The 223,270-nt window shown below is 39.0% G+C and overlaps 5 protein-coding genes across 6 annotated transcripts; 2 read left to right on the top strand and 3 right to left on the bottom strand.

Moving 5' to 3' along the window:
• Nucleotides 1-3,621: 3,621 nt before the first annotated feature.
• On the bottom strand, nucleotides 3,622-16,723 carry ppp2r1bb (protein phosphatase 2, regulatory subunit A, beta b). The gene is made up of 15 exons (XM_041994550.1): nucleotides 16,592-16,723; nucleotides 15,812-15,902; nucleotides 15,608-15,708; nucleotides 15,146-15,378; nucleotides 14,821-14,968; nucleotides 14,536-14,691; nucleotides 12,889-13,003; nucleotides 12,723-12,793; nucleotides 11,336-11,470; nucleotides 8,689-8,862; nucleotides 8,480-8,540; nucleotides 5,833-5,987; nucleotides 5,571-5,713; nucleotides 5,374-5,465; nucleotides 3,622-5,260 (listed from the first exon to the last, which is right to left on the bottom strand). The coding sequence occupies exons 1-15, from the start codon at nucleotides 16,667-16,669 to the stop codon at nucleotides 5,244-5,246; spliced, it is 1,770 nt and encodes a 589-aa protein (XP_041850484.1). The 5' UTR covers nucleotides 16,670-16,723; the 3' UTR covers nucleotides 3,622-5,243.
• Nucleotides 16,724-17,392: 669 nt separating this feature from the next.
• Nucleotides 17,393-20,065, top strand: med29 (mediator complex subunit 29). The gene is made up of 4 exons (XM_041994552.1): nucleotides 17,393-17,575; nucleotides 17,698-17,756; nucleotides 17,866-17,950; nucleotides 19,619-20,065. The coding sequence occupies exons 1-4, from the start codon at nucleotides 17,408-17,410 to the stop codon at nucleotides 19,844-19,846; spliced, it is 540 nt and encodes a 179-aa protein (XP_041850486.1). The 5' UTR covers nucleotides 17,393-17,407; the 3' UTR covers nucleotides 19,847-20,065.
• Nucleotides 20,066-21,098: 1,033 nt separating this feature from the next.
• On the bottom strand, nucleotides 21,099-31,228 carry mlf1 (myeloid leukemia factor 1). Its single transcript, XM_041994675.1, has 8 exons — nucleotides 31,026-31,228; nucleotides 30,065-30,227; nucleotides 26,802-26,846; nucleotides 26,009-26,089; nucleotides 25,780-25,908; nucleotides 22,413-22,572; nucleotides 22,184-22,322; nucleotides 21,099-21,984 (listed from the first exon to the last, which is right to left on the bottom strand). The coding sequence occupies exons 1-8, from the start codon at nucleotides 31,070-31,072 to the stop codon at nucleotides 21,945-21,947; spliced, it is 804 nt and encodes a 267-aa protein (XP_041850609.1). The 5' UTR covers nucleotides 31,073-31,228; the 3' UTR covers nucleotides 21,099-21,944.
• Nucleotides 31,229-32,056: 828 nt separating this feature from the next.
• On the bottom strand, nucleotides 32,057-145,677 carry rsrc1 (arginine/serine-rich coiled-coil 1). Its single transcript, XM_041994671.1, has 10 exons — nucleotides 145,578-145,677; nucleotides 144,881-145,069; nucleotides 141,684-141,806; nucleotides 123,585-123,800; nucleotides 102,658-102,694; nucleotides 89,988-90,039; nucleotides 52,888-52,959; nucleotides 37,663-37,769; nucleotides 35,281-35,388; nucleotides 32,057-32,361 (listed from the first exon to the last, which is right to left on the bottom strand). The coding sequence occupies exons 2-10, from the start codon at nucleotides 145,051-145,053 to the stop codon at nucleotides 32,269-32,271; spliced, it is 981 nt and encodes a 326-aa protein (XP_041850605.1). The 5' UTR covers nucleotides 145,054-145,069; nucleotides 145,578-145,677; the 3' UTR covers nucleotides 32,057-32,268.
• Nucleotides 145,678-147,330: 1,653 nt separating this feature from the next.
• Nucleotides 147,331-155,144, top strand: shox2 (short stature homeobox 2). Of its 2 annotated transcripts, none has more exons than XM_041994674.1 (5): nucleotides 147,331-148,370; nucleotides 150,033-150,241; nucleotides 152,616-152,673; nucleotides 152,938-153,026; nucleotides 153,763-155,144. In XM_041994674.1, the coding sequence occupies exons 1-5, from the start codon at nucleotides 148,115-148,117 to the stop codon at nucleotides 154,018-154,020; spliced, it is 870 nt and encodes a 289-aa protein (XP_041850608.1). In that variant the 5' UTR covers nucleotides 147,331-148,114; the 3' UTR covers nucleotides 154,021-155,144. The 2 variants fall into 2 exon arrangements, with proteins under 2 accessions (XP_041850608.1, XP_041850606.1); XM_041994672.1 differs by having other exon boundaries at nucleotides 153,727-155,144.
• The last annotated feature ends 68,126 nt before the right edge of the window (nucleotides 155,145-223,270 follow it).

Here is a 223,270-nt window from a genome sequence, read left to right as displayed (position 1 = left end):
GTCATACCGCAGAATATCCAGCAATTGTGATTAAAAAGCAAAACTAAGCACCACCTCTGCATGAACCAAAAAACATGCAACCTGCATTTCTTTTGTACAAGCAGCTGTGAACCACAGCAGCAATTTGTAGAGCTCTTTTATAGTCTGTGTCAACACAGCACAAACTGAATAATTCATCAGCAATCATAAGAACTGTAGCCCTGACCAGTGGCAGGGATCCCTGCACTGGTGTCACATTTAATCCATCTCTATGGCAATCATCCATCAGTATTTATCAAAGTGCATGATCTCAAATTTTCTGATAGTAAAGGAGGCATGTCAATATCTGAGCTCTGTTTATTACTGAAAGCAAACTACGCTGCCAGACAGTTGGAGGACGTCTCGTGGCTTCATGAGAACAGAGGCTTGCCCCAAATGTGTGGAAAAGGATCATGTTGAGAACATGTCAATCCAATCAGTCCACTCAGACAGAGAACAGCTAATCCCACTAATACACCACCAGAGGTAGGTGGAGAGGTGGGTGGAAGCAGGGTCAATCTGTTCATGGAAACCGGGGTCTAACTTGTTTTCCTGGGATAAAACCATCTGTAGAACACACAGTGGATGCTGCTGAACAAGACTGTCTCAAACGCTGAGACATGGGACAGATCACACTGATCCATGACCAGACAAACCTCCCCCTTGATTAGATTTCAGTCGACCCCCCCCCCCCCCCCTCCCTCCCATTTTACTATTTTACTCTCCTTCTACCGAAAGTATAACCTTGCAGTAAATTTCCGTGCAACACACCAGCATTTTCCAGTAAAGTTTAGCTATTTATAGTGCAAATTTGCTGAATGCTAAGACCTCCGGTGGGCTGTCGCAGACACTCAAGTGAGGCAGAAAAAAAAAAAAGACAATGGGTGGGCAGACAATGGTAATCTTCATCTCCAGTAAAATATCACAATATCCAAAGCCTATTCACTCATCAGGCCAAAGTATACTGTAATGACATCAATGGTTGTCATGGCAACTGAAGGAGGGTGGATGACAACATCCTACTGCGTCTTTTTAGAGCAGGAGATCACAGCTCAGAATTAGAACTGCACAACAAAATTAACATTTTATAAAATGCTCAAGCTAAAGTAAACCTTTCATTTTTTCCTTCATTTTTTTTAGGAAATGCACAAGAGAATAATTTGAATTCTGCAAATCCCAGTAGAGCTTTTGAGCATTGTAGTGTTGAGTAACATGCTATATGCTCTATGTGAGGATTACAGCAGTTTTTCTTATATTAGCTCTTCGCTGAAGGTCGTGCTGCCCTCGTAGGCATACTGACTGACCCTTTATTTCCTTGTCTCTGAGTTCTTACTGAACACATGCTGGCCAGCAGATGGACAGAGTCAGAAAATCCCAGCACACACGACCCAGTAGTGTCTGGAAAAATCAGGTTCTGTAGACTCTCGGTTAGATGTTACAACCAGGACAAGAGTCAAATACACACTGCTGGAGTGATACGGCGATAATATTGAGACGAAAAAAGCAAAAAAAAAAAAGTTTCTAAAGCTCACACTGCTTTACTGATAGATGACACAATGGGAAGAGGAGGGGGAGGGAACTGCAGCAACAAGGTGACTTGAAGAAAAGGAGCAGGCCGAGATGCTTTCTCTACACAACTGGTGTTTGTCATTTGTCATGCTGAGAGGATCTGACCTTACTGTGTGTATGTGTTATGCTGTGTGGGTGCTTTGCTCAACTCCTTTCATTATAAATGACACAGTCCTGGGAGGCAGCTGCATTGACGTCAACACTCTCATCTCTGTCAAGGGCTCTGGCTGCTGAAAATCCCCCCAAATAACTGGATCTAAATAGAAAGAAATGGGTTGCTGCTGCTTCTTGAACTCACATGGATTTAGGGAGGGGATTAACCCTCATTCTCAAGTAATCATGTTTTAATGAAGATTTTTGGCTGGAAGTAAAATGTTGTTTTCCTGCCGTCAGATCAGCAGCTTGACCGAATCAGTGAGAGGAAAAGTCTAAAGCTTGATATGTTCCATCTATCCTTATTTCCTAAAAAAAGACACAGCCTTTCTTGGAGCTGCTGCATCTTCTATGGCTCTAATGTATTAGAATATGCTGACACACATATGCTGCACCACCCTGTGCATTACTGTATCCTATATGTGCATAATGTGCTCTGGCAATGAGGCATACAGAAAGTCCTGGGTGGAGGACTGAGAGAACACATCATTCCAAGGAGGGCTGATGTAAGATTTAAAGATTAAAAAAGGAAGTTAAGAGTCTCATACAGATCTCTGCCATGTGACCACCCACCAATCCTTTAAGGATTGCTCATTTTAATAAAAAAAAGGATAGAACATCCCGACTGCTGCTGTTAAATAGATAAGTGTTTAAAGATGCTGTCAGCTTGGTAAAAAGAAGATCCAAACATGTTTTCCTCATGCCGGAGAAGACAAACATCCATACACAACCCAGCCCTTATTTCTTCTTGCTGGCTCATTTGCTGTGTTCTTCATCCCAGCCGTAGTTGGGGTGAGGGCAGGTGTCAACATCGGATCCTGTCCTACTCTGCATGCTTCCCTGTAGCCAAAACAGCTCAGAGGACCCTCACTTTCATCTTTTCAGTGGCTACCCACCAGGCCAGAGCTGAGCAAACATGACACCAGGAGCACATAAAATCAGTAACACATTTTCTTGGAATGTTTCCACATTAAGAAACAACCCTTAGAGCCAAAGAAAAGGGTTCTAAAGAGTTTAATTCACTATCCTTAACCTCTCAAATGTAACTCTTTTTGCACCACTAATACATTTCCATTTGCTGAAACCATGTCTGTGGACACATACTTCCACGCTGAAGCCTGGGGGTATAAGTTTCTGCTGTAGTGATGCCAAACAAATAGATGATGGGAAGAAATCACAGTGGAAAACCTGCTCTGGCCATAGAGAACTGTGATTGGATGGTTTAATTTCCCAAAAGGACAGTGAACTCTATAATAAAGGAACATGACACAGGGACTTTCACACCTCAAGATTGTTTCATCGGAGCAGGAAAGTCCCAACCTCGTCAGTTTAGTATCAGTTACGCTGCTTTAGAGCTCCTTTTTTTCAAGCTTTAATTCAAAATCCTTCAGCTACATTCACTCCAGCTGTCCTCTGTTTGGCCTAAAACTTAATGTTGAAACTTTGTCAAATTCATGTTGCATTCATAGAAACTATCTAAAACAAAATGTTTAAAATATCTTAGCAACATCTGCACCTTTGACAGATAATTTGGCCATTTTTACGTTTGTGGGATACAACTTTGTAGGAAAAGTAACCTGCAGGAATGACATTGAGAAAATGTCAGAGCAAACCTTTGTAACTGTTGCCTTTTGACTTTATTATGCTGGTTTGTTAGTGAAAACATGAATTACACTAATTATTTTACAAGCTTAAATACCAAGTCAGACTTGTGAGTGGATGCCTTTTCCACCGTCAATCAAACTTAACTACCCTATGGCAGAAGATTAGTCTTTTTTTAGTCTTAGACTATTAAAATGTGACAAATTTAAGAGATTAAAATCAAATGAATTTCAACAGGATACATCCTGTTAATGATATCACCCTCCGGCAAACAAATGCTAACAGTTTGTTACTTTATTCAGATCAAGGTACAGTAGTACAGCATCCAAACCGTGAAGAAAATTCTAAATAAAAATAAAGCAGTCTTTGTCATTCAGGACAATCGACAATCGCGGTTTATTCAAGAGGACAGAATGAGAGGAGGGATTAGGGAACAGAAGTAGTTCAGAGAGAGACAAAATTTTATCTTATTACAGAAACGATACATTTATTCAGCCACCCATAACCACCCCAGCTCCCACCCAATAAAACATTATGCAACTTTACATACACTAGCTCCAGGTTCCCCCAATCCAATATTTTTAAAGCATGCCTGTTTTCTGTCATGTAAAGATGTTTGAGCTCAGATTTAAATAGAAAAACCCCTTGACCTTCACTAATTGTATGCTTTCAGACCTTATGCACAGAGAACTTGGCATGGATTTACAGAAAGAAAAACAAAAAAGAAAAATTAGGTGGCACAAAAGTGCTGTGGCTTTGTCTCCCCAGATTGCTGTTATCAATTTTATTTTACTGTTCCATTAACGTCAGAAAAAGAATCCTTTACAGAAAAGAAGGGCTCTTTAAGGAACATGGGATGCAAAAACTGTTTACCCAGGCAAACTAAACAGAAAACACCACTGTTTGTTGTTGGCAAAACTAAAAAGAAATGCTGAAAACACATTGCAGAAAATCACCACTACTGCCTTCCACCCCACAAGAAAATCAGAGGATTTGGAGGAGAAATAATTATGAGCAACATGCTAAAACCGAGCTGGTCCCCATTACACTGGGCCAAGGCAATTAATTTGTTTGACCAATCCAATCTGTGTTGCTGCACAGAACAAACAGTGCAGGAGGGCACGGTAGTCAGGACAATGGAGTTGGAAAAATACACCATGTTAGATTGATAAGTACATGCAATCACAGAGAAGGCTCATTAGATTAAATGCAGTGATAGACACTCCATTATTTCTTTGTCAGGGCTTTGTATATTACTAATCTGTAAAGCATTTAGGAGACAGCAGGTTTAGTATAGCAGAGGAGAGAGGGAAAGGAAGAGTAAAAAGTAAGACGCCTACTTGACCTGCACAGACTTTCAATCATTTCTATGAAGAGCCACATTAGTGTCTCTGGGAAAAAGAGTGGTCAAAGTGTTGATTCAGGAGGAAGCTCAGCAAATGCAGGTAAAAGTTTCCATCTAGCACTGGGAGAAAAAGTGCAGCAGCACAGAGTCTGTGCTACCATTCCAGGTAGCAAACACAGACGTGGGATGCTGCAACGAATGGCTCAAGTACAATGGTGGAAGTACCAGGGAGGAATGTAAGAGGGGTTCTGGTTAGCAATGCCTAGCAAGTACAATACAGTACAGTTAGTCAGCATGCACCACTTAATTCAGCTGAATCACACTTTCTAAAAGCAGCCATTTACAGCATAGAGGACAGTTGACAGAAGCATGTGCTATACCCGGACATGGACAACCAGTGGACAGCAGTTTAAAAAAAAAAAAAAGGGGGGGGGGGGACAGTTCTTAACAGCTTCTCTATACATTAACCAGTTGTTCCTGATACATCAATAAATATCTTGCAAAAGTGTTTTGATTTTGTTTCTGGGGGGTATGTGGTTTAGCCATGTTAAGTCGGTTATGCTAGGGCAAGAACTGTGGAGAGAAAGAAAGAAACAGGAGCTTTCACAATGTAGTTTACAAAAAGAGCAAATACAATTTATGGCATTCAGAGTTTACACATATTGAGAGAGGAAAGAAATGCTCACCACTGATAGCCTCCTGGGCAAAGTACTTGACATCCATGTCAGAGTCAGAGGCCAGCTTCTCCAGCACTGGCTTCACTTCTGTTTGGAGGGCACTGATGGGAAAAAAAAAACAAAAAACAAAAAATGGTCACAGCTGCTGCTTGATTTTGCAATAATAAAGTGCATTTCTGATCTAAAGAGAAACTAAGATGACATACTTGCTGTCAAGCACTGGGCCAATCTTCTGAAGTGACTTGGCCACATTGAAGCGCACATTGGCCACCTGGTCATTGGACATCTTCAGGACCACCGGTAGCATCTGCTTAGTGGTGATCTCCTGGCCACAAGCTTCTGACAAAGCCTGGGACAGCATGAAGACCAATTTTACAACATTTACAGGTAATGTACAAACAAGTTGTTTATTCCAGAAATCATGAATCATGCAGAAAAATTTGTATTGCAGAAAATGCTGTGACTCACGTTGATGCAGAATAAAGTGGTCATCCTGTGGAGGTAATTGGGATCATTGGCCATGCCCAGCACCTTGGGCACAATGGTGTTTTGAGCCCACTCTGCTCCAAACTTTTCCACAAGCTTCATTAGGTTACAGGTGGCTGCCTCACGAATGGCATACACTAGAAGACCGCAGTAAAGACATTTTAAGAGCATGCACAGGTTCTATTCTCAGATTTACATGGCATACCTAGTTTAGTTAATGACCTCCCTTTACCACGTGAAATGATAATCTATACATCAAACACCTGGTATGCATTACGATTCTGTATATATGACACTGCATATTAATCTGCTCTGGAAGAGGCATCATCTCTTTTATGCTTCCTCCTTGCTACAACTGGAGACATAACATCAAGATCAGGTGTCCTCAACAGAGGATTCATTATAGAAAAAATGCTCAGTGTTTTTCAAAAAAGATTCAGATTCTGTCAACCTGCATCTGAGCAAGAAAGATGAACTGACTCCCTGAAGAGCAAAAATGCTGCACAAAGCGTAGCTGACAAAAACAGTGATGTTCATAGGTTTTCAGTGCAGTGAATCCTCGGGACACAGGTGGCAATTTGAGTGGGTGTCTGGGAAAATCAATGGATCCACAATTAAAAATAAAAAATATATTTCGTATTTGCCTCTATTTCAAACCAAACCAAACAATAGGCACCATTACCAAAAATTATGATTCACCAATATGTACATCTATTAAGTTCAACGTATCAGGGGCCCCATTTCACATTCTGGTTGTTAGCATTTTATTTTATTTCATGGTCACATATGTATACACAGTGGCTTGATGGGCTCTCATGAGGGTGATTCTCTGCTTGCAAATACCGTTATTCCCTCGCAGTGCAGAACAGCCTCTTTATGATGTGCGTTTTCACTCACGGGTATTAATTTACTCGCTTGTATCGCGTACACATGCCTGGTGTTTACTGTGCGCACAGTCTGTTTGTCATGTGTGGTCAGTTTTCAAACGCACCTCTTTTGGAACTAAACAGAGTGCTCCAATGATCTATTTAACTCCAATAATCTTATTAAATGGCACTGGAGCTAATGCCGTGTTCACATGCATGCACATATGTCTGCCAGCAGAGTAGCCTATAGCTGCTGCGCTTCTGGAGGCGGCAATGCAGGTTCTATTAAGAAATTTTGAAGTTCATGTCAAATTAATTATTTATCAGCATTTATAAAGACGTGGCATTAAGTATGTAGTCTTGACAGCTGAATCAATGTAGGGGAAACGCTGAAGCTTCTTTTGTTAGTTACTGTGATTTTAAACAAGTTATTTTGTTCACAATGTATCCTTTTACATGGAAAAAAATAGCTGCGTCCCTGAGACGCATCTACTGAGTTTACTGTGTCCTTTCAAATTCTAATGTGTGAGTAATGCAGGACGCTTGTCTGGCAACATCACTGCCAAAAACTGACTGAGCATTAAATGCAGTAAATGAATTATATGAAAATTAAAAATCCATGAGGGGAAAAAGCTACTGTTTACCAGCAGTAACTCATTTCCTTCTCAATTTTTTTAAGATACTGAACATGAGTATTTTCTTATTTTTATTCTACTAAATTTGGTCATAAGTAAATAAGTATGTCCTTAAAAAGTCTAAACAATGATGATTAATCTTAGTCAATGCTAAGTCATTGACTCTCTGCCAACTACAGGAACAGCTATGTGGCTGACACACAGAGGCAAACACCAACGGAAGTGAAGAAAAAAAAAAACAAACGTAAAAATGTCACCAAAAAACTGGGTAAAATTGAGTATAGGAAAGATTAGGGATTGATTTCTGGAGTCCTGCCTTTCTTTGAAGGGCTTATGTAAGAGAGGCACAGCCCTAACCCAAGCCATTCACACACAAACTCACACCAACAGCATTCCAGTGATGTAATCCAGTTGCTCCTTTGTCCTCATCACTGAGTATGTGCTTCTCTAATTGGAAAACTCAATGTCAAGAGAACACCATATGCACAGTGACGTTGCAGGCTACTATAAAATGCAGCAGGGTGTGTTGTATACTTGTTCATGTTCACTGCTCTTCCTGCACTTGAATATGGCTGACAATGGCAGTAAGAGTAATCTAAGGAACAAAAAGTATTAAGAGCCTTAACTATTGTTTTACTGACAAACTAATGAAAATGTTGACAACCACTGTACTACAGTTGTCATTTCCTATCCATATGTGGTCCTAAATAAGTGCAGAGAGACAATATTCAAGAACCATACATCTACATTTACAATACAGCCGAGAGCTGCAGAAAGCCACGTCATCCATATTTGGACCAGCAATTCTCTCAGTCCTCTCCTTCTCATCCCTCTCCATCAATCTAATAATATACTATCATCAGGATGGTACGAGAGGACTTGTCTGCTTACTTTGCAGATGAGAATGAAAACTGACAAAAAACAAAAGCTAGAAGATTGTTGGAGACTTTGCCAGACAATAGTTTTGACAAATGATGAAGCTGTGCTGATGTGTGACATGAGAATGATCAGTTATAGCTACAGTTGCATAAAAGCTGTTTCAGTAAATGGCTTGTGCATCATCAGTGTGACACATTTGTTACTGTCTGACATAACTCTGGAAAAATTCTAACACCATAAGTGTCTTACCATGATCAATAAGCCAAGCCATACAAAGAGTGTTAAGCTTTTCATCAAAGAATTCCACTCCCTGAGGAAACAAGAACACAGTAGTCAAATCAGGTCTTGCAGTATTTTTGTCTGCACATTACTAATATTTCTCTTCTCAAAAGGACAATTAATTTGGCATTTAAAACACATATGGACTTCAGCTGTCTTTTTCATATCCTGTGACTCACCAGCTGTCCTGCCAACAAGGGCATGTACTCTATGATGGCAAGGCGGACCCTCCACTTAGCATCCTCAGCCAGCTCCACAATGGCTGGCAGCAGTGACTGGGAGAGCTGACGTATGCCAATCACCTCATTCACACAGTCTAGGTTGGAGATTATGTTAAGTCGCACCTCAGGGCACTGAAAGAAAAATTAGCGACACTTGAGTTAAGGTTACAGTAGGGCACTTTAAGTGAAGCAAGTGTTTATGTTGGACAAATCAACTCAAATCTGATGATCTACAGTGAGAATCTTTGTTGCTTGATATCAACTACAGTATTTTTTTTAAACCCTCAAGTGTTATATTCAGCTATATACACATACATACCATGGCCAGGACAAACCATCTCAACTGTTCTAAATAAACTAAATACCCAAATAGTTTTGCTGAATATAAGGATCCAGATTTATAGACGGGAGCCCTACGTGGAGATAGACTTTAGTTGCAATTTAAATACACAATAATCAAGTCTAGAATAAAAAAAAAAGATCCAAAACCTAGATGACAAAGTAGCACTTCCAGTCTGACTGGTTAACTAACGGAGAACAGCACAGTAACCAAATAAGACACCATAATGCTGTTTTGAATGAATGGCATGTCTGCAGAATATTTCCCAGAATTCTCCCTTTAAAAATATTTTCAGATAAACGCACCTTGAAATGAAATTTGCAAGTCAGAGCTGTCAGTCTGGACTGTAATCTAATTAGACACTCTTGGTGTTCTGTTTGTGCTGTGAGAAAATGGGCCATCTTTAAATAGGACTAAAGAAAAGTAGTGGAAGATCTTACAGCCTTAGCTTTCCAAAACACTTCCATGCCTTTGTGTATAACTTACCAAACTCATGTCTAATCTCAATGAGCAAATTGATGTCTTAGCAATGTATTTGTTAGATGTATACAGACTATTGTAGTCTTTGGTTCATCCATTACATGGAAGAAATAATGTAAATGAGCATTAGTCAAACTCATCCTACCAAATGTACTAGATGCTTTGATAGTTTTACACTGGAAAAACAAAACAAACAAAAAAAAAAAACTTTCAAAAGGTCTGTCTTACATATGCTAAGAAATTATTGAAATCATGTATTACCAAACTGATGCATGACATACCGAACCATAATATCTGCGTTCAGTTCTTTACACTCCCAGACCAAATTAAAATGCATAATGCCAGAATATCAGATTAAACTTTGTTCAACTTTTCATAATGCTTCCCTCCAGACACAGCCAGTCCTCCAATTAGAAGATCTCAGTTTGGCTGCCAACTGCATGAATCATCCTCCTACCCATCCAGGTGGCAGCCAGGTACATCTGGTGCAGGGTTCCTACACATTTTCCATTTTAGATTTTCTATACTTTTCTGAACTTCTAGATTTTTTTTCTTCCTCCAGGCTGTATTTGACATCTGATGGCAAAAAAATGTTAAGTTCTGATTATGTATACAGTTATATCGGCAGGTATTTGCCAAAAGATGGTCGTTCCAGGTACTGAAATTCATACACATCAATTACCATCAAAGCCACTCAGTTTAAATAAGAAGCAATACTGAGAAGCATCTCTGCTCACTAATAAACTGGTGCTAATTTCCTCCAATCACCAAAAAGAATAAGTAGTTTTCATCATTTTTAAGCCTCTTTTATAAATAAGTTATAAAAAGTTACTCTTTACATTTTCAGCATGACCGTTCAGTCTTTTTTTATTCACAATATCCATTCAAGCTCATACTGACCCACCCAGTAGTGGAGCTACCTGCCTGCTTCCATCACAACAACAAAAAAAGACAATGTAAAAGACAGACATTACTTTCAGGTTTGAATAAGTAAGCCCATTAAAAAGTGTCTTCAACATGCATTTTCTGGTTGCAGAAAGGTGGCAGATTATAATCTATAGCAAAAATTAATATTTCTCATTTCTCTGTTGAACATTTTTACAGATTTTATTATCTGAATGACCAATTTCTTTCAAGTCTAATTAAACATATGTTCATTTTGCCAACTATGTCCCTATAAAGGGTAAATCTGAAAACGAGCAGGTATGATTTATTGGCAAGGCTGAGCCAACTTGTGACTGAAAGGCTGCTAAATGTCCATGCACATTACATCTTCATGATAAGCACTGTACAATGTTTCTTATTCACCTTTTTACAGACAGCAGCCACATGAGATAATAGTGGCATAAATGACAGCCACTGGGAATAACTTTGGTTCACTATCCTGTCCAGAAACCCTTCAACATATAAAGTCTAGTATTTGACCTACCATTATATTAGGGGGGCCGCCCCCTAAGAAGGTCAAGTTAATTTTATCTTCTTTTCTCTATACCACGTACAGCGACATCAAAGCTTCAAAATGTTAGATAACACAAAAAGTGACATCTTGGCAGCATCATGGTGGTTACTCTGCTTAGAATTGACATTTTGATATTTACCTTATAGGATTTAAAGAATAGAAATTTCTTCATATTCATCAATAAAAACTCATTCTATACTTTTCAAGACTGCGTAAGACCCCTGCTGGTGGCTGTGGCTAATTGACTCGTTTCAGACATGTTGAAAGCTAAAACGGTTGATCAAACTCAGCATATTTTCATTTTTTTAATGCTACAAAATTATTACCTCGTCCTTAAGCTGAGCCAGGAAGAGTGGCAATAAGTGTTCTATTGTGTTGTCCTTGCCCAGGATGGTCGAAAGGCCCATAATAACTGAAGCCAGGGCTGACTTCACATGCTGGTTGGTGTCTGAAACGAGCTCCTGGTCAGGAAAGGGACACGGGGGCGACAGAGAGAGCAGCATAAACAAATAATTAAGATGAACAGTTGATAAATAAATACCCAAGACTACTGCTATGGGTCATACTAAACACACTACAGTGACGAAGGCTACAACTGAATTGTGTTTAAATGAAATCACAAGAGAACATGAATACATAGAACACAGAGGAGAACAAAACAATAGTGTAGATAAACAGCCATGTGGGTTATAAAGTAACCAGAAATCAGGGTATCATAAAAGTGCAACAAAATTTCTTTATAAGCTTTCATGTGTTGTTGACAAACAAACCAACAGTGCATTAAAGCTTTGACAAAAAATTAAGAATTTGTGTCACTGAGAAAACATCTATGACAAACTTGCCATTTAAGTTCACTACAGAACGCCTGTATTAAGACATCCATGTGTGGGTCATATGCCTCAGGGTTAGCACAATGTTTTTAGTTTCCCAAGAATGTGCTAGTCTGTTGTTACCGTTATAACTTTGTGCCACTGTAGAGATGTTGCGTGAGAAACAGTGGTTCATTTTGACATGGTTCAGTAACTTTTACAAACATTGGTCTAAAGATCCAAGATTTCCATGGCAGGTCACCTGTACTACAACTATTTAACAATAAAATTAACTGCAGAGGACAAAAGAATTTTTAATATGAGGCACTAGATCTGTACGTATTCATCTCATAATGCAACAGTGCCACCTGCTGGTAAAGCTCTGCCTAACAATAGAATGCAGACCTTTCCTCACTGCCTTTCAAAACATTACCGGGCCTTTTTGGTATCTTTAGATCTACTACACCTAGAGTTTCAAGTCATATAACCCATATTTTCAATTTTAATCTTATAGACTGCATCTACTTGAATATGGTTGTGACTACATCTAATCAAGAGAATCAACAGTAAAAAAGGAAAAAAGAAAAAAATTCTATACTCTGGCAAGGCTAAATAAAATGTTATAAATATTTGTAATCCTGCTTACATACAGATATCGTTCTAATCATATAACCTCCTATGCAGAGTTACAGAGACCAGGGGAGCAAAAGCATTAAGATGATGTTGCAAACTTTCTCATTTGCATAAATGCTTTAAGGAAGGCTCTAAAATGATAACTCATCCCTTCTCAAGCTTAACTACTGTTAACAAGAAAAGTGCATTTTGTTTTTATGGGAAGTTAAGCACCAGAGAAATGCCATAATGTGCCAGACAGAAGTTTTTTTTTTTAATTTTCTTAATTTACCTTGACACAGGGCAGGATGTGAGTCATGATGATTTGCTCACGATTATCTTCCGGGAGGTTCTCACAGAATTCTATCCAAAAGAAAATGTCAATCAGAATATGGAACAGACTAGAAAAGAGATCTAAAAGAAGTTCAACCACTGTAATTTTCTCTTTTCATCCTTACCTTTGACTTTGTTGGCTGCAGCAGCTCGAACTTCAGCCTCGCAGTCCTTCAGAAGATTCTGGAAGGCTGGGACCAAGTCGTTCTTTGTGATCTCTGGCCCCACAGCTTTCTGGAGCTAAGTTCAAAGATAAAAATCAATGCTTTTAATTAAAAAAAAAAAGATAAACACAAATAGAAAATAGCTAAACAGATAGGCAGCTATTTGTTGCATACGGGCCCAAACTAATGTCCACTGTCAATACTGTACTCTCATGAGAGCTTTAAAATCTCCAGGTTACAGTTAAAGAAAATAATAAAATTGTGTATATATATATATATATATATATATATATATATATATATATATATATATATATATATACACACACATACATATATACACACACACACAATAAAAAGGAGCTATAAAAGTTTGTTACTGGGCTGGTGAATGAAAATAAATGTTACTTGAGTGTCTTTAATTTAATTAAATGAAAAAAATGTGTCATTTCACTGAGTCATAAAAGCACCACTTTCAAAGAGCACTTATAAGAAAAAAAGATTATAAAATGTATCAATTATTAGCCGAACCTTTGTTGGATGTATAAGTCAGGTGATCAACACGGCCAGGTGATCAGAGTAAAACCATTTGGACAGTGCATTATTCAAGCACCTCAACTACTTGCCACACTTCATAAACTGACCCAATAAAAATCTTAGTTTTCAAATCTGCATTTGGCAGATAGTTGTGGTGCTACAGTGCAAAAATTAAAGTACTACAAATGTAAGCAACAGCATACAATAAATTAATTTTTGACCTGATGCATCCTCTTACTTCACATATCCTACCAACAAAATTCAAGATTAGAATTTCATTTTTGAAAAAGCAAAAAGATTCTTTTCAAACCTTCTCACACATACTTAGCAACAGGTCTTATGATTTATGAATTGTCTCTGTGAGTAGAGTGGTCGTCCTGCAGGCCAAGGGTTGCCGGTTCGATCCCTGAGCAAGACACCGAAGCCCTAATTGCTCCTGATGGGTCGTAGTTAAGCAGCTTGCATGGCAGCTTCTGCCATCAGTGTGTGAATGTGTGTGTAAATAAACAATGGATACATAATATAAAGTACTTTGGGTGCCTTGATAAAGCGCTATATAAAACGAATCCACTATTATTATCTTAGAAAGACAATTCGGATGTTAACTGTGCCTATTTTTAAACTAATCATAAAAAAATAGGCCTGCCTTAATGCTAACACCTTTTTGGTCAGGTGCTAGTTTTTTGGGGTTGTGCTAGAACTGACTCAGGAATGGCCAGAATTAAGTATGTTCTTAAAAAAAAACAAAAAACAAAACAAAAACACACATCCTGAGAGCCAGAGAACATTGTGAAAAGACTTTAAAAGGTCTGTTCCATTTGGCCTGTTGAACATTGCTGTGTATTCTTAATTTCTGTATAGGCCACAGTGCAGACAGTTTTATCTGCAAAGATCAAAGAGCTTATCTAATTTTATTTGTATTGTGACTCTGCATTAACCAACTCTATTGTGATCATCCATCAGTCTGGTTTCTAGGTACTGGATTATGAAGACAGCTTGAATTATGACAATTTTATACTCCATTTTACATTTACAACAACATGATAGCAGGGAAGGGGGTGTTCTGCTTACCTCAGAGAACTTGTCAGCCACCATGTATCGGACCCTCCAGGATTTATCTTCTGCTGCCTGGCGCAGGGTTGGCATAACCAGTGTCTCCAGATCCTCTTGAGGCAGCAGAGTGGCTATGCTGACACCAGCCTCCACTGCAAGCAGCCGCACTGAGTCCTGATGGAGATAAGTAATAGGATCAGCTTGGCCATTTCAGGGAATAAAAGCCAACTACACCCAGAATGGATTGCAAAAAATAAGAACATGACACAAATTTAGGATGAGAAGAAGGACAAGCGCCGATACCTGCTCATCTGAGGCCAAAGCAGTGAAGAGAGAAATTATGTCACTTTTTACATAATCCAACTCCAGGACTTTGGCAAACTCCCCAAGCTTAGATGCTGCAGCTCGGCGCACCATAGGAGTGTCATCAGAGCACAAGGTGCGAAAATGCCTGGAAATAACCACAAACTTTACTGCAAAACCAAGCCTAATTAAGATAGCTGAAATAATAATCTAAAATATATATATATATATATATATATATATATATATATATATATATATATAAAAACATGCTTTTTTCTTCTCATATATGCAAATAAAAATATGGAACTCTTAAAACACTTACTGTCTGATTTCAGCCTTGACAGTGCTGGACACACGTGGATAACACACACTAAAGAGGCCACAGGCTGATGTACGTGAGGTGAACCAGTCACCACTGGCCAGCCGTTTCACCAAGGGTTCAAAATGAACCTCCAGGTCAACTGGAGAATGCTCCTGAGAGATCTTTCGCAGAGATTCCACAGCTTTGTCTCTGACTACTGTCTCTTCCACTGTAGCAAGACTCTCCAGGGGAGGCTGAAAGAGGAAAAACATTCAATGGTGTTATGCCTCTGTGCCAAATTTAATTATCAGTCAAAAGCACACAAAAGCCATGCTCTGTAATTAAAGAGTGAATTAATTAATTACAATAAATATGGTAGTATTGCACTGACAACAAAGACCTATTGCATGCAGAAAGACACACTTATGAATCCCAAACATATATACATAAACAGTTATGTAACTTTAACACCACTGAACTTACCAGGAGACAGTGGACATACTCTGGTCCTCCCACCAACATAGTGAAATTGCCAAGCTGCTCAGCCAATGCCAAAAGTACCTCGTCCTCATCATAGATGGTGTCTAAAAGATTACAGGAACATTTTCAAAACGCAGTAACAACTCGTGAATGACTGCAACACACTAAATCCTACATTTTCACAGGTAAAATGACTGAGATCACTACCTGTAAGGAAAGGAAGGAGCTCAGTCCGAGTCCTCTCTACACCAAGAGCCAGAGCAATGGTGGACAGCTTCTTGATGCTGTTAAGACGTAACTGTACACAAGAAGGACAGAGTTTAGTAATGCTTCATATGGGAGATTTTGAACATTCAACTGCCCAAACGAATTCGTCTAATGTCTGGTGAATTAGCCAGAATAGATTAGAACCGGATTTAGACACTGTTGAAGTAGTAGCTACTACCTCAGTCATTTGAAATGGCAATGAGGTTAAAATGGCTGCATCGAAATAACTTCACACTGACAGAAACAGGATGTTCAAGTAAAAAGTTATAATCTCGACCCACTACGGCCTATTACTGTTAAACATATTGATGTAAAATGCTGTTTGTTGTAAGAGCTACATTACTATCAATCATCAGGCTAGCATCATAATATATACTGACGATGCTGTAAAGCTAGCAGCTGGACGGCTGACCTGGTTGCATTGACCCAGTGCTTAAATCATCTTATATATTTCTATCCCTGACTATGTTAGCACAAAACAGTGAAATTTGGCTCTAGATTAATAATTAAGGTCGCATCTCACGACAAAAACTATATTATCCAAGCAGGGTGCGCCCGGCAGAAAATTCCCGATAGGCCTTAGCCGGGAACATTAGCTAGCATATTTGCTAATGGGCTAACAGACAATCGTACGCCTCGCTAAGAAAATGGATAAAAAAAAGGCAAATAATTTCGCTGTACAGTCTGAAGAAATTTCATTTTAGAAACAGTTTATACAACCTGGACGTCTTCATTTCGCAGCTCGTCAATTAGAACAGCGATAGGGTAAAGAGAATCGTCTCCATCAGCTCCTGCCATTTTGGATACTGTTGCAATTACCGAATGGCGCTGCTGTTCGGCACTACGGGGTTTCTACCCAAGAGTAGCGGCTGCAAGGCCCTCCCTCCTCTGCTCCTGCGCTGTAGAGAGGCACTCTACTGCGCTGTTGCTTTCAGGAGACCACAGAAAAAAGAAAGAAAGAAAGAAAAAAAAAAACAAGAATGAAAAAACTTTGGCTTAACATTTAAGATGATGTACAATAAATATTAAATAATTGGTAATATATAAGCTTTAATTTTCTATTCAAAATGAAAACAGGAAAAAAGTATATTTTTATTGTCGTAAAATTGTAACAACTTGAATAAACTTTACGCTTTATGTTATCCATAGGCTTTCACGTTTTGTTGAGCTTATCCATCCATTCATCCGTCCATCCATCTATCAATGACAAAGAGTCGCGGGTTAGCTGTTTAGCCTAGTTAACATAAATATTATACTTTTTATAATACAACAGAATAATTCATTAAAAAGATTAAATAAAATCTCAATTAAAATAAAATGTATCGTATTTAGAAAGGAAAGACACTCATAGGGTGAAACTGTTTTAGCTCTTTAATTAAAATTTAATAAAATAAAAAATTGAATAAAATTCAATTAAATGAGAAGAAGAAGAAGAAGAAGACCCCTCCCCCAGCCCCCCCCCCCCCCCCCCCCCCCCCCCCCAAAAAAAAAAAAGAAAACACGGAAGCGGAAATACAATACTAACTGTTGGTGAAGATGGCGTCTCAGCCGCAGCAGCTACAATCCGTTGGGTCAATGTCTCAGCCAGGATTACAACAAGCCGCTGCGATACAGCAGCAGCAGCAGCAAATCAGTCAACAGCAAGACTTTGATCCAGTTCACAGATTCAAGATGCTAATTCCACAGCTGAAGAAGAGTTTGCAGGTAATGTGACGCATCGAGGTAGCTACACAATTATATTGAATACAACAGGCGACAATGGCTAAAGTCAGTTTGCTAACAATGTGTACTATAAACGTAATTGTTTTATTTTTCATTTAATTTAGAATTTAATGAAGATTGCATCCCTGAATTTAGCTCACAACACATCAATTGATAACGGCATGTAAGTACCACGTTAGGTAAGAGGGTGGCTTTGCCTTACCTAAAGCTAATGATCCCTAGTGATGCTGTAAGGGAGTTTACCGATTTATCTGTGTTTTTCTTTCTTCAAGCAAAAGCAGCGACACTTCGGTTCAGCGCTTTGACAAAAGTCTGGAGGAGTTTTACGCCCTTTGTGATCAACTGGAGCTTTGTTTGGTAAGACTTACACAAACTATAATCAGCAGTTATGGTTTTTCTCTGTATGGTGGCACTTATTAACACTTAGAAACAGTTTAGTAACCATTTAACTAGAAAACACTTAATGGGGCACTATTTCCCATCAAAAAAAAAAAACAAAAAAAAAAAAACATTTTGCAGGATTATAAGAAAGAAGCACTAAAGATCACATTTCTTTTCCTACCCAGTTCTACCCAAGGAAAAAGAAGTGAACGTTAACATTTTAAATGGAATATACCAATCTAACCACTTCCTACATCAAAAATTCAACTGGGAAAACAATTAATATGCTTTTGGCTCAAATGACAAACAACACAACATATCTTCCTTCTGTGTGAACGGGTTCAGGTTTTCTGGCTCGCATTCCAGAGTTGGCTTCAGCAAAAAACAAAATTAAAATACAACCAGTGAGCTGGTATTTAGTGAGAATGTTTGCAGAATGTTTATGAATGATAACTTGGATTTTCTGATTAATAACTTTGCTAGGCATTACATACACAGATGCGGATACACCAAAGTCAATCCCCAGATTCATGGATGGATAAATTACATGAAACTTTACCATAAGTCCCTATGGTGTATGACAGGATGCAAAGCCCTAAAACTTTATGATTTATTTGATCAGAATAAGCTACCATAACTCTTCCTCACACATTCTGTTTTATTTTATTTTGTTGGGTCTGTTTGTTTTTATTTTTTTATGGACTACTGCTACCCAAAGCCTTTCTTCTCATATACTACAGACAGTGCCAACAGAAAAAAACCTACTGTAATATTGAGGTAGGTAGGTAGGTATTTCATTAATCCTGTGAGGGAAATATTTCTGTTACAGCAGCTGCCATCAGATTAAAATATATTAAGAACAGATATGTCACAAAATATTCCAGAAAACATAGAAAATGTAAACTCAGTATACACAATATATACAAGAGAACCCCAAGAAACACACAAATAAAATGAAATAGCTGTAAACAGAGACTATATACGATTATAATTATGGATTGTTGGGTATGCATGTGTAAAATGCCTTTATTTGTGAATGATGACTTTTTGATTTGAAAAAAAATATGAACACTCAACCTATTTAATCCTCTCATCTTGTGGTAAATGATTTAAACTGCTCCCTCTAATAGTATAACATAATAACATACAAAAAAAAAAAGCACTCATTATAGTCTCTTTCACACACAGTCGCATGGACACACATGCATACACACACAAAGCAGTTGCCCCCCCTTGAACATTTTGCACAAACGTGACTCCCTAATTTCTGTCTCTAAACTGAATGTAGGTATAATATATTAAATGTAATAAAAATTTGGCTTGATGCTGCTGTGAGGAAACTATATCATGGGGATTCGTCCACACCAGGAGCCAGTTCACCCATGTCCACAGAAGTCGCCGCCATAGCAACCACCCAGATCAGGGAAGGCTGGGGTCCACACCACAGCTGAAGGCTGAAGTGAAGAAATAAATTTAATAAATTTGTTCCACAGAGGACTGTAATAATGGAAAGAGGCCTCGCCGTATGTTTTGGTCCTTACTCTTGGAACAACTTATCAGTCATGTAAACATGTCGACCCAATAACATGAATAGTGTATATAAAATGGTCCACATAAACCAACACTTCTCTCTTCTTTGTGCAGCGTCTGGCATACGAGTGCCTCTCACAAAGCATTGACAGTGCCAAACATTCACCCAACCTGGTCCCAACAGCCACCAAGCCAGACACCGTGCAGACAGAGTCCATGTCTTATGCTCAGTACCTTGGAATGATCAAGTCTCAGATCTCCTGTGCCAAAGATATCCACAATGCTTTGCTGGAGTGTTCCAAGAAGATCGCAGGAAAAGGACAGCCTCAGGGAATCATGTAGATCTGGACAGACTACTTGGACATTTTTGGGGGGGATTTGGACTTGTGTTCCACATTTCTTTTCACATGATCGCATATCATTGAGTTTCTTAGAACTTTCTCTTGTAAATGCTGTGTAAATATTTATCTCAAAAAGTCATGTTTGATGATTGCCAGCAGGTGGTGACAAAGTTGCAGGCACTTTTGTAGCATATTTCTGATCATTAAACATTTGTACTGATATTGCTGATTTGTAATTATTTTTGATGCACAGTGAAAAATTCCAATATTTTTACATGATTTATGTGAGAGTGCAACTTATATAACAGCATATGAATAAAAAAAGTGTTTTGTAAGTGAATTTTGGGTTACAACTAACTGGGCTGACATTTTTTATTTAACATGGCATCATTAGATTAAAAAAAAGTCATTTTCTTCTGTTCAGATACCGAAGTGTAGAAATAAGAAAGACATCACATGTATCAAGTTACAGATGAGCTCTTTGTCCTTGCCATTTCCTGTAAAAGAAGTGGCCTTTTTAACTTTACAAATGGTGACGTTATGCTGTTGTGCTGCAGATTGTGTGCTCCAGTAACATCTGCTATGTTATGTATTAGGGGGGAATCACATTTTAACTCTTAAGCTGCGTGTTCCTGTGTTGCCTGAAGATTTGATTTTGATGTCAGACATGCTGCAGTTTCAGGAATGAATTAGGTTTGATCTACAAGCATGTGAGAGGGGAGCTCGATGGACCTGCAGCTGTGTAACATCTCAGGCCAATCTGAGTTACTGACAAGTGCTTGGATCCAAAAATACAACCCTGGGTCACCACCAGGCAGAGGAGGTTTGTCACTGGACAGGATCAGTCTCTTATAAACTTTTTGTAAGGCTACATTATGATGCAGCATCTTTATGTATTTTGAGACAACATCTACCTCATAACAAGAAACTGGTTTGGGACTCATTTTTTTCTAGTCACATGTTGACCACTCAAAGCGCTTTTACATTACGTGACATTCACACCAACACTCATGCAACTCTTCTACCGTTATAAACTAAGTGCTTCCAACTAAACATAGTGCTTTCTACTGTCACACACATTAATCTGATAGACAAATTGGGAGGCAACGTGGGGTTCGTTGTCTTGCCCAAGGAGACTGGTGTGGGCATGGAGTTGGGAAATCTGGAATCGATCCAACTACTTTCCGGTTAGTAGTTGACTGCTCCTCTTCCTGCGATACAGCCGCCCCAGTTAAAAAAAAAAAAGACCCAGATTGATTTTTAATATTTTATTTTCAGACAACAGCTTATGCTGTCACACCTTACTTTTAATAATGTAAAACTATATAAGAAAACTTAATTTGTTTCAGCAAAATCTGTATGTTGTCTAGAGTCCGTGCTGTGTAGCACAGACTTAAAGAGCTGGAAAAGGAAACCAAAGTAACAATATAAAAAGGGAAGGGTAAGAGTGTCTTTTTACAAAGATTACATGAGATAAAACACAACAAGAACATCTGGTCCTAAACATAATGCAACAGAAAAGATATATGTTACATAATTCTGTTTTATATAATAATAAAAGCAGAGTATGATATGATTATATTATTAATTTGGGTGTTGAATGTGTAACATCCAAAGAAATATTTATGACCCCTTTTTGGTATGTGTGAAAGAATAAGAACCCTGAATGATGACAGGTTATACTGTCCTATCAAGTTTCATATTAATGTTTTTGCATGTTCTGTAACTTTCATGGAAGATATGACAGATTTTACATTGTCAGCTAGTCTGTAAAATTAATACCACTGAGGTTTAAAGATAATCATTTGCACTGGCTTGTTATTCTTACAAACACTGATTCAACGTTTTATGTGTTCAGCAGACACTCAGTGAGTGTTCGATGCTGCTATTCAAACTGCATCATGCTTTAGAAAATATATGCAGTTGGCCAAAATATACAGTATAACACCGCATTAACAGTCTAATTTAGAAAATCTGGGCAAGTTTCACTGTGCTGTGTCTTTGTATGTGGGAAGCACTGCGTTGAGCTGTAAAATGCTTGAAAAGGCTTTAATGAGTACACTGACTGATTTTTCTACTGCTTTGTCTTGTCTGGACCTTCAGTTTTGTCTTGACCTCCAGCCTTTTTTTTGTTGGTTTCTGCGAGAAACAGAAAAAATAAAGAAATAAAAAAAGGAAGAAATGAAACAATCGTACAAAAATCCACAAGCTGCTCAGTTTGAAATTTTACCATAATAACTACTTGATAGATTATGTGTGCCTCCTGTCTGACCGCTTTCACTTGTTTGTCATTCAATCCTGGCCTGTCTTCAGCACTGGATCAGGTCTGAATACTGACCTGTGGGTATGCTCAGGACCGGTGATGGCTGCTCTGTGAGCAGCACGGGGCTGAGGTTCCCTGAGGCGAGAGATGGGGTATGATGGCTTAAACTGGGATACCTTCTCCTGCCACTCATCATCAAAAGATTGTGCTTCAGCTGCGAGTGGTGGATCAAGATAATGTTAGAAAATGACAACAATGTTAAACTGTCTTAAACTGTGGCTAGAAATGGGATGTTTAAACATACCTTCATCCATATTCTGAAAGTCCTGGTTGAACTCCTTCTCCCCAGTTTTGTTGTTGTATTTCTTCTCAACAACATGTCCTCTGTCCTGGATGTGATGTCCAATTTTCATCTCATGAAGACCACTCTCAGAGTCTTTCACTGCTTGACGGGTCTCCTTAATCTGGAAAAGACAACATGATAAAAACATATAAGTCACACAGCTGGTCAATAAACTAAAAAAAATTTGAATAATGAATTAATTTATTTAAGTAATTCAACTTAAAAAAGTAAACTAATATATTTTATAGGCTCATATGCAAAGTGAAATATTTCAAGCGTTTGTTATAATTTAGATGATTATGGCTTACTTATGAAAACCCAAAATTCCAAATCTCATAAAATTAGAATAGTGTGAAAAGTTCATTGTTGTAGCCTCTAAGTGCCACACCCTAATCAGCTAATTAATCCAAAACACCTGCAAAGGACTCACGAGGATTTAAATGGTCTCAGTCTATTTCAGTAGAATTCACAGTCATGGTGAAGGTTGCTGATCTGACTTTTGTAGAAAACCATCACTGAGACCCTTCACAAGGAGAGAAAGCCTCAAAAGGTGATTGCAAAAGAAGCTGGATGCTCTCAAAGTGCTGCATCAAAGGACATCAATAAAAAGTTGAGTGTAAAGGAAAAGTGTGGAAGACAAAAGGTGCACAACCAGCAGGGATGACGGCAGCCTGGAGAGGATCGTCAGGAAAAGGCCGTTCTAAAAAGTGGGAGAGCTTCACAAGGAGTGGACCGAGGCTGGAGTTAGAGCTTTGAGAGCCACCACACACAGACGGATCCTGGACCTGGACTTCAAATGTCGTATTCCTCTTGTTAAGCCGCTCCTGAACAAAACACAATGTCAGAAGCGTCTTACCTGAACTAAAGAAAAAGTGAACTGGTTTGTTAAGCAGTGGTCCAAAGTGCTCTTTTCTGATGGGAGCAAATTTTGTATCTCATTTGGAAATCAAAGTCCCAGAGTCTGGGGGAAGAATGGAGAGATACAATCCAAGACACTTAAAGTGCAGCGTGAAGTTTCCGCTGTCTGTGTTGATGTGGGGAGCCATGCCATCTGCCGGTGTTGGTCCACTGGGCTTTATTAAGTCCAGAGTCAATGCAGCCGTCTACCAGGAGATTTTAGAGCACTTCATGCTACCTTTAGCAGAAAAGCTTTTTGGAGAAGTAGACTTCATTTTCTAACAGGACTTGGCACCTGCCCACACTGCCAAAAGAACCAAAGCCTGGTTCAATGACCAAGGATTACTGTGCTTGATTGGCCAGTAAACTCTCCTGACCTGAACCCCGCAGAAAATCTATGGGTCATTGCCAAGAGAACGATGAGACCAAGCAATGCAGAAGAGTTGAAGGCCAGTATTGAAGCATCCCGGTCTTCTATTACACCCCAGCAGGGCCACAGGCTGATAACATCCAAGCCACACCTCATTGAGGCGGTAATTCATGCAAAAAGAGCTCAAACCAAGTACTGAGTTCTTATTCATGACATCTGGATCTTCTGCAGTTTGGGGCTGTACAAACCATAAAACCCTTAACACGATCACTAGGAATCACTTTCCATAGTAAGAATAAACAACTGTTTTGCTTTTGTTGTTTATTTTAAGCATTTGATAGTTAAATCATTCATTTGATTATCTTAGCCTATATTGTTTATTATATGCAAGAGACTTTAGTCCCACTTCAAACATAATCTGACATCATCTGAATGATCCTGGAACCTTTTTAGTGCTATAAGGTTTACTATAATAAGTATTACTGCCGCAATGAATTTCTTAAAAACCTTCAATACATGGTTACTGTATGTTAGTTTTGTACCATTATGTTTCAAAATACTGTGTAAAATCCACATTCTGTGGCATATAACTATATCATGATAAAATAGATCTACTTGTGGGTGCATTAATAAGACAACAAATTGGGATTTACTACTTTATAAAGGGACACCTTTCAATTATAGGATTAAAAAATAAATAATATATATTGGGTTAAACAGAAAAAAATCAACCACATCTACTCCTGACCTGGTTTTACCTTTACCTTTCCCTGGCAATAATTATTCCCACCCATTATGTATTTAACTTACTTTAACACCAATAAATACTTGATTGACCACCTGTCAGTAATTATTAACAATTATGTTAAAGCATTAAGGTTTCAAACTTTTTTCATCCTTAATCGAATATAAAAACCCAATCAGATGGAATCTTTACAAACATTTAATATTTAATCCAGTTTAAATAAAACTACTGTTCACTTATGTACATCTAATGAGTTCTCTTGCCAGGACCAATATGGCGGACACACTGACATAACGCAACGGGCTGAGGAGGTCAATGTACTACATGGTCGCACATTCACGACGTGCAAAGACACGCGCATGCGCACATGCAAGTGAGCACAGTCCCATCAGCATACAGACAAGAGAGCGTGTGTCGGACAATATGTCGCATAACTAACAAATAATAACCAGTCTTCACAAACTACCTCAATCCCACCAATAAAACTGGGGTACCTTTACAGTTATTCACCATCATCTCTGCTCTATCATATCAATCTGTGGTCTAGTGAAGTGGTTCTCAACCTGGGGTCCCCCAAAGAGCACATGGGGGTTGCCGAGGCTTTGACTTTTCAGAGCCAGTGTGATTTAAATAAGGGCCATGTCCACACAGAGATGAGCTGAGGTGTATTATCATCTGGGTGCCAAAGGAGTATAATCATTAATGAGACATGTCTGAGAAATGCCACAGTGTAGGTGATTCATCCTTATTTTGAGAAAAAAAAACAGACCAACATACAGGCTTATTTACCTTAATTATGGTTTTAACTAAGGAAAGGAGACAGCCAGAATGCATAAAGTATGTTGAGAAGCAGCTAATGAAAGCATAAAACCAAGCATGGTTTCACTACAGGGCGGTTGGGGGATCCACAACTTTTTGGTACTTGCATGAAGAGGTTCCTCAGGGAAAATAAGATTAGGAACCACTGGTCTCGTGTACATCTAAACTGCAGCTAAAACCCTCAAACACACATTATTCAGGGCTAACATGTTTAATTGAGAGCAAAGCTGAGTTACAAAAGTGCCTGCAACATTGGTAGGTGAACTCAACGTGACGATAGTCTGCATTAGCGCACACATCAAGTTATTAAAAGGACGTTTTTATTTTTACCACAAAAAACTACTCATGCCAAAGATCTGGCATGGTGTCGGAATACTTTAAGCCCTGCATAAAATGTCAGATGGGCTCAAGAGATTGATTTACTCTTGAACTCACAGCACTGCACTGTGTCCTGAAATACTGCAGCATAATATGGTAACACGCATTTCTGCACTCACCCCTCCAGGAGCACGAATAGTCGACGAAGTTGCCTGATAGACCTTCGGCGGCTCATTTCCAGCCTTTGAATATGTCATTACTGACGAGGAGCTGAACGAGTGGGTGTTTGCATCTTTGGGCATGTTCCCCTGAAATCACACACATGTATACAACACACTGTTAAGCTAACACATTTTAAGTAGAACAAAAGTCAAAGACCAACAGTGGAGTTTACCAATGTGAACTCACAAAGTTTCTGTGCATGTCCTCCATCCTGTTTCTCATGTTGACCATCATGTTGTCAAACATACTAAAAGGGTTCTCCATCATCTGCACAGAAATAAAAGGAAAATAATAAGTCAAGACAAGAGCTAAAAGGCTGGGCTTATGTACCACCTGGTTACTTGACATTTTGAGCTCATAAATATTTCCACCATCTGTTTACATATACTCAAAGAGAACAGTGCACTATATATATTTAAGCATCTTACCATTTAGGACATTTGTATTTTAGCACTTGCCAAGTGATGTAGTGATATTCATAAGAAAACTAGAGATCAGCTCCAGATTTAAATTTGCTTCACTTTAAAAACTCTTATTAGAGTTTGGATTTTAGTAATTATTCATTTCCATTTTCTGTAGAACACAAAAACCTTTGCCTCTTTTTTTGCTAAAAATAGCCTGAACACAAGCAAATCCAGTCATGCATGATACAGTTAAGTCCAGTCAGTCTATATTATCAGTACATACTATTTCATACATTTTCCATGCATCCACCCATTTTTAATACATGTTTCATTCAAGTCAGGGTTATGGGGAGGCTAGCTTCAGCCTCCCAGCTAACTTGGGTAACTTCACTTACCAGCCTCGCCTTTACTTGACAAAAGATTAGCCTACTCCTTCATAACTGCTTTACAGACTAAATTTGTGGCTACTTGAATCACTGTCTTGTCAAAACTGTTTCAGTTAAAGTTAAAACATGCACTTGATCAATATGAGTCTAAATGAGTGTGTATCTGTAACAGCAGAAGACACCACTGACCGTATTGTTAGTACCGCCGAAGGGCAACAATGACCGGCTCATGTCCTGAGGATTCAAACAAAATCAGTTTAGCAACAAAGCAAAATACTACATCTGAATATCTGTATAAGTTATACACAATGTTAAGAGTATATCTGAAGAGACCTCAAATATTCTTAGATCCTCCAAGACTGTAAAATACTTGCAGTGTCACACAGCCAGGTGGCCTGTTTCAGGACAGGGTTTAACTAATTTAACAAATATAACAATTACGTAGTAAATGTTGACTCCACTAATCCATATTCATATCCACATTTCTACACAGAAATCATGTCTATTTTCTACATACTTCTAAAGGTTGTTTGCCAGTAAGCTGCTAGGTTGTCATTGTTTGCTGGTCACTAAGCCCTTGACACAGCTACATACTAGCTCTACACATGGCCTTCAGCATAGCCATTCAAGGCCATGAACCTTCTGGAGTTGCTAGCACCAAGAAGTGAGGAGTGTGTGTGGAGGGGGGAGCCCACATTCAGTCTCTGTGCTCTGTGGGCCAAGACCACAGGTGTTTGTGACCCTGCAGCCTCGAATAAGCATCTCAACTGCCATCACTATGCATGCACATTTTTTTAAGGATGTGGTGAGCAGGGTTATTGTGCATAATCATTGGGGTGTTGAATGACTTGTGTTCCAAGTGTAATTGGGCCGCATTGCCAGAGATTAGTGTGGATTTAACACTGAAACCGAGCTTCATTCTAGGAAGGCAGGGAGGACCAGTCAGGATTGCGATCCAGCAGGGGGTTGAAGAGTCCAAAGCTGCTCTCTCAGCTCTTTCCAAAGGTCAAGCTGATGTGAAACGCTGGTGACCTGTCAACTTTATACCACAGTGGCTTCTATGAACTAATAAATGCCAGTTACATATCTGCAAGCATTATATTTAGACTAGGCTTGAGCTAAGGAGAGATTGGGCATGCAAAATAAGGAGCACAGACCTGCTGGTCCACACATTGCACATTATTTCAGGCTGTGTGGACTACTAAAAACGGCCTCGCTCATTTCAATCCCTCTCTCAGTCCCATATAGAGGCTAGTGTACCTCATGAGGCTGGCATTAAGCCTTCCTGGGACGATCTTTATAGCCAGTCATGCTACTGACCTGTTACTAATGGATGTATTAACTTGCTAAATGTTCCACCATGTGTGTGAGTGTCTTTTAGTCTTGCACAAGAAAACAGTTGTCATATTCATTGGTTCTGTTTCTAATTAAAATTGAACTTAACATGATTTACTGTATTCTACTTTGATTTACACTTTAGTTTTTCATCTTGTTTGGAAGCAGGATTGTGCCGTCATTTAGCAGTACGTATCTAAACAAGTGCCCTGTTGATAGAAAGCTCAGAAAGGTAACATGACCCAGGTGGTGGATATTGGCAAGACATGGAGAAATGTGAGTACTCACCAGCCGGGGCTTATTTTCCCATTGGGAATCTCATACTTACTAAACTAATACAAGCATAACAACCTTCCAGCATTATGTGATCAATGAATGTGTGTGTATCCTAGAGAACTGTTGCTGTAAGATGCCACTGTGTATCACATGCCTTTGAGCATGTTTTAATGCTGAATGTGTGTGTATGTTTTTCAAATGTATTTTTGTGTGCACATTTGTGGCTATGATATCGGAGAACAGCTTGAGAGCGAGCTGTCTGTCATCAAGCTGCTAATGCACCAGCGATGCCAAGTTCTGCGAAACAGATGGACGAAAAGAGCAACAATATGAAAACAGAGTGCCCATGACATCTGAACATACAGTACATGCTGTTACAAAGCCAACAACACGGCACCATGGCTTCAGCCTCTCAACCACTGTTGGACTTTCTCTTTATCTTCTGATAAGTGAGCGTGTAAAATCAGATAGCAGTGTTTTGGGATTAAAATCGATGGATGGGTAGCTTTAAGCTTTGATTCTATCATATCTTACTATATGGTTCAAAGCTATGGGACTGTTAGCACTTTTCTTTTTGTGAAATTGCAAAGCTGTCACATTTCTTCTACCCAGTCGAAGGTACATAAATAGATAAGTAAATTAATAAACAAACAAGACAATGTATTTTCTATATTCTTAAATAAAACATTAAATAATTTGCTTGGTGGATTGTTTTTTAGTGTAGTTCAACTTCATCCATTATTATTGAAGTCATTAGTCAAGTACTCTGAGCCCCTCCTCAGTTAACAGCATGATGCCACTAAAGAGAAAGTGAGGGAGGCCATACTTCTGATGTAAGTCATTATCAAGGATAAATATACAGCCTCTCATGAGGGACCTGGATTAAAGCAGGTGACTGTTTCTAAGTTTGACTTAGCAGTGGAGGGAGTAATAAGAAGAGATTTGAAAAAGATTTATTGGTGCTATATAGTAGCAGATCAAAGCTACACACCTGCCTACACACCTGTCTTTGTATTACAAGCCAGTAACATCAAAATGATCCCAAGACAACTGTTTCATAGGTTCTTTCAAACCATCATACCTTGATCACATAGTGTAATGTTACAACCTTTTCTTAGCCATTGATATTTGAAGCAGTCATATTCTAAGTTAAAAAGGCATCAAAGGCAGATTAATATAAAAATATTCTGTTATTCTCTAGAGAGAAGAGCTGAATTCTCGTGAGACCTATTGCTGTGAATGTCAAAGAAGTCTGTGAGTGTATTTGCAAGAAAGTAGTGTGTCAGTGGAACAATGCACTATAAATAGGTCTCCTCAGGGCTCGATATAACTGTCCAGAGAGGCCAAGGGGGTTGCCCCTCCACAAAACCAAAGATTCACACGGCCCCATACCGCAGCAAGTGGTGTTCCAGTTACACTGCTGTTGGCCAGCTTCCTGTATAACCTCAGTACTTTCTCCAAAAAGGAATCCTCTAATGTTATGGAGACATGAGAGTCATTTATGAATTAAGCAGTGAGTTTCATCCTATCCGGACCAAAATGACTGATAAATATGTCAATAAGATAAGATAAGACAATCCTTTATTTGTCCCACAGAGGGAAAACTTCGGTGTTACAGCAGCAAAGGTGATAGTGCAAAACCAGTGTAAAATAAACAGCATTAGAGATGAGAACAAAAACTATATGTCTATATAAAAAAAATCTATATAGAAGTCTGTGTAAAAAAAAAGCATACAGAAGATAGATACATGTTAGGATAATTCACAAAGAAGGGGTCTATTGTCTATTAGGTGAACTTGCAAGTTGCCACACAGGCAGCTTTTGAAAATTAATGTTCTCACCCTGTGCTCGTTTCTCAGTGCCAAGGATGACCTAGGATGCCCTGCCATGTTGGGTCCACGGTTTCTCTCATCTGTTATGCTGGGTATTAAAGGAGCACCAAACGGTTCAGAAAAGCTGCGCATCATGTGCCGCATGTGCTCCCTGTGAGCACGAAATGGATCCCTGTTGGACAAGAATTGGAAGGAAATATTAAGTTAATCTCAACATTCACATAGATGTAAAAATTAAGAAAGGAAAATCTCATTCTATTTTTGAAAAAAGGTTACCATCTCCCCCATCAGCTTTGAGCTTATTAGAGATGAATTCTTAAATGAACACACTTCACTGAAACAAGAAGCACCCCCAAAATAATTTCAACAACACTTAACACTTGACATAGAAGTCGGGTCAAGTGTGGCCACTCTTAACTCTGCAGGCATCCACTCATGGAACATGTCAGTGATGGCAGCACAGTGCAAGTTCAACCGTCAAGATTTAGTTTAGTTTTTTTAAAAAAGCTTTATACAATGATGCACAATGCTGTACACAATCTAAAAATGCAAATTAATGTCCTACTTTATAACTAAACAACTGCTTTGAAGCATATTTTAAATTGTACAGTTGCCTAAAGACATGAGTAGGACTTTGCGGCCGTTTTTTTGCCTTCCTATTATTATTCCTATTATATATTCTGTATATGCCTCTTTTGATAACGGTAACAATTAAAATTGAACTAAATATCTTCATGGTCAACAAGCCTGTTGAGTGAACCAGCTTATTTGTTATTATTTGTTCAGTGTCCCACTACGTTTACAGTGGGAATAGTTTGTCTTCTTTCTTTGCGCAGTCCTAGATTCTATCTCGACTTGAGCATTCCTATTCCAGATTAAAACGTCTGAGCGTAGTTAATTGGTGCATTATCAGTTTATCCACTTATACAAACTAGAACATTCTTACAGGAGCACAATTTTGGCTACTCACGAGAAAAAGGGATCTTCTTCAAACTCCCTGATTTGACTGTTGAACATATCAAATTATTTTTCAGTTGTAAGAAGAAAAAAAAAGACAAAAACGTTAAGATTTCCAAATAAAGTCCTCCTTAGCCACCACTCAACTCTGCTTCTCCGTTCAGCGGAGGTAGCACTGAGTGATTTAGAACCAAAGTCACTCTGACACCGGTCACGTGATGCGAATCGAGCATTAGCATTGGCTGCTAATACGGCGCTTTTGAACAGGCTCCGTCCACGCGCTGTATGTTATGAGTCGGTGCTATGGCAACGAGGGTCGAGAAATTTCTTGTAAAGCTCTTATTGTCTCATCTTGCAAGTGCATGTCACCGCAAAAATGTCCTTCTGCTCATCTGAATCATCCACGCAGGATCAGTGTAGCATCTATGCAGCAATTTATTTTTAAAAAATCCAAACGGGAAAAATATAAATGTCTTTTAGATAGGAAACTGGGAAATCGAGTTGCCCATTCACCCAGCCAAATTTAATGTATTTATTTTACATTACAAGACTGACTATTTGGAGTCTATGACAGACAGCCAGTGTCCCAGACGCGGTGTAGATTTACCATCTGCCAGCTCCACAAATAGGCATGTGTGTTGACTCACTGCAATACATATATACTTGAAACAAGAACACAACACTGAGAAAACAAAAACATAGATCGCTTACCAGTATGTAAACTTAATAACATGCAGGTGAGAAGTCTATATTTAATGTCAGTTCTGATGCAGATTAGAGGTAAGAAGATCTTTTATCCAAGCAGTAGGAAGACATATCTCAAATTTATAAATACAAAAGTGATGAGTTTTTGTTGATGAGAGAGATTCTGTTTCTCATTTTTGGAGTCCTCAACGTTTATCACCACATAATACATTCTTTTCAGTCTATTCACCAAATTTGCTACAGTAGACAAAAATATTAAATTTTCCATTTATATGAAACCTGACATGAAATTTAGATTTTCACCATATTATAAATTAAAGAGGCCAAAAAAGAACAGCAAATGATTAATTCATTTTAATAAAAATAATGAACACATCAGGATCAAAAACTGTGTTTGCATTCTACTAAAACAGGACTTAGTTTGTGGAAATTAAAAAAAAACACTCTAATGTCCAAAAACATGAAAGATAATCAGATGGATGGAGACAACAAAAGTTTGAAGAGAAGATCTAGACTGAGGCTCAGGTTGGACCAGCAGGATTCTTGGGTCTTTAAGTCACTGGACTTCCCATCAGCCTCTCCTGTCGCAGTGAGATCAGTCTGTTTAGCCACAGCTCTTCAGCCTTTTCCTTGTCCATGAACAGCTGCAAGACAGTTGAAAGAGAACTTATTAACATATAGGCAAAGGCACATTTTTAGGGCAGACATTTCAGAACTAAATTACCCTGTTGTTAAATTGTTTTTAAGGAGTTTTAATTCTGGAATAAATCTTTGTTACTGTGCACTGACAAAAACAAACACAATTAGAAATACACACACACACACACACACACAAAAAAAACCCCACAATAAACAATATTATTTCACAAAACTCAGATTACAAAAACAGCTTGTTATTCTTTTTGTGTATTTTTTAACTTATTGTTTTGGAACTGCCTTTTTCAAAATGCCATGCTCTAAAATGTTTTGTGTTTTAGGTTTTGTTGTTTTTACTTCTAGTTTGTTGTTTTGTGAAATGGTGCATTTTAATATATAATACATGTTAATCATCAGCGCCTCCAGGACAATCTAGATTACTGTACAGAAAAAGATTAAAATTCAGTGACAACCAAAAACATTAAACATGTGCAGCAATACAAGACAAGTTTAACAGTAGGGTCATTCCAGTCCTGGTGGTCGACATCATGGTGGGCAAGTGAGCAGTTGGGAGGGTGAGTTTTAATGGAAGACGAAGATCTGAGAGTACAACTAAGTATGCTAATGTGAAGGAGCTCTGTGAGATACAGAGGGGTGATCCTTGTTGATGGCCTTGAAGGTGAGAATTAAGATTTCATACAGTAGATGATACAGAATTTAATTGGAAGCCAGTGGTGTTTGTGCAGGACAGGTGCAATATGACACAAGAAATGGATTCTGGAAATAAAACAGTTGGCAGAGTTTTGAACCAGTTGCAGTTTATGGAGGGATTTGTCAGGTAAACCAAAAGGAAGCCAGTTGCAGTAATCAAGATGGGATGTAACCAGTACTGCTGGGTGTGAGAGCTGGAGATAGATGGGAGATGTGACATAGGACGAAGTAAGCTGAACGAGTGATGTTATTTATATAGGACTGGAATGATAGAGTGCTGTTGAGGATCTTGGAGAGGGTGGCTTTGGTGCCAGTGAGAAGGACCTTAGTTTAATCACTGTTAGCTTTGATAAAGTTATAAAAAAAAAAAGAAAGATCTAATTTTCTGTAAGCAGTCTGAGAGGGAAGTGGGTGAGCTTTGTGGACAGGCAGAGCTGGGTTTAATCTGCTTAGCAAAGAAAATAAATACTGTACCTAAGGAAAATATTGCTAAGAGACATGGTGATATTTTGAGTAAGCAGTCCAAGCGCTGAACTTTGAAGTACACCAGAGGAGATGGAGGATGGTTTGGATGCAAATGATTTGGCATTATTTTTGTGTTTTCTGAGATGCTATTGAGTTATCTGAAATATTGTTGAGATTCCAGGCTATGCTCTGTAAAAATGTATTTTTTCCTGTAATATTGTATTTCATTGTACAATATTCTTGAAATATTGTACTCTGATGCCAGTTTTTTTATTTGATAAGTCTATTTTTCTTTTAACATCAGTCAGAAATCCAGAAATATTCTCTTCAGTCTATTCTAAGGAAAAGATGCTAGTTAAAGTCCTTATAGGCTTTATTGTCCATTTGTCTTTAAGTCTGTTGTAAACACAAGCCCAGTCTCACCTCTCAAACCTCACACATCCTGATAAAAATATATGCGCTATGATTAATTGTAAATATATGACACAGTTGTTAGTACTACCAACTTACATCAATTGTGACCTCAGTTTAGTTACTAACAATGATAATATAATACAATAGCGAAGGGTGTTCACTCATATCTCATCGGTTTAGTCTAACTACTTCCAAAAGCACATGAGAAATTTCAATATATATCTCATCTTAACCTGTGAGCCCTGCAGCTAGAAAAGGCCTGCACATGTGACTTCTATTCAATGAAGTACATCACCAGCAGTCATGATATTGGTTGTACAAGGGCTATGAAACTGCTGCTGCAAGTGTCTGATGAATGAAGGCATCTGTTTATTAGGAAGTAACAATGACTGAGAACTATGGTACTGAGGCATAGGGGGAAAAAATGGCAAATTATTTCTATATTCACTATGCGTGTTTATGTGGGAATGAGCGATAATGTTGACATGCTGGCCATGTGTAAATACTGTACATCGAGGTGATGATATGTGTTTGTTATTATGCAGATGGTAGAGCAACCCTTGAGTATGTCAATCCTTCATTCTCAACTTGGTGCTTACAGCTGCACTCCATGTTATCTATGTGTTAGATTCAACACCAGTGAGTTCTTGTCTGTCGGCCATGCACTGGTGTCATGGTTCTAATGAGGCTGTGTGTGTGGGATGACAGTATCTGAGCTGGGCTAATGGGACTCATCTGTTCTAATTGGAAGTGGAGCTAGAGCTGAAGCTGGGGCCGGGGTCCGCCTGGGGCATATTGCTACCATATATCAGCCTGTCTGAAGGTGTATATGCGTGTGTGTATTGGGCTGGGGGGCATAGTGCTTGCATGTGAGGGGGTTATCTGCATACATCAGGGCATAACTTAGTTTCCCCAGTGGAGATAGATGACTGGGAAGCCCCAGGGAGCGTTATTGGAGTTTAAAGTTTTCCTTCTCGTTTTTCATTGTTGGTTTGCAGTCAGAGGAGGGGGTGATGTCGGGAGGCTATAAACTGCCATCCTGCAGTTTTGCATGATATGATGCACCGTATCCGTATATACAGAAATGGTGTAAAAAGTGGTGGTGTTTGGAGCAGCAGTAGCATTTTTAAAAGTAAAAGTTTACCACGTTTATCCATCAACCCATAAACTTGAGCACTGCCCTATAAATACAAAGCAAGATAAACTTTTGCTGTATTGGAGGATTTCAAATTCTGTGCCCAAAAACTGTTGCAAGAGTCTGTTATATGGAACTGTGTAACAGCTTGGACTGATATTGGATCCAATGGTGAAAACAGGTTTGTCTGGTGACAACTTACACTAGGATGAGCAAGTGTGTCGATGTCATTGTAGACTATGGACGTAGGAAGAGTGATGTCTTGGGAAGATACCCAGTCCGATTCCTTCTTCACCTCTTCTGGTTCGGCCTGAGATCATAAAAAGTTGAAAACATAAAAACTGACATTAAAATGAGTATATTCAAAGATAGAAACATGCTGGATTACACAAATAAAGAAATGGAAACATTACATATAAATAAGTACAATATAATCAACACAAATCTTATTGTATAGTTTCAAGTTATCAACAAAATATTTTTAAATAAGTAGTTTTGCCACACTCAAAAGTTTATGTCAACAGGCTACCAACATTCAAAACTGACCTGTTTTTACACACACACACACACACACACACACACACACACACACACACACACACACACACACACACACACACATATATATATATATATATATATATATATAATTTATCCCAAAATGGTTAGTATAAAACATTCCCTATTAGAGCAATGCATGAACTGCGTTAACAAACAAAACAAAAAAAGTTGGTTTCTTTTATTTTTATATATGATGCAGAAATAAAGCAGTATGCAATCAGAGGGTACAGAATTGCCACCCAGAAAAAATAAAAATGCTAATTTTAATGCAGCATTTGTCCAGCAGATGGCAGTGACAGACTAGCACTAAGCTGATGAGAAGAACTGGTTTCCTGCATGGATTTGTTATATTTCACTTCATTGATCTACTTGTGTGTATAATAAAGTAGCAAATAAAAATAAGTTTTCCTCTTATTTCACTTACATTTATTTACTTATTTACATGAGAACATAGGTATATTTGTTGCTTTTCATGCTACTCATTAGCAGTCAAAAGTAAATGTTCAAAAACAGCTTTGTGACAGGTTGGCTGTTTAGGTTAAACAGCAACATTTTGTTTCAAATACATGCAAAGATTATTTTAATAGACTAAATACAAGGGGAAAGACTCCATCATGCTGCTATCCACAGTCCAAGCTAATGGAAAATATGTGATTTAAAACTGTTTTCTACATTTCTGGAAGCAACTCTTTAAGCTTTAATAAGCCCCACATTTTAATCGACTGCCTCTTTTCATTGTTGTACTTTATAAAGAAGAAATATCAAAATGAACAGTTTGCCAAGTCCATTCATGTTTCAAACGCTGCTCATACAAGCCCCAGAGCAAATGTTTACCCAGTTGGAAAAAATCTCTAAAATGCATTTGGCAGGAAACAAAAAGTGAGCGAGATGTGAAACACAGTAACTAATAAGGATGGTAATGTGCCAACTATCATGCAGTGAAACTAGTCATTACATTCCTGGTGAACAACATGCTGAATGTACAGTTTTAGTGAGCATAACTTGCTTGGAAGGGAAAAATAGTTTTTAGTTTTTGTTCTTAAGCTACAGTAGTACTTTTTTAAGTATATTTCTACAATTCAGAAATAAACGTATCCAAAGTAAGCAGAATATATATATATATATATATATATATATATAGATATATATATATATATAAATATATATATATATATATATATATATATATATATATATATATATATATATATATATATATATATATATAGATATATATATTTATAATGATGAGAATGGCGCCTAAATGACTCATCTAAAAACAAATGGAGGATTGTTATTAAGTTTTGTAGACTTGAATTTGTATCTTATCACTTTGTATTAAAAAATGAAATAAATCAACTGTAAAACACAAAGACACAACAACACTGCACCTGCTTTCTGAAGAATTTTAAGACAATATTACTCTATCAGATATACAGGAGGTAAGTGATTGTATGACATAACTCTTACCTACTACAATTTGGCAGGGGGGGGGGCTTGAATATGCAAAAGACACATGCCACCCTGCAGTCTGTGCAGTCTGTCCTTGCCAGTGCAGACCAGCTCAGTCCAGTTCAAACTGCAGCCACTTGGGTTGTGACCTTTGTCAGCTTCACCATGATATATCCCAAAGGTCTGTGTAGGTCTGCTGTCACATGTTGTCACCCGCCTTTTCAAAACAACCATGAGCCTCAACAAATCTAATTCCTGCTCCTTCAGAGACAAGAACATTTCAATAATGACCTCTGTGTCTGCATCTGTACAACCAGAGGGGGGAGAAAGAGGATGGCTGCTGCCTGCTGTGGCTTTTGTGTGGGTGCTGCAGCTTTGGAGGCGGTGGAACAGTGAAACGTCTGATGAAACCGTCTCAGGTTGGAACAAACGACGCTGAATGGGAATGTCTGATTTGGTCTGGGCTGTCTCTGGACAGACGGCACAGCATTGCAGAGAGGGAAATTCAATAAGAGACAGAGTGAAAAGCTAGAGAGTGAGGGGCTGGGAGAGAACGAGAGACAGAACGCACCTTTATGTCATCCCGGGATGATTTGAAAGCCTGAGGAACAAAGGAATCACTTTCGATGGCCTCAATGTCCTTTATCCTTCGCACTTGCTCCTCCAGAGAAGTTCCCTCTGAAACATATGTTGCACAGAAGGAAGCCATGAACAAAAGTACACACACACATATCTAGAAACCGACACACATGTCCACAGCTACAAAGAGTGGCAGCCATCCCTTGTCATGTTATGAAAGGCACCTGATTTCATCTGGAGTGGGTTCTATCTTTTATATAATGCCATTTGACACATATAGTATGAGATTTCTGATATTCCCCTATTTTAATCTTGGTCTCCACATAAAGTACTCATGCTTAGCCAAGGACAAGGAGTTACTACAAAAGGTACAGGAAAAAAAAAACATACTAACAAGGTAATAGCCAGACAGTGAATTACACTCAGGTAATGGCATTTTAAAATAATCAAAATATGAACACAAACTCACTGCAGTGGAATTTCATTATGGACACTAAATGTGATTAAGTTTCATACAGTTTTCAAGTATCAGAGAGTATTCCTCTCCGGCTTGTCCAATCTAACAAAAAGACACAAAGGGTTTCCAATAAATTACTCTTGGATATAAACACATCAAGATTCTGCATATCAGATAACAAATCATTTCAAGAATTCAAGAGCAGACTTTGAAGCGTGGGAGGGCAAAAAAAGGTGTGCCGGGAAAGTTAGAGACAGGAAAAAATAAGAGAGTCTGAATGCTCCCATTATTCTCTGCCTGTCAATCTTTCTACTGATCAGTCAATATTCATCCCTCTCTTTTCCATCCATCCGTCCTCTCCTGCACTCTCCCATCTCTCTATCTGTCAATCCAGCAGACATACATGCTTCTCTGCTGCACCGATGTAGGCTGTGTCACAAAAACAAGTACACAAATGGGAACATGCTCAGAGTGGGACACAAGAATTGGGATACAAGTGCTCCCAACATGTACACAAAACCTTACAAACTTACACAATTGGCTTTCATAAATCCATAAATGGTTTAGGTATGCTCAGGCTTTATAACAACACACACACACACTGTATGCAGTTGGAGCTAATAACAGAAATTAATTCAATCCATTAGCAGCTACAGAAAGGGTGTCACAACAGATCGTCATGGCCCTGGCGTTTAATGAATAAATGAATATTTGTTCCAGCTTTCACAGCAAAATGTCACACATTATCACACACACAGTCTATTATAGTTCATAATAGCACTTCAACAAACTCAGTTTTGATTTTAATGCAGTGCAGAATTGGACAACTGAGTGACGAGTGGAATTAAGCCTTCCTATATGACAGACTATCAGCTTGTCATCCGGCAGGGGAAGATGTGAGCAGAGACGCATTACACAGCGGCTCCAAAAATAGTCATTACCTTGACTGGGCTGCTAGATGAAGTCTGAACACTGGACCAATATCCTCCTAGAGACTGTGGCCTGTCCTTCACACCACTATCACTACTGGATGAGTGTGTGTTTGCGTGTGTGTGTTTGAATGAAAACTAACGCCTGTGATGCACCACAATTAATTCAGCAAACTTAATTCGCTTCTCAATTACCCCTTCTCTGTTGTCCTTTGAGCATGAATGCTTGACATAAACAATAACCACACAAACTGCCACACTGTATGTATCCCCACCCACACACACACACACACACACACCCGTATCTGCAAGCATCTCCTTGGCAGGCCCGTCTGTTGCTGGGCTGTCCGTGTGCTCTGCAGGAATCCATTAAGACCTCAGACTTTTTGACAAACACATTATTGGTAGATAAAATGACTTCCATATGCTGTTTGTCAGATGTCAGCGGGAAAAGATATGTATTTCATGAGAAAATCAAAAATAATGGACTTTGAGTGCAGGCTTAGCAAGCTTAGAGGCAGACAAAAATCAATACTTTAGCTGGGCGAGCGCACTCTGCTGCTCGGAGAGGTCAAAGTTGATATTTAATATTGACACATTATCTGGCAAATTAATTTAACAGGTCGACTCAATTGTCACCGCATTAGGAACGCTCCTCTGTCAGTGATGAGAGGAGGATACAGTGAAAGCTGAGAGAGAGAGAGGATCAGGCAGGGGATCAGACACAAAGGAGAAGGAGCTAAATTAGACACAATTAAATATACAGTACACACAGACCTTACAGTAACCCAGAGAACAAAATTAATGTCAGACAAAAACGTTTCCTTTTACATATTTAAATAATAGATAGTGACTAAACACAGCGTGCCAGTGGGTGTTTGTATGGTTACATGTTCTCCTGTATTAAAGGGGGAGTCAGAAAACTCAATTGCCATCTCATTACTAAAATTAGTTAGATAGACAGTGGTGGTGGTGAGTGGCTTAGAATCAATAGGCTATTGTTCTCTCTAAATAGCTGTTTGTCCACCTTATTGATTAAGACCCAAAGATGAGGAGAGAAAATCAAACCAGCCAATGGAAACGGATTAGGAGCATAATGCAGCAGTTACACTCTGCTGACAGAAGAGGGGGCTGTTCCACAACACAAGACCACTTGAGCGCCGAGGCTGTGGGCAACGGCAGTGTTGTCTTTGTACAGTTGACTTTGCTCTACAGTTTCTCAATCAAGAGCAGCCGAGCCGAATATATTGCTGCTGCTGATTAATTCCAGTAATTGACTGCGCTGTGGTGCCAGCTGAATTACCGCAGCACTTGTTGTTTTATGGAAAAAAAGAAATAAAAGGGAAGCTAAGTACTTGTTTTATTGAGGACTCAAATTGCAGCAAAACCTTTGACAGTGTTTTCAAATAGTTTAACATACACAGAATTTAAAGACATTTAATGAATGCATTAAAATGAACAGGCTGCAGCAGGAAAAGGGCAAACTGTGCCCCTAAATTTATGTTGTGACATGTAATGTGAGCAGTACAGTGAAAAATAAATTTGGGATCTGCTGAATTATAAAATAAGTTAGTCCTATTTAAACTGGTCAGTTTAATCAAAGCATGTCTCATCTTTTAAATATATTCAAATCTGCAAAGACTTGTTTTACATTTAATTTTCATGCTGATACTTTTTTTAATGGTCCTCTCTTGTGCTTTTTTTGAAGCACCCAGTCATGATAGAAACCCCACTTCTTAGAAAACATGAGGAAAAATGCTCATTTAAGTTTTGTATCCAGTGCTTTGCTTTCACAAGCACACGCTCACACACACACACACACACACACACACACACACACACACACACACACACACACACACACACACACACACACACACACACACACGGCAGCATCTTTTGGTTTCCCAGGTTTCAGTAATGTGCCTTTCCCTCCTTTGCCCCCCACCTCTCTCCCTGCACTGTGGTAAAGATCTGTAATTCAATGCTCAATTTAGGCCTGTCTCAGTGGAGATTTTTTTTGCCTGCTAATTGATAGAAATTAAGCCATTAATCAAGCCACTAGCCATCATTCAACCCAGGGAAGATGAATACAAACTTTCATAATAACCACCTTCCCCATTTTAGCCCTCATTAGCATTAATTTTTAATGTAATTATGCTATTCTTTTACACTGAGCTCATAAATTACTGCTCTTTTGTTGCTGGCTGGCCTTGTAAAATCCAAAGTAATGCTTTGTAGTCTGATCTTTAAGGCAATTACTGGCTTCTTCACTCTTTTATCTCCCTGCATTTCCAATAACCTGCTCTCTAATGATTTATCTCCGCTGCACCCCCCCCATCCCCACCACCACCACCATCCCCTCCCCAATCCCCTTCACTGCTCCTTCTCTCTCCGCACCAGCGGCCAACTGCCCTGCTGCCTGCCTCCGCCTCCAATCCCCCGTCCGCCCACATTCTCCCCATCTCTTCACAACAGCCCCAGATTCATCAGGGAAACACACAAACACATTCATGGACGCCTGCCCCCACCAGCTTAACAACATTATCAGAAACACACGTGCGTGAGTGCATTCAGTGTATGTGAGTGCACTAACTTTGTTTACAATCTCCTTTAGTCATTTTCCAGCTTCATTAGCAAATATCCAGCTCCAGCAATGGCGACACCAACAGGAGAACGCCAGGGTAAGAGACTGGCGTTGCATCTTCTCTGTCTTGGCTGGTCTCTTGTGGGTCTTACCTGTAGGCTAGCTGCTCTTGTTTATGTAACCCCTGAGCTGAGTAAACTCACACATGCATGCAGGCACGCACACAGGCACACACTTGCAGAACTTGGCATCAAACAGCTGAGTTAAGCTTAGCAGGGCTGTGTGCTAGGGGCGATAGAGGGGCTTCGGTCTGAACCCGATTTCTGCAGCAGCATCCTGGATGCATCAAAGTCTTTACTGTATGATTCTCCAGGCCCAAACAACAGCAATACATGACTGGCAACTGGACTAAACAACAACAAAAAAAATTAAGCAATAGGTTTTCTAATTGAAACTCCTCTGATGAGATTTCAACTGTATGCAAATGTTGCAGCTAATCACACACTTTGCTGACATATCAGAGAAGTTCACGTCTGTTTTACTTCACACCAAAACTACAATGTCAGATCTTTAATTCTACACAGAAACTCAGAAAACCAACTTATGTTATCAAAAAGGTGTGGGTCTTGATTGGAAAATACTTTTAGACTGTATTGATTAGGAGCTGCTGACAGGTTCTGATGTTAGGCCTGGAAATGTATCAAGTAGCTAATGAGCAGCTATTAGGCCTATTGATTTGCTGATTTCAATTGATAGCTAGCAGGCCAAAGCTGCACGTCAATATTTGCATAACTAATACCCTGAAGCTCTAGACACTGAAAAATTAGACTTCAATGAGTAAAGGAGACAAAAAAAGGAAAGGAAAAATAAAGACATAAAATCAGAGCACAAAGATTGGAGATGAGAATAATGAGAGCAGACAAATACTAAAAGTCTTCAGAGTAAATCTGTTAATTGTCCTCACTGTTAGCTCAATTGTAAGAGATGTGAAGATTCAGAGTTTTATTAATGCCATGCACATTTCAGACTCCAAACCATGTACACTTAAATGATTGTGGATTTAATCATTTCAGGTGATAAATATCGGTAAAAGCAAAAGGTGTGGTCAAAGCTGATAAATGGTTCATTTTAAGGTGTGCATGCAATAGATAAAATAGACTACTAAATGAGATTCAACGCAGAGGAGAAAAAAAAGTCTATTATATAGCCATTTCTCCCCATGCTTTAAAAACATAGATAAAAAAAGGATAGACATATATTCCAAAAAGCTAAAAATAAATAAATAAATAAAAATAAACTGGCTAACAAAAAAATCAATCACCCCTAGTGTCAACATTTTTCTAAACTGCAGCCTATCTGGAGTGTCAAGTACTTCAAGATATGGCAAGTAGAGACATTAAAAATATAAATACCACTGGATTTACCACAGGCTGATGTGGTAAATTTGGGCCAAGAATTACCTGAAGATGGATTTTCCTGTTTTATGGGCAGATGAATTGAGTCCAGCTCTTGATGGAGAATATGGATGGAGCTATCTGGATTACTGATGGACACAGGACAGCTTTGAGTCAGGACCTCTTTTAATCAAGGTCTGGGAGGCTGAGGTCAGTAAAAGCTGGTCTTGTTTTAGATAAACTTCAATTTCACTTTCTTAAAGCACTTAGTTTAGTTTAATTTTGGATCAACAGTGAAATTAATCCACAATTTACGTCCTAACTGTGTGTGCTCTGTATAAGGCATCACTTGTGACGGTGTTGCAATGATGACAAGGTGTGATGCTGTGATGCTGCCGCCTGTCTGCCGCCTGTGGTGGCCAGGGTCAACAGTTCAGACAAAACGAAGGAAAATTCTAACAGGCCAAGCCAGATGTCCATAGTCTGTCCCTAAGGAGTGTGTGCGTATGTTTGCATGTGTTTGTAAGTAAGAATGTGAGCAGGGATATGTCCAATGGCAGAGCAGGTGGCTAAGCCAGTTTAATGTGAGTTCCCCTGAGACCACACACATATTACACACTGTGGCTTGTATATTATGCCTACCCCCATCTTAAAAAAAAAAAAAAAAAAAAAAAATGTGCCTCTATAGCCTGTGTTATAGCAGCAATGAACCACACAACACAATACACACAAATAAGCCAAGTGATCCCATGTGGTGCTCACCTTCTTATCAGTGTCAACTGGTCTCTGTGGAGTTCTGTCAACTCCTGTCATCAAGGGGCTGCCACACATCACCTTTACCCCCTCACTCCAATACTACCACTCAGGTAAAACTTAGAACCCTGCATATGATCATATTCTGGGGATTGACTGCTTTAAATGTCACCTAAACGTTTTTTGACCTCAACAGAAATGCTGATATGATCCGTTTGGCATCAGGAAATGAGGAGCATCTGGTGACTGAGTGTCTCTCTCACACACACTTCTGTAGTGTCTCGTGCTGATAGTGATCTCCCTCTCTGCAGTCAATAAAGGCCTGAAAGATGAATTAAAGACCCAAACAACCTGCTAATGACAGGATGACATGGCAGCCACGCGCCATGTTCAGCTATCTCCATTCACATCTTTGCTGTCATTCAACCCTGTTCTTCTCATCTGTCTTCAACTTTGTCTCCTCAATTGACCCTGTGTAAATTATCCTGCCACCACATTTAAATGCATGTTTTTAATATAATTTTGTCTAAAATTAATTGAGGGGCAAAAGACTGGTTCATCCATCCTTCCAAATACTGATCCCTTTATCAAGCATGATATTTGAAGCAAAAACAGGACTTTAAACATACAGATGATTCAGAAACCTAAGATATAAACTACCATTTATCAGAGATTATAAGGAATTTTAGACAATATACCCACCTCAAACACGGACATAAATAATGTTTTAAGTGCTAAAAACATTCCTGCCTTTAGGGAAACTACTGTTGCCAAAAGCTATACAAGCTTTAAAACCAAGCGTGTCTGCATTTTTGAATAAAATTAAGCTATTTATTTATAATTCTTACAAAGTCCTGACTGTCCCTGCTGACCTGACTGCAAAGTGATAACTACAAACATATAGTGCTAACTAAAACCAGCTGGGTGCACTTTTCTGGCTGTGTGTGTGTGTGTGTGTGTGTGTGGGAGGGGGGTAGTATGAGTGTTAGCCGATGTCCTGAGTCTGGGCAGCATCACAGAATCTCATTAAATGGTGACGCTTTCACAGGCTGAGTGGTGAGATAGTCAAGATCACAGCCACTTTCTGCATTGGCCGTCTTCAAATGGGTAATGGAAGCATTCCTGTTATTATTGTATTTTGTTTCCCCGTTTGTACAATTTTATTATTATTTATTACATATTTTGCTGCCTTTATGATCCTGTTCCAAGAGCAGGAATCACCTAAAAACTTTAAGGAAGTGAGAATAAGCTCACATTTAAAAATATATTCGCTGCTAAGGATTTGATATGTCTGCAACACCCACAGTGCTTTTTATTAACCACAGTCCTGTTTTAGTGTGATTAGACACACAGTGCCCCGCCCTGCCCTTTACCAGAAATAACAAGCATTTGACTGCATTAACTTGATTTTAAACCGAGCTGTGTTGAATGTGTGCGTGCAGGAAAAAGTGCAGTAGTCTCCATTTTTTGATGGCTGGCTGGTCAGCAGCTCTTTTATGAACAACTCTATAATTAGAGAAACACCAAGCAACTAATTACTTAATTGGAGCAAGGTCTTTAAAATAAAAATGATGTAATCAGAATCCTGGAAATGCATTCGATTTTAACAAACACTAATACGTGAACATCAACTCACACTCATGCACACATGGCTCGTGACCTACAGTCCTCCTGACATGTAGCCATCAAGCAGCCAACTCTTTCCCCTTAGTTGAGCAGTAATTGATTCTCCCTTTAAGTCTGCTGGTTCCTGACAGCGTCTGTGTGTGTTGGTGATATAGGGAAAAGGGACAGAGGGGAAGAGAAAGCCCTGTTTGTGTGGTCTGCTTCAGACTATATAACTAAAGGTCATGGCTGTAAGTGTGTGTGTCTGAGTAGTAATTAATTAGGCAAATGTCCCCCACCTCCTCTTCTTCTGACCTCAGTCGTACACTAATAACCTTGGCTGTGTGTGAAACATTGCTGTTTTTTTATCCTACTTTATTGGAGGAAATTATACAAAAAAACAACAAAAGTGACAGTAAATTTAAAACTCTTCACTATAAATGATTTTCCTTCATGATTTAAATTACAGGAAGGAAAAGTCTGGGATCACTGGAGATGTTCTGATGCTGCAGGAGGAGCTTGTGACTACCTGAGCTAAAGCAGCAAAAATCCTGCACTAAAATATGAAATTGTATAATATAACTTATAGAAGCCTGCTAAAGTAGAGGTTTACTAAATTATTTTCTCAGCTAAAACTACTATCACAATTGTGACATTGTATTCCTGTATAATTACCTGTGTAAATCGAGAAACAAGATAAAGTTATGTGTTTCAAATGAGGGGTGTGTGTGTAATTTACATGTCAATTCAAGATTTAATTTCAGAGTCTTTAACAATGTGTACCCTGACATATTGAAATAAATCATTAAATACATATCAAGTAAATATAACATTTTACTTGAACCAAGCATTAAAACACTATGGTTAACTAACCCTCAAATGTTTGCACAGGCTGGATGCAGAGTTTCTGTATGATGCCATCTTCAGATATGCTGATGAACACAACAAAATCCAAAACATGTTATTACCTTTCTTGTACTTTCTATTAGAATAACCGTCTATGTGGTAAAGGAGATTATTTTTCCTTACAGTCAGCTTCAGTTGAATCCACAGAGGGCTTGTGTGTTTCTTTTCTTTTTTTCTTGTATTTTTTATCTATTTTTTTACTTTATAAAGGTAAAATAAATGTGGCTGAGTAAATTACCTGAAAATAAAATTATGTAAAACAAAATGACACTTTTTTTAAGTGTCATTTTTACAGAAGAGTAAACCAAATGTTTCTCAAAATCAAAAATAAATTTAATCAACCCCAAAAAACTGAAAAGATCTGTAGGTCAATGAATCGTACCTGAATATGATGCTGTTGCTCTGCTTATGTCAGGATCAATACTTCCTGCTTCGTTTCCTGATGATATAACGACTTTACAAATGCTCTAATACACAATCACACAAGATTTTTTTAAAAGTAGACAGGAACAGACACATATTGCTACCTCTGTAAAACACACACTCTTAAGTGACCTCTGATGTCTAATGACAAACCTTGGAGGGGCGATCACATGGCCAGAGCCACCCAGGATGCCAGGACTTTGACCTGCAGAAGTCTGCGGGTGTGTCTAATCACTGCAGTCTGACCACCCTGTTAGACTGAACCAAGCACATGACTGCTGTGCATGATTATGTCCAGATATACGACTGAACATGTATATATATGTGTGTGTGTGTGTGTGGCAGCCACCTTCCCCTGCTTGCAATGTTTCTAGTAGAAGCTGCTAAATACATCTCTACTCCATCTACTTAGTATGCACACATTCTTGTAATTTTGCCAAATTTTTGATTTTCTGAAAATTAAATTGTTTGACTGATTAACATTTAATTCTATTAATGTCAATAAATTAGAAATATTTTAAATGTGACATTTAACTCAATGATTTATATACTGATCAAAGATGTCCACATTCATTATCTGATACCTACAACACTAAATCTAAATAGAATGTTTGGGGAGAAAAAAAAACAAAAAAAACAAGAAAATATATCAGGCCGGTGACTCAATATGAAGTTGCTGAGCGTACATTGGTTTACTGGCAGTAGGTTAATTGATAAGGGTGACCCAAGAAACGATTACCAATCATGGAGGGTAAAAGGGTGCTGTCAATCATTTGTCTACTTGACCTGAATGAACATGGAATGAAAGTCTGCACGGTCAATTTCTGTATAATCTAGGCTTTTGCAGAGATAGCCCAGCTGCTATCAAGTCAAACATGTCATTCCTAGATATCCTTATAGAAATTATTAAGCTATAGGCTCCATAGCCGCAGAAGTGACAGCCACACCAGGCAGCATCAGCATCCCATTACCCCGGGACAACAGGGGGTCAAACAGGGTTAGCTGAATTCGGCATTCACAACTACTCGTTCTCAGGACCAGCAGCGCTTAGGACAGGAGGTCACCTAATCACCTTCCTGCGCTATCTCCGAGGGGGAAAGAGGAAGCAGTAGGCGGGGGGCAAAAAAAAAAAAAAAAATCTGCTTTAAATTTGCAGTGATGAAAAATCAATAAAGCAGTAATTGCTTGGCTTATCACCATGCAATGAAACAAATTGGGAGGCGAAGGAAGGCAAAGAGGGGGATGGCGTGCAGCATGGACGCCAGGGCTTTTTTGGCTGTAGAGTGTGAAGCTAAGCATAGAATGGAAGAGAGAAAGAGAGAAGAGTTTGGGCTTCAGTGGGCCACGGCAAGGAAAAAAAAAAAAGGTCTCCTCGTGATAATTAAATCTTCTCACACTGATTTTCTGCCAAATTTATTTCCCTAGGGACCATAACTCTGATTCAGTGCTTACAAGCTTTGCATAACTAATCATTTCAACATGGGGGGAACCTCAAACCTGAATGAATAGAGAGGAGAGAGGAGAAAATGAAAAGAAAGATGGCTAGAGTGAACCTATGAAATTCCTTATCCCTAAATCAGACATAATTTAGGTATTAAAAGAAATCAAACATAAATGTAAATTTTTTTTTCTTTAAGATTGGGTTTGAAAAAGACCTTTAAGGCATTAAAATTGAGTCACTGATCTCTCTTTTTCACTTTCCATGCACAGCCATACTGGCAGAAACCATCCTTTAATTCCTGGAACAAATAGAACCCATGAAGCCAATGAAGTGTCGGTTCAATACTCTTCTGACTGTTCCTGGCATGATTGTGTTGAACATAATAACACAACAAATAAGGCCATTTATCTGAAGTAACGACAGGAGATGAGGCCAACTCCACTAATCAATACCCAATCAATACAAACCGGATTTTCTTACATCAAAATCACTGAGACAAATCTACCTTCAGCACAGAGTGCACAAGAGCAAGACAGTGCCTCCCTGGAGCCCTAAGCTGGATCACATAACCAAGGGAAGAAACAGTTTTAAAAAAGTATATTGTCTACACTGAGTGAGGATGCTGGGAACTATAATGACATCGTGGCAAAATTCCGACCTTCTCCTTGCTGAATCTTCCTGTTTTCGTTAATGTGATGAGATTACGAACACCAGATTGCTCGTGTTTACCAGCGGTTGAATTTTGCTGCTTGTCCTTCAAGCGATGCTGCTCGGTGAGGTAGTGTGGCACACCACACCGCAGCCCCGGTAATTAAAACATTTAAAGCAGAGCCAGCCCCCCGTGCTCCCTGGGTGTGATATGGGGGTCACGCGCCTGTAGATTCTAATTTGCGCTCCATTTGTATTCATGACAGGCACGTGCTAAATATTTAACAGCAGCCTGGCAGGAGTTTTGTATTGTTAGGCTTTCCAGGTCAAATAATTTGATTTCAAGGCAGATTACATTAAGCATCAATGTCCAAGCCACCACTTTCACTTGCCTCTCATTTCCTGTCTTTTATTACAGCCGAGATAGGCCAGAACTGAAGGGATATGGCTTTGGATTATACAAGAGCTTGTTATCCATGGATTAGTTATTATTTTCAATTAGAAAAGGAATCGCATAATTTATTATGGGCGCACACACACACACAAACACACACAGGTATTGCATGAATGCAGAGCTGAAATTTTAGCTGACTGACATATTGTTTAGCAGAGCATGTAATTATACCAAACAGAGAAATATTATTTCAAACAAATGATGGTGCAGGCACACTCACCCTTAATAATATTTCAGTTATATTTAATTGTCCCTGACTAAGACATCCTTCGGTTGGTGGTGGTGGTGGTGGTGGGGGGGATTCTCACTCTTACTTTTCCTTTATATTGAACGTCAGGAAACCAGATCCAGATATTTTCTGTTTCAGCCTGGGCCCTCAGGTGATTGACAACAGAGCTAGTTAAACGGTGATGAGGCGTTAATGGGTGCTAGGTCGAGGGAGGGGACTTGGGGTTGAATATTTAATGGCCATATAATTCTTGAACACACACACACACAGGTACACACCCAACCAGTGACCTGTCCTACACACCACGTAATTAGGGGAACAGTCCTTTCGTTTAACAGGCAAAAGAGCAAACGGTAGGTATACTATATTTCCCTAATGATATGGGTTAAAGAGCTATTATACGGCTCATTAAAATATATGATCTCCCAATCTGGTGGTGGTTTGAGGTAATGGGGACAGAGCAGGTTTGGGGCTAAGATATCATCTGTGGACTGCAGGCTTGTTTCCAATCCATATATATATATATATATATATATATATATATATATATACATATTTTTCCCCCCTTGAGAAAAGGCTACACAAGTTAAAACACATTTCTGCCCCAGAAATAACATAGGTACTACATTTTACAAGACAACAGAACAGTGTGTTTTTTTAAGTAGAATGTGGTAATGAACTGGGCTTATTAAGGAAGTCATATAATGTCCAAATTAAAGCTGGCAAGTAGCCGGCATAGTGTACAGAAATATCTGTGCAGAATATGGACTAGAGATCCTGAGATCACAGTGGGAAACACCTCCCAAAGTGGTGGAGAATGAGAGGGCTAAGATCCTGTGGGACTTCCAGATACAGACCGACAAAAAGGGTCGTGGCCAACCAAATGGACATTGTGATCATGGTTAAACAGAAAAGGAAAGCCGTAGTGATCAATGTAGCCATCCCCAGTGATGGATTTATCAGGAAAAAGGAACACAAGAAACTCGAGAAATAACAAGGACTCAAGGAAGAACTGGATATATATATATATATATATATATATATATATATATATATATACATACATACATACATATATTCCAGCTATACATACAGTACAATTCACTGTGACTTTTGAGCTTTCAGTAAAGTACTAGCTGACAGTACAGTCCACACAAACCAACAATCAGTCCATCTTATTATAGCTGGGCTCGCCATGTTAGCTAAAAGCCCCCTGGGCAAACAAACAGCATCTCTAAGCTTTATTGGCCTAAACAAGCCATGTAACTAACAAAGGATTCATCCACCCCTCTCATTCTCACACTCTTTCATATCTAAGGTTTCCTTTTTCAACCACTAGCATCATCTGGCTGCCCTTAACCAGAGAGCCAAACACTTCTTTTAAGCGAAGACTACTTTGTTAACTGATGACCACAGGGCCAGTTATTGATCCTCTCCTTCCTCTCTCACAGTAAACCTTGCTGATAAAAAAAAACCCTCTCTTCTCTCAGGGCTCCACCGTATGCAGCTGCAGTTTGCTACAATAATAGCTTGCATATCATAGCATCCACATGAATCAGATCTCAGTGGTTTCGATTAGGGCTAAGCTAACTCAAACAACATTGCCAGTCTAGGATATGGATCTATTTATGAACGAGGAGTGTAGGTGGTTGTGTTCTTCAACTTCTCCCCTCCATCCTCTTTAAAAGCTTTTCTCATTTTAGTTGACTTAGCGGTTCAAGTGCAAACTTTGCAGTTGTGTTGACCTCTGAGAGGCCCTGCAGGGAGTAAGGAGACCCCTAGTGATCTACTGTTTAGCAGCAGCGATGGTCCACCTCCTCCATTTTAGCTGAGCTGGGAGGAAGGGCAGAAGAGGATGGAGCTAGCTGATTCTGCTTATGAATGTGTTCTTAGTTTTAAGTGATGACATGACTGGTTTCTGTTGCTATTTAGACAAGGACAAGCCTTCAGGGCCAACTTGTTGTGCCTCCCTTAGCTCACTTCATATGTTTCAGCTCAAGGTAAGGGATAAAATGTTCATCCACCAAGGAAGTGTCTATACTCTACAGTGTTCACAACACCTTTTCTCAAGAAACACCGTAGAAGCACCTGCAAAAGGGGAAGACAGGGCTTTAAACAAAGGACACGAAGAGTCAACTGATCCAAAAAAAAGGCACTGTTGAAGTGAACTTTGCTTAAGAAAACTATCTGACAGGAAACCTTGATCTGTTGCCCCGAGCTAGACACAGTCACCACTTTGGCAGAGGTTCCACAATGAGATGAGGGAAGAATAAGTAAGAAAGTTACAGAGAGCTAGAGAGAGGTGCAAGTGGTTGATGAGGACAAATGGAGGTGAGAAGAAAGAGAATATTAAGAGACCAAAAGAAGCAGAAAACAAAATGTGGGGGTAGAAAGAAAAAGTACACTGAGACAAAAAAATGAATAATAACATGTTATTGGAGAAGAGGCTGGTAAAGAGACAAAAACAAAACAGAATAAAATGAGTAGAAAGAAGGAATCAATTCTTCCCATAGCTGGGGGACAAAAGAAAGAGAGGAGGGCTAATTAGTTTCTCATGGCTGGACTTTCATTTGACTAAAAGGTCAGCTAACTTTAAAGGTCACACAGCCACACATCGTCCATGAAAACACAAATAGTTACACAAAGAAAGAAGCCCAGCAACATAAAAACACACACTTGAACAAATTAAGATGTGTGCCTGTGTGTGCATGCACATAGACACACACAGTGTGGGGATAACAGCACATTTGATATTCTCATTTATATCATGCTCTGGTCAGTAAGGGAGCTGGGTCATTATTCTATCTAAGGACTTTTATTACTGTTAGCATATCCACTGCAAATTAATCTTGACTTTATTTGAATGTGCATCAAGATAATCTTTGAGTGTATGTGTGTGTGTGTGTGTCTATGCATGTGTGTGAATTTCCATTTCTGGTGGTAGTGAGGAGGTTCTGCTGAATTTATTGCCTGCAATGCTAAGCACATTTCCGTTTGCATTTTTATGCAGATTACAGCTGTCTTAATAAAAACTACAGAGAGCAATCAGCATCTCGGAGTTCATGGTTTGCAAAGTATAAATGAAATGTTAAAGTACAACTGTCGTGCACAAGACATGGTTTGTTATTCTATACAGACTAGAAGAGAATGCAGTGATTATCCTGATAAAAGAAACTGGAACATATTTTGTGTTTTTCCACTTCATTATATCTGTTGACTCAATACATAATATGAGCTTTATAAGATCTGCCTGCAATAAATTCACTCTTTTGTTTTAATCATATGAACCTGATTCAACTGATTTTTTTTCGTGTCTCCCGGATTGGTCATGATGGCCAACATTTACATACTGGACACACATCAGATCCACAAGCACACAGTTGACACTCACCCTCCTCCAGTTTCTTCCGGGCCTCTTCCTCTCTCTTGGCTACTTTGGCCTTCAGAACCTCATCCGTCTTAGCTGAAAAGTGAAACGGCAGAAAGTTAGGAGTAAAGCAAATCTTGAACATTGAACATTCCTTGGTTCAGGAATTATGTAATTAATGTAAATTTTTATTGTTTTTCATGCAATATAAAAAGCTGAGCTTAAAATTAATTAACCAATTTCTTTATTTAAATATAATAAACTCTTTATCATATAACAGGAAATTCAGGAAATGACTAGAGGACCCAGTAGTGCATAAACAACAAACGTACAAATCAACAAAAGAATAAATGATGCCTATTTCTCCTCTCCCTAACATGCAGCCCCCTTCACGGCTTCTCCTTCATATTCCTGTAAAGTCAGTGTTTTTTTTTACTGAGAGGTGTTTATCCTCTTGGCATAATGAAAAGCTTAAGAGAAAGTGAGGCAGCGGGAGTAAACACTCGTCAGGGCATTTTAAGCATGTCTCATCATGAACCGTGATGTCTTGGCTTCCTTTTCCTCCACCTTTCCCCCTGAATAATCAAGATGTTAAGCCACATTAAAAAATATAATGCCATGTATGGCAGGACTATCAATACTGCCTCTAAATTAATTACATTTCCGTTGTGGTGCATCATTTATTTTGCAGCGTTAGGGCCTCGGTGGAGTCATTCCCTTTTATTGCTATCTCACTTGGTTGATGAGTGAGCTATGTAAAATTGAGTCTCCAATATCATTACACTTAATGAGTTTAAACTTTGAGAAAAAAGAGGGAGAGAAACTGAAGAGAGTGAGCAGAAAAGAGAAGGGGGAGGAAGAAAATGAGAGCTCTGCACTGTTTTGCTTAATACAATATAAGAGTGGGTGTAAGTGTTTGTGAGTGCTTGCAGCCTGTTTGTGTTAGGGCACAGCTGTGGGTGTCCAAATGGGGTTTATTGCACCAGTCATGCCTGCGTATACATGTGTGCTCTGTGCATGCTCCCCATTTAGTGTCTGACTTTGTGTGTTTGTGCTGAAAGTAAACATGTTATATCAAAACACATGCATTCATGTTTGTGCATTTTTGGATGCAGGAGGCCACGGGTTGTACGAGTCTCTCTGACGGCACGGCCGTTTTTGTTCAGTAATTGGTGTAGACAAAAAACCCGTCACACTGCTGTTACGGCTGGTTAAGCCTGAAGGTTCCGCATCTTTACTAACAATGATTCTACATGGATGACTGAACTCTCCTCTACATCCCTCAGCAAGGGTGTGTACGTGTGTGTGTGTGTTTGGGAGTAAGCCTAACCAAATCAACATTTCCTGCTAACACTATCATAATCCAGTAAGTCTGAACACATATAAAAGTGCTAGAACCAAATTTTTGTCTGCAATATCTTCTTTACAGCTAATAGTTCTCTTGTTTGTATGCACAGATGTGGTTTGTGTGCAGATAGCTGCGTGTGTACCTGTGTGTTTTTATGTGTATGAATGAACTCCTCTGTGTTCTTTAGTTCACTCTTTGCTCGGGGCTACTGAGAGGCAGGTAGGAGACAGAGAGTGGTGTTGGAGGTGTGATGGAGCGGAAGGGAGACGGGTAGAAAAAGGAGGGGAAAAAAAGGAAAAAAGAGATAGGCAGATAGATGGGGGCCATGTAGGATGAAGGAAAAGACAGAAAACAAGCAAAAATAAGAGAAAAAACATTGCCTGTGTGCACACAAATGTGTAGACAAACAACTGGAGTGATTTGTCGTCTCTTTTTCTTCGCATGTTTATTCTCCACCTCATCCCTTCATCCATCCCCCAACAGGTTCTCTTATCCTCTCGCTTGCTTCTCTCCTTCTGTTTTGCCCTATCCTACCCCTCCCCTTTTTTAATGCTTTCTCTTCCTTCTCTTGCTCATCTCTCCAGTACACCGTGCCTGGGGGCGATAGCAGCAAATCAAACTGTTTATCCATCTCTCATCAGTGCACTGCCTCACGGGGATCCTGCCCCCTCAAAACAATGAAAGTAGGCCTGAGCGCTGAGCCATGGATATGATTTAATTACATCAATAAGGAGCTCTGCTTGTTTTTTTGTTGTTGTTTGTTTTTTTTGTTTTTTTTAAGATTAACTCTAAAAAAATACACATTAGGACAACATAGTTAGTGGTACTATCAAGACAAGCCTGATAACATACACATGATAACATGATAAAAAGCTGTACCCATCTAGGCATGTCTGTGAGTGGAGGAAGCTTATTGGAAGTATATTTCTTGGCAACTTAGTGGTTCCAGTTCATTGTAGGATAATTCTGTGAAGGACTTTTATTAACGCGGGTAATAAACGGCCGGGTGTTGGGAAGAGGAGCGGCCTTTCACTTCATTTAGACTTCGTTCAGTCTTGGCTGCAGGGGCGGAGGGAAAGAGGAGGGATGGCAGCAAGAAGGGGCGGAGAGCGTCAGTGAAATCGCATTGTGATTATGAGTGTAATTGCAGCTCAGGGGCCCAGAGGCCATGTAGCTCTGATGGCACTGGAAGATGTTTTATGCACTGCAACAAAGAGAAGGAAAGTGAGAATGAGAGAAAGAGGGAGAGTGGGAGGTAGAGGCAGGCTGCCAGGGTGCATCTTTTTTTGTCTGACAGAATCTTTTCTATCACTTTTCTCCTCTTTTCTTCTCCTCTTCCACCAACATTTTCTGTCACTCCTTTCTTCTTCTCTCCTGTTCTCTTCTGTCCTCCTCCCTTGGCAGGATTAGCCGGGTCTCGTTAGAGGGGAAATGTAATAATGCTCCCACCAGGTGGAATCGGGCCCGCTCCATTATCAGCTGGGAGATGGATGGGCCGTGTAGGGCCGGCGGGGGCCAAGCGCGCACGCAATTTAGATTCAATAAACTGGCAAAGCAAGACCCCCAATCTGATTTATCTCTTACACGCTGCCAATGCTTGCTGCTACGATGCTGATTCCCTATTACCGCTCAGAGAAGGACTATTCATTGGATGTAAGGCACGGCAGTCAGAGAGGCTTGTCGGGCCCCCGGGACGGCAGCAAAACAGATACAGCAGAGGGTTAATACGTTTACACAGAGATAAGCAATTAAATCTAAGGCTGAGGTGAGTTATAGAGTTATTAAGGAGAAATGGGGGTTGGGGGGTAGTAGTGGTGGTTATTCACCGCAAAAGTGTGGCAGCTGAGGCCTTAAGGCCCTGTACAGTAAGTGAGCATTAAAAGTGAAAAAGGCTACGATATTATGGCGTTTGTGAGGTGAGAGAACAATAAAAGAGCAGCAGTCTGCCCACGTTGCTCAATAAACTTAATGTAGAGTTCTGCACTACACTTATTTTGAGAATTTGTAGAAGTTTCTCAGAAAGTATGCAAGTGCATATCTTCGTGTCTAAATGCAAAAGTATTCAATTGTAAATATGAAAAACAACACATTTCACTGTGTGTTTAAGCACATGTGCAGCTGTGGTGATGTTAGCTGTGTTGTAGAGGTATGTGTCATTCCTTCCAGCCGCCAATCAAACTGAATCTGAATGTCAGCAGGAGAGGAGGCGTGATAAATCAGCCTCACACCCAACGACAAACAGAATATTAGAGGCAGCGCAGTGCCATTGGAAAACTGTCCCCTCCAATCAGCTGAGCACTTTACAGTGAAGCTCGGCAGCCGGGCCTCCAACCAACACTGAATACTAGAGAGGTGGTTCAGACAATAAATAAATAAATAAGAGGCAGACAGACAAACATGCTGATACACTGACGAATAAAGGCTCTGACAGCAAGAAAAAAAAAAGAAAAGAAACATAAGAAAACAATGGGGCCGTTAGACAGACAGGTGGGCAAGCTTACTGACATGTAACAGGTCTAAAAGGCAGGAGGACAAGTGGTAAGACAGATTTCACACAAGTGTTAATACCTACAACTAATAATCATATTTAAACTGAGTTTCTTATGGTTCAAAGAAATCTTAAAACTGCCACAAAAATGGACTTCTTTTTACAAATCTGTTCCAATTTAAGACCAAAAGGTATTTGAAGAGAAAAATCTAGTTGGTGTAAACTCACAGAAGTATATCAGTGTGATTTTATTCTAGTATCACATTGTTCACAAAATTGCTGTTATTTAATGATCAGCACATTTAATGATCAGCCTTACTAACTTGTTTAAGGTTGAACCCCAATTTCTGTGGTTTATGTTGCTTCTAAGGTGGGGAAAATACAATTTAACATCTTTATGTCAGCTAGGAAAGAAACTCATACAGAAGAAACTACAGGTGCAGAAGTTAAATGAGAAGGATAAAATGCCATATCCTGAGGAACCACTGGGTGGCAGAGTGCACAGATCACAGCAGCTGCAGCAAGCCTTACCTCTGTTCATGTGTGCTTAGAAGCAGGGGTCTGTGAGTCTGTGCAGGACTCTATCAAAACTAGCTCACCTATTTCTTGTAACGAGAGTCTAACTTGACTCGGAACATCCTGATTAAATAGGCAGACATGAAGAATTACATAAAGTAATTTAAATGTAAAGCACATGATTCTATAAAGGAGAAGCATAAAACACAGCAGCAGATAATTAATGACACAGTGCATCTTGTTCTGGGCCTGATAATTCTCCTGACAAAAGAAAGAAAGAAAAGACATGAAATTGTAATCACTTCACAAAAGTATGATCATTCTAAGAAGGAAAATCACTCAGGGAGAATTCCTTCAAACAGGAGACTTGAACTTGAATGTCCTCATCTTCCCTCATCTTCTGTCATCAAGCTGAATTTATGACATCCATGAAATATTCACAAAATAAACAATTAGTGAGAGATATCTTACAAAATCAATTAATTATTCATTTCCAATCACCTGAAAAGCTGTTTTTTTTTTGTTGTTTTTTTTTTTTGTGACTATATTGTGATGCTGTGGTGCATCAATTAGGTCCTGTAAAGCTGTGGTGTAATGGATGCTCCAGAGTGGAATTAATGTCTAAAGGAGGGAGTCGGATGTGAGCATTGAACATTGAGTTGTAGCAGACTGGCATGCAAATCTCTGCACTATGTTGTAGATAGAGGAACATATTCAGATCATTCTTTATATATGAAGAAATTACACAATCCTTCCTTACAGTCTGTAACAACATCTAAATCTATGGAGCTTTGCAGCCCCCCCTTTTCTTTGGACACCTGGGCTCCATGTTTGTGGTTTGCTTTCAGTGACCATGCTGAGATTGCATCAGACTCAAAGAGAAGAGGGCTTGAGTGGACATAAGAGTTAACAGTAGAGTTTATTCTGCAACATCTAAAAAAAAAAAAAACAAAGTTTATATATTTCAAACAGCCAAGTAAATTTTACTTACCAATACCCACCATATGTGGATGGTACCTTAACACACTCCGTTCTTTTGTGTATTTATGCAGCTAAACAGCCCAGTTCAACCTGTGACGCCTTAATCTTTTGCTATTACTTCCCCAAATAAAATCTACAAAACTGACTACTGTTGCCAGTAAGGACTAAGGACTATGTGTTGCCATGAGAAGTGTGCACAAATAAACAACCCTGAGGAACTCCCATGGCTACAAGGATTAAAAGGCATCTATAATGTAGTTACTGGGTCAAACAAAGTTCAATCTTGAACCTTCAATATGGAAATATCTTGTAAATTTGTATAAATACTCTGCCTTTTAGGGCATTTAGTACTTATTAAAACATTTCATTGTTATGTGTGCATGTTGGGCCTAGAATTACAGTTATTATATTGGTTCGGTAGGATGGTGGACATAAATATAAATGTTCTATAGTAAAAACTTTTAACATGCATCACAAAGGTCTTGAGAGGGCAATCAGACCAAATCCATAATGCAGGGATCACACAGTGAAATATTAAGCATCCTGGGGCCTCTGTATGACATCTCACCCTCAACTTCAACCCTTCCATATCTCTACAAGCCACAGTTTCGTTCTCATGCCTCTCTAGCTTTTCTTTAATCTCCTTTATGTCCTCAAATCTACCCCTTCCACTTTAAACCCCATCCTGCTTCTTTCGAACTTTGCTCTCTTTTAACCTTTAAACAGCTTTATGCAGTTGTTATTAATATACTATCATGAAAGACAGTACTATTAGGAGGGTTCTAAAAAAGTTATTTACACTGGGGGTGTGAAAAAGCATCTGCTTTACGTGAAAGTCAGTAACTTTGTGGTTTCACTGAGGTCTCACTTGTAGGAATGAGGAAGCACACAAACAAATCAATTGTCAAAATTCCTGAAGACAACTAGAAAGTTTTGTTTTCACTATGTTCTTGGTAAAACCTATCAATCTTTTTATCTAAGAGAAGACTGATAAACACTCAATATATCAGGTCATATATGAGCCTTTCAAAGGAGTAACAAAACACTTCCACTGAATCTGAAATCTATCTAATGCTTCACCCTTTGTTGACTCAGAATTTGTTATAAAGAATCAGAGTTGCTTTGTTGCTGATAGTCTAGGTGGATGTTCTATCAAGTTCCACTTTATACACGTCCTGTACAGGAACAGTATTATAGTTCACTGTCAGACCACTGTCATCACTGAAGAAATGTTCATAGAAAAGTCCTTCACTGACTAGTTGATTTACATGGGACATTAGTAATAACTGACTTCAATGAAAATCTTAACTGTTGTTTCTTTTTTATATGAAGATCGTAATTATAGGAAAAGTGTTTTATCAGGATGGATCGTTTGCATTAGAGCTGAACAATTAATGTTTTTTTTTTTTAAAATCAAATCAAATTTATAGCCTTGCTACTAGCAAATTGCAAAGGAGCGTGATTAATTTTCATGTTATACGAAGTCTGATCCAGGTTTTAAACCTGAGGCATCCATAGTTTTACAAATTCACCCTCTTCAGTCATAATTCCTGTCACCTTTCTTTTCATTTAAACGTCATGTGATGACTACACTCATTATTTAAGTCGCGTTGCATTTTCAAACCTCATTACAGATTAATTTAGAATCTGTGATTCATTTATTCATTTACCATAAATGACTTGAAACAAAAAAACAGAGGATAGATAACAGTCCAACTCCTGAAATGTCCTGATGATGATTAAGGTTAATAAAACCAAAGAAAGAAAAGAAAGTGGAAGAATAGTGGATCCATTTTAAGCTGTAATACAGCTCAGAAGTTACTACGATAGTAAATTGTTTAGCTGCATGTCCTATGATGGACATAAAATTCTGAGCACAACACGACTGATTCTATCTTCGCTCCCTGATAGTTAAAAAAAAGAAAAGCTGATTTTTGTCTGACTTTTAGGTGGCTGCAGCAAAATATTTTTTAACAGCTAAATAACATCAGACTGTTTAGTTTTTACCACAAGGACAAAGTATAAACCTGTTTTAAAAGGGAAATGTAACCCCCAGGCTTCAGTCTTTCAGCCACAGGTTTAAGTGAAGCTGTTCATATCTCAACTTTGGGTCCTTGCGTTATAATACATAGCTGTGTATATTTTGATTTAATCTCATGTACTAATCCTCCATCTCACGTAAAAAAAAACAAACAAACAAAATTTCTGCATGTACACTGAACAGAAGTTGGGATTTAAAACTAAATCTCAATATATGTAAAATAAATTATAATTAATCATGTTTTTCTAATTTGTTCAGAACTTGTTTGTGGTGAAATTTTGATGCAGAAATATGCTTGACTTGTGTGTGTGTGTGTGTGTTTTGTAACTGTTCATTTATTCCAGTATGAATGCACTTGAGCATGCTGTTGAATGGTGGAGAATAGACTCTGGTTCCCCTGCTGAAAGCCTGTTGGATGCCATTGTAATTGCACACCAGTGAGTGTGTGTCTCATGTGTGTGGTTGAGACATTGGTGGTTGCAAAGGGGTAAATAGGACTAAATCTAACAGGACCCCCGCACATGAAAGGTAAACTAGAGCCGCTAATCGCAGTGCTGACACAAGGAGGTTCAAAAGGGCGGCCACTTAGAAAAGAAAGGCAGAAGAGCTGGGACCCTGGCAGCGTCAGCGGGACCGATCACCACTGACCACATTACAGGAACAAACACACTACAGAACAGACACAAACTTGGTGGTCCTGGTTAAACCCGGTCCACTCTTATGTTCGGAAATAATGGGCTAAATTTCTGAGTATGAGCACTTAGTGTTCATTTAACACTCAGAAAAGCAATTACTAGCACAGACAGCACAGCAGCTGAATACAGTGTCACATATTTTCTTTCTTAATAAAAAATAAAATGACTATAATTTTAAACCAAGCCTTCTAAGGGACAAATACTGTCCTGATAAGATTCAGCATATCATTAAGGACAAAACTGAAGAAAAGAAAACAAGTTCAGGTACATGTGTTTATTACAGCTAAGGCATCCTCTCATAATTTATAATGAATAAAATTTCAAAGAAGAAACGTGGGGGAGATGGATCTGTTTGCTAGAGAAGAAGACACGAGAGAGAAAAAAGGAAGGAGATTGGACAAATGACAGCCCTTGTTGAAGGCAGTGTTGTGCACTCCCTTCTCTCTTCCCTCTTTCTCATCTCTTAATGCTTATTTTCATCACTTTGCTTAAAATATTGATAATCAATTAGCACTACGTCTGTTTTGCTACAGAATCTGTGTCATGGTCTATCACTCTGTCAGAGCCAATTCGCCACTCATTCAAAGTTCATTTTTCCTTGGCGGCTCTGTGCCTTTGGAGGAGTCATTACGCGGGGAACATAGCCCGGGGTGCAATCACCTATTCTCTTTCATTACTGGGGAGATGGAGAAGGTGAGAGAGATTATTAGAACTTTGGAATGATCACAAAGCTTCACGCCGCCTGTCAGATCCCCCCTACGTGTAATTCATCTGGCCTCGCTGCATCCCCCCCCTCCCTTCCCTTCCTCTCTTACTCATCCCTCTATCCCTCCTCCCCCAGCCTCAGCCAGGGGTTTGGCCACAGACATTATTCATGAACATCTGCAGCGCACTGAATATTCCACAGCCTCCACCGTGATGAAAAGGGAGCTGCCCCTTTGACTTGAAAATTAACATGCCGGCACAGAGATTATGGACGCGCCGATTTATTCCAAGCCGAGCTGGGCCACGCTGAGACTGGCCGAGTTGATGGTTCAGGCTAGACGGCAGAATTCACAGGTTCAGGTGAGGCATTTGTTCTTTGTAGCGATGAGGTGTCTGTTTTAAGTGGGTAACATAGAAACAATCAAATTATTTTCATTTAAATGATCATTTCACTTCACAGTGACCACAGTGTCGTGGCACAAACAGACTTAAAACTCTCTGCAGTCACTTCAGATTAAAGCCTTCATTTTCCGCAGCAATCTCCTCAGTAAAGTAGAAAAAAACTAAAACAGCTCTTTGTACCTAAAAGTCAATTAATGACATTCACGGTTTCAAAGCATGGCTGCAAAACATCATAAATTAGCCAAAAATCTTCTCTGCAAGCAACAGTCCCAAAGATAGACACTTGTATGTTTGTTTTGACTACAAAAAACCCAAACCCTCACACCTGTGAAGTTGGAAACATTGGTTGAACTTGGTCATTTTTTTTTCTTTTTGCATAAAAAAGTAAAACAATTAGAGTATAATTAAAATAAGTCATAGCCAATTAACAGAATAACAGCTGCAGCTCCATTTCAGAGGCTGGGTCAAAGCTCAAAAGCTCCCTGATAAACACCTCATGGCACCATCTCACCTCTGTGTATCTGTTTCTTTCACACTCCCCTGGGTGTCTCTACATGAAAGCTCGGCCAGAGAATGGAGACTCTTCCTCTCTCACACCAGGAGCACCGCTGCAGGAGAGAAACCAAGCATGCCCCCCCACCACCACACTTTGTCTCTCTCATGTTTGTGCTCTGTCCTTCGTCTTCCCGCTGTCCTCTTAGACACCCAGTGGAGCAGCTCCCGCTTTTGTGACAAGGACATTTCTTTTTGAAAACTATTGATAGATATATATTAAAGGAGAACTCATCAGTACAATGTTCATGTGATATTATTTGCAATAAAAATCAGTTGCCATGTGTTAACCAGATGTGCTTAAATGACTTTCTGATTAAGCAGTTGGATCCTAACATGGAGGCTGGTCACATGTAGTAACCTTTACTGTTTCATTTTCATTAGCAATCTCGCTTTTAATAAACATAACGAGTTAACTAACAAGAGACAAATACTGAGCTGCGTTCTGTTCAATAACAACATCTTGTGTTGTAATTCTACCACATAATTTTACATTTTAACAAACTTTCTACCTCCTTAAAGGTTCCATTAATTTTCAAGCGTCTGTGACAGAAAAAGTAAATCAGCAGCAACAGATTATTTTACATACTGATGAACCAAAAATGCATGCCAGGAATAGAACAGAACTGAGCAAGTCAATGTAACGTTTATAATCTCGGCCCTCCGTTCCTCCCCACATACATTCCTTGCAGGTCTTCCGAGGTCATGAACACAACCACCTTCTGTGCTTTTCATTGTCCCACTGGTGGTAATAATAATAATAATAATAAGAAGAAGAAGAAGAAGAATAAGAAGAAGAAGAAGAAGAAGAAGAAGAAGCGTTATTTATATAGCGCTTTTCAGAAAACCTAAAGATGCTTTACGAGATAAAATAAAAAACAAATGAAAACGAACAAATGAAAAACAAAGCAATAGTACAAGCAAAATACAAGGGATAAACAACACAGTTAAGTTAAAAGAAAACACTAAAAAAGTTTATGTGCTAAAAGCAGAGTAAAACAGGTGTTTAGTTCCGATTTGAAAGTGGCAGAGTCCGCGGTGTCTCGGATGTACTGTGGAAGAATTGTGCCTTTATATTTTTCTGGTGTAGAATTCATCTGACTAAAACTGGAAGATCCTTGTGTGAGGCTACATAGACAGTAAGACCCCATACACTGGGCCTTACTCCAAACTGGACGCCCATGTCTGCCACTACCTTTGCTTTGCTTTTGTGATTGCTGCTATTTACAGGTAAGTTTAAACTCAAGATGCAATGAAGCTACGAAAGTGAAAATAATGAAATTTGATGTAGCGTTGGAGCATGAACAGAAAAAAATAAATAATTTTAGTTACAGACTTTCATTAAAGTGTTTGTGGATTACGAGCTCTCTGACCGCTCGGTGTTTTACATTTATTTCTTTAGCTTTCGATTTTGTTAAAAATATTGTTTTAATTATTATTTTATTATTATATTACCTACAAAATTTCCACACCCTTACTGTTTTACAATTTTGGCATGATCCCTTGACATGATGCCAAATATTAGGCGACATATGTAAAGTAACTTCATGACAATCTTCCAATAAGCAGCCAATAAAAAAGAGGCTTCGAACAGTTGCAAAAACACAATAAATCAAACAAAAATATAGAAAACTTGCACTTAATTTGCAGTGCAAAGAACTTTAACTCACTATAAATATCTCTAACTAAAATCAGGTCTCTGCATGAATAAAATTAGCAAGACACACAACAAAGACAGAAAAAGAGGAGAAAAGAGCGAGAATAAACCCAGACAGACACAAAGTAAAGACTGAAAGTAGAAAAAATAGACTTAAATGCCTCTGAAAAGAGGAGCAGTTGGAGGGTTCTGACACAGGCTGGAGCGGGACTTTGCGCTGCCTCTTGTTGATTGTAAATGGCAGAGCAAGTTTACTCTGGCAGCTGGAGCCAAAATAGAGTCTGACAGCTTTGTCAGGGAGTTTGAGCGGCTCAGTGGCAGGGCAGGAATCGGGATGATTCCATCCCTTTCATCTCCAAATCGCCGGCGTACGCTCACAAAACCTCCATGGTAACACACACACACGCACACACAAAACAATGTAGGGAGGAAGAAAAACCAGCCTGGTATAGTTTGGGGATGACAAGCGATTTTTTTTTTTTTTCTTTTCAATACACTTGTCAAAATACTACAGAGAAGCAAAGGATAAGCAAAATGGCAGACCAAAGTCTGAAAGAGCTGGATGCAGAACAAACATGTCAGGAAATGTTAACACTCTCTACAAAAACACCAATATTAATAATCCTAGCACTCATTCCAACCTTTTTTTTCTCTCCGCCTCCATTTTTCTTTGTAAATTATTCTGCAAGATATCACTTGCAGTGCAACCCACTCAAGTTCACGGCCCTTTGCATTTCCTAACTGCAGCCTCTATATTACTCTGATCAACTTTGCAACCGTTGAGGCTCCTGTTTCTTTCATAACTGACCTAAAAATATAAATACTGTCAGCAACTCTAAGTGTACTCGAGGCTTATTCATTTTCCTCTTTTGGTTTCATAAACACCCTTCTCCCTAAACTCCTCAGCTGAGAAACGTAAAGAGCAGTCTATAGCGTGTGTTTGAGAGCTGGGATTGACAGAATAAAGAAAGTCTTACAAGCACTGCTTTATAACGTTACACTCCCATAGCTTTATCCCTCTGATCCTGTCTACTTCTATCTGCTTGCTTGGTTTTTTTCTTCGTTTTCAATTTACAGGATTTGTTTCTGTGTATGACAGTGAGGAGGATGAGGTATAAAATTAATCTTTATCCCGGTTTTGTTGTGTTTCCTCCTCCTTGACAAAGCATGTCAGTAATTAGCTGGCCAGTTTAGATCCAGGCTTTTCGATGGTTGCCTCCGTTTGCCAACTTCTGCCTTTTGTTCTTGCCACACAATACCGCCCACTCGCCCTTGGTGTCTCTCTGCTCCCTGCCTCACACCCACACAGGGCGTTACACAATCCATCCAAATGTGCTTCGCTTTAAAACCCCATTACTTAGCCCCTGTTGTTTTGTTCAACACAATTAAAAGAACAGACCATTCATGAGGACTGAGAGAGCCTTGCACTGCCCCTGTCTCCCTTCTCTGCTTCACTCTTGCGTCTTCTGTGGTTTAGCATTGGTCGGGGAGTTACTGTGAACAGGCCAGCTTAGTTCCCCTAATTCCCTGGGTTTTGTTTGCATATAGGCTTAGTTTGGTTCCATTTGAAACAACTCAATGCCATGCCTCACCCCCTAGTTGAAAACAGACCAGTGAGCAACTTTAAAGACTGGCCAGCTAAATTGAAACAGTAAAGTCCACACACACCAAAACACACACACATAGCTGCAGAGCTGAACAAGGTTAAAGGGCAGTGGCATCTAAGCACTGACACACTTCAAAAGGGTTTTTAAAAAAAAACTGAGGCTTTTTCAGTAATGACAACTTAGTGTGGCTTGGCAAAGGGTCTGGTGGTAATTTCAGGTTGTAGCCCTCCAAACAAGTGTGTTAGTCCTGCAGGATAGGCCTAGTTCAAAGGAAAGCCAGGTAAATGAGAGGGGAGGTGACTGGTCAATCGTGGCCATGGGGTCACTATGAAAAGGGGACAGAAATGTCTAATCCAATCTCTTGTACAAGTTCAAGAAGTATCCCTAATGTAAAAAGTAAGAACAGACTGACATCTTTTGAACTCTTGCAAGTAAATCAATTCCTCGACAATCAAATAATTAATAGGCGACCATCTTCAAAATGCTGTTTCAGACATTTTCTAGAGAAGAAATTACTAAATATATGACAACCTGAACTGGGTTGTTGGCCGCAAGAAATGTGTTTTAAAGATGTCAGTGTGGGCTTTAGAAAACACAACAAACAGTTTTTACTGTTGACTGACATTTTGCAGGTTAAAATTTCAACAGAATAATGGAGAATGTATTGATTAGACTAATAATTACAATAATCGTTAGTTGAGTCCTAAAAATTTGAGTATAGCGCTTGTGTTAAATATAAAGCTTATATTAAAAATCAAGCCTAAGAGCTTGATCTGTTTCTAACACATAACAGTTATTGGGCTTTTTGGCGTCTTAAAGGATTTAACATTTATTCAGCACAAATTAAAGCAATCATCTTAATGTCAGCTCATTAGGTTTAAAATTCAATACTTTATATGAATTACGTCATATAAGTATGCCAGAACTGCCTGAGTATGCATATGCACAGCAGACACATGCAAGCCTGCACTGAGCCAGCGACTTCAGTCTTTGTTGCAAATTGGAGAGGAAGTCGACCTTGCCCACTAAATGACAGGTTTGAAGCTTTGATAGACATCTCAAACTTAATGCAACTCTGTAATTCCCACAGGACAAGACTTTTAAGAAGAAACATAAACAGTGGCTTTAGAGTGCACCAAGAAACTGTTAATATGTGCCTGGCAAAGAGACCAGCAAACATCCAGGCTGTTTCTTTTGGCTAGCGGCAGCATAAAGGAAACACAATAGTTTATATAAACTAAATGTATTGCTAAGAATAATTCAGACTTCTCATTAATACTCATAATGAGACATTTGACCATGTTTTCTCTTGCTGCTTTACATATCCCAAACCAAGTTAATTAAATGGACCTCTGACATCCACAGATATCAGTATTCTTACTGTCTGTCTAACCACTAGAATAAGATATAGTGATGCTTGAAGCAACGCAGCTTCACTGTAAAAGTCAACTGGATAGAAAGTCTGTGTTCTGGTCACGAAATTAAGGTTTAACTCATTTGTTCTGAGGACCAAACAGCACTTGAAGATCAGTGACGACACTAACGATAGCTCGTATTAATCATTTGACCATTTGCAATCAGGCCACCCTGTTCAAGCTTAAACCACTTAATCATGTTAATTAATAAAACAACCCTTCCTTAATAGGGTAATACCATATTTATAATTTATTGGATGAATTATGCATAAGAAACTGAATTGTTTAGGCAAGATTTTAATCGTTCTGGCTGTTAATTTTTGTAGTTTTACAAACAGCACCGACTGCTGCAGGTTAAGAGAGAAGGCACAGTAAAATGTTAATGGATAAAATTTGTTTATCTGTGTACACACACACACACACACTTCCCTGCTTGTGCTCATATGTTCATGTAACCCTCTATGTGAGCTGATATTGATCTTTTTTTAAAGCTCCTATGATAATAAATTCCAGCCCCCCTTCCAAAAAACACTGTCAGATAGGAGCGCAAAATTGGCTTAAAACTGCTAATTACATCAGTGCTGAAAGGAAATCATTGATCAACGGCATTATGGGAAATTAAACTGCCCCCCAAAACAGGATCAAAGTAAATGAAGTGGCTTAGTGGGGTTTTACTGGGGCTCTGCAGACGGGGGACGGGATTATCACCACTATACACACACAAATGAACACACACCTCATTATAGTGATATGCAGTATATTAGAAGACCGATATGACACACATGTCACACACATTATTTTTTTTTAAGACTTTTGTTGTTCACCATCATTAGAAGATGACTGATTGGCAAACTAGCAGTAAACTTCAGAGTGCATGTTGCACTGTATCACATCAATCATTATAAACAAAATGCTCCACAAGTAAATACCTGTTTTAAAATCCAGGGCTGGTGTGAGAGGGGCCTCATGTCCCAGACCTGTGGGAGAGTCCACTGGGAGAATGAATAAAAGAAAGGGGCCCCTGCTAGTTCATCTGGCCTTCTATTGGTGCCCCGAGACCAAAGTAATCTGTTTCCTCCGTCCCACCAGCCTCACCAGTGGCCCCCTCAGGGCTCCCCGCCTGCTGCTAGGGGATCCCTTCAACTGTAATAAACGGTTTCCAAGCTGTATCACACATACAAAAGAAAATTGCTGGTGTTTTAGAGCACTGAATATGTTTACACAACCAGGAGTTTTTCAGATATTAGCTTGATTAAGGTAATTAGGTAATTTAACTTTGTATTGAGGTAGTTGTAATGAGTATATTTGGAAGACTTTTAACTACATTATTAGATCATGTGTGATTCATGGTCTCATGACTACTAGAGCTACTGAAGAGTTTGTCTGAATACTAGGAAAAACATAGGGATGTTGTGATGTGATAATATAGGCCACAATGAGTAAAAAAAATATTTAAACTTTTATATTTCCAACATGTATAACTGACCTGTACAGCAACTGTCTCACACTAATGGTTTCTGAGAAATGTAGGGTTCAAACACACTTTGGTGATGTGTCAGTATGACAAAATGTGCCATAATAAACACAAATATGTACAGACAATATCATTAGAAGATGGGTGAAAACCCTGCAGTGAGCTTCAAAGTGCTTTAATTGCTTTTATGGAAACGAGGGCATTCCCTCTCTCAGAATTTCTCAAAATGCTGTTTCAGCTCATGAAAAAATTTTAAGTATTTGGGTGAAAAATAAAAGAAGAGATCTCAAGAGTGAAACTCAAATCCAGTAAGTGAAAATGAAACAGAACGTAAAAATGCATTCCAGGTAGATTGATCAAATATATCAACTCGACTTAAATAATTTGAGTTTGAGAGAAATACTGGAATATTTGCATTAATTCAGCCATTTGATCTAAACCAAATCCCCACTATACTTCACAACCTATAGTAACTGATTAAAAAAAGCTAAAAACAAAATAAAACAAAAACAATCCCCATCTTTAGGTTCAGTAGACAGCTCTAATATATGTTACTGAAAGCTTTAAAACTCCACAAGGACAGAGAGCAGCCCTCACTAAGACACAGCAAGCAGCCACTTAGTACAAAGTTAGCTACATCAACTCCACTTGTACTTACATTGTGCCCCAATCTACTTACACCAGCAAATCCAGGGTTTACATTACACAAAAACAAGTAGTGGATATAGGCAGAATGGGCTTACTAAGACATTGTTTTAACTGGGCTTTTCTGAGGGAATTTTCTGGCCTACTCTTTAAGAAAGAAGATATTGAGGACAAAAATAAAGTAGTTGCTGGCTAGTGTCTTCTGGAGACGGAGTTCTGGGGATTTAGGAGGTGTTAAGATGATTTGTAGGCCTTTTCTCCTATCAGATCATCTAAAATGTGAGTGATTACACTGGTAATCATCTGCAAGCCCACACTGGCACAGTCTGTGCTTAAAGCGATAAAGGGCGAGAGACAGAGTTAAGAATGGAGAGAGAGAGAGAGAGAGAGAGGGAGAGACCTGTAAGGGAGACAACAAAAATAAGGAGAGGAGGAAGAAGGTGGCAGATTAGGACGGCCATTCTCCTCTCCTTCAACTCCTCTGTCTCTCCATCTATCTCGCTTGCTATTCAGAGATTCATTTGTGCTTGGCCAAAACAAATAGCTGACACTGCCTCATCAAAGCTTTGGATTGGCGGTCTGGGCCAAGTGGGGCTGTTGACAAGTGAGGGCAGAAAAAGCAGAGGAGGAGAGGAAAGAGCAAAACAGAGGGAGAGACAACAGAGATCCCTGCTGTAATTCCCAAAACTGTAATCCACTGGGTTTAATGGTTTATGTGTGTGTGGGGATTATACATTTATCATCAGTGCTCATTCCTGCTCTCATACTATTGTGTGCTTGTGTGTGTGAGTGAGAGAAAGGAGAAAACCCAGCTTGTATAGAAGGCCCAACAATACCAGCATAGGGTTTTAATCCATGGCTCTCTATCATATAACCACATATCTTGGCCAATTCAGAATAACAACTAGCCTATTCAATCCTGATCCCACCGATTAGCCCTGATCTGGAGAAAACCCCCAACACACTCCTCCTCACCTATACCACTTGTCAGACATCCTGGTTATTTCCTCAAAACTGAGGATCTCCTTGCTACTGTGTGTCCATCACACTTACACGACTCATCTGTCTCTCACACCAGCAGAAGTAATCAAGACTCCAGAAAGCTTAAATCCACACCTCTATCAGGTTGAGGTTAAAGGTTCTGTGTGGATTTGTAAGACCCTGTCTATTTGTCCAACTATTTGAAGGTTTAATACTGTTAGACACATTATTACACATTTAATTCAGCACAACTAATCTCTGATATATAGACTGTGTATAGATCACACACATCCCTCCTCTACCACATGCATACACACACACGTGGCAAAAAGGAATCCAATGAAGCAGAAGCTGAGAGTATTGTAGCACAAAACACAGCTTTACATCAGGACATTTCTACCAACAGCAATGACATGCAATGCCAGTCAGGTTGACCCACATCTGTCTGACTTTTAAGGTACACTTCTGCTACTGATGTGTGTGTGTGTGTGTCTAAAGGGAACATTTTTAACACAGAAAATTTAAGATAAAGTGAGGATGTGCAATTAAAATACATCTGATCATACACTGCAAAATCTGAAAGTTACTAAGTGGTCTGAGTAGAGGTCATAGGTGTGAGCATCCACACTTTGGATAGAGTAGATTAACTTCATTACTCTACCAGACACTTAACCGTTTATTAAAGATATGTCCAGATAAAACTTAGAAAGTCTAATAATCTTCTGATAAAGCAAACTGTCATGAGAAGTTTAATCTTCAGTTTTGTTGAAACTGTTGATTCACAGAGGGTCCAAGTGAGCAGCTCTCAATTCATACTGGTTTATGAGTACAAACCCATTTCCAAATCAGTAGAGATGCTGTGTAAAATATAAATAAAAAGAGATTCGCGAATCTCATAAACACATTATATTCCCAACAGAACAAAAACAACATTGAAACTGAGATATTTTACAATTTCATGGAAAAAATTAGTTCATTTATAATTTGATGGCAGCAACAGAGCTTCCATTTTACATCTAATCTTCAGAAAAGCCCCAATGTCTTTCTGTTTAGAAAAGACCAAAATAAGTACAGTTTTTTATTTAAATGTATTCCTATTGTCCAAATAGTTTGTAGTGCACTTGTCTTTTGTTTGAAGGTTATTCCTTTATAATCTCTAAGTTGATGTTTGCAGCTTAAGTTGACGCAGAGGCCAAACTGAGTAAGAGGTAAAACGAATTGCTAAAAAAAAAACCCACTGCTGGCACTTTGATCTGAGTAGACAGAGTTTAGAAAATATCTAATGGTGCTACAAAGTTCCCAGGGAACAATATCAGCTTAATTAAAATGACCTGAGGTGACAACATTGTATCAGCATCGTCTAAAATTGAAGAGAATGAAACTGCTCTTTGCAGGGTTAAAGGTATAGTGTGTAGCTTATTTGGCTTTTTGTTAGCAAAAATCCAGTATTGCTTTCATAAATACGTATTTTACCAAAGTCTAATCACAATCGCATCCAAATGAAAGTGTTCTCGTAGCTTAGAATGAGTTGTTTATAAATACAAAGGTGGCGGCACCCAGCTGGAGGCTGCCATGTTGCATCGACATCTTTGAATACAGTAGCCGACAGGGGACAAACTTGTTAGCCTTACGCTTTTTACCTGTGAGTCCCCGCTATTTCAAGGGGGAGGGGGCGGGGTTAGTGTAAACAAGCCAAGACGACTGTGGGTCATTCAGCTTGCCAGTTTCCATTGAAATGTAGTACGATCCATACTCTTTGCCCCGCGGGACGGAGGAAAAAATAGCCAAGAAAAGAAAAAGAAATAATAACCGGGAGCAAACGAGAGTGTACATCGGTGGAGCATTTACCAGATGGAGGCAAATGATGAAGGAGAGGGACTTCAACACTGACGCGGAGGTTACAGGCTTTTTGCTGGATGGGTAAGTTAATTCAATCTAACAGTGAAGTTTATTTTGGCGTTATGTTAGAAACAAGGAAGGGTAGTCCAGCAACTACTTTATCCTCCCGTTTAAGTCGGATCATTTACTATTACTTACCATATAAAATGGCAGAAACGGCTAATTTGTTAGTTATCCTACAGTAGAAAAGCTCCGTTGCAACAGTTTTCACTTGTTGTTACTAGTTACTAAGTCATACCAGTAGGAGACCGTGCGCTTCTTTCAGATGTTTTTTCTGAGAGCTTTCCCTCGTGTTTCATAATTTATTTCAACTGATTTGTCAATGGGGGTGGGGGTAGTTGTCGTCCTTCTAGTCAGACAAAATAGACCAAAGTAATACCAGTTTTATGTCATGTTTTAATCACCAGAACCACAAGCATTCTAACGCAAAATATCTTTCAAATAATAATTATTTTGAATCAATACGTCGCCCACCTCCCTTGATAAATCAGCTGAAATACATGTTATTAAACACAGAGTAATGTTAGAGCACAGGATCTTCTTCTTGCAGCGTCGACAGGTCCACTGCCTCTGCTTTGACTCCCTCTTCCTCTCCCTTCATCAGATGATGTTTTGTAGAAATAGGGGGAAAAAAAGCCTTGACTGAGATGCTAGTTGCAGCACTTGAGATACAAATAAATTTGTAAATAGTAAGTGAACTTTTAAGTTCATCTAGCTGTATCTAGATTATCTGTGTCTTTAGTGTTTTGGTGCATTTAGGAGGTTGCTGAACTGTTTTTCCAATTTCCTTTTACAGAGAACTGTTTTTGCCATTTAGCTTACCATCGCTGAATTCAATAGGGTGAGTGAATAAAGACACATGTCACAGCAGTCTGAATCAATAAAACAAAAAATCTTCTCACCAGAACTCTCCTAATCACTGTCTTCAATACTTCTGGGCAAAAGGCCACTTAACATTAAAAACTTTAAAAAAGTAATAGATCAACATTTAAAAGCTACATCTGTGTATGACTGCAACGATAAGTTATGGGTCTGTAAATTGATATAAACATTGTGTTAAGACTTTTGTCAGGGTTAGTCTCCATTCAGACCAGCAGTAGATAAACTACAGCATTATACAGTGCTACATAGCCCCATTTCTCTTCACTTTGCTTCAAAGGCATATTTTTAACATTTCCCACTGACCTGTTGCAAGAAATGACAATTTTCCAAAACATGTAGTTTCCTTTTCATAATATAAACCCATATCATAAATGGCTATGCTGTTTTTGGCATCTGATAACCTATATATTCGCCCATGAGCTCCTTTTCTTGACATCCTAAACTGGATTTCCCTCTACCATCTGCACCTGAACCAACACAGCTGCTTTTTCTTATTAACCCTTTGGACTATATACACTTATAAGGGGACAGAACAACTTAAATCAAAGTAAACAAAACAATTTTAAACTGATTAGGGTAATTTAATAAGAAATGCAGTTAAAACCTGAGAAATTAACCTAAAAAAATATATATGTTTGATTTATGTTGAAACCCTTTGCTCACCATTTAAAAAACATTACTCAGCAGGAGTTTAGACCAAAGTGGTTTAATATGTGCATCCCTAGTCTTTGTGACCTTTTCAAGGTATGTGACTGTCACTAAAACCTTTAGACCTCTTGTGGAGTTTGAATCCAGCCCCCAGATAGCTTAAACATGTTCATAAAGCTGCAGCTCAAGATTGCTTTACTCTGAGAATGAGCAGAGGTGATCGCATCAATCTCTGCTCTGGAGTCTGCAGCCTGGATTGGCTGCAGCTTTGTTCACTGGCTCTAAAAAGTCATGAATCAAATGGAGGGATACAGATTAGCTTTTAGTAACAAGGGATAATGTTCAGGACATCAGAAAAACATACTTTCACCATCAGCAGATACATGTCCAGACATCTGTCACAAATGTGACAAATGCTCACACAAATGTACTAAGAACATGTGTCCTGCAGATGTACTAGCTATGGAAAAAAAGGCCTGTTCTCCATGTGTATATGAGACACAGAGGGAGAAAGCGAGCAAGAGAAACACAGAGAGACAAGAAATACCTGAAGAATGCAAATATATGAGGGGAAGAAAGAAGGGAAATTAAATGAACATTAATTCTCCCACAGAAATTCCCTTTTCTCAGCACAAGGAGATGAAAGAAGAGCGATGTACTTTCTGATATTTATGTCTCCTTAAACACAAGGCTAGAGTTCTGGTTTGGTGGACGGGGGCCTTGTCTGAGAGGAAATGGGTATCCAGGGGCCCCTAATTGCCTGGTTTGCTAATTAAGCATAAATCTGCAAGATTGAGCCAATGGAGGATTAATTAACTGTTTATTTCTTTTCACTCCTCCACTGGAACCACTAGGTAGTGAGATGCCGAGGAAGAAATGAGAAAGTATTGGGTGTGGCATCAGACAAATGAACAATTCTGATGGTTATAAATCTGTGTGAGTGTGTGTATGTAGCCTTGTGTAAACAAGATGTCAGTGCTGTCTTCTTGAGTGAATGTGAATATGTCATCAGTCACACTGAGGAAAACTATTCTTGCTAGGTCGAAGTCTGGATTGCAGTGCGAGACTACGGGTGCGAATAGGACCTTTTATATATAACAAATGCATTCACAATTACCAAAATGCAGCGGTCTTTCCAAGCAAACAGACTAAGGCTTGAATAAAAAAGGGTTAGCGTGAATATGCCCTAAGACTATGAGATTGAGGGAACAGCAAGTGGCAACCAGAAAAGTGGTTACAGAGCAGAAGAAATAAGGGATGATGATGAAGGAAAAAAAGGGAATAGTAGAGGAAAAGGGGAGGAGAACAAGTGAATGTACTGGACGGACATAACTGACTGCAACAGAGAGAGAAAACTACAAAGACAGATGATTAGAAATGGTAGAAACATGTAAAAAGGGCTCAGAAGAGAAGTAATGAGCCAAGTCTGTGTGTGTCAGTTGGAGATGGAGTAATGGCGCAATCTGTACACAATTAGGACTCCATTAGAAGTTTAAAACAACTCATGACTTCCATCTGTTCCTGAAGCTGGGAATGTAAGATTGGAGACGACAGGTGTCTAAATGTTTATCAGCCATGCTGCGTTTATTCCTGAGTCTCTGAGGTAGAAGGAAAAATGACCCACACTAATCTAATTCAAACTAACATTCACTTTGAAAGGTTGCTGATGTGGCAGGAATAAAACACATACTGTTCAAAACCGCTGGAGTCAGTACAGTATGAGGCTTCGCATGTAGAGTTTAACTCTTCAGCCCTGTGGGGGTAAGTATAAATTAAGCATTTGCATGCACATAAACGCAAGCATTAGCTTACAAAAGGTCATATAGCTAACACTTAAATGTGTTGAAATATGTCAAAAGCTCACTAATTAAAAAGTTGACACCAGCAATATGTATAAAATAAGTCACATGAATAAACAGGTATTTCATTTATAAGTGTTTAGCCAGGATCATTCAATCAAAAACAAGAAAGAAGACCTAAGAGGAGCTGCAGTTAAACCGGGTGGATCCATATGTGTTTTTGAGTACAATCTCATTAATGTTAACTAGTTATTGGATGGACTTTAAAGAAATTTTCATGAAATAAGGAACAACAACTGACTAGATTTTGGGGGTGATTCGGATCAGCCCCTGATACAGAAATGTCTTTTAATTCCATAACCCCCGACCTTCCAATACCCCCCTAGACACTGTGCCAACGCAGCGTAAAAATGACTCTAAAACCTGTTTGGCTTCATCGGCTACTGTGAATGATGAGGTAGAAGCTGTGGTAGGCTGCACCGCTTCACATCACTGATGTCCTGTTCCGAGTAAAGAGACCCAGTAAAACAAGTAAGTCTGATCCATATAAGCAAATTAGCGGAGAACACATTAATTGTTAGCAGTGAACACGCTAGCTGTTTACAAAGTTATGATGAAGTGATGAAAACACACCTATAAAACCGCTGTTTTATTACCTGGTTAACTGGTTGTGTTCACTGGTTAAAACAGCAGATCTGAAATTTAGCTCTTTAATGTCTTTCTGTACTAAAGCATCTTATGAAAGTGAAAACATTATTTTATCACCATCATTCATCAACATTGAGTCAGCACATTTCAGATTTTCTTTCCGGTTAATAGTTGTAGAATGAGAGTCGGATACTTTTGGGTCAAAATGTGTTACAAGCAGCCTTTCTGTAGGTGTTTATGGACAACATACAGGATTAAAACACTTTTCAAGACTGTTTATTTATTGAGCTTACACTTAGGTGCCAATGCTGTTACCAGAGAACCCAACAAATCTAGACCTGACTGCATCATGAAAAAAAGAAAAAAAATTCTCCATTCAATCTTTAGTTAAACCTGGTTGAGATAACAGAAGAGAAGCGCAGCCGCAAACACAAAGACACTGTTTCTACGCTTTAACTGGAAACTGTTTTAATCTGTCTGTCTGTTAGCAGCATAGCTCAAAACATTATGGAAATGTCAGAAATGGAATAAAGGAACAAGTTATTACATTTTGGGGGTGATCCAGATCACGATCTGGATCCAGGAATTTTTAAAGATTCTTTATTATTGTAGATAGAAACTGTAATGGCAAAATTATCTCCAACTCAACAGATAATTAGCAATACAAAAAAAAAAAAAAAAATTACAAGATGACATCATGGTAGATGTTATAATCCAACATTGTTTGACTCAGATCATGTTGATCAAAATCTAGGGGGTACTGAGTGGGCAGGTGAGTGATTCTATGGCAAAACGCAGCCGCACGCCTCCTACCTCGAGTACATATGAGGAAGCACGTAACCCCCATCCAGGCCACAATCCACTGGCTGCCAGTGCACTACAGAGCTGACCTGATGCTCTTGGACGTACCGAGGTCCAAACGGAAGTCAGATGGGCAGAGCTTTTTCAGTTGCCGGTCCAAAACTATGGAATGAACTCCTCCTCCACATTAGACAAGCTTCCTCATTGTCCATTTTTAAAACTGTTCTTAAACCCCATTTTTATTCTTTGGCTTTCAGCACAGCATGAGACTGTTTCTGTTTTAGTATGCCGGGGTTTGTTTTATTGGTATTATTTATTTATTTATTTCATTGTTAATTGTATTTTCTGTGTTACATTGCTTATGTACAGCACTTTGTTTTAACTGTTGTTGTTTTAAATGGCTTTATAAATAAAGCTGAGTTGAGGTGATGGCTTGGCGGAGGTCTCTGCTCTCTGAGTGCTTCTAGTTTACTGAATTAGATGGTTGAAATCTGAAGAAACAAGATATACTGGCAATTTAACAGTTTATTACTTTAACAAACAGGGGCCTCAGTAACATGTGAAAGAACCAGACACAGCTACAAAAGCCTAGTACCTCAGGGCTCGAAATACCACGTGCATGTGCAAGTTTGCGCATATAAAATTGGAGCAGTACACCTCATTTTTGACAGCACATGCGCCTGTGCAAGCAAGGAAAAAGCAGGTAAATTTCAGTGTTGCAAACTTGGTGACTCTGTCATTTTATTAAGTGTTTTTCAGACCCCTCTAGCGACTCTTTTTTTAAAAAGTGACTTATGACCAGTGTTCAGTAGTAACCTGTTACTGAAACGCCATTAATCTTGTCTGTAACTAATACTCTAATGCATTACTCTTTAAATAAAGTAACTCAGTTACGATTACCATTCAGTGCGTTTGCCCATTACTAGCTAAATAAATAACTTTTGGCCAACAGCTGTGAACTTCTTCCTGTATACAGCGGTGATGCAGCATGACATGGGAAATGATGTCAAGTCTGCTTCTTGGGCTTGTTTTTCTGAGAAGTCATTTATAAATATCATCACCTGTGGGTTGCAGATTTTTGGGCTCATGTTTTTAAGTGTAGTTGCTCACTTGAGCTTCCTCTGCTACCTTTGTGAAACATGAATGCAACAGTCCTTTATTTCAGGAACTAGTACCCACAGCCTCGTTTCCTTGGTCACTGGAGTAGTCCAAACTGACACGGCCGAACCCACACATGCACGCAACTTCACTTGAAAGAGAGACCGTGACAATGCCTGCAAATATCTACAGAAATATGTAAATAAAAATATATATTATAAAGAGTAGGAAAAAGGTGCACTGGAGGGCTTAACATGCAGCAGATTAAATTTTTGATCAGCTGTTATATTACTTTTTATATCTATTTATTTATTTTTGCAAATAACCTGCTGGCTTGACTTAAATAAATCAGTTAAAAAAATCAATGTGTGTTTAAGTTAGTTTTATATTTTGTACAACACCGTAATTAAGTTATAAGGATATGAATGGGAAATTTTTTTTACTATTACTTTTTGGTGCAGGTACTCAACAAATGAACTGAGTTACTTTTTGAATGAAGTAACTAGTAACTAACTAGTTACTTTTTTTCAGTAACTAGCACAACACTATCCACCACATAACTGCAACTTTTCTCCCTCCCAGCTGCAGCAGAAATTCATATCTGCACCAAGACTGAAAATGAAATGTGCAATAAGAAGCTGCCCCCGGCTGGTCCGCCCTGTCAGTCACATATTAACATATATTAATTTAGACTGCAGACAGAAACATTTAAAAGATTAAAATAGCTTTACTGTAACATATTATAAACTCTTTATTAAAAATGGAGCTAGGCACATTGATGTATTATCACGTTAACACATTAAATAATTAAGGAGGAGGGGGGGGATTCTGACTTGCATGACCATCTTGCGTTTCAGTCCATCATCTGTAGATAAACTGCTGCAGCGCTCACCTGGACAGGTGTCTGCCGACGTCTCCACACAGGAAAAGAACACACACTTGATGAAAACTCATTCCCAACGTACTGCGAATTACTACATTTAAATCTTTTTATTTGAAGATATTAAGTTTCAGTAGTTAAAAACTTTTGGACAGGCTAAACATGTCATTGGCTTGTCCCTGATCAGATGACACTTTATCTCCTTTTGCTTATATGTCCATAAAGGGAATTAAATTTACATAAGTTTGAGGTCTTTATCTTTATTTTTCGCTCTTAAACATCCCGTCTACCCTCTCATTATGGAAGATCTGAGATTGTAATCCTGCTTTCTGTCTGTTCCAGCAGGAAAACACACATGACAGCTAAAATTTACCAGCTGTGTTAAGGAAGTCACCTTCACACAGTCTTGATATTCATTCCGCTGATTTGTTACCTTTTAATTAATAAATCCTGAAATTTTCATTCTTCTTGGTTAAAAGTACTTGATTTTATTACAATATTTAAGAAGATTTACAGAAAATATTTTTACTGATGTTCTTTACAAATAAGTGTTTTTATTCTTCTTATGAAATGGTAACTGGACCTGTACTCACATAGCGCTTTTCCAGTCAGCTTGACCACTCAAAGCACCTTAAACTAACTGTCACATTCACCCATTCACACACATTTTGCCCCTTAAGTGTCCTTCTTTAAATTGAAAGACAGTCTCTCCAATGAGCACCACAGAAGAACTAATGATTAATCAGGTAAAGTTATGTTGTTGCACCTGTTGTTGCATAGTTAAATTGTGTTCCCTAAGGGTACTATCTAAGGAGAAATGCTTTCTTTTTTTTCATTAAAGATACTCCAAAGACATGGCAACTTACAGATATATCACCCCTAGAATATTTATGGCAAAACATTTATGTTGGTATGACTACACATCGGCACAGAGTTAAAATAATTCAGACAAATATTTTGCTCTTTAGCAAAAATTAACCTTTACCCATCTTAATCAATTAGAGTGAGAGTTCTGTTAGACTGACACTGGAAACGCTGGTAACGAGTTGACAGTTGTGTCTGATTTCAGGCAAGAAAAATAATTACCAGCTAATGTTAGGATTGACATCATTAAATTGGTCATGAGTCTGAACTTAAACATTAATTCACATGAACATCTTCTCATTTCTCAAGCCCATTAGATCATCTCAAGTTATTTTATTAGCGTGCGCTGTAAAATCTACCAGCTATATCATAATCTTCATCTGCCTACCAATAACCTCTACCTTTTCTTAGCCTTAAAAATCTATTCCTTGATCCGCCTTCATATTTCACCCCCTGGGGGAAGTTATCTCTCACTGTTGAGGTATTTTACACAAATTTGGTGCCAATTTGTTGCTTTCCAATGAAAAAGTAAATGTTATAATGAGGGGGGAGAAATTCATTAAACATGTGTATGAAATACTTTTCAAGTGTAAAAAGAAGATTCATGGGGATGTTCATGCAGTGCATAATCATGAATCTGTCCAATCAGCCTGTGCTGGCATAAAACATTTAATCTGGAATGAACACTTTCTGTTGCTTTCTCTCCCTCTTTGGACCCCCTACACTCCCCTTTCCTTTCCTCCCTTCCATTACCCTCCATCTTCTTCTCTCTCGCTCAAGATCTTTCCCTGTAACTGCCAGAAACCACAATCATAAAATTATTAAAATGCTGTTTGGCTGCCATTAATCAGTGGTGGTGATAAATCCTTGTGTGGGAAGTGACAGAGCATTAGTAACATACCTCTTGGCCTCAAAGACAGAGAGTAATGAGCCACGAGCCGGACCGGGTCAATCATAAACTCATCAAATGCGTCATTTAATTTCTTCATTTAGACAAACACAATTTGTTTATGGGAAAGATATCAGGTGTTGTGGAATGAGAAACGGCGCTGAAACGCTGGTACATTAATCAGGGCTTGATTACACGCGACTCTGCGGTTGTTTATCCTAATTTCATTCATTTCCATCAACAAAGCAAACACAGACGAACACAGCCATTAGTGATGGTTTGGGATGGCACAATTACAGCCTCGTATTAAATAAAGTGATGATGAATGGTCCAATACAAACTAAAACAAAGGGGTTTTTATTACTTCAAATCCATCCCAGCCCTGCCTTCCTGTGTGTGTCGAGAAACCCCACTGGTGTGAAAGGAGAGAAGAAGCTGTTTCAACTTTACCACTAGAGGAAGACATATTATGAGAGAAAAAAAATGAATAACAGTATAGTCTCCTTTGAAATGACAGTTGGTTATGTACGATAGCAAAAGACAGGCTTAAACATGAAAACGTCTGTTACAGTTACACTTTTAATTGAAATCAGTGGGTGAGCTTGTTATTGAAGCAGATAAACCCATGACAGGAACACACAGAAATACCAATAAAATGCAAACACCTTCAAGCACACAAACATTACTAAACTATACACAAACGCTGGAGCGTATGTGTACCACCACACCCCCCAATGCAGTTGATAAAGATGAAAAACTAACAGCAAAGTTTTTGTTCTTGATCATGCAAAGCTTATAAAACCTAACCAGCATGTACGTAGCCTGTTGATGCCGTCTAACAGAATTGCACAGGGCGTCCATGCTTTTCTACATACTGTAATAAAGACTGCCAGGTATTAAAATATCCCAAACAGATTTAAATAGCACAATACAAGTAATTAGGTGTATTCATATAATTATAAATTGAATTCTATATCATCATGATTACTTTACTTCCCTGAAGCCATCACAACATAATGTTAGGATCTGTAGTTTTCATGATTTTGCCTCTCCTCACTGCTCCTGGCTCTCGTCTGTGTGGCTGATTATTGGAAATGCACCTGGTCCTGATGGTCTCCACCATATAAGCCTTGGTCTGCTCTTTATTCAGCTCCAGTTTGTCTGCTTACCAGTGGTATTGTAAAAAAAAAATCTGTTGAGCTTTTCTGTGGTGACTTATATAGTTATTCTGTTACTTTTATCCTCTCTCTGTCCAGCTTCACTCCCAGGATTCACCTATCAATCTGCCACTCTGCACCACCACCGCACATTTCCCGGGACTACACCTATTTCCCTTTGTTAAAAAACTGCTTTCAAACTTTCATATAGTTTTGGTTTCTGTGAGGTTCCTGCTGCTCCACCAGGCTCTAGTTAGTCAGAGGCAATTATTGGGTCAACATGAACAGTTACTACAATCTCTGGTGGACTTCAATCAGTCACTTTCTCAGCAAGTTGCTCATCTAACCAGCCAAGTTTCCAAACTACCTGTAACTTCTGACTATTAGTCTGCAGCTGATGCTCTTCCTGTCTCTCAGTTGACCCCAGCTTCTACCCCTGTACTCCATTCTCAGCCCGGAGAGTCATACATGTCAGACCCAGAACCATTTTCTGGTGATTTGGACAAATGCAGAGGCTTTCTGCTCAAGTGCACTATGGTATTTCAGCAGAGACCAATAACTTTTTATTCAAATAAGTCTAAAATTCTGTACAAGATGGGTCTCTTACAATGAGGCAAAACAACTGAGCTCTACATGATGTCATCAGAAGACACATTTGCTCTTTTGAAAAAGTAGGTGTACCATATTGGTATGAAAAAATATGCTCTTTTCATGCCGCTACTGTTCTCCTTTGGTCATTTATAGAGTCCAAACAGAGGAGAATGAGTGTCACATCCATGTGTGCTTATGCACATCAAACCAGGCTCACAGAATCTGCTGAGTGATGACAGCGTAGTAGATCATAGTGTGTTCTATGATCCAGGCTTGCCCTCACAGAGACGGCTTTGCCTCTGTTGACAGCCCAGAGGCGTATCTCAATAATTTATTAATCCATCAGTGTCTCAGTAACATCAGATAAACTTTACAGATGTCCGTGGCCTTACAAGTAAAACCAGAAATTAATTAAATTACATGAAAAGCAGTTGCAGTCTCAATAAAAGAAGGTAATATTTTCAAAATCAAGCATTTGTGTTTTATGACTGTAATGAATTTAGATTTTGTGTAGAGACCAGAGTTTTTTTTCTTGACAGAACAAAAAAATCTACTTGAGAGGTTCAAGTACTTTTTCAAAAAGATGAAACATGCAGTCATGCTTCTACATGAGCGCTGTCTCCCTCTGCATAACTTCACAAAGAACAATAGTCATGATTAACAACCACGACCACAGTAATAGGCAAAATGCGATTACATTCCTGGCATAATTGTGCAGCACTGGCCTTAACATGAAGAATTGTGTGTCAGAGGGAAGAAATTACTTCAAATCATGAAGGCAGGAAAACGTGGGTCAACACTCGCTGCAATCCATTTATGCCTAATCCAAGGCCAATTGGGCTGCCACATCCATTAAAGCTTTGCAGAAACATTTACAAACTCAAACTGAGGAGTGTCAGATCCTAAAAACCAGATAACTCAGGACTTCCTTGAATATCCTCATCATTTTTCTATCTTCTCACTAATGTACAGATGGAGAATAATATAGTTGTTAAACACAGTATTTACTCTTTCTCTTACACTCTGGATTCTTTACATTCAGCTTCTATCTCCACCCCCTTGCACAAAGCCCAGAGCACCTGCCAACAGTCCAAGGTAATTAAATTACCTAGAAAAGTTTACTTGACAGTGAATGGTTAGCAAAATTTAAGGTGATTGCAAATTTGCTTTAATTCCACTTCAATGGCTGTTCTGTATAAGGCTGGTCTGCAAATAATTAGCACATGCATTTGCATCAAAATCATTTAAACCATATGCTGCAGAATTATGGAAAGCAGCAAATTAAAAATATTCTTTTTCTGTTATGGAAATGTCGACATGTTGAGAAGAAAGAGAAAAAGAGGAAGAAGGGAAAGCCATCGCTATGTGTTTCCAAACGGCAACAAGGAGGAGAGTAAAAGGGGGAGGAGAAAGGAGGGTACAGAAATTATTGCGTTTGGATTTGAACGCACTCACAACGGCCTCTCTCAAGAGCTCATCAGAAGCTGTCTTAAAATCAGCTCACAGAAGAAAAACAAAGCTTTCTCCATTTCTTACTCTCCTGCTCTTCCTCGCACACAAACAGAACCAGAACAGCTCCTCCTAAGTGAATGTCTAATAAAGTATATATATATTATGTTCCCTGAGGCAAAGCAAGTAAAGTTGTACACTCATTTGTCAAGCAGCTTTGGCAACCAAGACCTTTAATACCAGAAAAAACAATAACTACAAATTAAATAATAAATAATTGACAGAAAATATAACAGAATTACATATTACATCAAAATAAAAACAGAAAAAAACATACTTAGAAGGTACAATATCTTTTAATAATCTTTTTTAAGGATTCAGGAAAGATGTGTTAGTCTCAAAATTTGGATGAGCATATCAGCTATTAAAAATCAAGCATAAGAAAGTACATTGGTTGGACATGTATGCATGTCTCTGTGTCAATAAACCAACCCAGAAGAACAGAAGCCAAGCCCTATGCATCACTTCAGATGGACTCTTTTGGTACAAAAATGGATCAGACAGCTTTAATTTTGGCCCATTGGTTATGTCATTATCACTAAAAGCCTGCATCGGCTCTATTGAACTGTCCCTGTGACATGCAGTGCAGTCAAGTACTGATTGGTGGAGGTGGTTGTGGTGGTGACTAGCTTACACAAAGAACGGAGTGGAACGGTGGGAGCAGTGTTTATTATACCCATAAAACGAACTGAAAATCAATTGTACATAAACCTCTGATCCATGCCGTCCTTAGGTCACTCAGTCTTTCTTGGAACTGACGGACACCTCTGAACAGAAAGACCTCCTTCTTATTGGGAGAAAAATGCCTCATAGGTACAGTACCATAGGACCAATTTCAAATGAACCACTTCATAAAAAACACATGCACCTTTAAAGCCCAAACTTCTTTTTAAGTGGTCAAAGAAATGGCTTGAAGAAAGGGGCTCTAACTACCAGCAGTGATTCTCTACTCTGAGCTTGAAAAAGCTCTCTAGCCATCCATCCTGCCACTCTGTCAGCCACCAGTAGCAATCTGCAACTAGCTGAGCATCACGGGGTGGGCCGTTAAACTTTTATTCAGGTATTAGGGTCCTGTGTAAGAGAGTGTAAGCTGTAGTCTCTCTCTCTCTTTCTTTCTTTCTTTCTTTTTTCCCTCTCTCTCTTTCTCTCTCTCTCTCTTTGAGACATAATTACGAGTGTTGACTGGAACAGTGAGATAATGGCACATAAATTTAACTGATCAATGGTTACAGAGACTAAATTACAGGACAACCCTGGGCCATTATTCTCCCAAAGGACAACAGGAGAAACATTCCTGCACAGATGCAAGGAGGATTTCTGTTGGTCGGGAACTGTTTCATTAGTATGAATATGGAAGAAGATGCTTTGTTACGTTGCAACCCAATATAATGTTTTAAGATTTCACTCACAAAAAGTAAACAAAAATAACACCAAACTACAGTTCTTATAATGTTGCTAGGGTGGACAATCCCGTTACAGCAAATTTCAACCCATGATGTCCTTTTTTAAAATATAATGACCTTAGATAGCTTAACGTTTAAGCTTTTAAACTCATTTAAATATTTTTTCTATACTTCAAAAACAGAAAAATAAAGGCTTTAGTAAAGCTTGACAGTTCTGTCCAGTTTGTCAGAAAACCCAACAGTTTTAAGGGGTAATTTCTAAACACTGTTCAGGTTTTAGTGCAGCAGCTGTTATTACAATAATAACATATTTGGCAAGACAGACGAATGGCATGATTTTAGTAGTTGTCACCGGGCAATCCCCTCATTCTTTCAAAGAGAAATCCCCTTTAAAACATGGGTCATCAGTAAGTGGTGTTTGGGACAATCATCTTAGTCATGTCACACAAAAACACCGTACAACAATCCCAGAGATAGCAAGTGATGAAGATGGATAATGCATAATGACTGTAATTGACTTCCTCAAAAAATCCTGTGCTGCATGACTGCTAGATCTAAAGAGAAGACAAGAAATGTAAAAAAATGTGAGAAATGAAAGGGATAAAGACATGATGTAAAGAATGAGATCTTGTCTTATAGTCTCCTTGTCCGTCACCTCTTGTGCTCACTGAACAAAAGGTGGCAGCCTCCTAAATGTGCCGCATTAGCCCTTTAGTTCCAGAGGGGGTAAGGTGACACCCTCCATGTATGTGGTCTGTTCAGCACACATCTGTCAGGGCCTTAGGGGGTGGGCTGGGTGGTGGGAGGGCTAGTGGAAAGAAGAGGCACAAGGAAGATGCAGCACAGAAGCAGAAGCTTGAGAGAAAGGGTGTGTGTGTCCACCTTTAAGACCCCTGCCGGGACAGAAAAAGCCTAATGCTCTGTATTTACTGTGGAAGAATAAGCCCTATTGTACAATGTTGTTAAGATTGGCTGATTAGGCCTCGCTTTGCTTTTTCATAACTGTCACTTAATTAAAAAGCAGATAAAACCAAACTTAACAAAATCATGGCACAAACAGCAGAGACATACTCTTACTGACATGCCCGCAAAAAATACACACAATATGTAGAAAAGGTGGAGGTGAAACTGGATGTAGCTGCAAAGCAAATGGTTTAGATTAATTTTTTCATATTTCCCTCCCACTCATCCTAAATGCCGTTTGAATGCAAGAAAAACCACTGACATGTGAAACATTTAAAGGGACATTCACAGAAATCTATGGTAAGTTAAAGAAGTTTTTTTCCTGGGAAAATCGATTTTTGCTTGTTTTGCACTATAATAATTGTCCTTTTAAACAGTACTAATGATTGATATGTAACTCAGAGAGCGACAGATATTTTAATATAAAGAGGGTATTTTTATTAAAAGCTGAATAAGTGAAAATATTTTATCTAAAATACGTCCCTACATTTGACAGTCTAGGACTGTGTAGCACTGAATGGAATTCTTTTGACATTAGAACACTAAAAAATAACAGAATAACATTAGCTAATGTTAACTAAAATGAGAAGAGTCTCCTTCTTACAAACAGCAGCTAGGTGTCAAACCAAAAGGGGGAGTTAATTCAGACTAGTGAGGCCCTTCCAAGTTCAAGCCTCTGATGAGATCTTAAGAATTGTTTGTTTTGCTGCTGTCAAAGGTTCAAACAGGGAGAAGAAGAAGGTTTTGATGACCCTTGGCCCTCAGATCCTAAGTGGGTGTTCTGCAAACACTCCCCATTGACATGTGGATAAGTAGAAACCCGCTGCACAGTGCACAGTACTTATGTTAATTTGAGTGGAAATGGACACTGCCATGAAAAGAGTGGCTGAAAAGAAAAGAGCACAATACATAAAGTAAGGGTATACATGGAACTATGAATTAAAGAAAGCATCTCCCTCTGTGGATGTTGTGCTTTTGAAAATAAAGACTGCTGAAGCATCCTTGATGCGAGTACTCAAAATACTTTTAGAGATGTGCAGGTGAATGCAGGTATTGAACATACACTGCAAAGGAACAAAATAAAAGCAAACTGCACTTGCAAGGAAAATTAAAGATCTAGATTCACTGAAAACATACAGGGACATTTCATTGTAACAGAGCATGTACACTAACTTAATCAAACAAATGTAAAGTGACTAATCTGAAAACTGACCAGAGACATTAAAATCATCTAAATACTTAAAGAATGAGTTATTAAATAACGTATAATGTGCAAAAACTTCACACATTAACTATGATTAATTATCCTCCCTACAACACTGATTTTAGAAGCAATTCTAATTATTAATATTATTTCTACTAAACATATTTGTTTCACTTATATGAGCTTCTTTGAAAGCTACAGACATGAGTATTGCCAGTTGTAAATAATAAAATTGTAAAACTGATCTTGTTATTGCTGAAATTAATAAGTAAGTCTATCTTGAAAATATGGGGTGTACTGTGTGTGTGGTTGTGTGTGTGTGTTTAATATGTAGGCCAAGCAGGAAGTGACCCATAAACATATCCATCCAGTTCTTTCATTGGGGGCCAGTGTTACCCTTCTCATCCCTCTTCACCCTCCTCCACACACAGACACACACACACACACACACACACACACACACACACACACACACACACACACACACACACACTCTCTCTCTCTCTCTCTCTCTCAAAGCCCCCAGTGAGTGCTAAGCAGGCCAGCGGGCCAGCCGAGGGGGCTCATTACAGGTCCACAGAGCCCCCCAACACAAAGGCCTGAGCCGCTTTAGCCATGGGATGATCTGCTCTCTACTGACTAGAGAGTCCATAGACGGACAAAAGGAGAGAGAGGGAGGGAGGGGATGGGAGAGAAAGAGGTGGAAGAGAGCAGAGAAGAGGAGAGGAGAGCCGCGGGCTTTAAGGATGTCAGGAGACCCCGAGAGAGAAAGGCTGGCGGGCACTCAGAGAGGAAAGGAGGGAAGAAGGAGGAGGATGAGGAGGAGGAAGCTTAAGCTCCTCGGCTACGTCAAGACATTAACATTCACACAACCTCCCAACATCTGCTGCTTCCTTCTTGTCCTCCATCCCTATCTCCCTCTACCCACTAACAACAGTGGAACAAAGACAGTAAGACAGTGAAAGAAAGTGAAAGGACATCTAGAGAGATGAGAGAAATAAAAAACCAAATTGGTGAGAGTAAAAACAGATTTAAGACAGATGAGGAAAGAAGATTTGGCAGCAATTCGCTCAGCATCTGTAGGTTCAAAACACTTAATTAAAGTCAGTGCTAATAGTTATGTGTTACAAACATGACTTAAATTAGCAAGAAAACAAAGCTGTAAAGATAAAACCAAAACTTGCTTTATCAAGTAAAACTGTTCTCCATTTGTATTTCATAGGAGGGCTTTCTAAGTGGCACGATCATGAGCATCCGAAGGCCTGAGACAGACCATTCTGGGTAGACAGTCTTTGACTGAGCCATAAACCTGTTCTTTTGGAAGCCTCCACGAGGGAGAGGAAAACCAGAAACATGTCCAGTACATTAAGCTCTCTCCTTTAGTCCTGTGTCTGGCCCTGGGCCTGCCTCCACATCAGTCTGGCTCAAAGCACTCAAAGCCACATGCTAAAATTCATGAGGTTTCCTGAGTAGATCATTAGCCTTGAGGTGGCAGGACAAGGAGTACAGGGTGTCTCACGTTCATTAGAATAGATACTGGATCGAGGTAAACATTCTTTTTAAACTCAACTGTAACATAGAAGTCAAACTGTTGCCCCTTAAAACGAACAGTTCCCAATACCCATGTGTAAACTAAATATATTGTATCATGAAGTATGTCAAATATTTCTCACAAAGCTTATTTCAGTAAAATCACATCAGTTGATGACAGTGTTGTTCTGTGGCCTCCAGCATGGCTGAACAAGTCTTAAGTGAGGTAAGTATGTAGTTGGCGGGTGCTTTATAGATGATGTATAGATGCCTGGTCCTTTCATATATTTCCTGTGGTGAAATTAGAGCCCTGTTCTAAAGTGTTCTGTGTATGTGTGTGTGTGTGTATGACTGTAAACATGAAGACATCTTTCTCCACAGTCAATCTCTGCCTGTCACATCTGGCTCGCAACTCTACCCCTCGAATACACACTGGAATATATACACCATGTGCATGGTGACATCTATGACTTATGTACTGGGAGGAGTGTTTGAAATTAAGCTGCAGTGAATATGGGTCCAGGAGCACTCAAAGTAGAGAGTGTACAGTTGTCTGTGTGTGTGAGATGGAGGGGTGATGTGAGTCAGTGTATGGCAAAACCATTATAACACAGTCAGTTCCACAGAACTGCTACAAAAAGTATTTTAAAAAATTTATAAAACATTGTGATTTTTATTCAAACACCAATCAAATAACCCTGTCATCTGTGAGCCAAAACAGCTCTCATGGTTGAAAAGGCCTACACCTAAATCAGTGAGTAACTACAATGTTGACGTGCCAGACTATACCAACGATAACGCGCCACAAAAAGAGGAGCATTTTCATTACTATCACTATTATTATCCACTTACCTGCAGCCTGCAGAACCAAATGCATTCGGACCTTAGCCTGCTCTGCTGGAGTCTGAAGGAAAGTAACAAAGATTAAATTAGGCAACAACAGTAACAGTGAAAGCAATCAAATAGCTGGTTGGCAAGTTAAGAACATGCTCTCAAAAAAAGAGAGTATTTCAATGAATCACACCACAGCCATTTTATTGGTAATTGCACTATTGTTTACAAATAAAAAAAAGATGTTACGACTAATTTGAGCTACTAACAGGAGGTGCTTCGTTCAGAATGATACTTTTTTAAATGACCATAATATACTGGTTGCAAAGCCATGTTGTTTTTAATTTAATATAAGAAATGAAATATAATTTAGAACCTAAAACAAGAAGAAATCAAAGACTAAAACTTCTTGCAACCCTTAAGTTCTTTTCTATGTAATGTACCAATTAGTCAAAGCAAAACCATGTATATATAATAGTTTTTGTAATAATCCGCAGCACAGTCCCTTATATCCCCGTTACGTTTAACTGAGATTAAAAATTTGTAGATTAGGATAGCTGCTGTTGTTATAAGGTCTAAATATGGTGGGCTGTGTTGGTCAATACTGAAATGACTCGATTGGTTCTGTGATCAGAACTACATTTGTAAATTGTTTTTAGGTCCTTGGGTACTTAGGCCTCAAGTTAATTAGTCATGCATGGTAAATCAGCCCCTGAGTCATTCAAAATTGCTCTCTAAAGGATGATCTACACATTTACTTTGCCACACTGCAGCTTGTGAGATCACAAAACACAGGACAGACAGCCAGCACACTTACACAACGTCATCTATGTGATCTAGCACTAAAACAGCTGTGTCCCTTAGGCTAAAATATATTTTACCCATGATAATCTTTAACTGCCACTATTAGAGTGAATGTTCCCGTAAAATGTCCTCATAGAGCACCAAGGGACAACTTCACCGAGTTACAAGTCTCGTCATCTGTAAAAGCACTGCTAGTATAAAAAAAAAAAAAGTAAAAACAGAAAGCAACATCTCTGACACACCAGGGAGAATCAATGAGGAAAAGATGAAGAGAAATTTAGAGACAAAGAACGAGGGAGAGAGAAGTGAGAGGGGAAGAGAGAAAACAAAAGCTGCTGTAACAAGTCTTTAGAGAGTTGGATAAGAGGGCACAGAGAGCACATTTTACAAAGATCACAGCCAAAGACTCAACATATTCCCCTTCCTTGTGTGTGTGTGTGTGTGCACAGATCTCTGTGCACATCAAAAACATTTAGCGGGCATGAGCGAGGGAGGGACGTGTGCTTTGACAGCTGTATTGGGAGGCACAGCCCTTTTTCCTGACATGCCTTCAAAAGGGTCTTGCTGTAATTCCAATATCATTGCTATTAGATTTGAGGGTCTTAATTGTCAAGAAAGAATGATGGCTACGACGGCACAGAGCTATAAAAGACAAGCACGGTGCAGATTGCTCTCGGAGGTTTTTTAGAGCTGCCGTGGCAAAGCGGCCCTCGTTACCATGCAGCGGCAGAGACTGTGTGTAGGATTAGAGAGAAATTAAATGCTAATGGGGACGGGATCTGAATCTGCTGCCTGGGAGCATCATTTAGTCGACAAGGCCGGGGCGTCGCTGACAGGCAGCGATTCCTCCCTCCTCCGCCTCCTCCAACTCACCCGGCTCTTCCTCTAACCATTCCATCTCCTGACTCCCTGCGCGCAGCGAAAAATCTGATTTATCAAACTGTAAACTTGTCACTTTGTAAAAATGTCACTTTTCGGTGGCAGTCAGGGAAATATAAAGACCCTCTTTAATGTAGTGATGTCAGGGTTCGGTATCCTAGACAGAACGCACATCAAGGCACCGCACAGGCTGAGGCACAATTATTGTAACTTGGAAATAAGTGCATGTGTGTGTGCATGAGTATGTGTGTATCCTTGGCAGAAGGTGACATAAAGGATCATACTTACACTGACGTACTGCTTGATGGCTCAAATTGCAACTGCTTTTTTAGAAAACAATGAACTGGTTAGGCCACAATTAAGATTTTTCCTTTTTTTTTTTGTTTGATTCTTTGATATAGAGAAATAGTTTTACAGTAAAATGGAAGATTTAATGCCACAAAACGAAATTTACTGGGAAGGATTTAAACCCAGTTTGATGATGTTGGGCTTAGCCTGCTGAACAATTACAATGACACAGAAATCAGTCTTGGTACAATCAGTCACTTGAAGCAATAACATACCACGTGTGCTGCTGCGCAATCATTTTAGTTACAGTTTATTACAACGCCCACTCTGTAATTACATTAGCATTTGTTTACATTGGCCTTGAGGCATATTTAAGTCCATGTATTGTAAATGCAAACACACACGCACAAGCACACTCCTGCCAGTTCCTCGAGGGGTAACAAAATATCAAATCGCGCTGCTGCTACTGCTGTACACTGACCGTCAGGGTTGAATTCCCTAGCATCTTGTTTTTCCGACAACATTCACCACTAAAGTCAAGGTAACTGTTCCCTAATAAAAACAAATTGTGATTAGATTGCGGCCAGAGTGGTACAACATGTTTGGCTGTTTTAGCAGAACCTATAAAAGACATTTTGTATCCCAGCGTGATCCTGTGTTGGTCTGCTATTTTAATGCATGCCAAAGAGAGAATTTCATTTATTTATTTATAGAAAAACTATGCACTTCCTGTTGGTAGTACTAAAAAGCTGAATGGTTAACATGCTAATTAATTTATAATTATGTGAAAGGTACTTGAAAGTTACAATACTAATGGGCAAACATTAACACAATACATACATGGACATACACATTACATGTTTTTATTTTCCAATAAAGTATCTTTTCACTGTAATTCATAAATGCCTGCTCCCTCTTTGTGCACTTCATTAGTAAAGATTTAAAAGGCATTAATTGTGCTCCCCAGAGGCAGATCGACGTTCCCCCCACTGGGAGAGAGGCACCCACTGTATCTGAAGGAGCTTTGCCTCTCATTTAGAAATGTGCCGTACTGACATGTGCAAACAAACATACAATCTCTTCCAGGAGAAGATATTGTTGGTGTGTGCATGTCGAGAGGTAAAGTGACTTAAATGAGTGTGTTTTCCTTGCAGAGGCTTTAGATTATCACGCTGTGCCGAAAGGGAGAAAGACTAGAAAAAGAATAGGATAAATGTCGGAGAAGAGTTCTTTACTTTTCTTTGGAGCTTGGTTAATGTAAAATGGGGAAAGCAAGGAAGATGAAAGTCAAGAAAGAACTAGTAGATGCAGCATTCAACAGACAAAGGTCAAAAGACTTCTTCTATTTATTGGTGTTGTGTTACAAAGCAATTCATATGGTAAATGGGCTCCACTTACATACTGTAATGCTTTCAACCTGAGAAAAGAACCAAGTGCTTTGCGATTACTATTTTATTAATAAATGCACACATGCAAATACCTGTGCTTGAGAACAAAAAGACCCACCAGAAGCTTTACAAGACCCTTACCAAATGACCAACAAGCACTAATGATGATCAAACAGAACTATACCTTATGATAGTAGACCACATTAAAGGTGAAAGTGTCCAAACTAGTTTAAAGTTACCACATTCACATGAGGGGTGGGGGGAGTCAAGTGTCAGGGAGAGATGCAGGAAGCAGTAATCGATGACTGGAATAAAAGTACACATTTCTTAAAAAAAAAAAAAAAAAAAAAAACTTTTCTAGTCTTGTTGATCACTCAAGGCGTTTTTACTATAGAACACATTAACCCCTTTGACCACACTCGGAGCACTGCTTAGTTGATGTAGTCTTCACATTGCTTGTATTACCAGGTACATTCACACATCAATGGATGCATTGAAGATGACATGGTATTCAGTGTCTTAACTACAGACACTTCAACGTGTGGTCTGGAGAAGTGCATGAGCTTATTTCCTTAATGTTGTAATTCATAGGCACACCCTTTGAAAAACATCCTTTTTAAGCAGCTGTCATAAAATAATCTACCAATACAGGTTTATTCCTTCCAGCAGTGATACCTGTAACTGCTTGACTCAGACTAACTTTTGCTCTTAAAGTGACAGGAAGTCCAGCATGCACCCATTATATCCCCAACTTGTCTGCTTACCTCATCAGAGTGATGACAGACACACTGAGAAACACTTAGCTGAGCTGAGTGCCCAGAGTCTGTCCCATTAGTAAAAAATAAACACATCCCATTAGAAAAATAAATTACTGTCACTCTGCTTAGTAAAGACAATGCAACCCTGTGTATAATGAGCATGCAGGAAATTTAATCTATTTGTAGTAATGCTCTGGTCAAAGAGACCATTATGATTATTATTGTTATCATTATCACTAAGCCTGAGGCCAGCAAGACAAAACAAAGTTTAGTGGGTCAGTTGCTGACAAGCGCGCAAACGTAGGCAGAACAAAGGTCAGGTGGGCTGTATCTCATCAGAAGGTTGTATCCATGTGTCACTAAGTGATTGACTTTCTCTGTTATGACTGAACATACAGTATGAGACAGAAGCAAGCAGAATGGAATAAATCCTCACACTGTGATAATGATGTTAAGGAGCTCAGCAGCAACAGGTATTTCTTTGTGACATAATCTGTCCACTTCTTTCTTTTCATATAGTCAGTTTTTTTATATGTTTGCTCAAAATACCACCCTTTCATGAGTCCACTGGCTTATATGAGAAATCAACCAAACCTGTGCACAGAGAAAGAGGATATAGTGAGGAGTGAAGTACTGCTGGTCTACATGATACAATATCATCACCCAGGCAGCTCTGAGGAGGAGCAGGTGCTTTAACTCATCTCTTATAAAGCACAACTTAGCAGAACATAAGGGGACTAAAATTTAAGAATAACGTGCATCTGCTTAGCTTAGGTTGTCAGGTAGACTCAGGAACCACATAGATCATTCTAATGTTTGGAAAACCAAGGGACTTTCTGAGAGAACTGCGATTGGAAGAACAAATCAAAACCCATGCTTGACAGCAAAAGATCTTCAGGAAGATCTTGCATGCACACATGGAGAATGATATTCATGAAGTAATCATTGATAGCAAACTTTTAGTGCACCCTCACCTTAAAGAAGATCCATCTAAAGAAGAGGGATGCATACTGGAAACAAGCTCTGTGGCTAGATGAAGTTAAAAAATAATAACTTCCCTTTTCTTGTTTCTTTTTTAAATCTATAAAAAATGTCAATAAAAAGTAATCTAACTTGAAATGCTAAACAAATAGATAATTGATTTCGTTCCTCTTGAAAATCAGGACTCATTTTTTCACATCCATTTTGACCTAACTTTTACATGCCACTGTGAGAACAAAACGCAGTTCACTGAGCTCATGCAGCGCTAACATGGTTTGATTTTTACAATTCATATCAACTATACGAGACGAACAACCACGTGTCAGTTCTCCACTGGGTGAGGTAATTGGTCACACTTCTTTGTAACCATCCAAATTAATTTAAAGTGAAAATGTAATCACAGGTACTCAATGGCATAAATGATTGTCATTCACTGTCATTCAGTAATGTCAACATTTATCTGCTACATCAGTTTGACAAACTCAGCACATTATTAGTTTACAGGCAATTACATGTTTTACAGGCCAACTGACAATGTCAGAGAATGTTAAGTTCAAGTGGCAGCACACAGAGAAAGGCATGTCCCGCTTGCCTTTTTTTTATTTCAGGAGAAAATAGAAAAATAAAAAAAAGCATGACAAAACAGCACTAGGACAGATAAAGTGAAATGGACCGCAAAAAGAAGAAGAGAGAAATAAACAAAAGAAAATTGATGTGTGCGTGTGTAACAATGTGAATACAACGCCCTATTACATATATTAGGGTTGTCAAAAAGAACGCATTAATAGCAGTAACTAATATATGCAATTAATTGCGTTAATATTTTTAATGCAGTAACAAGCCCAATACATCCATCATTTCTCCGTTATGATGGTGGGACATGGAGGCAAGATGGAAAAGGTGAGTCTGCTGACTCTATGGATGATTTAATATTAAAAGAACATTGAAGGAACAACACATGGGCGTCACCCCTGTGGAGGATGATGGTGTTTTTAACACCCACACTTTTCGTGTTGAGAGGGTTCAACACCTGCACTTTGTTGTGCACAAACATGGCTGGTCTAGCGGCTCTCTGGTCTTCTCTGTGTCTGCTCCTCCTCTTCGTCTCCTGTTGTTCTGTGAATCATGACGGTTGACGGTGATCAGCTGACCAGCTTTTCTGTCTCTACAGTCTCTGTTGTAGCATTTGTTTATTGTTTAGGTGGGAAGAAAGAATCTAGCGGTCAATTTTTCATACCAGCATTTATTTACACCAAATTATTGTTTTTGGCATGACCCTCCTCTAACAAAGTAGCTGACAGGTGGTAGAAAGGATTTATACTTCAGCTATGCAGGAGCAGGTCTAGAAGGGTTTTGAAGGGGGACCTAGCAGGAGCACTGGCCAGGAAAAGGGGGGCACAAATTGGATTGTTATTGTTTTTTTGTTTTTTTAGGTTTTGATTATATGTAATATTGAACTGATTAATACAACTAGAGGAGTGATTCTCCAACTTTTTATACCACGCCCCCCTTTGGAGGAATAAACATTCCCAAAATATCAATGTAATCTTAGTTGTCATAGAATTGCAATAATAATACTACTAAGCAGTTGGGTGGAGAAGAAAGACTGAATAACATACCAACATAAAGACAGAATACATTAAAAACACTAATGATAATAACAATAGTAATAATAAAACAAAACAGTTTCCCTTTTCCCCATGTGTGGAGGTGTGGCGACAGCGACAGTGAAAGGGGTGGAATGGGATGGGATGGGATGGGATTGGAAGGGAATCAACTGAGGGAGCACACAGCTTCCTGGGTAGGGATGTGCAGCCTCTTTCTGACACAAATAGAGATTAAAATTCTGTCATCAAAAGTATGCCATAGACCCTGGGTTGCCCCCGGGTCGCCCCCACACCCAAGCAGGAGGGAGCCGAGCCAGAGCCCCACTCCCACACAAAACTGTCCCCTGATCCTGGGGAAGGAGCTGGCCCAGCAGGGAGTTGGCATCAAATATATATGTGATACCCCTATGTCCCCTTACCTTTAACTTTTTGCTCCATGACCTTGTTTCAAGTAAACTTACTAAAGAGTCAGTTTTCCAAGAGGATAAAAGAAGTGTGAAAATCCTCACAGAGAAACAAAGACAAAAACATCCTGGCTTCAAAGACACTCAGGGACCCCTCTATTCTGCTTCCTAATTCTTTTTTTTTTTTTTTTTTTTTTAAAAAAAGGGAGTCGGGAATATAAATGAATACATTAGTGAAATGTGGGTTTGAATAAACTTACCTTTCCTTTCAAATGTCTTTAAAGAAACCATCAGGAGGAAAATAAAGGGGGCATCAGTGACATCATCTGTCCATCTACTGTAACATTAATCCTAATTGGGCCACTGTAACCATCATTTTCTGTCAATAAACTGTTTCAATATACACACCACCCACCACAACTAACTCTTTATCCTGCAGTTGATATGCTCAATATTCATCTCATTATATTTTTAAAGTCTTCATCTGTTTCCATTTTCTTTCATTTGTTGAATTCCGCTTGGGCTTCCTCTGCTTCTTCTCTCCTTCCTCTCCCCACCCTGCTAAACAAACACACAGATATATCTCATACCCAAAAGAGGACAGGGGAAAACAGAGCCCCTAGAAAATGCAATATTTCTGTTTTTAATATCGAGGGCTATAAGATCAGGGCAGAGATGGGTTCCATGGCAATATGTTTATTTATATATTTTATAAGAGGTAAAAAAGTCTGCCTATCAGTGTATGTATTTCCAGGGCTGAGCCACTGTATCTGAGCTCATCTTATATGAAAAATAATGTTGTGTATGGCTATACTTTTATATATAATGGCAATATGGGATCAGGGCTCTTTTACAATGTGCCATACTTCAGGCTAGGGCTAACAGCATTTTATGACCCGCCAGCAGTTCATCTTCATGTCTCAGGCAGGCAGGAGCACTGCATAATAATGTCGTTTCCTGCCCCCAAATGCTATTTCACAGGCCGGGGCTCATTTCTCAAACTTCACCACTTTTACAATTTCCTAAACTTTTATTCCCGTCATTATTACCAACAAGATTTCATTACGTATTTAGAATGTAAACAAGTCTGAGTAATGACACTCCCCCGTCTCCCTGGAATCATTCCCGGTGATGGCTCTGCTGCTATCTCAGGCGCATGTATTTATGCAGAAAAAAAAAAGTACAAACACACACACTGAAACATGCACATGCATACAAATAAATAAAACTCCATTCACTCTGGTTTCCCCACATGCAAACACCATGCATGCATACACTCACAACTTGCCCCATACAAGGAGCAACTCAAAGGCACTCATTTACTAACTACAAGTATGTTTGTGTATGTGGGTGCGCATGCATGTATGTGTTTCTGATAAAGGGGGAGGTGGTGGGGTAAAGGGGGTGGGGGAGAAGGAGAGTTTTATACTCAACTCACATAAATCATGTAGAAGAAAAATGAGCAAATGTGCAGGCTAACTCATCTTCTCCCCATCCGGAGAAAATGAAATTCACTGGAATACCTATCAAAACTGCAATCATCCAGAGATAATATCTTCTTTGGTCTATCTGCACTTTCCGATTTAATTTCCTCCATGCCCTTGACATCCAGCGATACCATTAAGATGAAGCACATACAGTAAGGGAGTAGTTCTCACGTTTTGATATATGAGATCTCTGCGCTTAATGTAATATCATCATTTGAAAATTAATGTAATCTTTCTTTTGTTTGGGATGCTTCTCGCCCTCTTTTTTGGGGGGGAAACACTTGAGGAGTGAGCCACAGTAAGACAGTAAATGAGGATGGAGATCAAGACAGTGATGGGGCCTCAGGTAAAACAAGCGATCTCTGCAAAAGGAGGGATGACATGAAGGATATTTTGTATATTATGTATATATCCCCCCCCCCAACCTTCCCTCTTGTTCTATGCTGAAATGACATGCAATTATGTCTGGGCCTGCCCCAAGTCAGAGGTCACTCAAATTACTGCATTTAGCTTTGCCATCAAGAAAGAAAAAGGGAGCGATATCCCCCCACGGCATACACATACACCCTTTTTTGCTTCCATATCTTCCAAACACCCACCACTACATCAAAAATCATGAAATCATTAGTATAATAAGCATGGAAATCTGTTTGCAGATTATCAGCAGACCCCTCCCCCCATACTACACAAGCACAAAAACACCTCCCCTCCTTTATCTGTCCAGCATCCCTTGATTTGATTTATTTTCACACCACTCTCCTCTGCAATTATATTAAAAAGAAAAACACAGAAATACCAAAAAAAGCTGTAAAAAGAAAAAAAGTTAAGGCAAAATAAAGAAATGAATATATTATAAACCATTCTGATCATTCAGCTCTCCTCAGACTCCAAGTCAACTAACTGCTATACTGAACTCTTTGATGTGTGTGTTGTCCTGGCTACAGCTGTTGGTCCCCGTCTGTCAGTAGGCCAACCAGGCCATTTACTTCAGTAAACTATTCAACTCACTAAGGGACACTCGGATATTGACCATGCCTGAAGTGAGCCATGTGGGGAACAGCCTAAAGACACATGAAACATAGTAGACACCCATTTCTAAGCTCCCTTTGCAGATAAAGGAAACTCACCTTCATATGATGCAAAGTATCTGAGTCCTAACTCTGAACATGGCTCCTTTGTTTGTTTGTTTTTTTTACTATTTGATGCAACATTACTTTTATTCTTGAAGATGTTTAAAAGTCTAATAAGATAATTCACCTAAAGAAAAGACTTTTAGAAAAGACTTACAATGTAAGATACAGAGATAATGTAAATTCTACACCGTGCTGCACCACAGATTTGCTGTTAATCATGACCTCAATAAAACCTGAATCCACCGACTGACCTGTAAACCAGCCTCTACACCACTATTCAACCACCCTGCCCAGGACCAAATATACCCCCCCTTCCTTTTGCTCTACACCTCCTTCTATTTTCATCCTTCCTGAGGCAATGTGTGTGGTAGAACGATGGGTACAGCTGCTGATTGAGCCAGCAATCCTGATGAGTCTGATTCTTCTTGTATTGATTGAGCTGCTGGCTTTCTTCTACTCCGTTCTAAAAAGCTGTGCATCTGGACTGATTAGCAGCTGTAGGCCACCTCTTTCCTGTACCGCACCATTTTTCCCGGAGCAAAAAAACAGACTAAGGTGCTGCTTGTGTTACTTGTGCTCAAGTGTGTGTGCGTGCAAGTACAAAAGCAGATTGTATCGCAGAGCACTGGGAGCAATTAACTTCAGCGTTTCTTTCTTTATTGCTACTGATCACATTCAGTCAATCTGCTGAAATATGAAAACAATACAAAACAATAAAACAAAACCCAGACCACACAGATCTTAATTGCACATCTAATTATTTCAGCAGTCAGTCACTCTTACGGGTAACTTAATAGAGAGTAATGTCAGTATTTATCATAATAAATCAAATATTAGGATAATATAAACACAAGCTGAAAATATTTCAAGCAATACTTTAAGCAATTATTTCCAGTAATATTACGAGAAAGTTGTTATTCTAAATAAAAAATAAAAGAAATAAATATATAAAAAGTCACTATAGCGGCTGGGTTCAAGGTACCTGGTTGACAGTATAATGTGTCGTTACCTGGTGACACCACCATAAGTGTCAATATGGTTGATGCACCAATCTTAAGAGCAGTAGATCAAAAGAGGGTCATAAATGCCTGTTTGGAAATCTACAGGGATGCGAGTATGTGGGATATTGAGAGAAACACCGTTCAAACAGCCCTGCATCGCTACCTCAGAGGGAGATGAGCTCCATTATTTACAGTTCTCTGTCCCGAATCGTAATCAGAGTCTTGCACTCCCCAGGCAGCTGCCTACTGGGGTGCAATCTCCCTATAAGCATAAACACACCCATAAATTCAAACACTCAGTATTCAAAGATTCAAATTCCCTGAGACATACATACAAAAATTGTGCTGGTAAATAGACAGATGTGGGTTTGTGTATTTGTGTCTTTTGCTAATGTAAATGTGTACTTTTTAAATCCAGAGCAATGCTGATGAGGATAAGGCACATCAGCAACTAATAATGTAATCATATCATAAACAGTCTCTGTGAGTACACCTGCTGCAGTTAGTGTGTAGGATCTGACTTAACACCTGCCAAGAAAACCAAGCATTCACACGCGCATGCATGGCACCAGTCAGTACCTGTGAGTCCATTTTTATGTAAAAAAAAAAACGGAAGTATGCTAAGATATATGTTCAAAGTTGTTTTTTGTCTCTTTGTCTGCCTGTTTAACACTTCTGAACTGCAATCTGACCCATACTGGTTCTGCCTTATCCAAACTAGTTTGCATTCCTCCACATACATACATAAGAGGAAGACTCATCTCAGCATGAGATACAGGTGCTCAGAATGTTTGGCTGGCTATAACTGCCCATACATATATTGATTAATGCTGTTTATGCATCTAACCTTCTCTTGAATAATTCAAACAACATTTTATGGAGAACATCAATCACACCTGTAGACCCGCCCCTAGACATTTTTTTAAACCTATAATATACCAACGCTATATTTATATTTTTAAATATATTTTGAATGTTTTAACTTTGAAACATCTGCACAATTTATAAAATACTAAAATCAAAATATTCAAAGCAAAGCTATGAAAGATGATGAGAAGATCTGCAACTCAGTTATTTTAAAATCGAATTTCAACTTTATGAGATCTGCTGCTCACAAAAGAAAACTACTGAGAACTGTTTGAATTTTGAGGTCACTCATTTATGTGACATATTCAGGGTCATTTGCGTAACGTGTGGCAGGTGGGGGTCATTTGCGTAAGGTGCTGGGAGCTGCAGTTTAGTATGCAGGGAGGCGAGGGAGGGTAGGGTATGTGACATCCACAGAGAGCTGGGACCCTCACTGACCCCTGTCTATAATTCATCCCTTGGAATATGGCGCACATCAAACCTTGCTTCCTCCCACCCAAAAAGAGTAGAGGGAACCTTTTCACTTTGTTGCTCGGTGCTGTGACCCTGTATTAAAGTGAGTAGCAAAAGGAACCCAGGAAACGTTGGTCATTAAATTTTCAGGGCTGTCCCAGGAGAGTGTTTCTAGCAGGTCCTGGATTCATGGACAGGAGAAGACTGGGGAAAGGCCCCATGCTGACAGAAGGAGTGATAGGGAAAAGGAAACAGGGAGACTGTGTCTGGATTATGTGAGGGGAAAAAAAAGGAAAAAGAAAAAAACTTTCCTTTTATGCATCAATGTGCAAACAGGTATACACACATTCAACACCTCACAAAAATACACAACTACCGGTTAAAACGAGGGTGTGTGTTTGGGCAGAATTGAGGATAAATTAAATGCTAATATGGAAGCTGGACCAGGCCCTCAGGGAGGCACAATCCTCAATCTATCCTCATTTTCTGTCTCTCCCTCCCTGCCTGTTAGCTGCAGGTATTCAGCTGCAATTGCAGAGGTTTCATTAAGAATGCAGATATCAAAGTCTGTGTGTGCGTGTGTTTGGGTGTGTGTGTGTGTGTGTGTGTGTGTGTGTGTGTCTGTGTGAAATAGAACTTACCAGATGTTCCAATCCACCTTTGATGTTTCCGACGTCCCTGAAACACAACAACACATTTCCCACACTGTAAATAAAGTGCTGACACAAAAACTTATTTAATAAAAACATTTTTGTAGTGTGCACACAAACATGCATGCACACACATATACATACACACACACACATTAAAAAATACATCTAACAAACTATTAAGTGTACTTTTGGAATTAAGAGTTTAACACATTAAAATTAAACACAATCTAACAGGATTATGGTCCAAACTGGAAGGTTTTTTTATTATCAATAATGTATTTACTAATTTTATTTTTTGACTGATTTAATACAGAATTATTACCTGCCAACATATAGTGAAAAATGTTAACACAAGCCTCCAAAGATGCTGACTTATGTCTTTTTGCACAGCTTATGTCTTTTAAAGTTTGTATCAACAACCAAATCAAGACCTTAAAATATTAAGTTTATTGTTGTGATCAGATGAGCAACACCAGTAAAAAAAAAAATCTTAACTGAAGCACTGATTTCTTTTCTTCTGCTTTTTGCTGTTTTTGCTTTAGTTGAAAAAATTCTTGAATGTTCAATTTTACTATTTATTGAGTGATCCGCTATACATTTCAGCTCTACCTGATAATTATCTAGTAACTGTGATAATTAGAAAAATCATAATAAGATTAAACAGAGGAACATATAAATTATATCAAAGAGGTTTGAGTTAATCAAAAGGAAATTAAACACATTGAGAATTTATCCTAATTGTTAACCTTTCAGACTGAGATGCTGTGTGCATATTCATGCTTTTGTATCAAAACAAGACTGAGGTTAACTAATATTGTCCCCACACTGCTGGCAGTCATAATGATAATTTCCAACTACAAAGAAAGAACCGGGAGCTTATTATCTGTGAATTAATAAAAAATGTGTGTATGATTATGAGGGTGGCAACAGCAGAACGGTAAGCCGAGGAAGTGGAGGAGGAGTGGGGAGCAGTCTGCTTTAAAAAGAGCAAATTGGCAGTAAATAATAGATGCAATTTTGGCACATTTCAAATTTGCAGCAGTGGAAATCAAAAGATCAAGAGAAAACAAACAGCCCCCGTCTCCGATCCCAGCACCCCTTGTCCAACTCTGGCCTCCATTACTGACAACTCCACCCAGGCTGTGGCGTTTCACGGTGTGCGTGCGTGCGTGTGTGTGTGTGTGTGTGTGTGTGTGTGTGTGCTGAGAGGGAGAAAGGCTTATCGACAGGCTTCAGTTGCTAATGCAGCCAGCAGCATCACAGTGTAAATCTACACCATCTCTAAAATTACATACTGTCTAATCCATCCCACTTTCCAACTCCCTCTCCTTTCATTCCTCCATCCAACCCTCCATCAGTCCACGTTGAATACTCAGTATGACCACGAACCTATGCCATCATTAACCTCTATAAATACCGGCATGGACTGGCAGAAATATCAAACAGAAATACATTTTTAAAAGTTTAAAAACTACTACAACAAAGTCATAAAGTGATGTTTGCTTGTTTACTCTGTGCTCCGTCAGTGAGCCACTTGCAGACAAGTCAACCACTTAAGGCAAACTTCATCAAGCTGTAATTACATTACATTTTGACAAACACCCCGCCACATTCATTATACATGACGGGCGCCCGGCAACCAGACAGCAAGACATTTGTTACCGTGGTGACAGTGTGTGTAATCCGCTAATGAAGCGCAATTAGTGAGAAACAATCTAACACAGGGGAGACGCAGTGCTGGATCCCTCCTCCGCCACTCATTTCCTTTTTCCTTTTTTTTTTAACCTTCTCATCTCAGCCCTCACACTCCTTTTTATAACCACATTTTTTTCTCTCTTTTATTTTTTCAATACAACCTTTATTAAGCTTTTCACATCCATTTAATCTCCTGTTCTTTCATCCGTTGTCCTGGCATCAAGGGCAAGCTGTCCAGCACCGTCCGCACCAGGGCCGAGGGGATCGCTCAATCCATTAGACACGCAACGCTGACACACACACCATTTTACATCCTCATCTCTCTTCTCAAAACATCATATAATCTGCTGAGGCCTTCAGGGACTGACTTTTCCTTTTCTCTCATTTCTCTTTTCCATTCCTCCCTCCATAAACTGTGCCTTCAACGCAGAGCCAGCATCGATTTTTGAATTACGCCACAATATTAAATAATTAATATACTTGCCATGATTGATGTTTTGCATTAGGCCAATATTAGGTTATCAATCAAAATCCACTTGGTTTAATGTAATAATATTGAAAATGTGTCAGTGCCTGTTCATCCAATTTGTAGTGGAGGCAGGCCAGATAGTAATGGTGGTGTAGCACAAGGCCTCAGAGACACTATGGCCTGCTTACTACAACCACAGGAGCACATTATAGCTCCGGCACACAGCAGGAGAAAGGAGGGGGGACATGAAAACGGAGATGAAGTGCAGACATGGAAAGACGAGGATGAAGTTGACACGCTGTGATTTGTAACATACTGGGACAGACTTGCCATGTTGGGAAGCGTGGCAGTCACGTGAAATCAGTTAGACATCCATCGTGACTCTATCATGTACATTAGAAACGTATTATATTTAGGGATGCACTGATGCCGCTTTTGTACAAATCGAGTACAAGTATAAGTACTTACATTTGAGTACTTGCCGATACTAAGTACAGATAAAAGTACTAATAAATCCCATTACAGTTCACTGGTAAGGATTGTGGACCAGATACAAAGACTGAGTGGTTAACTGTGTGTTATGTCATATGAGTCATCCTGTAATGTCCTCTAAATGTACGGCTGGAAAACTGTCAGAGTCTTCATAAATAAGGAGGATGAAGTAGTTTTTGATGGATTCTGTTCACCACTGTGACAAAGCACCTACATGCCCAAAATAAGGTTCTTTCACCAAGAAAATGCCAAATTCAGATTTTTAATATGGCATGAGTAATAATTTTGTTAAATAGAATTGAATAAAAATTAAACATTTTAAATAGAAGAAAAAGTTAATTAAAAAAAAGGGGAGAATACTAATAATGATTGTAATTACCACTTAAATTTAAGGTAGCTATAATTGCCCATAGCAAACATTCATCATCTTCAGGTCTGATTATATTTTTAGACCCAGAAGTAATCAAGTAAACACTTATGAGTGTTTACCAAATGCTTAAATGAACTGCTCTGGCTCAGTCACTGACACGGGAATTGTCCTCCTGGATGATGCGAAGTCTTGGGAGGTACAAGAGAGATAGCTTCCATCCCATTTTGTAAAGGGAGGACATCACTGTGTTAAATTCCCTTCCTCTGGTCGAGCCCCTTCGAGAAGAAGCTTTCATAAACTCTGAATGAATGAGCCTGGTTAATCATCGTACATCTCCTCCAAGCCTCCCAAACCAGCCATTCCCTTCTCTGGAAGTGGTGGATAGGATAACGAGTCATGGTTTTTCCCCAGGCTTTGGTTTGAGGGTTGTGCTGTGTTGAGCCTGGTCCAGTTTGGGTGCAGAACAGAAGATTTCCTTACGGCGTCTTGCAGAAGTTTTGAAAAGAACTGCATATGTTGTGGACTGTCAATTCCCTCAGGAAGCCCAATCAGCTGAACGTTGCAGCTTCTGCTTCCCCCCTACGGGTCAGTTAGCTTAGCCTTTAGCTTCCTGTTATCGTTTTGATGCTGAGTGCATAAAGTTTCTACCACCTCCAGCCGCTGGTAAACACTGACAGCATTTTCTTCTAGTGACGACAGTCTGTTGTGGTGGCTAGCGACAATTGTTTGGACTTTGGAATTTTTCATTAAGTTTCTGGAAGGACGTCTTGAAGTCGGAGAGCAGGGCTGATCTGCAGTCAGCTAGTAGTGCGTTTAATAGTCGTCTTTAATAATATTGGCGTCAGCCTTGGACCTTTCACCTGGTTTAGTGGTTTTTAGCGGTTTGTGTTGATGCATTTTTTGAAAAATGTGCATCAATTACACATATTATTCCCTTTGTATTAAGATTGACAGCACTAGTTTTTTCACATTGGTATCAGTTTTGTCGGACCGATACCCAACACTGGTATCCGTATCCGTGCATCCCTAATTATATAATATGAATATATCACTTAGTGATGTTCTTTTTTTGTGTGCTGAAGTCACTGAAAACTGACCCAGCTCGGTCGGAAGGCTTTGGTACATGTTAACCACAAAGTAAATTAAATGACTAATGGCATGAAGGTTAGCTTTGTCTAAATAAACTGTTCAGGAAAACTATAACAGCCAACTCGAAATGAGACACCAATACATTTTAACTGTAACCTGTAAAATCACGGCTAAAAACAGGAAAAGTAAGAGAAAGTCTTTAGAGTAATCCATATTAAGTTGCAACACAATTTCCATTCCCATGGTTTCACATATTCTCTCTCTGAGATCCACAAGGTGGCTTTTAACATTCTGATCAGGGTGGCAACACTTCCTGTGTCTACTGGATAAAGTTGTTACACCAAAATTAGGATGTTGAATGCAGGTATACCTGACAAAACAAACCAAATAAAGCTTTTCCTACTGAGTGTAGCAGCTGGCTTATCATCACTGCTTTGAAGGCTACAACTTATCCCGTCCAGAATTCATCTACTTTTCAGAGGACAGACATGCCATAGCAGCAGCATGAAGGGATGGCAATACACTGTATTCTACAGGCTGTTTTCAGATAATCAAGGCTCGTTTAACTACTTGTGACTGGACTGCAGATGTCATTGCTGCATATTTGGATGAGATTTTTTCAGCTGTCTTGACAGCAAAAACAAAAACAAAAGTCAGTCCCATCCCTTTTTGTCCACTGGTTGTGCTGTCAGTTTTCACTACTCTCAAATTGAGACGTTACAGTCAGGAAATCGGTCTTCTTTTAAAAAAAAAAAATAAAATTATGTGAGCCGTGGCCATTTTTGTTCCCCTAACCGCAGTATCCTCTGTAAAAAAAATCCACTGTGTGAACTCAGGTGCTATATTCCTATTGATGCCAAGTCAAGCTGGAGACAATTAAAACCTGCATCTACAGCAGAGTCATTTAATGCACGATAAACCTCAATAAAACCTTTTTACGGTGCATTTAAGAGCATGATGTTAGTAGGTGTTTTTTTGACTAGTGTAAATGGCTCTGTAAAGCAGGTGTGGTATAGGTTTAAAAAGTCACCAGACTTTTTTCCTCAAAGTTCTGCCCTTGAGGCTGCAGTTCAGATCTCACATGTCATTAAAAAGCACATATTTGCCACCTTAACATCAGTGTGATGATGAAGAACAAAAAAATCAAAAGTGCACTACAAATGTGCTGGTAGCTGACCAAACTAAAAATACTAAGTTTTCTAATATGATGGTCAAGCATGATCAGCTGACATTCTTGAAAGTAAGAACTTGAAGGTGGAATCTGTAAGTTTCAGACTGTGTCTTATGTTTCATGCTTTCTCCCCTTTTCCTTTCCAAAGTGCTACAAGTCAAGAAGACATAGAGCCTGACAGAGAATGGCAAGTGGGCAAGAGAGGCCAGAGACAGAGAGTAATGTACTGTTGTTCCAGGAAACGGTAATTAGTTATCTGTGGTCAATTAAGTAAAACTGGATAAACAAGTGTGAGTGTTAAAGTGAGCCCTGGCAAGGTCAATACTGACCAATTTAACATGGTTGCTGGATCCATCACACTGTCTAAACGCTCCTGCTTTCTTATTCCAGCTTTTCTTTTTTTGAGTTCTTCTCTTTTCCACCCCTATTTTTCTTGTGCACTCTTCACTGATTTCTTTTTGCCTCCATCACTCACAGTACATGTTTAAATGTATGGTGTCCAAACCTTTTCTTTTTTGTCTCTTGCTCTTTAATGATGATCTTTAAGCTGCTGCCTCATCTAACCTCATCTAGTTCTCCGTCTTTCCTCGCCTGTGATTTCGCCCTCTCCCAATCACCAGCCTGCCTCTCCTTCTCCTCTCCCTGTCTCTCTCTCACCCCACCCCTCACCCACGTAAGCCCCTGCACTCATGATAGCAGACAATTAATTACAGAGCCACCGCCAGATGAGTTGTCATTTGTGGTCAAGTTTCTAATAATTGCATTAGGTCTTCAGGTTCTTCTAAGACGTCCCCCCCTCCTTTCCCTCACCCTTTCTCTTTTTCTTCCTCTTCCTCTCTTTAGTTGAACCACCTCGTCTTCTCCCCCCACACCTTGACACAGCTGAGATGAATATCTTTAGTCAGTCAATAGAGGCGACAGAGGGACTTAAAATGCAGAGGCAGTCATTTGATTTCCAGCTAACAGAGGTGCCCATTAGCTCGGCACTCATCAGCCATGCATTACCTCTCAGACCTGCTGTCCTGAAAGTGAAAGCTTTAACCCTTTCACTGTGCACTAATGGCCAGTTTTATCCTGTAATGCCAGTCACCCTTTAGTGGGCTTTCTTCTACTTGCAATAGTAACACAACTATCCCCTGTTGGTAAGTGCAACAACTTAGCTGTCCTTTTTTGTTAACAGCAGTGATGGGACTGTATAAACAGTTATTTATTAAGAAATCAAAATTAGAATTAAAATTCACTTATGTGGCATTTCCCCTTTCAAGCCTCATCCCTGCTTAACAAGGCCAAGACATTAACAAAATTTCCCCTAAAGGGGTTGTATTTATTTCTAAATTGTCACATAATATATATACATTTCAACATGCTACAGTTTATTTAAACACAACTTCACTCCCACAAAGCCCTTTTTTTTTAGTTATCAACAAAGCTTAGTTTTTCTGAATGAATGTTTTTAATTACTGTTTTAGAAAATGTCATATTTTCCAGCATCATATGATAACTGCATCAATTTGATTAACTTTTCTGCTTAACATTTGAACAGCAAAGTTCAGTTAACACCATATTGGAGAGGAAAGTGCAGCATCACGACAGAGAAGCCGACACAAAGGGAAATTTATCATCAAAACTGATGTGAGTCAGTTTCATTGTTTTAAAGTTGTTGTGGAAATGTATTAAATATTAATAGGTATGCTTCTCACATTCAGTTGTATCAGATAACATTCAAGTTTTTACAAGAGAAGCTTTTGGAAAAAACACCAGTACTATGCAGCTTTTTTCTTTCAGTGCACCTATGTTTTTCTTTTTGTTTATTTGTGTTTTTGTTGGTTTTTTCTTTTGTATGTCTTAGCTGGAAAAATAACAGTCAGCCTTCAGGAGCCTCACAGTCCTGATATCAGTCAGAGATAGCGTTTGGAGAACCAGAGAGAAGCAGCGAAGGACGACAGGACACTGCAACACTATAAAAGAGACATCACTGAAGAGTGTGTGTGTGTGTGTGTGTGTGTGTGTGTGTGTGTGTGTGTGTATGTGCATCCTATTTGCCACAGTTGCATGCCTTGTCAAGCGTGTCATTGAGCATTCATATGTTGTTTGACTGCTGATAGAATGGCAGGCCTATTTATTAAAGAGTCAGTGTGATGGAGACACACACACACACGCTCTCAATCAGAACACACAATGCACAAATACACAGTCCACATCAGTGACATCTGCCTGTTTAACTATTAGAAGGCAAAAGCTTGATATTGAGCAATTGAAGAGCAGGGACACATACACACACACACACATACACACACACAATAACGTGGGAAGCGCAGCTTTCCCTCAGGCCTGATTGCCATCTCCTTAGCCCCTTTTTAACAGGGCTGCCAATTGAAATTGAAATTGTGTTCTTGTATGTGCTATCAGAGCTACCTCTCAGGGTTTTATACAGCTAAGAGGAGGTTTGAGGGACACACACAAACACACACTCACAGACTGACAGGACGGGATAATGCAGGGGTAAGTCAGGGGCTGTCACTCTTCCATACAGAACACATAAGAGGGAACAAAACGCAGACTTATTGTTACATGCTTTCTATGTAATTTCACATGCACACACACGCGCACACACATATGCAAGCATATATTTGGGAGTGTACAAGCTGCCCCTCTTCCCAGTGGAAGGGGCTTTACTTTAGCATAATCCCAAAATGGTAGAAAGAGGCAGTCCATTAAAAAAGGGGGCTAACAAATTCAGCACTTTATGTTTCTCTGAGGAAGGATGAAGTGCAGTCAATAAAAAAGTCAGGAGAGAAGAAGCTGATTTATGGCTACTCCTTCTGCTGTCTGAAACAGAAATACACACCTGTTCACATGAGAGCCATATAACCAACATGAATATCAACAACATTCAAATTATTTTCATATATATATTTTTTGTTTTTGATATCATTCAAACCAGTATACTGGAAAACCCCTGTCAGTGTTATCAAAAACATCTTAAGATAAATACATTTTCTAAGTATAACTGTATTATGCAAAGTGTAATATGGAATAAAAAACATTGTTATATAGAATTTTAATTGTATGTGTTAAATGTAAAATTGTACAGGTCTGATGTGTTTCAAATTCTTCCAATTATAAATATGGCCTAAAAGATCTGGTTCACTCTGCTATACTTTTCCAACTAAAACGTCCTCATTCTGACTCCTGCATTTAACCATTTTACCAACAATTAAATAAAGTGGAACGAAATAATTTCTTCCTTAACAACAAGTAGGTAGCGGTGTATTATGTTTCAGCTGTAAAAGAATATCATGCATTAGTGGGTGATGGTTGAGGAAGCATCTACAACTCATTTCGTGCTGAGAAAAACTGAATAGACACACTTGTAGAACAAACCAAGATTAATCATATCTCCCTTTAGAGAAACCACAATCCACCTCTTCCGTGCTTATACACCCCAGCCTGGTGCTGACAGTAACTGAATGTTAGGGCCAAGTTTTAAGTAAAATGGACTTAATTTACACATATAACATAGAGGGAGAGCAGGACAAAGACAGAGAGGGAAAAAGCAAAAGGGAGACACGGAGAGCAATCAATTTCCCTGTGGTTTTCTTCAATAGCTGGCAGTCCTTTTCATACCTTCCAATTATAACCTCTCCCAATCAGAGAAATACCTCCCCATTATTGACAGTGAGACAATGACACTCCCCAACATTTCTGCCTGCTCCAAACTATGTAGATTGCAGTACTGGTACACAAAGAATGAAGCGTTGCGCTTTACGGCAGGAGGGACGCTTGTGTTAAAATCACATGTGGAAATCTTTTGGCTCTCCTCACGGCCCCTGAAAACTGATGAGGAACAATGGCAGCCCGGCACAGCATCTGTCATGGCACAATATAAAAAGATGATCTTGGCACCGAATGGACACACGAACAAAAAAAAGAAAGAAAAAAAAAAGAAAAAGAACGCAAGAGAGGGAGGAAGATGGGGAATGGAGGGGAGGGGATGGGGGTGTGGAGGGCCCGGCAATGGGGTAATTCATTTGCAAATCAGGCCCTGGTGCTCAGGTCTATTTCAAGCTGCCAGTGGGTGCCAGGAGTTAACAAGGTAATCAGTTTCAATCCTGCCCTTCAATTGTACATCACACCCTCATCCAGAGAATACCCAGGCCTTTCTATTGGGGCAAAGCGGGGAAATAGCAATCTGGCTTCCGACTGGCAGCACACATGATACACACACGCACCCACATCTAAAGACAAGTTATTAATAGCCACATATCAACATGTTGTTACAAGCCTCTGTTTGTAGCCTAGTAGTAACTGATTAAACAGTGTGGTGAAATTGTTTAACATTCAGATAAAATGTAACAATTCACTGAGTTGTAAATGATTTCCAAAATATTTTTCAGCTAAATCAAGACATTTCAAGACATTTACAGGATATGATTTGTCAATAAAACTATCAACCGATTGGATAGACACAAAGATATAACTGTTTGTCCTCAAATTCATTTAAAATAATAAACTAAAAAAATCCAACCGATTCCATCACTTTATTTTAGCCGTTGTCATTTGTTACAACACGTCTTTTAAAAGTCTGCATTTCATTTGGGTTTGCATGTGTACGGCAAACCTCTTCGATTTAAACAAGCTGACTAAATATTCCTCAGAAATCAACCCCCGGTCTCTTTACTAGATGAGAAACTAGTATAAGAGACAATGCTGCTCTGAACCTAAAAGTGGTACATGCAAAGTGTTAGAAAGAAAACAGAGCTAAACCTGTTCTAATCCCCTCTTCCTCCCTGTATCCCTCTCTTTAGTCTGTGTCAGCTGTAACTGGCTGGCCCGAGAGGCAGTTAGTGCCCGTTAGCTCCTCATCTGCATAATCAATATGACAACCTTATTTTTCTGATGCAAACAGGATTTCACTGCTGAGCTTTATTTTTTGGTGGGTGTGTGTGTGTTGAGTGGCCAGTCTTTTCCTGGCCAGCCTCAGTCATGGCCCTCTTTAGCCTTAATTAGATTAGGTGCGATTATCCTGGCTCTACCTTCCAAGTGTACGGGCGGGATAAAGTGGCCACAAAGGCCAGCCTGTCACAGGCACCAGGCTCTGGTCTGCAGGTTATCAGGGTCCAGAGAGACACACCACGTACATTGTTATTCATATCATCTACACACTGTTTTCTTCTGTGCCTTTTTTTTTTTGCACTTCTCATTTTTTTCCTCCCCTTCTATGTCTGTGGTGTCAAACAGGCATAATCGCTGGCCAGGGTAAGTCTGTCTTTTTTTTTCTCTCTTTCTGTCTGTCTGTCAGAAAACAAAACAACATGGCCCCAAGCACTTTTGCAGTTTGGCCTAGAGGGAGAGATGTCAGGCGTGATTATGTGTGTGTGTGTGTGTGTGTGTGTGTGTGTGTGTGTGTGTGTGTGTGTGTGTGTGTGTGTGTGTGTGTGTGTGTGTATGTGTGGGTGTGCGTACGCCTATCTTTCTGTTTGTAGACTTCTAGGAAAACTTGAACAATAGGTAAGCAGGCCAGTTCTCACATCAATACAAACCGACAAAAGAACACTGCAAGACTAATGTACACACAAAGACACCAAAAAATAGAGTGATTAACTACAGCTCACATGCAAGTAAATAAAACTCAGCTTTCTAGTCTCATTTACAAAAAAGTATTTAGTATTTGAGAAACATAACTCTGTTTACAAAATGCACTAAAGAATTTGTGGGAAAACACTTAAAATCCTTCAGACAAACGAATTGGGGAAAGGCATCAAAACTGCGTAAAAACCAACCTTTACCCATTGCCTTCATAGACTGGGCATTATACATATGACAGATTTAAACATCCTGTATGATCAAATATAAACGTTCTCAAACACACACTTAACATACTATAATTATGGCTTATGTATACAGGCCAAATGTGCGTGCCATAACATTGGCTCCAGCAGCATCATTCAATCTGATTCATTTCTGTTTGAAAATTTAACAAGATGATTTGCTACTCTGCTTCATTCTTTGAAATACTCCACCATTTTCCCCTAAAAACATTTTCCAAGCAGTGCTCTGTACTGACAGATTTCTGTTGGTCTCCATCAATGAGTGTGTATGTGGGGAATAGAAGTTCATTTTTTTCTTCTGTTGATTAGACAGCAGTGCCCACGATATTTATACACACTGTACATATTTTCCGTGGCGTCAGACCTGGGCACAGAAAGAGGCAGAAACGGAGAAGTAGAGCTAAATAATAAAGGATGGGGGGAAAAAAGGAAGAGAAAGACTGACTCGCAGAAAGATACTAAGAGAACAGAAACATTTGTTGATGTAGAAATAAAAAAAAAGTTAAATAAATTATATGGTGAAAGCACAAAAAGTCAATTTCCAAACCTAATGCTAAAACACAGCCTGGTATTACTTCATGTGCATTTGAGCTAGATCTAGTAGTGGTCCACAGTATTTTTGGTTTTTTTCCCCTCATCATCTTCTTTGAGTAAAATGTGATCTTTGTTTTTTTTGTCTCCACAAACAGTTCATTTGCTCTCTAATCTACAACATGCAGTAATTTTTGCATCACTTTTACATCACTCCACTGGTATCATTATTTTATTTTAAAAAAATCTGCTACACTACTGTATGCTGGTAATGGAAGACATTTCTTATAACGATCTAAAAAGATTTTACCATAAAGCCCAACCCCAAATGGAGCTAATATATCATATAAAAATTAGGGCTGCATATGCCCTACTGACAAAAAAGTGGACAGCGAGTCGGCTGTGTGTGTATGTGTGTGTGTGCCAGGGAGAATGAGTAAGACACAAGGTGGAATAACTTTATTAGAGAACTTGAGGGACTAGACTAGCGAGAGAGCAAGACAGCACATGAGAGTGAAGGAGAGCAAGACATTAGTACAAATGAATTAATCATTGGCCCAGAGATCTAAACTTGGGCTGAAAAAGTGGAAGGCTAAATGGGAAGGAAGGGGGAGAGGAGAGGAGGGAGACTTCTTAACTTTTCTCCTATTTCTCAATGTTCATTATAAGCTGTGTTAGATGTCCAGTTCTATTAGTGACACGAACAAGCACAACCATCGCTCAGTCATCACAATCAAGCAAACACCCACTTCTGTGACTGCTGAATACACACTTAACTCTTTTGTTTCGGCTCATTTCTGTGCTAAAGAAAATGCTCTGAAAATGGCAGTCGATTTCAAACCTCCACCGAGGATGATTGTTATATGTGCCTCTCAGGCAATATTTACTTTCACATCTACGCTATGGTACTTAATTGTATGCCTGAAATGCTGTTTACTCAGTCTGGCAGAGGTATTCTTGTAATCATCAATGCCATTAGGCAAGATCTGCAGAGCTATATTTTTGTCTCTGCACAGTACAGGTCGAATGTATGATGTGAGGTACTCTCTGCTAACTCGAAACTTCCCTCTTCTCTTTCTCCATCTTATCTACTTTGCCTATTCTCCTCTACTAAAAGGAACATATCTTTCTTTAATATATTCTTAGACTAAGTCTTACTCATAAAGACTTCAGTCAACACCTTCCTTTACCCCCCGGGTGCTGATGAATAAGCACTGGAGTCTAGAGAAAATTAAACATTAACAGTTTGTCTTTTTTACACATCATTTTCCATAACGATACTCTCTTTTAGCTCCTCTGTTTGCCTTCAACACCACTCTTCTTCCTCCAAACCAAACAAACTACCTTGCATTTCCATAGAGAAAGGGGGGGGGGGGTAGTATTGACGGCAGAAAAACATATTTTGTCGACAATCACATTTACATAACCCTCCTAAATCGGAGCTGGCCTGTCATGTTTGCTGCTCATACCCTGCTGCTTATAATCCTGCCTGGATCCTCTTCTGATCCATAAAGCAGAGCAGCCAGCCACTTCAACAGCAGCCACGACTGCCATCACTAGCACCTGCTAAGACAGGGTTGTAAAAAGAGGAGAGGAGGCAAGGAAAGAACAGCAAAGGAAAAAAATAAAAGAGGAGCAAGATAATTGGATTGGGGGATCTTCTATTTGGCCGGGTCTGGTCTCTGTCATCACGCTCCAGGCCTGGCTTCTCTCAGTGCCTACAGCAGGTCTCAAACACATCAACACACAAACAAATGGACACACACACTGCTCTAAATGTGCAACTGCACTGAATCGTTACCCAGTTTAGGAGGCAAACTCTGCCGTGAACTACTAAAACCTGCAGGGCTTCTAGTGTGTTTCGTTTTCCTTGTGTGTGCGTGTTTGCATACTCCCTTAACAACTCACTAAATGGTTAAACAGATTACAGAGCGCAGTAAGTGGATTGTCACAGCTCTCTATCGCTCTCTGAGTGTCTCTCCTGTGATTATGAGTGGCCAGATATTCCTCACACATACTGTCAAGACTACAAAAAAACTGTTGTCGTTTCCATCTTCCCTCTTTTCTCATGCGTTATAGAAAATACTACCAACAGAAAATTTTGGACAAACAAGGAATTCCAGTTTTGTTTTCAGATTGGTATACAATTTATGTTAGGCAAAAAGCTGTTTTCTAGAAAACCAAAGTACAAACCTTTGATTTCAATCAGCATGCATTGTACCCTGGATTATGTATCAAATTCACAAAACTTCAACTCTGATTTAAAAACAGTTTAGACTAATCAAATCAAACTTTATTTATAAAGCACTTTTCATATAAAAGCAGCACAAAGTCCTTAAATAATAATAATAATTAGTAATATTATTATTAAAGCTAGTTATCACTGAACAAGACCGAAAAGTAAAACTTGCTAAAACCAAGTTTATCTTTTTTTTTTTTTTTTAACTCTTTTTATGTTTGTATACATTTTAGACATCCACCTGATGAAGACTGATGAAGGCTCAGTTTACTGTGTATTCCCAGTTTGTTTTCTAGTATTCCATCCAATTTAAGCTCATTTTTGTGTGTGAGAGAAAAAAAACACTTCTAATGACTGCATTCAGCTACAGGCCAAGAAACACTACAGCTGCACCCTTCAGTGATTGCACGATAGCCTACTGGGACCTGAGTAAGTGTGTGTGTGTGTATGTGTGCACACTGTCCACCCCTGGCATCACTCCTATTCCAATCATCCAGCCCCCCACACACCCAAACTACACACACACGCACAACCAGCCTGATGCAGCCTCAACCACGTCTCCTCTTGCTCCTGGCCACCAGGCTACCCTCCTTTGACGGACACACAAATAAAACACACACTTACAGCTCACTGATTTATGTCAATGCGAGTGTATCCTAACCTTCCGAGGACAGTGTTTGAAGTCTCTTACCTCCCTAGACTCGCTCCTAGAGCCAGACACAGCCTAAAGTCCTGCAGACACATGCACACAGCACAGCACACACAGCAGCCAGTGGTCCTGTCCACACCACCCATACACACATTCCCAGCAGGCTGAGAGGATGCCGCAGGCAGGGGCTACACACGCACAAACACACACAAAAACACACTTGCTTTCTCTGTGTATTATCAAAACTAATGAGCTGATAGATGTTCAACAGAGGCAAAGAAGCAGACAATCATTTCCTCAGACTTGTGCAAATGTGTGTGTGTGCTTATGTGCAGGGTCGTGTTTTATTTTCTTTCTGCCTCATAGCATGTAGGCATCCAGAGGTTAAAGCTTAGCGATGAAGCAAAGCTAACCAAACTGAGGCCTGCGGTGAGGCTGGGCTCTGATTAGATTGTCAGAGGGAAAACGGCGTAATGAGAGGAATTACTAAACAATCAGATTCACAGAAAAAGATGGCAATGAGCAGGTTGGTGAGAATACTTCTTTTAGCAAGAATGTTAGAAAAATAAATAAATGATTTTATTTTTTTTGATTTAGCAATTTATGTGTGCTGTATAAGTACATATTCTCTCAAGCAGAAAAAAACCTCTTTAAGACAGAGACATCAAAATGGGCTGTAATAAAAAGCAAGCAACCACTTAATTTCTTTAACCCTTAGGTCATTATACAGAGTCCGGTTTTACATGCATGGGGAAAAGACTCCACCGCCATGAGAGGTCTCCACACCACTCTCTATGCTTCTGCTGCTCAGCCCGTGCACATTTCTTACTTAAATGACATTAAAATGAGTAAAATGGTAGCAACGCATTCCCATGACCTGGCACAGACACAGAGTTCAGCCTAATTGGACAGACCTCTCTGATTGAGGATGTAAATTGAAGTAGTAAGCACACGTTCTTCCACCACCTTGATTATATAGGGAAAGAAGCTAAAACCACCCAAAGGAAAGGGTAAACACGTCTCCTGAAACCAGAAATTTTTTTGGACAAAGCTGAAGATGTGGAGGGGGAAACGCATACTATACGTGCGCACTAACACAGATAAGTTGAAAAACTGGGCCCCGACTGTTCTCCATCTATAGAATAGTCTTTGTTTTTATTCTGACTCAAGCCATAAATCTGTGTTGAGAATACTGAAATAAGAAAGGAGGAGGGAAAACTGGTGAAACTCAAAAAATTTGAATATTGCACAAAACTTTATTTCAGTAATTAAACTGAAAAAAGGAAACTAATATATTTTATAGACTCATAATATGCAAAGTGAGATTTCAAGCATTTATTTGTTATAATTTTTTTTATCATGGCTTACAGCTTATGAAAACCCAAAAATCAAAATAGCTGAAAATTAGAATATTACATGAAATCAATAAAGAAAAGATTTTGAATACAGAAATGTTGGCCAGCTTAAGAATATAGCCATGCATATGAACTCAGTACTTAGTTTAAGCTCCTTTTGCATGAATTACCGCCTCAATACGGCGTGGCATGGATGTTTCTCTTAGCAATGACCCATAGAGTTTTTACGGGGTTCAGGTCAGGAGAGTTTACTGGCCAATCAAGCACAGTAATCCTTGGTCATTGAACCAGGTTTTGGTTCTTTTGGCAGTGTCCTGCTGGAAAATGAAGTTAGAATCTCCAAAAAGCTTTTCTGCTGAAGGAAGCATGAAGTGCTCTAAAGTCTCTGGCTGGATAGCATGGCTCCCCAAATCAACACAGACTGTGGAAACTTCACGCTGCACTTTAAGTGTCTTGGATTGTTGCCTCTCCATTCTTTCTCCAGACTCTGGGACCTTGATTTCCAAATGAGATACAACTCAGACCACTGCTCAACAAACCAGTTAATTTTTTCTTTAGAGCGGCTTAACAAGACGAATACGACATTTGAAGTCCAGGTCCAGGATCTGTCTGTGTGTGGTGGCTCTCGAAGTTCTAACTCCAGCCTCGGTCCACTCCTTGTGAAGCTCTCCCACATTTTAGAACAGCCTTTTCCTGACAATCCTCTCCAGGCTGCCGTCATCCCTCCTTGTTGTTGAACACCTTTAGTCTTCCATACTTTTCCTTTCCACTCAACTTTTTATTGATGTTTTTTGATTCAGAGCTTCGAGAGCATCCAACTTCTTTAGCAATTACCTTTTGAGGCTTTCTCTCCTTGTGGACGGTGTCAATGATGGTTTCTACACAACTGTTAGGTCAGTAATCTTCACCATGACTGAATTCTACTCAAATAGACTGAGACCATTTGAATGCTCAGGAGTCCTTTGCAGGTGTTTTGGATTAATTAGCTGATTAGATTGTGGCACTTAGAGGCTACAACATTGAACCTTTTCACACTATTTTAATTTTATGAGATTTTTTTTTTAACAAGTTGTAGGCCATAATCATCACAATTATAACAAATAAATGCTTAAAAGATCTCACTTAGCATATAATGAGTCTATAAAATATATTAGTTTACTTTTTTAACTTGAATTACTTAAATAAATTAGGTTTAGCGCAACATTCAAATTTTTTTAGTTACACCTGTATATAAACAGGTAAGAATTTAAATTAAAATTAAACTTGTGTCAAATATCTTTATCATTTGCTTAAAATTGTACAACACTTTGGTACAATGCTGTTTGTTTTAAATATACTTTATACATAAACTGGATTGAATTGGATCTGTCAGTGCTCCTCCAAAAGTGTGCCTGTTAACATTACCAATTTTTCTTCTGGTCTGATTTAATGGGGGTAAAAACATGGACCAAAAAAAAAATAATAATAACTTAGCCTGATGAGCACAAGAAATTATAAGAACCCTCACTTTTGCATCTAGGTACAGACCAAAGCAAAGTTGCATGTATGTCTAAAACAACCTTGGTCAGAAATCGGTGCATATTTTCATCTTCAAACATGTACAAATAGCTGTTCAAACTTAGGAGCATTGTTTCTTATTCAATACTAGAAACTATCATTATTGATATAAACTATTAACATCATTAAAGCCAAATATATCATATCTGTACATGGGTCTTCTATTTAGTTTTGTTTATCTGTTGTTCAAGTATTAGGTGTGTTGTTCATATCATCATTAAAATCACATCAAATGTGGCTGCAGATATATATTAAAGTCACTGGTATCTTCAGTTTAGTCTTGTTTTAAATATACACACTACACAGGAAACAAATAAACCTTCTTGTTAAGAAAACTCACAAAAGTAATAATAAAAACATTACTGTCTGGTGCTTAAATTCTTCCAGGAAAGTCTTCCTTTCTCTGTAAATACTATGCTGGATGATAACTTAAAGCACACACACACACATACTCACAGACACATTCACACACAGACCCTACAATCACCCACTTACCCTTTGCCACTGGTGAAAGGCAACAAGATCTCTTAACAACAGCTCGTCTTTTTCAATAAATTTTGCATGAAAACATGCCGCTGGAGCACCAAGTTGCCTGCTGTCATACTAGAGGAGTCTTAAATGTTTAATGACAACAACACCAAACACATGTGCGCACACAGAGTCAGTGTCAGGGTGCTGCTCTGAGGGGCCCCTCTTTCATCCTGACAGACACTATAAAGCTCCTGAGCCTCTTCTCCACCCCGCCTTGCCATCAGCACCACACTACTGCACTCTCCTTCTATCATCCAACAAGGAAACCTGGATGTAAATGAGGTTGGAGTGTTATAGTGTGTGTATGTGCACGTGTTTGTGAGCAAGAGGTGTGGATCAGGGTGCTCATATAGACCCTACCCCCATCACCATTAAAAAAGAATGACAAAGACAAAAGAAAAAGAAGAGGTGGCTTGTCATAGATGAGATAGTTAAAAAAAAAAAAAGTCTATGTTTTACATATTCCTGAAACACCTCACTGTTTCAGCCTTTCTTCTGCTAAAAGAGGACTTGTAACACACCTAAACTCCTGTGGGAACACCTGGGGAATAACAAGAATATCCATGGCAGGCAGGTTTTGGACCATAATGACTTCATGTTAAGGTCCAAAGATAGAATGACAGCTATACAGACATCTATCCATTCAAACAATATGCTTTAACCAGAAATAGAGCATTGTTTAGGCTTTGATCACTGTACTTTAACTTCCTGGAAAATTGTGTCTTTAATGATGTCCTAATAGTGTTTTAATGACTTTAAATGACTCATTTAATAGTAATAACATTAAAACGCAGAAATAACTATAATTAATACCCACATTTATTGAGAAGAAAGATTAAAAACTGATGTACTATTCTTGCAATCTGTATATACATATAAGCTCAAATGTTACACAGTGATAATTTAGGTGGTAATTTAAGTTAATTATCTCATTACAATGAAATATTCAGCTGTGAAACCTTGAGTATGATGTGGAGCATAGTTTAACATGAATCATGTCTCTGAATTTGGTTGCATATTCACCCCCAAAATCCTGAGTCTACACCCTGACAATACAAGCGGGTTGGTATTAATGCTATGGCTGAGAGATGTAAGTCAACCCATATGGTGGGTCAGTGGCACGATTGGATCAAAATTATTCAATCCTCGTAGGTTTAAGTAAACTGCAAGGCCAGATAACAGGATAGACAGTTTGAAATATATTAACACTGCCACAGGTGGGAATGCAAACACACATGTACACAAACCAACAAACATGCATGCAAAAAGACAAGTTAAAGCAGGGTCAGAGATAAAGAGAGAGATTCCTATCGATGCTAAAGGATATTGAAGCCTTAATAAGAAAACAGATATAGTCTGCTGGCCTTACATTTCGCAGTTAGCTTTATTTGTTTTCCTGATTCTGATCTAAGAAAGGCAATATGTAAGAGTTTAAAATAAACTGAACATTTTTCCTTTAAAAGCAAATCTCAATGCTCTGTTGGTACAAAAACATCTTAATCTAGTATTTTTTTTTAATTACCAAAGATACTATAATCATTAAAACATTAATGTTGACTACATAGACAGGCATCAATTTATTCAAATAATGCTCTTACATACACTACATATTTATTATCAACACATACACAACCAGTCAAAAGTCTTTTGCATTAAGCCTAAATGGAAAGTGTGTCCAAAAGTTTGACAGGTACTGTACCTTTGTTTGAGACCACTGAAAAGCCTCAAAATATTTGTAATTAATCGCCCACTTGGATAAACCAACTGTAGTCAATATCTGTATTAATTTAAACATGGTCCTCATATTTTTACACTTCAAAGCCTATAAACCTGATTACAAAGTTATCTGTAGAATATTTAAGCAATTAATGAATGCACCCCTTTTTATTTTGAGGGTGATAAATTTGTAAACACTGAAACCATTATAACATTCAGCCATAGGGAGATTTGTGGTACTTTAACTACCTGGTTTAATAAGCCAACTTTTGGATGCCTTCCATTATCAAGTCCTCTGCTTTCAAAACTGGAACAAACCCATTCTTAACATTTTAAGAAAAAAAAATAAATATATATATATATATATATATATATGTATGTATGTATGTTGTGGCTTATGTGATCAATTTAAACTTAAATTTCAACTAATCAATGCAGAATGAGGTAATCTGATGCAGCTATCCCATAACTTCAGATTCAGTTTGCTGCACAGCCGCTGGTCTTCATCACTCCTGGGATATATGGTTTGATAAATACATCTGCGTTATTCAATATGACAGACAACAACTGGGTACCAGTAATATTACAGTGGCTTCCCATCACATTAAAGAATGCTGTGTTGGTGAGGGACTGAATGCTATTCTGGTAGAAGTAAAGAGAGACCTCTAAGGTAGTTATCTGTAGAGGAGTGTAGCACTGTTAAAGTATCCAATACTCTAAACCTGATCCTGGTCTGTATTACAACCATATAAAGACACACTTCCAAGTAAGGATACCAACTTCTTTTGGCTTTTTTTTCATGTTTCAGACAACAAAGACATTGGAGGTGCATATGATCTTGTTATGTTTCTAGACTTATTGCACCTGGGCCTAAAGGGAGAGAAGAAATCAGAAATCATCCGGTGGTCAAAACATTTCTTGAAGCCCAAACTTGCACCATACTCCTACCTACCATCTTTTATATTACACTACAACATTTTCTTTTACATGAGGGATCTGTATCACATTACAAGGTCTGTATAGCCAACCGCTTGATTGCAGGGGGGGGTGGATTGATGGCTTGAAAGACTGAGTGATGGATGGTGGATGGACAAGCTGACACTAGTCTCCATGTTTAGTTATAATAACACAAATGGGCTGTGATGATTGAGCTGTGCCATAGATACAATTCTGTCTTCCTGTGAACTGAACTTTCATATTAAGTACAACTTTCCACTTACCCCTTCTTCTCTGCTTTGTCTTTGCTCCTGTCCTTGTCCCTGTCCTTCTCCCTGTCTCTGTCTCGCTCCTTCTCTTTCTCCCTCTCCCGTTCACGGCCTTTGCGTCGGCTCCGGTCCCGCTCTCTGCTGTTGCTGCGAGTCCTCTTGCGACTGTGGCTTGCTCGATGGCTGCGGCTGCCGCTCCTACTGCGAGACCTCCGGTGGTGCGAATGAGATCTGAAGAAATTAACAGTGATGAGTGTTAAGATCTCAGCTGTTAAGTCACTGATAAACCTTTTATTTCCTACTTGCTACATAAATAAGAACTCAGATGCACCTTTTACATATACAGTTCCAGTCAAAAGTTTGCACAGAACCCAACCCACCAACACTGAATGAGTGTGTGTAGCCAAAATCCAATTTATGTTTTGCCTTGTCTGGTTTGTATTTTAAACAAATAGTCTTTATTTTCAAAAATGACTTTTAATAACTCTCTGTAAATGTAGCAAACAATTTCTTTTATCTATCATTTATGTGTGAGTGTTGTAAGAATGGTAGAAAACAGAAATAAGAATCATGGGTGCATTGTTCCCACTAAGAAACGCACTTTTTGTGGATGCAATGCAGCACAGGTGAGTCATTGCTCATTGTGAAAGCCTATATTCTTCTACCCCCTTAAAGACTGTAAAAAGCTATTATGAAGCTTGCACAACAAACTTTGTTATGGGTGCTTTTAGTATTTTGGATTTTTGTCAACATGCAAATAAAATCATTTTACATGTAATAAAGATTTGCAAACCATAATCAGAAGGGAGATCTTAAATCAAAACCAAACTAATGAAATCTTCTGTCAGCAACACACAGTAAAGCCAACTTTGTGGAAACTGTGACTTTATGTTACAAGATAAAAACATTGTGAGGTTTGCATTCATTAAAACACAAAATGAAACTCCGTGGGATCAAATTTCCAGAGAGCTGACAGATTCATCCTTCATTGGACGGGCGCAATAATAGTTATATACAAACCGATATACCATAACAGTATCTCTCTCTCTCACACACACACACAGTAGAAATAGAGCCAATTAGATGCTGGCTCAGAGGAGGATCTGTCCACGGTATTGATTCTGACACTGACCCTCTGGTCTCTAAGAGATTTACAGTGGGAGATTCACTTTGTTAGCTATGACACACAAACATTAGCACTCTGATTTAAACAGCAGGAAAAAATTCAAAGTGTAACTTGTAAGTCAAAGTGCTCTACTCATCAACCTATTTATGTGTCACAGCACTCTAATAATTTAGACATGCTCTACAAAGATATGTATGAGACTGCATTCTGTGCCATAAGCACATGTGTGTCCGATGCAGGTGGAGGGGGGCATGATTTGAAGCCCCAGAAGAAATCGGCAGCTGAGATGTCGTTATTTTCCATCATCTATCATTTTATTGATTTGTCAATAAAAACAGTCAAACCTGCTGTCCACGAGCTTTATTGCTTTCCCCCCTTTATTAGTTTGCAGTTTGGGACATCCAGAGCTGTCTCTCTCCCAACAGAAAACTAATCATTTTCTTCAGACGCCTGTCACCAATCTAACAGACAACACTCTGACAACTGTTGCAATCAATTAGGCTGAGGTGATGCTGATCACTGGAGAGTCGCGTTACCAGTTTAAGGTCTCACCGACAGGAATCCCAGGGAAAATGTAGGAGAGAGAAAAGAATATAATCACAAATTAAGAATATCTTTAAGACACTTATAAATATAGAAAATTGAACTTATTAAATTTAATTTCAGGCTTACTTCATACAATTCCATATATATATATGTGTGTGTGTGTGTCTGTCTCTGTGTGTGTATATAATACTGCAAACACAAGCAATAAAAATAAAAGTAAATAAAGAAACTAAAATAAAACAATGCAGTTCAATGAATGGTCACTTGATGCCCAACTAATACTCCGAGCAGAAATGTTTATGACAATTCAAGTGGTGATTATGTTTTATAACTCTCATCATATTGTGTTAATGCTGAAAGTTGTGTGCTATTATGGGTATGGCTGCTTTGAGTGACGATTAGCTACTGTGGTTGTTAACAATCTGATGTGCATAATGTCTTCAGGCTATCAATCAGATCCACTCCTGGCTGTAGAAAAAATTAAGACGTGGAAGCTCCCAAGCTGTGCTTCTATGCAGCTGCCAATAGTACATGCGCGCTGCATCAGGAGTTATCTTAACATGGCATTTCCTCCCAAGCTGTGACAGGCTCCACCCCCTTTGCAACCCTGCAGGTAAGCAGGTATTGTCAATAAATAGATAATTAATTCAGCAGTTTTTGAGACAGAGTGTTTTCATACAAGAGTGAAAAACAGTGACAAATGGACACCATTTACCCAGATGGCATTTTTGAATATGTTGCTTTGTCCTGAAAAGTTCTAGCACAACACTTTCAAATATGAAACTCAAAAGTCAGCAGGTCCCAATATTTCTGTCTTAAAAAACACATAATTGCATTGCATTCATTTAGTAGAACCTTTAACCTAACCCTAATGTAACTTGCAAAGAGAAAAGATTAGGTTGGTCTCTTGTCCAAGGACACTCATGCACTTGACTGTAGAAGTTGGGGATCAATTCAACAACCTTTTGAATGAAGGACAGCCAGTCTGCCTTCTGAGCTACAGTCACCTGAGACTGTCTATTCTGTTGAAGATTAATACTTCATTTATCAGAACATCTGGATCAGTTATGCTGTAGTTACTTTCTCAGAGTATATCCAGTCTCACTGAAATGTGTAAAGCAGTCTCTTGTAGTGATTTTCAAAAATAATCAGAATGAAACATCTGATTCAGAGACAGAGGTTAAGGCGGACATACAATTTATAATTTTTAACACAATGTTTACTGGAGCTACAATTTGGCAAGTCAGAGAATAACACCTAATGGAAAGACAGAAAGGAAAATCTCTGCCATTTTTTGGGAATGGGGCCTCCAGGAAAGATAATCCATCAATGGCCCAAGCAGACCTTGGAATGAATGAATCTACATGTTGACAATGTCTGCGTATGTTTGTAATCAGCAGAACATGAGGAGAAATGCATCAGAGCTGCTGTGTTCCAAGCCTTAGTCCTATATTTACAGCCAAGCAAATTGTGGCCAGAAGCAGCAGATGCAAAAACACAATTTCTCTACCCCTCTCTTTAGTTCTCAGTCTCCCTTCCCTTTCTCCCTCTGATGGCAAAGAAAACAGCCCACTTCTGGGGTGTGCAGCAAATTAAATTTACTGTAGTTAATAGAGTGAGCCTATGCTGCTAAATGTCAATTTCCTGACCAAGTCCTTCCCCTTGGAGAATGATTAGCTAATTTGAGGCTGGGGATAAATGGGCTAATGCAGGACACACACAGATAAACAGCCACAGTTGGACCCCATTCCAAGTTCTTCCCCTGCTTTACATTTCATTGGCCTTATTATCTCCAGGGAAAATGGGTCCCCCTATGACCTAAACATATTTTCATTTCTAATAAAAAGCCCTTGCTGGTTGCCCCCACATGCACCCACCCCACCTCCCACACATACACACACAAATACACACATGTGCGTGCCCCCTCACAGCCTCCTTTCTATTCGTTCCCCGTTTCATCGTCCAATCCATTAAATCGGAGCTCTGCAATTGGCTGGAACCATTTTCCTGGTGAATTATCAATAGAGTAATTATGCTCCATGTTGGGAGCTGGGCTGAAGCTTATCGTCGCTGACCCCCTAGTGTGTGCCAGGATATGATCCCTCACCACAACCCATTGGGGTAATTATGTGTTCTGGTGTGAAGCTGGATGGTGTGTTACCTTTATCTGTATTCTATTTCTGCTTTCATTGAAAATTGGACATTAATAGCAGCTACGCGATACCACTAGTGTCAGATACAGGTGAGCATTTGCAGTGGAATCTGACCCCAGTCAAATCATTATTCATAGTACTCTGCGTAGGGATGGGGATGAATACACACACAAACACACAAAAAAGACCAATCACCTGCACTGTTCCTTTAACCTTATCTTGCCCCATTTGAGCGACAGTCACAGACATTCATACCGTTTTCCAAACTGTCTTCCATGGCTGGGAAGACAAAACAAAGCTTATGTCCAAACTATGTTTATCCCATAGTAGAAAAAAAACCCAGCTACTGGGAGATGCAGCTCATCTCCTCAGTGAAGATCCCCCAAGCAGTGTGCATATCCATTAAGCTAGTGTAGCACAGCAGTGATTAATGGCCATGTAACTTTATGCCTATTGGATTTCAGCAGACATTGGCGACAGTGACCCCCTTTCCATGAATCTGAGCAGTGAGTCACAAAAAGGTACTCATATACCACATATGTATCAAAATGATCATCTAAGGGTTCATTCATACCAGGATAGTCTGCTAGACTCAGCCGACTGGGGACTCGGTTCAGTTGTAGGGAGCAATATTCTTCTGGACTGAGACTGCGTTCACGCTGCACTTCTAAAACGAATCAGACCTTTTAAATAACGTGTTCCACTCTCCGCCAGAGGTGGCGCTGCACCATGAATTACTAAAGGAGAAGATGAGACACACAACGAAAAAGAAAACCATAACAACTTTGGTTTCTAGCACATAACAGCTAAATTCTTCCACTTCTGACTGTGAGCTACTTATCCTGTCCAGAGCCGCCTATCACCTCACACACACGTATGTTTTGGTTGTATTGGTTGTACTGTATGCTGCACGGTGATGTGGTGGTTAGCACTGCAGCCTCACAGCAGTGGAGTTTGCATGTGTGGGTTCTCTCCGGGTACTCCAGTATCCTCTGCCGTTCAAAGACACGCATGTTAGGTTAACTGGTCACTCTACATTCTCCCCAGGGGTGAGTGTGAGAGTGAATTGTTGTTTGTCTCTCTATGTTGGCCCTGCGATGGCCTGGCGACCTGTCCAGAGTGTACCCTGCCTTTTGCCTGTTCATTGCTGGGATAAGCTCCAGCTTCCCCGTTACCCTTAATTGGACAAAGCGGTATATAAAATGGATGGATGGAAATGGACACATTTTTCATTATAATCATAGTCTTTAACCATTTTTATTCATCTTCATGCATTATCTTTTTCTGATAATCAACTTGTGCATATTTCTGAATACATGTGATGGCCTGAGAGACTTTGACCCTGGACTGGGAACAGTGTGGTACACATAGGAGACACTGGGTTGTATGACGACAGGACATCTGCAAGATAAGACAGACTGTTATAGAGCGAAGCAGACTGTTTTATCTGGTCATTCAGACCACCCTGAAAATGCAGAGTAGAAAACAGCTTTCTCCTGCGACCACCTGCAGGTTGGATGCGATGCGCTCCTGGTACAAGTCTTTATTTTTCTTTTCTATAATAAACTTTATTAAACTTCACTCATCCAGACTCTTGATAATTTATTTTCTCACGACAACTGCAGATGTAGATGGATCGAGTATGCTTCTTAGATTTATATCAGAATTAATTTCATTCACAATACCCCAAACAAAGCCGACTTTCTGAGTGAACGTTTATTCAAAAAGGTTTGAATAAAAAAAAGCTGGCGTGAATGTGCCCTAAATTTCCTTAGAAGATGCTGCATTCGCAAGAAATTCTAACTAATGATCAGAATAAATTATGTTTTAATGGTTACCATCATTTGGACTTACAAATGTCCATCGGAGCTGCTGTGACTGTGTCCTGATATTCTACTGAGAAAACTACAGTCTAGTCCTTCAGCCATCATTCTCTGACTGTTCAGACATACACAACACATGTGCATATTTTAATGTAAGCCTAAAAAGCAAAGTCTATGTATTTTGTCATCTTAAGCATCATGTAACAAAAGTTAATTAACTAACAATTACAGCAATTGTGAGTTCATATAGTAAATGGGATATCATCTCTATAAAAAACATAGTTTGTAAAATTGGCTGAGGCAGAACCAATAATTCAACTAAGACAAAAATCACAAAAAAACTAGCATTATCCATTTCAACAACATCATTAGGAGCAAGTCAGAGACTTAATTGGACTTTAAAAAAAAATTTCTCTCTGCAGAATCATCATCTTTAAATACTAAGATTAACAGCAAATAAATAGTATTTTCTCTCTGTACAGTCCATTTTACTTAGCAAATTGAAGCTATTAAGTAATGATAAAACCTTATATGAGTACTCTCCAGACGTACACACATGCAAACAACAAAAAGACTTGCCAGTCAACTTTTCCATGCAATGGACAGATTGAAAAAGCAACGGGCCTGTTGAAAGTGAGACAATCTATATTTGAAGAACTTCATTAATTCAATGTTCCCCGCCGAGTTATTTCCAGTGACAGAGGCACACAGCAGCAGCTTAATGTTCAAGTTAAAAGTCACTTTTCTTTTTTCTGCCATTTCAATGTGTCTAAAAGCACCTTGAGTGAGCAATGTGCATTTCCTGCTGCCAAAAGACGTGGAAAACAGCTGTTCCTGCCTGACGCTGCCTGCTGAATGGAATGCAAATGTTAACCATCCAGAATTTATTACTTTTGAGTGCTCTTCAAACGCAACGGCAGACACAAGTTTAATTTATGATATTCCTCTAATTATGAGAGCTGTTGAAATCATTTCCCAAGCTGCTTCCTCCCTCCAAGCAGCCACATTATCTGTTCCTTCGGTTCACAGAACACACACACACACACACTAAGACTCCGTCATCCACCGTGCACACCCACACAGAAGCATAAATATACACATACACATGCTAAATACCACACAAGGAATCACTGCAAAGTAGCTGATTGTGAACACAATTAACACAGCAAAGACAGAGCATGAAAGATTCAGAGAAATGTTTTTTCTTCGTTCCCCTCTGCTTCATAAAAGTAATGTTTAGATTTGTCATAATTTTCAGTTTGCTTTTAATTTAGCAGTCTTCAACACAAACGTCTGCAATGCCCTGCTATGCTGTGAAGCAGAAATGAGACCCCATGCAGGCCACCCACTCACTATCTCCCAAACCCACCCAAATACACACACATGGATTTAGCTACAAGCCACAAGGTCAAGTCATTTAGCAGAGTTCAAAGGCCTTCAAAGGCCCCTCAGATCTATATGAACCTACAACGGACAGCCAACGATGAAGGAAAAGATGACTTTCTGCAGCCAGATATGGTTTCCATGTGTATGCATGCATGCATGTGTGTGTGTGTGTACTGGTGTGTTGGGCTGTCCAGTGCTGTATGTGTTGAATACCCTGTGTCTTCATTGGCACATATGCCCAGTGTCACTCAGCCTTCTTACTGCAATCCTAAACTTGGCCGTCTGGCATGCACTCGCAACCTTTGACCTCTGTGCAGCCACAGCTCGACATGACACCCATTAGCAGCTGGAGCTGGGGATGGTAAGGGGTGGGGGGTTGGTGGGGACCAGCTCAGCCACTCAGTCCAGACGCAAGGTCAAGTGGAGGTCTCACTTCGACTAGGTGCTAACTTGAGAACTTGCTCGCAGCCACTCCCGCAACTGAAACCCACTATTTTCCCTCCTTCCATTCATCACAGCCTGAAACAATTAGTTACGCTGAGTTAGGAGAGAGCGGTTTTAGTTGTCATTGCCTTCATCTATAAGATGGTGGAATGAAGGGGAGAGATACAAAAGGGGAGAAGAGAAGGAGGAGGAGGAAGGGGAGTGCTGACTAGGTGAGTAAGTGGTAGGTGTAGGACAATATGAGACTATGTAGAGAGAAGAAGTGATAAGAAAAAGAAAAAAAAAGGGTAATTAAAGTTAGGGAGTCAAGAACAACTAACAAAAAAGATGAAGAAAAAGAAACTCATAGAGAAGACAGAGCAGATGACCATACCTCACATCAAGCTGGCTCCAATTAGCAGGTGTGCTCTCAGATGTATTTTTCTGCCTTTTATACGCTTGTATTTATGAAGTGGTAGGAGATCTTAAAGCCCTTAGTATAACAGCCTTTTATTGTTAAATTGTGGACTGGTCGGCCCCGTGTGCTTAAGTGATTTAGGAACCTCACAACTCCGGTATAAGAAAAATCATAAACGCCGAGACAAACCATGTGGATGGACTGTAAAAGGCATCTAGGAACGGTCGACGAAAAGCAGACACACATTCCACTACTAAAGAGAAACTACACTTAATTAAACACCCAAGACACAACCGGAGTAGCACCCTGTTTTTCTTTTTTTTTGTTGTTGTTTTAACTCACCTCTTTGCTGGAATACCATAAAGTTGTCTTCTGACAGAACATAGACTTGTCTAATAAAAAAAAAAAAAAAAAAAAAAAACAACTAAAACTGCTTTTATATGAACTGCCATCAAAATGTAACAAGGAGGAAAGGAAGAAAAAACTTCACCTATACATCCCGGTGTTATATGTCCCATGCAAACGGGATAATATTTATTCTGCAACAGATTTGAATGACTTAAGAGGACATGAGACAGAAATGTACATACATACAACTTATAGACTAATTTTCTCTTTTTAATCTGTTCATAGACATCTTATGCAAACTGAGACTACTCAGCTTTCACCTGCTAATAATACAAATTCTAAAACATCCCAAATTTCTGTATTTATTCTGTAAATTAAAGATCATTATCTTTTTTGAAGTTTTTGAGGCTATTCAATATCATAATCGAGCTGCTGTTTTACACAATAATTCACTTTTATTAAATCTTTATTAAAGTGCAAAACTCTTAAGATTGATTTACATGCAGAAATGCAGGCAGAAGCTAAATGATGCCACATTGCAATGATTACATAAAAGCATTTGTCATGCACCTGCAGGAGTATATGGGCACACAATCTTATCCCACTTCTAGTGTGTGTTAGTTTCCCAATTACTTTTTTTTTTTAAACAGAAATCTGGCCAAATTTCACACCAACTAAACTGTTGACTGCATTTAAAATAACTATGTTTTTCTGTTTTGATTTGAAGCCAAAACTGCAACGTCAAGTTCTCTGTGCAGCCAGTCACAGAGGCTTTCTGCTCTTTGTTCAACCAATGATGAGACAGTTGGCCACGTATCCTTTGGCTGATCCATCTATCTCCACTTCGTCCTCATCTCTTCAGCTCTGCCAGAACCCAAATGGATAGACAGAGCAAAAAGGAAGACAAATTTCAAATAGAAAGCCTCGTGCGCATGGTGAGAAAGTGTTTCATTACTTTCAAATAGATTGTCAAGCTTTCAGTCAGGGTGCACATGATCCTTGTTTCATTTCTCTGCCATTCTTTATCTTTTATTTCCCTTTTTTAAACAAATAAATTACCAAAAGTGAGGGTAAAACTACATGTCACTATGTATTTATGTGGTAGATTTGGTGAACTGATAAGCTCAGGTCATGGTTACTTTAGCTGGCAATTTGCTGGCAAATTGTTTGGCGGGTATGACAAGGATTTTTTTCCTTTGGTGAGAAACACACATGACTGCTTAGCTAAAGATGAGTGAGGTGCTCACATACATTACTCTGAAATTCCTGCATAAAAATTGAAAATTTGTTGGTAAATATTTGGGAGCAGAAATGGAGATCCGTGTACTAAATATTATTAACATGAAGATTTTTGTTTATGCTTAAAAATCAATTGATAAATGTGTGCCAGAAAGTCAACACTGAGTATTATACTTCTTATGACTGTGCCAGTACATCCTCCAAACATCCATATGGTTTGAACCATAGCATAATTCAAGTACAAGGTATCCATAGCTGACTGAGGTTTGTCCATGCATGCTCTCTTCGCTCAGCTATCTGAGGACTGGCTCAAAATCTGGCCACCAAATGACACACAGCTCATAAACATACCTTCCCCCTTCCAATTCTTGTGCTGTATGTTTAAGAGTGAAAGAAGAGCTGTGGGCAGACGGCAGTATTTATTTTCGCATAAATTAAAAGCAAAAGCTGTTAATTAAAAGGGGAGAAATAAACACAGATAAACTAAAACTTTTCTAATCGACTACTTGGCAATGTGACCTCTGAGTATACAGGCCGTCATTCTAGGACTTCTTGTCCTGCTGGGAGAGTGGCATAGGGGGCTGATGTTTCGGTCCAGCTATGAGCAGCAGGCAACTGGTAGAGGCCCCCCTCCTTTTTATTCTCTCTCCCTCTATGTTTTACTGTCTTTCTAGCTCTCTCTCCCCTTCTTCTCCGCCCCAAGCGTTATTAGACCCAGGGCTCTGCTGCGGCTCCAAACAGCTCAATGACAACACATAGGGGCTGCCAATTAGAAATAATTAGACAGTCATTTCAGTGGCAAGTCTTTTTAAGTGCATATATAACGATGCAATGATGCTTATTAGCCGGCCTGAGCCAGCGAGGACCAGGGCCTCAAACGCTTTGGTGCTGGAGAAAATAATTATGCCAGTGATCACAAAGCGAGCTGCACATCTCTGTACTTCACCTCCACGTGTTTCAAAAATCCACTTCATTAGCTCCCATAATTAATCCTCCATTAATTGCAGGAAAAGCCCAGTTTACCTCCCTTCGTTTCTAATTATCATCTTATAAATAGTTATGGTTCTAATTAATGTGTTCATTAGGCAGGATATTTCTCTCAAAGCCTCGCTGGGAGCCAAAGGTCCGGCTCGGCTCTCTCTGAAGCCTAACCAGCCAGAAGGTGAGGCCATCCTGCCTGCATTTGCTTTTATTTTACTACATTCAACCTCCTAATTGGCATTTAAAACCCAATTTGGAAGAACTTCAAGAAGCTTAAATAGGAGAGAGAGACAGAAAGAAGGCAGGACAGAGAGAGATAGATACATTTGGTGTTCATTTTCTGTCTCTTGGTCGGGCCAGACAGATGAAGCTTTTCACTGTTACAAAGTGAAAGCAATGAGGGCAGATTGAATGTTATTAGTCTTTGGCAATACTACGGTTTTATTTGCAAAACAGTGAATCTGTGTATCTACTAAAGAAAGGTGGCAATAAAACACTTCCACTTTGGTTCAGATCAGCAGCCATATATATATATATATATATATATATATATTTATTTGCATCAATTTTTAATGGGTTAGCATATTAAATTCTACTGAACAATCACGTTTCATGTATCACTGTGTGTGGCCTAAAGTCATAATCCAGAACAATAAGAAGTTTTTTTTCTTAGGTATTAAATGCCAGTAGCAAAACTTTTGACCTGTTCTTGGACATTTTCATGAGTCTCTTCCTTTCTACAGTGATTAAACACAACACTATGTACATTCAGCAACTTACTAATTTAATTTATTTGTTTCTGCAGATTTAAAAATTTGTTTAACGTTTTATTATCTCAGCCAAGGCGGAGGTCATGTATTCAGCAGAGTTGGTTTGTCTGTCAAAGATTTTGAGGAAGTTTTCAGGAAATCTCAGAAATGGAATAAAGAAAAAGTGATTAGAGTGTGAGGGTGATCCAGATCACTGCCTGGATCCAAATTTTTTTAAGGATTCTTTACTATGGGGAGACAGGGATAATTTTGCCATTAAAGTTTCTATTTAAAAAATAATGCCCACGGTCGCTGGCAAAAAACAAAAAAAATTTACAATGGCTTAGTAGAGGTCTGCGATCTCTGAGTGCTTCACGTTAAATTTTAAGTATAAAGGCAAGTGTTTCCTAAATTCCCTGTATTTGGCTTAAAAACACAGTTTGAGTTATTATAAATAAATAATTACATTGCTTTACAATTATGTCAATGTTTTCCTGTACATATGAAATCCCTTTTTTGATTTAAACACAAATCAGTGTCCTGAAATCAATTCTGTCACAAAGATTAAGCAAGTGATGCCTTGGAGGTTCCTCTTCTCCCCTCCTTCATCTCTCACCCAACATCTAAAAACACAGTGACTGTCATTTCAACTGAGGATACAGCGCAACACACTTTGTGTGCCATTATTGCAGATTTGTTTAATAAATAGATAAAATGAGAAAAGGGACAAGTCTTTGATGTTAAACAAGTCTTTGTTTGGGACCATCAAACTAACTCCCTGATTTAATTGTCTGTGTGAGAGCACTGGTGTGATGCCTTTACTGAGGTGAATTTTCTGTTTGTGTGTGTGCATGCTCAGTGCAGACTCTACAGCAGTTGCTACCCAAGGGAGCGTGCTAGTGTGTTGTGAGCCTGCAGGATGGAGGGGTGTGATGGGAGGGGGGGGGCAGTTTGGCAGAAGTGAGAGGAGAGGAGGGGGGGTTTCCTCTGGCAGTAAAGGGGAACACTGCTTGCGGCGAGGCAGGGATGAAAGAGGCTGTCTGTGTCAGTCACTTATTCCTCCCTTTGGTAAATAAAGGTTTCTGACAACAAAGCTGAGCAGCGCTTGACTGGCCTTTACAGCAGATAAATAAAAAAGACAGCACAGAAAGAGAGTAAGACAGAGAGAGGGAGGAAAAGAGAGAAACAACAACAAACACGTTCAGATCTCACGACTGGAAGCATGTTGATTTTTATGGAGTAGAGAAGACGTAGCTGAACTAAACCGGGTCATCTTTCAGTTTAAATCAACCCTCTGCAAGTCCGGTAATAGGGGAAGAAGGAAGAAAGGGCAAAATATCATGATGTGGAAAGGGGAAAAGAAAAGATGTTAAGAGTGCATGGGATAACCGACAGATGGTTAAAAAAAATAAAATAAAAAGAAAAGCCAGGAGCCTGCTCTTAAACTCCAGTGCAGCACACTCTTGACAAACCAAAGACAACTAAATAGACATGTGAGCATGCTGAGCAGGATGGTGCATTTTTAAAAAGGAAGGGGATTTCAGGGTTTTTAATATTCTTCATTTCATATTGTATCCATCAGCACCTTCATTAATGACGTATGGTTCTCCAATAACAGCAATATCTAACAGAGTTCGCTTGTCATGTCCTCAAAACACACTCAGGGCTGTTTCCCTGTAAAACCAGCAACACCCAAAGCCACCTGCGACACTGCACACATATCTAAACTGTGTGAGTTAGTATATGATGGACACAAATGGGCTGAGAAATTCCCACTCGGCAATTTGACAGGGGGAACTGCTGATCCAGGTGCATGAAAGCTTGGAGGCTACACAGCTCACCCACAATAAAGTCGTTGATTTTCTACACCCCACCTCTGTCTTCTTGCACTCAACTGCCCCGCCATCCTTTCCTCCTGGTGTAAGACCTTTTCACTCCTCCCCTCAGTTCCTCACCTCAGCTCTCCCTGTTCCCAAGCTGCCTGGATGACCTTGTGCACACTCTACGTCAGAGTGAGGCAGAAAAAGCTATCTAGCAGATGTACGGCACCTCATCTCATACAGGGGAAAATTGCTGTGTGAAATAAATACCAGGCCATCGCTCAAGTCCTGCACATGCTCATACATGTGCGCAGACACACACATGCCTGGAGTCATTCTGTGATCTTCTATACAGAAAGCAGAGTTCATGTTATAGGCCTGTAACATCAGGATTACATACATCTCACAAACAAGTAAGACATAGCTGGGTGGTCAAGTGGTTAGAGGAAGACTATGTGTCAACCACTGCAGTACAAAGCTTCACACCTGCTTAAATATCCCTACCCAAGGCATTGAACACAGTATACACGCAAAAGAAGAATCTTTTGACTACCCTGACCACAGACTTTACTTAAGAGGAATACATGCTTAGGGGGAAAATGAAAGTCACTGTATTTACATGGAAATTAGGTTGTGCACATCCCTGTTTAGCATCCTACTTATAAATTACTGTAAGACCTTTGCAAAATCATGTCATAATGAAACAAATTAAATTAAAATCAATGAAAGAGATCTTGACAAAATGTATACGAGCAAAAGAGGACTAATTTTTCCGGAGTACTCCAATATTCAGCACCATTTTAGCAAACATAGATATCAGCCTATTAGGGTATGTTTTTTGTTTCCTTTTTGTTTATTTGTTTAAAACTGGGCTTAATCTGTGCACTGTCACTAATATAATTCCTGCAGCAAGGAGAACTATATATTCAGTAGAAAACATGATAAAAGTTATTTTAATAGCTTAGAACAAAGGTGTGTGTTTTTTTTTTTTTTTTTACTAATAGTAACTGTAATTCCTAATTTGCCCACATGAGGTTGCATTTTTTTATGTTTAAATATAAAATATTTCCAAGGCAGGGGGATAACTTGTTATACATTTTTTTATCTTTTACAGTAGACCTGACTTTCCTTTGCATGATGAGGTGTGTCGGTTCAGGTGGTCAACATTACTACACAGATGTAGAAATGTACATGTATGTGCATTTAAAATGATTTCTAGCTCTTAAAAAGTTACTCTAATCATAATGTGAAAAACAATATTTTTCAGTTCCAGTTACCTGTGACTAAATGTTTTCTGATTTTGCAGATCCATTGTGATCTGTATGTTTTAAGGCATGTGCAAATGATAAACTAAGGCAAAATACTGCTGAAACTACCTATTTTTTTTCAAGAAATTGCTGTTCATAATGTTTTTTAAAAGTACATTTCATTAATTGTAAACATCATGATAATGTACTTGTACTTATTGGCATCAAAACAAAAGTAAAAAAAAATCTACTTTTTTTGTTATTTATTTATTATGCTGTCATTGTACTGGTCCAGTCCACTTGAGATCAAACTTTACTGTCCATCTGGGCAGAATATCCCAGAAACAATCCTGTCATTGCTTAAACTACATATTAGTTCTGAATATATTCCGACCTCCATGTCTTAAAGGTGTCTGAGGCGATCCTAAATCAGGCTGGCAAACCTGGCTGGGTGGTATGTCTAGCTTGTTATCTCCTTGAGGGGAAAAAACAGATAATTAAAGGTCTCGTTTTCATTTGACACCAAACAGCAACCCAGCATTGAAGTTACTCCGGTGTTAGCGGAGCTAAACCCTGACGCTAGCACTCTGGCCTGCTAACTCAACACAGCCATGAAATATTAATGAGGGAAATGCTAGTGTTTGCGTGTGCCTCACAGTAAATATAAAACCTGAGAGGCCATGCATTTATGTGTGAATACCTAACAAAGGATGCCATACTTGGCTTCTTTTTGACTGGTCAAATGATGGATTTGCTGCACCAGCAATTCCTCCACAACCTTTCAATAGTCCTCTTAAACTGTTGTAAATGAGGGAGTGACAGAATGACTGACTGAGCCACACACATTTAACCCCTGCTGTGGCTGACAATAAAGGCAGAGCATTACAACGCTCCGCTGAGCTCACCTAAAGATGTGCCTGTGATCCGGCTGTGATGAGAGGTTGTGTCGTCTTTGTAGGACTGGTTACACATCAGATCACTGTACGCTGCCGCTGCCACGCTCCACTCTGCTCTCCCCCCAGTGGACTAGACTGTGACACCTCCCCCTCCATGAACATGCATTTACACAAATCTGCACATACATGCATACGCTCGATCAGCCTCACAAATGCCCATTTGACAGTGCGCACACATGCAGGCTCGACACACGTGCTGTGGCTGATATGCCTGCTAACATCAAAGAGAATAAACATTAATGGCAAATACGTAATATGCTCCTCTTGTCTGTTTTCCATTTCAGGGCAAGATTGACTGCCTCTGGGGGACCAGGTCCTCGTCTGATTGAGGGCAGGAAAAAAAAATGAGAAAGAGAGCGGAGATGGAGGAAGTAAAAATAAATGGTAAACACATGATAGAGTAATATTCTTATTTTATGTATCTCTTTATTTTTTATTAATACATAGTAGATTGAAAAGAAGGTAATAATATTCCCTCCCTTCAACACATGACGGCCCACTATGGTCCTAATCTTCTTCCATGCAATATTCTGGGGACGTTATTATTCTCATTTCTTTTGAATAATATTCCTCTCAAGTCGATCTGCTCTCCCCACTGCTGCTTGCTTTTGTCTTTCCGCTTTACTTTCCCTCTCTAGGATCTTCTCCACTCAACCTGCTCTTTCACCACTGTTTCCACTTTTCTCTAACTTCAGCCTCTCTCTCTTTTTCCTCTTTACAGTCACTATCATCTAGCTCCTCTCTTTCACATTCTGAAGGTGGTGCCGGGCTGGTGTGGCCAAGTTGGGGGTGGCAGGCAGCACCTCATATTCTATCTGAGTATCAATCATGAGGTCCTGTCCACTCAATCCTCCTCTGATCTATCAGCCAGCATCTCAGATAGCCTCATCCACACACACACTTATAGAGCACTGACTAATGGCAGTCATGGCACCTGTGCACAGTACACACCGACCAGCTTTCATTTTACAGCGACACAGGGTGTATAACATGCAGTACAGGATTTGGATACTACAAAAACGCCTATACTACAACACCTCTAATAAATACTTAGAGGCTAAAAAAGTTACATGTCTCCTAATTGGTCCGACTTTGTAAGTCAATACAAATTGCTTTATTATCAACTAATCTGACAACTATGTTCTTGTTTCCCAAGACTTTTTTTTTTTGTGAACTAACCATCAAAATAATGACTTTAGCAATTCAATGTGTTGTCTTCAAATTTCTTATTTTGTGCAGGAGTCGGAAAACAAAAGAAATTCAGTATATTCTGACACATGATAATGAAAAGCAGCAAATTCTCTATAACATGGAAGCAGGAAAAAACCTTTATCTTGAAAAAATAGTGACTTATCAGTCAACATTGCTGCTGAGTACTTTAATTAATCAACTAATCATTTCATCACTAGTCCTATCTATGAAATAATTAAATGTCTTCTGGATTGTTCTGCTAAAACAGGAGCACACGTGTCAACGACAACAGTTTCATAGACACAAACTGCAGCTGCCATCACTAAACTGCATAAATTTATCATCAATGCCATCACTTTGCACATTCCTACCTCCAACACCGCCTCCACCTAATAACACCCCACCACCATCAGCCCATCCCACCTGCTCCTCGCTTACTGCTAAGCCGATTACACAATGCAACCCTCCTAATCACACTGCAGTGTTTGTAAACACCAATGTCATCGACTGTAGTTCTAAATCTCCCAAATCCCCTCCATCTTTCGTCTCACACCACACCAGCAATGCCACTTTCAACTGATGTTTTAATCGCCAGCAGTTCTGTGAGTGACTGCCTATGTACCGCAAAGAATGGAGAGACAATGTGTAAAAACCTTTTGGCTGAATTCTCCTTATTAATGGTTTTAGTGCAGCTCTGAAATGTCTTACTTATTCCAGTCTGTGGTTGGAAAGTTGAAGTGTGCTATTTTTTTGTGGCACCATCAACCACACGTGTCAAAGCATCTCTGTTGCAGCATCCCTTCATCCTGAAATCTCTGTAATGAAGATATTAAAACACTTTTCCCTTTGTGATTAAAATGATCTCTGCTCTCCCCCGCAGCCATACACAAGTAAACAAAGGGCCTTGCTGGCGCATATATTATGACAACCTTTTCTTCAATTGCGCATCTGTGCATGTTTTTATGCGTTTGTGAGTGTGTGCGAGGGATTTTAAAACAGCACAGTTACGGGTTCATTAGCAGCAGATTAGTTATGCTAATGACATGGATCACCACACACAGCGACTTTCTCTTTATGTTTCTGAAAGGGATACAGGACACGCTATGGCTGGGTGAGTGTGTGTGTGTGCACACTGTGGTGCAGGTGTGTACACATTAGCCTTGCATGAATAACTCTGTCCTTTGGAAAAGAACTTAAAAAAGTCAGACAGAAAATAATCATATTCTCACTTAGTGTGTATGGCTAATGATGGTTTAATAGCATTAATGAGTGAAAAGAGTTGAATTTGGGCAAATGGACTGGGCAGGTGTTGCATATGACCTGCTCTCTCTGTGCCTTCGTTACATTAGTATGCAAACAGTAGAACCAATCAGGAAGGGCAAACTGAGACATGACTGTACGCAAAACAATAATCCAGTCCTGGGATGCAAAGTTCCATGTGCTTAAATAAATACAGCATTACATCTTTATGACACAATGAACTTGCAAAATGCTTTCTTATGGATGAAGAGAAAAAAATCAAGAAAAATCAGCAATAGCATTCATTAAATTGATATGGAATAAAAACACCCAACACTCTTTAGTGCAAAACTGTTTTTCACTTCCAAATAAAGGAGGGCTTGTTCACTATTTCTTTTACCTGTCTGGCAAAAATTCAAAAAGGCTGAGCGGGTTAATGAGTGAAATGTGTGAAATGAAGCCACTGTACCTTCTGTCCCGGCTGCGTGACCTGTGTGAACGGTGGCTCCTCCCTTTGTCTCTCTCTGCACTTCGACTCCTCCTCCTGCGAGATGAACTGTGGGATGAGCTGCTGCTGGAGCGTCTTCTTCTCCTGGAGTGCACAGACAAGAAGACACATGATATATTCTTTTTTTTTTTTTTTTTTTTGCAAATCCCTTAAAAACAAAAAAAATCTTTGATGTGTTTCTTAGATTTATGTTCTGTTTTGGGGGGTTTTTTTTGGCCTTGTGAGGGGTGGGTCTGTAGGATTGATTTAATTGTTTTCAAGTTTGGAAAAAGAAAAAGAAAGAATTCTTTTAAAAATTCCTGGATCCAGCTGATGATCCAGATCACCCCCAACATCTAATCACTTGTTCCTTTTCCCATTTCTGATATTCCTGAAAATTTCATCAAAATCTATCCATAACTTTTTGAGTTATGTTGCTAACAGTCAGTCAGTCAGACAGACAGAAAGACAGACAAACTAACGCCACCAAATACATGACCGCCGCCTTGGCGGAGGTAATGACAAGCAACATTCTCTGTGTTCATTCATTAGCATACTTCAGGTCATCAGAAATTCTTCCCTCCTTTACAAAAGTGAAAGCTGCATCTCTAATCTGCTCTGCTGCTAATTTTAAGAGCAAATATGTTCATGACAACCTAAATAGTTAAGTCTGGTAATGATGGCTACTTTGCATAAGGGAGCACTCTCAACTGTGGCCCAAAGCTGCAAGCAATTCAGGCTGCCATACAGTTCCACCACGGGAGCCCTTTGGTGATCTGCTGCTCTTTAATGTGGCTACAGCAACGTCTGTAGCATTTATTTTCCAAACCTCACTCACACCATGTTTCTATTGATATCATGAAGCAGGAGGCATTTATGGTGGTGAATGTAAATGCAGTAAGACCCCCTCCTCTAAGTGCATGGTTAAAATATTTTCTTTTGTTTCACCAAAACCAAAAGCAACCTAAATCTTTTTAACCATACAAAAAAAAGAAAACAAAAAAATACCCATATCCGTGGTCCTATGGGACCTCTGCAAGAGAAAAGAAAAAAGAAAAAAAAAATCAAGCAGGACAAATAACACAGAGGATGAACTATCAAACCAGATTTGTACCACTTAGAATAGCGAAACAAAGATCCATTAGTATTCTAAAGGCTGGATCCCAAAAGCAGGACCTTACGAAATAACATCACAACTTCTCTGCAAAACCACTTTACACATTACACAGAAGAAATACACACGTGTGAGCAGAGTGTGTATTCACATAAGCTTGCACAATCATAATAATGAAAAAAGATTTCAGCAAAAGACATATAAGGGGGAATATAATGGTTAACACTGAAACTTTTCAGATGAGTACACATCACACCTAAGAAATTGGTTTCCATGTCTCTTATTCATTCATGACGTCTCCCACCCAGAGCACAAGCACTCTTCTGTTTTACCACAAGCGAGGTCACTTTACACCATTTGTTGCAAAATGTGATTTCTCTTTCAGGTGAGCCTATTTAAAGGAACTGGTTTCAGAAGAAATGCACACAAGGTCTTGGTTAATTGATCAAAATGTAAGGCTAATAGACGAGGGACTGTGGTCCCAGGGATTACATTGCCTGCCCAGCACAAATCTGTGTAGGCAAGCAATGACTTCCCATCAGCAGTAATGGACCTTGACCAAGTCTCATAAATAATTACCATCAACTGGCCTCGTCTTAACAGTCACACACTGCCACTGGTAGAAATGGATGGATGGATGGATGGACAGATGGACTATGAGCATAATCTTATAAAATTGTATTAACTGTTTATCTGTTTCAGCTAGGTTAAGCCCTTTTCACACATAAGATACATCACAAAACACCTTCATAAATCTGTCAAAGTGATGACAATGGATCATTCACATGGATCACTTTTACATGAATGTTTCTTGCCCTTCATATCAACTTAATAAACATGGAGCATTCTATTAAACTAAACAGTGACCGATGAAAGCAGTTGAAAATCCTGATACACAATCAGACAGAGAGGATCCAGCTACAGTTAAAACACTTTTCTCTCATGCGGCTACTTCAGATGCTGAGAAAAAAATGACTTGGTGCTACAGCTGATTATAACAGGTAAAACCTTGGCAGATAAAACTTTGAACACTGCTATTTTTCCATTTGTTTAATATCGGGAAATGAGAACAGTTGATCATATGTCACTAGGTCTAACCCTGTCCCAAACCATTAGGGAAAATATACAAAGAAGCTTATACACCCTTGATGCTGACTCATTCAGTTACCACCAGCTTAATGGAAAGCAGTGCATATTTCAATAGAGCTTAATACAACTACTTACATCCTTTATTTCTGTCTGTTCATATTCGAGTTTCTATGTAATTCCAGAGCTCTCAAATCGCTAACAACTGTACTTTCACTTAAATATAAAAGGTTCAGCAGTCACATTAACAATTTTTTGTATTTTGTCTGGGTACAGAATCAAAGAAACATGACTGATCTTGCCAAAGTTCAACCAAATTCTGTTGAGTATCCTAAAGAGAATGTAGTTTCTTCACAATGGTCATATTTGCTGTATTTTGTTAGTTGTTTTCTTTTTCTGGGTTTTGTTACCTGACCCCGTCTTTTCAATGATGGCTGTAGTCTTATTCTGACATCTCATTCAATAATCCTCCATTTCCAACTCCTTAAAAATATCAGCCAGGCCAAATATTCAGTCAGAGACCAGGATGCACTCATAAGCCTAAAAAAATCTCTCTAGTATTCATACATAGCAATTGATGACAGATAATTGATCTACTGATTGTGTCAGATTTGGGCTGTTTGTGACACAAAAACTGAAGTGAAGTCATGTACTGTAGACTTGGCTTTACAATTCTAGAGCAATACATATTGATTTGACTGTCAAAGCTGAGTAAATACTGCTAAATGACTGGAGTTTTCTTTCATTCAGAGACAAGTCATGGTCAGCTATTCTACTTTTATTCTAATTTTTCATTTATTAAAAATAAATTAATTGACACCCCCTCACCACCACACACACACCATTTATAGCATAACTGTCATGAAGCTGGCCTGCAGCATCAAAACCAGCGCTCTTTGATGTGAAATCAGTCTTGCTTAAGAATACTCCAGCAAGATCTACTCCTGCTACTTTCTTTTATGAGGTAGTGTTATCTCACCTTCTGTCTTTGGAGCGAGAACGGCTCCGGCGACTAGACCTCCGGCTCCGACTGCTTGTCACCCTACTACCGGAGGATGAGGAAGAAGAGGAAGAGGTGGATGAACGGCGACGCTGTTTTCTCTTCCTTCTGCTCCGGCTGTCATCCTCACTGTCAGACGAGCGTCGACCCATGCTGGCGAGCTGTCAGCTGACATACACACAGGAGTGGGATAGCTCATTAGCTACCTCTCTAACGATATATGAGCATAATTTGATACTAAACTAAACTCGGAGTATCGAGATGAACATATCTTATCAAAGTTAATTGCTTTTCACTGTTGAAATCAGTTATACGCAATGTTTACTTGTATGGCTCACCTAATCACAGAGGTCTATAGAGCTAGCGGTCATGTAATAATAACCTCGTGCAAATGGGTTGCTTGTTGTAGTTAAATCGTCATGACAGCGGCAACAACACTTTAGTTCCACGGAAACACGTGAAATGAGTAAATACGTGATTTGTTATGGGACGAGCTAGCAAGCTAACTGTGCTAATTTAACTAGCATTAGGTTTCCGTCACATAGTCTGTAATTTCACCAAAATTTTCAAGTTTCTCAGCAGTCAACATGCATTTTATTTTATTCTGTATATGTTATATGAATATACTTGTAGCGAACATGAAATTTTACAAGGAAATGAAAGTCCCGCTCCTCACCTTTAAACCACAGTAGGCTCCACAGCTCAGTCAAGCACTGCTTACGAGACACTACCAGTCAAATCGGGAAACATCGATCAGCTCAGGCATCAGAGTCGTAGAAAGAGCAATCGATAAAGCGACTGTTCTAATAGGCTATATTTGACATTTCAATTTCTTGGTTTAAATTATGGCACCTTTAACTGAAACAACTTATAAATACAGCTAAACGTTTTTTCAACTAGCATTGTCTAATATTTTAAAACATATCTTCTATTAGTCTAAACAAACAAACAAACAAACAAAATATTTAGAGAATAATCCAGTGAGTTTGTGAGCTAAACGCTTTTTGTTTTGTTTGTTTTTTGTTGTTGTTTGTTTCATTATGCCTAACAGGTTATCAAGTAAAAGATATTGCTTTTATTTATGTGATGCCCATTCCAGTTGGGTCAGCTTTGACACCAGTAGTCTACTAATCATATGATCTAAAAGCTGTTAATTTAATGGCGCAGCATACATAAACAACAGTAATTATCTTTTATCTTGCCTATTATGTTTAATTGCCTGTCTTTTTTTTTTTTTTTTTTTAGTTTTAGTTTTAGTTTTAGTCTACACTTAATGGAAAACTTTAGAGTGCATGAAGCTTATTTCACCAGTCCTATACATTTTGTTTTAATCATACATAACCGTACACTACAAATAACTTGTAGCCTAGGGATCTATGAAATACCAGGGATTATTTAGATGAGATCATCCTCAGATAGGAACGCAGAGCCGAGCTGCAAGGGCATAGAGAACATCCAAGCAATTTCCAGCAAAGTAGAATAATTAATTACTCCATGAAGTGTAAAAACATATCGAGGCTGAAGGTGAAACGACCAATAATATTTATCAACATAAATGGATGATGGCTGATAAGGAACAACGTAATGGGAGTATTCACTACAAACAGATAGACAAAGGGATATTTAACACTCTTGGAATCCACCCTAGATGCACCAGGATTAATAGTAATTAATGCCTAAGGTTCAAGCTGAAACATCTTTAATAATTAATTAGGTGACTTGTTAGAGCTCCTGTGTATGGAAGTAGGGCTTTATATAGATTATCAATAAACATGCTTAAATTTCTATTAAATTCATCCCGACTTTTTCAAAATCCCGCAGTATCCTGTTTCTTATCTGGCTATATGTTGTCAGAGTCTCGCTTAATTGCCTTCTCAACGCGCCATCATTACCTTCACCGCAAGTGAGCCATTGTTTATTTATTTTTGCAAATATAGGCATTCGTTTCAGCGGGAAAAATAGCGAGCTGAAAACTTTAATTAGTGAGCCCAATGGCAACACATCGCAAGAGGCGCCATAATTAAGCGTTTAGCTGCTATTTAACATCCTAATGGCTTAAAAAGTCCACCGAGGATTAATATTAAGCGATAGTCTCACTAATGATGACAGTGCAAAATACATTATTATTACTGATTAGAAACCTTAACTAAGGATACAATTCTCCAAAACTTTGTTGATACACTTTATTATCTGGAACTTTTATTATTATTATTATTATTATTATTATTATTATTATTATTATTATTATTATTATTTTAGAATATAGTTCAGCTAAATCTGTTTAATAACCAACATTATTTCTCGTCCTTTTTTTCTTCATAAAACATTTATACAAAAGCGACAACCTAAAAGCAAAGAAACACACCGTTAAATCCCAGGCCTAAGGCCAACTGTACAGGGGTTAAAGCCAAATGTGTTCACTTGAACTTGATTTAAAGCCTTTTGTATAAGTCGATGCTGCTCCTCACGGCATCCCAGCTGGTCCGCTTTCACCTCTTTACTCTCCGTGTCATCGTTGCGTCTTATTTTTCTCTCCCAGATCACAGAGATGTACTGAGGATGGACTCCTCATCCATGTGCTTCCCTCTCTCTTGTCATTTTTAGATTTTTTAAGCCACTCCCCTGCAGAGAGAGAGACTAAGAGGGAGAGAGAAAGGGAGACCGAGAGAGATCCATGACCATCTCCCGGGTGTTTAAAAAACTAACTCAGGACAATGGCAGCGAATGAGCGCTTAATTAAATTAATTAGTCGTTCTTGTCAATCTTGGATTAATGGCCAACAGCGGCGGTGCTGTTTCGTGTTCTTACTTCTTTTCTCTCTCTCTATCTCTCTCTCTCTATCTCTCTCTCTCTCCCTCCCATATCACTGAAGGGGAAGGGGGGCTCATCCCGGCATCCTGAGGGGAGGTAATTTGCACGGATCAAGGGGGCAAGGCGCCGCAAAGTATAAATACTGTGACTTCAATAGAGGATCACCAGCAGGTTTCCAACTCCGCTACCAAAGGAGGAGGAATTGGCTGAGAAGATATATCTTCGTCTATTTTTTACCTTCATCCACAGTTGGCTGCATCACCTTGTATCATTTTCAAGGGGTCGACTTTAAAACGAGCCACACCATTGATGTCTTAAGCTGTCGTGGAGCAAAGGGAGAGAGTGTGAGTGAGTGTGTGGTGTGTGATTTTTTTTTTCTCCTTAAGAGGAGAGGAAGCCGTGATGGAAGAGCTCACCGCTTTCGTGTCTAAGTCTTTCGATCAAAAAGTGAAGGAGAAGAAGGAAGTGATAACCTACAGGGAGGTGTTAGAGAGCGGAGCAACGCGAGCAGGGAGCAGGGAGTCTTTATCCGCGGAGCCGGGGAGCCGAGAGGAGGCGGCTGCTGTTACCCGGAACATTGCTCTCTCACCGGGCAGGGAAACGGACATGCTCGGCCCGGAAAGAATCAGGGACGGCGGGAGCCCCAAACTTATTGACGGTAAGACTGCGTAGTGTAGCATGCTACACTGGCTGTCTGAGCAGGAATGTGTGCAGGACTTGGTCACCAGAGGAGTGATGAAGAGCAGAGATGCTTATCGAAAATATTCCGAGCGTGTAATTTATGAAAACAATCTTTAATGTTAACTGATTATCCAAAAGAATACAGTAGAATTTAGTAGTACATCATTAGCATCACTGATACAGACTTTGTGTCATCTAGCCCTGAAGAAGATGACATCTGTTTATTTTTATCCCTTTTAGAGAATCATTTATTTTTTATTCGTATCAGTTGTTCGTCAAAACATCCCTTAATGATATTTCCTGTGAATTTTGCCTGATTATATTTTTCATTTTTACATGTTTGCAACTTAGTAATGTTTAATGGTATATTTAAAACGTTTAAAATTAGAGAACATGAGAAGAGGCCTACGTGGGATAAACAACAATCCCCCTTGCGGAATATAAACAGATCTTCTGATATGACAGACTAATTTTTTCATACAGAAATTATGCAAGTTTCAAAGATGTTCTGTAGGCCTTCATTTATCTAAAGCAGGCAATCAAATTTTATTACATAAGCAGCACTTACAGTCAGTCATCTCAGGAATATTTCTACATCATTTATTCTAGGTTTCATGAAATGAAGAAACCTGTAACGTGGCTTTAAGGCCAAGTAAAAGGTGGAAATCAAGTCCTGTTATTTCACAAATGTTCTTTTTCAGGTCTTGTCTAGCGCCAGTACGGACCAATAAATTCCATATAGCCTAAAAATTAAATAGTAACACGAGGTGGAGGAATTGTTTTTCGTGGTTGTCTTAAAGCTTTAAACATCTTTATAGTGCATAACAAAAATAAATTAGATTTAAGACTAAATAAAACCAAACGAAAAGGCTAATGTTAAACTAAGTGACACCAACAGCCTGTATTTAAACAGACAAGGGGAGAAATACTAACATCTTAATATTGTGGAACAAATGAAGCTGCTGTGGTGTGCAGCCAGTGTAGAGATTAAACTGGACAAAATGGGACAACTCATGGACGAGGCATGTTAGGTTTGGGTGGCTTGTAAAAGTGACATCTGTTCGTCATGGGCATCGTGGTTAAAAGCGGAACTGCGACAAGCATGTATTAGACATCCAACAGTGGGCACAGCATTGCATATTTATAAGCAGTTAATAATTAAAGAGCTTTATGTAGCTCTACAAAACATCCGAGGTCTGATAGCTCTGTGATAATAGAGGGTACTTTTTCTTTCTTTCTTTCTTTCTTTCTTTCTTTCTTTCTTTCTTTCTTTCTTTCTTTCTTTCTTTCTTTCTTTCTTTCTTTCTTTCTTTCTTTCTGAAATTTTTAAGTAGCTATGATAACACCTATTTAACAGTCTCATGTGGTGCCTGTTGTAAAGGATGTTAAACCCTTTAATCTGCGGTACACCTGGGTGGCTGTCTTTTCAATAACGAGCATTGACCTCAACCTGTTGACCCATTTTTTAAAAATATAAAATAAATATTCAGAATATCGCCTAAATATTTCACCATGAAGGCCAGTCATGAACACTTTTATTTATTTATTTTTTTCCTTTTTGAGGGCTGCTGTTGGTGAGGGGGGTGGGGGTCACCGTGCATGATGCTGATGTTTCCCTCCATTATCGTCTGCAACACAGGCACCACGGATGTGAAAGAAAGGAAAGAGGACTCGAAACCTATAGAGGATGAGACACAGACTAAAATCAAACAGAGGAGAAGTCGGACTAACTTCACATTAGAGCAGCTCAATGAGCTGGAGCGACTTTTCGACGAAACCCACTACCCAGACGCCTTCATGCGGGAGGAGCTTAGCCAGCGGCTGGGACTGTCTGAGGCCCGAGTGCAGGTAGGAAACCTTAATTCAGCTTAAGAAGATTAATATAAAAAAATCATTACAAATCAACAAATTAATGATACTAACAACAACTGCAATAATAACAATAAAATAAATATAATTTATAATAGTAATAAAGTCAGCAATCATCTCTTTGACCTATATATATATATATATATATATATATATATATATATATATGCCCTGAAAATAAAGAAAATAATTAGCCGTAAAGAACAACATTACTGACTGAGGTGTGAGGTGATATTTTCTATTACAAATAAAATAAATGTAAATAGAATAATATTAAGTAATAGGCTTTTTATTATATATTATTACAAAAATATTACAGCATTGCTCTCCTGTTGTTTCTCTTCCTTTCGGTTGCATTTAAATAGGCGTTATGGTTTCGCTGATTTTTCTCATGACTTGTCTGGTACCGCACGGTCTGAGAAAGAAAACATCTTGTTTCTGCGTTTATGGAAAACACAAATGTACATGGATACAGTCCTGCTGTATTACAGTACAGGCCTAGATTTGAGAATCGGTTCGGGGGGAAACCCAGAAGTGTTCGCAGGACCATTTAACTGTGAAGTTAAATGGTCTTATTGAATGAGGAAGCAGAATCTAAATCTCCCGTTCTCTCTGTTTTCCTCTGAATTGATTATTTTTCTCTCAACTTGTTTTGATTATTTAATTTGTTAATCGACTCAATTAGTTCCTGCTTGTGACACCACACTGCTGTTTTAATCTGTATTGTCTAAATGCACCGAAACAAATAAGCCTACATATTTTCGTCTTTAGTTTCGGGGTTTATGTTACCTAGGCCCTGCTGTATGTTTTCAAGGGGATGGACCATCTGTGCAGAAACCCAGTCCGAGCGGTGGGAGATGGAAGGTGGGGGCTCAGACATGTGGGGACAATGAACATGTAGACAACTCTTATATATATATATATATATATATATATATATATATATATATATATATATATATATATATATATATATATATATATATATATATATATATATAATTTATTTATTTATTTTTTATTATTTATTTTTTGTCCCGTTATGCCCGGACTCAGGGAGGACTCTACATCCTGAATATGACGCTCGTTCTGGAAAAAAAAAAAAAAAAAAAAAGAAAAACGGACCGAAAAGGATCCCCCTCCCATACCCCCCTTCAGAAAAAAAAAAAAGTTAAAACCAGCTTTTTGCAGGGCTCCCCAAGTCTTAACTGGAATCTCACCAATAAGGCGTATTGTGTCCCGGACAAGGAGCACAGCTCGGGGATTTGCATAAATTATGTATTATTTTCAAGCCAAATCAAGACCAGTTCTCCCTCTATCTCTTTTATCTCCGTTGGAGTGTTACATCTTTTTTTTTTTAAACTAGAGACCACACATTTATTTAGACCCGTTTTAAAATTCTGCCTCGATCAATAACTTGGCTGCATTTGCTTTTACCATTGCCATAAATTATACCCAAAGCTCGCGCAAAAGGACTTCCGAGTGACACACACCATGATCAATAAACGAAGCCAGCTGACAGCGAGATCAATATGATATTTCAATCATGCTTTCACTGAGTGTTTATGGGCCTAATGTAAAGGATATTGCAGATTGACACGTTTTATTGTGGGCTAATTTAGCTCAAGCTTTGTCTGAGAGATTCAAAGCAGATAATCGTCGTAATAAATCGTTTAATCTGTGTTCCAAGGCGTTTCTCTGAAACTGACGCTTGTCGATTTCAGAAAGAAAAGAGAAGTGGGAGCTATCTTTGAAGCCAGTTTTTTGTTTTTTTTTTCCCCTGTGAAAGTAAGTGTTATGGCAGTGATTAAACAAAACTGCGAGGCATTTAAGCGTTTCTCTGACATGGATTTTCTGCAGATAAGGGTAATTAATTTCAGCGGTCATTTAATGAGAGTGAAACGGAAAGAGAAATAAGGGAGATGCTCTCAGATCGCTTTGCTCTGATGTTCAAAACCATAATAGCATTGCTGCAACTCGATATCCAAGAGTCCATTCAACTCTTCGGGGATACTCATCTATAGAAAGATGAAACCAGCGCTGACAAGGTTATTTATTATAGCGCATTTCCAACAAGAGTGCTTTTATTCCCCTAATATGACTTTAACATCAGATTTATGCTCGATTTGTCCCACTGTTTCTCTTCCTCTTTCCTTTACACTCCAACCCCCACACTTCCTTGTTGTATACTAAATGTAATAATTAAAATCTGGGGTTAAGCAGTGTCATTAATATTTCAGTGCTCCTCGGGGATATTGTTTTTCTGCGGTTGTTGTCACTTTGAGAAGAATTACATATGGCCTCACAAGCAGCTGCCAATCAGTAGGTCTCTAATTAATTTCTGTCCCTGCAGGTTTGGTTCCAGAATAGAAGAGCCAAATGCAGAAAGCAGGAGAACCAGCTACATAAAGGTACAGTTGCATCCTGAAAGCTGCAACTCATGCAAACGCAAAAGTTCTATTCTATTCTATTCTATTCTATCGCAGTTCATCTTTACACGCTGTTTCTCTTTGTTCTGGTGGCGTAATTTCCAATTAATGATGTCATAAAAAACACATTTCATCTTGGTCTTTATTTAAGTTGACTCATTATGAAGTCCAACAGTTTGCTCGTTGTGGCGTTGGATATTCTTCTTACAATTAGACTATCATCTGTTTTTTTTCTTTTTTTTTCAGGAGTCCTGATTGGAGCAGCGAATCAGTTTGAAGCTTGTCGTGTAGCGCCATATGTCAACGTAGGGGCTTTACGGATGCCATTCCAACAGGCAAGTTGCTTTGAAGCGTCTAGTCTTAAGAAAAACAGACCAATCCTCCCATCCACCCCATTCTCCACCCCACCCCACCCACTGCTGTCTTGGCACAGGCTGTGCCCAAGTGCTATGCAGAGACTCCAATTCCTGTGTAGGGGGTAACTTAACTCTTATTACCACACTGGCAAAAACACTGTGCCAACACAGCGGAGCTTAATTGAAAAAGTCACTCTAATGCCTTTTTTTCGGAGGAGCATTTATGGGTTTATTTTATTGGAGCAAATAAAACATATCCCTTGCAGGACCATCAGTTGTAGGATGGATTTGTTCTTGACCTATTGAACTGTACATCTGTATGTGGTGGACAACAGTGAAAGTCTGGAAAGAGTAGCAAATTTACAGCTATATGTGATTAATGTTGGTTTTAATTGAGGTTTAATAACGGAAAGACAAAAGCCATAATGTTGGTGTAAAAAAAAGTCTCAAATTTGGTCTTTGACTCATAGAGTTGCAATCAACAATACACCTAGATGACGATGCAAGTAAGCCTTCACATCCAGCCACGTCATATTAGATTGGAGTATAGGTACCGTTAATAATGGTTAATTTACTTGTAATGCAGTCACACTAGTAAAAATGACCCTTCAGACAACCCACTGCAAAGTTAACGCATGTTCTCCCCCTTCTCTCCCCATCCGTACGTCCCGTCCCGTAGGATAGTCATTGCAACGTGCCGCCCTTCTCCTTTCAGGTGCAGGCGCAGCTCCAGCTGGACAGCGCCGTGGCCCACGCGCAACACCACCTGCACTCTCACCTGGCAGCTCACGCGCCATACATGATGTTCCCCGCGCCGCCGTTCGGGCTGCCGTTGGCGACGCTCGCGGCAGAGACTGCCTCGGCCGCCTCCGTCGTGGCCGCCGCAGCCGCGGCCAAGAACACCAGCAAGAACTCCAGCATCGCCGACCTGAGACTGAAGGCCAAAAAGCACACGGCCGCCTTGGGACTGTGACGCCAGGGAGGCAAGAGGACACGAAGCGTGGACACTCTGAACTTGCGACTCAAAGAACACTCGACAAAAACACTTACAAAGTGAAAAAAAGAAAAAGAAGAAGAAAAAAAAAAAAAAAAATCAACGGACAAAGTGAGAAAAAATATCCATGGACGTAATTTATGTTTTCCTATTGAAGAAGGACGAGTATAAATATAAAATATAGGCTATTTATGAGATAAAAGACAAGAAAAAAGACTGTGACGTGATAGCCTAAACAGACGTGATTTTTGGACACTAAAAGTGGCGGACGGGGTGGACAGCGAGGCTATAAAGGGTCTTTTGCAGCCACATGGCTAAGGAAGCCGACGGGACACCCCGAGGAGGTATAAGAGGAGCATGCATCTGGGTCGATACTTTGTTAAACAAGGCGAACCACTCTGCAGTTGTTCTATTCTGTTTTAATATTTTATTATTATTATTGTTATGATTTAATTTTGTTCCTATATAGAGGCTGGCCTCATAATATTTCAAATCCTTTTCTCTGCAAAAGGACGGAGTGGGAATTCTTTGACAAAATAGGGACAAAAAAAAAAACTGTATTTCTCAATCCTCTGTTTCTTGTCCAGTTTTTTAAAAATTGCCTCTGCAGTGTTTGCATGAGCTTGTGAGTGTCTGCCCACCCTTTCCCCCCTTCACCTCTCCTCTCTCTTCCTCTTTACTTCCCCTTCTCAGAGGAAGGGCAACTCTCACTTGAATGTTTGGCCAATCTGACCTTTCATGGACCTCTTCTGGTAAAGGTGAAACGGGCGACTAACCAGAAATGTGAGACTGTAAAACATGTGCAGGCTACGCTAAACGTTTTTAATCATAATCCGTTCTAGTGTCCATATTAGCGAGGTTATTTACCCCCTTTTAAAGGAGGGCAACATGCCAATAAATGCCATCTTTCATACTGAACTAATACCATTTAACACGAGGATTGAATACGAATCGGTACGGGCACAGTGTAAGATATGTTCATATACAAGAAACACGCATAATTTTTATTATTTAGTGGCTTTATGAATGCCTTGTGGGGAATTTGTTCCTTTTGTATTTTATTTGATTTCCGTGTACCTATTAAAAACCATGTGCTTTCTGTATGTGATTTTGATGTTTTTATAACAGTGAAGAGACGCTCACTTGAGGCAAAAAAAGAAAAAAAAGAAAAAAAAAAATCATGAAGTTATTTTATCTTATTCCATCTCGTCTGAAACATGAATCCACCTTAACAAAATGTTTTTCGTTGCTACAATAAATTAACAAACGTTTCTTTAATGGGTTGATATTTTTTACATTATTAATTAATCAAATTTATTACATTAACTATCATGATCATTATTATTAATATCATGGTCATTATTATTATTGTTGTTGATGTTGTTCTCAGTAAACCTTTGAGGGCAAAAGGTTTTTAATAATTTATGCCTTTAGCTAAAGGTCTTTTGATAACGTCACAGTATAGTAACAGGCCCGTTTAGTGGCGAACATTGGTGTCTGTTGCCGCGCTCGTGCCAAACTGATGCATTATTCATAATTTGGTTATGGAGGGTTTGTAGAGGATGATTGGTAATTTCCAATACAAGCTAAACGAGCAGATAAAGGGAACAATTCAGTGGCTCAAGATTAAAAAAAAACATTTAAAATGTCTTTATTATTATTTTTAAGGACACTTAAAGGCGACTGCTTTATTCTTCCAGAAACTTAAACCCATATTGGATCCTACAGCCTTCCAACTAAAAACAAAGGTAGATTTTTAAATTTTATGTCTACGGCTTTTTTGTTTGTTTCAAATTGTAATGATATGGATAAAATACATAAAACCTTCCTAATAGTGTTCGTCTTAATCCATTTTACAAATTGCAAACTGTCACTTTGTCACACCCGCGAGATTTTGTCGCCAAATAAGTTGTAGGCTTATCAAATAATTGTTAAATAATTAAACAAAACGTATAGCCTATGTTCATATCTGGGATTGACGCTATTTTGAATGCAAAAAGTTGCAAGTTTTTTGTGCCAATAAATTGGAGATAGGGATGAAATTATTGAGAGTTCACATATTTTAAATAAATAAATAAATAGTCCTTAACGTTCACTTGACTTACAAATTTGCCTGATTTATTTCCTGACATCTTAAGCGCCTCTTATTGAACACTTAATAAACACCTGACATAGGAGCCTATAATTATAGGAATCCAGATCGCTTTACGCTTTCCGATATTTCCACACAAAACAAAATGTCTTTAGCTATTAATTAATACTGATCTCACTAAGTCTGCACAAGAGTCTGGAGTGTTTGTGTATCTTGGCGTTTGTGGCAGGATTTAGACGCCAAAACTATTGAATTATTGATTCTGGGCCTCGCCAGTAATGGAGGAGACGGAACTGGGAAATTGCTGAGACGGGGGCGTGCATGCTGTCCCGCGATGTAACACAAACACCTCAGTCGGGGACGCGCGACTGTCCCATTCAGAAAGCTGGAGTATGAGCAGTTAATAAGCCTTTAGAAATGGCTCACCAGTTGTCTCAAGTTAAAAAAAATGATTAAAAAACATTAGACATTAAACATTAAACTCTGAATTTATGAAAACCGTGATATGAGATTAAAAATACCACCAAGTTCACCTTACTGTTATGACACAGCAAAAGCAGTTCAATGAAAGCCAGAGGTGATCTTTTATCCACTTAAAAATATATATATTTTGTTACCTGAATGGAGTAACTTTCACAGTGTTTCAGTGTTTGCACTTCTTCATCAGACATTCTTTATGACAGCAGTGCAAAGCCTTGTGAGTCTGCAGTGGTGGAGTGCAGCGGCTATCAGCATGTCCTGAGGTGTACTGCTGGAGAGGAGGGTCTCTGCTCTTGAGGGGCCCAGGAGACAATGAGACGGGGACACACAAGTGCTCTGATTAGACATGGAGACTACCAGAGCTCACACTCTCCTCTCAACACACTCTTAAGACACACACCCCCACGCAGCCAGCCAGGAGCCAGGCTTCTTCTCACAGCCATATCCCACTCGCTTGCTCCCTGCATTTCCCTGGTTTCTCTCTCTCTCACACACAAGCACTCTCTTACTCATTGTACTCTGACTATTGTACACCGAGCCAGATGAGTCAAGGAGGGCAATTATACTAAAGTTAATCAATTGAAAGAAAACAGCAGTGGACATACAAATCCAAATGCATGTGAGCAAACTCACACACCCACACACACACACAGATCATCATAGCCTGGTGAGTCACAACAGCACTCGACACCATGGAATCCTTCATATCAACTGGTGCTGTCTTGTTGCTATATTTACTCCACTACAACCCCTGAGACAAATACACTACTCTCTCATTTCCCGCACATGGCTCTTTATCAAATTAGGGCAAGTTAAACAATCACACAGTGCAGTTTTTTACCAGCAGCAGAGGCAAATTTTTCAGCGAGTGAACCAGCTGAATGTGTTGTATATGGATGTTTGTAACTGCTTGTGTGTGGAATTTATGTGAGAACATATGAAAGAGAGATCCCTTTTTCTTCTTTTCTCTCCAAGGGCTTGCCTTTGTTACATGTTAGGAGTGCTCAAAGAGCAGGGCGCGCACAACCCTGCACCAAAGACAACAGCCATCAGGAGCAAAGGCAGATAAAAGCCCAACTTCAAAGACATCAAATGGAGGGAAAGTGAGAAAGAAACCTGCTGAAAACTCCCTCCAATAGCACTCAGGCCAGCAATTACGACGCCATATCGCTTGCCTGTTATCACATGTGAGCACTGTATAGGCCTGGGTGGCTAACCGCAGCACTCAGTGTGGGTTGCTGTCAGCAGAGAATTGCAGCATTTATAGAACTTGACTGTAACACTGTATTTAATTTCACCGTAGGATGAAAAGTTGGTGTTCACACAGATTTGACCCCAGCCACGACCAGGGAGGCTTAACTATGGTGATTACAGACACAAAAAACAACAGTCTCTATCTCCAGCTCCTTCTATTCAGCAGCTAAGTAGAACAAAACAAAACAGAGGTCAGAACAAAACAAGAAGTCTAATTGTTTCACTGGTTCCTGTTTAGGTGCCCCAGGGCAATCTACACATTTTTATGTACTAGGCACATTTTAATTGTTTTTAATTCATTTCCAGTTGCAGATGGTTTTCAGATTAGAGAGATAGTATAATGTATAACTCCCTGCCCTGGGAAGAAGCCATAACAAGGGTGTATGTGTTGAGACCTGTGGCATTAGTAACCCTGAGGGGAATTTATTGTTTTTGTTGAAAAAAGGTGACATTTGGTGTATAGTGGATGTACTGGGTGGGTTAGGAGGGGGAAGGGGGTATTTTGTGTGTGCATACTTTTATGTGTGCATTCTGGTTTCAGGGAGAAGAAGTGTAAGACCAAAATGAAACAGAGAGCAAGAGAGGGAGAGTGATGAGGGGCACACAGTAAATGTTAAACATTTGGCCCATGCCGCACTGTATTTACAAGCTGGTAAGATCCAATCATCTGTGTGTGAGTATAATCGAGTACTTGCTTTTCAATCATCAGATGTTTGTACACAGACTCTTAAATTACAAAAAGCCTTTTGGAAACACAGGCTTAATTCATCTCATATTGATTGTATTCACGCTGTCTGAAGTTTACAAAATGCCATTTTGAAATGTCACAAAATTTTAAAAAAAGCTGACAAATCACCCAATATTTGTATCAGGATGCTTGAGTGCCTTTTTAATGTGGGTAAATCCAGGGAGGTCTACATTCATTCATTCTGGGGTTAAATGCTTTTTCAACATTCTGTCTAGGAAACCATTTATGACCATTTATATATCTGTCAACGGCATTCAAATGCTCTCTGAACTGGTGACAGACATATGTGGTCAGGACAAAGTTTACATGTGGGGGAAAATGGCCCCTGGTTTTCAGTATAAGCATTAGTCACCTGCGTACTGTAAATGTTATACTCATGAAGCTGTTCACTGCGTTCACATAACCATAAATCTGTGGGCAATACAAAAATCAATACATCTTACTGATGGCAAAAAAAAACAAAAAAAACAAAACAAAAAACAAACAAACCCAAAACAAACCACGCTACAGTTTTCCATTTGGTACTGTAGTGTCATGGAAACACATAACAACATTATGAAAAATGTGACATGTGGATTCTATAAACATTATATATATATATACAATAAAATGTAAACTGGAACTAAAGTTGTTATTGGATATTTTTTTATGCACATAGTTTATCTTTTTTAATTGTATAAAAATTTAAAATAAAACTGTGGTAGATAGAAAAATGCAAGATAAAACCATGATCATGTAATTGTTGCATGTCATCCTTCATCTTTCTCCATTTCATTCCTGTTATCAGCTAACAGTCTGACCAGAAAACTGGTAAATTAAATTTGGTGGCTTGTCCAGTAAGTAGTAGTGCCACCATCCATGGCTGTAAATTGTCAAATGGTCATATATTCTTATTAGTTTTAATTTTCTACAGGGCAGTGTTTATGTAACATTGCAGAAATCATGATACACGAATAGCCTATCAAGAATATGTCATTAGCTTGTATATTATTTACAAGTATCCAACCATGTATTTTACAACATGTAGACCAAATCATGTGCAATCATTTTAACCCTAAACACATGTTTTCAATGTTCAACATGTAGAAAAGTGAGGAACTGTGACTGGGTCAAATGTAGAAAAGCAGGACTGTTGAAAGCATTGTGCAGAACAAGTTTTAAACCAGCAAACACTTTCATGCTAATTAATTAAGATCACTGACTAGAACCATCTGCATTGCTTTTGATCTCTGTGTAAGAATTTATGGCCAACTAAACACTGGGAAGATGTGAAAAGTGGACAGGATAACATAGAAATGCAGGTGGAAATGGAAGACATAACTGTGTCATGAATCAAATATTAAGTTTTATAAATCTGTTTATTAGTCTTTATTGGGAAACTGCAGAGTCTTAGGCTGTGTACAAATAGGTATTTAATTATTTTTCACAGGATAGGGATGTTCCAAAGCATTATATTTTAGTTTTTTTATTGCTTCATGACACTGTGTGATATACCAGAAAGAAAGAAAGTGATTGAGCAAGAGATAAGACAAAAGTCAACATTGGACTGACTTTTCCAGGCTAGAGAGAGCTCTGAGATGAGACAGGGGGCATGACTGATGCTGAATTAGCTTTTGTTACAGGGTAGCAAAGTGCAAAAATTTTTTCAGTAGTGCTGCTTTAATAACATTGTGATGAAGTGAATTTGCACAACTGGTTTAAGACACTTCAAACAAAAATGAACAGCTTTCTTGCACCATACAGTTTTTTATTCACTCAGTTGACCAATCAGAGCACCTAAGCCTTTCCAGGAAGTTGGTACTTAAAAATTAGCATTTCGTACAGAAGCCAACAACAGATGTTAAAGCAATATGCAAATTTGACAAAAAAAAAAAAATTAAGCCACATAAAACTCAACCAGTAAACCACCAGTCAAAACAATTTTAGTTTAAGATGCTTTACAGCAGAAGCAATACTGCATCAAATGTGGTCATAATAAAAGAAGCTAAAGGTACCAGATCAATGCTATTGAGTTAAAAGTACAACACTTGAAACTTGAAAGAGTTTTTTTTATTTGTTTCAATGATTGTAGAGACCAAATGTATAATATGATTTCATGAAGATGCTCAGATGGGTTGAGACCTGATGACTCACTTGTATTATTCACTTCATTTTCATTCTCATCAAACCAGGCACTGACACCAGGTGCCCTATGGATGATGACATTGCCATCCTGGAAAACAAAACTCCTATTAGGGTAGAAATGATTCATAACAGGAGAACAACTTTGTATTGATTTGAAGTGACCCTTCCCCTCTAAGGGCATGAGTGGACTGAAACAATGACAGTGTGACCTCAAATGCATCACAGAACCACCAGATGTTCTCACTGGCAGGGATCAAGAGGTTCAGGTTTTTCTTGTTCTTAATTTTTTGTATGTAAATTAAAGGCAAGAAAGGCAACGCTGGTGGATGCCTTCATTGCAGTTTATTTCCAATAAGCTGTGGCAATAATCATTATAGATCATGATCTACGCCTACTGAACATATTCGTGTTCATTGTTAAAGCATTACCAATTACAATGAAAGTTTACTAAGTAGCCTCTTGTATATTAATAAGTCTTTGGGGCAGTGGGATATGGGAGCAAGAGGTCAAGTGCTGTAGAATTAATAGAATTTTAAATCAGGATGGTGCCTGTCGTCCAGGGCATCTTATTCAGATGTTTTCATTGATCCTGTCACTTGCGTCATCTCACTGATACAGCAGTATTGGCAGCTGTATTGCTATGGTAATTTACTCCTTAGGCGAGTACATGTCAGTTGCTCTGCCTGGGCTGGAAAATAAATATATATGAGAACCACGCACAAACTCATGTGTGCATCCACCTTATCTTAGGCTAATAACATGAGCATTAATATAAATGTTTGAAAGTGGGGCCATGTCAGGTGCAACATGATGCATTAGGATGTAAGAATGCCTCCTGTTTCAGTGCAGCCTAATATAAACGGATGTCACAAGCTGAGAGAAGGGCAGACAAAATGTGAAGGGCTGACTGGGCTGCATTGTGGGGCCAAGGAAGCATCTGAAATGGCAGGACCCTGCTGTGGTGCGATGTTCTATTGGATTACAATGTTGGCTCAACAATCTGCCAGCGTCTAATTAAATAGGCCTGCATTACCTTTCTCCACAGCAGGGTGTGTGTGTGAAAAGTGCTCTATCTCATTCTGAAATGGGATGTAAAAATAGATCTCATAAGCCTTCACACGCGCTCTCTCCTTCCTGTGATAGGGCTGTAGTGTGTGACAGTCCCTCACTGTCTCGGACTTTCTTACACTTTTGTTTTTTCAGACTCTTACAACATTGTTCTCAATATAAACCAATCAAAGAAAGTGACTGTCAGTGTACCTGCTACTCTATACTCAGTTTAATATCAGATTGCATTTATTCAGTGGATTCAGTGATGAGATGAGAATGAGATGAGAGTAGAATATAAAATGAGAAATGATTTTACTTCGACAAGAATCTTAAAAAGTTTAACAACGCTGGGTGGCAGTGCGTGCGGTGAACAAAACTTTCCCTCCTTTTTCTGTTTTTAAGTGGAAAAAAATGTCAAGGAAGTGACACATGTATCAAGAATGAATATAGCATGCGTCTTAAAATAGCTGACACTTGTAGTTGCAGATAACTGGTTGTGTTATAGAAAGGAAGGAAGCCAGCTCATTGAAAACAACAATATCTCTCAGCTGGCACTGATACTCATAATCTAGATTTAAGAATGTGTCTGAATCCTTGTTTTTTTTAAAACTTTGGCTCTTTGACAATGAATTTGGACTTCTATGGGCGAAAGAGTGGAATGTGGAGGGTAAAAGAAAGTCCTGCAGGAAGAGACAGCTGAGTTGGGAGGACAAGGGCAGTGATACAAGCAGAAAAGATAGAGAAGAGTATGTTGGAGAAGGCAGGCAAAGGTGCCAAAGACATGAGTGTGCCAAAGAGGAAGCACTTTGTTGAGCTGAAGCATGCTTGAAAGACTGCCTTTTATCTTAATGATGACAGGGACCTTTTTAAAGGGTCACGTGTAACTCGCTGTGTGCTGGAAGTGCTCTTATAGGACCACCTAAAAGAAACCGGTGCAGAAGTTAGTTTGGGTTACATGTGCAAAGAAGTCACAGCACTGCAAAGAAAATCTTCTCTGAATTTATAGATCTGTTTGCAACATGCAACAATGTCTGAGACTCAGAACTGATGAAAGTTCACACAATTTTATTTTTTAAAAAGTTTTTTTTCTATTCCAACTAATATTACTACATTGGAAATAAACATCTAATTATTATGTACATATGTATTCCGATGCTTTTAATCCTTTACAGGTGAAGACATAGTCAGAAAAATGTTAACTTGAACGTAATGCAAGTTTTAGGCATTTAGTTTATCACATTTTTTCATTATAGCTTTGATTTTACATAGAAATACACTTATTTGCTCTGTGATGGACACTGTGCAGACAAACATCAAACCTGAATTTGTTCAACCTTAATCATGTTACTATAAGACTGACTTCTATAAAAGTAATAGTGACACGATCTCTCATTTGATAAATCAGTTACTGTATTTAGGTAAAACACTAAGTGTATAATTAATTCTCTCTCTACATCTTGTATTGTGCAAATCAAAAGTGCAAAATGACAAGAAAAAAAAAACTTGTGAGTGCAGCACTCTTCTTCTTTATTTATGCATAAAAATAATTAATTAAATATCGGTCTTTTACCCAGGACACTTCAGTTTGAGCCATAATAGTTAATTTTGTTTTAATCTGGTTTTATGTTCACATTATTTGGTCAGGTTTCAGCAGCCAGAACTTGGTTTGGTTTAGGATAACAACATGCTTTGGATAAAAATAGATCCTTTAACACTGAATATGCAAATTTCCTTAATAAGCTTGTTCATCACTTTGTAGGTAACTATGGTGACAAGTTTTGTAGTAATAAGATTTTGTAGAACATAATGTCTCCTGCCATGTGTTTAGGATACTAAGTGACTTCTGTTGGGGTTTATTAAGCTATGCTCATAGCTGAAAAAAGGATAAAATGTATCATAAAGTGATGGCAAAAGATCAAGAGCCAAGCATCAGCATGTTAAGCGTTGGGAGTGAGAACATACTGATACAAAATCCTAAACGTAATTAAATGAATGAATGAATGAATGAATGAATGAATTAAATAAAAATAAAATGTAACAAAAAAAATCTCTGCTATCTCACTTCTATCTCAGTGAAAATTATACATTGAGATAATTTTTAAGTGTTTCAAATGGCAACAACTTATTTAAAGAAAAAAATATTTTATATCTCTTTGCTGGGCAAACTCAGCAAAAATTTAAATGTTGTTAATAATTAATTTGCATAAAGTGAACGTTAAATGTTACATTTTTGTTAACATTTTGCATTATGTAGTTATTTAACTATTTAAGGGTTTAATAACATAAATTGATTAAAAATGTTTAGTAGTTTTAAAAATATTTACAAGCAGTTTTAAAGAAAACTTAGTTGTAAACAAAAAATATAGCTCCATTAATTAAACAAAACATATTATGAGTTATAAAAAAGTAAAATAAAAATGTATTTTAACTATATTCTAAATATTTAATATTTATATGAAAGCAGAAGTCATCAATCAACATTTGTTGCCTGGCTTTAGAAATTGGTACTTATAAATGACATAGTATGTTGTTAGGCCATATGAAAAAGAAAAATAAAAGTATAAGAAGAGTGCAGACCTTACTTTATAGACCTACACCACAGCTAATAAAAGCCAAACAAATCCATTCTTGTAGTACATTGCAAAATTGGACAATCACAATGACAAAAACACATAGTTTTGTAAGCTGAGCCTTACAGTAAATCCAATCACAGAAGCTTACTCACTAACACCCAACATTATTTTTAACTCATGTAGAGCTTTATATGGTATTACCATGAGGTCTCTGCTGCTGCTAACATCACAAAATTCTTATATTAGTCACATTTGTTTACTTTATCTTCTAAAAGCTGTTTTCCTTTTGTGAGTGGGTTGGATAAATATAACACTCCACATCTGAGAGAGGTTTTAGGAGCTCATGAAAGAGCAAATGCAATGTATCTTTATCATATTTCCATTGGGTGATATTTACAATCCCAACACTCATATCATAGTGATTTGCCCTAAATACTATTAGAAATAATTTGGAGAAGCAGCAACATGCTGGAGTGACTGAACTTCCCATAAGTGCTCACTAAATTGGCTCTATGAACAAAATATGAAATGAAAACCAGAGCTGAGAGCTTGCAGACCACAGAGAGATGGTGTAGTGTGGTCTAGAGGGTGTGTGTGGACACAGAAGAGATCTGAGCACTGTAAAACACATCCCTCCGGCACCATTATATAAGCATACATATGGGACAGTAAAAATGGAAGACGACACTTTAAATGACATTATTATAAAATGCAATACTCCTGGAATGATCCCTTATTAAATTAGGCCCTATGATCCAAGATGAATTTCCCGCTTCCCTAATCCATCAAGAGGGGAATATTAAAAGATAGGCCTCAAATGGCATTAGAAGCTCACTCTGTCTTGACTTTCATTATTCTGCATTAGGGTGCTGCTGGGGGAGAGCCTCTTAATGAGAATTACAATGATTCACTGGCCCTGGCCCCACTTCTGACAAGTCAAATATTAACTCCTCAGTCACAGCTGTCGGAATTAAAATACTTTGTAGCCCTGGACGTGCTAAATTAAATTGGCCTTTTATGTTCCTTACACAGCTGACCCCCGTGGGGCTCCACTGCCTCAGTCACCACTGAAAAGGCTATGAGAGTGCAAGAAGAAATAGCAGTTATGCAATGTATGCAAGCGAGCGCAACAAAAAAGCCAAACATTTCTGTCCCCTGTGTGTCATTCTGTCATCTTCTCTTGCTATCACTTCAGTCTCTCCCATTTCCTTCATTCCATTTCTCACCAAAGGCTGTTTCTTTGGTAGACATCTTCACTGTTGTTTGTTTGATGGCCAGTGTCAGCGACTGTCGACTACTGTCTGCGTTTGGCAACAGTCTCTTTATTACCAGGGCCACAGACGCAGATAAAGGCTCCTCACCTGTTGCTTGCCCTTCATGTTTAACAGCAAAATAGATTAACATAACAGAGCAGCCTTTTCAAAGAGCAGGGGAACTTTCTTCTAATGTGATTGAGGTTTAGCATGAAGGCAACAAATCAAATTTTTATTGACCTTTAAAAGTTTTATTTCAGTTAATTTGCACTCACTTAAGCAGAGGGTTAGAGGCCCACAGACCTGAGATCTACTCTGCCTTTTAAATTCCTCTGTGTGTACATTGTTGGTTGGGTGGTTCTTCAGCCTGCCTGCTAGCTTGCTCACTCTGGCCCCAAGGTCATGTGCGCTTACGGTGAGAGTGGGGAGGAATTTTTTTGCCTTTTGCCTGTCTCCTTCCCCAGCAGCATTTCTGCTCTGCCTGAGTTGCCAGCAGAGCTCTGAGTCCTTCTGCTGTTCTGTTTGAGCTCTTTACAAACAATCGATTTCACAGGCAGAGAGAGATAGAGGAGGGAGAGGGAAAAATAACTGCCAGTGACCCTGCAGTCTGCAAATGTTGCACTTGAAATCGCTGGATTTTTTAAAAAACACATACAAGCCCCAGGACATGTCACCTCTCCCCTTTAGAAAGTCAACTGAATGAATAAAGAAATAGATGGAGCTGATAAAGAAAACAAAAAACAGCCAAATGGAAGAGAGTGGAGGATTAATTCAGTGGGCAGATGGGTCTTGGTGTCAATTTGAGCTATTCTGATCCACAGAATTGAAACCAGAGCTTCAACCAAACCCCAAACAAGTCACCTTTGACCCTCACGACAGAGACAATACTGATACTCTATATTCATTCAGTTCCTCTGCACTCTTTGTTTTGACAAAAACCACTTTCTCTGGCCTTCTTTTAAAACCCTGCACCTTAGGTCAACTGATTAGCATTTGGTATTATACAGTGGACTGTAACAGACAGCTTGCTTAGCTTAGTGCTGACTATAAGGTGATTTATAGAAGTGCTTTTCTCTGCTTTGTAACATTTGAAATAAATAAGTTGTAACCCATAAGTTAAATGCTATCAATGTGTTCTTGATCCTGATTTACCAATAAGGTTACTAATCACCACCCAGAATGTAATTACTTCTTTTTGAAAACACACATCTCATATTATTGGGTTTCGCAGAGCTTTCTTGAAACACATCCTCAATTATGTAAGCTATTAGAATAAAAGAAAGTGCACTGAACTTAAGATTAAAATATCCAAAATTGTCATGGATCTCATTACCTAGTTAAAAAAAAGCTTTCAAGTGTAAATTATAAAATTCACATGTTAAAAAGAAAAGCAAAATGTGGGCTGTTTCAAACCCCTTCAAATCAATGTTTTCTAAATGGCTGTGTATATGGCTCCATTACTGTGCTTTGATGCTTCAGAAGAGAATGATTTAGATGACACCCTTGCAGTGGACCATCAGTCACTCTTTCAGAGTTAAATAAGCCATGTGAAGGACTATTATCCTTACTGGCTTAAGCCGCCATTAATCAGTCCACTTCACCTGTCAATACAGCCACTAGCTCCCAATCAAACAACCATTACAGCAGAGAGCATCCCAATAACGGAGATCTTTGTTTCTTATTGAGTTAATCAGCTTGCTTACACACACTGCTCTCGTCAGACCGGCACTGGCAGTGTACTCATCTCTTCATGTGTGGAGGAGTGCAGGGGTCAGGATTAACACACACTGCGACTTCGAGTGTGGAGGAGGCGTAGGATGAAACAATATAATGAAGATGCTTTGCAATTACAACTTTGTGGAGACAGATCATGGTTTGAAATTGCCCTCTGAAGGTGTACTGCTGAACTATGCAAATTGATAGCCAATGAAAATAATAAGTACTCATTATGAGTGTCAATATCTCTAAAGCAACAATTTATGTTAACAGATTGATGATTGTGAACACGGTGGCAAGAATTGAGCTGGTGGAGTGTGATGGACGGTTGTGTCATATACAGCCTGAGCTGGAGGATATAGCTCTGAGCAGGTGGGAGTGAACATCCCTCTGACAGCCCTTTTCAAAATGACAAAATCCATCCTTCTGTATTGATCAGTTATTCTCCTGTCTTTCAGCAGGAATCTTCAGACACTCCCTTATTCTCCCCATCCCTCCATTTAGCTACCCCTAAACTTGCCCAGCCGCTCCCTATTGATCCTCACCAGTGATTGGTTGAGCTGTAATTTGAGATGGACATTGACGGATGAGTACAAACTGTTTTTCTTTCTCTCTTTCTCTCCTCTTGGGGGTGATGAAGTCATAATGCCAGTGACAAAGCCAGATAGGGACCAATTGCAATGGAGTGCAGACCTGAGTAACCTTTAGAGCCAGAGCAGGATGTCTCTTGGTCTGTCACATGCGCCTCCTGGGTGCACCATGATCACAGGACTCATATATTCTCCCATGCAGACAGTCAGAGCAGAGTGAAGGGACAAGTACAGCATTGAGCAGGAAATAGAAAGGAGAAGCTTTTATTCAAAGAAGTGTAAATGTTTACATATACAGGATCTATAAACCTAGAATCAGTCCAGTTAATCAGTTTTTATAATTCTACAACCGGCATTAAAATTCCACAAAAAATGCCCTAAAACAACCTCTTAGATATTTCCTAAGATTACTATATGAAAGATAAATCTAAAACCAACATGATAAATCCACATAATAACTATTAATCAACCACACAGTTTTCCTAGGTTTTTCAGAACTTATAAGCAAGATCCAGACAAATTTTAACTGGTTAAAATGTGACTTAAGCCTAGCATTGGCTACAGTATCATTTCTTATCTGCAGCTCTAAGTGCTTTCTAATATCACCTGTACACAACTCAAACCAAAACAGCTAGGAACTAGCTGCTAAAGACAATCAATTATTTATCAACTAATGAGACAGACAGCTTAAAGTTTTAATTATTTTTTTTTTTATCAACAACTGTGTATGGGGATAACTTTAAAAAATATTGTTTATACTGCGTTACGGCTTGAATGTTTGTATTGTTATTGTATATAACATCTGACTGACTTTTACTTGCTGAAGAGAGCTCAGAGAACAGGCAGGATGCAAGATGGCTGCCAAATTAGCCTTTGTTATGGGGTTGACAAAATCTGCTAAAGTTCCACAGTGCTTCTGGACATTTACGACTTATTGTGATATTATTAAATAGCATTATTGTAAATGAACTTTCCAAAATGGGAATGTAATTCAAAGTAGACATGACCCTTCTCTTTCATTGTGAAGAATAGACAGTTGAGTAAAGTGAGACTTGAAGAATAAACAGAAGGCTCTCTAACAATTGAGAACTCTCTTTAATGGCTCTCTGACTCTTAAAAGAGAATGATGACTTGCAGCAAATAAACAACCAATTAGGGGGTGAGAAACTGAAAGAAAGTGGTGCCATGCGCAAGATTTTGGAGAGAAGTATGCTCAGATTCAAACATGTAGAGATAACTCTGACAAAAGACAAAGATCAAAACAATGCTGGTATAAGGACAAGATAGAAAAAACCCCCAAACATTTAGTATCTGTCTACACTGTATCCTCGAATCATTACTTGAAACCAGCTTTGGTTTTATAGTGCTTAATGTTTTTGGCTATATGTGAATAAAGCTGGCATCCAAATGAAGAATAAAGACATATAATTCTAATAGATATCCAAACATGGTATGTCTCAAAATGGTCTTTTTTGTCTGTGATTAATGCAAGACACCCTGTTTTAACTACATCACTATCTCTGTAATTGCACACATATTGGATTTTATTAATGGTGTAGAATATCATCAGACAGTGAACATGTTAATAATGGGTCTTGTTCTTTGACTATTTGACAACTCAATCTTTCAGTGCTGTGTTCTCTACCTAACACTATGCTGGTAAAACAACTACTCCGCCGGTGGTTAAACAGAATACATTTTGATTAATATTTTCCATTTGCTTAGCAAGCTTTGAGCTAAAATTAGATGGCCACTTCTTCCCTAAACAGAACAGCGGTGACTTTGGTTTCCCCGTCGGGCCAGCACAACATGCACACACACACACACACACACACACACCAGCTCCAGCTAGGAGGAAAAGAAAGGAGGGAGGGCTGGTGCGGGAGTAATTTCAGCGGATTGTGAGCGGACAGTAGCTCCGCTGGGAGAGCTGGCAATCATGGGGGAAACAATGTTTACATCGATCAGCTGTCAGGAAGATTTATGGCCTCATTTTGCTGTAATGGAGAATTAGTGGGGAGATTATCAGCGACTCAACACCACTGCTTGTTATCCGTGTCCAGGCCTGGCAATTTGTCTCTTCCCAGGAGCAGCCCAAACACTTGTGACAGCACCAGCACTTGCCCTAATTCAATCAAGAGAAAATGTTGGAATTAATTTGTTACAAGAAAATTTAAATATGTTCCAGTTGAGCAGTGGCCTATAGCCACTTTGTACAAGCAAAGGGGAAAGTGAGAAGGGGAGAGAAAGCATCTGATTTATTGTGCTGGGCAAGATATTGATCCAGTTCGATCCTGGCCTGCGCGCAGAGGGTTTAATGTGTAATAATTTCCAATTTAAAGCTCCTTCTCAAGATCATAGCTGTAAAGAGAAGAGAGGTGAAAGCAGGCCAGGGATCCACAGCCACCCAGCTGATTAAGCGGCCTGTTGCTGAGGCTTTGTCAAAAGCTCAGTTCGAATGGAAATGTGAGGTTATCTGTCTCAGCATCTCCCATGTGCCTAAGACATGCATTATTTGACTGTCATGGAAAGGGGCATGAGGGCAGGCTGGATGCAAAGTAATAACAGACAAGTAAGAATAATTCAAGGTAGGCTGTGTTTGTGAAGTAATATCCCATATGGATCATAGAAAGTTAAATGAAAACTAATGTTGGTCAATAGGATAATCTATATAGGTCAGGGACACATAACAACCCTCTAATGAGGTAGGGCATGCAATGCTAGGCATACAAAAATGAAATCACTGAGCAGGACTGTTCTTTCTGTGGACTTCTGTAAACCTCTGGAATCAAAGTAAGAGAACAGAGTAGGTGGTTGGGGTAAGGGTCATCTGTTAAGTGAGTGTTTTGTGGGTTTTGTTCCACCTGCTTAGGTGCTTCTAGTGTCTGCAGGACACATGATCACTCTTAACTACCCCCTTCCTCAACCCACCAAGTCTCTCCTTCTACCAAGACCCAGAGGACTGCTGTCAGCACGCTGACCTATTGATCAAGCTGTCTGTATGCTGCTAAAAGTCTTCAATATGAGCAGACTGAGGTTAACAGAACACAGCCAGATAGCTAGATAACCATCATATATACCAGCAGTCAGATGACACAGGGCATGTTACCCGACGCTGGATCTCGGATTTTATTTCAGGTGACATTTTGCTATGACCTGAGCTGAGCTTTGTCTTGTCATCCTGCATTTTGAATTTATGCAGAAATGAACAATACAGAGATTTAATTGTGTACAAAGTATGTGGATTTTGTGAAAAAAAACAAACAAAAAAAAAAACAAAAACGCAAAGGTTAGTAATATAACAAGTTTAACTTTGTCCACTTGTACCCTGTCTTTGTTGTAAATATATGTATATTATGCAGGTTATGTGACCCTTGAGTTTTATAGCCAGACATCTAGTGTTCTTGGCTGCTGAATGGCCTGTCCACTATTAACACAAGAGGTGTTGGAAACCTCCTGGCAAAGTAAGCACCAAGTAGTGGGCTCGAAACAAGCAGACACACACACACTCTCTCTGAACTCTACCTTTGGGGATTCTTTGCCAAAGCAGCAAGCCGTTAAGAGTGAAACAACAAATAAACGCCTCACTTCCCTTTTCTCTCCTTCCATCTCACTTTCTCACTCTCTGTCTTTCTATGAATCTGTGTGTGTGTGTGTGTGTGTGTGTGTGTGTGTGTGTGTGTGTGTGTGTGTGTGTGTGTGTGTGTAGCTTGCAGGCCATTCCTGGCCAGGGACACAGTTAAATGAAGAGAAGAAGCAGGCTCCATTGCTATGACCTCTGCAGGCCACATTCTCCTCCTCCAGCTTTGTTTATTAACATCTCAAGGCTTTTCTCCACTCTGATTTCATATTTTTTCTCTGTGCATGAGAAAATAGCCTACAAGACTCTATCAGTTCCCGCCTGTTGGCGTTTCTGTGAAACAGTTTTAACAAATTAGTTAACAGGCGTCTCTTAAACAAATTCAATGCATAAGCATTAGCATGAGTTAATTGATGCCTAATTAATTTCTGCTGCCATGCATAAATTTGGGCTGCTTTCCCTCGCTGCCACAGGAGGCTGAGACAAGAGCGATGATTTCCAGGCTTCTCATAAATGAATAAACATTGAGATGGGCCAGAAAGAAGCTGGTCTCGCAGAGTAACCAGGTGTGCAAGGTTAAAGACCAGCTATGTGGGCGTATATGCTCACACACACATACACAGCACAGCAGGAGCAGGTGCAAATACAAATGATCTCTGAAGCTCACCAGAGGTGCCAGGCTACCGCATCGAGGCACTGCCTCAGCAACATATACACAATGTTAACAGCATCCTTTCTGAACATTACACCTCCAGAAATCTAAAATGCCCGCCCTCCTTACAATTTTCTCCCAGCCTCATCATTTATTCTATGCGAGCATCCATCTACATCCCACAGAAGTGTTGAGAAGAGTGTGGAGTGGATGATAGAAGTGGCCTCTCTCTTGCCTAATTTGTAGTAATTGGTAGCTCATTAGGTGAAGCAGGTCAGTGTCACGGGGAGCAGGCTGTCAGGGCGTGAGGTTAATGACAGAGAGGAGACACAGACAGACAGATTAAAAACTCTGCCGACTGCCATGCCTCTTCTCCGCTGCCTTGTCTCTAGCCAAAGGTCCAGCTGTCCACCATATGGAGAGCTCTGGACATAGCTATCCCAGCACTCATTGGAAACCTTCACTGTAAAGTGGCTGCTTTATGTTGCAAGGACACTCTTATTTTTTATTATTTGAGAGACTGAGTTTCCTTTAAAATGCAATGTCACTTTTGGTAAACAGGGACTTCTGTGGCTGTGACTAGAAATTGCATGTGCATTAAATGCTCCTCTGCCATATTCGTACAAACACAGTGGCAGTCAAGCATCAGTCAAGCACTGCACCAGAGCAGTATTTCAATGAGTCAACAGATCTCCATGACCCACATGCCAACCAGGATCAGAGGTAACCCTCTTTGGTTAAATTAATGTGTCCATCAGTAATGAAAAAAAGCTCCTACTGTTGAAACACACTTTAACTGATGTTGAAAGGTGAAGCACAGTGTCTGAATAAATATGAAGGGAAGGAAGTGAAATAGAAACATTAAGCTATATTTAAATAATATTTATTAGGGTATAATTGATAATATGATGGACTGCAACATGAGTGGGATTTATTTCTCTAGAAACAACCACGGGATACATTAAGTGGGAGCTATTATGACAAACCTACATTAACCTGATAGTGAGATAACAATATAACTTGAGGCTACACTTTGAATGGGGCCTGAGAAAACAGCGGGCGGCACTTCTGCATCCAGGTGGTTTGAACATGAGACAGCATCTTTCAGCCTGTGTGTGTCAGGTCACCCTGTGGGGAAAAATGGATCTCATGAAGGATGTAGCTGAGTAACTTAAGATTGACAGCTAAATGAATGAAACTGAGCCATTAAGAGCTCTTACGGATATGTAAATCTAACCAGGGAATCTTCTTTATTTATACGTCTTACATAGGCCTTTTCCCATCATGATTTGGAATGGATTACTGTACCTAATTTAGATTGTGTTTCATCAATTTTCTTTTGCAAAGATTCAAACCTCTGGCATGAATTCTGGGTAATTATCAGCTGCCAGTTTCCCAGACATAATCGGCTATTTTTGACAGGTGAGTTATTAAAATGTCCTCTGTACCTGATAAACATATTAATTTATTTCAAGATAGATAATTTCATCAATGCCGGAGTCATATCATATATGGGGCAGACGATACCCTCTCCTTTTTAATTATACAAATATCGCTGTCTTCAAGATGACGGATTTTTAGACATTTAGATGCTCAAATGCCTTCTCTCCTGTGAAAGGTTTTGATTAAAAGATCAACACTGTTCTCACATTAGCATTGTTTGTTAACAGAATCACTTCTAGCACTAATTATATACTCATTGTTTTGTTTGCCAGTGAGGTATATTCTCAATGTTTGACTATTCATAGAGAAAACAGTCCAGGATTGTATCTTATTAACCATTCTTTATTCAAGAGGTTTCATACCCTAGAATCATTAAGTCTCTAGCCGGTCCTCACTTATACCAGCTTTTAAAAGATAATCAATCGTGTCCTCAAACATGAATGCAGTCTGCATCAATTTAAATCGACATTAGTGTGTTCCATTAATGAAATTACTCATGATGTTTTCTTGATATTGCTGAATAAGTTAGACAGGTTTAAAAGTTCAAGTGAAATTGCTTATTAAAAAACATGCTTGCAAATATATGCAATGATCGTATTGTAAATGCCCCTTGTGCAAATCACGTCAAATGCAACTTGATTATTTAAAAAGAGAGGAGTCATTGGAACACAACTGCAGACATGGTAAAAAATGACAGAATAAGAGACTAAACTAAACGTTCAAATAAAGGCAGCAGAAACAGCGGTAAGGATGGGACTAGTGTCAAAGGCAGTCAGGTGTATAGTGTTTGACCAGTCAATGTAAGCTGTTCATACAATATTGTTCAGAAGCACAAAGAATAGTGATAATCATGTCTGTTGTGAAACACTCATTTAGAGATTCTGTAACATTTGTGTGAATCTGAGTAATTTTTACAGACCATACATTTAAATAATGGAGCAAATTATAAGCTGTACAATCATGCTTACACATTACATGAGTAATAATTATTCAGTGACAGATTACATAGTAGAATGACAGCGACAGGACATTTTTCAGCTTTTAGTGCCCTGACACTCAATGGTACAAACTGAGTGTACAATTCAGTAGTCATTCAGACCCTGAAAGCTCATCTCTGTTCCTGAATATGACACATTTATCATGGTCTTGACATAACAAAGGGTATGATTCCACACCATCTTCCTCAGACAGGGAAAAGGGCCTCATGAACATGCTAACATAGCCCCACTCACTTTTCTGTCGCATTAGTTCTGCAGTTGTGCAAAGTCTCTTACAACTGTGCAAAACATGCTTTTACATTTAACCATAAAACAACAATCAGGGATGACATCTTTCACTAACTAGACCTGAGAATCATTGAATTTACATGCTGACTTATGCTTACATGCCCTTCAGGTTCGGTGGTACTTACTAGAGCTGCCCTAATCTCGTTGCGTGGGGCAAAGTAGGGCATAGTGTCCGTTAGATAGGGAAGTCAGCAAAGCAAATGTGTGGACCATTTGAGTGATTGACAAGCCCCAGCTGGCAAACAACATTGTTGATTGTGGTTGGCCAGACAGCTAGACCTTAGCTGGTAATGCAGGGCCAATGCCTGCTGCCAATAATTGGTAACTTGAATGGTACACAGTGATAATACATCAGAAAAGTAGATTTTTCAGTGATTCGCAGATGGACTACAACAGGATCTGACTTCATAACTAGTTATACACATAAACATATACACATAGACTCCTCATAGACTGACGCTGCCTATTGGAGCTGACGATCAGCGCGTCTGCCATCTTGGATGGGTGTCTCATGTGCCTCTAATGCATTTATTTCTAAGGTGTATGCCCAACTACAATCATCGCAACTCCATGAATTTTTACCCGATTTTCTCGCGGTTTGCTTTGTTACAAACAGCAGAGATGTAGTTATGATGCAGGTCACTGTTACACATTAAAAACACCTGCTTTCATGCTGAAATCAGTTTTATTATACTCTTTAACAAAGACATGGCAAATTATAAATAAAAGTATAAATCAATCAATCAATCAAACTTTATTTATAAATTAATTGACTCTTTAATAAACAAGTTTGATCATTTGAATTTTCTTTATTACATGCATGCACGCACTCATGCAGGCACACGCACGCACACACACATTAACGGATATAAAACCCTTGAAAAATAACTGTTTTCTGCAGCTTCTTGCATGTGCTGGCACTCTGTAACTCCAGTGTAGTTAATTTTGCAATGTTGTGCAGTCTTACTTTAAGAAATACAGAGACAACAAAGGACAAAAGCATGAAATGGTGGTTCAATTCCGAAGTGGGTTTCAGTAATGTGGGACCATCAGCCAACCATTGTTTTTCAGTTGAAGGGCACACCTCACAGGACAGATTTTTTTAGTACATTTTTGACAACAAACCCTGCATTGTAGACCAGGGTGCTGTCCACAAGACCACCAAAGTGCAGTCGGATTGTTATTCCAGCGTCCTAAATAATTAAATAAATAAATAATAATAAAAAACAAACAAACAAAAAAAAACATTAACACACTTAGAGAGCTGTTTGGTAGTGACAGTGAGAGTCGTAAAATATCTTTTGAGGGTACGTAGAGAAACTTATCATTTTATTTTATATTATATTATATTATATTATATTATATTATATTATATTATATTATATTATATGTAATACACAATAAATCAATAATTCCTAGACATGCAAAAAGAACTGATGGTTAAAAAAACCCCAAATCTTAGCCTGCTTGTGAAAGGTAATGCCATGCGATCGGCTTTTAATATTGTGCTGATTATTGCAACCATAGGCTGCACAAAATACGAACATAGTTGCTGGAACTGTCCTGACTCCGGTTATTTCTGCAGCTAGCCTGGAATGCGGACACCTATCTATTATATTATATATATGTCTATGGTTATACAACAAAGCCAAGCCGAAGTCAGCCATCTTTGCTATAAGAACAAAACCCACCAAGTAGTTTCATTCTATCTTGTGCTTACTTCACCTCGTAGCTTGATAGCTGTCAGTTTCATGAATTCCTCACAATGCATGCAAATCATGTGTACGGACAGATCCAGAACATAGAACAAACAGGCTGTCTAACCTCAGGAACAGTGTTTTTGGCTGATTTTGCTCATAATATTAATGATAACACATTAAAAACAATCAGGAAAACTGATAGATGTGTTAACAAGGGTAAAACTTGATTTCAAGCAAAAATCAGGTAAGTAAACTATGAAGTAAATTTGTACTTGTATAGAATGAATCACAATACCAATGCATTACATTAACTAGAGAGTACTTTTACAGTGGTATAATTATGTGCAGGACATTTTCACAATTAGTTCCATCAGATTAGCTCCAGTAAGTGATCTGTTCAGGCTTCAGTGAATGTTAAGAGAATTCCCAATAGTGAATCAAAATGGCTTAAATTCAAACAACTTCCAGCACAACAGTGTATATATGTCTGTAAATGTACATATTTGTAAACATAACTCACCATTTGTATCTTCGTTGTTGACTCAGAAATCAAATTTGCAGCTAAGCTGCTTTACATTTTCACATTATGCTGCATGGCAATCAGTGCTGATATAAACACTTTACCACAGCTTATATGTCTCATTGAGAGAAGAAAACTGTTTTAATTCAATGAACATGCTGAGTTTGACTTCTTCAGAGTGCATAAAGATGAGAAGATGAGAAAAGAAGTCATTTAAAAAACAGAATGAACACTAACATTTCCTGTTAGCAGCTGTCTTCCTGTTGTAATGTGTTTCTGGCCACTGTAAGCTGTGTTTGGAGTATAATGACCCTGCAGGACTCGGCCTTGTGTGTGTGTACACACAGCTGTGTAGCTTCTATGCAGGCATTGTCCTGCAGATTCAAATGTTGTTCCTGGACAAAAAGATATCAGGAATCAGCTCAGATGTTTATTCAGCTCATCAGCTGTGTTAGTTTTACTAAGTTCATGTGTATGTAGACACACACACACACACACACACACACACACACACACACACACACACACACACACACACACACACACACACAAGAACAATACCTTACACTGTCAGTCAAGTGAGTGTCGTTTTAAAGGAATGGTTTAACACTTTGGGGCAATTAGCTTTTTAACAGTTTTCTGGTCAATGTCCCTTTTAAAGTATGTCACAACCAGTATCTGGTTAGCCTAGCTCAATATAACAGACATGCACAACAATAACAAACGCAGAACAGCTGTGGTTGCCACTATAACCATGTGTAGACATATTTAAATGCCTAGCCCAAAGTTCACTTATGATAACATATCACTTTCTTTTAATTGTGAAACATTGTGAACAACATTGTGAAAATGGAAAATTTGAATTTTTTGGGGTTATGTGACACTTCCTGTTTTTTTACTATTTGTTCATTGATTTAACAGAAACACCCCACTGACAGGCAAAAGCTCTTCTTTCAGGGAGTCCTGGTCAAAAAAGTGAGATGAAGAGTTTCATGTAAAAATTACACATAAAACACCATTTCAAATGTTAATATAGTTGTGTAAAATTAAAAGCGTCTTTGAGCTGATGGTATTTTGAAGCTCATTCAATGCATAGGGAGCACAGAAGAAGAAAGTAATTTTGTAAAGCTTTGAGTGAAATGTAAGTTGATCATTTACCTGACAATGCCTTTGCAGCAAACAGCAACATGTGCTTTTTTCTTCTCTGGTTTATCTTAAAAAAGGTACTATCTATCTATTTGAGAAAATTTGTAGCCAACCAGTAGAAGCAAGGAAGTTTAAGCCATGAAAAAGTCCCACACACAACCATTGGTAAAATGGGTAGGTAAGATTTGTTCGTGTCTGTTTTTGTATGGATTTTACTAGAAGAAGTTCGATTTATTTATAAATAACACTTTACAAACTTCAGCAGATCTTGTCTGCTGTCATTTGGGCAGAGCAAAGCTAGTTAATTTACCCTGTTCTCAAGCTTAGTACTAAGCTAAGGCAAGCTTGGCTATATTCCAATAGGTTTGTTATGAGAATGTTACAGACTCTTAACTGGAAAGCAGATGCATGCATTTCCTAAAATAAACAACTTCTCAAAGTTCATCATAGGTATCAAATAATTAATGATGTGCCATATAATTTTATGGCATAAGGTAATTAGTTTAACTTTGTAGTTAGGTATTTACTGAAAAGTATTCACAGTAGGGAAAAACACGAAAAAGTAAAGCATACATTTAGTGACCCTAACCCTAACCCTAGCCAAAAACACTACATTAGGTTAACAAAAAATTCAATGTTTGCTAAAATGTAGAGTACAAGAACTAAGCGGGGGTTGAGAACCCAAAAGCAAAGTGAGGTGATGCATTTGATGAGAATAATAGGAACATTTTTTTTCCTTAAAAATCTTCTTAAGTACAAATTAAGTACAAATTCAAGAAGATTTGTAAGAAGATTTTGGTGATTGAGGCCCAAAGCTGGAAAGCTAGTCACAAAGAACACAGACAAAAAAAAAAACAGGGAGTATATGACTATATAAACTTTATTTTTGAGTTTCTTACTAATGTTATTGGCTTTATCTGCTGTTATTGTTGCTTCCTCTGTTGAGCACACTAGCACCTGCTGGTGCCAGAGAGTATTATCAGTGGGTGTGTCTTCAGTCAGAATGTCAGGAGGAAAGGAATGAAAGGTGGACATCAGGAGGTATTTTAGAGTGGGTCAATGTAAAAGTTTGAATTTCATTAATAATAGTCATTAGTAATGGTGACAATAATAGTCAATAAGCAAAAACTAGTTTCCTTAGCATGCATCAATGTGTTATTTGCTCAGGTAACAGAATCAAAGCTGTCAGGCAGTTCAGCGAGCGGAGGAGATGCTGAGGCAGGTGGAATGGCAGACAAGCTTTAGTACTTTTAACAACATTTTAAACATTTTAGTGTATAAAAAGTTAACTTAAAAATGCTTTCTTCTTAAAATGATGTATTTAGCTAATGATTACTTTGTGTGACGTGATCAAAGAACATTTCTATGATGCTAATGATTGCACTGTAGTAAATATATGTCTAAGTAAAACTGCCTTCTTTTCTGAACAATATTAATGAGAAACAAACATACAACAGTTGACTTAAGCACATACCATTAGAGAGATCACTAAAATAAAACTAAAGCTTATTAGAAAGAAAAACTTGATGTAAATCCCTGAACATAATATTTTCAATTACAAACTTTTACTTGTTTAGATTTTCTGCTCTAAATGAAAGGATATTGCAAATAAATGCCAACTTGTCCTCCAGTGGCCCCTGTGGACCACTTTTATGTCCCTACCAATGTCAAAAGTCAAACCAACACCTTTGGTATATAAACACTTTACATGAAAATATTGTCCACTTGAGAGGTGTAAGACTACAAAGAGTTTACACTATCTTAATTAAATGATCAGATTTCAGATACTGGCTGCCAACAAATAAACCAGTGTGTTATTTGTTAGCAGGGTTATAGGAAACACACGTAAGCTAAAAAATCAAGAGTTTCTTTGTTTTGTAATAATTTCCAGCTTTATTATTTAACATCTTTCAGTACTGAGCCAAATTCTTATTTAGGCTTACCTTTTTTAAAAAGAAAAAAAAGAAAGAAACCCGTTTCATTTTAAGGTCTGGGTATATGGGATTCCCTGCTTGAGGTGACCTCAGTGGACCAGGCCTTGGCCTGGAGCAGTGTGATTGACAGGTAAGGCTGACCTCATCTGTGGTGGTTGGTCCCTGAAGACTGATCACTATCACATGACACAGGACAGATGGGATGAAACCATCACTAACAACACCACAGACGGGACACCGCAACACCCCGAGGCTTCCTCTTTCTCACACTGATTTTGTGATTTTTTATTTCTCTATCTCACTCAATATTTGCACTTTTGTCATTGCCCCCCCCTTTTTTTTATTTATTTTCTTCCACAAAATCTAAAGGTCTATACATGCTGATACTAGGCAAAACACCATGCATCACACATCAAGTGGATGCTGAAAAGTCTCTTGAACACTTCCCATCCCGTTCTGCTGCAAACAGATGCAAGTTGCAAATAATAAGTTGATAATAAACTGTTGAGTTTAAAATAAAAGTAGAACATAAGGTCTGTGCTGATCATTAGGTTTCAATTAATCACTCAATTATCTAAATGGTTCAGCGTGTGTGTTGAGACAAACAGGATCTAAGACAGCAACATCAGTTAAAACAGTCTAATGAAGTGAGTGGAATTCATCATGAAACACCAAATAATTAGCAACTGTGTCTTAGGGGAATACTTCAAAAGGAACCTCAAAGTAGTTTAGTTTAGTGAAGCTTTCCCTTCAAAGGCAGAACATAAACACACCGCTTAAGACTACAGAGCCAGGAAAAGCTGTCCCCCATGCCTTTCATTTACAGCAATAAATAATGATTCATCACCAAAAAAGTTTTGAGAGGGTGTATTTGTTTGCATCAGAAGACAGTGACCTTTGTGTTGTTGTTTGGAGATTAAAGTGACACATCAGCCAAACATGCTCAGAATCAACAAATTAACATAAAAAGCAGCCTGCTGTAGCTTTGGTTGCTACAGAGTCGAGTTTAGTTTGTTTTTTTTGCTAAGCACTGCTGGGACCTGGTGCAGTGGCACACATGGCAACAGAGCTGAGAGACTGTAGGTTCACTGGTGGCTCTAGTGCTGGGGACCACAACGTAATTAAAATGACACAAACAAAGTGAATCTAATTAGGAATCCCTCCGCTCAAGCTCGTTAGCGCTCGACACTGCTAAATTATTTTCCTCCATGGAAATAAATGAGGCCACTTGTCTTTGCAGATTTGAGGGTTGTTAGGTACTCAGGGATGGAGTGTGCGCTGAAAGTAATTATTGAAGTGTTATTAGTAGAACCATGTGGCTGCAAAACCTTATGCACACACATATGCCTACAATTAAATTGGTCAGAAAAGCCAAACGTCACTACAATCACACCTGAAAACATTTGTTTTGCAGGCTAACATGAAATTTCTAGGTCTCACATTCATTGCCTGCATGCCTAAAAACACAGTTTTTACCTCTGCAATGTTCCTGTCTGTCCATGGATTTCTGTCTCATACCTACACTCAGCCAATCACACACACATATGCAACACTTTATTTGCAGTATGCACTGTTCACACCACTCAGACCCCCCACACACTCTTGGTTGGTACAATGAGGTAAGTGAATCCAGTGGCTGATAGTTTTGAGGGAGCCAGGGGAGCCATTGAAAGCCCATTAGGAGGTTAAGTGGAGGAAGCTCTCCATTGTTCTGCTGTTTGATTCCTGCCCTGTGACCCACACTCTCCTGGCCAGAGCCTGGGAAACCCCGTTAGTGATGATGAGAGTGGATAAAAGACAATCACATGTGCATGAGTACACACACACACACCTAACACACAGAGTTGACACAAGCCTACAACAGTACAGAGCACTGACAGTTGGATGACTCTCTGTGGACTGCAGGCTGTCTGTAAGGGCAGAGAGGTTTCCGGCCAGACGACAGTAGCAGTGCACAAAGCCAATGAAAGGGCAGATGCAGACGTTTCTGTTTCTGCATAAAAATAAGATCCCATTTAACTGGTGTTTACGTGAGTTTTTCATGTGAAACAGGTGATTTTTCTTAATGTAATAAGTTTCAAGAAACTATGTACAGTATTTGGTTTATCAGTTTATAGGCATTGTCTTTGATTATTGATTATTTTTTTCACTGAATATTTCTTTTTCTTTTAAGCCATTATTATAATGGGAAGAGCCCTCCAATGAATCGTTTCAACCGTTACACTCTGAAAAAAGCTAGCTAAAGGATCAAACGAGACAGCCACGGCAGGGTCTCCGAGTTTATCTCAAAGTGATGCTTTGAGATAAATTTTCACTACCAGCATGTTAACATGCTGGTAGTGAAAATGCTAATATTTGGATGGATGTTAGGGGTTTCCTGGAGCCCAACATACATACACACACACACGCACACACACACACAAACACATGAAACACAACCACACACACTCATATTCACACCTGAGGCCAATGTTGAATCACTAATGAACCAATCATGCATGACTTTGGACTGCGGGAAGCAGCCAAAGAACCTGAACAGACAGTTAGTTAGGGTCTTACAGAAAGGCCTCAGCTGACCCATAACCCAGAGCATCACTGCTGTGAGAGACGGTCCTCCGTGCTGCCTTACTTATATTCATCAGATTTAATTGAGACCATTTCAGTTAAGTCCGGTTGTTCTCCAACTGAGAGGCAGCTTCCCTGAGCAGAGGGCAAGTGCAAATCTGAGAGATGGTGTTACATGATGGATATGAATGTTATTAGTATTATTCTTAGCTTTCCTTATAATTATTGATGAAACATAGCATTTTTTTTTTAAATTGTATTTGTACTGTGCACAAGTACAATTGAGACTGGTGACAATAGTGCTAAGTAAAAGTTAAGGGAATATCAACATTATTGAACTTCGTTACTCAGCTGACACCAGTCTAAATATGAAACCAATTTCAAATTAGTGGATATTGATAAGTCAGAGAGGATCACCAAGTCTGTGGGACACAATCTGTAAATCATGACTATTTGTAATCCCAGACATTATCTATCTATCTATCTATCTATCTATCTATCTATCTGTCTATCTGTCTATCTATCTATCTATCTATCTATCTATCTATCTATCTATCTATCTATCTATCTATCTATCTATCTATCTATACACATACATACATACAATGCTCAAAAAATAAAGGGAACATTGAAATAACACATCTTAGATCTGAATAAATGATGAATGAAATATTCTTATTTAACACTTTGTTCTTTACATAGTTGAATGTGCTGACAAAAAAAATCACACATAAATTATCAATGGAAATCAAATTTATTAACCCATGGAGGTCTGGATTTGGAGTCACACTCAAAATTAAAGTGGAAAAACACACTACAGGCTGATCCAACTTTATGTAATGTCCTTAAAACCAGTCAAAATGAGGCACAGTAGTGTGTGTGGCCTCCACGTGCCTGTATGACCTCCCTACAACGCCTGGGCATGCTCCTGATGAGGTGGCGGATGGTCTCCTGAGGGATGTCCTCCCAGACCTGGACTATAGCATCCGCCAGCTCCTGGACAGTCTGTGGTGCAATGTGGCGTTGGTGGATGTAGCGAGACATGATGTCCCAGATGAGCTCAATTGGATTCAGGTCTGGGGAACAGGTGGGCCAGTCCAGAGCCTCAGTGCCTTTGTCTTGCAGGAACTGTTGACACACTCCAGCCACATGAGGTCTAGCATTGTCTTGCATTAGGAGGAACCCAGGGCCAAACGCACCAGGGGGGTGCACAAGGGGTCTGAGGATCTCAACTCGGTACCTAATGGCAGTCAGGCTACCTCTAGTGAGCACACTGAGGGCTGTGCAGCCCCCCAAAGAAATGCCACCCCACACCATTACTGACCCACTGCCAAACCGGTCATGCTGGAGGATGTTGCAGGCAGCAGAACGTTCTCCACGGCGTTTCCAGACTCTGTCACATGTGCTCATTGTGAACCTGCTTTCATCTGTGAAGAGCACAGGGTGCCAGTGGTGAAGTTGCCAATCTTGATGTTTTCTGGCAAATGCCAAACGTCCTGCATGGTGTTGGCAAGCGCAACCCCCACCTGTGGACATCGGGCCCTCATACCACCCTCATGGAGTCTGTTTCTGACCGTTTGAGCAGACACATGCACATTTGTGGCCTGCTGGAGGTCATTTTGCAGGGCTCTGGCAGTGCTCCTCCTGTTCTTCCTTGTACAAAGGTGAAGATAGCAGTCCTGCTGCTGGGTTGTTGCCCTCCTAAAGCCTCCTCCACGTCTCCTGATGTACTGGCCTGTCTCCCAGTAGCGCCTCCATGCTCTGGACACTATGTTGACAGACACAGCAAACCTTCTTGCCACAGCTCGCATTGATGTGCCATCCTGGATGAGCTGCACTACCTGAGCCACTTGTGTGGGTTGTAGGCTCCGTCTCATGCTACCACTAGAGTGAAAGCACCACCAGCATTCAAAAGTGACCAAAACATCAGCCAGAAAGCATAAGAACTGAGAAGTGGTCTGTGGTCACCACCTGAAAAACCACTCCTTTATTGGGGGTATCTTGCTAATTGCCTATAATTTCTACCTGTTGTCTATTCCATTTGCACAACAGCATGTGAAATTAACTGTCAATCAGTGTTGCTTCCTAAGTGGACAGTTTGATTTCACAGAAGTGTGATTGACTTGGAGTCACAAGTTTGTTGTTTAAGTGTTCCCTTTATTTTTTTGAGCAGTGTATGTATGCATATATATATATATATATATATGTATGTGTGTCTGTGTATAAAGAGTGAGAGAGAGAGAGATTATTTTAACTTAAGTTGTGAGCCAGTTATGAGAGCTAGATGATCCAAGGTAGCCACTATAATGTGGTAAAAGCAAAAGAGCAGTTCATTCGTCAGAATCAGCCTTTCTCTGTGTGATAAGTTAATTTACTAGTTTTGTAGGATACGATACAACACACCTTTATTGTAATACATGTCTTAAAAAAATTTGTTTTGCATCACGTCAGCAAAATGTTTACACAGAACAATACATAAACAGCACACACATGAAATTTCTTCACATTTAAACAATATATCATGGACTACAAAAATGTTGGATTCCTCCAAGTTCTAAGTTTAGTTTTAAAATTGACTGATGTATAAAAGAGATTTTCAGTCTTACTTTATTGAACTTTGGAACCTGATATTTTCTACTACAAGGTAGAAACTCATATTATGTGTTCAATACATGATTTGGATCAGATGTTTTATTCTTGAGTAGTCTCAGCATATTACATCCTGCAGTACTGTAGGACAGACATGACAGCAGATGTGTAAAACATCAGAAGAACTCGCTTAGCTTAGGCATCGGAGGAAATAGATCCTTTGTTTTATTTTATACAAATTATTTCAATGTGATCCTTCCAAGACATCAGATTGTGACCCAAATACAATTTCATCAGTCTTTGCAGTGTTTATCTTGATAGCATTTTTGTCACACCATTCAACCACTCTTTTCACACCTTCTTGGTGTAGCCCAGGATTGTCTGAGTTGTTAAATAAAGTGAGTAAAACTGTGTAACACACAGTGGTTTGTAACATTAATGCCATCAATACAACTCTGCAAGTGTCCACGCAAAGCCCTTGGTGGATTTTACACACAGCCCAAAAAATTTGGAATTTATTCACTGCATATGAGCCACAGAACTATAATACAGCAGTTGGTAACATGGCTTCTGTCTATAAGTGCCTAGCAAAGTTTGTTATTTATCATGAAAAGAGAAGCTCTAAGAACTTTTTCCACTTTTTCTTCTTGTTTCATCTTGTCCCCCCCGTTGTCCCATTTTCCTTGTAAATGCGCATGTTTGAAATGCACATATGTCACTGACCAACCGTACTAACTTGTACGCATGCAACAAACAGCTGTTTTAACGAGGAAAAAATATGTTAGCAAACATGTGCCGTACATAAAAAAAACAAACAACACAGAACTCTGAAGCTATATCTTGCTTGCTTAGAAAACAACCTCAGTTAATCAAAGACAAAACAAATAAAATCACTAAGTCAACAATAAAACAAAATGAACTAATAAATCAAATTAAAAAAAATAGCAAAACAGCACTATAATAAAACAGATAAATAAACTGATATAATATTAATACATATAAAAACATAGACATATTAAAAAGTCAAATGAAAATGTTTGAGGTGGAGGTCAAGCCAGTGAGAAGAGGAGTGCTTTCAATAATGATTTAGAATTATCAGTGGTCTGTATAGACCCAATATTAAAAGGCAGACGGTTCCAAAGTTTGGAAGCAGCAACTAAAAAAGCTTTGTCCCCTCTGCCTTTTAATCTGTAATCTTAGAGTGACTGCATCATTTTAAGCCTCATTCTGGGAATTTACATTCCTCTCTCATGGTTTATTCTACTTCTAGCTCTTCATTATTTTCTTTCCACTTCAAAGCTGAGGTGGATCTCCTGCAGGGAAAGACAGAGAAGCTGTAGCTTAGCAGGAGGAGGTGATGGGCAGCTACCGTAAGGTGGGGGAACACAGGAGGAGGAGAAGGAGGTCATGTTAGCGATTGGGAAGAGAGAAGGGAAGACAACAGTGGAAGTGGAGGGGCGACTGGGGGTAATGAGGAAGATGGCAGTGGGGTAGGGAGAGGGATGAGAAATGAGGGGAGAAAAGGGGGAGAAGGGGAAGGCTGGATGTCTTGTTTGGCTGATAGTAATCTGACAGCTATTAGAGAGGGTAGAGTGGAGACCTGCTGGCTTGGGGTGGAGGGTGGTAGCGGTGGTATTTGGGGGCGTTGTAATGGTGGTGTTGGGGTGATGTGATATATGCTCCCTTTCACACTGAAACCCGCCTGAGAGTGTGTGTCTGAGTGTGTGCTTCCTGACTCTGTATGTGTGTGTATGTGTCTATATTACTTCATTCTTCTACATTCAATTCTCTCTTAGCCTCAATGGCCTCTCTCTCATCTCCTCCTCCCCTCCATTCATCTCCTCCCCCAATCTATCCTCTTCCTCTGGTGTAGCGGGTGCCACTGTACATTTCAGTGTCTCACCGTGTTACAAGGCTTGCCCTTAATTTGACAGTGTCACAGGGATCCATCTTCATTCTTTTACTCTTTTCATAATTTGATCCTCTTCCTCTAGCATGCAATTAGTGCCCCTCCTTTTTTGTCCCTCCTCCCATCACTCCGTCCTCGGTCCCCTTGCGGCCCCCCGAGCAGCGTGCCGCTGCCCCCTCTGAGCGGCCTGGATGATTGCTACAGCTTTCCCTGTGCAATCCATTTAGAGCCGAGGCCCTGTAATGAATATGTACATTGAGAGGGACCTCGGCGGGGGGGAGGGTCACGAGCAATCAACCTTGAATTCAATTATGCCAGTGAAGGTTAATGACTGTGCTCAGTGGTCAGAGGCATGCGCCACATCGCCCATTAAAGCAGCTTGTCAGAACTGACAACATGGGGGCAGGGATGCGCTGGCTTGGAGGAAGAGTGTTGGTGGGTAACAGAGGTGGGAGAAAGATACAGGTGGGGGATATAGGCAAAACAAGCAAGAGGAATGAGAAAGGGTTTGCAAGGTGGATGCACGTTGAAGACGTGGGGGAGCTGGGGAGGAATCATTTGACAAACGCAGCTAGATAGATGGACAGATAGATAAAATGGTGTCAGTCGGAGGTGCTAGATTACATTGAGTTCTCACGGACAAATCAGATTGTAAAGTTCGGCAACCTCACCCTCCTTTTCCTCTGTCTCCCTGAGGGTGAAGCTGAGCGTGGTAGCTGTAATATGATTAGTCTACATAAAGACGTGTCTGGAGTGTAATTCACTGCTCACTAATGAGGCCCTGTCTGAACCCAGGACAGATGAATCCCCCCAGTGGCACACATTCACCTGCTGCTTGAATCCCTTTACCCCTCCCACTCTCTCTTAGACCCTTCGTGCCTTTCTTTGCCTCCTTCCCCACCTTTACCTTCCCTAGTGTCTCGCATTCACCTCACTCATAAAAGTAAACCTAACTTGTAGAAGCGCTCTGTCTCATACATCATCTACTGCCTCTAACTTGTATATACTCCCTTATTCCAATCACCTATCATTTAACCAGAGCTGTCTCTAAATCTTTTCTGGGAAGTCCATTATAAAGCTCAAGTCCACTAAGTCTAAGTGAAATCTATTTGGATCAAGCATTAAATCAAATCGAAAGTCCTTGAGGAAAAGTCAGAAATCTTGTGTGTGTCAGTGACCATTAAAAGGACACAGTACTTGAGCATTTTGTTACCTGACTTAACTGTACTTTTTACATGGTTTTAATGTCTCTACCATGTGAACCATATAATATAATACATTATATATATATTTGATCAAAAATACATATATGTTGAGTCTGACTGAATTAGATGACAAAAGATTATTTTAAGATGACATCTTATTTTGAATAGAACGGGGCAACAAAGGGAACATATCATGACTAATTAGCTCAAATGATAACAGGTGAGTAACTTGATTAGATATTTTTTAAAAAGCATTAAAAGGAGGCAGTTAAACAGAAAAAAGATCAACAATGTAAATGTTAATGTTTATGGAAAAATGGAAATTTCACTGTTGTTAGATTTAGATAGTCCTGATGAATTGCTGTATGCAGAGAAGCCGCTTGGCAACAGGCAAACCAGGCAAATGCGTAGGGGCCAAAAGGAGGCCTCTGAGGGCCTCCTCCTGGTCCCCAGAGGGGCTTTGAATCAAGACAAAGCAGTGACAATATGCAGAGTTTGCAATGACAGTGGCCGACCACTACAAAACTCACTAAAGGGGCCCCACCTCCATTTCTCTGTCTTGCCACAAGTAGTAGTGAATCTTATGTAAACAAATCGGAGAGAGCAGGTTTACATGAGAAATAAGAAGTTTTCTATCTGGAAGTGACAAACGAAAAAAAAAGGGAAGAGTAAAGAAGAAATCAAGATAGTGGTGAGTGAAGCTAATTTAGCTCGGTGTAGCTCAGTGTGTCCTCCTGATGACTGGGTGTTACCAGGCTGAAAATAAAAACAGATAACTTGGATAATATCAAATTAAAGCTTTCTAGTTCAGCTTAACTGTAAAGATAAGACTGTTAAATTATAGAATTCATAGGCAAGAAATCTGATATGTAAGTCAGTGGATGAAAGTTATATAAGTGTTGTTTATATTTTATTTTCTATGTCCCGCTGACTTTATACTTCTAAAATCTACTTATGTATATGCCGTATTAGCTGCAAATGTAATATTAAAGGGTTATAATGCGGGTTACAGCACATATTGAAACTATATTAAATCATATTGCCCCTGGTTAATTAAATGAAAATAGGTAATAATTTTGTAAAAGTGCAAGCCGCCAGAGTACATTTAAAACTTGAAGAATTTGACGCTGTAACAGTGCCTTTAAAGATAACATTATTAACATATTCTTGTCATTGTTATAAGTATACAATATTATAATAAAAGGGCAATGAACGATGGCTGTAGGGACCCCCTGAGGAAACTTGCTTAGGGCCCCTAGAGATCCGAGAATTGCCTCTGGCTGCTTGGAAAAAACAAGTCTGAAGACCAACTCTGAATGACTACTACAGTCATGTTATTCTAAAAAAAAAACAAACAAACAAAAAAAACAATTAACAATGACACAACAACATTTGTTTACTAATGATGACCCAGCATTGTAAAAATTAAATGCTTACACTTAATTGAAAATAAGAAAAACTCATAAAATGCAAACAGTACAGACAGACAAATATCAGACATGGAGGCAGTTACTGAGATGATATTGTTTGGATGCTTTGGTGCCATCCTTGGTTGTATTCATTGAATTAAATGAAATATAAATGGAATCAAGTATCAGTCAAGGAAGTTCTTTATTTGTATTGAGTGTGAGTTTAACATTATTTTGTAAAGTTCTCACCTCTAAAGCTATTTTTTCCTACTTTCTCATCCACAGTAACTATGACCAGAAAGAAGCCATTTGTTCACAAAATGACCCCAAAATATTAACACACCATTTTCCCCCAATCAGTCTGTGTAAAGGAATACAATAACAAGGAATACATACAGAATATTTTAAGAAAGTGTTGATATTCCAAATATATTTAGAAATTAAAGGTATCCCTGATGTTTGTTTGACCGTTATAAACTTTGCATGGTTTTTTAGGGTGCAGAAAGTCTGACAGTGAATCCCCTCTCACCTTTTGTCCTCAGCCTTGAACACAAAGCAGCAAAGAGAGCCGAGCCTGAGGTTCTGTGTCTGAGCACTGGCCTATCAGGGGTTAGGATGTCAGAAAGGTAAACCAGTAGCAACAACCTCTGTCTGGAAGCTTGCCACATTTTACTATGGGCGAACACAATATGATTCAGTTTCATACAAGCCCATTCACTTCTAGCAGACTCTCTTATAAACAGATCCTGTTGTTGGTAGCAGCAGGTTTGGAGGCCATCTGGACAATGATGCTTACAGAAAGATAATGACGTTCTAAGAGACTGAGGCCTTTGATGACGGTAAAATACAGTCCTGCTGTACCGCTTTGGGTTTTCTTTCAACTGTGTTGTTGTTTCTTTTTACGATCAGAATCTAAGCTTTTCTTTTTATTTTTATTTTACCAACTTATTGTGTTTTACAACATATGACTGCATGAAGATTTTACATTAGGCAGAATTATATGTGCTCTCCATCTTTTATTATGATATTCTTGTCAGGGGTCACCACAGCATAGTGTCAATTTCCATTTCTTCTTGAAATCTAATTTATGATCCTCAGGCTTTGTTATAACTTGTTAACTATTCAGGAAAAACATTTGATTTTTAAACACCTTTAGGTGAATTCAGTCCATGTTTCCTTATCCAAAGATTAAGCAAGCAAATAACATTAGCAGGTATGTAAAATGGTCTTTAGACAATGCTAAACTCCATACTGTGTTGTCTGTATCAGGAAAATAGGATTGGCCTATTTGCAGTCAAGACCTTTCAGCAATAGAAAAAATGTATCATGCATCATGGAACACAAAATGTAATAAAGATCCATGATTGTTGAGCAGTTATAATCCCACATAATATGAAAATGGGACAACATCCCTCTCTCAAAAGTCCAGAAAATGGTCTTCTCTGTTCCTAGATGTCATTAAAAGAATAGAGGATGCTGCACAATGGGAAACATTGCCCTGTTTCAAATTTTTTCTTGCACTGTCAATAAAATATTGGTTTATGAAATTTGCAAAGCATTGCATTCTGTTCTTCTCACACAGCCTTCCAACTCTTTTTTATGGTGGAAAACCTGTAAAAGGGAAAATAAGTATCAATATCAATGTAGTCAGTTATTCTGCTATAACTCTGGCAATGTGTGTGTCTGTGTTACGCATCATGGGCATGAAATATTGACAAAACAACAGGTTAATAAGGTCAAACAGATGACTTTAGCACTCAAAAGACAAACTAGTGATTTATTAGTTCAGTTTAATAAACTGGTTAGTCTTTGACAAGAACTGGACCTGACAGTGAATGTAAATGATTTATGAATGGAACATCCAGGGTCAGCGATGTAGTGATGAAGCTATGTCACATGAAGTGTGTCAGAGTCTGTGTGTGTGTAAATATTCTACACTAGCTGGCCAATATCTGTATCCAACCTACACTGGCTCCTAAAATATCCATCAAAAGGGAATATCCAAAAATAGATTTAAGGATGGAAGCGAAAGTTTGCCACACCAGCATCCTCCTTAAATAGTTTATGTTGTTCTCTGATGAAGAAAATATCAAATTTCAGATGAAAATATATGGAAATTAGATCAATCCTATTATGGTAGCGACTTTTTAAAGCAATATATTCTTTGCAGTGACAGTCTATGCACACATGATAAATAGAAGGTAGTCACAGAGAGTTGCACGGGTCCTTCCTTCCGTGGAGGAGACCCACGTTATCTGTTATTGCATTTCAGCCTAACAGGATCAACATGCATACTAAAAAATGCAGCTTGCCCAGAAAATCCCCATCCCAACATTCCTGTCATTCTCCTCCTCTCTTCCTCACTTTCTTTATTTGTCATCTAGAATCTAATACTATTTTCACCACAGTGGAGTGCCAGGTTATTGTAAATAAGATGATATTTTCTGGAGAGTGTGCATGTGTGTGGATGAGTGCAGCTTTGTAGTATTGATTTATCAGCTTGTCAAAATCAAGCATCCTTTAGACATTAATGCATATGTGCATATTTGTGTGTGTGTGTCTGAGTGACAGCGCCTCATACGCAGGTGTCGTGCACTCACTTTGATTCTGTCATAGTCCTACAGTCTGTCCTGGCTTCCCATCAGTTTGTGTTGATTGGTTCAGACACATCAAACCAACCATAATTGTGTTCATTTATGGGCCACTCTCTCAACCCTCTGGTTGGTCGCCAAGCTGAGTGGTATTGGCTTTCCAATCAATGTGTTCATTGTTATGGGGAAAGGGCGTACATGTGTGTCATTTATTCAAAACTGAATGCTTTTACGGTCTTAACAACTTTCTTTAATAGTGCATGTTATTGATTTTGTACTCGTAAGAAGCCATTAAATTCCTTCTTTCCCAACTGTTTAGAAAAAATATTATAATATCAACGAGACTCCAACCTTGTCCAGCTGTTTAGCTCTTCTCTTGTTCTTGAATAATACATTACGATAACTTGTGATGAAACCTTTGTTTGTTATTTTTCATTAATACATCCATCCGTCCACCCATCCATTGTCTATACCTGCTTATTTTAATGCAGGGTCAGGGGTGCTGGAGCTTATCCCAGTGGTTACGAGGTGAGAGGCAGGGTACTCCCTGGATAGGTGACCAGTTCATCACAGGGTCATTAAAACCTTCTAATTCTGTTACATTTTGTGATTAATGAAAGTATTTGTTGGTTAGATTTTCAATAACAAAGACCACGTTGCAGTGATTTGTTAACTGTTACCTATAACTACCAAATGTCAATGAAACTCAGCAACTTGTAGTGAGAAGATGAAAAATAACTGCTTGTGAGACAAAGTGAACAGATGCTGAATTAAACATACCTAGGAGCGAAGGTTCAACAAACTTACATTTGATGCCAACACATATGAGGAGGGAAATATACAATGCCAAACACAAAAAAGTTGGGATGTTGTGAAAAATATAAATAAAAGCAGATTTGCAAAAAAAAAATCTCATTCATTATATTTCATTATATTACATAGACAAAAAATTCAAATATTTTTTTTTACAATAAAAATTCCTTGAATTTTTAAAAAAGCAAGGAAACAAAAACCCCAAAACATATGAGCATTCTTGGCTATACTAACCAAGATTATAAAGATATAATGTCTGTTGAATTTGTGTTGTCTGAATTATTTCTGAGTAGTCAGTGTCCTGCAACACTCTTTGGAGCAACACAACATTTCATGAGGGATGTGCTAAAACTAAGACATATTTAGAAGAAGCCCATTAAAAAAAAACAAAAAAATTCTTTTCTCCAAACAGCAGTCTGACTGCTGTCTACTGCAGTGACAACCATTAGGTTTTTATTCTTTCTTTTTCACAATTTGAAAGGCTGCTAGTTGTAAGTTTGAAAGTAGTTTGGGCCATTACTAACCACAAGTTTTTTTCTTTTCTTTCGAAGTACTGTATATGCTCATCTTTGTCACCCAATGTGGGTGCTTTCATATTGGGTAAGCTGCCCATGTACTTCCCTATTTTTTCAAACTTTAACAAAAAGGAACATAAAAGAGACCATGTTTTGTGTTTCTTTTTAGTTAATAAGCAAATTGTTATGTGCATTTAGCATCTCATTCACCAGTGTGTTTAAATGATGTACTTTCTGTAAATTACTTCCCCGCTATTCCAGCAGTGCACTACTGCTACTGCAACTAAAAACTGCTTTAGGAGTTATGTAACGCTGTGAGCTCTTTATAACATACTAGGATGTTTCTTAAACATGCACTGGGAGATTTGGGTAATTACACCATTTACAGGGCTGTTTTTTATACACCAGTATAATAAATTATTTTATAAGTAAACATAGATATGTATTTAACTGTTTTAAGCCAACCCAAGTCAAAAAATAATGGAATTCAAAAAATTTTTTAATCTAAAATCTTTGCTTGGCTCTTTAACAAAATGTAACAAAAAATAATTAAGAAAAAAACATATATATTATAATGTGGAAGATATCCACCAGGGGTCAGGAGATAAGTATCAGATTGTGCTCAACAGGTTTTGAGCAAAGTTTCTACCATAAAGTCATGCAAAAGGTCTCAGAAACCATTTGTATAAAAGTTGATACATATGGCAGTAAAGGGTTAAAAGCACAGACACATATCTAAGAGGACATCACCACCCCTTTCTTTTCTTTTAGGCCTACTTACTCTCTTGGACAATGAGGGTCTCAAATGAATGCAGGGAAGTGTGATAATTACTGCTATTCTGAGAAGCAGACACAGAGAGCAGAGAAGGAGGGAATTATTGTTCTGCAGCTCGAGAGGGGAAATACATGTTTCCTTTCCTGGACCTAAATATTTACCCTCCTCTACAGGCAGCTGACTCACGCTCAGACAGCAGCTCACATGGACCAGGAGGGGCCCCTCACTGGGTCCAAGCGATGCCTAAAGCTTCACAGTTCACCAGCTTTTAAAACATGACCGCTGTTAGTGCTTTGCTTGGTTTACATGCCACCCCAACAGAAACACACACATGCTTTCCTCGAGTAGGACACGCACACCCTGCTTCCTGATCTGATTAGTGGACCATGGTCCCCCGTTAGCCTGATAATAGTTCATTTCCCATTTTCCCGTCAGGCCGCTGTTGTGCCCTCGTCCCGAGGCATTAGTTCCAGCAGGTGACAAAAGATTGTAGGAAGTGAGACGACGTGTGTGTGCCATGTGTGTAATGACCTTGTGCCATTAGAGAAAAGCTTGTTAAAAAATGTATATGAGCAGAATTATGTGTCTTTTTAATGACTAGCTAAACTTCTAAAGATTTTGTGTTTCCCTTTGTTTGCAATTTGTGATCAAATAATGTAAAGAAACAAAATGTTCACGGCAGACTTTTTTAAAAATTTATTAATTTATTTTTTTTAGGCAAACTTGTTCAATTTACTAATTTAGTGCAAGTTTCCCAAGGAAGAAAATGCCCTAACAGGAAAAGTTTGCACATTATTCAGTAGTATGTGGTATGTAACCTTTGTTAATTCAGACAGTCTTGAGAACAGGTGGCTAGAGATTTTCCTCACAGTATACAGTAAGCTTTTAGAGAATTTGTATCAAATTATTAGTAGGTGGTGACTGAATGAAACAATAGACGCGGGGCACACTGAGCAGCGTTTTGTGGTGACTATTGCGACCTGAAAGCTGGAGTCTTTCTGTCACCTATGTTTAGGTTGTTCTTGTTGTTTTCCTTGTTTTTTCCCCAAGTGTGTGGTCAATCTGTCTGCATGACCCTAAAACACACACACAGTCACACTTGTGTTGCTGTACTGTATTACAAGTCCCACCACCTCCGCTCTAAGCCTCTGCAGTAACTGAGACACTCAAATGTCAATAAGTTTACAGAGAAAGGGCTGTAATCTGAAACTAATGGAGCACAAATGAGATTAAAACATTTGTGCATGGAAAAAAATAGGGGTGCCTATGGTTATAATTCAGTAAAAGAATAAAATTAAATGTGTAAAATAGAACTGCATATGTGTTTAGAAAATGTTTTAATTGTTGGACAAAGAGTATTATATAGACCATTCAGATCTGCCACCTGTAAGGATGACTGGTTATTAACATTGTACAGTTAAAAACAAGCGTCAGATTCACTGCAAGTTCAACATGAAAAAGAGAAACTGATTGGATAAAAAAATAAAATAAAAAGAAATAAAATCTTCTTTTCTTCTAGTGTCACCAATATTATCTGTCATATCTGAAATTATGATCCACCAATTCTTTGTGAATCTTGGAGGTTTTTAGCTTTTTACTTCTGATGTCTCATTTTTGTTCATTTCTCTGTCACCAGTTTTGTTTTTGTTGCTGTTGATCAAACACACGCACACACAAAAATGCTAATAAAGACATTGTTTTCATTTTACTGTAGATTTTTAGTTTCTAAGGTCCACAGGTTTTCAGAATTTCTTCTGTTAAAAATGACAAAGTTGAAAGCTCTGCATGTTTATTAAGAGAACAGGGAGGAAAAAATCTTTGCAGGTTTAAGAACATGAATTACTGTCTTTATAAACATGTTAATCAATCCCTTTCAGTTTTGCGGCAAGAATAACACATTCACATTAAACCACAGCAGTTTTCTGGGGGCTTGTGGTAAAGTTAAAGCTATTGTATTCAGAGCTGTAATCCCAAGTGAAAACAAAGGAGACAATAAATAATAAATGCTTCTCTTTAAGCTGTGTTCCTAACATCAAAAAGTAATGCCTTTAATATGCGATTAATATCCCATATTTTGTCCTCAGTGGAATCTAATGAATAACGGAGCTATAGCAATTAAGTGCAGGGGGTTTCTGCTAATTACATTTCTAAGTTCTATTATGTAGTTAGCATGCATTAATCACAATGTTATTTTCACAAATTCTATTTGTGGTAAAACAGAGTCAAAGTGTATTTGCCGTGGATTATGGCTCAGCAAAGACTCCAATACATTAAGGCTGTATGTTTTCTAAACAACACACAATTTAAGATGCCTAATTCAATAATTATTATGAGTTGTGAGGTAAAAATACAAAACTATCAAAGACAAGAAACATAAAAACAAATTGTCATTGGGGCAGAATACAGAAAACTCAGAGAATTTTCCTGTTGTATGAAAAAACGTGGGATGCTCACAAATAAACATAATTTTGATGATAAAAAAATGTAATGTTGAGTTTTTATGTGTCAGACACTTGCTTTGTGGAGTTTTTAATGCAAACTACCAAGAAAGAGACATGACAAGAAAGCAGCAAATCTTCATTTTTGAGAGGCTGAAATAACATTTTCTCTCCATATTTTCCACAAATATCTATCTGTAGATGATTAAAATAGTTGCTAATTATTTATCTTTTGTTTGAACAAACACATTTGTTTAAACTTAAGACAGCCATCTAATGTGATCAAAATGTGAGCATTTCCGCACAGCCATGGCAATAATGTAATGATAACTCTGCAACAATAGTACCTACACTTACAAAGAGGAAAGTGACGGCGGGTCGCGAGCTGGAGGGAAACAATAATTGTTTTCCTAAGGTCAAAGAGAGAGTGTATATAGATAAACTTCCCTCTAATCAAATCCAGTACAACAGTCTCCAGTTTCCTCCTCTCCACACTGAGCTCCAGCTGGAGGAAATACAGAGTTTAACAGGAAATGTCACATTATAAAACCAGGAAGTACGAGTTAGATTATCAAATCAAAGAGGAAGAGAAAGTTTAAAAACTGGAGGATATTCTGCCAATGTAGTCATGCACACCCAACAGCATTGGGTGACACCTAAAACAGTGAAGCCCATCCATCCATCCATCCATCCGTCCGTCCGTCCGCCCGCCCGCCCATCCATCCATCCATCCATCCATCCATCCATCCATCCAAGCTTGTCTCAGTCTAACAAACTAACAGACAACATGCCAAAAGAAATGATTGAATCAAACAGGGGACTATTTCAGTTGTGGCACACAATAGAGCTTGTCAACATACAGGCTGTTTTAGCCCACAAAAGCCTATAAATAGACTAAACCATTTATAAGAAAAGGAGATATATAAATGGAGGTGGTGAAGAACTGTTACAGAGTAGCAATTTCTTTTGACTCTAATCCACTGTTCAGGAACCAGGACAGCCTATTGGCATCTGTTAATCCTGAATTGGCTCACAATCAATGTTATCCTCAATAACTCCTGATTAATTCATTCATCAATACCTATTGGGTACGCCAGATCCTCACGTGTCTGTTCTGTGACATCTTGTGCCTGCTTCCTATGTGCTATCTCACTGCTTCTGATTTTCTCATCCACTATGCAGTGGCTCAAGGGATACCTTTGACAGTCAATCAATTGGTCCATCAATGTATTTGAGACTGAATTATCTCAGCAAATCACAATGACATCTTGTATTGTCACTCAGTATCTTAGAAGATAGACTGCATGTTTTCTACTTATCATTTAGGACTTTACTTTGGTTTGTGACCAAATATGATATTCCCTACAGTCTCAGCTGTAGTCATGCTTACTCAACATGAACATGAAGCATAATGCGCACTAAAAATTATTAGCATATTGCGACTGATGTTAAATTTAGGCTTAAGGTAGTTAAACGTTACTAAACACCACTCAGTGTCAATGTTTCTAAACCTTACACAAGGTTCTGAGACAACACTGACACACAAGGTACCAGAAATTTAGAGGTGCATAGTCTTTAACCAGTAAAAAAAGCCACATCAGATGACAGGAGGGGTGGTAATAGAGTACAATGTGTTATGGGATTCTTCATCGCCAAGACAACAGTTTTTAGTTGGGTTGAGGTACCAAAAATTAAGAGCTAGGAAAAAGATAATTGATATGCTTAAAATTTAGACAGAACTTTTTAAGATTATAAATGGTGAGATTCAGTCTGTGATTTGCAGGAAGATACAACATCTCATTCTGGCTACTTGGCTGAACTACAGCAGAAATAACTAGTTTTAATTTAAAAAAAAAAAAAAAGAGTGCCATGTTTTTATGCTCCTTTTTATTATTTCAATTTCAAATGGTTATATGATGGTAGAGGTAACCCCCCGCAAGCCCTGCCATGTCACAGATGATAACCTGCCAGTTTTATAGCAAGGTTCCCAGCACGTGCTACTGATCTGATAAACGCGTGTCACAGCGCACAAAGTAAATCAATTAAGCAGAGGAGTTCTCAAGGGAGCAGGCGTTGTTTGCTGTCCTCAACTCCCCAAAGACCTGTAAAGCACACATATAATTTAAAAAGTAATCTGTGTTTCTATAACACCTAAAGCTGTAGTTATAGCAAAATGTCAAGCCTTCATAGTTGCATCTGAGCCCATGAAACAAAGAAAAAAAAAAAAAAAAAGAGAAAATCTGCATTTATTTTTATTCATCTTGCATCTCATACTTCAACTTCAACTATGAAACTTAATCAGTTCCATATTTAATCTTATTGGGTTAAGATGGACCATAAAGCATAATCCAGTCTGCATCAGTGTGTTTAAAACACTCATATAGAAAATAACTAATTTAGCAGAAAATTCATCTGAGGCTGAAGATTTGGAGCATGAAAACCACTGTTGTCTTCTTGATTATCTATGTACATTACCAGTTATTGTAAACAACGGTAAACAGATACAAATGATTCAGTGATTATAAGCAATTCTGGGCTGTTGTGCAGAGGTTGTAAAGCTAAACTCTGAAGCTCAGAGGTTGAGCTGTCCCTGAAGGGTTCGGAGGAGGGGTTAGGAAGGCAAAGGGGGATGCAACCATCTAGGGTACACTTAGCCTCTTCAACAGAAAGGCTCAAACTCTAGACCTCAAAGGGAGGTCCACAGGGATAATGCAACATCTTTTTATTAGAAATTAATGAATACATATCACACCTTTTCCCCTCAACTTCTGTGACCGGAGCAAACACATAAAATAAATAAGCAAATCTCTCTATAGCAGTAGATATTTTAATTGGATGTTCTGTGTAACAAAATTTACCCAAAACAAAACAGCTTTATAAAAGCTTCCTGGCATAGCCAAACCTTTACCCTCCTGTCCTTTCGCCTCCATCCTCACCCTGAACCTTTACCTCACTCCCTTAGAGGCCAGGGGGTACAGGAGGGGGATGCGGGCGATAGATGAGGACAGAGAAAAAGAGCAGCGTTTTAATTGACATCCTTTAAGTTATCTGCAAGATAATTATAGCCAACAGCTGTAGACGGTGCAACATGCAACAATGGGACTTATTAGCATGCTGGTGGAGGCCTGTCAGGGAGAACCAGCCCACTTGAATGACACAATGTTGATATGCACACACAATTATATACACAGTAACAGAGAATGGATTCACAAAAAGGCATACACATAAGCAGGAACTGTGCAAAGACACAGCAGCTTCACGCTGCTTTGAAATAAATGGGGGAAATAGTTGAAAAGATGCTGCACCTGATGACTTTTGTTATTTTACAATGTTGAGGGGTCATAGCTCCTTTTACTCTTTACACTCTGCCTCAAAGCAACAGAGGACCCCACTGCGCTTAGAATATGTGCTCTTAATTTTTGTCCTAATGCAAGAATTAATTATGAATTAATTAACATTACACTCAGGAGCAGCTACTTTTATATCTCTGCATGCCTTTTATTTTTCTTCTCTTTTTGCAAAGTCAGGAATAACAGGAGAGAGCCAAGGAGAAACAAAGAAGAGGGATGGAGATATTGATGCATTGTGTTCGTATGTCTAAGACTATCTCCAGGTTATGAATTAGAGAATGTGTGTAGAGTTTGTTTCTCCCGGCAAGCCATTAAATATTTCATGGAGTGGGATAAATGCTGGGAGAACACAACCCCCTTCCAACCTGAGCCACACTGCAATTAGAGGCCCATTATCCCTCTCTCAACCCTCATACTCTTTACAAACCAGGTCTCAAAAGCAGCAATAAAGAGCTCTGTGATGCAATATGACAACAGAAACGATGAATAGAATACTTATCTTCAGGATTAATAATAAAATTACATAGTTTTGCTAACCCATGTATGTTTATAGGTCACTTCCCACCAAACATCATAAAAAAGAGGAAACCCTTCAGCTTCACACTATTGAGTTTCATTCATTTAATTTGATTTGACATATCATGCTTCTGTGTCTTGGCAATAAGGAAACAACATTGCAGCATATTGGCAGGCTCATTTGCTTTTCATAGTGAGCGTTGTGTCCAAAAAAAAAAAAAAAAAAAAGTGCCCCCTGGGATAAACACGTGTACAGGGACTGCGGGCTCGCCGCCCCAGCAGCAGGTGGCCCATTGCTGCCTAATGAACACCGCAATCTGTTACTATCGCAGCGGTGCTTTTCACCACACAATTAGGCGACTAAGCATGTCATTATTCCAGGCCAACAAGAAGAGCCTCTTCTCTAATTTCATCTTTTCATTCCTGTTTACTCACCCACACTCCCCTCATTAACGAGAGATTTTCCAGTCCATGCTAATTGGTTTCAATAACATTCATTTTAGTTGAAAGGAAACGATTCTGTTAATTGAGGAGCACAGAGAGAGGAGAGAGGGAGCTACGAAAGGAAAAAAAGAGGTGCTTCTTTTCATTTTCAAGTGCGTCCATGAGATGACGCTTTTGAAAAAGTGCTCTACAGGTTCAGAGCTAATGAAATTAAGTGATGCCGGCCGTGGCAAAAAGGAAAGCCTAAATTAAAAGCAATTTATTTTCATTGAGGCATGTGGCACTGTTCGAGCACAATTAATGGGCTGAGGATAGACACAGAGATGTGGAGAGAGCGAGAGGAATAGACAGAGATACAAAGAAATGACTGGTGGCACAGATGAGTCAAGAAAGATCAAAGCCTAGACCTGGACAGATTAATTGTAATGATTTCTCTTGTTGTATTTTTATCTTTTTTTTCAATATTGCAGCATGTGAACTGGAATTGCGGGCACTGGTTGTTCAAATATTTAAAATGATCCGAAGTACTACAGATGTTTGCCTAAAGTCTGGCACAGAAACTAAAGTAGAGCAAAAATAGACCTCAAGACTTAATTATATACTGAAAAAGAATAGTTTGCCTAGAAACAAACATTTATTCTATGAAAAAATAACATTATGACTTTTACTTGCACACAAGTTTAATAACAAAGAAGACTTAATCTTGTTGTTAACATCTGTCGATCAACATGAGCAAAGTTATTGTTAATATGAAAAAAGATATTTCATTATGTGTGCAACTGAAACCTGTAAATGCATCTCTTAGGTAAAAAGAAGAAAAACAGTCTTAGTTTCAAATTAATTCAAATACGTTTGGAAGAATGTTTTGATCATATCATCATCAAACTGGTTTTCCAGTTAAAGGAAAAATAAATAACTTTAATTAGATGTTATTTTCCATTTGATTAATTTAAATAATTTTTTTAAAGCTCCTGAACAGCTATGAAAATTTATTCCCTGCAGCGTTCTCAGTTTGTCTTTTTAACTGAAATACCTGCAATTAGATACAAAAAGATGAAATTGCCTCACAGAGGTTACAATATAACCTCAAATCACTATTGTATATAAACCTTGTTGCATTTGATGAAAAATATGCAGACAAACAAAACCACTGTTTTTGCCTGCATGGTGGAATGTACACAAAATAATTTCTGAAGCCTTCTGGCAGTGTCACCAAATCCAGAAAATTAGCCTGTAATCTTTAAAGGTGGTATATCAAGTGTTAGGGCCTGACATCTCTGCCAACAGAGGAGCCACAAAGCCTCGGTTACAGTCAGTCAGCTGCCTAACCAGGTGTTGGATGCTTGTTTAGTGAAGGCAGTGAGCATGTTAATGGTCTTTCTACACTGTTTCTACTGGCAGCAAAGGGAGGGGAGGAAGCTCAACCTGCTGGTTGCTCCACAGGCTGGAGGTGGAGAGAGTGAGAGCATCTACAGAATGAATGAACATAAAGGATTACTCAAGCAGCTCTAGTCATTATTGATCAATACATTGACAAGCAGAGAGAAAAAGAGGCAGGAGCTTGAGATAGAAAACAATTACACAAATGAATTTTAGACTACTGTCTGTTTCCTTGTGAGCTGTCGACATATGTGTCTCTGCTTGTGTTTCAGCCAATGAGAAACTAAACTAGTATAAAGTATGACTAAATGCCCTGCTAGTCTCCGAGGAGCTCTGAGTGCGGAGCTAGAGGGAGATCAGTGCAGTTAATTTACATAGCATTTGCATTATGTCAGGACATGAGCTACAAATAGGTATGAGTGTGTGGCTTAATTAGAAATGAGCCAGACTTTTCAAAAACACCCTTTTGCATCATAATTGAGTCAGCTCTATGTAGGATAAACGGCAGTGAGAGTAGGGAAAAGATGCCTGTTTCTGAACATACTCAGAGATTATTGCTAATTATGATACACCTACATAAGCTCAGAGCGAGCTAAATTATTCTTATACAAAACATTTGTGCATGCTTTGTATGACAGCAGAGGAAACTGCTTATACAAATGCACAATATTCCCTCCAATCACACTTTTGGCAAAATCAGATGAAAATTAACAAGGAAAAAAAAAAGAAGCAAGGAAACCAAAACATGTAAAAAAAAATTACCCCTCCCTTAGTTGGCACCTTATCGCTGTGGAGGGGTTTGTGTGTCCTGATGATCCTTGGAGCTATTGTTGTCGGAGGCTTTATGCCCCTGGTAAGGTCACCCATGGCAAATAGGTCTCTAGAGGAGGGACTAGACAAAGCGCAGTTCAGACAACCCCTATGACACATAAAAACATTGGAGCCAAGATTCTCTTGCCCTGATGCGGGTCACTGGGGCCTGCTCTGGAGCCAGGACTGGAGGTGGGGCACAGAGGTGAGTGCCTGGTGACCAAGCCTTAGGCCCTTAGCCCATGGGTCCTGGTAGGGCTTAGCCCAAAAGGATGACATTGGCTAAGCCCTACCCCCTCTGTGGGCTTACCACCTGTGGAATGGGTCATAGAGGTTAGGTGCAGTGTGAGATGGACGGGGGCCAAAGGTGGGGACCCTGGTGGTCCAATCCTACGCTAAGGAAGCTAGCTCTAAGGACATGGAAGTCATCACACTGGTGGGGAAGGATCCTGAGCTTGTCCGCAAGATTGAGCGGTTCCAGCTCGATATACTTGGACTCACTTCAACAGCTTGAGTCTCCTCGAGAGGGGCTGGACCCTCTTCCATTCTGGAGTTGCTCCCAGTGAGAGGCACAGAGTGGGCGTGGGCATGCTCATTGCCCCCTGACTTGGTGCCTGTACATTGGGGTTTACCCTGGTGGACGAGAGGGTAGCCTCCGTCCGCCTTAGGTAGGGGGACAGTTCCAGGCTGTTGTTTGTGCTCACCGAACAGCTGTTCAAAGTACCCACTCTTTTTGTAGTCCTTGGGTGGAGTGTCACGTGGGACCTGGAGAGAGTTAGACTCTGTATTGGTCTGTTGTAGTGATAAAGGAGCTGAGCTGGAAGGCAAAGCTCTTGTTTTACCGGTCAATCTACGTTTCTGCCCTCTCCTGTTCACAAGGTGTGGGTAGTGACTGAAAGTATGTGATTGCAAATCTCAGCCAAAATGAGTTTCCTCCGTAGGGTGGCTGGGATACAGATATCATAAATACAGTGTTATGTATTGTAAACAGTAAAATAAAAAAATAAAAAATAAAAAAAAGAGAGATGTTGCACAGAGGATATAGTTTCTGAAAGGGTTCTTTCTTTTTAGGGTTAGTAATATGAATATAAAGATATATGTTTTTTTCAATTATGAGGCATTTTGGATTATTACATTTTTTTTTTCTTTTAATTTGAGCTAAAAATACGACATTCCCTTTGAGCATTAAAGTGACATAAAGATTAAACACAGAAAATTTCCAAAGTATTTGGTGTCAGATAAATAGTTTTATAATTTATTAAAGCAAACAAAATTAAATTAGTTAATCTAATTCAATTCAATACCTCGGGATACCAAAACTGTTTCAAAAGTTCTCCACTGCAGGTACTAGTAAAAAGCAACATAGTCATTTATATTTCATATAGCAAAATTATGTACTGCAATCTTAGCATTTGTCAGGAACTAATTTCCTTATCAATTTGTGGTTTTAAACCCATTTAGTACATTATGGAGTGCTTAGAGCAGTAGAAAGGTATATGAATAGATAGAGTGATGGTAATGGAGTAATGATAATGTGTTCTCAGATGTTTTGGATCACAGTGGATGGTTAAAAAAAATGTAATTGCCAGCCAGAGGTTGGAACTAAGGAATCTAAACATTGCCAGGATGGTGGCTTAAAATAAACAATCAGTGAGAAATCTGGGAATGGGCCTTGATTGGCAAATAACATTTCAATGGGTACTGTTTTGAGATAACACATCATGATGCTTTTGACAGAACTGTTGTCGTTGCTAAGGGGTCAATATGTTTTGTTCCTCCCACATACTCTTCCCATATTCATCCATCTTTCATACATTTATTCTCAGTAGCTGCTTTTATTTTTCCACTGTGAGCCTCTGTGCTCCAAATGTGTTTAAATATTTGCATGAGTATGTTTGAACATGTGAACAAAGACTGTGCTAATGTGATGGTGGTGAGCATGTATGATTTCTTATTGCGCTTACTAACTGACGTGCCAAAAATGGGTATGCGATGGGGAATCTGGTTGTTCAGAGTACCTGGGGTTACCAAGGTTACCAAATTGAATCGTCCCCTCAGACATGGCTGATCTACATAATTTGGTGGTATCATTCACAGTGTCTCATGGCTCGGGTGATGAATGGCACAAGCAGAAGATAATATTTCTGCTTGGATGTAATAAATCTTATGTAAAGTGCTCCACTGCTTTTATGGAAATGGCAGAGAGGTGGTAGGGAAAAAAAAGAAAAAAAGAAACACTCTTTTTAACCTATTTCAGTTTTTCCTTTTCTTATTTTTCTTATTTTCCTCACTTTTGTTTTTTGGGAGTGTTTTATTTAAATCTCATTCCCTTCCAGAAAAACACAGAAATGCAAGGCCTTTGCTAGAGTTGTATCACCAAAAACTGAGTCATTATCATGTATTTGCTATGATTTTTGTGATTTCTCTGGAAGGTTCATATCTGTAAAATCTAACTGAATCAGCTGGGTGTTTCTTTGTTTACAGCAAGCATCCTTGTTCTACAGTTTGTAGATTGTGATAACGCTGCTCTCCCCTGAGATATATTCTTTGTGCTCCTTTCTCTGCTACTCCTGCACCTGTTGTATTGATCGTGGCCCCAGCCATCCCCTTGCAGACAGCCTGCAGTGTCCTGCTATTACTAAACCAGCCCTTGGGTTGTGAACTTGTGACCTCATGCTGCTCAGCACCACTCAGTGAGGGGGCACGACCCGTACAAGAGGGTCTCTGGGAATCTGCTGGTGTTATTCATAGTTCTCCGATCATCATGTGTTTGCATGTGTTTATCATGCATTAACAAACACACACACACACACACACACACACACACACACACACACACACACACACACACACACACACACACACACACACACACACACACACACACACACACACACACACAAACCCCACTAAAAACTGGGTATAGCTTTGTGATACAAATCAAGAATAAAGATTTGAGAAAACAATGAGAATCCAATGTGGAGTGCTTTATATGGACTTCCAAATTGCTTGTCTGCTTTAAAATAGAAGTATGTGCAAATTAAATGTTTATTACTTGTAGTTTAATTGTATATACTGTGAGGAAACTGCTCTGAAAGTCAGAGTCAGAAAGCATCTATTTATTCCAAAGGTTACTAATCACAATTGTTTACTAATTAAGTTTTCTGTTCTCCTTCCTCCCATTAAGCCAGTTTTTAATAAGCTGAGAGTCAGGTGTACATGACAGTAATGAATGACTGATTTTAGCCCATCATTATTGCTGCCCTCCTCTTCCCTGAGATGCACTGAGTGTGTGTGAGTGCACAGACATAAATGTCTGCGCGTGCCGAGGCTGCCTAATAAAAGGGATAATTGTTCCATCTTTGCTTGCAGACACATAAAGCAGTGTGTATTGACTGCTTGACAGGTTGTGATTCCAGTGAAGCTAATGGCTTTCTCAATTCTCCTGCTCCATCCATCAGGCCCTGAGAGCACCCCATCATGTTTTCAATTAATGAAGAGAAAACCATAAAAAGTTAAAAGCTAGTGTGACAAAGTGAAAAACACTAGTTATAGATACAGAGACACAGACACACAAACACAAAAGTTATAGTCACAAATATAAGAACTACACACAGGCAGTTGCTATTTTTTTTACCATGACACACAGATAGCAAAACAACCCTGTCTTTTGGTTACTGTAGGTTTGAAGCTGTCTTGTGTCTCAACTTCACACCAGCAGCTTGTAATTATAATGTATATGTATCCTGGTGCTGACCTGCCTAGCTCAGGTGCACATGAGCTTGCTTTATGTGGAGATAAAGGGAAACTTCCGACCTGCCTGGGTGAGCGATAGTAAAGCCCTCCAATTCAGGCAGGAAATTATGAAGTAAGTGGCTTGGTGGCTGATAGTCAAATGAAGCCAGGGGGACTGGATGCCTTCTCTAATTAGCCGGCTGGCAGGTTTCAGCGATATCAGGAATCCTACTGGCCAAATGACAGGACCAGGGTGTGCACATAGGCACAAACAGACATACATCTGCTGAGAAATATTCAGGATAACACACACATGGATGTGCACGCAAAGATTAACAATGCAACATTCCCTCTCAATTCCTTCCAAAAATGATCACAAAAAGTATGGGACATGAACAGACAGCAGAAGAAGAAGTTCACCATAAACAATCCGTCTGTTCCCTAATGATGGCTCATGTCTGAAAATCAGCAATCTCACAATCACACCATCAGGCGCTTTACAGAATTAATTTTAAATGATTGACAGTCTTATATGCATATCCCTAATCTCTGTAATTCTCCATTACATTATTGGACAGAACTGTGGGGAAAAAAAGGGAAAACTTTGTTCACAAAGCAATCAGCTGAGAAAACAAATTTAAATTGTGTCAAATTCACTGATGACTTGCAAGTTAAAGCTGTTATGTGTTCAAATGACCAGCTGCAGTATTGGACAGTCAGTTCTTCTGTAGAGTTACAATGCAGAACTCAACGCTTAGTCCTGCGACTGTTATTACTTATTATTATATACAGTATCTCTTTTCATGAGACAACACTATAGAAATGAAACTTTGACATACAGAATATCAAAGTTTAGTTTCCATAGTTTGATATTCTGTATGTCAAAGTTTCATTTCTATAGTGTTGTCCCAAGAAAATATATATACTAAAATATTTGCAAAAATGTGAGGGGTGCACTCACTTAAAAATTTTATATGTTAAATTTTTAGATATATTAGAGATAATGTAACACTTAAATCAGCTAAGTTGTTTTTAATGTAATGATTGCAACACATATGACATACTGTCTGACAAGCTGGGTACAGTTATGTAAAACCCGTCTAAAACCATCATCACTGCAGAATCTTACAAAAACGTAACTTGCTGAGCTGGGGAAATATAATTAAATAGACAGACTATTATTTTGGTGTTTAAAAGTCTTCATGTACTGGCCTTTGCTCTATTAAAAATTTTAAAGAAAAAAGAAAATTAACAGGTCAACTAGAGCCAGGTCACTGATATGTGAGCGGCCCACCTTGGATCATTCACTAAACATTTAAAATGATGGCTCTTGGGCAATCAAAACTGTTCTCACAGTCTAACATAACTCATCTGGTTTATTTATTTGTTTTACTTGTAACACTTTGTATATTTTCACTTATTGAAAAAGAGAACAGCCTTGTGACCTACTGGGTCGGTAAGCACTGGTCAGTAGAACTGGAAATATGCAACACAAGGCATTGTGCAATTTTGTTGATGCCCTTATTATGTAACATGCATAGCATTTTGCACTTGTTGATTGGATACTCCTTCTGGTCTAAGATTAACAATACTCTAATCTTTTTTTTCTTTGTTTCTTATTATTTGTATCATTATTGTACACATTAATCTCCTTCTGTTATTATTTTCTTTTCAGATTTTATTGTTGTATTGCCAAGGGACAAACTATGGAAATCAACTATACTATAACCTTGCATATTTACATTTTATATGTTTATTAATATGCATTGTCCCTTTTTATAAACAACATAAATTAACAATATGGGGGCAGTTTAATCTCTAAAAATTAGAAGATAATGTGTCTTTCGGGTTTAGTTTGCTGGTCTAAATCACAGTTAATACTTTGTGAAAGTAAGCTTAAATATAAATGTAAGAGTGCCTACAGGGCAACATATAGATGCCATATTCCTGAGGTCTCCTGGCAGTGTTTTTTTCCACACAGGCATTTGAAACATTTATTTCCATTGCTGGTTTTACTGAAAATAATACAGTGGGGAATCATTAACTGACAGAGACCATTTCTAGAGTTCTACTTCACACATGCTTTGTGTTTGGCAATAGAGATTGCATGTGTGAACATTTCTGAGTTGCAGCTATGGGACCTCACACCTAACCCTGCAAGCACCTTTTGTTTCCTGACCAGTAATAAGTTCAATAAGATAAACCATTTAAAAAAAGGGGAAAAAAATAAGTTGATAGGAATAACTTGATAGAAATCACATGAGCTTGTTGTACAGTGCCTGCACGCCTCTTCACTTTAACTAAATAGAGCTTAAGGTGAAAGAGCTGCTGGAGGATAGATGGGGATGTCATAATCGTGTGTGGGAGTGAGATACAACCAATGCTTGTCAATCATCATCAAGCACTCTTCTTGATGCTGGTAGTTTGACTTTCCTCATCATTCAGTAGAAGTTCCAACTCAACCCACTTGAGGTTTTTTTTATTATTATTATTATTTTGATGCAGTTATTTTTCACTTACTCGTGCATGTTGAATGTGACATGCGCCTTATTCTGTCTCACAAACACACAAGCATCTTTACGGCAACGTTTCGCACAAGAGAGGAAAGGAGGAATGGCAGCTGGAGATAAATGAATTTTTCATTATTATAGATTCTCTCCACTTCTCCGCTGGCAGTGAGAGCAACCTCTGCTTAAACATCTCCTCTCTGCCCCTCGGCGCTTTCCTGTGCTTGGACGCCGGCCAAGCAAAAAGTAATTTAAACATTACAGGAAATTAAATCTCACATTTCCAATTTTTAGCCTAAAGTTTAAGTACAATGAAAATGTTGCCCATGAATTATGGAATCATGTTGAATTTCTCCTTTAAACTTTAAACTGTAAATGGCCTTGACAATAAGGTGGGGACTTGGTGGCTCTGCCACCACCTTCCTCTGATGTAGTGCCACAGCCAATCAGAAGCTGGTAAGAAAAAAGCTAAAAGGATAGTGGAGTTTTTCAGGGATGTGCTGTTCTGTTTCACAAATTATGCAGTGATCACTATTTGCTACATAAAAGAAAATAAATAAATAAATAAAAAGCATCAGATTTTTTTTTTTTTTTTGCACTATTACCTAAAGCTTCACAATATTTTCATAAAAAACTATTGAAGCTCTCACAAAGACATGTGCTCAGCATAATATATCCCAGTATCTGGTGTTATTTTCTATATTAACACATCACACAAGTCTCCAGTGTTCAGAGTTATCCCAAGATCATCAGTTAAACGCATCTTCGTGATATTTTATTCTCTAAGCATAACATTACTGCAATGATAATACATTCACTTGATATTTCTCACATCCAGACCAAATTAAATTTACTGCTAAATCACATTTCTGATGGCGCCGTGTTATTAGAAAATTGCATGTTGTGCATTTGATTTATATCCCAGCATATCTTGAGAAAAAAAAAGAGAAAGAAATCCACCTCCCACGCTTGCAGGTGAGATGAGTTCTTACAGATTGCTGTTAGTGTCATCCTCCAGGCGAAGTGTTGTATATTAAAGAGACAACATGGTGGATTGTCACCCTGCACCCCACCACCTAGCAATGGGCCATCTTTAATTATGGTCCAACAGAGGTGAATGCATCAGAAAAGGCCTGACAGAGCGGCCAGTGTGTAGATTATTTTAATTTGTGCCACGCCTCTAGGTGAGCGATGCGGCCGGCCTTGACCCTCCTCTGACTGCATGGATTAATGCCTGGTAATGACTGCTGAGGCTATCATTGCAGCGGGCATCATTAATTATCCTTATTGATTGTTGCTCTCAGAGATAAAGCGATCTGCTGACTGGAAAATAACCTCCAAGCACAAGGTCAAGGTAAAAAAAAGAAAGAAGAAAATAAAAAGAGAGAGGAACTTAGATAATCACATATGAACACCCACAATAGAAAATAAATGTGTTCAATGCCCACTACGTCCCACACTAGTAGTGTTTTCATATTATGTCCTCCACTCTTGTCTCCTTCAGTCTGTCTCAACTGAACTCACATTTTCTGAAACAGAGGAGAATCAGTTAGATGGTAGCAAGACTCAGCAGAGGAGGAACTCAGTGAAGGAGTGAGGGAGGCTGGTAGGCAGCTGTAATGCTCAGGCAGATTATGTTTCTGTGGCTGCCATAATGGAGGAGACAGCAGGAAATCAGGGTTTTATATTTACAGTACTCTACATCATCCTGCCCTCAAAAACAACTGCCACAGAAACTGGCATACACACAAGTGTGCTTGTTCCTAATGTTTGACCTGAAATTGCAACACAGAGTCCAAAAGTAGGACAAGAAATCAACCAAAACATAGGAAGTTATGTTCCAATCATATAAGCAAAAAATGCAAAATCACAAAATCTTTGTTACTTCAGCCATTTTTTTTTTTTTTACCCTAGCATGTTGGATTAGGCTACTTTAGGCTTGTATTTCAGATAGAAACTGACAAATACTTACTAGCTTACAACATTCACTTATCAGTTAACATATAACAAAAATAAACCATTTTTCAAAATGTATTTATATTTTTTTCAATTATTTGAGGGTGAACAATTAGAAATAAACATCACATAATGCTAAAGTAACAAATAGAGTGCTGGATGTCAGCTGATATTGATTTATTGTATAGTACTTTGACAGCTCAGTGATGAGCACACACCGGGTCATTCTGGCATTGATGCAGCTCCGTATATATATATATATATATATATATATATATATATATATATATGTATATACACACATATACATATATATATATATATATATGTGTGTGTGTGTGTGTGTGTGTGTGTGTGTGTGTGTGTGTGTGTGTGTGTGTGTGTGTGAAACTATCAGTTAATCTGTTTTGGGTTTTTTGAGGAGTTAGAGAATTGGACTAAAACTTTTTATACATTCTGAAGAGACCATTCCATGTTCCTGGTAGTTTATCAATATTATCTACATTCTGAATTATGGGCAATGTGCAGAGCTGTGTAAATGCAGCAATATGTGTATTGATGGAAATAGTTTCATAGTGACATTACTTTGATATCAATCTTTTCTGAAAACAGAAAAAAAATCACCATGTTTAAGTAAGACCAAAAGTAAGACAAAGGATGGTAGATAAACTAAGGTTAAAATGATCAAATAAGCTAACTCAACTGAAAACCAACAGTGCAATGAGCTCGACCTGTTCATAAAGGCGTTAGATATGACATGTAGTGTCTTGAAAATATGTGCTGAGACAATGCCAACAGAATATCTGTTATTGATGGTTGAAAAATCAGAGCATGCCACGTTGGGGGGCAGGTTTAGGAAGGTGGCCAAGCAGTACAGATGCAAGACTAAATTAGACCACTGCCCACTTTTTACTTTATTTTAGGTTGTTGTGACTCACTCTCAGTAACCAGTTGGTTCATTTTCGGTATGTAGTTTTTACTTTCACTTTTCACTTTCTTCCATACTACATACAGAGTACATTAGTCACTGACATGGACCTGAATATTGGCACTCGATGTAAACTGTGATTTGCAAAATCCCAAGAGTGTGTATCTGTGTGTCTCCTACTAACAGACAGATGGAAACTGAGTGTGACAAAAATGTATTCTCTTTTTAAAAGCTGGCTTGAGAGGCTGCTGTAGCATCACTCTTGTCCTCTCTCTTCTCTGCTTTGCTAAGCCATTGATTGGCATGTCTTCATATGTGGATTCTGTTCTCACTGCGATTTGCTCCTTTGTACAACTATCATGTGTCAAATAGCAAATTCATCCCAAAGCCAAGAACAAGGAGAAGATGAGACACACCAAAGAGAATATGCAGATATTCCCTCATCAGGGTTGACACACAATGGAACATTCAGGTTTACATGTTCTTAAAACTGTACATGGTTTTAAGAATATAAAATTATTTATTTTTGGTGGTCCTATTTCATAAGTGCATGTTATCTGGGGTTCATGAGGAGATACAAACACAGACGGTGGAGGTAGGGCAAGATGAAGGAATAGACTGTCTTTTTTTGTTAGTACCTGTTTGAAGTGTATCAGAAGGAGCTTTCCAAGGTCTGGAAATTCATTACTGGACAGGAGCTTTGAAAGAAGTCTGTCAGATGTGCATTTTTTTTTTGTGTGTGTGTGTGTGTGTGTGTGTGTGTGTGTGTGTGTGTGAGAGAGAGAGAGAGAGAGAGAGAGCATTGTATTCAGAATGGAATTCCTGAGCAGTTGCCTGAGGCCAAGAGAGGGCAGCGATGGCCAGGTACAGCTTGCCATTACTGCAGGGCATTAGAGTCTATCAGGTTCTCTGGAGATAAGATCATGCTGGTCCATTCACATTCGTATGTGTGTATTTGCTTGTCTGTGTGAATCAATTTATGTGACAAAGAGAGACAGTAGAAATCCACTATGTCATTGTCTACATTGTAGACATTTTTATGAATCTGAAACATTTGGACTGTGATTATGATCGTATTAACGCAATACATAGGAGGTTGATGAAAACCAAGACAGAGAAGTCAGACTTTGTTGTACAACTATCTGCAAATCAATACATGACCACAACACTATGAGGAGATTCCAATCAGAGGCCAAAGGCTATGAGTATGTATGGCTTCACAAATGTTTACACTACAACATACACTCCTGCCTTTTTTTTCTTTTCTTTCCTTCATGTTATGTTGCTGTTAAAACATCAGATGGAGGTGCCCTTTGGTTTTATCAGGACAGGAGGTTCTTGGGGATTTTTGTTAGACCTGAGGTATAAATGGACACACACTTTTCCAGGACAATGGCATCTGGGATGACTTTGACAAGCACTTGAGCTCAACGTTTGCTCCATGATAGTAAGTTTTGCTTAGCATTTGCAAGTGCTAATCTTACATTATACAGTACGCATATTATGCATGCTTCATATACTAAAGGTGATACAATATAATATATAAAGTTTTGCATGATATGTACTTTCTTTTGTTTATCCAGTATTTGAAGCAAATATTACCTGTTTAATGTTTTGGATTCATATATTGGTGGATGTGATATGTATGATAAACACACACATGCAAAACAATTTAAGGGGGGAAGTGAGGTTGGGGTGTTGTACTGTGATGCCCATCTATCTTTCTGACATCTCCTAACCCAATCCCAGTGGGGCTAACTGAATTCAATCTTCAACATTAGATAAGCACACACCCCCTCCCTTCGGTGTGTGTGTGTGTATGTATGTAAGAACATATCACCCACATAAGAGCCGGCTCTGATTGTTTCTATAGTCAAGTGCTGGTTTACAGGTCACATAGCAAGATGGAGAATGAGTCAGAAATCAAGAGAAAAAAACGCTAACAGTCTCAGCAGACAAAGAGAAACAGAGGGAGAGAAGGAGGCCTGATGTAGCCTGTCTGTCCAATGAGTCCATTCTCTATTTCTGCCTTCATCCTTCCTATACACCCCCCCCCCCCACCCCCCTTTGCTGCTCACTGCAGATTGTTTGGGTGCTTCTTAGTGCCTATCAGGCCCATCACACTATGTTTCCATCAAACACAGCATTTATCTTATCATTGCCTTGACAACTGCCTATTAGTACAAAGGAGTCTACAGGCTCTGTTTTCCCATGGCGATGACATGGTGACATTGCCAGCCAGCTCTAAATGTCCTGCTGAGACAGTGGACCCGTTTCCTTTCCTTCTCACACCCTGCTCTGTCTTCCTTTTTGCCCATCCTTTTGCCTTTCTTTTGCTCCTTCTTTGGCAGCAGCCCCCCTCCCTGGAGCTTCAAACTCTTTGAGGCTAAGTGCATGAATTTGTGTGTGTGTGTGTGTGCGTGCAACTGTGCACGTTATGTACAACAGATGGGAAATTCAGCTGTGTGTATCTCTGTCTTTGTGTCTATTTGCTGGTTTGTTGCGCATTGACTTTTCTGATCAGAGGGAAGAAGCGACATCTGATTAGAGATTGCATATTGTTACTGAATCTGTTTTTTTCCCCTGTATGTGTGTGTTATGGTTGCATTAACCCTGTTAGTAATGACAGGGATTAGATTGTACGGCATAAAGATTAGTTCAAAACAATTTGCAATGCCCAACAAGTTCTATCCGTTGTTTATACCTGCTTAATGTACCTGCGCAGGAGCTGGACCCTATCCCTATTGATACTAGACAAGATGCAGGGTAAACACTAGACAGGTCACTAAATTCATCACAGATACAAACAAGCATCATGGGTAGAATTTAGAGACACCAATTAGCCTAACAAGCATGTTTTTAGACTGTGGAAGAAAGTCCCCACAGAAAAAACATGCATGCACGGGAACAACAAGCAAACATAGCTGAGGTTTGAAACTCCAGGAGCCAGGAACCTTCACACTGTGAAATGAAGGTGTTAACTTTTTCCACAGTGACCATTATCAGTATGGACGCCAGTTTTACAATTCCCATGCACCTGCTCTCACAACCACAAGGGGTCACATATTCTTCAAATGTCAATTTGGGCTCTTATCTTATGGCTGAAGACATCTTTGCAGGGGAGATTGTGCTCCAAATCTTGTGTACAAGCTTTTGATGCTCTGATGAGTAACAAGAAGCAGCAATATCAATAAGAGTGCTTTATTTTAAAATAAGTTGTGCTGACTAACACTTTTTTCCTCTTGTCTGGTTGCTGAGCCACAGGTTAACAAGCAGACTGAGTGTCTTTTGCTGTGTTTGCACAGGCAAATTAGAAGTGGGAAGCAATTACACTGACATTTACAAAATTACATATTGTAATCTGGCATATACTTGCTGCCTTTTAAAAGCACAGGAGGGATAAAGATATATATGCACAGTAAAGACTATAGTTTTACCTTTTTATTAGCATGTTATCCTGTGGTCAGTGATTCAGCACATTAGCTGCAATCTGTGCTCTGTCTCTGTCCTCTCTGGATCTGGATGAGAGAGGAAGGGTCTTCAGTGGCAGCTCACAGGGGCCCAGCTCTAATAATAGAGTGTAAATCTTAGTCATTACTTCTCTGACAGGACACTGTGTCATCATTGTCTGGCAGACAAGTCAGCTAGAGTAGAGGGGGCTCAAGTTAACTACTGGTTTTATTGCGGGCTGCCCTTGTAGTTCCAACAGTCACTACAGGAAGTTTGATTCAGACATCAAGAGATATTATGATCTGATACAAAATTATGAATTTCTGCTTATTGATATATTTGCTCAGCTAAGTGATTTTCACAGATTTAAACATTAAACACAGTTATGTCATTAAATCTAACAACTGACTTTTATACCATTAAGACAGCTTCTACACAGCACACCAGCGGGACTGACATTCCACATCCTGTTAAGCAAGAAATCCACATCGATCTAAAAAAAACATAGACCATAAAATCGCATTTTGCCATCCATTGATTTTCATTTCATAGTAAATGGCAGGTAACAAACCGTGGGGCTGCTGAGCAGAGTAGTGTAAATGCACCTCTGATAAACAGTTAAAGAAGTGCATCTACTCTACTGAACTGTGGCTTAGCGGCAGAAAAATCAACACTAATCTGATGAGAGGCAGCAAAACAAATTCTACTGTTGTGCTCTCAACACAGACCTTGTGGGAAAGAAGAGTACTGAAGAAGGGAAAAACTGAGGCTGGGGACGGAAGAGAGGGAGAGGAGAGGAGACACAAGAAGAAAGAATCAGGTAAAAAGGAGAAAGGAGAAAAGCAAAGAGAAGCAGGTGAGGTGATAAAATTGCACAGCAGAAAAGAAGACAATAGATGGCTGTATACCTTAAACTCACTGCAGAACACGTTTTCAGTTAAGTTCAAGTCTTTAAAGGTTTGTATTTATGCTTGGCTGATATAAATTCACACAAATGGCTGCTGATGTGAACTCAATCCTAAATGTTTGACTTTCTCTTTGCAGGTTGTATAGCTGTAATATTTACAGCATACTTCTTAAAAGTTCTGGGTAATGGGTTTAAATGTGTTAGTTATTTGCTTGAGTGTGTTACTTAACTCCTTACATATTTCTTTTCACCGTGTCTGTTTCCTTTTCTCTTTTAGCTTCCTTCGTCTCTGAGCTCTTTTTAGAGAAAAATGCCAGATCAACAGAAACGTCACATCCAGGATAGGGGCCTTACTTTTGTAGCTTCTAATTGAAGTGCCTTCCTGCCTTAGTGTCTGACAGCTCCTTTTGACAAGTGATGTGTTTTTTGAAAGTGAATCAGCTTTCTTCAGCTCTGAGTGCAATAGACAGCATAGATCAGTGAGGGTCAAGCTGAATACTGGTCTCTATGCTGAGTTCCTGCTGCCTCCTGCCATTACAAAACTTGTCATTCTTCTTATTGTTAATCCTGCTCTTCGCTTTCATACAGCTCATGAGTTTTCCCCCCAAAAAATAGCAAACGAGCCAACCAGACATGCAGTCCGCCAGCCAGGTTGTGCAGTAAATGTCTGAAGATGTACTAACAATATATCTAAGTTCTTGCCTTTGTGCATTTTCAATTTATCGTTGATTTGGTTAGATGACCCACTTCGGATCTCAAATGTTGCAACAGCGATAGCAACAACTTAAGAGTAGAAAAGGTCAACTAAACGTACAATAGCTTCCCAGAGTGAACATGTAAAGCTGATCCTCATGCTTTGAATGCTGCATGCTAGGATGAGAGCACCAATATGGTGTCTAAATAAACCACCAGGTGACATCAACTTTTCATTTTTTTATACTTTATTATGTATCAGTTTGTGCCCTGATGTATGTATTTCCTTTACTACTCCCTGAAATGGCCTTAAAAGACACAAATACATCTTAATATGACCAAGAGTCTTTTATATATGGTGACTGCATTTTATGGAAACAAAATTAAGATTGCATCTCAGCTGTATAATTATACTTTTAGAGCTTAACTCAACATGGTCTGGTGGTGCAGCACAAAGCTCATCCATACCCTTCAGTTCCGTATGTATAATCCCATTTTTGCCTCTATCATTTAGCATCAGTCCTTTAACAGCTATCAAGAATAAAATTTCAATCAAATCCTTGACCAACACACACAGCCAGTACTCCACACTGGAATTTGGCCACATCCATATGGGAGGAAATTCTGATAGATATCAGATCCTTTTTTCTGGAGGTTTTCCACCATTTGACTTGCCTCTTGCCTCTTTTCGGTATCTTCCCACTTTCCCACTCCAGCTCTGAGTGTGACATTATGAAGAACAGATTTTCCAGAAAGGAAATTAAAGGATTTGTTAGCAGACGAAAGGGAACGAAGGAGGGAGATCAGAGTACCAGTGTTGAGGCTGACAACAGACCAGTTTCCCTGCATTATCAACCCACCCACCCAGCAGCTAGTCAGCCTTCACAGAGCTGTATAAATCCACATGCAGGTCACATTACTGCTCGCTTTCATCAGTGTTTACTGGCATGTTAAAGATTGTAATAACATTGGTCAGGACATAGATTTTTAATTTAGAAAGTTTTTTTTAAGGGTTTCAAACCCAGCTGTGGCAAGAGGAAAAGTAGTCGGGCGAGAGACAGATTCTGGCACAGAGGATGTAGGTGTAACCACATTTGGACTGAGATGAGAACAGAGCCTGCAAGGTCATGCTTTATAAACACTCCTCAAGTCAGGATGCTAGACTTTTGTTATACATACTAGCTTCAGTCAACAATTTGTAAATGTCTTCATGTTTTCAGTCTTCATTTGAGGTAAAATAATAAAAGCGTTTTGAGTCATGACAGTAAACATTCAGCTACAGCAAGAAAATAACACACAGAAACAAATGTGCCGAGGCAAACCAGAAATTCCCCTCGTTTCAGTTGCCACGTCTCTCCTCCCCTCTCATGCTTTAACTCCTGTGTTCAGACTTGCAGCTGAAGCACAGTTTATCAGTGTATTTTCTTTAGGTAGTGGGCCATTACTCTGCTTTACTTAGATATATTGGATTTTGATCAAATACTCAAAAAGTGGCACAAGGTCACTGTGCTTATTTAAACTGTAATGTTGAATACACAAATCAGACCGGGTGCTATGATGAGATAGCACACACACACACATACGGCACATTCCCCTCTGCCCTAAAGATGGTTGCTTTGGCTGAAGTTTGAAGGGCCTTGCCTTGTTCAAGGTTTTACACCCACTGTTCACTTCCACTGAGCTGTGTAACCATAACAGTTTAATGACATGCTATTACATGGCTATCACACTTACAGCATCATGTTAACACCATAACCACGGTTTCAGTCCCACACAGACAGTAGATTGTATCACATTCAGGCCCTAATCTTACATATTTGGCCATTTGTTTTGCACTTTCACAAAGACTTTTCTTACCTTTTCTTTCCCTTTTTTATGGTCTTTCTTGCCTTGCATTGGTGTGAAATTACAGTGGGTTTGCTTATGTTTGACACATACAGTGCTTTATATTTCTATTACTGCCAAATAAATGCAGAATTTTATTTGCAAGATACCATATGATGCATCACTGTAAAAAACAGAGGTTTCCAGCAATATAGAAAGTAATCTGAATGTTGATCAAATCAGAATTGAATATTTTGTATTTTGTGGTATTGCTCTCTCCCATTAGCAAAGAAACAAAAAGCTTCTTGCTCAAACATCTTTTCATCATTCAGAGTCGGTATCTGTCCTCCATCTGATTCATCATCAAAACAGCAAAGTACAAAAAAATTGTATAGTCTGGTGCATTTAACAAACAAAGCTGGTCTCACTTGTTTATTTTGATGCATTAAACCTGACCCTCAGATTTGGCCACAGCAGCCAAATGCCAGGCCTTGAAGCAAAGCTAATCACTTGTGATTTATTTCATACTTCCATTTGATTATTTATTTCATACTTTCATTTGATTGGGGGCCGCTTTGGGGTAATCAGGCTCCAACAGTGGGTCCTGTGCTGTGGCTGAGCTGTTTACATTGCTCTGCAAGAGACATGTTGACACTGAGGAGGGCTGAGACGAAGAGCCTAGCTACTCTCTGTATGGACAGTATTTGGGTCTATTTTGTGGGGAAGTATAGGTAAATCAGGGCAACGAATGAGGGTCAAAACATGTAGGACAAAGGACAAGAAGATAGAGGAAAATAGAGTGAATGGGAATATTATTTAGTGTTAAAGGAAAAATAGAGCCTAAAACAACTTAGAGTCAGTTACTTACAGTTACTAGTGAGTGTTTTGTATTTCTTGGCCCATTTTGTGGTTTGGTGGAATCCTGTTATTCTTCCCACCATCAAGAAGGCAGACTTTGATAACAGAAACATGTTTAATACTTTCATTTAAATATAAACATTGCACATCTAATTTGGTGTCAAGAACAATTTTTCAGGGAAAGCACAACCTGAAAAATGTTTTTTTTTTCACACTGCCATAAAAAGATCAGAATGCAGCCAATTTGTGACTTTCAGTTTCTCTAAACTATAAAATGAACCCATTTGCCAGAATTTCCAATAACATAACTTTGATCTTGCCTAAAACAAGTGAACTTGAGAGTAATGAACGTGACTCACTGAAGAAGAAAGAAGAAAGGCAGATTGAATGACAGTGTGCACCGTGAGAGGGAGACTGAATCCAAGTAAAGTAAAATATGAAGTAAGGAGAGCAGGTCTGGAATGACCTGCCCAGATCTGGAGATTACTATAAACCTAGGAGGGAATGTTTTACTTTCTTCAATTTCACTCACAGGATTCGTTATGGCCAAACTCCTAAACTGAATGAAAACAGAAATATACAACCCCAATGAGCTTTAAAAAGTTTAACTCCACAAGACTCAAGATACGATTTGAGTTGTCACACAAGCATTTTTCCCTCAACATAAAAAGACCCTCACTGCACCTGCACTGGCAGAAGGCCCCAGGTTCCCAACTGAAGAAGAGAGAATCAACAAGACTTGTTTGTGAACTTTACAAAGCAAGCAAGTGGAATATTGAACATTTTACATGGAGTTGCAACAAAAACTTGAAAACTTTGGAAAGCCTAATCAATTTACCAAAAGGATTGTATTTGACTGCCGAGCAAAAGTCAAATCTTTGAAAAGCAACGGCAGACATTCTTAAAATAAATAAATAAACAAAAAAAAGAGGCATGCAGTGAACCCATGCCTTTGTCTCCTTTTGGTCTTTGTTTGTAGAAGATTTGTACGTGGAGGAGGTAGCTGGCTCCGAGTAACAACCTCAAGTAAAATCACACACACATCCATACACACTTGTTCAGTCTTTAAAAGAACTGTATAAAGCTGTTAGATATTATGTTAAGTTAAGGTACTGATTTCAATGACAAATGTCAAATCAGATGTAAATGACTGGGAGGGTTTTTATGCTAACGAGGTGGTTAATATTCTGATGATATGTCTACATGAAGCCTAAGTCTGTTTGAATACCCCAGAGAAGATGTGTGTGCGTCTCTCTCTCTCTCTTCACATAGATGGTGCACCCAGGGGCGAGCAGGCCTGTGTCGGCTGAACTGGAGCGCCTCACTGTTTTACCGCAGGAAGTAACACGAAAGAACAGCAGGAATGTTTATGAACACCTCCAGTCCCTGAAGATCTGCAGGCTGACCTGATTATCGCCTGTGTGTAATTCCACAGTCGGGAAGGTGCTGCTGCTCCTGGAGGGGTTTGAAGGGTGTTTGTGTGTGTGCCCGTGTTTGTGTGTGTATTCCATCACTGAAAGGTATCATTAAGCATCATTAGAGGGTTGGAGGAGTCTCAAGCTGCTTAAGTTGTGTGTCTGAGACTGTTTTGTCAGACACTCTCTAGGAAGATCACTAACAGCGCAGCCCCGAAGATACACAGACATTAAAACACACATGCACAGTAAAAAACATGTATTTATCAGTCAAGCTTGTTTTGTTATTGCATGCATTCTTTTGACATGAGCTCTGGCTGTGGCCTTTGTAAAGGAGATAATCAAATAACAGGGCCAACAGGAGCAGAGCTACAACCCCCTCCAGCATATACAAACAGAAATAAACTTAGGCTGTCTAAATCTAACAATAGGACAACAACTTTTACTTCAAGGCTATTGCAAAGTTTGTGCTGTCATTTAAAAGGTTTGTATAAATTTGTTCTCTTGCGTATTCAGAGATGGCTGGCATCTTCTCATTCATTTCTCCAGACAACTATTTGTTAAGTTATGTTTAGCATTTACTGCCAGGATGTGTCACAAGTGATTCTGTTGATCAGCTCTTGATTTGTGAGACGATCAAGGAAAGCGCCAGTTAACTGGTTCAATGTGTTTAAATGTGGAGAGCAGCAAAAAGAGCCAGGCCCCCAGTCAGCCCAGTGACCTACACTGTGTAGCAAGTGCTGCCACACAACATCTCTATCTATCACTGGGTATAACGCAGGAGTAGACTGATGGACACAGTAGAGATCAGAGAAAGTCAAATAATAGCTGGGTGCTGCCATCTTCTGGCAAGGCACCACACGAGGAAAGCAAATGTATCTCTGCTGCTAAATTAAAATTCATCCCAATCTTTCTACTAACCCCTAACAAATCAATACTGTAAAAGGCTACAAAAATGCTAGCTACGTAATGTCATTCATCACATCTCTTAGATGTTGCAGTCTGTTTTTAAGGATCCCCCTGCTTATTCAAAAAGAAAAACATCTTTTGAATGTTAGTACTTTAATTTTTTACTTTTATGGTAAAAATGAATCCCTGATGGACAAGTTATGAAACTTTAAAGCTCCAATAAACTGTACTTCTTTAGAGTAGAATATGCTGTATGACTTCTGGTGATTGTACAGTAAACACACCAGCAGCAGAAAAAAGCTCCTGGCTAACTCTCCACCCCAGAGTGAATGCATCAAGCTAATGCACGGCGACGCATGGTGAGTTATTGCACTGAGTACCAGGCCGCTGGTTCTGCTCACAGGCCTGGTTTGATCTTTTATTTACACTCCTTTTTGCTCAGGATTTCAGGACAATTTTCTCGGCTCTTTACAGTCAACAAACTACAAAGCAAGGCGCCTGTCTCTGGGAGGCATGTTGAATAGAGAAAAAGACTGCTGGTTTGGCTGCTTGCTTTAAAAAAATAACAAAAAAGCCCAAACTGGTTCAATCTAATTG

The sequence above is a fragment of the Melanotaenia boesemani genome, chromosome 9 (genome assembly GCF_017639745.1).
Source record: "Melanotaenia boesemani isolate fMelBoe1 chromosome 9, fMelBoe1.pri, whole genome shotgun sequence".
NCBI lineage: Eukaryota > Metazoa > Chordata > Actinopteri > Atheriniformes > Melanotaeniidae > Melanotaenia > Melanotaenia boesemani.
This window is presented reverse-complemented; position numbering and strand designations above follow the sequence as displayed.

Coding starts and splice junctions, on each gene's coding strand:
- ppp2r1bb (XM_041994550.1), bottom strand. CDS start 16,669: ATGGCAGGAGCTGATGGAGACGATTCTCTTTACCCTATCGCTGTTCTA. Junction 12,794..12,888: donor TGCAGCCAACAAAGTCAAAG/GTAAGGATGAAA, acceptor TCTTTTGGATAG/AATTCTGTGAGAACCTCCCG. Junction 5,988..8,479: donor GGCTTGGCTTATTGATCATG/GTAAGACACTTA, acceptor GCGGTCTTCTAG/TGTATGCCATTCGTGAGGCA.
- med29 (XM_041994552.1), top strand. CDS start 17,408: ATGGCGTCTCAGCCGCAGCAGCTACAATCCGTTGGGTCAATGTCTCAG. Junction 17,576..17,697: donor AGCTGAAGAAGAGTTTGCAG/GTAATGTGACGC, acceptor CATTTAATTTAG/AATTTAATGAAGATTGCATC. Junction 17,951..19,618: donor ATCAACTGGAGCTTTGTTTG/GTAAGACTTACA, acceptor TTCTTTGTGCAG/CGTCTGGCATACGAGTGCCT.
- mlf1 (XM_041994675.1), bottom strand. CDS start 31,072: ATGTTCAACAGTCAAATCAGGGAGTTTGAAGAAGATCCCTTTTTCTC. Junction 26,847..30,064: donor CACTGAGAAACGAGCACAGG/GTGAGAACATTA, acceptor TTGAATCCTCAG/GACATGAGCCGGTCATTGTT. Junction 26,090..26,801: donor TCGGCGGTACTAACAATACG/GTCAGTGGTGTC, acceptor ATTTCTGTGCAG/ATGATGGAGAACCCTTTTAG.
- rsrc1 (XM_041994671.1), bottom strand. CDS start 145,053: ATGGGTCGACGCTCGTCTGACAGTGAGGATGACAGCCGGAGCAGAAGG. Junction 141,807..144,880: donor TCTCGCTCCAAAGACAGAAG/GTGAGATAACAC, acceptor TGTGCACTCCAG/GAGAAGAAGACGCTCCAGCA. Junction 90,040..102,657: donor AAGGTGGATTGGAACATCTG/GTAAGTTCTATT, acceptor ACTTTCCTTCAG/ACTCCAGCAGAGCAGGCTAA.
- shox2 (XM_041994672.1), top strand. CDS start 148,115: ATGGAAGAGCTCACCGCTTTCGTGTCTAAGTCTTTCGATCAAAAAGTG. Junction 150,242..152,615: donor TGTCTGAGGCCCGAGTGCAG/GTAGGAAACCTT, acceptor CTGTCCCTGCAG/GTTTGGTTCCAGAATAGAAG. Junction 153,027..153,726: donor TACGGATGCCATTCCAACAG/GCAAGTTGCTTT, acceptor CCCGTCCCGTAG/GATAGTCATTGCAACGTGCC.